The 237438-nt window shown below is 50.0% G+C and overlaps 5 protein-coding genes and 1 pseudogene across 13 annotated transcripts; 4 read left to right on the top strand and 2 right to left on the bottom strand.

The window, feature by feature from the left end:
• Positions 1–9908: 9908 nt before the first annotated feature.
• Positions 9909–15210, top strand: LOC114201971 (coiled-coil domain-containing protein 74B). Its single transcript, XM_088019416.1, has 7 exons — positions 9909–10155; positions 11308–11349; positions 13406–13586; positions 14428–14605; positions 14685–14764; positions 14845–14916; positions 15072–15210. Exons 1-7 carry the CDS (start codon positions 9909–9911, stop codon positions 15208–15210), a joined length of 939 nt encoding a protein of 312 aa, XP_087875542.1.
• A 903-nt stretch (positions 15211–16113) lies between these two features.
• On the bottom strand, positions 16114–80927 carry MED15 (mediator complex subunit 15). 5 transcript variants are annotated; one of them, XM_028094935.2, is made up of 17 exons: positions 80774–80927; positions 57131–57218; positions 44061–44112; positions 42308–42337; positions 40528–40740; positions 32788–33032; positions 31371–31691; positions 30164–30292; positions 20988–21124; positions 20763–20890; positions 20412–20546; positions 20253–20316; positions 19318–19384; positions 18630–18790; positions 18359–18525; positions 17814–17912; positions 16114–17126 (listed from the first exon to the last, which is right to left on the bottom strand). In XM_028094935.2, the coding sequence occupies exons 1-17, from the start codon at positions 80839–80841 to the stop codon at positions 16990–16992; spliced, it is 2241 nt and encodes a 746-aa protein (XP_027950736.1). In that variant the 5' UTR covers positions 80842–80927; the 3' UTR covers positions 16114–16989. The 5 variants fall into 5 exon arrangements, with proteins under 5 accessions (XP_027950736.1, XP_087875565.1, XP_087875566.1 ...); XM_088019439.1 differs by lacking the exon at positions 42308–42337; XM_088019440.1 differs by lacking the exons at positions 57131–57218; positions 80774–80927 and adding an exon at positions 44363–44520.
• A 7058-nt stretch (positions 80928–87985) lies between these two features.
• KLHL22 (kelch like family member 22) lies at positions 87986–126332 on the top strand. 2 transcript variants are annotated; one of them, XM_028094945.2, is made up of 7 exons: positions 87986–88035; positions 93554–93819; positions 103981–104146; positions 107260–107978; positions 114420–114612; positions 122926–123159; positions 125368–126332. In XM_028094945.2, exons 2-7 carry the CDS (start codon positions 93593–93595, stop codon positions 125731–125733), a joined length of 1905 nt encoding a protein of 634 aa, XP_027950746.1. In that variant the 5' UTR covers positions 87986–88035; positions 93554–93592; the 3' UTR covers positions 125734–126332. The 2 variants fall into 2 exon arrangements, with proteins under 2 accessions (XP_027950746.1, XP_087875478.1); XM_088019352.1 differs by lacking the exon at positions 87986–88035 and adding an exon at positions 90081–90166.
• A 3452-nt stretch (positions 126333–129784) lies between these two features.
• Positions 129785–140870, top strand: SCARF2 (scavenger receptor class F member 2). Of its 2 annotated transcripts, none has more exons than XM_028094954.2 (11): positions 129785–129969; positions 134938–134996; positions 135111–135212; positions 135405–135924; positions 136055–136273; positions 136405–136533; positions 137152–137255; positions 137336–137453; positions 137662–137777; positions 138996–139148; positions 139963–140870. In XM_028094954.2, the coding sequence occupies exons 1-11, from the start codon at positions 129800–129802 to the stop codon at positions 140868–140870; spliced, it is 2598 nt and encodes an 865-aa protein (XP_027950755.1). In that variant the 5' UTR covers positions 129785–129799. The 2 variants fall into 2 exon arrangements, with proteins under 2 accessions (XP_027950755.1, XP_027950756.1); XM_028094955.1 differs by having other exon boundaries at positions 129800–129969; positions 137647–137777.
• A 15470-nt stretch (positions 140871–156340) lies between these two features.
• ZNF74 (zinc finger protein 74) lies at positions 156341–174733 on the bottom strand. 3 transcript variants are annotated; one of them, XM_028094956.2, is made up of 5 exons: positions 174223–174733; positions 173787–173872; positions 163707–163833; positions 163167–163265; positions 156341–162248 (listed from the first exon to the last, which is right to left on the bottom strand). In XM_028094956.2, exons 1-5 carry the CDS (start codon positions 174254–174256, stop codon positions 160585–160587), a joined length of 2010 nt encoding a protein of 669 aa, XP_027950757.1. In that variant the 5' UTR covers positions 174257–174733; the 3' UTR covers positions 156341–160584. The 3 variants fall into 3 exon arrangements, with proteins under 3 accessions (XP_027950757.1, XP_027950758.1, XP_087875558.1); XM_028094957.2 differs by having other exon boundaries at positions 163167–163262; XM_088019432.1 differs by lacking the exon at positions 174223–174733 and having other exon boundaries at positions 173787–173912.
• Positions 174734–217929: 43196 nt separating this feature from the next.
• On the top strand, positions 217930–219567 carry LOC114201962 (non-POU domain-containing octamer-binding protein-like; annotated as a pseudogene).
• Positions 219568–237438: the final 17871 nt, after the last annotated feature.

Below are 237438 nucleotides of genomic sequence, written 5' to 3'. Positions count from 1 at the left end.
AACACCATGCTTTCACATTATATGATTCAGCTATCCTTCCTACAGCCAAACCCAAAGAGGAACCCAAAGTTCCTCTTTATCCATCCCTGAACAAATCTTCCTTTATTTTCTGATTCTGCTACCCCTTATTTTTAAAAAGATGTATTTATTTATTTTAGAGAGAGGGGGAGGGGCAGAGGAGAGAGAAACTCAAGCAGACTCTGCACTGAGTACGGAGCCCAATGAGGAGCTTAATTCCACCACCTCAAGCCAAAACCAAAAGTCAGACGCTCAACCAACTGTGCCTCCCAGGCGCCCCTGATTCTGCTGTCCTATAACCTACTAATTTTTTAAAGATTTTATTTATTTATTTGAGAGAGAGAGAGAGAGAGAGAGAGAGAGAGCATGAGTGGGGGGAGGGGCAGAGGGAGAGGGGAGAACAGACTCCCTGCTGAAGGGGGAGCTCAACATGTGGCTCGATCCCAGGACCCCGGATCATGACCTGAGCCGAAGGCAGACGCCTAACCGACTGAGCCACCCAGGCGCCCCCTTATAACCTACTATTGAGATATAGAAATAATCATGACTTACACATTAATACTATCAGGTAGCATGAGAATGAGAGCGGAGAAAAAGAAAAATATCAGGTACAAAAGACACAGGACATCTTTAACCACTACCATGCTTGCTTCTGTGATTGGTCACATGACAGGATTGCATATGCTTGCACCACCCATTCTATTTATCCCTAGCCAGCACCTCAGCCAGTCATATTTTTGGTGATGGTGATGGGGTTAATATGGTGGGGTGGCCATATCTTTATTATTGAAGTTTCTGTGCCTTCCACGGTCCTGCCTGTTTTAGGTTGTTATAGTTTTCCGTAACTTTTACCACAGATTGTGGGAGTGCTAAATAAGATTACCAAGAGAATCTCCTGGGTGCCAGGTATTCCTCCTTGCTCCCATCATGGGGGCAATTTACCCTTGATCATCAAGACCAGTCATCCCAACCAGTAGAGCAACCCTCTTATTTGCCTGACAAAGTCACCAGGTGGCAGTCTCAGCCTCCTGTTCGGTAGAACCAGTGTGCCCTTTCCCATCCCTGGGAACCAAGACCTGGAAACCAGCAGAACCCAAAGTTGTGGGGATGGGAAGCCAAAACTCTGCTGTAGGTCATTAGATTAGTAACAGTGAAAGGAACTTCTCCCATTTCTACCCCTTGATTCCTAAAGTCTTTGGATATCTTTCCTATGAGGAAATTTCACTCTACGTTATTCCCTGGTTAGTGCATGTCGGGCATCTCACAGGACATTATGCCAACTCCACAAAGTGATTCCACCCAGCGGGCACCATAACCAACTCTTCAAAAGCCCATTCCACCATTCTATCAGGGCAAGCTTTAGAGTGATGGGGAACATAGTAAGACCAGTGAATTCCAAACAGAGGCATTGGCAACATCATGCTTTCACGAGCCCATGGCTACACTTCATTTGTTGTAGAATAAGGTAAAACCAAAAATGAAGGTGTAAGATTACAAATATAAATAATAGAGGAGCTAAGAATAATAATAGGACTGTACTGGAATGTGAAATTGGTGATAAAAGTGAGTTAAATCCTCATCTGTTAGAACAGGGAGCCAGTCAATGTGGCTCATTTTGATAAGTCAAGAAATGGTAGCTAAGCACATCATTACAAGCTATGGAGGTAACAACAAGAAGAAAGAGCCCCCGGATATGTAGGGTTTATGTTTGGGGAGTTGTGAATAGTGGCAGGGAAGACGGAAGCCTTTCTACAACAGATTTTTTATTTTTTTATTTTTTTTAAAGGATTTTATTTATTCATTTGAGACACAGAGATACAGAGAGAGAGAATGGAAAGCATGAGCAGGGAGAGAGGCAGAGGGAGAGGGAGAAGCAGGCTCCCTGCTGAGCCAGGAGCCCGATGCGGGGCTCGATCCCAGGACCCTGGGATCATGACCTGAGCCGAAGGCAGACGCTTAACGATCTGAGCCACCCAGGTGCCCCTTTTAAAGATTATTATTTATTTATTTGACAGAGAGAGAACACAAGCAGGGTGAGTGGCAGGCTGAGGGAGAAGCAGGCTCCCTGCAGAGCAGAGAGCCAGATGAGGGGTTCCATCCCAGGACCCTGAGATCATGAACTGAGCTGAAGGAAGATGCTTAACCGACTGAGCCACCCAGGTGCCCCGATTTTTTTTCTTAAGTAGGCTTCATGCCCAACATGGAGCCCAATGCAGGGCTTGAACTCACAACCCTGAGATCGAGACCTGAGCCACAATCAAGGGTCAGATGCTTAACCGACTTAGCCACCCAGGTGCCCCTCTGTAGTAGTAGATTTTAAAAGATTTTCATTATCTCTTAATTTTACTAAAGGAATATATAAATTTAAAAGGAAAAAGGATAAAATGAACATCCATCTGGCTTGCCTGTCTTTTAGGAAAAGAATTCTTGAAGACGTCATCCATTCTACTCAATAAATCGTTTTGTATCCAAACCACCAAAAGGCTAAATCCCTCCAATTTGGTCCCAAAGAAATTTCTTTCTTTCTTTCTTTCTTTCTTTCTTTTAAGATTTTATTTATTTATTTGACAGAGAGAGAAACAGTGAGAGCAGGAACACAGGCAGGGGGAGTGGGAGAGGGAGAAGCAGGCTTCCCACGGAGCAGGGAGCCCGATGCGGGGCTCCATCCCAGGACCCTGGGATCATGACCTGAGCCAAAGGCAGACGCCCAACGACTGAGCCACCCAGGAGCGCCAAGAAATTTCTTTCTGAAGAAGAATGTGTATATTTCCTTTGCCAGATAAGGAAAACTCTGTTCCACAATGACTTCCTTTTGCCTTGTTAAAAAACTATCATGTTAAAACCATCAACTGTTTGTGTTGCTTCAATAAGAAGTAACTTTTCTCAGGTGTCTGGTACCATCTTTTTTTTTTTTTTTAAGATTTTATTTATTTGAGAGAAAGAGAGAGAGAGAGCAGGAGTGGGGGGAGGGGTAGAGGGAGATGGAAAGGGAGAAGCAGACTCCTCACTGAGCCACCCAGGCGCCCCCCATTTCTTTTCTTGCTTCTCTTGAATGTGATTTCATTCACTTGTTCCTTAATCACTTTACGGGGTTAAATTTTATCTGTTATTATATTATTTGTCTCTTAATAATATATAGGAATCAGTGATGTATTCTAGATATTAATTTTTTCTCTGTTATGTATGTTGCAAATATTTTTTCTAAGTCTGTTATTTATCTTTTTAAGGCACAGGAAATTTTTTTAAAGTCAGAATTATCAGTCTTCTTTGTTATGCTTCCCAGGTTTTGTATCTTATTTAAGAGGATTTTCCCTAAACTGAAGGTTAAGAACAATTTTAAAAATATTTTATGCCTTCTGTACTACAAAGCTCCCCCTGCAAACTGCTTTAATTGCCTCCCCCAAATTTCATTAACTTGTATTTTCATTTAGTTGAAAATATTTTTTTAAAGATTTTATTTATTTATTTGACAGAGAGAGATACAGCGAGAGCAGGAACACAAGCAGGGGGAGTGGGAGAGGGAGAAACAGGCTTCCCGCTGAGAAAGGAGCCTGATGTGGGGCTTGATCCCAGGAGGCTGGGATCATGACCTGAGCCAAAGGCATATGATTTCTATCTTTTTAAATTTGTTAAGGAGTATTTTATAGTCCAGAATGTGATCTATCTTGGTGAATGTTATATATAAACTTGAGAAGAATGTTTGGATGCTGTTGTTGGATGAAGTATTTTGTCAGTGTCAATTAGTTGATTTATGGTGCTGTTCAGTTCAACTATGTCCTTACTAATTTTCTGCCTGCTGGATCTGTCCTTACTGATAGATGGGCATTGAAATCTCCAATCATGGGGCGCCGGGGTGGCTCAGTCATTAAGTGTCTGCCTTCCGCTCAGGTCATGATCCCAGGGTCCTGGGATCGAGCCCCACATCGGGCTCCCTGCTCAGCGGGAAGCCTGGTTCTCCCTCTCCCACTCCCCCTGCTTGTGTTCCCTCTCTCTCTGTCAAATAAATAAATAAAATCTTAAAAAAAAAAAAAAGAAATCTCCAACCATAAGAGTGGATTCATTGATTTCTCCTTGAAGTTCTATCAGTTTTTGCCTCACATATTTTGCTGTCCTCTTGTTAGGCTCATACATATTAAAGGTTGGTGTTGTTACTGAACCCCAAGTTCAGTTGCCCATCACTGGAAAGGCCAAAACTCAAGAGATGAGGGGTTTTTGTTGTTGTTTTTGTTTGTTTTCAAGAGTTTTGATTGGAAAAGAATATGAGCTTTATTTAGGAGCCTGGCCACCTGGGGAGAAGGTGGACTCTTGTCCAAAGGTCAACTCTGAGTTTTCTGCCTGTCCCAGAGATTTTGAAAGGAGTTTTTATCAGTTAAGGGAGAGCAGTGGTCTGTGACATTTCTTGATTCCGTGCAGACTCAATGAGGTCAGCTACAGAATTATCTTAGTGCTCCGAGTTGTGAAAGAAGGTCTGGTTCCTTGGTACCCAGGGGTTGTGTAAGAGTACTCTGTTCTTATTGCAAAGGAGGGCAAGGTCTACAGATGTTCAAAGAGGGGCCAGTAAAGTCATTTGTGTGACCTTAAAAAAGAAAAAATATTTTGCTAAAAGACTGCTGTACTGACCAGAAAGCTAAGAGGGCTTCAAACAGACTTGCTAACCTCTGTTACCAAGGGAACGTCCCCTGTTCTGGTCCCTTATTCCCCAAGGCCAGTTTTCTGCAAATCTCAAAGAAAGTAAATTAGTTCTGTTACAGACCAACAGCCTTAAGTCAGCAAGCAACCAGTGTGTTAACCTTAAGACCAGCTGGAGTGCTGTTACAGTATGTCTTCTTGGAGAAATGACTCCTTTATCATTATCATTATGTAATGCCACTCTGTTGGCATTATCCCTGTTAATTTTCTTTATTCACAAGTTGGCTTTCTCTGAAATTATATAACACTTTTGATAAGTGTTAGCATGGTATATCTTTCTCCATCCCTTTTCTTTTTATTTATCTGTTTTATATTTAACGTGGGTTTCTTGGCACCTGGCTGGCTCAGTAGGTAGAGCACATGACTTTTTTTTTAAAGATTTTATTTATTCATTTGAGACACAGAAACAAAGAGAGAGAGCATGAGCAGCGGGGGAGGCAGAGGGAGAAGCAGGCTCCCCGCTGAGCCAGGAGCCCAATGGACTCGATCCCAGGACCCTGGAATCATGACCTGAGCCGAAGGCAGACGCTTAACCATCTGAGCCACCCAGGCGCCCTGAGAGGGAGAATCTTAAGCAGGCTCCACGCCCAGCAGGGAGCCCAATGTGGGGCTTGATCTCACGACTCTGGGATCATGACCTGAGCCAAATTAAGAGTCAGACGCTTAGGGGCGCCTGGGTGGTTCAGTTGTAAAGTGTCTGCCTTCAGCTCAGGTCATGATCCCAGGGTCCCGGAATCGAGCCCCACATTGAGCCCCGCATCGAGCCCCGCATCGAGCCCCACATCGGGCTCCCTGCTCAGCGGGAAGCCTGCTTCTCCCTCTCCCACTTCCCCTGCTTGTGTTCCCTCTCTGGCTGTCAGTCTCTCTGTCAAATAAATAAATAAATAAAATCTTAAATAAAGTCAGACGCTTAACCAACTGAGCCACCCAGGCAACCCGAAGCCTCATTTTTATTCTCTACTCCAATGGCCTGTGTCTTTCAGTTGCTGTAGTGATGGCATTGATATTTAATGTGATTGTTAAACAGTTGTATTACTTACTATCTACCATATTTGGTAATGTTTTCTGTTCATTGTTCTTTGTTTCTCTTTTCGTCTTCCACTCTTTTCCCATCCTGTCTGGTTTTAACTGAGCCTTTTTTTTTTTTTAAGTTCATTTATTTTTAAGTAATCTCTACACCCAATATGGAGCTCAAACTCATGACCCCGAGAGCAAGAGTTGCAAGCTCTACCAACTGAGCCAGGCAGGTGCTCCTTTAACTGAGCCTTTTATATTATTCCATTTCTCTCTTCCCTTAGCATATCAATTATACTTTTTATTTAAAACTATTTTAAGTGGTTGCCCTTGAGTATACATTTACAGTGAATCCAAGTTCTCTTTAGAATAACATACCACTTCATGGTAGTGCAAGACTTTAGGATATTTCCAATTTCTCTCTCCCATCTCTGATAATATTGCTGTCATTCATTTCACTTATTGATAAGCTATAATTACCAAATGCGTGGTTGCTATGATTAAACAAACTGTTATCTATTAGATTAATTAAGAATATGAAAAAGAAGGGGCGCCTGGCTGGCTCAGTTGGTGGAGCATGCGACTCTTGATCTTGGGGTCGTGAGTTTTAGACCCACACTGGATGTGGAGCCTACTTAAAAGAGTAAAAATTAAAAAGTCTTAAGAATATGAAAAAGGGGGCGCCTGGGTGGCTCAGTTGTTAAGCGTCTGCCTTCAGCTCAGGTCATGATCCCAGGTTCCTGGGATCGAGCCCCGCATCGGGCTCCCTGCTCGGCGGGAAGCCTGTTTCTCCCTCTCCCACTCCCCCTGCTTGTGTTCCTTCTCTCACTGTGTCTCTCTCTGTCAAACAAATAAAATCTTAAAAAAAAAAAGAATATGAAAAGGAAAATATTTTTTACCTTCTTTTATTCCTTCTCTAATGCTCTTCTTTACGTAGATCCACGTTACTGACCTATGTAATTTTTCTCCTTTCTGAAGAATTTAACATTTCTTGCAAAGCAGAGCTACTGGCAACAAAGTTCCTCAATTTTTGTTTGTTTGAGAAAGTCTTCATTATTCCTTCTTCACTTTTGAAGGAAAATGTAGCTAGATACAGTACTCTAGGTTTGTGGCTTTTTTCTTTCCACATGAAATATCTTCTTCCGCTCTCTCACTGCTTGCATGGTTTCTAAGGGGAAGCCCAATGTAATTCTGTCTTTGCTTCTTTATAGATAAAGGTTTGTTTGGGTGGATGGTTTTTTCTCCTCTCGTTTCTTTCAAGATTTTCTCCGTCTTTAATTTTCTTCGGTTGGAAGATGATATGCCTGGAGTAGATTTTTGTGTGTGTGTTTATTCTGCCTAGTGTTCCCTGAGCTTCCTGGATCTGTGATTTGTTGTCTTCCATTAATATTTTGAAATTATCAGTCATTATTGCTTTAAATATTTCTTTTGTACCTTTCTCTCTTTTCCTTCTGGTATTCCCAGTATGCAAATGCTACACCTTTTGTAATAGTCACAAAATTTGTGGATGTTCTGTTCTTTTGCATTCATTCTTCTCTTAACATTTCAGTTTTGGAAGTTTCTTTTGACATATCTTCAAACTAATTGATTCCTTCCTCGGCCATGTCCAGTCTACTGATGAGCCCATCAAAGGCATTCTTCACTTCTGTTAACAGTGTTTTTGATTTCTCACATTTCCTTTTTATTCTTAGAGTTTCCATCTCTGCTGACATTACCCATCTGTTCTTTCATATTGTCCACTTTTCCCATTAGAGCCATTAGCATATTCATCATAGTTGTTTAAAATTCCCAATCTGGTAATTCCAACATCTCTGCCAGATCCAAGTCTAGCTCGGATGCTTGCTGTCTCTTCAAACTGTGTTTTTCTTCTTTTAGTATGCCTTGTAATTTTTTGTTGATAGTTGGACATGATGCATTGTGTGGAAGAAACTGAGGTAAATAGACCTTTAGTTTGAAATTTTATATTGATCTTGCTAGGATTTAGTCCATGTTTACTGTTTGCTATAGCCATAGGCGTCAGAGGCAAAATATTCCCCTGGTGCCTTCAATTTGTCTTGTTATCTTTGGGTTTTTTTTAGAAACTTCTTTTTTAAATTAGGTCTCAGTTGGGCAATTCTTTCACTTGTATCCCATTTTTATACAGGAACCCCACTGATGTGGTGGAAAGCTGTGGATAGAGGGAAGGCTAGAGGGGGCTAGAGAGGTATTTCTTTTCCTCCAGGTCCGGTTTGGCATTTGGGGCCATCCTACTTTCTTTTGAGGGCAAGCCAAGTAAAGAACAGAATGCTCTGAGCAATATTTCAGAATGGCTCCTTCACCCTCCTCCTGCTGGGATCACAAAGGGATTTTTTGCCCCCATTCTTCCTCATGAGAATCTGGTAGGACTCCTGAAGGTTAAACTCACAAAGGTGTGAGGGCCCTTTAAGACTGGACCCCCCCACCTTGGATTTTTTAAAACTTTCGAACTTGTCCACACTGAGCCACACCAGCAATTCATCAATTACAGTTTAGCTCTTCCTCCCCTTGGTAGTGGTTCCTACAGAGGTTTCTGCTCCAGCATGTTGTGACTCTGTTTTTGCCTGCCTGTCTCTCCAATTTTGGGGCAGCAGTTTGTCCTGTGATCTCAGGTCTCTGATGGATCCGAGAAAAGTTGTTGCTTTTCAGCTTGCTCAGCTATTTTCTTTCTTGTGTTGGATGGGAGTGATGATTTCCAATGCCAGACCAGGAAACCAGAAGTCTGGATTCATTTGTAATTCTAGGATTTCCTTTTTTTTCCCCCAATACTTTATCAATCACTTAAAAAACTCTCCATGATGGGGTGCCTGGGTGGCTCAGTCGTTAAGCATCTGCCTTCAGCTCAGGTCATGATCCCAGGGTCCTGGGATCGAGCCCCATGTTGGGCTCTCTGCTCAGCGGGAAGCCTGCTTCTCCCTCTCCCACTCCCCCTGCTTGTACTCTCCTTCTCTCTCTCTGTCAAATAAATAAATAAAATCTTAAAAAAAAACTCTCCATGAACAATCACTACAGCCACCTTTTTTCTGTAGATTTTAATCATATTTATTATAAAGTACTTTCCTATAAACGTATTATTTAGAATTATTTGCAGATCTATTTCTGTTGACTGAGTCTGAATATATTTTTGAATTTTTTCTCTTGACTCAGTCACATTTATCTGTTTCTTTGCATGTCCAGAAATTATTATTTATATCAGGCATCATGGATGATGTGACACAGAGACTCTGGGTTCTATTATAATTCCCTGAAGAATGTTGAGTTTTGTTCTTCAGATGGTTGAATTATGGAACATTACTCCAAACTTGTGGAGCCTGGGCTTTAAGTTTTATGAGGGCGGATATTTGATTTTGCCCTTAGTTCTAGGGCAAATCTCATTTCTAGAACATAGTCTTCATTCCCAAGGTGTGGCCCTTTTGAGGTTTAGAAGGAAAACTGAAGCGTTTACCAGGCTCCTCTGTCAGACTCCAAACTTGGTCTCCCCTGGAACTGGTAGCTTCTTCTCAGCTTTTGGCCTTCCAGCTCTTTGTGCTTCCCTGGAGGCCCTGGAATTGTGCCCACGCGTGGTTAGTTCAGGCCAGCCACATATTCGAAGTTTATAGCTTCTGGCTCCTCATCCGCAGAGGCTCCAAACTTCCCAGTGTTGCCCCCTCACTTTCCAGCTGCAGTGGCCTTCCCATCCTCTGCCTCTTCAGCCAGTGGGCCTGTGGCTTCCTGTTTGAGGTCCGGCTGACCGGAGAGAGCCCTTGGGGAAAAGCAGTTCTTCTTTCAAGAGCTGCCTTCGTCCATTTTCTGTGTGCTTGTTCTTCTCCAGTGCTTTTAGGCAGTTGTTTCATGTATTTTGTCCACATTTCATAAAGCAGAGGGCTTTGTGATTACTGGAAGTGGAAACTCAACCTTTTTGATTTTTGAATCTTTAATCCGTATCATCTATTCAAAAAGTGAACTATTAAAAACAAGCATACAAAGATATTAAGACCTACTGTAAAGGCAGCCGATGATCTCAATTCAGAGAATGCCTTTTAAGTCAGGGTAGAACTTGACGCAGGCCCCGCCCCCACAAGCAGCCCTGCCCCCTCGCGCGCGCCCGTTTCCATGGCGACGCGGCGCCAGGCCCGGGCAGCCAAGCCACCGAGTGGGCGTGAAGCGGCGGCGGCGGCGGCAGCAGCAGCTACATGAGCGCTGGGGTGGCGGCGGCCGGGCAGCGGCCGATCCCGGGCTCTCGGGGAGCTTGGCGCCCGCGCCCCCGCCCGCCCACGGTCCTCCAGCACCCGGGACAGCACGGCGCGCAGGCTGGGCACAGCGACGCACAGAAGCGGGTCCTGGACCTGGAGAAGAGCCTGCAGTTCCTGCAGCAGCAGCACTCCGAGACGCTGGTCAAGCTCCACGAGGAGATCGAGTACCTCAAGCGGGAGAACAAGGGTGAGTCCGGGCGGTGGGGCCGCGGGTGGGGCGCCCACCGCGGCTGGGGCCCGAGGGAGACGCAAACCTGCCGCCCCCTGGCGCCTCCAGCACAGAAACACGCGCGGACTCTAGAGCACGCAGGGTTTTAAGGACACAGGGCATCAAGCCCCACCCCGGGTCGTGCCACGCGGGTCTCGGACTCCCTTCCCCCGCCACCGGCCCCAAACCAGGGTCGTCCTGGGGGTCGGGGTGCGTCAGGGCCATCACGTCTGTGGCATTTCCCCGCAGTGAGCCCGGCCGCAGTCTTGTGTCTAGGCAAGTCAGTGCCGCCTGTTTTTAAAAAAAAAACTTTTTGTGGAAGTAAAAAGTGCGAGCATACAGCTCGGTGATTTTCACAAACTAAACGCACCCAAATCAAGGGCTTACATGCCGGGCACTATCCAGATCTCCCGTGCAGACGTGTGTCCTCAGGGCAGGGGCTTCCTAACTTGGCCCGGCTGGTGGCTCCTCACCACCATGGGCCAGGCCTGAAGCAGAACCTGAGGCCTTTTACTCTGCCTCCCTCTCTCTTCTCCCTTATGTTTTAGCTGGAGCTCCTCCCGCCACACTCCGAGTCCTGCCTCAGTTTCTCCCCACCTTTCTCCTGCTGTCTTTGCTTGAAGTGCTAAGTGTGAGATCAAGGGGTATCCATTATGTCAGGACTCCCCCCCTCTTGACATAAGGAGTTTTGAGTCTCACCCCTGTCCCTCCCTGATGCCCAGGCTGGATGTGGCCTGCCCACGTCCTGGGGGTCACTTGATCATTGCTCTGACCACGTTTGCCCATCCATGCCTAGGGGCTCCTGGAGGGCTGGGTCAGCCTGATTCACCTCTGTCTTCCTGGGGCGGGGGCCCCACCTAGCAGAGGGTGCCTTGTAGATGTCATGGGCAGATGGGTGGACTTCTGGCAAGGCTCTCACCCAAAGGCTCCGGCTCTGGAACAGCCAGAGGTATTCCTGGTCCTAGGGCACCCAGGGCAAAGACTTGGCCCATGGGCAGGGTCCTGGCTGCCAAGGTCATGTGTGAAGTCTCTCAGGGGTTCAGCAGGGAGGGAGTGCCCAGGGCAAAGCAAACCTCTTCTCTCAAAGTGGCAGCACCTTCAAAAATGACCGGAGCATGTGTTTGCTTTCAGATCTCCATTACAAGCTAATAATGAATCAGAAGCCAAAGAAAGGTAAGAATGAGGCCCTCGGGTGCCTGATGGGAAGTTGCTGATGTCTGGAGCAGACCCTGGGTTGCTTGAGTCCATCCAGCTAGCCGCACTGGCCTATCCCAGTGGGGAGGGGTCCTGGGGGACCTGGACAGACGCCACTGCCCCCAGCCATGGTTTGGGTGGCTGTGCACCCAAGCACAGCAGGTGGGGCTCTTGGGGATCCCAAGGCCTGAGGTCTGTGCAGGTGGGAAGCCGGCAGAGCAGCTGCCCTCCCTAGCCTTGCTGCTCTGAGGGATTCTTTTCCTTGGATTGCTGCTATGGCAGGCCCCAGGCTCCCTCTAAAACGCTGGCAAGCCTTGGGCGGCCCCAGCCCTGTGCCTCTGGTCCATCACTTCCTGGCACAGAAGGCTCTGGGCACAGTCCTTCCAGGGAGCCTCTCTGCTACTCCACAATGACCAAGAGGGCTGGGGGAAGGAAGTAGAGGCGCAGAGACCTACAGCCACTTACCCATGGCCCTACCTCATCCTGATAGTAGCCCATCCACTTTGCGTGTCCCACAGTCCAGCCCAGGGAGACTCAGGCTGTCTTGGGCCTTCTCTCCCACTTACCTTTGGGGCCAAGTCTGAGTGGTGCTAGCCTGGAATGCCCCAGTCTTGGGAGCTGTCCAGGGCTCCTTTCCTAGGGGACAGAGAGAATGGGGTGGTGGTGGGCCCTCCTCCGACGGGGCAAGAGCAGTTCCAGTGAGCTGTCCTTGGCAAGTGGCAGGGCCTGTTAGTGGTCCCAGTTCTGTGGCACCAGAGGTCCCTAGTGGGACATCAGAAGGGGTCATCCTCCTTTGGGGCTTCTTAGGGCCCAAGCCCACTGCTTTCTGGATGGCCCTTCAAGAAATCACCTTTCCCCTGGCCTTGGCGCTGCCTCACCAGAGTAGGGGAGGGCCCTGCATGAATACACAGGCCTGCAGGGCCAGCAGGAGGGCACAGGTGGCCGGACCCTCACCCATGGGGGGGGCGGCAGAAGTGTCTGGTGACACTAGGATGGAAGGCTCTCTAACTGACCCTGTGCGTTCTCCCACAGGCAGCATTTCCAATTCCAGCTTTCAGTCCATCAAGTCCGTCTCAAATTCGATGTCAGGTGAGCACCCACCCGCACCCTCCGTGAATGCAGGGTCAGGGGAGGGGCACATGCCCCACTGGGGCCCAGGGCCCAATGGCCAGTGTGGGGCGCTGGCCAGGTTGCTGTAAACCCCTGGTGGTCTTCTGCTGGACACACCTCAGGGGAGCACCTTTGCCAGGCTCTGTGGGTGGCTGAAGGGAGCCAAGGAGGGTGACCCCCAGGTGTCGTGAGCTGACACCAGCAGGAAGGGGCTGAGGCAGGGTGTGACAAGACCTTGGGCTGGCCAGAGGGAGGCTACAAAAGCCCGGTGGGCTTGGCTACAAAGGGAGTGAACGCCAACGTGGGGCACAAGGCCCTACAGCAGATGCACCCCGACATACAGAGGAGCCTCTGAGCCTCCCTAAGCTGTCTTCCAGGGAGAGGTGACACACAGGTGGCCTGGCAGAAGCCCTGCTCATCTTGTCTCCCCACCCCACCCCACCCAAGGAGGCAGGAAGCAGGTGGGATGGCCCTGCCTAGAGTTCTGGGCTTGTGGTGTCCTTTGCAGAGGGAGGGAGCTGATAGCCTCTTCTTCCCACTCTGCCTTCCTGAGGCCGGGCATCCTCACAGGGGCAGCCCTTGCCCTTTCTACGCAGGGCCCAGGCAGGCAGTGGGCCTTGTCCTTGGAAAGGAAACCTGTGCGGGCTGGGTCCCAGAGCTTTCATTCAGTGTCATTTTGCCCAAAATGGGGTGCTGCTTCAGAGTCCGGGAACAGCTGTGGGGCCACCCCCAGCCCCGGCCTTCCCTGAGTACACGTGGGACAGGCCTGCTTCACGGAGCCAGCTTCTACCGCAGTCAGCAGGCACCACCCACAGACCCTCAGACCCTCGTTCGCTTCTACCAGCTTTCCTTTACGAGGTGGAAACCGAGGCGGGGGGCGGGCGCTCCTTGGGCGGACTTGGGCACTGGTTCTCGATGCCCACAGTGACTGCCCTGGCTGCAGCCAGCTCTCAAGGCAAGGCCAGGACCCAGCTTAGCTTCTCCAAGAAGCAAGACTCGAAAGCTGACGTTCCCCAGAAGACGGACCTGGAAGAGGAGAGCCCAGTTGCTACCGTGTTTCACAATAGCAAGCTGGACAAAGCCCCAGGGACGAAGGGGCCGGCCAAGTAAGGGGGCTCGCCTGGACCCCGTGGGCCCAGCGCCCATTTAGTAGGTTCACATTCTGCAATCAGCCAGCTGCTTTGCCCTTCCAAATGGGCCACTCTCCTGAGTGAAAGCCGACTCGCTCCAGGCTTGCCCATCTGGTGGGCAATGCCTTGCCCCTTTCCCGAGGGTCTGCAGGGTCCCTGTGCTGACCTGAGCCCACATGTGGGTGCCAACAAGCAGCCCCGAAAACATTTTCTCACAGAAATGAAACAAAGTGATTTGGCCTTTCAATTAACTTGTTCACCAAGAGAACAGTTAAGTCGGGTTCCTGGGCTCATCCCCGGGAAGGGTGCTTGGCCTCTGCAAGGCATGGAGCCAGCAGGCCAGAGCAAGACCGGGGTGCTGACACCTGAGTTTCTGGGACTTCCCTGGAAAGCAGCAAGGAACCTGGACTTTGCCTCCGAAACGGAGACCCCGTTGTCCCCTGGGTAGGGAAACCAGTAGGTCAGGCTCCCGCTTCTCAGCACAGTCCTTAGATTCTCTCTCAACCAGCCCCACAGGTGTGGGGGGTCAGGGCTGAGGGCAGCCACGCAGCTTGAACCACATCTGACCCTCAGGTGCACCTTGAGAGAGGAGGCAGGGGTGGGCCCAGGTCACAAGGTGGCACCGGAGGGCCCCCCCACCCGGTGCCGGGACCACCCTGGTCAGCAGAAGGGAACCAGGCCCTGAGGAGGCTGCGTGGACACCCCTCATCCCCACACCGGTCTCACACTGGAGCGGGTGCTGCCCGGGAGAGAGGTGGCGGGTGGTTAGAGCAAATCCTGGCAGGCTAGCTCTGGGCTGCTGCAGTGACTGTTCCAGAGATGAAGAAGGGGAGGCCTCCAGGGCAGTGGCCGCCTTGACGGCAGGCAGCCAGCACAAGGGCAAGCAGCCCCCCGCAATGAGCCTGCCCCCCTACCTGCGCAAGCCCGCCACGCTTCAGCAGTGTGAGGTGGTCATCCGCCAGCTGTGGAATGCCAACCTCCTGCAGGCCCAAAAGGTGAGGCTCGGGCTACGGGGCGGGAGGGCAGTGCCTCCGCGGGCCCCGCCCACTGCCCCCTCTTCTCCCTGCCTTCCAGTTGCAGCACCTCAAGGCCCTTCTGGAAAAGAATCAGAGGTCCAAGGCTGCCCCCGAGGAGGCTGGGCCCAGCTCTCCCAAGTGAGTGACCCCTCGCGGCCCCCCACCCCACCACAGCAAGGTCTGCTCCTCTGGGGCTCACTGCTGACTCCTCCCTCAAGGGACCAGGAGGCCCTTCACTCGGGAGCCACGCAGCTCCCCAAGGTCCCCACCAAGGGCGTCCCCAAGAAATGGTGAGTCCCACCGGCAGGGGGAGGGTGGGGTGGCCTCCGAGCCCCGGACGGAAGGGGCCGGGACAGCTCAGTGCTTTGCCTGGGGCCGCACTACCAGCCACGTCTCGGCTCCTGCTCCCGATGGCGCCTGCAGTGACGTCCCTCTGCCCGAGCAGCCTGATTCTGAGCCCGATGCCCGTGGCGGAGCGCTCCATCCTGCCGGCGCTGAAGCAGACCCTGAAGAGTAACTTCGCCAAGCGGCAGAAAAGGCTGCAGGTGGTGCAGAGCCGGCGGCTGCACCGCTCTGTGCTCTGAGGCCCGCGGCACCCGTCTGCGTCTGCGTCTGCGCGGCAGGTCTCGGCAGGTCTCAGCCAGGCCCGTGCCCCTCCCCCGCACCCCTCCGCTGGAGACCCTCCCCCTCTCTAGATAGCACTTCCAAAGAATTCTAATACGTTTAGGCCAAGCGAAATTCCAGATAAACAAAACTCATCGCAGATAAAGTACTTGGTCTCAGAACTGGGAAATTATTTTCTTGCTCGGTATTTTGCTATTCTGCGTTTACAGGAAAACACTATGAAATAAGCATCACCCTACCCCGTTGAAGACTGGAAATAAAGCTCGTTTCTCCACTTGTGCGTCTCGTCCCTCACTGCTGTCGGCATCACTGCGCCGCTCTGCGCCCCCAGCTCTGCTCCCTGCAAGGGTGTGCCCCCACCTGGGCACAGGGCGAGACGCCTTCCGCCCTCCGTCGGCGCCGGCCGGCCTCCACACTGACAAACAGCTGATGAGCCATCCTGCCGAGCCTGCCTCCCCCCCCCCCCCCCGCCCCGGAGAGGGCCTCGGCCGCGGGAGAGCAGGTCTCTCCAAGGCTCTGGGCCTCCACCCTGTGACACTCCTACCCCACGAGGGCCTCACAACTGTAGCCTTCTCAGGCTCATGGGTGTGGGCAGGACCGCCCCTGGCAGGGCCGTGCTCCGGGCCCCACTGGCCATTTCCTCAGTGCTCATCTCTGCCTCTTCTGGCTCCGAGCAGCAGGAGTTTGGCCGGAAACCTGGGTGAGGCCGAGGCACTAGCACTCAAAAAAGGATGAACTAAGGCCTGGGCGTCCATGGCCATCTCCAAGGTGAGGAACCTGGCTCAGCCCCGACAGCGTTCCTCACCGGCCAGTGGTCCCCAGACTTTTGGAGGGAGGGGACACAGTAACAAATTCACGACAAACACAGGAATAATAAATTTATTGTAAGAACCACAGATGACACGGTAGTGCACATAGAAAAGGGGAAACCTCTCATCGCCAGAGGGCTGGTGGGCTGATGCCCTGTCAGGGAGCCTTCACTCTCTGGAGTGGCTCTGAGGACGCCACGTCCTGAGGACACCGCCCTGACCCAGGAGTGGGCATGGTGCCGGGACAGGGTCCACCCAGGTGCCCCTGCTCCCCAGGCACCCCCACAGTGCTGAGCAGACCCCCATGGCTTAAAGGGAGAATGCCATGAGGTATGAGGCCCAGGCGATGGCAGGGGATTTGCAACTGCCTGTAGGGCGACCTTCCCCCTCTGAGACTCGGCCAGCGCCCTAGGATCCAGGAGCTTCCCTGTGGCTTGCCCCAAATGCCAAAGTGGCTGGGTCTGAACCCAAAACCATGACCAGAGAATTCTGTGTGTGTTTTCAGGGTTTCCTATGCTTTCCACGTTCCCCTACAGAAACAGGAAGTATTTTCTGGTGCACACACACGAGGCTCTAGCAAGATCCTGAGTTCTTCCCCGTGCTACTGAGGAAGGACATGGGCGTTGGAGAGGCCGAGGGGACAGCAGCCCAGGGAGGAGTGCACAGGGCTGGTGGCATGTCCAATCCCCTGGGGAACGTCCCAACCCCACCACTGATGCAGCCAGCTCCACAGCCACCTGCCCCAGTCATATACAAGTGTGGGAGGATGTTTGGCAGGTCCCCAAGGCAGAAGATAAAAGCAGGAAAGCTAATCTAAGCCCAGGCTCTCTAAGGGAGCCAACACCTAGAAATGTCCAACACGAGGGTGCATGTCCTCTGTGGCCCTGACAAGGCTGCCGGCTCTCCCCGTGGTCCCCAGTGGCTGGGTGGCTAGGCAGCTGAGAGGCAGGCCTGGTGGATGCTCTGCGCCCAGGTGTTGAGCAGGGCTGTGACCGAGTGCTTGTCGGGGAGCTGCAGCAGCCTCGAGGTCATGCACCGGTGCACCGACTGCAGGAAGGGGTTGGCGTCTGCAACAGAGCAGTGGGCCATTAGTGCTGCTGGGCCTGCCACTGGGCCACACAGCAACTCTCTATGAACAGGCTGCCCCAGACACAGGGCTGGCGTGTGGGGCATTCCACCCAGCCAACGTGACCAGGGGTGCCATCTCCCACACACAGTGGGACAGCCGACGGGCTCCCCTCCCAGGCCCACACGTCAGTGGAGAGCTAGAATGTGGACCGGTCTGGAGCCCAGGACTCTCCCAAGGGACAGCCTTGGGATCCCAGCCCTATGCACCAGCTCTGAGCTGCAGGGTCACTGGTCCCCATCAACAGGGCTCTCTCTGGGCCTCTGGTTTGAAGCCATGTCACCCAGATGGGTCTCCAGGAGCCCTAGCTCCTTCTGTGTTCCCCTATCAGCTTGCAGAGGCCTCCAGGGGCGGCTGGGCCTGCTCACTCCTCACCCACTAGACATGGCTGCCCTGCAGATGCAAGACAGACGGAAGAAGACCAAAGGTACAGAGACCCCTTTCTCTCCAAGTGATTTCTGGGCAACCCCACTCCTGTCCACAAAGGGGCAGCCAGAGAAAGTGGAGGAGGGGCCTCCGCTGCAGCAGCACAGAGGAAACCCGGGTTGCCTGGAGCTGACCCCCGCTGCCAGGGCCCCTAGACAGCAGCCATAAGGCCTCGCCACGGCTGTCTTCTCGGCTCACCCACCGTACTGCCACTGCCGGTCGATCCACAGTGGGCTCTGGGCGGGGTAGTCGGCAGGGACACTGAGCTCCAGCGGCGGCACACTCGGGAGATCCTTGTCATCTGTAACACACGTGGCTGTGCCTGTGACCTGGCCCAAGGCCCCAGTCTGCCCTGCCTCACAGCCCTGCTCCAAACAGGGCCCTTCATATCCCAAAAGGTTCTGGTGAGGCTTGCTGCAAAGTCTAGAGGTCGCTCTGACTCCCAGGCTTCCACATCTCCCTTGGGCCTCAGGCTCCATACCTGGATGGCAGGGAGGGGGCTTCCCCGGCAGGTGGTAAGAGAAGAGAGTGTGTGGGCTCGGGGCTCAGCCCTCAGGGCATATCCTAGGACAGGTATGTGTCAGGTTCCAGGAGGACGTGGGGATGGTGGGCTTCGGGGTATGGTGTGAGTGTGCCTATTTATGGGAGGCCCAGGGCATGCTCTGGGGTCGGGGCTGGCGGCAGAGCCCTGGGGCTAGAGTTCAGGACTCTCTCCCACAGCACCAGCCCCGCCTCTCCGGTACGCACCCAACTTGCATATCAGGTGGACGGTGCCGTTGTTACTGCAGTGAGAAGGATCCAGATTCACCAAGAACTTAGGGTCTAATCTGGCCACCTCCCCCTGGAGCACGTTGGGGATGCTCTGCCGCTCATCGTCTTCAAACTTACGCTTCCGGGTGCACATGACCGGGGTTCTGGAGGAGGCAGCTGTGGTCACCACGCTGGGCTAGGCTGTGGCCCATGGCCCACGGCCCACCGCCCAGCACCAGTGTGAGGCTGAGCCCTGGGCTATACGTACGTGATGGGTGGGCCGTGGATGGCTGTCATGGCCGGCACGAAGGTGCGGTACAGGGAATGGTTAAAGACGGGTGAGCGGATGTTGGCCAGGACAGCATCAAGGAGTGGCTGGCACAGGTACTGCTGTTTGGTTGGCGGCACCGGGGGCGGTGGGGGCGTGGGCTGGGACAGGACAGTGGGGTCAGCAGCCCACTCTTGGGGAGGCTTTCCAGACCCCGAGGTCCTCATCCTCACAGCCAGACTTCCACAGCTTCCCCACCACCTCTGCCCCCTAGAGACAAATACAGCTGATCCTGCATGCATTCTCCTGCCTCCTGCAGCCCTGACCTTCCCCAGAGAGCCCTACCCCCAGGGCTTGGCCTTGTGCTGGGCGCGGGCGGGTGGAAGTGCAATGGGCGTATACACCAAAGCCTGCGAACCTGGGGGATGGAGGGAACACCCACAAGACCACAGCCAGAGGGTGACTTCTCCCATGTTCCCGCACATGCTCTCCTTCCCCACAGCCAACCTGACCGGAAGGAAGACTCCAGGGCAAGGTCCCCAGGCTGAGCGGTGTGCCCCCTCTACCCACGCCTGACTGTAAAGGCTTCTCCCAGCTTGTGGTTGTGAGTTGCTGTGGGGTGAGTCCCAGTCTCCCCAGAGATGCCTGCGGCCCTTTGAAAACCACCAGGCCATGGTGCCCCACTCACCACTGCCATGTCATTCTTGAGCTTCTCCAGGGCAATCTCACACTTCTGCAGTGTTTTCAGGGGGCACCTGTGCAGGGAGAGGGGATGTGACTGACCCTCCGTGCTTGAGGATGGGGTGCTGATTCCAACCACCGCCCGCCTGGCTTCCCCTGGTGTGGATGGAGCCAGCCTCGGCCACCAGAATCCTCCACAGGAGCCCCAGCCAGTGACTAGCTGTTCCTAGATCCAGAGTATAAGGCAAGATCGTCCCGTCCCCAGGAGTGGCCCAGTCCTGGTCGGCAGAATAGGGCATGAATGTGATGGGTCGGGGGAAGGGACAGAGGTCAGGCCCCTGCCCCCCAGCCCTATAATCCCAATGAGGGATCAATCCAAGAGGGCTTGGAGGGTGGTCCAGATCCAAGAGGCCGAATTCTGCAGTTTCCAGCATTCTGCCCAGTAAATGGAACAGAGAAGATCTTCTTCAAGGGAGCACAGCCTAAGCTGAGGCAGGGAGAGGAACACAACCCAAAGGCCAGTCCACGTGCACAGTTCTGTAGTGCTGACCAAGCTCTGGTGCTCACAGCAGCCCCGAGACTGGCAGGCATGGGTGTGTGTGCTGTGTTGAGAAGCCAGTGCGCCACTGCCTTACAAGTGCTTCTCAGGGCATCATCTTGTTTCATTTTCCCAGCCAACCCGGTTCAGCCACAGCTGCCCCTTTTTGCAGATGGGGTAACTGATATGGGGTCACTGGCCCAAGGCCACTGTTAAGTCAGGGGAGGGGCAAAGGTAGGGGGCCAGGGGCTTGGAGCCCCAGCAGATACACCTAAGTGGAGCCCTAAGGCCCCTTCTCTAAACTCCACATCACCACCAAACGCCCGTCCAAGGCTGGGCTAACCACGCAGCTGGACGTGGGCACAGCACCATCCTTCCCCCAGGAGCCTGGGGGCAAAGCTCACCGCTTAGAGGGATCTGTCAGGATGTCCAGAAGGCTCTTCATCTTACTCAGGTCCTTTTTTCTGTCTGGGGCAGAGAGGGGCCACTAAGACACGTGCCTGGGGTATTCCCTACCCCCGCCCCCGGACCCAAACACGCTGTGCCCCCTGCCCCGGCCGCACCTTCGTTCTTATCGATCTTGTTGATCATACGGCGCAGGGGCTCAATGTACTTGGACAGCTGCTTCAGCTTGTCTAGATACTGCTGCTCCTCGGCCTGGCTAGAGCCAGCTGGGCTCATGACCGAGCTGGGATTCACTGCAGGATACAACATGGTGAGCATGGCTCCAGCCCACAAGGCCGGGCTCTCTGCAAACCCTCAAGGTGGGGGCATCGAGAGCTCACCCACCCCGTTACAAGCGGAGGCCTCCAGAGGGTGAGGGGCGAACCTCAGCACCTCGACCTGCAGGGCTGTGTGTGGCTCACATGATGGGTTCTGGTCCTCGGATCACACCCACTCTGAGCCTGACTTACCGGGGGTGTTTAAAGGTCCCGGGGAGGGGACGCTGAAGTTCTGCGGGGTGCGGGCTGTCACTGGACTCTGGGAGGGCTGTGGTGAGGGGCTCGGCAGGAAGCTACTGGGGGAAGGCGCAGGGCCGGAGCTGCAGCAAAGCAAAAGCAGGTGCACCTGTGAGCTGGGGCACAAGGTGGGGCCCGCCCTAGGAGCCAGGTGGGGAGGGCCACCCCGGCCAGGCCTACCTGACATTGGAGTTGGGCTGTGAGCTGGGCTGGCCAGGCTGCGGGGACGGCTGGGGGGGAGGGGGCATCGACTGTGGGGTCTGCACCTGCTGGCCCGGCGATGGCGAAGACAGCATGGTGAGGCTGTTCTGGCTGACCTGGAAGTGGAGGGGGCTCAGCCTGCTCGCCTGCCACACGCTCTCACTCCTGTGGCGGCCTGGCTCCCCCCGCCCCACCCTCGTCTCACAGACCCCATCTGCACACAGACACGCGCTCACCCTCTCAGCCTCACCTGAACACCCTTTCTTTCAGAACACCCTGCCCCACAAATACCAACACGGGCAAAGACCCCCACCCCGAGGATCCACACACACAAGTCCATGATGACTGAGCTGCTGGCAGGAAGGCCAGGCTGGGCAGCTCTTGCTCCTTGGCAGGGAGACCATGAAGTCCACAGGCTTCTGGGCTGGGACAGGACATCCCCATGTTTCTGTTTGACAGGTGGGGAGCCAGAGAAGGCCTATGGCCTTGGATGGTGCCGCCTGGCCTTCCCGGCCTGTGTTGTTCTCCTCTGTGTGCCACTGAGGACCCCACTCTGTGACAGAGGGGACCATCTTTCCATATGCTTCCATGAGCCCCCTCAGCTCTCAGGCCACAGTGAGGGGCTGTCTCATGTCTAATGGGAGCAAAGTGGCCTCTGTGTCAGCCCGTGCCAGCACGTGGGGCCTGAGGATCCTTGGTCTGCTGGCTGAGCAGCCTGCCCTCGAATGGCAGAGTGAGCCCCACAGAGCTGCCTCGTCCAGGACATGGCAATGGTGCCGTAAGGGCCTGGCCAGGACCGGCCGTGCCAGCTTCAGGGCTTCCAAGGGTCAGCGGAGGCAGCTTCTCCCACACCCTAGTCAAGCTCCTACATGCTGAGCGCCCCCTCAGAGCCTGCTTCCTGGAGCCTAGCCCACACCCCTCCCCCCACCAACTCTTGGACCGTGCAGTTCTGCAGACCAACTCTAGCGCTTCTCCCAGGGCACTCCAGACCCTGGTGCCATCTGGGGCCACGGCTTCATGCCTCCCTCCCACACACTCCTCTGCCATGGGAGCAGGGGTGGGGTGGGGGGGACAGGAACATGCAAGCTCAGGCCTCCAGCTGCTGGGCCCAGTTGCTCTACCAAGTGAAGCAAAATGGTCCCAGGTGATTCACACTGATGCCAGCGAGGGTAGAAACGGGGCCTGCAGCAGCTTAGTTTGCTGAGCCGAAGTGAGTACAGCAGGCTTCTCCTCGGCAGGACTTGCCTTCACAGTACTGGGCTACGTGGAGTCCCAGGGTGGGCGGCATGCCCCTGCACTGGAAAAGAGTAGCTCTAGAATCCACCCAAATACCAACAAACTCCCGGCACTAGGAAGGTGAATAGGCCATCTCAGAAGAGCCCATGCCGAGAAGCAGACAGTGCCAAGGAGGGCGAACTACAGGCCTTGGGCCTCCACACCCTGGGCCCAGTGTGCTAGGCCTGGGAACTCTCCCTGGAGTGGTTTCTGGCGAAGCCCCTGCTGTTACCTCCCTTTGCCGTCTCCTCGACCTGCTGCCACACACTGCCCTCCACTCCCTGAAGCTGCCTCTTGACACGCCCTCTTCCTGCCTGAGCTCAAACTTCCTCCCCTGGCCTCTCCCTGATGGCACGGCCCCCACCTGCCCCAGGGAAGAGCCCCAGCCTTAGGGGCAGGTGTCCCTTCTAGAAGGTGCTTGGCTCTTGTCTGTGGTCTAAAGCTGGTGCTTCTCTGAAGGGAAATGAGGCATGTGAGGGCACAACGGCCAGCACAAAGCCACTACAACGGGAAGGCCACTGCACAGTTCACTTCCCATCTAAATGTCTGAAGCTGTATTTTAAAAGGCACCCTCAGCACTCTGACCACGGGGGAACAGGGCACACTTTCCCCCCACCCTCTGCTTCTGGGTTCCATGGAGCCACTGAACACACATGGCTCCCCTGGGCATTAGAGTCCGTCGGACACAGGCAAGAGCGGCCTGCCCAGGCCCGGGGCCCAAGCTCAGTGCTTCTGCTTCCTCCTGCGAGCCTGTCTCTTATGTCTAGCCACGGACTCCCCCGGCCACTCTCCAGGCTACCACAGGAAACCCCTAGGCCTTCAACATCCAATCCAGATCTCTTTACACCTGACAAGTCCTCTGGAAAAAATGCCTGATTCAGTTGGCAGCAAACATATTCCCCTTCTCAGGCCTTCAGGATCCCCTCCCAAGTCAGCCCAAGGCTCCCAGGCCTCCCAAATCCTGAGATGCCACAGACACATGTAGGACGAGGAGCTGCAACCCAAAGGCCTCTGTGAAGAAGGAAATGGCCAACCAAGGCAGCCAATGAGATAGAACCCCCACCTACCCCCCATGGTCTTCAGGTTTCTGTTCCGTCCAGCGGGCTGCTGGGGCAGAGGGGAGAACCACTGCCCCAGCTCTGCATTTTCCCTCCCTGGGCGTGTTCTGCCAGAGGCACAGGCATGTCTGTCACAGTGGCCAGCACACGCCACGTGATGCTAACTCTGCGCCTTCCTTCTGTCACCTGCCTATCACACAGGGGAAGTGGGAATTAAGAGGGAAGTGACTTGCTCAAGGTCACACGGCTAGCAGAGGAGTTCAGGCATCTCTGCACCGTCTACTCTCCTAGGGAGCAAGGACAAGTGTCTGGGAGGAGACCCTGCACAACAGCCTGAAGGGAAGACGGGGGGAAGGCAAAGTTCAAGCAGAGGGGACAGAGCCTGAGCACAGGTGGGTGGCAGGGCCAGGCTGCTGGGCTGCAGGGCAGCAAGCCTCATTTGGAGGAGCTAAGTGCTATGAAGAAACCTCAGAGGAGGCTGGTGTGACCGTACCCTCTAGCCCTCTCGGGACCACCACACGCACCAGACATCCCTGGAACTGCCCCATCCTCCTGGCTCCTGTACATGACGTGTCCCCAGGAGTCTCTCTCCAGAGCCAAGAGGAATATGGACCCCACCGTGGCAACACCTGCTTACACTGCCAGGGGGAGCCCATGTCACTCTTGAGCTCCTATGCAGGGCTCCGCGTGCAGCATAGAGTCCTGCTCTGTCATGGGTGCTGGGTCATGAAGTGCTCCTCCACAATAGGAAGATGCAGCCATGGGACATGCTGCAGGGTTGGGGGCAGAGAAGTGGCTGAGATGAGAGCCCACCCAGCCCTCTGTGGCACCTCGGTTAGCGGACGCACTGTCCTGCCGCACAAACTCGCTCCTCTAGCGAGCTCTGTCACAAGGCCTTTTTACCAGCAAACTCCAGCCACTTCTGCCCCCTACTATGTCATGACTACCAAAAGGGAGGCCAATGCCAAAGAAAGCACACTCCAGTCAGCGAGAAACTGCTATTGGCAATTTGGGGTAACCCTTAGGGGTCAGGAGGCAGGAAGGGTTACAATAACCATGCTGCCAAATGGCAACGCCCCGGCCTCAGGAAGGCCCCAGCCACTGTCTCGGTGGCGTGTGGTGGCGTGGCGCACGGCCTGGGGCCAGCAGCCCGTGGCCGCCTTGCACAGACTGCCCAGCTCACGGGTGGCAATGGTGGTGCCCGCACACAGGCCATCGGGGAAGGGCGGGATTGTCCGCTAGGGTTACAGATGCAGCTGCCTGACAAGAGAAACGGCATTTTACAGGTTTGGCAAATCTGGGGTGCTCACAACAAACCCACTAAAATGGAAAGCCCATTCGAATAGGGAACCTTCTTACCATTTTATTCTCAAGAATCCTAGAAAAGGGCCTGGCCCACGGAATGCACAACAGGACAATTTGTTAGACAAGTGACCCTGCCATGGAAGAATTCCAGATGTCATCCAGTAAGGAGAGCTGACAATTTATCTCTCTGAAAAGGTGTGATGTACAGAGAAGTCTTTATACACCCAGAAAGGAGTACACGTAGTAACTTCTACAGTCCACACAGTAAACTCTAGAACAGCACAGCGCTACAGAACCTTCCACCACAACGGACTGACTTGTTCTATGATCTGTGCTGTCCTGTAGAGGAGCCACTGGCTTCCCCAGGGCGCCCCTGGGCACTTGATATGTAACTGAACTTCAACTTAAGGAACTGAATTTTTAGTTTGGTGTAATTTTAACTAATTTAAATGTGAATACCTCCATATGGCTGATGGTTATATAGTATCAATAGCACAGCTCAAGAAAGCAAACCCTCTGCTTACCTTTGATTTCAGTTTACCACAAAAAAGACACCACCGTAACTATTTAAAACACTAAACTTTTAAAATTTTTTTTAAAAGGAAACTCTACCCCCAACGTAGGGCTTGAACTCATGACCCTGAGATCAAGAATCACATGCTCTACCAACAGAGCCAGCCAGGCGCCCCTAAAACATTAAACTTTTTCAAAAGAAAGTTAGCTCCCATCTTCCCCAGCAAATGAAAATAACTAGAACTATCCAAAATATTGAAATGAAAATAAACCCAGGTATTTACTCATATACGCTCACGAAACACAAGCTGGGTTTGGCTCATGTGAGGTTGGTCAGTCACTCTGAGAATCACAGTGAAGGAAGTCACTGGTGATTACGATGTGCCTCACAAAGGTGCTCAGAGGACCCCGAGCTTTCTGGGAGCCCTTGGGTGCTGCCCCGTAAATACCTGTGCTGAGGGCTATCTGCCCAAAGGGGTGGAGCTTGACTGGGCGGCAGCTGGGGGGTGGTAGGCAGGAACTGGGCTCCTACTTGCACCCCATCTCAGGCCAAGGCTGTGGTGATCATCTTGAGGTCAGAGGGAAAACAAACTAATCCCGCCAAGAAACACAGTGTGTGGGCGAGTGGAGAGGGGTGTGCCACTTCTGAGACAGGGAGCGCCCATGGGTGAGGGGTCTTTGGGGCTCGGGGCAGCCTGGCCTAAATGTCCCAGCCCACAACACTGAGGCCTGTGTAGGCATCAAGAGTCCACTGGAGCTTCCATGAATGCTGCCTCCAGACCCTCTCTGTCCTGGTGGCTGTACTCCTTCAACCTCTGATCTGCTGATGGGCCCACAGAGTCCTCAGGGCCCGACCTCATGGGCCAACGGGGTGGTTCTGGGAGACTAGGCTCTGGGGACAGACTCTGAAAGAGAGCACTCCACCAGAGTCACTATGAGAAGTCGACCATCATTAAAACAGAAGAGTCCACATAAGCCAGCTCGTAGCACCTTTCCTTCTTAGGAGTCAAAGTGCCTGATCAAAATGCCTCTGAGGGCCTGAACTCAAACCATCCTTCTCTCCTCAGGCTTTCAGGGAACTGGTTTCCTTCTGTAAGGACAATCACAGCGGGACAGGCAAGGGAAGCCTGGCACTCTGTACCTCCCAGGTACACCTCTATAAGGATGCAAGTCAGGTCTGTCCTAAGCATACAAGATGACTGCAGACTCCAGAGCTCCAGCATGCTCTGGAACAGCTCTCCTCATCCGCATATACTTCTAGGAGCATAAAGGTGGCAAGACAGGCTGAGCACGGCTGTGAGTCTGGGCCTGGCTTGTGTTGATGGGAACCCGGTGGTCTCCCGTGGCCTTGGCACCCTAGCTCTGGGCTCCGAGTCCGGGAATGGAGACTGCACCTGGTCCCTGGAGAGCGGGGTCTGCATGCACTCACAAGTGTTAAGATGAAACCAACTAAAACAGCAGGGCCAGGATCAGAAAGGAAGCAGATCCGAGAAAAACCCAAATGAAAATCTCTGTCACAGGAGGCTTGTGAGCTGGTCCCTGAGACCAGGGCGGCACAGATGACCATTCAGTCCCTATGGCAGGTATGCCAGGGACAGGGCTCTGAAGCAGGACAAGGGCCTGCTCTTCCAAGAAGCCTCTAGCATCACATGCGTGTTCCACACTCATACCCACTGGTCACACGCAGCGGGCACTGGGGGGCGACACAAGCAGTGGCAGATGCCAACCTGCTGGGCTGGGGAGGAGATGCTCCTACAGCCACACAACAAAGAACCTGCCAGGGTGGGAGGCCAGGAGGCCACTCTCCCGGTGTCAGCCAAAACTCGGGCACAGTCCCATAGAGCCCACCAGCCTGTCAGACACAAAGTGGGACATTGGTGGGGTGTGTGAGCACTCACAGGGTACTCAGGGAAACACACCTGTCCTCCCCTGGAGGGCCCACTGCCCGCAATGAGCGTGGGGCCGAAAGCAAGTGTCCCTGGGACTGGCTCTCTGGCCTGTGGTCAGCTGGGGCAAAGGTGAACAGTGTCCATTTACAACCAGTGCTGCCTTCAGAGGAGCCTGCTGGCAACTCAACAGCACCTCTTCCAGAGGAAGAAAGGCCTTGAGAAGTCAGTCAGGTGGTATGAGAGAGGTGGAGACCTTTTTCCAGGAAAAAACAAAAGTACTAAGGATGAAAAGCTTAAATCTAATCTGCTACTGTTTTTCTTGTAACTGAGAACTCCTGAGAGGGAAAGTTTATTTTCTTTTAATCACAAATCCTAATGGAAAACACATCGGTAGTGTTTACTGGATCACAACGAGCCGCACAGCCAACAACCAGCAACTCCTCGCATTCATTCTCAAGAGCAGCTATGTTCACTACTCCCAACGCCCACCTACCCAGGAAGGATTCAAACCCCACCCTGCAGGCTATAGGACTGCTCCCCGCATGTCACTGGGCCACAGGGCCTGGGGAAGAGGAGACCGAGGTCCGAGTAGTGCAACAAGGCTCAGTGCAGGATCACTGTACAGCAGCCGGGCTACCTGCACACACATTGGGGAAGTGTGCCTTTGAGGACAATTCCCTGTAACTTGAGAATTGTAGTTAAATTTCCATACACTAACAGAATAAAAGGTTAAGAGACAAAAGCCTAGGCATTTTTGGAAATGGAGACACGTTCTGTTCTGGATTTATCTACAGTCACAGGTAAAGTTTAGGGGAGAAAAGGAAGTTTAGTGCAGTTCTCTTGTCGTGTTCTAGTAAATCCCACGATGGGTGATGATGACATCACTTTTCACTTACACAAGTTATGTCAGATAAAATAGAGCCTGGGCTCAGGGCTCATCAATTTTCCTGGAACACCAAAATACTAACCTTTACCCCACCTTGAGAGCCATAGTTACCCATAAGGCTCACAGCACTGGTGAGCGTGATGGGGCGCCTCTCTTCTGCTCTGTCTGGGAGGGCAGACCTGAGAGACGAGGCATGGAGGGCTGTGTGCTCGGGCCCCCTGCCCCCAGCGCTTTTCTCACAGAACCACCAGAACCTGGCCATGCATCGGGACACGCGTTATCAGTAACCGCAAAAAACTGGAAATCATTTCAGGGTCCAAGAACAAGACAGTAATTAAGGACAGCAGAATACATTCATAAGCACTCAGTGTAAAGTGACACTGACGGAGGGTTTTTAATTATAGGAGAGGGGCTCCTGGCTGGCTCAGTTGGTACAGCATGCGACTCTGGATCTCCGGGTTGTGAGTTCAAGCCCCACGTTAGGTGTGGAGCCTACTTAAAAAAAACAATAATAAATAAATAAAATAAAAGTTTTTGCATCAGAATATCTGTAGCCTTGTCTTATCCACTGTGCCAACCCAGGCTGCAAAGGAAGGCTGTGAATCCAGAGATGCTCCCAGGAAGGCCTATCACACCCCAGGAACTCTGCTGCTACTAGAACATGTGAGGCAGGCCCGAGCCCAGAGACAAACCAGCAGACCAGCAGCAGAGGCCCTCAGGGTGCGGCCAATGGGCTGAGAGGCATAGCATAAGCTCATATTGTGCACGGCTGGGCTTCAAGAATGTTCCCTCTGCTGCCAGCACCTGGGAATCCCACTGCATGGCCACACAGCACAGGGCACAGCCTCTCACCCGCTCCCCAAGTTTGATCTGTGACACGTGAGACAGGTGGACATCACTCCTGAAAAACCTGAAGGCGCATGCCTCATAAAAGCCAACCCATCCATAAACACTCAAGTAATGACTCCCCTCATCGTCCCCAGCTATCAGAGTCCTACAATCTTCCCAGGGTCCCCACCTAAAAAGAAGAATCCTGGGCCCACCTTAGTTATGCCTTAGCAGAACTTAGGAGGGAAGAAGGTTACATAGCAAGGTTACTCTAGAGGTGACTGAGCCCTCAGTCAAGCTCCCACGCTGGCTGGGCTGGGTCCTCCAGCAGAAGCAGAGCAGGGTAACCGCCAGGAAGAACAGCCTGAAACCTGGGCTCAGTATGGGGATATGGGGTCCTGAGTGCACAGAGCACATCTGCTTTAGGGCTTAGCTATATGCAAACATGTCAGGTCCCTCCGCTGGCACACTTCTCCTCAGGCAGCTTCCCATGGACTGCAGCAACGTGACTAGGACCCGACAGGACCAATTTTGAGCCTCCTCCATTGGGAGATGTCATCAGACACTAACAGAACACACAGTATCCCAGAAGCGCTCAACATGTTCTGGTTACCTGACAAGGTGCTTGGCTGACTCGTGGTAATGAGCAGGGCAGGAGCGCAGCAGTGTGCTGGTGGCAGCCCAGCTCGGGGCAGCACCTGGACAGGTGGCACTTCCCCTAGCAGGCCTGTTCTGTCTAACGCCAACACTCTCTCCTGAGCCAGTGTTCCCACTGCCAGGTGGAGACAGAAAGAACCAAAGCCCCAGACGAGACGTCTCCCCTCCTCGGCACCAGCAGGAGATGGGGGGATGGGGTCTGTGGAAAAATCACGAGGCCCGATCCCTAACCCCAAACACCAACAAGAATCTGGCCGCTACTGGGAAAGGCCGGGTGAGGCCTACTCTGCCCCATCAATATCCAGTATGCAGAGGGTGGGCATGGAGGGCCTCAGCTACACGTCTCCGCACAGAGGGCCAGCCCTGGCAGCCAGCCAGCGAGCGGCCTCAGCACAAGCCTGTGTGGTCTGCTGGTGCTCTTCCGTTCCCAGAGTGCTGCTGTGCACCGCCTGCCAGCCCTGCGCTCCGAGCTGAGGAGAGGCTGAGACCCCAGTGCTACCCTCTCCAACACGTGTTCTCAGAGAAGGAAGGAAGGGGGAAGATGGAGGGTGTCTGAAGAGAGGTGGGGGGGCTCCAAAAGGACCAAGGCGAGCTGGCCAACTCAAGGACCCCAAGGACTGGCTCCCAGACTGCCCCTGATCCAACCAGGCCCCTCACTGGAGGGTGCCTGACATCCAGCTCCACGCTCAGGCGGACAGGCACCTGCCAGCAACTATGGAAGCCCTTGGCTGTGAAGGCCCTCACCTGCACTCCGGAGCCCACGATCTGGGAGGCCTGTGCTGTCGGCACCGCCGTCTGCTGCTGCACCTGGGGCTGCACCTGCTGCACCTGGGGCTGCACCTGCGGCTGCTGCACCACCATCGGAGTTCGCACCTGGGACAGAACGGGAGAATGCGATCTGGACACTACCTCTGCGGGAGCTCTGAATCTTGAAGCTTTTCATGAGAAGCGACGGGATCGTCGTGACTTCACTGGCTCTGATGTTACCTTGCTGACCTTACCCATTTCTCATTAGGAGTGTCCCATCCCAGCCTGGCTCTGAGCCGAGCCCCACCTCCCCTGACTATGATGAGCAGTGTGGCCCTCCCACTGGGGGTCACCGTATAGCCACCCCTACCATCTACTGCTGCAAACAAAGTGATGGTTCCCAAGGCCAAGTGCAAAGCCCAGCCTGCTCGACTTCTGGGCCAAGCACACTGATGGTCTGCGAGAGCCCCATTTAAAGCCCCTACTCCTCAAATGAAACCGGGGCTGGTCCCCAGGTGACAGGTGTGACCATACCTTGCTTCTCACGACCCGCCCCAGCCTTCCAGCCTGGCCCCGTGGGCCTCCCATTTGCCCGCCACTCAGTCCAAGCATGGCCCATCCCCACCCCACTCAATGAATCAAAAACAGCAAAGTCCATGAAAACCAAGGAAATGAGCCGAAAAAAACTATTAAAACGGCCCCTTGACACAGCTCCCCCTGACCTGATGCCAATATTGTGTCCTCTGTATAAATGTCACTGACTGTATTTGCTTTGTACAGCGATGCATAATAAGACCGACAATAACACTATTTTCTGTTAATACCCTTCCTCACAAATATGGTAACGACAGGGATCTTTGCGCAGAACGCAACTCTGAGCAGTTAGCAAACCACTGTGGACTCTCAGGGAGGCCGCACACCCTCCCTCACAGCGGGAACACGCATGCTGCTGACCACCTGACCACTGGGTCTTACAACGCCACGGCCGCTGCCGGACTCAGGCAGGCTGCTCGGAAGAACACCGCTGCCCGGCGACCGGGACGCCTCCGTGCAGGGTACAGTAGCTCTTGGAATGCACGCTCCTTTGCCAAGCTGGATGCAGAGGCCGGCATGGGGAAGAGCCACCTGCATCCCAGTGCTTAAAGAGTACACGCTGGCCCTAGCCCCAGAGCCCCGGAACCAGCTGCCGGCCACGGGTACTCACGAGCTTCAGCTGTGGCTGGGCATACAGCATCTGTCCGGGGAGGGCCGGAGCCTGGGACACCAGGGGCTGGGTCTGTGACTGCGGCGGGAGCTGCGGTGGCTGGTTCTGAGCAACCGGTGGCTGCTGCGGTGGCGGTGGCGGCTGGTGGTGCTGCGGGTGGTGCATGGGCTGCAGCTGCTGGGGCAGGGCCTGAGAGGGGGGAGGCTGGGGCTGCTGCATCGGTGGCTGCTGGAGCGGCGGCTGGGCCTGCAAAGCTTGCTGTTGCTGCTGCTGCTGTAGCTGCAGCTGTGCCATCCGCTGTAGCTGCTGCTGTTGCTGTATCTACGGGCAGAAGGAGCCGGACTCGGTCACCCCACCCGCCTCTGGGCCCGGGGAGCCTGCCTGGGCTGCCTCACAGGGCACTGAGGACACGCCGAGTGTGTGCCCATGCCCCTGGCCACCGGAAGCTGGCTGCACCTGAGTCTGAGAGAGCGGAGGTGCGAGAGAAGGACCCAGAGGGTTTTAGGAAGGGTTACGTGGAGGTGCAGCCCCACAGACGCTGGGGGTAAACACTCGGGTGGCTGCAGACCTCTGAGGGCTCCCCGGGGATGCTTGTCTGGTCACTAGAGTGGGCAGCAGCACAAGCCTTGGGAAGACAGTCAACATCCGCTATCCAGGATGAGGAGGAAAAGTGGGACTAAGGCCCACAGTCAGCTCTGGGGGAGGGGGCCTCCAAGACCCAGGAGGGGGGCCACTGGGAAATGGAGGCAGCAAGCCAAGGCCTGGGGAGGGTGGGCAAGTGGAGAGGTCCCCTCAGGTCTTCCCTCCCTCACCCAAGAGCAGACCTGACGATGGATGCTTAATACGTCTAGATGCTGCCTGCCAACCACGGGAGGAAGAAAACAGTTTCTTCTAAGCAGAGCTTCTAATGTGACACTGCCATTCCCCCGCGGGAGAGATGAGGTCCGGTCAGAGCTGTGTCCAGACACCAAAACACTCAGAGATAAAACTGGAGGCATGCAAGTGCTCAACAGAAACACGCTCACAGGACGGCTCAGGCATTTCTGCACCTTGGTGTGCTCTTCTCACTTCTTGCTTTGGTTAACTCCTACACGAATCGCTTGCACCCGGAAGCCTCCATGGATCCAGGGCTCCCCACCCCCTGCACACAGTAGGCCCGTGGCCGACACCAAGCCTGACAGAGAGGCCCTCCTCGTGCCATCCCAGTGCCCTCCTGACAAGTTGGGGCCTCTCTCTCCTCCTCATCCCGGGCTCTGTGGGAAGCCCCCAGCGGAGGAAGCCGGGGCACCGGGCGCCAGGAGGCGCTGTGGCGGCCTCCGACCCAGCCCTGTGGCTGGTGCGTGTCCAGGGCTCCAGGACCACAGCGTTCGGGTTGGGGGCGGGGGAGGCTGAGCACGGGAGCCGGGGCACCTAGTACCTGCTGCTGGTTTTGATGATGCAATTTAATCAGGTGTTGCTGCTGCTGCTGCTGCTGCTGGAGCTGCTGCTGCTGCTGCTGCACCACCGCCTGGAACTGCTGCTGCATGGCATTCTGCTGGGCCTGGAACTGCTGCTGCTGCTGCTGCTGCTGCTGTTGCTGCTGCTGCTGCTGCAGCGCCACCTGCTGCTGCTGAAACTGCTGCTGCTGCTGCTGCAGCGCCACCTGCTGGAGCTGCAGCTGGGCTGCAGGCAGAGCGGCGAGTCAGGCGGGGCACGGCGGCGTGCGGGGACGGCGGGCACGCGCCCGAGGCGCCCACAGGCGTCGGAGGCCGGCGCCCCGGTCAGAAGAGCCCCACGGGGGCGCCGGCCACAGCGTCTGTGTTCATTACGGAACGTACTATTCGCAATTTCTCTCTGACAACAGAGAGAAAAGGGCCAACTAAGTCTTTCCAATGGCCAAGAGGCCCAGCCTCTGGCAACCACTGGGCTTTCTGTCTCAGCAGTTGCCTATTCTGGACATTTCTCATCAGTGGCATCTCACAGTATGTGGTCTTTGTGACTGGCTTCTTTTGTTGAGAGTAACATCTACAAGGGTCACCCCTGTTGCACGTGCCTTTCATTTCTCTTTACCGCCTAACAGTATTCCAAGATTTGGATACATTTTGTTTATCCACCCATCAGCTGATGGACATCTGGACTGTTTCCACCTTTTGGTGGTTATGAATCATGCTGATATGAGCAAACATTTACAAGATTTTCTGTGGTTCAGTTTCTTCTGGGGTGATGAAAATGTTCTAAAATTGACTGTGGTGTTCAAATCCTGCACAACTCTGTGAATATGCTTAAAAATCACTGAACATGGGGCACCTGGGTGGCTCAGTTGGTTAAGCGTCCCCCTTCTGCTCAGGTCATGATCTCGGGGTCCTGGGATTGAGCCCCTCCTGGGGCTCCCGTCTCAGCGGGGAGCCTGCCACTCCCCCAGCTTGTGCATGCGCTCTCAAATAAATAAAATCTTTAAAAGTATCACTGAATGTGGCACTTTAAATGGGTGAACCACAAGAATGTGAATTATATTTCAATAAATTTGTTATTTAAAAAAAGGAAATAATCCAGAGAGATCCTTTGTACACTTCACCCAGTTTCCCTGATGGTATCATTTTGTAAAATTATAACATCATAACACAATCAAGAATGTGCGCTCTTAATGTGTGGGTGTGTATATAAAGTTCTATACAATTTCCTCACCTGGGTAGATTCAGCCACTATTGGACTCAAGTTATTGAACAGTTCCAACACCACAGGGATCCCCCAGCACCCCAGACAACCACTAAGGTGCCCTCTGTTTCGAGTATTTTGTCACTTCAAAAATGTTATGTAAGTGGGGGCTCTATAAGATGACTGGCTTTTTCATTTAGCATGACTCCCTGAAGACCATCCAGGATGTAATGAGTATCAGTAGCTCTTTCCTTTTCACTGCCAAGTTGTATTCCAAGGTACCGGTGTCTCTGTTCAACCATTCATACCATAAGGGACAACTGGAAGTGATCGCAGATTTGGGCTATCATAATGCTGCCATGAACATTCGTGTACAGGTTTCTGTGGGACTGTAAGTCTTCATGTCTCTGGGATAGATGCCCAAGAGTGCGACTGCAGAGTTGTATGTTTAATTTTTAAAGAAGCTGAACCATTTTACATTCCCACCAGCATTGTATGAGTGATCCAGTTTCTTCTCATCCTTGCCAGCATCTGGGAGTGTTATTTTAGCCATTCTGCTGGTGTATGAATTTTTAAATTTATCTTTTCGTTACAGATTTCTGTTTGACGGAGAGAAGATGCTGTGTGTATGGCAGCACTACTGTGAGAGTGTTGAAGCTTGCTTTATGGTTTATTCTTGTAAGTATATTTGTTCCACCCACATGCCTAGATGATGGCGCTGTGCCAGTCTTCACTAAATGCATCCCCCGTCATCTGCGTAACTATCAGTAACTGAGAAGAGGAGCTGCCCGACACAGCTTTCATTTTAAATTTCATTTTAAAATCTTTCCGTATCTTATATTCAAGGTGGGTTTCTCGTAAAGGTAATACAGCTGTACTCAATCTCACATTTCCTATCTTTTAGCAGGAAAGTTTTGTCTACTCCCATATATTGCGATTACTTGTATTTCTCAACTTATTTCCTTTTCTAAGCTTCTTTCCCTCCATTTTTTTGTTTTCCAGCTTTATTGAGATAGAACTGACAAATTTTTTCCTCCTTTTCTGAATTTTATATATATGTGTATATATATGTGTGTGTGGGGGGTTTTTTTTTTTTTTAGAGATTTAATTTTCAAGTAATCTCTAGTCAACACAGAGCTCGAACCCACAACCTTGAGATTAAGAGTTACACGCTCCACCGACAACCAGCCAGGCGCCTTCTGAATTATATTTTTGTTGGTTGGATGGTTGAGCTGAATTTTGCATGTCATTTGGGTTTTTGGTTTTTTTCTTACTCCCTCTTCCTACTGGTTTGGGATTTACAAACTATTTCTATTGTTTTGGCAATTACTTTTTCCTTTTTTTAAAGCAATTATTTTTTCAATTTCATCATGCATATTTAACTTACCAAAGTATAAAATATACCCATATATTTTTTTAAGATTTTATTTATTTATTTGACAGAGAGAGACAGCGAGAGAGGGAACACAAGCAGGGGGAGTGGGAGAGGGAGAAGCAGGCCTCCCACTGAGCAGGGAGCCCGATGCGGGGCTCGATCCCAGGACCCTGGGATCATGACCTGAGCCGAAGGCAGACGCTTAACGACTGAGCCACCCAGGCGCCCCCAAATATACCCAATTTTAATCTCTTTCCCAAATACAAGAACCTCAGAATACTCTGTTTTTTAAAGTAGGTTCCACATGCACATGATAGACCTGGTATCTATCCTTGGATACACTTCCTGACTTCTATTTAGTTTGGTCCCTGTTTATCTTCTTACACCCACATAGCACACTTACATTAAGAGGCAGGACAGTGGGGTGCCTGGGTGGCTCAGTTGGTTAAGTGTCTGCCTTTGGCTCAGGTCATGATCTTGGGGTCCTGGGATCGAGCCCCGCATCAGACTTCCTGCTCAGCGGGGAGCCTGCTTCTCCCTCTCCCTCTCCTCCTCCCTCCCACTCATGCTCTCCCCCCTCAATAAATAAAATCATTAAAAAATAATAAACTAAAAAAAAAAAAGGGCAGGACAGGGTGCCTGGGTGGCTCAGTTGGTTAAGCGACTGCCTTTAGCTCAGGTCATGATCCTGGAGTCCTAGGATCGAGTCCTGCATCGGATTTCCTGCTCGGCGGGGAGTCTGCTTCTCCCTCTGACCCTCCCCCTTCTCATGCTCTGTCTCATTCTTTCTCTCTCAAATAAATAAATAAAATCTTCAAAAAAAAAAAAAAAGGGCAGGACAAAATAATGGCTGGAGTACAGCCTCTGACCCAGACTGCCTGCACTCAAATCCCAACTCTTGTCACTGCTCTGTGCCTCAGTCTCCTCAGCTGTGGAAAAGAGACAATAATAGTACCTACACACACTAAGAATTAAAAATGTTATAGAAAAAACACTCAAAACAGTGCTTGGAATGTAGCATGTCTGTATAGTTAGCTGGGAGCATTATTATTTTACAGAGGTGATTTTTGTTTATAAACCACCAAGGGTTCTCAACCTTGTCCCAATGAGTATTTTGGGATAGACAATTCTATGTTGTGGGGGGCTGTCCTGCACACTTAAAAGGTTTAGCAGCATCTCTGGCTTCTACGCTAGATGCCAATAGCACCCCCCCAGTTGTGACATCCAAAATGTCTCCAAACATTGCCAAATATCCCCCAGGGTACAAAATAGATGAGAATCACTGGTTTAGATTTACACACGCTTGCTACCTTACATAAAAAAAAGTTTCTTCTCCTATTTTACATCTGACATCACAGGAAGGATGGTCTGAGAGGTAAGAGGAAATGGTGAGCAAATAAAAAACCTTTTAGGGATGCCTGGGTGGCTCAGTCGGTTGGGCACCTGCCTTCGGCTCGGGTCATGATCTCCAGGTCCTGGGATTGAGTGCTGCATTGGGCGCCCTGCTCAGTGGGGAACCTGCTTCTCCCTCTGCCTGCCGCTACCCCTCCTTGTATGTTCTGTTTCTGATAAAAAATGAATGAAAATCTTTAAAAATTTTTTAAATAAATAAATAAAAATAAAAAACCTTTTAGTGAAGGTCTCTTGGGCTTTGTTTATTGAAAATGTCTGCTTCCCCCAAAGCCTTGGGAGTTTTGCTGGCACACACTGTGGTCAGCAGCTCTATCCCCAGGGCTCTGACAACCTCCTACTCTCTTCTGGACACCATCACCAAGTCCACTGAGTCTACTTCTTGTTCCTTTCTAGAAACTGGCTATTGTTAAGATATTCCTCTGGCCTTTGGTGTTCTGTGGTTTCCCCAAAATGGGTTAAGGCATGGATGCCTTATTCATTCTGCACGGGACCACAGGGCTTTTCCAGCCACCATCTCCTCATATACTGGTGTGCTTCTGTTCTCTCCACTTGGTCCTTTTATTAGTTGTTAGACTCTGATTTTATCCTCTGCATTTCTTTGGGGGGCGGGGGGAGGGACAGAGAATCTTAAGCAGACTCCATGCCCAGCGTGGAGTCTGACATGGGGCTCGATCTAATGATCCTGAGATCATGACCTGAGCCAGCCAGGTGCCCCTTATCCTCTGCATTTCTTACCCTCCTATTTTCCATGTCCCCTTCTCTGGGCTCCATTCTAGATAATTTCTTCAAATGTTGTCTCCAGTTTACAAATTCTTTCTTCAGTTGTATCTAATCTGTTCATTCATTTCCACTTTCTAGTTTCAATAATCTTATTTCTCGTTTCTACAAGTTCTACTTGGTTCCTTCTCAAAGCTGCTTGGTCACTCCACCAGGTATCACAGTGCCTGTTCATTTGAAATTCCATCCTTGATTTCTTTAATCACGCCAAGCCCATAGCTAACAGTGGTTATGTGTGTGGGCCCTGGGCATCTCCACATCTGTTTACTGTTTCTATTCCACCTCATGGTGTCTCTGCTTTCTTTCAGGCCTGCTGGTCTTTGATTGTGTGCTCACTGCTTGACCTTAATCTGTAATTCCCACAGGCCTCAACTGGGGGCACTGTCCTCCAATCTGCCCTTGCTTCTGGGGGAGCTAGGGATGTCAAAGGCCCCAACACAAATCCCACAAGACAGAGGGATGCCAAACTTACTTTCCCCAATCTTGCAGTGGGCCAAGGCACAGCAGGCAAATTGCCCTACCTTCTGCTGGCCCAACAATCCAAAATGCAGCTAGGATCTAACTGTCTAGAAGGAGGACAGTTCCTCAGCATTCCGTCCGTCAAACAGCCAGAAATAGGCCTTATTTTCAAAGTTGGTTTTATAGGCACATGATAAAAATTCACTGAGGAACAGAAATGTAGAGTGAAAAGTAAGTCTCCCTTCTAATGCTGTATTCAAGCCCCCGGTCTCACCTACAGTCAGTGGTTTGTTTCCACGACTGATCCAGGGCACCCAGGGACTATCACAGCGTGCCTTGGACTATCCTTTAAGAACCTTTGCAAAACCTCTGACCCAAGCCCTGCCCTGAAGCTGCCTTAATCACACAGTGGCATTTGGAGAAACCGTCAGAAGGGAATAACAAATTCCCAAAGGGCCACAACACCTACTTCAGCTAGACCAGGCAGGCAAGAGGGCCAAGGCAGAGAGAGAAGGACTCTGAAAGGCAGCAGTGGGACATGAAAGTAGAGAACCCACATCAACCTGCACAGAAGACCAGGTCCCTCAGAAGCTAAAAACAGGATGTGGGCCAAGGTCAGACTGGGGAGGGTGTGGGCAGGATGCCCAAGCTTTGCCACTGAACTGACGAAGTCTTAGGAGTGAGACCACAAGGCAAATAATCGTAGCATTCTAAACTCATACACTTTAAAACTGTTTTTTATTATAGAATATAAGTCTGTGATTTAAAAAAAAAAAAAAGGTTCAACAAGAGCATAACATAAAAAAAGAGCCAGAACTGGTATTTCTCCTGGGCATCCTTCCATAAGCCGGCCCGCACATGTGTCGGGTATGGTACTAGAGAAGAGGGGACACAACAGTTGGAGATGAACAATCAAGCGAAGAGATGAGTGTCAGATGACAAGACGTCAGTAAGAAGAGAATGATGATCCAAAAAGGAAGGGGATGCCTGCGGATGGAGGGTTCCAGTGCAGGAGTGGGTGGGCATGAGGGTGCACATGACCTCTGTGAAGAGCAAAGTGACACTCCCACAGGAAACTCCAAAACAAAGAACGGGGGTGCTCGGGTCAGGCAGCTTGGGCTCAACCCCAGCTCTAGCCGGCAAAGCAGACGCAGGGACACTGCCCTCTTCGGAGGGTTACTATGAGCAATGAGTGAGAAAAATACATCGAAACATCACAACCTGTACATGAATCATGGTCGCAGCAGTTTTATTTGTAACAGCCCAAACCTGGAAACAACCCAACGTCCTTCAAGGGTGAATGGATAAGTAAACCATGGTATACCCCATCCATAGAATACAATTCAGCAACGAACAGGAACGATTTACTGACGCAACGTGGAGAATGTCGAAGGCATTACACTGAGTGAAAAAAAGCCAGTCTCAAAATGTCAAACATCGCGCGATTCCACTGAAGTAACATTTGTAAAGTGACAGAATTATAGCAACGTGGAATAGATCAGTGGTTGCCAGGGCTTGAAGTTGGAAGGAGGGTGGGATTATTAAGAGATAACACAACAGCTTGCTACTGGTGATGGAACAGTCCTGCATGCTGACTGCGGTGGTGATACCACACGTGATAAAATCTCACGGAACTATACGCACGTCAGCTCATGAGCAAGAATGCTTGTAAAAACTGGTGAAGTCTGAAAAAAGGCCACCTGAGCTGGCAGCACCGTCGCAACGTTCATTTCTCGGTTTTGACAATGTACTACTTAGAGGTTAGCATCGGGGAAGCTCGGTGAAGGGCACATGGGCACTCTCTAGGCCATTCTGCAACTTCCTGTGACTCTTCGGCTATTTCAAAAAATACATACAAAAAAATAAATGCAAAGGGGAGAAACGTACCAAAGCACTTTGCAGTACTGAAGTACACTCTGAGTGCCAAATCACAGCTCATGAAAATCAAAGGGCCAATAAGACAGGCCCCGGGAAGAAGAGGGAGACCCGCGCCACATACTCCCAGCTGGAGCAGCTGCACGGAGGGGCCAAGGGGCTGGGTCCTGCCGAGAGGTGCAGAGGGTAAGGCACCTCCTTTAGGGAAGGGAAGCCTGGCCACGGGGCAAGGGCAGCACTGGAAGGAATGGCTCCCGAGATGGGGGCCCCTTCTGGGCCCTGTGGGGTGCTGACAGCACGGCTTTGTGGGTGACAACAGCCTGAGACATGACTGTGTCTATTTCAGCTACAAAACACAACCCCTTCGATGGAGTCCCAGACTACTCCAATCTCCTCTGAGTCCTCCACTCCTGCTCAGGGGTAGAAGGAGGGCCTCGGTGTCACTTAACCCTTCTGATAGCCCGAAGAAGGTTTGGAACTTTTTCTCTCCATACACAACAAAGAAAAAGACAGAGCTACTTGGGAGTTTCTCCAAGCTTTTCTCAATACCATCCTAAGCAAAGGAATAAAATGTACATCACCTGCAAAGAAAGTGGCAGGCTCTCGGAGAAGCATGGTACTCACTCTGTGGTGCTGCTGTAGACACAACGGCCATGCCGTGGGGGGCCATCCCCGAGGTGCCTGGGGGTGGCTGCCCTGAAAGCGGCATCGGCTGCCCCATGGTGCCAAGGCCACCCATCCCGCCCAGAGACTGTCCTGGGCCCCGAGAAGGCATGCCGATTCCAGCTGCTCCCGCAGCGGGCCCACCAGTCAGGCTCTGTAGCGCATTCATAGGGTCTGTGGGAACACAAGGGCACAGCGTCTCAGCTGAGTGCCTGCTGAACCGCAAGGCTCTGAAGGCTATGAGGCCTCACAGAGCACACACTTCCTCCCACCTCCAGGCACGACTCCCTCAAAGCCCCAAGCAGTGAAAGGCCAGAGTCCTGGGAGCCTCTGGGCCCACAATTGCCCATCACACCCCAGGAGCCCAAATGCCAGTGTGTATGTCTTTGCTCCTGGATTGTGAGCCCTCCCGGGCAGGGAACACATCTCAAACCCTAGCCTGGACTGTGCCAGGATCCTAATGCTGAGGGACAAACAAGCCCTTGAAGGCACGTAGCAGCCCCCATCCCTCCTGGCTGTACACTCCTCCTGCTGGGTGAGACCGAGCTGGGAACCCCAAAGACAACAAAGGACAGCAGGTCCTTCTTCATGGGAAGAAAGACCCTGTGGGCCAGAGAACTGAAGAGGCACAGACAGATGTTCTCTTGGGGAAGTTACAAGTCTCCTTGTACACCAGAAGCCCACCTCTGCTAAGTCTGTGCAGGACCCCCGCTACAGAGTTCTCAGGACACCACACCAAAATAAGCTAAGGTGTGCAGGAGGGATGGGGAAAGGGTCCACAGAGTGCGACAAGGCACAGTGATGCCTGCCAGGAGGCAGTGGACTCCGCTCAGTGAGCAATGCCATGACCTGGAACAAGGAGCCCAAGGCTCTTGTCAGAACAGTGTAAACTCAAGGCAAATGACTACCTATAGACAGGTATGGCCCAGCCAGTGTACCCTGCGCACAAGTGGGTGCCAAAGGAACATACGCTCCAAGGCCAAGAACCCACACATTTTCCCGGCCACATGCTCTTTATCCCACCCAGCCCTGGCTTGCTGGTAATTCCTGCACATGCCAAGAGAGCCCAGCGGGGAAAGAGGGGCAGCCAGCTCGGCTGAGGTAAGCCTGGGCACCCAGCATTTACAGCTGTGCTGCCTGTGGTAAGAAAAACAGCGTGCCCGGCTGGCTCCCTTCCTGACAGAGCAGAGCTCAGACGGCCATCATGGATTCGCTAACCCCCCTCACTAGCAGCTCGGTCAGCAAGACCAGGGCTGAATCAACACAGTTCCCATATGATAAAGTCTTAAAATTAAAAAAAAAAAAAAAAAAAGTAATTCTTAACTTGTGAAGAAACTCTGTAACTTGAGGAAGTGAATTCACAGCTACTCTTCAACAAATACTACTACAGGTTATTATAGTGAATAGACCACGATAACTCTCTTCCAGAGAGCTCAAAATTCTAGATAATGTCTCCATAATTGTGGGAGTTTTTAATCATCTTTTCGCTGGACAAAAACAGTATTTGAGTGACATGGGTAGGGGAGGTCTTCTCTGACTGCAGCCGGCCAGGAAGAGGAAGCTCGGAGGAGGGTCGGGCGTGGCTCGCAGTTCTCACGGCCAGCCAGAGTTCTTCTTTCTGCGAACTTTCTCCTCTAATAACTGCTTAACCCAGGCAACAGGCAGCATCCACAACTGCATTCTTGCTGCCCCAAACCCAAGCTTGGGATAAAACTTTAATTCAAACAGGAAGAACTCTTACCACTGACGGAAGCTTGAGATTTTTTGTTATCTGTATTTAAGAAAACAAAAACAAAAAACAGTAAACAAAGTTTTATATAACCACATATTTCCACGGTAAGTCAGCTTTGTAGGCATTTGCCTAGAGGTCATTTGCTGAAACTAAACACAAGATAAAAGATATCTCGAGTGTGCGTGCCTGTGTGCACACATGCGTGTCCACTCCTGGCAGAGCTGACATTCAAGGGGGTCTGAGGGAAAAGGGTACAGAGCCACCCAAAGTCAACCCAGGGCCTCAGAGAACTGCCCCCCAGGCAGAAGCTTGCTGTGGGCCTACTCTGGCTCTCCTTCCTTCCTGGGTGCAGGGTCTCAGTGGGGCCCTGAGCAACAAACACGAGAGCTGTAGGGATCCACGATGGGTCCAGAATGGTGCTGAGACTTCCACGACACCTCCTTTTCCAGCCCGCTCTGATGAGGCAGCATCCCTACTCTCTCCATGAGGAAGAGGAGTCTGTCCAAGGCTGGCTAGAAGCCGGATCTATAGCTGCCCCTAGTACCAGGGGGCAAGCGCTGCAACAGGGCCTCCTCCCGGGTGAGTGGTGAGCTGGTGAGAAGGCAGGGGACACGCCTGGCCCCCGGGGCTGTGTGCTGCTATGCCAGGGCCGCCTCCCAAACAGGCCAGGAGAGCCCAGCCCCGACAAGCAGAGCCACTTGCCAGGGCAAACCAAGGCGTCTCATCCAGGCTGCTCATTCCCCAGGCTCCTAGTTCCAACAATTTATTTTAAACACCACAGGACCTTCCCAAACACGCCAAAGAAAGTGGAATCAAGTGAAGTTCACCTGGCTGGCCATTCTGGTAAAAAGTTAGTATGGAAAGAAGCAAAACCTATGGGCCACACAGGGACTCTGGGGTTCGCAAATCTCCTTTTGTCTGAGATTACCGACTAAAGCTGTTGCCACCTCTACAAGCACGGGTAGAAACCACTGGACGTGCCAAGTCATGCAGTCCACAGAAAGGCTGTGTCAAGAGAAGCCCATCTCCTGTGGTCACATAACTGCAAGCAGGCAGGCGGCGCTGTTGGCTGAAACCTCAGAGGGCCCCGCCAACCTGGTTTCCTTTAGAGACTGTGACCGACCATCCAGGAATACTCAAGTCTCCTCCATGCTTATGTATAACACACAAAAGACCACAAAGACCCCTGAGCTCAGTCTGCAAGGACACACACTTCTCAAGGGCCACTGCCACTGCCAGGCTGGGCTGACAGGACCCCAGCAGGACCCTGTGAATCAGAGCGGGTGGGATGCAGCAGGCGCCAGGCGACCCTCAGCAGGGCAGGGAGGGGGAGGCAAGACTCGTGAAGGTCCAGCCTGACAGGAACACGCATTTAGGTCAGACCCCCACGGTCAATAAAACCAACTCCTAGGGAAGGAAGTTTCTTTTCCAGGGTAAACCTGGCTTATTTAAGAACTGCCTAGAGACAAAGGCAACAGTCTTTTGAAAAAGGAGATGTTCATGGACAAGCAAAAATAGCAGTCCAGACCACTTGGAGGCTAACATTTCCATTATGCCAAAATCAGCATTTTTGAGGTTGAGGCTCCGAGAGGATGGGAAACAGAATCAAATGCAACGCAACGTCGAACTTCCCAGGAAGCAGGAGCTTTTTACACAGACGTTCTGCCGCAGGCACTGTGGCCAAGAAAGCCCCCACCGTCCCAAGAAAGGGCCAGCCCCTCCTGGCCATCCAAACCACCCAGAAATGTAAATTTTTACTTACGAATGTCTCGAAAATGGATAATGAGCCTGGCCACGAGAGAAAGGTATTCGTCCTAAAAGTAAAAACAGGAAGCAGTTTAATCCCAGATGAAGAAGTGAAGCCGTGTGACGCCCCTTTCCGCCCCCCCCCCCCCCCCCCCCCCCCCGCACTGCTGTGTCACAGAGCACAGGGTTCTTCCTGAAAGGCTGCCGGCCTGCTTGGCTCGGCCTCCTCTGGAATCCATCTCTCAGAGAAGAGCTGTCAGTGCTCAGCTACAGCAGGCCAACAAAAAGCACAAAGAAACAAAAAGCCAAGAGGGATACCGAGAGGCGTCAAACTGCTGCTCCTTCCAGCCTGGGGTAGATGCTCAACCGAGAGGGCTGTCAGCAAGCTCAGGCACCCCTCCTTCCACCAAGGGGACGAGGGGCCAGCCTGAGGTCACAAGGCACATCAGCAGTAGACATTGGGCGGGCCGCTTTTGTCTTTGCACTATTTGTATCCAAGTACTTTCGCTTTTAATACCCGGCCTGTTGCTCTTTCACTGCTGACGTGCTTGCATGCAAATCTGGATGTGCGCCCCTGGCTGTGCTTTTCAGAGATCTGTGTGAGTCTGAATTTACTGCATAGGCAAGGGAGAGGGCACAGGGCCACTCAAGGGTGGCAGGTGAAGGCCACTGCCGAGGGCCCTCGTCTTCCCGGCTGCTGGGTTTCAGGAACTGCACAGCAGGACCTGCCTTCTACTGGTTGTCCTCTTTGCAACCAAGGACACCCGCTCCCAGGGGTTTGGGGGAAATCACCACTCTAAGTCTGTCCTGTGTCTTCACAAAGGCATATCTGAGTTAAAATCTTATTTCAGAAGATTTTAGAAGCTGTACCATCCTTCCTCCGCCCCACCCCCCGAAATGCCCATCCGTCCGGCAAGGCATCTCTGCATGGGCAAAGCCTTTGCTCTCTGCCCTGCTCACACAACCCTCCTTCCTAAGTCATCGCAACACTGACAGTCCACTTGGCAGCAGACTGATGGGACGACACCCACACAACCCAGGACCCGCTGTGCCACCTGCAGTGCTACTACCCTGGGGACAGAGGCCAGTGAGCCCAAGCACAAACAGTAAACCTACTGTCATAGGAGACACCTTCAGGGAAAAGTGGTCTCAGGTGAATACAAAAATATAAGCACACTTTGTAAATCTTCATTACTCCTCATCTATCTCCAAACTTCACCCCACCATTCTCTTTTGGCCAGGGGAATCAGTAGAGGCAAACATGAGGGGAAGAGGTCCAGGGGATGGCAAAGCTGGTTGATAAGCACATGCAAAGGGGGCAGGTATAGGAAGAGAGATAGTGAGCCTCTGCTGGAGCAAAGGGACACTTAGCAGGTATTGTCAACACTCCCAATTTCCAACTGCCCCCACCAATTTCTGACAGGAAAGATAATGTGCTAGGGGTGAAGGAAGCCCCTGGAGTTGGGGCTCTTGCCTGTGGATCACCTGCTGAGGCTTGTCCTTAAAGGACAGCAGTGTGGTGAGCAGGGAGCAAGGAAGGTAGGGGCCTGAAGTTCAGGAAATGATGTGGCCAAATACAAGGGAACGAGGACTGGGAGCTTGCCAGGTCAATTTCTGATGTCTTGTTAAGGCCATGGGCCATCTGTTAAATTGGGGATACCTTAAAAGAATTTGTAGAGTTTTCTCTACTTCCATAGAAGATAAAACGAGGAAATAGGTTGAAAAAGCAACCAGATACTTTTACTCAGACACAAGATACAGTAAAAATGGAGCTCAGGAGCATGTCCCCAAAGCCTTTAATATAGAACCAGGACGGGGTGCTCAGAGCCCCGCTGCAGGCCTGAGCCCAGACCTGGATGGCCAGTGTGGTCCGCTTCCAGCTGGAGCCACCCCGTTGCCAGGTGGGTAGGGTGGAGGCTCTGGGGACCAGACCAGACCAGCATGATGAAAACTGGGGGACGGGGGAGGGAGGAAGGAATGTGGCCACCTGACCAGAGACATAGGCATAGGAAGCAGTTAGTCCCACGGCCGCCAAGAGGTTTTCTTGCAGGTTAAATACATCTCCCAAGATTCTTGCAAAGGCCAAGCCACCCAGGAACCACTGGGAGCTGAGTGCTGCATATCTGCTGCCAGTGTTCCTCCCCCGGAAGGCCCCGGGGTCCGAGATTGCACCTCTCATGTTCCCCAGGGTGGGCTGCTTAACTCCCCTGGCCCCTAACTCAGAAGTCCTGATTGACCTCCCCCCGTGTGAGAAATTTCCAGGCTCTGCTACCCTCTTCTGCTCCAAGGCACCTCACTTTCTGGGACTGCCCCAGAGAAAGGGCTGAAGAATGTGTGACGTCCCTTACCTTCACTCCGTCTTGACCATCTCCCCCACTCAACATCCAAAATCTAAGTGTCACAGCTAAAACATGAGGCTGGATGTTACCAGACCAAGGTAATAAGAGCTAACACTCTGGCACTTAAAGTGGTGCCGGGCACAGCTCTAAACCCTTACATATATCAATGCATTGAATTCTTCCAACCACCTACTGAGGCGGGTGCGTGGTGTCTGGTTTGCAAATGAGAAGGCAGAAACGTGTGGGCAAAGCTTTACAGTTTAAACCCTTGCTTGACCAGTGCAAGATGAGCATGACGGCCCAACGACAAGGGTGAAGGATGCCTCCCCACATGGATGTGGAGGGAGCAGCAGGAGAGGAACACACACAGGCTCCATGTAAAATTCCAGGCACCACAAACTACACACTGTACACTACCTTTTGTATAAGACATGGGGAATCTGAATACATATATGCGCTTGTATCTGCAAAAAGAAATTTTGGAAGGATAAACCAAAATCGGGGATAAACTGTTATCCCCAGAGCTATCAGGGTTTGGGCTGAAAATGAGATTTCACACCTTGTTATATGGTTTTCACATTGGAAGCATGTACTTTTTTTTTATCAAATTGAACATAAAACTAAACCAAACGAAAAAGAACAATTCCTAAAACTTCAAAATAAACTGAAATGTATGAGCTATCAAGTTAGTATCAGAATCACAGAGGGAAAAAGAACCCTTGTGAGTGATCATTTTAAAAAACAAAAAAGCAAACAAAACAAAAAACTGCATGTCCTTAGTAGAAGGGACACACTTTAAGGACTAACAGAGCTGCAAAGAAATCTTAAACTTCATTCCATATTTTGTTATTATTTGTTACCAGTATTAGTGGTAATATTAGTCTGTTCATTTCAAAAGTACTTTGTTTTATGTTTTTAAGTTTATTTACTTTTTTTTTAGTAATCTCTACAGCCATCGTGGGGCTCGAACTCATATAACCTCGAGATCAAGAGTTGCATGCTCCTCTGAGTCAGCCAGGCACCCCCCAAAAGTACTTTAGAGTAGAGCAAGTAATTATGCTAATGATATTAGAAGCCAAGATATTCACATTAAGAGAAAAGATACATGTTTAAAATGAAAGTAAAACCTGTAAGGTTAAATTGGAATGGGAGATACCAGTGTAAAACTATGGGGTTTTTGAGGCTGTTGCTTGTTATGACCAAAACGTATTACTTCTTAGCTCTGTTCACAAAAAGGTGCAGAAGCCATTAGCACCAGTGTCCACACCGCATGCTCTAAATACCATTTCACCCTCAAAAAGGAACCAGGGCTCCACAGAGGAACGGCCCATTCAGGGACCAAGACTCAAGTAAGCTGCAAAAGATGAAAGGAGTCGTGATAAGGGGTCCTAAGAGGGACAGAGGGTGCTTGGGGGCTGCCCCTGGGTGAGGAAGGGACCATGGAAGCATCAGAATGAACCACTGCAACGGACTGAAACGCACAAGATGCAGAATTCCCAGCTCATAATACTCACAGGAAGAGAATCCACCCTCACTCCCATCCCCAAGCCCTACTGATCGCCCCCTGGGGGTAACCAAGGGTAGCAAGTCCAAGGCTACAAAGGGACAATGGACAGGAAAGCATTCCTGGTCATCCAGAAGAGACTGTGTTTCAAGCAACCATGGAGTCTTGGTTGATGAAAGAAAACCCTTCTTTGCAGAAAAATTCCTTGCATAAATGTGTAAGGGAAGCCAGAATTACGGACAATTACCATTTTGTGACACCCAATTAAATGGTGGAATCATCAGATGACAAGTGGATGGGGAACTTTTTAGGAGAAGAGTCAGGCTGTCACTCTCTGAACTCCCGGCCAACTGTGGTCTCATGGGGAAATATGAACACAGGGCACCACCTCAGACATATTCTTGCTCACGACACCACTGCAACCCTGGGCTCTCCCCATCTAACACCCAGTTCACAAGAAATAAGGGGCAAAAAGGAGGGAGTCAGGCAATAGGGGACACCGTTGGGAGAAATGTGCATGCCAAAGACTCTGCCACTTAGGACTCACAGGGAAGTGAGGAACCTGGCAGAGAAAGCTCCATATCATCCTTAGAGAATACATGTATATCATCAAAACCAGAATGTTGGTAGAACATTGTTCAGGTATTTCTGGAGAGGGCTCAGAGAAAATGAGGAACATGTCACTGGAAACTGAAGCAGAGCGAATCCTTGTTATCTAGTAGCAGAAGTTTGGCTGAATTGTATCCTAGTTGTGTGGAAGGCAGAATTTGAACTTGTGAGCAATGAATTTGGAGATTTGGCTGCGTAGACTTCCAAGCAAAATGTTGAAGGTCTGGCCTGGCTTCTTGTTGCTCAGAGTAAAATGTGAGAGGAGCCAGAGAAACTGAGGGAAGAACCATTAAGCAAAAAGGAACCTAGACTTGATGGGTTTGGGAAACTCCTAGGCTACCCAAATTGAAAACAAACAAACAAAAAAACAAGCTAAACTGGGGAGATTCACTGTTATGAAGGTGCACTCCTGGAGAAAAGGCCACGCTGTGGATGGACACAAATTTTGCTAGTGCCAAAGAGAGTGGACACGGAATTCGCGAATCCCCTCAACTGTGAATCATTTCACAGAAGCCAAGGGCAGGGAAGAAATCATACAGGAAAGATCGGTGGAGAAGCCCCTTGTCTAATGGCATGAATCCTGTCACATACATGGGAGACCCATGAAGGCATGTGAGTCTTACACCAGCAGAAACACTGACAGTTTGGCCTGAAAAGGAGAGAGACTGGATAAAATCAAAGAAGGGTGTCAGATTCCCAAAATTCTACAGGCAGGAAACAGGCTGATAAAATGACCCAGCTGCAAACATGTGCTACTCTTCAAGAAAAGGAAAGATGACCACAAGGGCAGAGCTTCAGGCCAAGAGGCCAAAGCCATGAGCCCAGAGACTGGAGCCTCTGAAGTCCGGTAATTAGTTACAGCAGCTATAGGAAACTCACTCTCCCTATAGATTTGCCTATTCTGGGCATTTTATACAAATGCAATCATGTTGCATAATATGGACCACTATGTAATGTTTATTACACTTAGCATGATGTCTTCAAGATTCATCCGTGTTATAGCATGTATCAGTATTTCATTTCTTTATATGGCCAGATCACACTCCATTGTATGGATATACCCCCTTTTGTTTATCCATTCATTAGCTGATAAACATTTGGGTTATTTCCACTTTTTGGCTTTTATGAATGATGCTACGAATATCTATGTACAAGGTTTTGTGGACATTTGGTAACTATTTAATTTTTTGAGGAATCACCACACTGTTTTCCACAGTGACTGCACCATTTTACATTCCTTCCAGCAACGCAGAAGGTTCCAAGGTCTCCAGCCGTCATGAGTATGAAGTGTGTCTCATTGTCATTTTGATTTGCATTTCCCTAATGACTAGTGATGTTGAGCAGCTTTTCATGTACTTCTTGGCCATAGTATGTCTTCTTTGGAGATATGTCTGTTAGAGTCCTTTACCCTTTTTTTCTTTTTTTTGAATTGGGTTTTTTGTTGTTATTGTTGAGCTGCAGAAGTTCTTTACATACTCTGGATACCAGTCCCTTATCAGATAAACAATCTGCAAATATTTTCTCCCGTTCCATGGGCTGTCTTTTCACTCTCTTGATGGTGTCCTTTGATGCACAAGAGTTTTTAATAGTTTTTTTTTTTTTTTTAAGATTTTACTTATTTATTTGACAGAGAGACAGCGAGAGAGGGAACACAAGCAGGGGCTGTGGGAGAGGGAGAAGCAGGCTTCCTGTGGAGCAGGGAGCCTGATGTGGGGCTCGATCCCAGGACCTGGGACCATGACCTGAGCCAAAGGCAGACGCTTAACGACTGAGCCACCCAGGCGCCCCTTTTTAATAGTTTTTAATTTTGACGAGTCAAACTAAGGTTTTCATTTGTTGCTTGTGCTTTTGGTGTCACATGTTAGAAACTGTTGCCTAATCCAAGGTCACAAAGATTTATGCCTACATTTTCTTCTAAGAGCTTTATAGTTTTAGCTCTTAAATGTATGCCTTTGATCCATTCTGAGTTAATTTTTGTATATGGTGTGAAGATGGGATCCAACCACAATATATATAAAATATATATATTTATATATTGTCCCAGCACCATTTGTCAAAAAGACTATTTTTCCCCACTGAAATCTTTTAGTACCTATGTCAAAAAAAATCTATTAACTGTAAACACAAAGGCTTATTTGTAGATTTTCAATTCTACCCCATTGATTTGTATGTTCATCCTTATGCTAGTATGACACGGTCTTGATTACTGTAGCTTTGTAGTACATTTAAAAATTCACAAATAGGAGTCTTCCAAGTATTTTCTTTTCCGAGATTGTTTTGAGTATTCTGCGTCCCTTGAATTTCCTTAGGATCAGTTTGTCAGTTTCTACAAAGTCTGTTTGAAAGTTTTCCTCATATATTGAAAAATGTATCAAATCCCAGAGCAGGTACTCCAGAGCCAGTGTTCTTGGCAACAGGAGGCCTTTGATAAATATCGCATTGGGAGTCATATATTTTAACATTTTTATATATTCTAAAATATTTTAGACATACAAAAAATGAATAAAACAAATGCCAGTGGTCTCCTTACCCAGCTTACATTTAAAACTAAGACAGAGGGGCGACTGTCTGGCTCAGTCGGTAGAGCATGCAACTCCTGATCTCAGGATCACGAGTTCAAGCCACATGCTGGGCATGCAGCTTACTTAAAATTAAAACAACCACCACCACCACCACCACCATCCCAAACCAAAAATAAATAAAAATAAGAAAACAAAAACAAAAAAAACCCCAGAAAATAAAGCAAGTAAACAAGCAAGCTAGCTCCCCATGCTACCAGTGACTTGCCCTACATCTCTTTCTTCACAGGTAAACAGGAGAAAATGTCACAAGGGCTAGACAAAGTGTGTACTTCTCTCAGCCTCAACACATGCTACAGCAAACACAGGTGGTGAAAACCAAATCAGAACTGACAGTGAAGCTTCTGAAAAAGTATGTTTACTAAGGATGGTGCAGGAGTCCCGACTCTCACACATTTAGACAGAACGGAGGGAAGGAGCACTGCCTACTGGACCTTCCTCATGAACCAGCTACACCCAGCTAGGCTTTCCTGGCAGATCTCAGCAATTGTTAAGAAAATGCTTGTCTTGAGGCGCCCGGCTACCTCAGTTGGTGGAGCATGTGACTCTTGTTCTCGGGGTTGTAAGTTCAGGCCCCATGTTGGGCATAGAGCTTACTTTAAAAGAAAAAAAGAAAAGGCCAGTCTTTTCATGTGTTCACATTTTTCATCTACACAGTTGTGCTTTTCTCAGCTCTAAGATGCAGTGCTTCTAATGCCTGAATTCTTGAGTGGTCCAATAGCTGCTCTTGATTAAACAGGAGAGCAGAAGGTATACTCAGATTCAGTCAAAGCCAGACTCCAGGCTTGTGAGGTCCCTTAAAAAGGCTGAAGGTAGGAAAACACCTCCTTTTTTAAAAAAAGATTTTATTCATTTGAGAGAGAGAGATAGCGAGAGCGGGAACACAAGTACGGGGAATGGGAGAGGGAGAAGCAGGCTTCTCGCCGAGCAGGAAGCCCGACGCGGGGCTTGATGCCAGGACCCTGGGATCATGACCTGAGCCGAAGGCAGACACTTAACGACTGAGCCACCCAGGCGCCCCCGAAAAACACCTCCTTCTATCAGATGTTACGCAGACATCCTCCTCTTCCCTTGCTGGGAGCACGGCTGCACCTGATCCTATTTACCAGGCTGTTTTTGTCCCTATTTATTCCAGGTAGCTGACTGTTAAGCTCAGGCCCTCCTCTTTGACTGATCCTAAGGTAGCTTCCCACTCCTGATGCTCACAGCCTCCCTCGTCCCGTTTTCACTCTGGCTTCCCAGTGGGGGTTTAGTTCTGTACTAGTCCTTTCTACACTGTAAACCAGAAACGTAAACTACTTTTGCATAACACTATATCAAATGTAAAAGAGTAGATGAGTCTTTAACTTACAGGCTTAATGTAAAAACAACCAAGTAATAAGCAAATGTTTGGAAATGCACCCAGCTTTAGTAAGCATCACTACATACTGCCACTGTAGGCACCGACACAGAGCTCCCGGGACCCCTGACTGTACTCTCATCCAGTGGATGCCCAATCTTCCCGAACCTTCAGAGGCTGGTTCAAGTGTTTGGAGTTGTCACTCTCACAACAACCCACCATCCCCAGGCACAATTATTTTTGCTTTCTTCAGCCTCCTTTAGGCAGAGAGTAGTCCCATCTGTAGGAATTAAAGGTGTTAAGGAATTAAAGTGGCTGTTTGGGTATCTTTTACTTTGACAGACGGGAGGCAGTAAAAGAAGTGGTTAAGAGTGTGGTGACACTAGACCATCTGGGTTCCATTCCCGGCTCTACCTCCACCCAGATCTGTGACCTCCTGGGTAAGTTCCCTAGCATCTGTATGCCAGAGCCTCCTCTGAAACTGGGGACAGTGGTACTGTATTTGTTTCATAGAGCTGATGTGGGATCACATGAGCTCACACATGAAGCATACAAAACTAGGCAGCCTGAGGTATTCATCAGCACCCCAGTTTCCTTCGGGGTAGACACCCCCTGACCTGCCAGCTTGCCAGGATTCCCCGGGAAGGTTAGCCCCTTCTCTGTGGCCTCTTACACCTCCCAGCCCCTCCTAGAATCCAGGAAGAGAGAAATTACTCTTCCCTGTCCTTCTCCCCTGCTCTAGGGTCCCACTTTTTCGATTCTTTCACAGTTGTTCTTTTTTTTTTTTTAAAGATTTTATTTATTTGACAGAGAGAGACACAGCGAGAGAGGGAACACAAGCTTGGAGAGTGAGAGTGGGAGAAGCAGGCTTCCTGCTGAGCAGGGAGCCCGATGTGGGGCTCGATCCCAGGACCCAGGGATCACGACTTGAGCGGAAGGCAGACGCTTAACGACTGAGCCACCCAGGCGCCCCTCTTTCACAGTTGTTCCGATGGGAGTCTCAGATGGGAAGGGCAGGCAACAAGAGTGCCCGGGCTGCCATCCAACCAGTTCTCACAGAAGGGCCTCACTGCACTGGCACCCAGCTCTACGAGGACCCTAAGCAGTAGTAAAAAGCTAGGCCTCAGACAACGGTGCCCAAGCAGAATGTCTGTCTCTGTAAAACAAACAGGAAATTTCCAACAACTGTTAAAAATACTTCTCTTCCAAATAGTTGGGGCCTCTCCTCTTCGGAGCTAGGGATTTAGAACCAGCTTGATGAAAGGAAATGGGACTGCAGCCAGGAAGGTTCAGAGTGTGGGCTATAGTGAGGCAGAGGCTGAGAGGGTGAGGGGGCCGTCGTGCTGCTCGATGCCCTCTTTGGGATGGAAGGCACCCCAGATGATAGAAGAGTGTCTGTGATAGCCAATCTCCAAGAGGGCCACCAACAACCACTAGCCTCCCTGTACAAACAGGCCACTGCTCACATAAAAGACAGAGGTGAGGGGCGCCTGGCTGGCTCAACTGGTGAAGTATGTGACTCTTGATCTCAGGGTAGGGGGTTTGAGCCCTGCGTTGCGTGTAGGGATTGCTTAAAAATAAAATCTTAAGGGGGCGCCTGGGTGGCTCAGTCGGTTAAGCGACTGCCTTCGGCTCGGGTTATGATCCTGGAGTCCTGGGATTGAGTCCCGCATCGGGCTCCCTGCTCAGCGGGGAGCCTGCTTCTCCCTCTGACCCTCCCCCCTCTCATGTACTCTCTCTCTCTCTCTCTCTCATTCTCACTCTCTCAAAATAAATAAATAAATCTTAAAAAAAAATCTTAAAAAAACAAGGAGGCAATTCCCACTGCTCTTAGGACCTGCTGTATCAGAGTGATGTTCTAGGACTTCTGAGGACTGGAAGCTTCCACTTCCTCCTCCGAAGCCAGCTGCCATGTAGTAAGGAAGTGCAGGCTGTACCGCTGGAGACACCACGTGGAGGCCACGTTGGGAAAACGGATGTGCAGATACAGGAGGGAAGTCTTTATGGACCTTCTAGGTCAGCATAGCCACCTGCTGGATATATAGCTGCATGAGAGCTGACACGGGAGACCAGCAGAATGGCCAGCCGGACAACTCCAACTGCCCCGACTGCTAACCTACAGAATCAGGAGAAATAATTTATTGCTTTAGGTCATTACGTTTTAGGGTAGTTCCTTATCAAACAATCGATAACAATACGGAACCAACAAGTTCTGCATTTCAAAAGCTGAAGTAGTTCAATAAGCCCTCATCAAAGTTCTTTTAATTCTGAGAAAATACAAACTAACAAAACCAGTAATAACATCCCATCCCCCCAAATATTTGCAAATTCGACATCCAATAAGAGGTTTTTATCCAAAACACATTAAAAACTCTTACAATTAGGGCGCCTGGGTGGCTCAGTCGGTTAAGCGACTGCCTTCGGCTCAGGTCATGATCCTGGAGTCCGGGGATCGAGTCCCGCATCGGGTTCCCTGCTCGGCGGGGAGTCTGCTTCTCCCTCTGACCCTCCCCCCCCCTCATGTGCTCTCTCTCTCTCATTCTCTCTCTCAAATAAATTAAAAAAATCTTAAAAAAAAAAAAACTCTTGAAATTAAAAAACCCCAAGAACTCAATTTTAGAATGGGCAAAGGATCTGAATAAACATTTCTCCAAAGAAAATATACAAATGACCAACAAGTACATAAAGATACTCAATATCATTAGTCACCAGGGAAATGCAAATCAAAACCGTTAACTTCTGTGAAATGCTACTTCACACTCGTTATGATGGCTATAATAAAAAAGACAAACAATAACAAGTGTTGATAAGGATGTGGACAAATTGGAAGCTCATACCCTGCTGGCGGGGATGTAAAATGATACAGCTGCTTTCAAAAGCAGTGTGGCAGTGTTACGGTACCGTATGATTCAGCAATTCCACTCCTAGGTATCTACCCAAGAGAAATGAAAATGTTAGGTCCACAGGAAAGCTTCTACACACACTTTTGGTTTTGTTTTTCTTTTCTTAATATTTTATTTTTATGTAATCTCTATGCCCAACGTGGGGCTCAAACTCACAACCCTGAGATCGAGTCGCACACTCCACTGATTGAGCCGGCCAGGTGCCCCTTGTACACAGATGTTCACAGCAGCATTGCTGATAGCCAAAAAGTGGAAGCAATCCAAACAACCATCAACTGATAAACAGATAAATAAAATGCAGCATATCCATACAAGAGAATATTATTCAGCAGTAAAATGGAATAAACTACATGCAACAAAATGGTCCGTGGATGAAACTTGAAAATATTACCCTAAGTGAAAGCCAGTCACAAAAACATTTACTGTACGATTGCATTCATATGAAAAGTTCAGAAAAGGCAAATCCATAGCAACAGAAAGCAGGAAGTGGTGGCCTAGGGCTGGGAAAATGGGGAGTGCCAGCCAACAGGTGTGAAGTCTCTTTCAGAAAATGTCCTAAAATTCAGATTGTTGTGATGGTTGTACCACTCTGTGAATATCCTTACAACCACTGAATTATACACTTTAAATGGGTGAATTGTGCAGTATATGAAATAGATCTCAATAAAGTTATTAAAACAAAGGAAAATGTTTATTATGTATATCCAGAGTGCAGACACCCCTGCGCCTCAGTGCTCAGAGTTCTTCCTTACACTTCCATGTGGTCACAAACACACACCTGTGTGCTCTAACCTCTAAGACCAGATCATGCAGGTGGTTTCTCTTCTGGAAACTGCTTTCTCCAGCTGGTGACCTCTACTTTCCGTTCTGAAAAATGTTCACCTGATCTAAATACTCAGACCATGTCTAAATTTCCTGAATTGACCTCTATATGTCTTGACAGCTGGTTTATCCAAACCAGTTTCCCATCAAGGGCCATAAGTAAGATCTGCTTTTAATTCTTGACACATAAGGATGTCCTAGAACTCCCAACACCACACTCAGGCACAAACTGCTCAGAGCAGACCCAGTGCAGCCGAGGGTCTGCACGGTCAGGATGCGCGAGGGAAGCAGGGTGGGTGCAGTGCAGAAGAAAAGCTCCAGGCATCAGCTCCTCCTTGCGCAAGCTGGGTAACCCTACACAAGCTGCTGGCTTCCTCGTGCCTGTTCTGCTTCATTTCTACTAAAACAGCTCTGCCCTAGGGAGAACACTCCAATGAAAGGATGAAAGGAGGTGGTCACGTGAAGCCCATGGCACCTGGCCCAGGATGAGAGCTCACACCGCGGAAAGCCTTCCCAACTACTCCACCTGTGACATTCCTAGGCTCAAGGCCTCAACCTCCACAAGCACTGCCTCTAGCACTTAACAAAAGAGGACAGGAATGCTTTTGGGACCACGTGTCAGGGCCCTGTGGGGCTTTAGTGAGGATCCCATGGGGAGCATTCTTATTTGGAGGAGCAGCTGGGACCTCTGTGAGCACCCGACAAGATTCCTGGGAGCTGCTCATGAATGGAGGGGGTTTGCAACAGGGTTGTGGTCAGCGCTGGGCCTGCATCCTGCATGTTCCCCCAGTACCCTACCTATAACTGTACCATGGACACATGGGAAGACCCACAGCATGCTGCAGGTAAAGCTGACGGTGCCCATGGTCAATCAGAGAGTGGCCACCCCGCCCCCACTCCGCAGGCAGAGAGCTTCCACAGTCTGCCTTGTACCCTCCCCTTCCTGAGCCTCTGAGCTTTCTGCCCAGGGCTCCACCCACCAGGGCCTTACCCGGGTCTTGGCCTTCAGGAACACATGGCTCTCCATATCCTTGCTGGATTTACTATGGGCCACACCAGCTTTTCTCATGGCATCCTCACTGTAACACAGAAGAAAAAGAGATGTTCACACATACCTGTTAAGTCTGCTCCCATAGGGTTCCTGGCCAGCAGGCCCTGCTCAACAGCTGCCCCTGGGTGGAAGAGGCGCTGTCCCCAGGCATAATAGCCTGGCTAAGGTCCAGGAGAGGCATACAAGGAGGGACTCTCAGCAGAGTGATAAAAGGCAAGCTGAGCAAGGTAAGGGGGAAGAGCCATGAGAAGAAAGAAACAGGAAAGGTAGACAAAGGTAGACAAAGCAAAGCAGCTACCCTGGCAAGAAGGATGTGAGGAGCCAGGCCCTAGGAGTTGCTCACAACCACACAAAATCAGGTGTATGCAGATGGCCGAGGGGCCAGCACCCTCCATTTCCTACCCTCTGAGTGGCCTGGGTACCTCCACGCCAACTCTGGCATTAAGAACAGTGGGACCCCAGCTCCGGTCTCCTCCTCTGTAAAACAAAGGGGCCATGCAATGTCAACTCATAGTCCCTCCCAAGGTAAAGGTCCTTTTTTTTTTTTTTGAAAATTTTATTTATTTATTTGTCAGAGAGAGAGAGAGCACAAGCAGGGGGAAGTGGCAGGCAGAGGGAGAAGCAGGCTCTCCGCTAAGCAGGGAGCCCAACGTGGGACTTGATCCCAGGACCCGGAATCATGACCTGAGCCAAAGGCAGATGCTTAACCGACTAAGCCACCCAGGCACCCCAAAGTAAAGGTCCTTATATGGGATGTGCAGGTTCTCCAAGTGGGACCAAAGAGATAAACCTCACAAATGTGGAAACTACTTAACACATTTGCCAACAGGCGCCTGGGTGGCTCAGTCGGTTAGCCATCTGACCCTTGATTTTGGCTTGGGTCATGGTCTCAGGGTTGTGAGGCTGGGCTCCACCCTCTGTGCAGAGTATGCTTAAGATGCTCTCTCTCTCCCTCTCCCTCTGCTCCTCCTCCCACTTGTGCTCTAAATAAATAAATAAGTAAAATCTTAAAAAACAAACACCAAAAAAACACACACATTTGCCAAAACATGTCCAATCAGAGATGGAAGGCTATCACAGGTTTTCACCGGCTGATGCTCTGCTAGGATGGAGCCATGCACACCAACTAAGCTTGAGCTCCCTGTGAATGGCAGCACACACCCCGCCAAACACACACAAAGCTAAGAACATGTGTGCATCTGTTAGAAAGGAAGGGGCATGTTAGGCTTGGGTGTCTCAGGGCCTGACCTGTCTGCTCACAGCCTGCCTTCTTCTCAGAGCTGGGCATGCTGATAAACAAATGAATGAACATATCAAGGCTCTGTTGCCTCATCCCAAGGGAATCAAACAAGCCTGGTCCAGCTGGTGCTAGACAGTCTTCTGACCACTCCAAAAAAACGAACAAGCAAACCAACCAACCCCAGGATACTGAAAGAGTGTGCACAGGGGGCTGCATGGTCACGTTTGTGATCCTTAAAGAAACCCAGAAAGGAGGCTAGGTGCTAAGACTTACACAAATCTGTATTAATGTGTAAAGAAACATAAAATGACCCTGACCCACCACACTGCTGGATAGCTCATTAAACACAGGAGTGCAGTCTCTACCCCCGTCTGCTTCCTCAAGCTGCACGGAGGCAAAGAAGTGGCAACAAGTTCCTGTTGGCCAGACAGCCAGGATGGAGCAGACACACGCACAAGGGGCAATGTGACCAGGGCCACAAGAGTGGGGCAAAAGGAACAATGCAGGAGGACAATGTGGTATCCAACTCGTGGGGAAGCGAGGCAGGCAGGCCGGGAGGACCTAGCCAGCGTGAGGCAGGCATCCACACACACAGATCGAGAGTCGTCACCGGGTTAGGCTCTAAGTCACTGAGCATCTCCAACAAGAGGTGACTGAGCAAACCCGCTTTCAGAAGGGCACCTCACCTGTGTCCCCCAGGGCCATCCCTGTTCCCTCCGCCACCTTCCAAGAGCAGTGGGAGGCAAACCCTGCCATGGAGGCTTGCCGGGGCTGCGGGCCACAGAGCTGCAGGCCACAGAGCTGCAGACCAATGGAGGAGAGAGCAGTGGACACAGCCAAGACGGCACTTGCTAGCCTGTGGGACATGCTGGGTGGAGGCTGGCTGAGGGGAAGTGGAGAAGTCATGGGTAGAAGGTGGAGCCAAGACCAAGGTGTAAAGCACAAAAAGGCAGACAGGGGAGCTGAGGGCTCTGAGACGGGACTCAGTTATGCAGATGGGCTCTGTGCCCAAGACGAGCAATCCCCGAGGGCTCAGGCAGGCTCCCGGCTCGCTAAAAGTCGTCCTCCCCGGGCTGCTGGCTGGCCACCTTGATGGAGTCGGCAGACTCACAGGCCCCACATAAACTCTGTGAACCCTGACCGCAGCAAAGACACCTGGCACAATCCCCAGAGGTAAGACACAGACATCAGCTTAAGAGCTTTGAGGTGGGGGGACCTCGTCAGGCCCAAAGGCACCAGATGCCAGGGGATGTGCTGGAGGAGGAGCCCTGCCCCATCCGGGTCCAGGCAACATCACAGATGACACGGTCAGCGGGGGCACTGGCTGTTATGTGGCTGAAAGAGCCTGAGGAACATTGTCAGGTCAGGAGGCCAGAATGAGGCCTTCCTTGACAACGTAGAATGCACACCTTAGCAAGAGCAGACAGAACTGGGATAAACGTCCATGAAGGCGCCGTGCAGCTATGAAGCCAAGGAGGAAGGCGCTCTTCAGCCAGGCGCCAGCACTCTGCAAGACAGCACCGTGCCCAGGTCGCGTACGTGTCCCTTCCACCGCTGCACACAACGCCTGCCCAAACAGGCCCTGCATATTTGTTGGCTGAAGAATGAGCAGGCGCCCTGAGCAGTGTTTTCAGTTCTGCAAACCATATTTTAAAAAATGTTTTTGCTCCTGTTTCTAGTCTGCAGATGAGGCAAAAAAGAAACCAGGCAGTTCTGCTTCTGTTAGCATTCCCACGTTTTCCCCCAAGAAGGCCTTTTCAGCCGGCTCAGCATCTTGTCAGAGGTGCCCATCCATTATCTGGTTCTAACTGCGCAGGGAACAGCTTCTTACATCAGTGCTTAGGGGGTGGTGTCCCTCCTTCTGTACCAAGGACCAGCATGCCCACTGCATGAGCCTGTCATGGGTCCCAGACCCACATTCAGGGCAGTGCCCGCACAGATGCAGGACCGGCTGCTCTCCCCCTCTGCTCTGTCCCCAGCATGCCGACAGGAACAGGGGGGCCTGGATAGCCATTCCTCAGCCTCTGTGCCCAGAAAACAAAACCCTTCCAGCAACCGTCACGAAGCACATGCAAACTAGCACACAAGAAGACAGCCCTAAAGACAGAGTGGTGGTTACAGCCTCAGAGAAACAACTTAGAAGAACCAGCAAGTCCTAGTGAGCTCCGCCCACACACAAGCAAGCCTGAAGTCAGTGCCAGGAATACAAGGGCCTGCCCAGTCAGGGGAGGTCAGGAAGCAAAACCAGGGTCAGCTCACAAAGGGTGGACCCTAACTGTGGCTATCCTGCCACAGTTCCAATACCAAGGCAGCTGTCCCCAAACCTGAGGCTGCCAGGAAGGCACCAGCACCGTAACAGAGGGGCCTGTCTGCTGGCCACTGCCTGGGTGTGCCCAGGCCTCTGAGGAGACGGATGGAGGACTGAAACTGGCTCAGAGCACGCAGCCCGTTGCTTCAAGCTGGGCTCCACAGCTCCCCAGGTACAGCTTCTTCCTGGTCGCCATGGCTACACCAGTCTGCCTGGTCAGGGTTCAACTGGTGTCTGGTTTAGACCTGAGTCACCTGAGGGAGGACCTGATCCATCCCACAGGCCCTGTGAACTCCACCACCAGGAGGCCGGAGGAGGACTTCCTGCCCAGACCCTGCCTGCGCAGAGGGCAGTGACACACCACTCTGTAACCTTAGCTCTGTGTCTGTCCACCAATCGCCCACACTGGAAACCTGGGAACCCCCTCTTCACTTACGCATTCTGACCTCTGTTCCCTGAAGTTTAAACCTTCCCCCCATCTCTCACTGCACCTGTGGTGGTCCTTCCTGATGGGCCTCTGTCTCCACCCCCACCACCTCCGCCAGCGCCCTAGGCCATGTGACTGCCAGTGGGAGTGGGAAGTGGCCCAGGCTATGTCCCTGCCTGCCTGAAGAGCCTTGCTCCTTCCCAGCAAGGCAGACAGCCATGGAGCCCACTCCCTCACCCTTCCAGGGCCCTGCTGCCAAGCGTGCTGATGCCCAACCACCCCACCAGCCTGTAAGGCCCTCCAACTGTGCTCCTACCCAGGAACCCCACTTTCTGCCTCACAGAAACCTTGTAACCACACCTGTGGCACTTCCTGTGGGAAGTATAGGCTCCCTGTCGGTCGGCCATGCCATCCTGCGAACACCTTGAGAGCGGGGACTGGTATGCAGCAGGCAGTAATCAGCACCAGACAAATACCTGGCTATTTTTAACACAAGAAGTGGTAATGCCGTGCATTTTTGATGGGACATGATGTGCAGAACCGAGCATCAGTGTGACAGGTACAGGGGAAACCGGGCCTCAAACGAGCATGTCCAGGCAGCAGAGACCAGGGTGACGGGAAAGGTATGTGCTGGGGTGGGTGAAGTGCTGGGCACTGGAACTGCAGGAAGCAGACAGAGGAAGAAGGGCCTGGGCTCCGGAATCACACAGACCTCACACAGACTGGGGCTCAAATTCCGACCTGGCCACTCGCCAGCTCTGGGTCTTGGGAGAGGCGCTCCATCCCCCACACACATGCTACTCATAAAGGAGCTCTCTGAAAGAGCTGTGGCCAGGATGAAGGGACGTGCGCAGAACAGGTCGGGTGTGAGGCCAGGCCCAGCCTTGGCCCGGCCTACAGCACTCCTGTCCAGTATCTGGCCTGCTCTGTGGCCTCACCTCTTCCCTGTTCCCAAATTGGGAAACTTAATTCATCACCTAGAGTTGGTTCCTAGTCTTCGTAATCTGAATCAGTGCAGGATAAAGCCAAAAACCTAGCAAACTGTGTGTCCTGGGAAGGTACACATGGCTGTCAGCTCCAAGTGTGCTAATGCTCCGGCCTGCCCCTCACCATTCCACCCCCAAGCCGGTGACCCTGGATAAGACATCCCCTTGCGGGGCCTACGCATCCTCACCTCATGGGGCTGGTCTGAGGATTACAGTAGCTAACGACGTCAGGCACTTGGCACATAGGAAGCACTAGGGTGTGTTACAGAAATCAGAACAGTCTGCCTAACTGCGCAGCAAGACCGCATCCCAAAATACCTCCAACGTTCAATGACGCTGGTGTCGCCCCCTTCCTAGCAGATGACAGCAGTGAGTGCGTGCGGCTCCCTCAGGCAGAGCTGCTGTCCCCCTGAAGCAGAGCCACCTGGAAGCATGCCCTCAGGGCGCTCAGCGGCAAAACACTTCTCAGAAAGGGCCTGTGCACAGGTATGCGGATGAGAAGCATTCGGTGGCCTTCTCTGCCCTCCAGCTGCCTGACTTTCCCCTCATGCTCCATTCCAAAGGGCCATGGTTCACACCCAGGGGCCTTCCCACCTCTCCCGACAGCACCCTCCTCAACACCGCCCCTTCTCCAGGTTCAACCTCCTTTTCCACTGCTGAACATGTGCTTGCATTCACAGGAGAGCGAGGCCGTCTGCTTGGGCTCCTGCTGCTGTCTAAACCAGGAAGGTTCTTTCTCCTCTCTGTGTCACAGACTCACCCTCCTGCCCCAGGTGGACAGGACGCCCACCCATCTGTGTGAGGTTTTTGTTCTGCCCAGAGGAAGGCTCTCCTCTTTTGAGAACCACACACTCATCAACCAACTGACCTCTCATGGGGCAGGAGTTTTGCCAGCCCTGCCTCACCCCACCCTACAAGAGAAGCTTCCAGATGAAGTGGCACCTGTGTGTGCAAACAGTCTGTTCACCCACCTGGGACAGGACTTTGCAGCTTGCCTGGGTGACCCTTCACCCTGTATGTGTAAAAGCCCCAATCATCAAAGTACCAGACAACGACAGGAGAATAGTTATATAATATTGGGCTGAGGAAGGGCTTTCCTAAGCACACCATCAAAAGTAGATACCATATAGGGAAAAAGATCTTGCCAAGTTAAAAAAGATTCCTACCACATTTTTAACCAACCATCTACCAAAGAGATAAGCAAAAAATGCCCCCGATACTCCAGGCCCTCAGCAGCTCAAGCCCGCCCCTGATGTCGGAGGAGCAAGGCTCTAGCAGCCCTGCTTCCCTATCAGGTGCTTGGGGCACAGCACCCACCCCACCCGCACCCCATTCCTGGGCAATGGCCCTGTATGTTTGGGAGTAAGTTCCCAGCATTTGTAGCACAGCCTAGGAATACTCTGTTTGGTCAAGCAGAGCTCAGGCCAGCACAAGAGAGAACTGTTCCACCCTCTCTAACTGCCGGCTGGGTCCAAGCATTGCCATAGTGGAGGCCTAGCCCGAAGTTTCTGCCCTGCCCCACTGCCAAGGAATCCTGTGAGTCTGCCCCCAGGAAAAGGGCCAGGAAGTGAAGACAGACCAGAAGGAAAGCAAATCACTACACTGGCCCCAAGCAGGAAACACAACTTTGACTTAAATTAAGCTGGTTTAAGCCACAGTCTAAATAAATATGTTCTCGACAACAATTTCATTTAAAAATAAAATTAAATGAGATATGAACCTCCAGGCTGGAATAAGTGAACCCGCATGTCTAATTTTGTTGCATCTCAAAACTCCACTGAAACTACAGAAAAGGGGGGATTTTGTTTTTCTAACACAAACTCACAAAGCCAGGAAGGACAGGAGTGATGGCTCCAACAACAGGATTTTAGAGACTGGAACGCTGATGGCCCAGTGGTGATGGAGATGGCAAGCCAACCAAGAAAGCAGAGTCCTAAGAAAGTGACAGTGAGGAGGGCTGAGAGCCAATCCAGTGACAGCTCCAGATCTTCACAAGGCTCTGGACGGGGCGTGCCAGGCACTCAGGGACCAAGGGTATATGGAAAGATTTCTGGCACCCCTCTTCCACTTCACACTGCTGGGTAACCACTTCCACACTAGCAGACACCAGAGATTTATTATCTGGAAAAGCATAAAATGGAGAGTCATTGGACTGGGAGGGGGGGTTAACCCACCCAGCTGATAAGGCACAGGGAGGATAACGAAAGAAGCAGACCATACGGCCACTGAGTGTCTAGATCTGCACTAACTGCTGAGGCCAACCCGCTTGCCCTTCTGCCCACCTGTGGCCTCCTCCAGTATGGCACCCAGGCCTTCACTCTACAGCCCAGTGTTTGGAAGACCATGTTCTGGAGGAAAGACCCAGAACCTGAAGCTATATGAGCCTCCGGGGAAGCTGGCAGTGGACAAGCCCCTCGTGCTCAGAACGTCCTCCTGTCTTCCCCATGCCTCTCTCTTAAGAGTGAGCCGCCACCCAAGGGCCCCCAGATACCCTCACATGGCAGATAAAGGCCCCATGAGAAAAAATGCCAAGAAACTATCTTTATTTTCCAAAGAGATAAGACATTGCATCCATTTAACAAGAAGAGGATTCTATAAAACAGGAAGATTACCAAAAAAAAAAAAAAGAGAGAGAGAGAGAAAGAAAAAAAAAAAAAGGCAGGGCGCCTGGGTGGCTCAGTCACTGGGCGTCTGCCTTCGACTCAGGTCACGATCCCAGGGTCCTGGGATCGAGCCCCGCATCAGGCTCCCTGCTCGGCGGGAGGCCTGCTTCTCCCTCTCCCACTCCCCCTGCCTGTGTTCCCTCTCTCGCTGTGTCTCTCTCTGTCAAATAAATAAAATCTTAAAAAAAAAAAAAGAAAGCAAAGAAAAGAGTTCTTAGAAATAAAAGCATGTCAGCAGTGAAAGGTCAAGAGATAAAAGTGAAGAAATCTCCCAGAGAGTGCAGCAAAAAGACAGAGACGGGTACAGGAGATAAAAGATAAATTAGAAGAGGACCGAGGGGGCGACATTCAGACACAGGGGGCAGAGGGAACGCGGGTCCCTGGGACATGATTCGAAGAAACTTTCCCTGCAGCGCTGGACAGGAGTTCTGAGAGTGAGGGAAGCCGCCCCCGCAGCTCACTAGGAAAAGTGCTGGGCCCGCACAGCAGCACCAGAAACAACAAAGCTGTGGGATGCGCTTCTCAATCCTTGACCAAGAATTTCCGACTGAGAAGCCCACATGCACCCGGATGGACACGGTCTCCAGAAATTGAGTTCTTTTTCTAGAAGTTAGTAGACTGAAGGAGTGAACCAAAAAGAACACACCACAGGAGACAGAAAGCAAGAAACCCTAGCCCTGGAGCCGTGCAACTTGAGAGACGGACGCTGCCTCTGGCCTCTGCCCTGAGAGCTCCAGAAGGGAGGCCCAGGGAAAAAGCTGGAGCCGACAGCCAGCCTGGCAGCACTGAGCACAGAGATAACTACACTGAGAGGCGACTGGAAGGTACAGGAAAAGTCAGCCGCAGGTACACAGAAAACTGAGCACATTTTTAAGAAGGCAATTTTATTCTCAAGGAAAAAAAAAAAACCCAAAAAACCTTGTCACAGTATGCCACAAAGGTCATCTGAGGAGTATCATTTGTGAAGGCATAAAACATTAAGTATTCCTTACAGATGTACCCAGGAGGTAAAATGCCGGTAGAACAGGGAGCAGCAGAGATAATGGCTGTGTAAAGGGAGCTACAGAGAAAGTCAATACATAATTCATGAAACTCATCAACTGATGACCCGAGACAGCAGCACGTGCACATTACTCAGAATCACAGGCACATGCCAGAAGAAAGAGCAGAGTCACAGCGGAGGCCTTGGAACCCACCATGGTTTCTTGGGGGTTTTTTTCTTCTTTGTTTTTAAAGATTATATTTATTTTAGAGGGAGAACGTGCGCACAAGCTGGGGGAGGGGCAGAGGGAGGGAGAGAGAGTCTCAAGCAGACTCCCCACCAGGTGTGGCGCCCAACATGGGCCTCAATTTCAAGACCCTGAGATCATGACCTGAGCAAAAACCAAGAGTTGGAGGCTTAACCGACTGAGCCACCCAGGTACCCCAGTTTGTTTTGTTTTTAACCACTCCTTGACTTTTAAAACTTATGTGCATATATATTACTTTGATAAAATAAGAATTAAAAGCTAAATGACAAAATGCACATAAGAAGTGTACCACAGGCTCTGCCATAGAGAAATACTCAGTGAATGCCATATGTTAATAAAGGCCTCCTAGAGGTGCAGGGCTGGCTCAGTGGGTAGAGGAGCATCAACACTTGGCCTCAGGGTCATGAGTCCAAGCCCCATGTGGGGCATAGAGATTACTTTTTTAAAAAAAGGTCTCCTTCACCTCTCTAAACCTTCCAGACTTAAGGCAACCTGGAGACAGGATGTTCACACTTCATTGGCAATTCTGACCCCAGGAGCACCCCGAAAAGCCTACCACACATTCCCCCCATTCTTCCAGTGGGCCCTCGGTCAGGGAGGCCGTGGGCAAAGCAGTCCCCTGCACCCCCCCATCTGGCTGGAAAAGGCCCTTCCCTGTCCCCCACCAGCGAAGGACTGTTCAGTGGGTCTTCCGACCTTCACAAGTCCTTAGAAAGCTCCAGAGCAGCTTCTCGCACCTCCACTGGTCTCCCCTCCTCTCGGTTCCCCAGCGGCGGTTTACTGCCCCAGTGCCCCGGGTGCTTTCATCTTGGAGGCAGGAAATGACTAGACACCAATTGTTCAATCCTCAACAGTAACCAATGCAAACACCTGGCCTCGACAGGGAGTGGGCCTTCTTGACCTCACAGGGCATGCTGGCCAAACCATATCCCAGACTGCAACTGCTTCCTTGTCTTTGTCAGCACCCTTCTGCATTCTGGTTCTCTGACTTTTTGAAGAAACATAAAGTGTTTTCTAACCAGATAAAAATATGTATTTCAGAATTTAACCAGCCACCTACATGTAGGAAAGAGTATTTTAGTCTTGCTGAAAGAAAATTTCTTAATCATACAAACACAAGAGACTGAAAGTACTTTCTTTTCACATTCCTCTTGGTTTGTTTGATCGAGCTCTCCAAATTCTGCTCTTAAGATTTCTCAATCCCCAACAAACTAGATCAATGGAAGAACTACTAAAGAGAATACCATTGCCCTTAAAAGGGCATGTTGTTATTTGAGCTAGTTCAGAAGACTACACAAGCTTTGTCATTTATTCCAATCTGCTGGTTTGCCCTCCATAGGACCAGGAGACTTGAGAGGCCTTGAGATCCCTGTTCAGGTGCTGGCCTCTGGGCTCCAGGACTGGGATCGCGCTGGCAACCCCAATTCTAGCCGCCAGCACATCCCACTCACCACCAGGCAAACACGCGGTGAGGACGCTCTCTGCCAACCCAAGAATTAATTAAAATGCTTATCTCACATGATTTTGTGGTATCTGGGGGAGAGAAAAGCCCTATCTTCTAGAGATCTGCACTCAAGGACTGGCAGTTGAAATCATATGGTGTCTAGAATGTGATTGAAAATAGTCCAGGAGGAGGTGGAGAGGGCTGGGTGAAACTGGCCATATGTTGCTAACTCTCCAAGTACCTGGGAGATCATTCTTCTATCTCTACTTCTGTGAATGTTTGGAAAAGGCCATAATGGAACTTTTAACAAGATAGTAAATAAAATGCTCATGTCAAGCATGCAGGATGACTGTTCAGAGGAGCCTGGAGGAGGCTTACTCCCAAGAGTGTGCCACTGTGATGCCATCCTGGCTGTCACAGAGGGAGTGACCATGTACTCTGAGTCACCCCGGCTGCAGAGTCGTGCCCATCCCCCCCCCCCGGCCCGGACTGAAGAAGCTTAGCCCTCTGAAGGGCAGTAACCAATAAAAGTCTTAAGAAATCTGCTCCCACACCAGAGGTCAGTCTAGTCCCTCACTACCCAGACAGAGCCCAAGTATGGGAAGAATCCCATCACCTAGAAGCCTAGCTGTGTCCATGCCTTGTATGAACCAGGGACATAAGCACAGAGGTCCCAGCCAGTCAGCCCCCAAGAGACAAACAATCTGAGCTGTGAAAAACCCAAAACTCAAACTGAACTCGAGTCTAACTGCACTTTAAAAATACTAGTATATACACGTACTTACATATTTAAAATACGTACATATCAAGGTATTCACCACAGAAACAGGACTGGAAGGTAAAAATCAAATTGTCACCAATGGCCATCTCTAGGCAGAAAGACTATGGAAAACATCTTCCTGTTTTGAAATCCTCTACAATGTTATCTGAAAAGGAATTAAATACTGCATCCACCAGTCCTGAACACAGGCACCAAAACAGAAGACAGAGGCAGGCCCAAGCTGCTGGGACTGGCTTCCTGTGCCCACACTGCCTTACCCCAGTCTCTCCACACATCTGCTCTGCCCACCACAGCCACCGCCAGGGCCTTCTGCTCAGCCTCCTCTGCCGCCCCCACCCACTTCACTCCTGCAGCTGACTGCTCTTGCAGGTTTGCTCCTTGCACCACCTACTGGCTGCTGGACTCTCTTCTTGGAAGGGCTGACACCCCCACACACTCCACACACCATCACCTTGTACCCCACCCCTCAGAAGCATCACAGAATCACGGTCCATCTCCCTCAGGGTGCATACTCGTGTCTCTCTCCTCCCTTCCTCCTGCGTGTACACACACACAGTCACCAAATTCCAAAGCTGCTTTCTTTACAGGCTCTCTCCCTCCCAAATCGCCCCTTCCATTCCCACTGCCATGGCACCCAGTAGGTCTCAAATTTGAGTGTGCTTTCAAAATCAACAAGGGTGCTTGTTATTAAAGGCAAGTTCCTTGACAATGCCAGATGTTGGCCAGGATGTCTGACAAGGGAAACTCCCCCACATGGTTGGTAGGAATGTAAATGGTACATCCACTTGGGAAAACTGTTTGGCAGACCATGGTGATGCTGAATTCAGGCCACACCCCTCAACCCAGCCTGGATGTGCAGCCCGGAGAGTAAGTGCATATACCTACCAGAAGACATGACCCTGAACACTCCTGGCACTGTCTTCACATAACCAACAACTAGAATTAACCCCAACGTCCAACAAGCATAGGACAGAAAAGTAACCTGGGGTGGAGTCACGTAACAGATGACACGTGGCATAAATAAGAACAGCAGCTACCCATTAGGATGGTCACCCATCACAGACATGATGCTAAATATAAGAAGCCAGACACGGTGTGACTCCAATGACAGCAAATTTAAGAACACATGTCTCCGTGGCCTGGAAGCCAGAAGAACGGGAGCAGAATCTGCATTGGCTAAAGCACAGGAAGGAGTCTGCTGGGTGCCAGGCCTGTTCCTGTTCCAGATGCAGCCCGGGCTATGGCTATGGGGCATTTACATGTGTCAACATTCATCTAGCGGTGTCATGCTGAAGATGTGTCCTTGTGTCATTCACTGAGGTAGGTTTGTTATACTTCAATATAAAGAAGCACCGGGCGTCCAGGTGGCTCAGTCAATTAAGCCTCCGCCTCTTGATTTCAGCTCAGATCATGATCTCAGGGTTTTAAGATACAGCCTCACATCAGGCTCCATGCTCAGAGGGGAATCTGCTTCTTTCCCTCTCTTCCTCTGCCCCTCCCCCGCTCTCATGCTAGCTTACGCATGTCCATGCGAAACAAACAAACAAGCACCGCATGAGACAACTAGAGCTCCTAAGCCCTGACCCCATCCATGGGTTTGGACTGGAACGGCCTTGTGCCTGAATTGTGAGTACAGAGTACCTGCAGAATATGCCCTCTGCACTTTCATAGGCGTGAATCCTCCCCAGCATGAATCGAAGCAGATCCGCAGCTTTGGAAGGGCCCAGGATGATCCATCAGAGCTTCTCAATGCAAATCTGGCATTTTTTCTACTTTACAACAGGAGCGCCATCCCATACACAGTGGCTAGATCATTTCCTCAAACATCACCTCTCATGAGGACTGAAGCAAAGTTTTGTTTTTTTTTAAAGATTTTATTTATTTATTTGACAGAGAGCGAGCATGCATACAAGGAGGGGAAGGGGCAGAGGAAGAGGGAGAAGCAGACTCCCTGCTGAGCAGGGAGCCAGACACAGGCCAATCTCAGGACCCCAAGTTCATGACCTGAGCTGAAGGCAGACGCCCAACTGACTGAGCCACCCAGGTGCCCCAGGACTGAAGCAAAGTTGGAAAGTGGTGGGGAGCAGAAAAGAAGGACAGTGGGGATGGGGGTGAGCCACTTCTTAACCAACAACCACCCCCCCCCCACACCTCCAGACTTCCCTCTCCTGGACTGGATGCAAGTGGCTCAGCTCCAAGGCTAACCAGCAGCTGGGTCCCTTCTGTTCCCTACCTGCCGCCACCCCACCAGCAGATTCCCAGGCAGAGAACTCAGAGAAGCCTATGGGTCCAAGGGTTAAGAGGAAACAGGGTCCAGACGGAGGAAGGAGCAAGACAGAGAACTTGGCTGCTATTCACCAAGTACAAGCACCAAAATGTGTGTAAATGAGAGAATGGGTAAATCTGAGGGAAGGGTGTACCAGAGCACTCTGTACTATGCTTACAACTCTGCATGTTTGAAACAGTCTCAAAATAAAAAGCTCAAAGTAAGGACAACGGGGACTTCCAGAGGTCAAATGTCTTCTCCAAGGACTCACTGCCCTAAGTAACAGCTACTCCACCTCAAGATACTTAACCCATTCAATCAGGGATCTTTATTAACCCCCACCAGGTTAGCAAGAGAGTCATTATTAAAGTAGAAGAGAGCATCTCCCTCACAGGGTGGGTTTCAAGATCATTACACCTAGGCTTCTAGTATATCCTCTTTGCTCTCCCGGACTGGGTACTCACTTATTTATCTGTTAAAGAGAACCACCTCATATGGGGTGTCTGGGTGGCTCAGTTGTTAAGCGTCTGCCTTCGGCTCAGGTCATGATTCCAGGGCCCTGGGATAGAGCCCCACACTGGGCTCCCCGCTCAGCGGGAAGCCTGCTTCTCCCTCTCCTACTCCCCCTGCTTGTGTTCCCTGTCAAATAAATCAATAAAATCTTAAAAAAAAAAAAAAAAGAGAGAGAGAGAGAGAGAACCACCTTGTAACCGTTGTGGACTCCCTGTCTTCAAGTAAGTGTCTCTGATTAAAGAAAAAGGGGGGGCACCTGGGTGGCTCAGTTGGTTAAGCGACTGCCTTCGGTTCAGGTCATGATCCTGGAGTCCCGGGATCGAGTCCCGCATCGGGCTCCCTGCTGAGCAGGGAGTCTGCTTCTCCCTCTGACCCTCCCCCCTCTCATGTTCTTTCTCTCTATCTCATTCTCTCTCTCAAATAAATAAATAAATCTTTAAAAAAAAAAAAGAAAGAAAAAGGGGGGGGCTTCGAATGAGAAGTGGTTCAATGTGGAGGAGCACTGATGAGAGAAAGCCCTGGAAGACCATCAGAAAAGAAGCCAGCACTGTTTTCTACCATCCTACCTGTGATTATGATACACCTCTTATCCAAGCCAAGGCACCATGCCAGGAGCTCAACAAGATGCAGAAGTATAAGATCAAGTCCTACACTCAAGCAATTTATAATATTGTTGGCAAGGCAAAAAAACCAAAAATGAGTTTGTAAAGACAGCAAAAAAGAATTCATCTGTTCAATATGCAGGATGCACCCAGTGCAGACCCTACAAACTCAACAGGAAGAATTGCCATGGGCTGAGACATCAGGGCTCATGAGGAGGAGATGAGGCCAAGGCCAAAACCTCCAATGGGGAAGAGAAAGAACAGAAAAGAGTGAAAGCAGAGGGCCTGGCATGGAGGTGGGAGCATCTGGCTGGAGCTCTCATACCAGCATGGAGGGAAGGCCATCTGGAAGGACAGTTTCAGATTGAAAGGAGAATGCTTCCTAGCAGGGGCAGAAAGGAAAAGAATCATCTTAGGAAGGCTGTGGTGGCGCTCAGGGCCCTGGTGAGGGAGGACACCCACTCTGTGATTTTCCACCTTATGGTAGTAGCTATCTGGGACCACAGCTCCCTCCTCCTCATGTGCAAAGAGGGCCCACCTCTTCTTCAAGACTTCTGACTACAAAAGGAACATAAGTTTATTGTTAACAAAAATACACATGTACGGGGCGCCTGGGGTGGCTCAGATGGTTAAACGTCTGCCTTCGGCTCAGGTCATGATCCCAGGGTCCTGGGATCGAGCCCCACATCAGGCTCCTGGCTCAGCGGGGAGCCTGCTTCTCCCTCTGCCTCTCTCCCTGCTCATGCTCTCTCTCTATCTCTGTGTCTCAAATGAATAAACTAAATCTTTAAAAAAAAAATACACATGTACTGAAAGTTACAAAGAAAATGAAAATTACTCAGATAACTAGCTAACAATGTCTATTTAACAAAACTCACTCCAGGGGCGCCTGGGTGGCTCAGTCGGTTAAGCATCTCCCTTTGGCTCAGTTCATGACCCCAGGATCCTGGGATCGAGCCTGAGTTGGGCTCCCTGCTCAGGGGGGAGTCTGTTTCTCCCTCTTCCTCTGCCCCTCCACCCACTTGTGTGTGCGCTCTCTCTCTCAAATAAATAAAAAAATAAAATCCTTAATTAAAAAAAAACCTCACTCTGGACCACGTGTCCTGCTTGCTAACCTGCTCTTCTCAATATCGACGGGTTACGGAACATCTCCCATGTCGTTTTTTTTTTTTTTTTTTAAAGATTTTAAGTAATCACTATACCCAAAGTAGGGCTCGAATTTACACCCCAAGATCAAGACTCACATGCTCCACCGACTGAGCCAGCCGGGTATCCCTCCCATGTCATTTTTTTTTTAAGAGACTTATTTATTTGAGAGAAAGAGACAGAGAGTGTGAGCATGAGTGGGGGGAGGGGCAGAGGGAGAGAACTCAAAGACTCCCCACCAAGCCAGAAGCCTGACACAGTCCTCAATCTCAGGACCCCGAGATAATGACCTGGGCCAAAACCAAGAGTTGGAGGCTTAACCAAATGAGCCACCCAGGCGCCCCTCTCCCGTGTCATTTTTAACAGCAGCACTGAACCTACCATCTCCAGTTCCCACAACAAATCTAACCCAGCTCCACTCCTGACTTGATGTGGTTATGAGCATCCTCACTGCCAACAGGCTTTGAATACTCTCCTGCATACAGCCTTGGAGGAAATGCCTAAGGAAGTAGACATTTTAAGCTTACTGGAATAAACAGTATTGCCGAACAGCCTTCCAGAAAAATAGCCTCGTTTACATGCCTCCAGCAGCAGCTTGTGAGGATGTCGTTTTGCCTGTGTCTTCCCATGCACAGTGTTAAGACTTTCTCCAACTTCGGGGGCCACCTGGCTGGCTCATCTTGATCTCGGGTTATAAGTTCGAGCCCCACGCTGTATGTAGAGATTACTTAAAAATAAGGGGCACCTGGGTGGCTGAGCCGGTTGAGTATCGGACTCTTGAAACTCAGGTCTTGATCTCAGAGTCATGAAATCAAGCCCTGCATTGGGTTCTACGCTGGACATGGAGCCTACTTAAAAAATAAATTAAATCAATCAATCAATCAATCAATCAATCAATCAAATCTGGCTCAGTCGGAAGAGCATGGGATTCTTGATCTCAGGGTCATGAGTCTGAGCCCCACTTGGGTATAGAGATTACTTAATTAAAAAAAAAAAAAGGAAAAAATTCTTGAAAAAAAAAAAAGACTTTCTCCAACTCTGAAGTGAACACTCATCAGGTTAGACCACTATCACCACAGAGCCTGAAGAGGCCTCTGGCAGTGCTTGGGAATCCACTCGCCACAGCACTCCTTGCGATGTAGGAATCCCCACGAGGGATTCAGACTGGGGGAAACGAGTGTTCAAACAATTTAAGTGCAAACTGGTAACTCTTCACAGAATGTGTGTGAAGAGGAAGGAGGAAGCGGGTGTCCTGGTGTCCTGGAAGGGTGAGTGGGATGGGACTGCAGTGTTGAGCCATGGGAGGGATGGGTCGCTCAAACAGGCAAACAAACAGGATGCAGAACAGCCAGGACAAGAAAGAGCTGGGCTCTTCTGAGGATCCACAGACAGCCAGTACAGTGGGCTGCAGACCCTGGAGGAGGGAGTCAGGCTCAGAGTTGAACCCACAGGCAGTGGGTGGCCAAACATTCCCAGCATCAACATAATTGGGGGCAGGGGGTGGAGTCCATGAAGCAAGAATTGATAGCTTGAAGCTGAATGTGAATCCATGGGCATGGGGTCTTTAAACTACACTACTTGGTTTTAGCATTTGAACTTTCCATTTTGAATTTTTAAAAATTCATTACAATTCCTCAAAAAATGTACCCTCTGGTATGTAACCAACATTACTGTCCTGAGGAATGCTTTAAAGTGACAGTGACAGGGAGATGATCACGTGACCACCCGGGAATGCCCCACACGGAGCCTGGACTAACCACAGCCACGCTGTCACAAATGGCAGTTAAGAGTTGGAAGACTTCCTGTTAGGAATGGATGTAAGGGCTGCTAGGTGTGGTAGGTGGGTGGGGTCTCTTACAAAAGGGAGCTAGTGAGGCTGGGAGGCTGGCTATAGCCTGTGTCGAGGCCAAAGATCATAGGAGGCTTGTTGGCCCTTCTGCCACTGTTTGGGTCCCACTGACTCACGGGAAGTTTCTCAAATTTCAACAGGATGCCTGTCGGCACTTGGCTTGGGTTAACTTCCAGCTGCCATCTTCCCTCTACCCCCAAAAGGCACGACCACTCTTTCAAAAATTAAAAGGTGGTTTGCCTCTCTTGTCCTGCTTTGCTTCAAAAAGCATTCATTTGTAACATGCAGGGTATAACTATAAGCAGCAATGACCTCTCCTCTACACCTCAGTTTCTTCATCTTAAAAATGGAAATAATAGGGTGCCTGGGTGGCTCAGTTGGTTGGGTGACTGCCTTTGGCTCAGGTCATGATCCTGGAGTCCCGGGATCGAGTCCTGCATCGGGCTCCCTGCTCAGCGGGGGGTCTGCTTCTCCCTCTGACCCTCTTCCCTCTCGTGCTCTCATTCTCTCTCTCAAATAAATAAATAAAATCTTAAAAAAAAAAAAGGAAGTAATAAATACATCGACTGACAGCACAAGTGGGAACTCAATGAGCTAACATAGGTCAGCTCTTGCAGTAGGGGTTCATGTCAGCTGCTGTTCTTGCTGCTGTTGAGAAAGTCCTGAGCAGATGAGGGCCTACATCCCCTCAGGTCACTGTCACTCCTGGTCAAGAGGCAGTAGGGCCAAGGTTCAGGACCCTGAAGTCAATGGCTCCACAATTACTTCCTGATTGCCATCAGGGGCACTAAGGCTTGGAGGTGGTCAGAGAGACGGGCCCCTGGCCTCAGGGAATGGACGTTTTAATGGTGGCTTATACACAGAAGCCTGCGAGCCAGCCCAGTTGTTTAGATACTAACCAGGCTATGAAGAAAGCAGTGGTGCTCAGGAGCTTCCCCAGTGGAAAACAAGGGCCAGAATCACACCAGTAGGGCAAAGGACTGTTGGGAAGCCTGAGTGGGATAAGCCACAGAAAAGGCTCAGCCAAGACTCCCTTGCTTCTGCTTGGAGGACAGAACATAACACACAGGGAACACCTGGGTGACTCAGTCAGTTAAGTGTCTGCCTTCGGCCCAGGTCATGATCCTGGGGTCCTGGGATCGATCCCCAAGTCAGGATCCCTGGAGCTCAGTGGGGAGTCCGCTTCTCCCTTTCCCTCTGCCCCTCCCCCTGCTTGTCTCTCTCTCTCTCTCAAATAAATAAAATCTTAAAAAAAAAAAAGAACATAACCCACAGGCAGAATCTAGACATGCAAGTTTCAGGGCACTCCCCACTGTCCTAAGGCCTCTCCAGGCCCTTGGAAGTTGCTGTTCAGTTGTCTGTTCTTTGTTCCTTATGGGTTTTTTTTTTGCTTTGTTTCATTATGTTTCTAGCTAAATAGCACTCAACTTTCTCCTTACAGTCCAGGCAGAAAGCTCTGGATCCCCTAGGTCCCAACCTGGAGCTCAATCTCCTTTGAGGGCTTCACCAGAAGAGGTGGCTGACCTGTCTGCCCTGACTCGGCTACATGTTCCCTGATCTCCTGGCACTTGAGTAGAGCCCTGATACACACTGCCCTTCCCCACCTCCCACCCCCGGATCTCCTCCCCTTTGCAATCTGTTCAACCCAATAGACATTTATTTATTTCATGTCTATATGTGCAATCTGCTGTACTGAGAGGTGGGAGGCATAAAAGTTTCAAGAATAAGATGGCAGAAAATTTTAAAAGAATGGGAAGAATGGATTGATGAAGTTCTTTCATTCATTCACTCCTTACCCACTCTATTTCAGGTGCAGTGCCGGCTACTACAGATACATGCTTGCTCTCTGGGATCCTATAGACCAGACACATGTTCAACACTCATCCAACAATCCCCCCAGGAAGGCCCAAGGCCCACAAAGGCCAGCCTGAGAACTCTAAGGTTGGGGGGGGGAGTGGGGCTTCTCCTGCAGTGCTGCAGGGAGAGTGGATGTTCAATGAAGAGATGATTTGAACTCACCAACAGTGTCACAACTACCCTCCCCACAAGCTCCTTCAAGTGTCATCAACTCCCCTAACCAGGCTTGGGGGTTTTACCTTCACCTTCCAAGGCTCCTACTCTTGCAAGAACCTAAGGAGGAGGCATTTGCTAGGGCTCAGGTAAAGATCTTTACATTCCCCGCCCCCCCCCCACCTTCCCTGTGACACTACTGGACTCCAGCCATTTCATAGATGAGGAATATGATCCAAAAAGGTTAGGTATCCTGCCCTCGGTCACTTGGCTAACAAATGAGTGGGGATTCCAGGGCTTCACAATGCATGCTGGCACAGGTAAAGAAGACCACTATACTACGAGAGGCGGCACACACAGCCCTCAAGAAAATACTTACTCTTGCACTCTTCGACAAGTGTTTATATGCCTACAGGAAACTACATTCCTGTATTTCCTACAGGAAACTACAAGGGCCTGAGATCCAATATATCAGAGGGGATGACCCACTTTAGGCAGGATAAGCAGGGAAGGATCTGGAGTATTTGGTATTTAAGCAGACATCTGAAGAACAGGAAGAGAAACTGTTCATAAATGTAGTGGGGGGAAGTCTACCCATTGTTGGATACCCCAAATACTTGATAATAACTCGTTTAAAGAGAACCAAAAAAAAAAAAAAAAAACTTAGAATGTTCAAGAAGCTGAAAGACCAAAGACCAGAGTGCTGGAGCAAACCTGGGGGATTGAGAAGAGGTGGCTAGGCCAGGCCATGGTGAAGGGCTGGGAGGGTGGGCCATCTGGAGTCTTGTTCTAATGCTACAAAGTCACGGACAGGTTTTCAGCAGGGCAGTAGAGAGCGAGGGGGAGGCAGCAGTCCAGGATGGGTTCAGGTGAGGTAGAGGTAGAGAAGGGCCAAGAAGAGGCTGTATGGAGTCCCTGCAAGGGCTCTCCTACCCAGCCCCAAACCAAAACCGCTCTTTCTCATGGCAGCCAAAAGATTAGATAATTGGGCCTGCAATCCCAAGCACTGTTCTCTCTTGGTAGATATTCAAGAGCCAGGTGGAGACAGTGAACCAACTACCAGATGCTTCTCCTTTTGTTGAAGCTCCCCAGTGCTTCACTATGCTTTCTTTACTCCCTCATCTATACAAATTACTTGGGTTCAAAACATTTCCCAAGATACCCTCCTTCAAACAACAGCATAAATATCAGAGAAAGTTAGAATTAACCCTGTGAACACAACAAATCAAGGCACCAAGAATCATGACTTTCAAAGTGAACCCTGGAGAGAAAACAGACAAATCTGAGAACTGAGAACACCACACCATGTGAGGCAGACAAGCTCTGAAACTGCTTATCCCAGCAGGGGTAGCAGAAGGGCTCCCCAAAGATGTCCATGCCCTAATCCCAGGAACCTGGGCACATGCTATGTTATATGGCAGAAGGGACTTTCCAGATGGAATAAAAGTTATAGACTTTAAAATAAGAACAGCATCCTGGATTATCTGAGTGGACCCAATCTAACCTGAGTCTTTACTAGAGAATTTTCTTGGCTGAAGTCAGAAAGATGCAGCCGAAGAACCCACCCCTGATGGAGGGGGTCACATAGAAAGTATGACCCGAATGCAGGCCACCTCTAGGAACAAAGACTGACCACTGGCTGACAAATAGTAAGGTACAAGAACACCTCAGTCATACAACTGCATGGACTGAATTTGGCCAACAATCTGAATGGGCTTGAAAGCAAATTCTACCATAGAGCCTCTAGGAAGAAATGCACACCTAACCAACATCTTGATTTCAGTCCTGTAAGATCCTAAGCAGAAGACTCAGCTGAGTCCACCTAGACCTTATATCTACAGAAACCGCCAGGTAATAAATTTGTGTTGTTTTAAGCCACTATATTTGTGGTCATTTGTTATGATGGCAGCAAGAGAAAAACTAATACACAAGCAGCAATCTGGCAAATAAAGGAAAGAATCCAGCTTGCCTGGAAGCAGAAGGAAGTTGAATTATGAAGTATCCAGTCAGTCCTTGACACCCAGAGACTCTTCAATTGCCCTCCTGTCCTCTGACTCTCCCCCACCCTCCCCAATTTCCTCTGATGGCAACTCATCTTTCTGGGTCTTTGGTCTCCCCAAACCCAAAGAAGAATCTTTGCCCGGAGGGCTTTTCTTGCTGAGCCCTGAAGTGGGACATCCCTCAAGATTTCATCTATAGGGGCACCTGGGTGGCTCAGTTGGTTGGGCGTCTGCCTTCTGCTCAGGTCATGATCCCGGGGTCCTGGGATCCAGCCCTGTGTCGGGCTCTCTGCTCAGCGGGGAGCCTGCTTCTCCCTCTCTCTCTGCCCCTCCGCCTGCTTGTGCTCGTTCTCTCGCTCCCTCAAATAAAAAAAAAAAAAAAAAAGATTTCACCTACAGACAACTCCAGGGGATCAACCCCCCCCCAAAAACCCAGCACAATGTTCACCGATTCTGCAGTATCTGCAGAATTGTCCCCAGACTATTCCATAGCAGTGCCCAGAGCCACTAACTCTACAGTCCCCACACCTTCCACTGTACTAAGAGGCTTCCCGGCCGGCATTCCGTCCCACTTCCTTCCTTCCATGCTGCTGCACTCCACCCCCTGCATCCAGTTTAGTCATCAAGGACTGTCCATGCCTGCTCTCCCCTTTCTCTGGAATGGTCTTCCTCTTTCAGTTTCCACCACTGTCTAGTGCAGGCCTTTATAATCTCTTGCCGACTAGGTCATTCCACAACCATTTTATGGAGCAATGTGACAAGCAGTGATCTAGCAATAGGAACACAGGGATGAAAAATGACAGGTCCCCAAACTCCAAGAGTTCAAAACTCATAATGGCCTAACTGACCTCTCTCCTCTGTTCTTGATCCATCTCCAAGGACTCCGGGAATCTTCCCAACTCTGGCATTTCACTACCTCAAAGCAGGCAACATGCCAAATACAAGCTCAACTCCTTAGCACAGCACTCCCACCACTAACATGTCAGCACCTGCTCACCCTCATTCCATTACCATCTCCTGAACCTCCTTTCTCCTCAATGCCCAGAACTCAGCCTATAGCAACGTCCTCCAATGCAGCGAGAGTTCACACTTCCCTACTACTCAGCTTGGAATGATGGCCTTTCACACTCCTACTTGTCTTTTTAGGGCTCAATCTATTCGCCACCTACTCCAGAAAGCTCCTTCTGCCCTGCTCCAGCAAACTGTCAGTTTTTTCTACGAGAAAGACTGTATTGTAACTGCTCCTTTATGATAGTGCATTCCCTGGGGGCAGGGGCTGTCTCAGGCAAATTTGCGGCTAGCACAACATCAGTAAGCTCAGTGAAAGACTGCTAAATGAAACAAGCAGTGGGTGGTGAGGCGCTGGAGTTCCACTAGATGAAGCCTAGAGCGCACTTGGCAGCCCCTGCATTGAGGGGTTCAGCAGCTGAAACTGTGGGGAAGAGATATTAACCCCAGCTCTTCACTCCCTCCTCCCAACCGACGGTCGCTTCCTGACAGCCTCTTCCTGCCACCCTTCGCAAAATCCACACTGGGGCGGGACTGGGGGGCGGAGGAGGCAGGATACCCGTGGATTCTCCATCCCCCACCGCCCACAGCCCCAAATACCTAGCCTCCCAACCTCATCTTCCATCCACCCCCCTCCAATCTCTTTCTCTCACTCTGATGCGCTTTTCTTAAAGACGAATCACAAAACACCCAGATTTGCTAAAGCCGCCACGGGCTGCCCCTTTCCTTTTTCGAATTCAGTGTGATTCAAAGCAGGGGAAAGTCTGCAACCAAAGCACACAAATGACGAATGAGAAAGCTCAGGACGATGACTCATAAGCCAGGGCTCGCTGGTTTGCAGAGTTCGGCCCCGGGAAAGCTAATGAACAGTCCGTATCAGCCAAGAACGGAAGGGACAGCCGAGGACTCAGCCGCGCCCTGGGACTCACGCGCGTCCCGGGAGCCTTCGCCCTCTCGGCGCCCCCAGGCCCCAGTGGGTCCGGCCGCCCTAGATCTCCCGCGAGTCCGACCCGGGCCTCGCCCTCCGCGCGCGGAAAGGCTGAGGGAGGAAGGTACCGAGATTTCGCCCTCTAGCTCGGCCCCTACTCACATTTGACTGACCAACTTCTGCCGGAAGGCGGCGCTCCGCCAGTCGGTCTCCTGCCCCGAAACGTCCATGCCGGTCCCTCCGCTCCCTCCACCCGTGTCCCGCTCAGCCGCCGCCGCTGCCGCTGCCGCCGCCGCCGCCGCCTCTACCGCAGCGCCAGGCCCGAACCCGGAAGCCGTCGGAGGCGCCTCCGCCGCGCCGGAAGCCGAGCGGGAATTGTGGGAAATGGAGTCGCGCGCACGGGCCTATGGGAAATGGAGTTTCCGGGACGCACGGGAGGACTTCTCGGCTGGCCTCCTCCCGCGTACCCCAAGCCCCTGGCCCTGCTCCCAGCGCGGATGTCGCGCGGGACGGGGATTCCAGATACTGACTCACGCTGGCCACCTGAATTTCGTGTGACCCTACTGTGTGCTGGCCTCACCAACTCTGCGAGATTTGCACCCTTCGGCCAAGCAGCTAGCAATCTATAGCAGATGCCATGGAGAGATTGTTTATTTATCAACTCTTTCTCAGCACCTACTGTGGGCAGAGTACAGTGCCAACATGATCCAGGCTCTGCTTTCCCGCCACTACCTTACAGTGCCACATCCAAAGCGTGACCAGATAGACTTTACTCACTGCTTCTCTCTGTTAGACTTTGGAATCTCATATCCCACTGTATTTTGTAGGGGGTGGTGATGTAAGGAGCCTAAGCCACATTTATTACATTCCGGACATGGGCAATCTTGCTTGGCCCAACAGCCATGTCCTGTTTGAACACAGTGCAGGTCCTTGCTGGAGGCCAATGGCACACAAACTTGGGTGGAGGCACGTGAGCTGGAGGGGAATGCAAGGCGGTGGGGGAGCCTGAGAATAATTTTAGGAGGATAAGAGTTCTGCAAGATGGAATCTATGTGGCCCTTGTCTGCACCTCCGGGGTTTGGGATGGGGGGTAGGTGGCAAAAATCTTAAGCCCAAATGGTCCACAAGTGCCAAGTGGGCAATCACCAACATGGTGTGAACTGGCATCTACTGATGCCTGTTAATTGCCAGGCCCAGGCTAGGCTGTGTACACCCCTTGTCTCTGTGTCCCAGGCAGGAGCTTGGGGGGGTGAGGTGGAGCACAGGGAGAGAGAATGTGAGCAGGTTCCCCAGAGGGGCCCCTCCTGGCCACAGGGTTTCAGGTCTTGTGTTGATAGAAGAGCTTTTCACATCTTCAAACTTTTTATTCATTCTCCTAAAAATAATTTAAAAAAATAAAAATAATTTTTTAAAACTCTGTATTTAGGATGACCAACTTGTTCTGGTTTCCCTAGGACTCTTGGGTTTTAGCTCTGGAAGTCCTGCATCCCTGCAACCCCCTGGAATCCCAGGCCACCTGGCATGATTGATCACCCTATCCATATCCCTCTTGCACATTTAAAAAAAAAAAGAGCTATAATTCACCTTTTTACAGCATACAATTCACTGTTTCTTAATATTATTCACATATTCATACGATTGTACAATCATCACCACTCTCTTGCTCATGTTTTATTTTTTATTTTTTAAATTTTTTATTGTTATGTTAATCACCATACATTACATCATTAGTTTTGGATGTAGTGTTCCATGATTCATTGTTTGTGCATAACACCCAGTGCTCCACGTAGAATGTGCCCTCTTTAATACCCATCACCAGGCTAACCCATCCCCCCACCCCCCTCCCCTCTAGAACCCTCAGTTTGTTTTTCAGAGTCCATCGTCTCTCATGGTTCGTCTCCCCCTCCGATTCCCCCCCTTCATTCTTCCCCTCCTGCTATCTTCTTCTTCTTCTTCTTTTTTTCTTAACATATATTGCATTATTTGTTTCAGAGGTACAGATCTGTGATTCAACAGTCTTGCACAATTCACAACACTCGCCATAGCACATACCCTCCCCAATGTCTATCACCCAGCCACCAAATCCCTCCCACCCCCCACCACTCCAGCAACCCTCAGTTTGTTTCCTGAGATTAAGAATTCCTCATATCAGTGAGGTCATATGATACATGTCTTTCTCTGATTGACTTATTTCACTCAGCATAACACCCTCCAGTTCCATCCATGTCGTTGCAAATGGCAAGATCTCATTCCTTTTGATGACTGCATAATATTCCACTGTGTATATATACCACATTTTTTTAAAAGATTTTATTTACTTATTTGAGAGAGAGAGAATGAGAGATAGAGATTTGAGAGAGAGAGAATGAGAGATAGCATGAGAGGGAAGAGGTTCAGAGGGAGAAGCAGAGGGAGCCCGATGTGGGACTTGATCCCGGGACTCCAGGATCATGACCTGAGCCGAAGGCAGTTGCTTAACCAACCGAGCCACCCAGGCGCCCTACACCACATCTTCTTTATCCATTCATCTGTCGATGGACATCTTGGCTCTTCCCACAGTTTGGCTATTGTGGACATTGCTGCTATAAACATTGGGGTGCATGTACCCCTTCAGATCCCTACATTTGTATCTTTGTGGTAAATACCCAGTAGTTCTTGCACATTTTTAAAAAGATTTCTTATTTATTTGGCAGAGAGAGAGCACAAGCCGGGGGAGTGGCAGGCAGACGGAGAGGGAGAAGCAGGCTCCCTGCTGAGCAGGGAGCCCAATGGGGGGGCTCGATCCCAGGACCTTGGGATCATGACCTGAGCCAAAGGCAGCCGCCTAACCGACTGACCCACCCAGGAGCCCCGTCTCTTGCACATTTTAAACTTTTTTTTTTAAGTGGGCTTCACACCCAACATAGGGCTTGAACTCATGACCACGAGAGCACGAGTCATATGCTCTACCGACTGAGCCAGCTTGCCCATTTTTAGGTTGACATCTAAATACTTTTCTAAATACCTTTCCAGTGCTGTGACTGCAGTGTATCCTATATTGTATATGGGCTTCAAATGCATTTTGTTATTTAGATTCAGATTACTCCACAGCCAAGCAGCTTAAAACGACATAATCAACATTTATTATCTTTCACAGTTTTTATGGGTCAGGAATTCAGAGGAGGTTTAGCCAGGTCATGGCTCAGTGTCTCCTGAGGTTTCAGGCAGATGTGGGACTTCAGGAGGCTATGGCCTGGCTGAGACTGGAGGATCTGCCTCCAGTGCAGCGCATGCTTGGCTGGCAAATCTGTACTGGCTTTGACAGCCATCTCAGTTCCATGGAGGCCTCTCCTTAGGGCTGTTTGCGTGTCTTCATGACATGCAAGTCATGCAGACTGAGCAAGACTGAAGCTGCAACACCTTTTATGACCTGGCCTTGAAAACCACAGGCTTTTTCCTCTGCCCCATTCTATCCCTTAGAAGGCACAGTCACTAAGTCCAGCCCACATTCAAGGGGAGGAGGATTGGGTTTTACCTTTTGAAGGGAGGAGAGTCAAAGAATTTGCAGATATATTTTGAAAACACTGTATGCTCCAAATTAGCTGTTCCGATTTACTTTCTCATCAGCAATGTATGTACATTCCCACCTTCACCAACCAACACTGGATCTCATCTTATTTATATTTGCTGTGTGGATGTTGACAAAGGCTCGCTCCTTGACCAAACTTTGGTCAGGCTCCTCTGAGCCCTCTTCTTAACCAGGCCTCAACATTGGCCTGTCTAGCTCCAGTCTTAACAAAGAATTCTACTAAATCAGTTCAGGGAGCATTCCCCCACCTTTGACATCTAGTCAGGTTCTTCATCCCCCAGCTCTGATAAGCCCATTAGGACAGTTTAGCAAGAATCTCCCTTCCCTGAAGTCTATTGTTAGTAGGCTTTTTAGCTATAAATCCCCAATATGTTTTTGTTGTATTCAGGGTTCAGCCTGATCTCTCTCCCTATTGACATACCCCTGTTGCTATAGTCTTCCTGAAGTCTTCCTTCCTGTTTCAACAGGTCTCAGAATGATTTTTCCTGTAACAATGTATGAAAATGTGGTGTATTTTTTGCATTTCCAGATGATTAATGAGATTGAACTTGACTTCCTTTGTTTATATCCACTGGGACTTCTTTTTCTGTGAGTTTCTAGTAAATATCTTTTACCAGATATTTAACTGGTTGACTAATTATCGGTTTTTAGAAGTTCTTTATATATTCTGGATAATAATTTTTTGTCTGTTATATATGTTGTAAAAATATTCACTGATATATTGTATCATTTGCTTTTTTTTACTTTCACTGACGTTGATGATTCTCTCAGGTATTAAATGATTTGTTTATTCTCTTTTGAGTATTACCTATTCATGTACATTTCCACCTACCAGAATTGTTTTGTATGAATTTTTTAAAAGATTTTATTTATTTGAGAGAGAGAGAAAGAACACAAGCAGGGAGGAGGGGCACAGGGAGAGGGAGAAGCAGACTTCCTACTGAGCAGGGAAGCCTGATGCGGGACTTGATTCCAGGCCCCCAAGATCATGACCTGAGCCGAAGGTAGATGCTTAACCAGCTGAGCCACCCAGGCACCCCTTGTGTGAATTTTTTATATACTATTTGCCACTCGCTCTCGAGGTTTTTTTTTTTTAATATTTTATTTATTTATTTGACAGAGAGACACAGCGAGAGAGGGAACACAAGCAGGGGGAGTGGGAGAGGGAGAAGCAGGCTTCCCGCTGAGCAGGGAGCCCGATGTGGGGCTCGATCCCAGGACCCTGGGATCATGACCTGGGCCGAAGGCAGACGCTTAATGACTGAGCCACCCGGGAGCCCCTGCTCTCGAGTTTGTTGCAAACATTTCCTCAATTGTTTTTTTTTTTTTTTTTTTTGGATGTCTGTGATCAAATTGTGTAGCAGACGAGTTTGTTTGGCTTTTCCTTTGAAATATCTTCCATTGGGTTGAAGCTTGGCAAGTCTTCCATTATCTCTATCAGTTCTTTAACCAGTCTCTCAGCTTCTTATTCCTCTCCAGTTTTTATTTACTTAGAACCTATTGAGTGGTAGCTCTGTTCTAGGTTCTGGAAATATAGCCCTAAAGGAGCGGACAGAAGTTTGTTCGCTCAGGGAAGGCGGGATCTCCTAGACAGCAAACACATCCATGGGAGGACACCAGATGATCCTGTATACCATAGCTTCTGGGGCCTCCTCTTATCTTGCCACTCTCCTCCTCTAGAATTTTCCAGTGGGAAAGCTGCTGACTTGATCTGGGTATATTTTGAGATGATAGTCCCTCTAGCTCTGAACACTGGGGAATGTCCTGTCCTCTGTCCTGGCCAGCACCCCACCTTGCTCCTGGACTTTCCCCCTTCACTCAACCTCATTCTTTTCACCCTCCAGCTCAACACCCTGAAGGTGCTCTCTTTAGTCTCTCCTCTCAAGCTGTGGTCCCATCTGTCCCCATCTCAGAGGCCAGACCTGGCGGTCTTCCTGTCCTTGCCTCCTCTCATACCTCAGGCACTGCAGGCTAGTTTCTGCCACTCCAAGGAAAGGCCTCCCTGTAGCAGATCCAGGGGCTTTGCCTCCTCTCCCCTCTGGGGCCACCCTCACACCTAGCCCCATTGGACCTTTGAGATTACTCCTCCCCTGTCTCCTCTCTGGGTTCCTGCTCTCTGGGTGTCCCCTGGAACACCAGTGCACCTTGTGCTCTGTCCTCAACTCACTCTCCTTTTCCTCATACTTGTTCTGGTTCAGTGCATCACCTCTGGCTAAAGTGTGTGATATGTCCATGACTTTACCTCAAGCCTAAAAGGTTCTTAGTTGGACATGTGCAGTCTCTTTACCCTGCCCGGGGCCAAAGTGAGGCTTGTCTTCCCCCAAACCTGCTCTTCCTCCAATCTCCTTGTGACGGGGGTAACCTCATTGTTCCCCACCATCTCTTGGGCTCACTCTTCCTCACCCATCACTCATGTGTAGTGGGGAACTTGCCTCCTTCCCAGGTTTCCAGCCAGCACGTCCCTGTCCCCACTCCCTCCCCACCTGAGGCTATAGCTTCACTGCTGCCCCCATACTCAGCCTCCTCCCAGCCCCTAGTCCAGTCTGCAACCCATCTTGGCATCTGCCAGGCCTGGCGGAAGGCTGCCCTCAAGGCCACATCCACCTGTACGTCCAGAAGTAGGGTCTGCTTTCCGGTGTTCCCTTCAGACTCAGAAACTTCTGGTGGCCTCCGGACTACTCACTTTGCAGGATCTCGTCTCCATGCCTTTACTGACACTCCCCTTCCTGGAATGCTTTTCCCACTCCCCCAAAGTTCTCATCTGTTATGGAGCTAGGGGGTCACCTCCTCCAGAGTCTTCCCAGAAGCCCATTCCCACTGGGAACCCCCGGTCCTGGAATCTGGTCCTAACCTCCCGGCCCTTGTCTGGACTCTGGGATCAGCCAGGACAGCGCTTCTGTTTCATTTACTTTCTTCCTCATTCCCGTACACCTTTTTAAACCATGAGCCATCCCTAGCCACATCCTTCCCCCACACTCCATAACGCCTCTTACTAAACAGCAGTGTAGGATATCCCGACTTTATCTATCAGGAGGCTTTGCTGGCTGGAACCTCCGGCTGGATACGGCAGTTACAAATGAGCCTCGGAGGACAAGATCCTCTTGCAGGTGAGGCTAGAAAAATGAATACCAAGAGCCTCCTGGCGGACTGCTGGGTCCAGCCCTTTGGGATGGGAATTGAATTTACTTCAGAATCTCAGAAAACGGGGTAACACCTGTTTACACTGGCAGTTTATCTCTTCTCCCCAACATCCAGCAGAGGGCAGGCGATCAGCAGAAGCACGGTGAACTAATGGGACCGCGAGGGAGGGAGGGAATGAGTGAGAGGGAATGAAATGAGGGAATGAGTAAGAGAGGTAATGAGGAGGAGAGGAATAGAGGAGAAAAGGGAGGGAAGGAATGAGTGAGCGAAGGAACGAAAAAGTGAGAGAATGAAGGAGAGAGGAAACGAGAGAAGGACAGAGGAAATAGATTTACAGGGCGCAACCCTTCCCAAAAGGCACTGCTTCATTTAGTCACTCATTCCTTCGTTCAGCTCCGCCAGGTGCCAGGAGCCCCGCCGGGTGTAGAGACGCACGGTCACCCAGGCAGCTGGAGCTCTGCTGCGCCGAGCTAGGACCAGAGCTGCGCCGGCTGAAAAGCTGCCTCGGGCGGCGCCCCGCCTCCCGCCAGAGCTCGGAGCCCCTCCCCCAGCACCCCAGCGAGACGCCCCCCGGCCTCCGTCTACACCCGTCTGGCGCCTGCGCGGCGCGGCCACGTGACTCGCTCAGGTCGGCCTCTCCCCCCCCGCCCCGCGGCCGCCCGCCCGCCCCGCCCCCGCCTCTGGCGAGTGCGGACTCAGCTTGCGGCGGCACCAGGTGAGCTGCCAGGCGCGGGCCCGGTGGGCCGGGTGGCAGCGAGCGCGGGTGGCGGGCGGCCGGCGGCAGCGGGGCCCGGGCGAGCAGCCCTGGGGGACGCGGGGACGCAGGGGCGGGCGCGGGCCGGAGGCGCGGGAGTGGAGGCCTGGGGCGAGTCCCGCGGCCTGACGTGGCGGGGGCGCGGCGGGGGCGCGGCGGGGGCGCGGCTGGGCGGGGAGCTGGCGCTAGAAGAGATACCGGACTTCCACACAGCGGCGGGACTCGCCGGCCTCCTAGCCCTTGGGCTGGCCTGTCGCCCGCGGCGGGTCTGAGCGCGGCCTTCCCAGCCGCGACCCTCGGTACTGTGCGCGGGCGGGTCCTGCAACAGGCGGGTGGGGCGGGGCCGGACTGCCACCACCTGGTGTGACCTTGGACCTCAGCCTGCGAGCCTCAGTTTCCTCAGCAGCTCGCCGGGGTCGGGGGGCCCGCGGGCTGCAGCCGAGGAAGTCCAACCTCGCCAGCTCGCGCGGTTTCCAAAGAGAAGCCGGAGATCGCGCTGTCATTGCAAAGTCTCCGGGTCCCGGGTCCCGAAGCGTCGGCCGCGGGTTCTGTTTCCAGTCTTGCGCGGGCTGGAGTCGAGGGGTCGCCATCGCCTTATGCCTGGGGTCCTTTTCGCGCCAGGCCTCCCCGAGGCCGGGCCTGGGCCGCAGGTTTGGTGCACCAAGATGCCCCAACTCAGCTAGCTTTCTGGAAGACTCATTCCAGAGCGCATCCGAGTTGGCACTCCTATGATGGCTCCCCATTCTGGAGATTAGTACCTACTCCCTCCTTTCCTCTTCCCAACTGTCCCTTTTCCCTTTGTTGCAGACCTTGCTTCATGCTGCCAAGGATTGGGGTTCGTTGAAGGCAGACAATGTTTTGGGGCGCTTCAGAGGACTGAGGGGTGCCTGCCCAGTAAATGGTGTTGAGTTGAAAATTCTTCAAAAATACTTTTGACTCTGTCATCCATGAGTTTATAAAAAATCATTTTACGTCCTTCAGTTTGTACCTACTTGGGACATAAATCTTCCTTCCTGCTCCCTTCAAAAGCTTTGAACAAACAGCACAAAATGGAGGGGCCTTGCTTGTGATGAGTCGAATCAGAAATGTTATGGAGCTGGAGGGAACTAAATCGTCTAGGGAAAGACTTCATGATAGAGTAATCCCTGTAAAATGAATAGGAGAAAGAAGGTGCCACCAAGTGAGCTTCCAAGAACATTCATGGGAAAGGAATCACAAAAGAAGTGTTGCATTTGACTTAATTTTTTATTTTTTGAAATTTTGTTAATTACCAAAATGTAGTTGCACTGTGAAATGCTGTTTTTCATCTAAGTCAACAAAGAGTAAAAAGAGACGCCATTGGTGGGCTAGATAGTGGTTGGAACCAGGTTCTCATACTTTGCTGGTGGGAGAATCAATTAGTATAACCTCTATGGAGGGCAATTTGGCAATATGCATTCAAATGACAAATAAACATTAAAATTCGAATGATCTAGCAGTTATGTATCTAGATTTTTTCCTCAGATAACTGCTGCATATGTGGCATATCGAAATGATTTTCAATGTGTAACTGTTTGCAAAAGCAAACAATTGGAGGAAACCTAGATGTCTCTCTGAAAAGGGTTGGTTAAATAACATGCGGTTATCCATACAATGGACTGTGGGAGGGATATTAAGTTTTCATATACAAAAGTTAATGAAGGGGGGAAACGTTGTAGATTTCCAGATTTGCGTTTGGATCTGTAGATGTCCCCTACTAGGGAAGGTAGAATTGTAGTTTTCTTCTGGGAGAGGATCTGGTTGGGGCATAAGTGGGAGGAAAATTTAAGTTTCATAACATACCTTTCTGTGCCTTTTGAATTTGAATGTGAACATATTAAAAAATAAGTTTGAGAATTTAGTTTTTAAATATTTCATACTAAGAGAAAAGTTACTACCTCTCCCTATTAGATCCTAATGTTTTGTCTTCTTTGTTTTTTTTTTTGTTTGTTTGTTTGTTTTAAAGAAATAAAACATTCCCTTTTTCCTTCCTGGAGAAAATCATGATCCTGAATTCCTTTAATGTGCCTATGTATGTTCTACTGTAACGCCTATCTACAAGCAAAATTGGACGGTATTTTGTTGTGTGATTTCAAACTTTTTGTATTATATGTATTCTGCAGTGTGCTTTTTTTCCCTTTGCGTGGCTTTGAGATTTCTCCATGTTAATGACTATAGCTTGAGTTCTAGTTTGCCCATTTTAACTGTTGTCTAGCATTCTGTTGGCTCACTGTGTTGCAGCATCCATTCCTCTGAGGATGGACATACTGGTTGTGGCCAATGCTTGCTTTATGAACAAGGCTGTGTTGCGTGGTCTTGAATGTGTTGCACTCAGAGCTATATGCTCCTACAGAGCAGGGAATTGGTTTGTTTTCTTCACACTGCCCTCAGCACCCAGCTTAGTTCCTTAAGTTGTGCTTGGTAAATGTGCTTTGCTTGCCCAAGGAGGCAGTCTTCTACTGTATTCTGTACTCCATAGTAAGTGTAGCTGCCATGGATCCCTTCTCAAAGGGGCAGAGAAGTTCTGACATGGGGTTGACGTCTGTCGGAGCAGTCAGTCCCCGCTGCCACTCTTGGAGAAGGAGGCCCTCTTGACTCCCTGGTGGTCACAGTAGTTAGGAGGAAGCTTAGACTTGGAGATAATGAGCTAAGTGTTCAGAGTCACGTGGTTACAAGTGGTACAGTCATGGGGTTTTGCAATGTGGGTGAGATAAAGCCCTAGCTGGTAGGTGATAGAACAGCTTCAGTGATGGAGCATGCCTGTTTTGTTCTTGATACAGTGACAGAGGAAGAAGAGATCGAACTAGACCTTGACCAATATGGGGTTATAAAGAGACAGGTCTAGGTGGGAGTCTGATGGTGTTTAGAGGATGACAGGTGTCCCTTTTGGTCTAAGGGCTAGTGACAGGGTATGGGGGAAAGGAACATTTTGAGCCAGATCATGGGGAGACCTAAGCAGAAGGTAGTAGGGAGCCAGTGCCTGAGAAGCCAGGTGGTATACTCACTGGGCATTTGGGGACCGCCAGGGCTTGAGCCGGGGAGCTGGGGAGGATGGGACAGGAGGAAGGAAACCAGTTGGGAGTGTCATTGCTGTGGTCTGACCCAGAGTGGTGGCCATGGAGGAATAAGTGGTTGGGCATCTGAAATAGGAGAGAAGGAATCAGAACTAGAGGATCTGATAGATGCAGGTATAAAAAGAAAAGAGATCATTGAAACCATGAGGTTTCTGATGTGGAAATCGTGGCTGTATGAGTAAGAAAACTAGACCAGTGGGGAGGGGCGTTGGCTGCATTAGGCATCGAGCTGGAGGTGCATTTGGGAATATAGGGTAGATTCTTGGGAAAGGGGTGGGCTGGGGCAGGGTGTGTTGGCTGAAGGGATCAGAAAAGAGAGCATTGCTTGGGGCAGAGTTTCAAGTCAAGAGAGGTGGTTAATGGGGGCTACCCCTTGGCCTGGGCTGTCTGTGTGTGAGCCAGTCCAGGCTGTGGAGGAAGCAGTGGGGAGGTGAGTGAAGGTTCCAAATCAGGAGGCACACTGAGGGACCAGCAACAGAGGGGAATGGAGCATGTTGGATGGGAAGCAGCGGAGAGTCCAAAGCAATCAGGTGTGCTCCGGAGCTGTAGTAGTGAGGACAGAGGCCTCTTCGTTTCGGCAAGGTTTTTTTGTTTGTTCATTTGTTTAAGTAGGCGCCATGCCCAGTGTGGAACCCAGTGCAGGGCTTGAGCTCTGAACCCTGAGATCAAGACTTGAGCTGAGATCAAGAGTCAGATGCTTGACCAACTGAGCCACCCAGGCACCGCAGTTTGGCAAGTTTTATAGTAGAATCTATTTTTCTTTTTCTCCACCCCCCCCCTTTTTTTTTAATTTTAAGTAGGCTCCACACCCAGCATGGGGCTTGAAGTCACAATCCTGAGATTAAGAGTCCCAGGCTCTACTGACTGAGTTAGCCAGGTGCTCCTTTCATTTTTTTTCTCTTAAAGATACAGTACAGGGAACTGGAGAAGAAACTAATTTGGGGAAGGGGATATTGGAATGGCCGTAGTGGCCACAGGCAGTGTGGCAGGTGACCCTTGGGCTCCCACTTGCTGTCTGGGTGGCAGTGCTCTGGCTAGAGTGCTTAGCTCAGCCCCAGAGTGCAGTGCAGGACTGGCTGCCCCTGACTCAGAATGCATGGCCAAAGTGTGTTTGAGGTAGGTTTGTTTGACTGATTGGGTTTCTGAGGCTTCAACTCAAATCATTGTGCATGTTCTGAACATACTCAATTATTACAAAGTGACCTTGAACTAAAAACATGCTGCCGATGATATTGAGTGCACCAGCTCTAGTTGAAATTACTGTGCTCGACTCTCAGAATCTTGGTAAAAGAAGACAGGTCCTGGGCCCTCCCCTGGGTCTCCTGGCCAGCACTCAAGTCTGTTGTCATTTCTATGCATCCATTCCTGTGTGAGGGAACCCAGTTGTGTTCTTTCTCTCTTTTTTATTTATTTCTTTTAAAAAATATTTTATTTATTTATTTGACAGAGAGAGAGAGAGAGCACAAGCAGGGAGAGTGGTAGAGGGAGAGGGAGAAGCAAGCACCCTGCTGAGCAGGAGCCTGATGCAGGGCTCGATCCCAGGACCCTGGGATCATGACCTGAGCCGAAGGCAGGTGCTCAACTGACTGAGCCACCCAGGCGCCCCTCTTTTTTTAAAAGATTTTATTTATTTATTTGAGAGACAGAGCATGAGAGAAAGAGATCACGAGCATGGGGGGAGGGTATAGGGAGAAGCAGACTCCCTACTGAACAGGGAGCCCAGTACGTGACTCATCCCAGGACCCTGGGATCATGACCTGAGCCAAAGGCAGACGCCTAACTGACTGAGCCACCCAGGCGCCCCTTTCTTTCTCTTGTTTTGAAGCAAACTCTACTGCCAGTGTGGGGCTCAAACTCACAACCTGGGGATTTAAGAGTTGCATGCTCTACCAACTAAGCCAGCCAGGTGCCCCAGTTTTGTTCTTTCTCAATGGGAGAGAGGAAGAGCTCTTGAGATCCTGGTCTGTGCTTTATATTCATCGTTTACCAATTTTAGATTTCCCCAACAGGCGGGGTGCTTTTATTTCCCTTTTCATTTGAGGAACCTGAGACTCAGGTTGGTCATGTGGTGAGTCCATGGTAGGCCTGGGGTCCCAACCAAGGTCAATCTGTCTCCGGAACCCTTCTGTTTCCCAGAGATGCTGAAGGAGATAAAATTTAATGAAGAATCCTGGAGATGAAGGGACACAGGTCTTCAGGAAGGCAGCCCCAAGTCTGGAGAAGCAGTGGGAGGGGAGAGGAATTTGTGGGTTTAAGACCACAGGGGAAGCACAGGTGAGCTCGTGGGAGGAACAGAAGTGCCACAGGCAGCAGGTGCCACTGGGACAGTCTGTGCACTGTGCGGTGTTGCTTCCCTGGCTTATTCCCTGTCCCCTCTGTCTTGCCAGCTGACAGCCGCAGTGGTGAGGTCTGGTGTGGTGGTCAGGATGGCGGAGGAGCAGGAGTTCACCCAGCTGTGCAAGTTGCCTGTGCAGCCCTCACACCCGCATTGTGTCAACAACACCTACCGGAGTGCACAGCACTCCCAGGCCTTGCTCCGGGGGCTGCTGGCTCTCCGGGACAGTGGCATCCTCTTTGATGTTGTCCTGGTGGTGGAGGGGAGACACATTGAGGCCCATCGAATCCTGCTGGCTGCGTCCTGTGATTACTTCAGGTGAGTTACATTCACATGTTCTCACAAGTAAAGTAGCACCGGTAATCCTGGCTCCCCTAGGTGTTTGTGTTGGCACCCGCAGTGACCGGGTGGGACGAACCCGGTCAGCAGCTGCCCAGTCCCCTGCTCTCCCCGAGCTCCTACTGCTTGTTATAGTGACTCACCAACACTGAGTGGGACAGAGCGGTCTTCGAATCTGTTTTTCTTTCTACTTTTTTTTTTTAAGATTTTATTTGAGAGAGAGAGTGAGAGAGAGAGTGAGTGAGAGAGAGCAGAGCACAAGCCAGGGGAGGGGCAGAAGGAGAGGGAGGAGCAGACTCCCTGCTGAGCAAGAAGCCTGATGTGGGGCGATCCCAGGACCCTGGGATCATGACCTGAGTCGAAGACAGACGCTTAACTGACTGAGCCACCCAGGCGCCCTTGAATCTTTTTCTTTCAGCTCTTCTGGGACATGTTCTCTTTTTCCTTTTTTTTTTTTTTTTTTTTTAAGTAATCTCTAGCCAGTGTGGGTGGGGCTGGAATTCACAGCCCTGAGATTAAGAGTGGCATGCTCTTCTGAGCCAGCCAGGCTCCCCCCTTTTTTCCTGTTTCTTAAAAGGCAACACGCTTGACTTTACTTGTCCTGTTGCATTTTATAAAATGAATTTTCTATATCTTGGTATAAAACAGATTTTGTTTCTGTTTACTCTGGTTTCCCCAACATTCCATTTTGAGAAATTTCAGATCTGTGGAAAGTTGAAAGAATAATATGAGGTACACCTGAATACCAGTTGTTACATTTTACCGTATTTGCTTTCTCTTCACGCACAAAGACATATACACACCTTTTTTAAGATACTGGCACTTTATGCCTTAATCTTTCAGTGTCCCCTCCGCCCCTCAGTGGTGTTCTTATAATGCTAACTAGAAGCCCACATGAGCCTGGTCATCAGGCTTCGGGTCCCTGTGGGTGCTGAGGCCAAGGCCGAGTGGTCAGTTGTGTGTACGCATTGTCCACACAGCCATGTGATGTGTGAAGCTGTGCCTTTTGTGCCCATTCCCTGGCCATCTTCCTTCTCATCTTTTTTTTTTGGTTAAGATTGTATTTATTTATTTATTTGAGAGAGAGCGAGCACACACGCACATGAGCAGGCAAAGGGACAAGCAGACTCCCTGCTGAGCGCAGAGCCCCACTCGCCCCCAGTCCCAGGACCCTGAGATCATGACCCTAGTAGAAATCAGATGTTCAACCGGCTGAGACACCCGGGTACCCCACACCCTCTCATCTTGAGGGCCTAAGCCTCTGACCTTCCTCCTTCCCCCCGCCCCCACCCGTGGATTCTTGGTCCCTTAGGGTGTCTATGGCCTCCTTCATGACCCCATCCCAGCCATTGGCACATTGGGAAGAATTGGTGCCACTACCCTCGTTGCACCCTGGTAAGAGGAGGAGCCCCAGCCCCAGCCACCTGATTCCCATTCCAGCTCTGATTCTGTTTCATTGTTTTGTCTTCAAGTATTAGTTATAGTTCTCAGTTTTTGTTTTTATTTTGTTTTGTTTTAAAGATTTTATTTATTTGAGAGAGAGAGGGAGTGTGTGGCGGGGGGAGGAGTGGGAGGGGAGGGGCAGAGGGGGAAGGAGAGAGAATCTGAAGCGGACTCCGCGCTCAGCATAGAGCCTGACTTGGGGCTCGATCCCACGACTGCGAGATCATGACCTGAGCCAAAACCAAGAGTCAGATGCTTAACCGACTGAGCCACCCGGGTGCCCCTGTTTTTTTGTTTTTTAGAGTAATCTCTATTCCCAGCGTGAGGCTTGAACTCATGACCCTGAGACAAGAGTTGCACACTCCACTGACGGAGCCAGTCAGGTGCCCCAGTTCTCATTTTTTGATTTTAGGAACTATCAAGTGAAGTATTTCTTCATGGTTTAAGTACCTCCTGTTCTCCAGAAGGAGTTTATAGAGCGCATGACCAGTAGTGGCCTAGGGCAGACATGGCCAGGCTTTCTTGCCTTGACTTTTGCTGTTACTCAGCAGTGCTGCCCTTCTCTGCCTTTCCTGCCCCGCAGTGTTATCTTCTGGGCCCAGCTGAGGTGCCTCTTCGTCTGGGGAGCTTTCTCTAGTTGTCCTGCACCCTTTCCCAGCCTCTGGCTCTCAGGGCTGGCTCCTCCCTTCAGGAGGCTGCTGACCCCTCGGGGATGGAGAGCTGTATGGCCCTGGATCACCCTTGTCTTGGGAGGCACCCCCTGCAGGAATCCTCCTTTGGTGTATAGTCTGTGCAAGGTTTAGGCATTGACTAAACTGTGCATCTTGGGTCTTGTTTTTTTGACTTGTGGTAATAACTGTCCACTGTACCAATCTTTTGGCTCCCATGGCCCCCTCCTGCTTTGCCCTGTCTACTTCTGTGCTCCCCACCCCTGTGTGTCAGATGGCACAAGTGTTCTGTCCTACATGTGGGCTGCCTGGGTCATATATCTCTCCCTCAGCTTTCATACTGTGAATTGTAAGATAGCTATATTCAACTCAATGCCTGAGATTTTGAAAATTTGGATAAAATTGATGATTTTGTAGAAAGTATATATGGACAGAACTTCACCCCTGAAAAAGAAAGTTATATTCTCCACAAAAACATGAAGCCCAGACATGTCCTGGGGAGTTGTGCCTTTTATGACACAGACTCTGATGCCCTTTAAACTTTCAGAGCAGAGAAAGAGAAAGGAAGTCTCCAAAAAAATTTTTTTTTCTAAGATTTTATTTATTTATTTGACAAACAGCACAGGCAGGGGGAGTGGCAGAAGGAGAGGGAGGAGCAGACTCCCCACTGAGCAGGGAGCCGGATGCGGGGCTTGATCTCCGGGGCCCTGGGATCATGACCTGAGCCAAAGGCAGACCCTTAACTGACTAAGCCACCCAGGCGTCCCTAAAACCCTTTTTGAATTGGTGAAAAAAGTTGAAGGCACCAGTTTATCCCTGCCCTCCCACATCATCTCCCCACCTCACCGCCCCCCCCAACCACGGTAACTATTTTTAAAAGTTCCTCTTCATCCATACACTGTTTCTTTTTGCAAATACTAGTCCAGCATTCTGAAACCCCCAAAGCCCTGCAGTTTGAAAGTTGTTTTGTTTTGGTTTTTTGTTCCATTGTGTTGCTAAAATTTCGTAAGTGTATTCAGGGGGTCTCCTAGAGCTGTTTTTGTTAGTTGATAGCTGTCCAGTCATTAATTTTGTGGGGGGATGGGGAAAGCTGGGTTCTCCCGCATTGCCATTTTTTCCACGAGTTTTTGTTTTTTAAATTTTGGTCCAAATTTATTGAACTACAAAACCTGCCCCAAACTGATGTGAGGCTAATTTTACTTTTATCCTACTTAGTATATGTCTTTTACATTTTGCTTTGGAAATACTAAGGAGTTTGGATGTGAGGTACTGACCCAGACCCTGCAGGGGTGTGACATCATACATGGCATGGGTGCAGTGTTTCTCCAGTTGAAATCTCTTGAGTTCTGAAACATACTGGGCCTCCAGGGTTTGGACGAGGGATTGGGGGCCTGAACAAGCTGACGTAGGGAATGTTCCCCACTGTACGTCAGAAGGCGCTCATTGGACATCTGGTTATGATATCCTAGCAGCAGAGGCAGCCCTCATTCTGCAGTGTTCTGTGCTGTTCATGCCCTCCACTTACTCTGTGGGTACCCTGCTGTGATTTTAAGCACCTGATAAGATTCACCATCTTAACTGTTTTTTTGTTAATTTATTTATTTGACAGAGAGAGATATAGCGAGAGAGGGAACGCAAGCAGGGGGAATGGGAGAGGGAGAAGCAGGCTTCCTGTCGAGCAGGGAGCCCAATGCGGGGCTCGATCCCAGGACCCTGGGACCATGACCTGAGCTGAAGGCAGACGCTTAACGACTGAGCCACCCAGGCGCCCCCCATCTTAACCATTTTAAAGTGTGCAGCTGAGTAGTGTTAAGTGTATTCATGCTGTTTTGGAAGGGGTCTCCAGAACTTTCTCACCTTGCAAAACTGAAGCTCTGTACCCATCAAACAGCAGCTCTCCGTACCCCTCCTTTCGGCCCCTGGTAACCACCATTCCACTTTCTGTTTCTATGAATTTGACTACTCTAGGAACCTTTTATAAGTGAAATCATACATATTTGTCCTTCGTGACTGGTTTCTTTCACTTAACATAATGTCGTCAAGGTTCATCCATGTTGTAGCATGTGTCAGAATTTCCTTCCTCTTTAAGCCTGAACAATATCCCACTGTGTGAATAGAGCACATTTTGTTAATCCATTCATCTGTGGAGGGACACTTGCATTGTGTCCGCTTCTTGGCTATTGTGAATAATGCTGCTATGAATGTGGATGTACAAATATCTTCTTGAGATCCTGCTTTCAGTTCTTCTGGGTATATACCCAGAAGTGGAATTGCTGGGTTATATGTTAATTCTATATTGAATTGAGGAACGTCCATACTGTTTTCCACAGTAGCTGTCACCATTTTACATTCCCACCAGCAGTGCACAAGCGTTCCATTATTTCTGTATTCTCACCAACATGTATTATTTTCTGGGTTTTTTGGGTAGTGGCAATCCTAATGGTTTTGAGGTATGGGCATCATTTTATTCTTTTTTTTTTTTAAGAGTTATTTATTTTAGAGAGAGAGCATGTGCATGGGGGTGGGGAGTAGAGGGAGAGGGAGAGAGAATCTCAAGCAGATTCCATGCTGAGCGAAGAGCCTGACACGGGGCTTGATCTCATGACCCTGAGATCACAACCTGAGCTGGAACCAAGAGTTGGACGCTTAATTGCCTGTGCCACTCAGGCACCCCAGGACATCATTTTAAAAGTTTTTCCACTTTTAAGTTTTTATTTTCTCATAATTTCAGTGTTACAGAAAGGTAGTAAGGCTATGATAAAGAATTAGGCATCCATTTTTGGTTAAAAACAACAAAAACAAAAGGAGTGGATGTATATTTTATTTTTCTTTCAACCCTTTTTCCCCTCCCTCTTATTTTAAAAGATGTCAGGGACACCTGGGTGGCTCAGGTGGTTGAGCATCTGCCTTAAGCTCAGGTCATGATCTCAGGGTCCTGGGATCGAGTCCCGTGTCGGGCTCCCTGCCCAGTGGTGAGCCTGCTTGTCCCTCTCCCTGCTCTTGTGCTCTTGCTCTCTGTCTCCCTCTCAAATAAATAAATAAAATCTTTAAAAAAAAAAGAAAAAGATGTCAATCCTATAGAAAAGCTGAAAGATCAGTACAGTGAACAGCCGTGCCCTTCACCTAGATTCATCGGTTAGCATTTTCCATATTCGCTTCAGAATAAGTTGTGGATATAACAGTTTATCTGGAAATACTTCAGTGCACTTCCAAGAGTAAGAGCCTTCTCTACTATATCTGTAATAACATTATAAATCTAAGAGCATTTATAGTCCTTCCATAATTTTATCTGATTCTGAGTCCATTGTCAAATTTTCCTAATTGTCCCCAAAATGTCATCTGTCTCCTTCCTTCTTCCCCTCTCCATTCAGGATCCAGTCATGGTCCACACATTGCATGGACACCCCAAAGAGTGAGTCAGTGCACCATAGAGCACAGGAAAGCACCCTGAGGGGGTGCGGGTGGAGTAAAATGTCTAGGAATAAACATAACGTGCAGGTGCCAGGTCTGTGAGCAGGTGACCTGCAAGATCTCCGCAGAGACCCAGAGGCTGGCTTGTGGGATAGAAGAGCCCATCATGTTCATCACAAGGATGCTAGCTAGCTCTCTCCATCAGTCTGTGTGTGTAATGCATCCCCAATAAAAATACCAAGAGACCTTATGGGGGGTGGGGGATTACACAAACTGATTCTAAAGTCCAAATTTTCAAAAGCAAGCGGTGGCCAGGAAATTATTGAGAAGGTAATAAAAGGAGACTGGCCCTCCCCTGCGGTCATACGTGTTATGGAGCTGTAGTAATCCAGACTGCTCCTGGTACCTGAGATGTGGGAACATTATTGGGAAAGTAGTGACTTTGAACAGACACCAGCCTGCCAGGAACTTGGTGTGTGATAAAGATGGCATCCCAAGTGGGGGAAGGTGATGATGGGGTGGCCCTCTTGAAAAACAAAGTTGCCCCTGGCCTCACGTTGTACCAAAATAAACTTCAGGTGGAACGATTTGTCGTTGTTGTTGTCAAATGATCCTTTATTGAAATATTTTCCTTTCTAGTTTTTTTTTTTTCAGATTTTATTTATTTATTTGACAGAGACACAGTGAGAGAGGGAACACAAGCAGGGGGAGTGGGAGAGGGAGAAGCAGGCTTCCCCCTGAGCAGGGAGCCCGATGCAGGGCTCAATCCCAGGACCCTGGGATTATGACCTGAGCCAAAGGCAGACGCTTAACGCCTGAGCCACCCAGGCGCCCCTCCTTTGTAGTTCTTTTTTTTTTTTATAAAGATTTTATTTATTTATTTGACAGAGAGACACAGCGAGAGCAGGAACACAAGCAGGGGGAGTGGGAGAGGGAGAAGCAGGCTTCCCGCTGAGCAGGGAGCCGACGCAGGGCTTGATCCCAGGACCCTGGGATCATGACCCGAGCCGAAGGCGGACGCTTAACAACTGAGCCACCCAGGTGTCTTCCTTTGTAGTTCTTAACTAGCTGGGTATTCCTCTATACCACTGTTGCTGTCACCTATGATGTCATGCGCGTGACAGCCATCAGCATTGCAAGCCACAGACTGGGCAGTCCCCAGGATCACTTAAATGGTTCCAGAGAGTGAGTTCTCTGGCTAAAGAAAGCTGCCGCATCTATCAGGCAGTGTTGATACTCTCAACAAAAGTGATGGTTTCACTGTGCTTAATGTTTTTCTGCTTCTTTCTGTCTCTTGGAGGTTCCTTGAGGGTTTTGATAATCAGGGCAGAGGCAAAAGGTGTGACCACTTCACTCTAGGCCTCTCTGTTCTGTGTGTTTGTTCATTTTACCTTATTTATTTTTTATTTTTAGGTTTTATTTATTTATTTGACAGAGAGACACAGTGAGAGAGGGAACACAAGCAGGGGGAGTGGGAGAGGGAGAAGCAGGCTTCTTGCTGAGCAGGGAGCCTGATGCGGGGCTCGATCCCAGGACCCCGGGATCATGACCTGAGCTGAAGGCAGACGCTTAACGACTGAGCCACCCAAGGCACCCCTGTTTGTATTTTAAATTTTAAGTAGGTTCCAAGCCCAGCCTGGGGCTCGAACCCACAACCCTGAGATCAAGACCTGGACCTGGGTGTTTAACCAACTGGGGCCACCTAGGCATCCTGGGGCTTGTCTGTTCTGAATGGTCAGTTACACTGTAATCCTCAGACCCTTCCAATCACTGGTTGCCTTGGTAATGTCATCACTAACCTTTTGTGGAAGCAGTCCCGGACACCAGTCTTGGGGGACAGGGCAGACATGGCACTGACTTCCCCACCAGTGGACCTCAGGTGTAAATAAGACTTTGATCTCATTGGGGCCAAACTTGGGTGGAGGGAGCGTGGTGGAGGTGGCTGGTGTTGTATGAACCTGGATTCAGGATGACCAAAGAGAGTTGCATCTCAAGTGGATCAGCAATTTTTCTTTTTTTTAAGTAGGCTCCACGCCCAGTGTGGGGCTTGAACTCAGGACTCTGAGATCAAGAGTCGCATGCTTTACCAACTGAGCCAGCCAGATGCCCCAATCAACAATTAAAAAAACTATAGAGGGTAGCATGGGGAGATTTTGTTTTAAAGATTTATTTTTTTATTTGAGAGAGTGTACACATGCATGCAAGTTGGGGGGGTGGTGGGCGGCGCAAGGGGCAGAGGGAAAGGGAGAGAGAGATCTTCTAAGCAGGCTTCACGCTCAGCACGGAGCATGACATGGGGCTCGATCTCACAACCCCGAGATCATGACTGAGCCAAAACCCGAGAGTCCGATTCTCAACCAGCTGAGCCACCTAGACACCCCCAGGGAAATGTTTTTTAATGTTACCTCAGAGGGACAAGCCTTTCCAGGTCTGGCATAAAACTTACAGGCAAAAAAGAAAATGAGAAATCTGCAATCAAAATAGACAAATTTCTGCATGGGAAAAACCATCATAAAATCAAAAGATCTGAGATAGAAAAAAAAAAACTTCAGCTCATTCGAGAAAGGGCAGATTTCGTCAAATTGACAAGACAGAGTCTAATAGAAATTGGACAAAGAATCTGGACTGTTTAAAAAAGAATATAGAAATGGCACTTTAAAGGGTGCCTGGCTGGCTCAGTTAGATCTTAGTTGGATCTCGGGGTCATGAGATTGAACTCCTCTGTGCTGAGCGTGGAGCCTGCTTAGGATTCTCCCTCCCTCCCTCCCTCCTCCCTCTCTCTCTCTCTCTCTCCCCCTAAGGAAAAAAAAAAGTAACCCAGGTGTATTGCAGCCGCAGGTTAAATCAACCGTGATAGCCCTTACTGTAAGAGGGGCAGCCCTATGTATACCAGTAAGGAGCCATTTCCAAGATGCATTGTTAAATCAAAATGTAATGTAGAGTGTAAGGTACGTGGACTGCCTTTGGGTGTAACTCTGCCCTGGGAAGGGAATGGATGGGCCTGGAGCAGAGCAGAGGAGGGAGGGCCAGAGGGAAACTTCCACCCTATTGTAAATTTTAAGTCTTGTACTGATATATATATTACCTAGTTGAAAAATAAACAAAATGTACAAATAGCTACTCTGTCCTCTGTGTGTGGCTGTCATATTCAGCCCTGCTGTCTCCCCTGACCACCAGCCTCATTAACTGGCTCTCCTGGGATGCCTCAGGGGCATCTCACTGATGATGACTCCGACCTCACTGTCTAACCCCATTCCTCCCAAGTCCCTGTCAGCCCAGCTAACCCAGCTAAGGGCCCTGGTTCCTCCAGGGCTCTCCTAGATTCAGTCCTTCAGCAGGCTCTCTCTGCCACCGGGCCTTCCCCAGGCCTGCAGGAACCCTCTTGCCTGAAAAGTCTGCTCACATCACCCTCCTGTGTAAAATTCCCCGACAGACAGTGCTTCATTATGCTTGAATTTCAATCCTGACTCAGTCTTGACCTGGGGGAAGCAGGATCCGGCTCTGTTTCACCTGCTCACTTCCTCCTTGCCATGGCCTGGCTGCCTTGTGTACTGAATTCATCCCTGCCCCAGGACTTGAGCTCCTGTCTCCTCCACCTGGAATGCCATGCACTGGCTGGTGAGGGGCCACCCAGCTCTGTCTCAGCCTGTCCCTGCTCCTCATCACTCCCCCTGCTCTGCCTCTCCCAGCCGGGCGCTCCTAGATCAGATGCCCTGTTGTGCTTCTTTCTAGCATTTCCTCACTCAGAAATGCCTTTTTCTTTACTTGCTCTCCTCCCTAGCATCAAACTCCTTGTAAGTAGGAGTCTTTTTTTTTTTTTAAAGATTTATTTATTTATTTATTAGAGAGAGAGAGAGAGAGAGAGAGAGAAACAGCATGAGAGGGGAGAGGGTCAGAGGGAGAAGCAGGCTCCCCACCGAGCCGGGAGCCCGATGCGGGGCTCGATCCCAGGACTCCGGGATCATGACCTGAGCTGAAGGCAGTCGCTTAACCAACTGAGCCACCCAGGCGCCCCTGTAAGTAGGAGTCTTAACCACTTTACTTGACTGTTAATCCTCTGACTTTAAATGGTACTTGGCATTTAGTTAGGTGCTCAGTGTATTTTGAAAGGGACGACTTTTATGACTTGTTTCCCATTTATTCATTCTTCCATTCATTCATGGCATGCTCTGGGCTGCTGCTGTTGTCCAGGAAGTATATTGTGGGTGCAGCAGAAAGCAAGCCGGACTTTGTCCCTGGCTCCAAGAGGCTCAGGGGCAACACCCTGCAGCACGTGAAGCGCAGACAGTGATTTCTAGGATGGCTGTCCAAACTTGCTCGGGAGCTGGTGGGCACCTTCCGTGGCAAGACTCCATGCTCAGAGTACAGAGCGAACCAGTGTTCTGTTGTGCACCGCTGCTGGCTCAGCCTGCCCCCTGCTCCCTCTCGTTCTGTGCAGCCTTGGCTGGTGCCCTAATTGATACAGATTTGCTCATCATGGGGCTTGAACTCATGATGCTGAGATCAAGACTGGAACTGAGATCAAGAGTCGGACGCTTAACTGACTGAGCCAACCCAGGCGCCCCTATGATTGGTACAGATTGATATGACAACGCTGTTTCGTGTGTTTACTTTGCAGAGGAATGTTTGCTGGGGGATTGAAGGAGATGGAGCAGGAAGAGGTCCTGATCCACGGCGTGTCCTACAATGCCATGTGCCAAATCCTGCATTTCATTTATACCTCTGAGTTGGAGCTCAGCCTGAGCAACGTCCAGGAGACGCTGGTTGCCGCCTGCCAGCTGCAGGTGAGGCTGCCCTCACTCCAGCAAGGCAGACCCAAACCCAGGGGTTGATCCCCAGGTGTCTGCCGGGCAGTGGTGTGAGGGGCGTCAGCAGACGAGGCTACCAGGCAGCAAAGGAGACTGCAGGTAGGGCAGAAGCTCTCTGGTGGTGCACGGCTCCGCCAGCCCTGGGCGCCAAACCAGAGCAGCTCTAAACGCCTCCAGGCCCCTTTGCCCTCCGCTCTTCTGTTGGTTCCTTTCTTTCTGCCCGGGTCTCCCCACCCTGGAGAAGATCCCACATGTCAACATGTGGGCCAACCCCGAGGCAGGTGTGTGACATCCCATGTGCCCTGATGAAGCTGAGCTGCTCCCTGAGTTGCCCAGGCCTTTTCTGCGCACCCACCCCACTTGGCCTCGCCAGTCTTTTCGAAACTACTTTCCTTTTTGTCATTGAATTTTGAATACTTGTTTTCCTACAGAACTCAGAAAGTTTTCTGAGGCTTTGACAGCGTGACTTACGTTTTGGAAGGCTGTGTTACCTCGGTGGCGTTGGTGCAGTCACGCAAAGGCTGGGCCTGCACGTGCCTTTGCTTTCAGGAGCTGTTGTCAGATGGTCTCATCTGGCTGAAGAGACGTCTCATCTTACATTTGTTGAAAGTGAAAATGAAATGCTATGCTGAATTCATTATCCTGACCTTTTCTCAGGTCAGAACACGTTTGGGGCCATCAGAAAAAAAGTTAGGAAAGCCAACTTGTTCAGGGGTGTCTGGAGGCCCCACACTGTGCGGCAGGCCCCAGCAGTGCCCTGCGCCATCCCTCTCAGATGGGTGGGTGGGGGGAGGCCCTTGGCCTGTGCTTGATGGGTTGGTTTGACCATGGCTCACCATATGCAATGAGTAGATGGAGTTGAGCCAGTGCTCCTGAGCACTTTAGCGCTTCTGAGGCCATTGTGGGGCAGCACGGGATGGGGAACCCCTGCTTTACCTCGAGCAGCCCAGCTTTTTGGGGTTTTATTTTTACATAGTGGGCTTCTTCTATGCAATTTTTTTAAAAGATTTTATTTATTTATTTATTTATTTGACAGAGCGAGAGAGAGCGAGCGAGCACAAGCAGGGGGAGTGGCAGGCAGAGGCAGAGGGAGAAGCGGCTCCCCGCTGAGCAGGGAGCCCGATGCGGGGCTCGATCCCAGGACCCTGGGATCATGACCTGGGCCGAAGGCAGATACTTAACCATCTGAGCCACCCAGGCGCACCCCCTGCAATGTTGTTTTTAAAACAAGTTTTACTTGGTTTAACAGTTCCAAGTCCATAGGCACCAGGGTCATGTTTGTTCGTGTAGCCAGTGACCACATGCTCCCCATGTGCTGTGGCTTGCACTAGTTCAGGATCAGACTGTTCCTGGTGTCCCCAGAGACCTGGATCTGAATCCCGGCAAGACTGTCACCACAGGGTAATCCCCAGCAAGGGTTCCTTTCTCCGAGCCTCTCTTGGGGCTCCTGTACCGGGCAGGCCTGGAGTGATTCCTCTGTGTGCTTCCCTAGCAGAGGGCCCCCTGCTGTGACAATAGGAATGGGAAGGAGAGGGTGACCCTGTCCCTGGGTTTTTCAGGAGCTGCTTCTCATGCCCACTGAGGGCTGTTTGCTCTCACTTCCTCCCCAGAACCTGGTCCTCAGTTTCCTGGCCCACGACAGATCAGAAGTAGTATTTTAGGAAGAAGAGGCAAAGCAGAAGAGCCTGCTGAGGGAGAAAATGGGTAGTCGAGTGAAGACTTTCAGGACCTAACAGAGCCCTATAGGGACGTTCCATCTGGGGCAGACACATGCCTGGCACTTTGCCCGTTTCCATTCAGCCCTTAGCTAATGACCTGGCAAGCACAGAGTATCTTTGGAAGGAGAAAAAAATAAAGATAAAAAGATTTTAAACATTTATTAATAAGTTTCACATACCAGCAGAATTACTCTATGTGTACTGGTTAATTTGTTGATGATGAGTGAGGTAGTTGATGATGAGTGAGGTATTCCCATTTTTAGAGCAATTTTAAAATCCTGTTTTCCTAAACAACTTAGCAATGCCTGGGCAGCTTTCCCCAGAGCCCTCCTCTATCTCCTTCACCCTGCCATGCTCTGATGATCTAATCATGGGAGAGCCTCTGAGCCTGGGGCTCACTTCTCAGGTCCCACCTCAGCACTGTTCTATCTTACCCACCTTTTTTTTTTTTTTAAAGATTTTATTTATTTATTAGAGAGAGAATGAGAGATAGAGAGCACGAGAGGGAAGAGGGTCAGAGGGAGAAGCAGATTCCCTGCCGAGCAGGGAGCCCGATGTGGGACTGGATCCCGGGACTCCAGGATCATGAGCTGAGCCGAAGGCAGTCGCTTAACCGACTGAGCCACCCAGGCGCCCCTTACCCACCTTTCAACCCACCAGTTCTGTATGATTGGAAAAGGGCAGGTGTCAGCCACCTGGGACCCGTGTGTTAGCCAGAGTCCTGCAGGGCTCTGCCCAGGCAGGATGGCTTCCAGCCTTTCAAGAACTGAGCGGAGTTCCCCGGAAGGGTGCTGGGCGAGCATCTGAAACGCCCTGCTGACAGTTCTTAGCTCATGGGGGATTCAGGGCCCTGCTCCTGGGGGTAGGGGGCAGGGCTGCAGCTTTGGCTGAGCCTGCAATGGGGGGGTGGGTGGGAGGGGGAGAAAACAGCGGAAAATCTTGGAGAGAGCCTGGGGTCCCAGGTACCTTCCAGAGCAGGGGTGGCTAATGTGGTGGCCACTGTGCTGCTTCCTGATTCTCTGGAGATTCACTACTTTTGATCTGAAGGGGTCCGCTCTGTGCCAGATAGTTCCTGGGTACGGTCTTATTTTCACTTTATTCCTCTCTACTTATAGAGGAGGAGACCGAGGCTCAGAGCAGTTAAGAACATGCCACAGATCTCCTCCAAGCCTGGATTTAAACCCAGTCAGTCTGCAGTGAGCCCCAGTCGCTTCTAGAGTTGGGGGAGAACAGCTCTGCCACGCCTCCACTTCAGGAAAGGTTGAGGGGAGCGGAGGGGGGCCAGCTGTAGCCCACAGCTGTTATCCTTTGTCTCCCTCACCCAGACACCGTTCCCAGCCCGGGCTTGAACAGGGCTTGTTCTCTTCACAGATCCCAGAAATCATCCATTTCTGCTGTGATTTCCTCATGTCCTGGGTGGACGAAGAGAACATCCTTGATGTCTACCGGCTGGCGGAGCTGTTTGACTTGAGCCGTCTGACCGAGCAGCTGGACACCTACATCCTCAAAAACTTTGTGGCCTTCTCGCGGACTGACAAGTACCGCCAGCTTCCCCTGGAGAAGGTCTACTCCCTTCTCAGCAGCAACCGCCTGGAGGTCTCCTGCGAGACCGAGGTGTACGAGGGCGCCCTGCTCTACCATTACACCCTGGAGCAGGTGCAGGCCGACCAGATCTCGCTGCAGGAGCCCCCCAAGCTCCTGGAGACAGTGCGTTTTCCCCTGATGGAAGCTGAGGTCCTCCAGCGGCTGCACGATAAGCTGGACCCCAGTCCGCTGAGGGACACGGTGGCCAACGCCCTCATGTACCACCGCAATGAGAGCCTGCAGCCCAGCTTGCAGGGCCCTCACACAGAGCTGCGGTCGGACTTCCAGTGCGTCGTGGGCTTTGGGGGCATTCACTCCACGCCGTCCACCGTCCTCAGCGACCAGGCCAAGTACCTGAACCCCCTGCTGGGAGAGTGGAAGCACTTCACCGCCTCCCTGGCCCCCCGCATGTCCAACCAGGGCATCGCAGTACTCAACAACTTTGTGTACCTGATTGGCGGGGACAACAATGTCCAGGGCTTCCGCGCTGAGTCCCGGTGCTGGAGGTAGGCGAGGGTGCTGGGCTGAGACTTCGTCCGTGGGTGATGCTGTGGTGCGGGAGTTACAGCCTCAAGAGGCTGCTTGTGGAGTGGGTTCTGCGAGGGCTGAGGCACTAACCTTTTAAATTAATCTTGTGGCTTGTTGGGGTACACCTGTCTTATGGAGTAAAGTCCAGGCTAATTTGGAGAGTGCGGGCCACGATGAGGCAAGGACTGGGCATGCTTGTTTTCGCTCTTGTCCTCTTCTCAAACCCACTCACTGTGGGTCACACACCCCGCTATCTTGTGGGTGAGGGGCTAGTTGTGAATGACTGTGCACTCGGACTGGCTGGGCACAGGGATCGGCCTCGGAAGGAGCGGACCGAGTTGCCAGGAGCACTGGGCAGGGCAGCTGCTCCTTCCATCTTGCCCTCTCCAGCTTTGACGTGTCTCATCCCAGGCTCCCTTTGCCCATCAGCTGTGCTCTGCTCTCTTTACCACAAGCCCCTGGTGGAGGATGGCTTCCTGTCCTCCCTCCCTCTTTTGTAGTGTACAGTCCTCAGCCCAGGGGACCCAGGAAGCCAACGGGCATCGCTGAGCTTCATGCCAGATTTCATTACCCCTGCCTGCCCTGCTGTCGGTGATGTTGGCGCGCACGGGGTCCCCCGAGGTCTTCTGAGCAGGCAGTTTTTCAAGATCGGGAAGGTTATTGTGATGTACTAGATATGTTTTTTCTATATGTTAGCTCTTTATACACGGTTCCTGGTTCATAGCTTCTAAAACCCTTGGAATTACCTAAAAGGAGGGCACTGATTTTGTCTTTTGTTATGTTAACAAGAGAGTTAATGCCAGAGTGGCACCCCCAAGCGCCCTCCGTAGGAACTACACTCAGCATTTCAGCATCAAGTGGCCAGAGCTTCAAACTCTTATCTGTGACTCTGGAAGCCCCTGAATGTGAGGGGTTGCTGGTCACCGGGAGAACCAACCCTGCCATTTAGAGGGTTGGAATTTTAGTCGCGCCCTCTGACCTTGGGGAGAGGAGAAGGGCCTGTGGTTGAATCAGTTGCCATTGGCCAGTGATTTAATTAACTGTGCCTATGTAGTGAAGCCTTCATAAAGGAGGGGGTTGGGAGAGCTTCGGGGTTGGCGACCCCCCAGTAGTTGGAGGTGCCGGGAGAGTGGCGCACCTACCTGGGGGCGTGGCATGAAGCTCCCTGCCCTTTCCCCAGACCTTGGTCTGTATATCTCTTCCTATCTGGCTGTTCCTGATTTATATCTTTTTATAATACACGGGTAATCTAGTAAGTGTAATGTTTCTCTGAGTTCTGTGAGCTGCTCTAGCAGATTAATGAAACCCAAGGAAGGGGGTCCTGGGAACCTCTGATTTATAGCCAGTTGGTCAGAGGCACAACCTGGTGCTTGTGATTGGCATTCTGAGCTGGAGGGAGTCACTGGAACCTTCCGTTGGTAGTCTGTAGGTCAGAGGCATAGATAACAGCCTGGGCTTGTGATTAGTGTCTGAAATGGGGACAGGTAGGGTGGCCGTACCATCTTGTAGAGTGAGCCCTCACCCCGTGGGATCTGATGCTACCTCCAGGTAGATAGTGTTGGGATTGAGTTGAATTGTAGGACACTGAGTTCATGTCCAGAGAATTGCTTATTGGTGTGGAGAAAATGTCATTCCCCCCCCGCCCCAATACACACATCGGAATTGAGGGGGTTTTGTGGACTGTCCTAGTCTGTAGGATGCTTCCGGCTCTGTCAGTCTATTGAGCTGTGATCCCACAAATTCATTTTTGGGGGCAGAACAAAGGAATCAGAGTAGATCCCCAAGCCTCAGCTACCATTAGGTGTCCAGGGCCCCTCCACCATACTCTGGTTTGATTTCATGGGATTTGATGTATGTGGGAAGTCTCCATCTCCTGCAAGCTGAAACAAAGCTGGTACTGCACAGAGAGAGATTGCCAACTGCTTCCATGGCTGTGAGTTAGGTACCAACCAAGTTCATGTTCATGTTTCCATCTTTGGGGGTGGGGGGTGGGGTCTGGCCTGGCCTGGCCATGCCTCACGGAAGTGAGCATGAGATGACCATGAGGAGAGGGCTCCAGCCACTTCTGCTTTCTGGGCGCCAGGAAGCAATCCCCTCTGTTAAACTGAAGAGACCCAAAGCTTGGCAGCTCAAGTGCAGTTAAACACAGGACAGGCTGAGTTCAGAAAGGAAGAAACAGTATGTTCATTTCCTCCCTAACCAAATATCCTCCGCAGTGGGTGTGGCAGCACCAGGTTCAGCCTTTCCTTGAAAAGCCCCAAACCTTATTTTTTAGGGGCCTATTTCCCTGTTGGAGGGCCAAGGCCAGACCTCCCTGCTGAGAGCAACCCACAGACGTGCAAAACAGGCCTCTCCAGGGTGTTGTGGTCACCAGCCCTTAGCATACAGTGGGGTGGTTGTGTGCCCACAGGGAGGCCGTGGGGCTTTCCCACGGCGGGGTAGGGGGGCACTGCCTGCCCTCAGTCTGCCCTTTTATTGCCTTGCTGTCAGTTTCACTCACGACTGGTCTAAATTTCCCATTGGTGAACATGTGCTGTGAGTCCCAAGCCAAACTCTGGAAAATGCCAGTATCTGCACCAATGTTTGATAACCACAGCCTCAAACTCCAGTGACAAGGTTGGGTCATTGTGGCAGGTGGGGTGTGTGAGACCTGCCTGGCAGGGGAGGCACTGTGAAGGGGTTGGGGTGCAGTGTCTCCCTGGGTGGCAAGAGGACCCCAGGGTTTGTCGTCTCTACAGGGTGGGGAGTTCCATTAATCTTACAGACTTTTAAAACTGCCAGATGGATCTTAATTTGAGTGGTCTAAGAGTTTGGCTCTCTTCCTTCTCCCCTTCTTTAGTTTACGAGCCTCAGGATCTGCAGACTCTCAGAATACAAGAAGACAAAATTTGCAGTTAGGGTTTGCATTTGGGGTGTTGGAGACTTCTCAGGTTATATCAGAGCATTGGTACAACAGGAATTGCACCATAAGAAGTTAGCTGTCTTAGCAAATTGTATTTGTACTCCCCCCCAACCCCGCTTACAAAGTCTACGTTACTCCACTTTGCTTTTGTGAAAGACCTACCTTAGTATCTGTTTTCGCTAACCAGTAGAATTCCAAAGAGGATTTTCGCTTTTACAAAAAGAAGATTAAAAGCGAAGGTAGTGTTCAGTGTTGCTGTTGCGTGAGCATTAATAGCGGCAACATGCACCCTGAGCGAGAGTGGCGCCTCCAAGTGCCCTCCCTAGGAACTACACGCGGCCAGAGCTTCGAACTCTGTGAGCATCCGTGCTTTATCTCCATTTATTTTGTGTATCGTTAGCAAGGTGTGACCTGAGGTATCAGAAAAGTCCTGAGAATGGTTATTTTTTGGGTCCGATAAATTTGGCTCAAATTTTTTTCCCACGTGAATTAATTGTATTTGCTTTGTTTTATGCCACTTCAGCTTTTGAAAGGTTTCCAAGGAACAGCCTACTTTCAGATGTGGGGACCTGTACTGACTGCCCGCCTCGCCCATGGTGTATTGGACCCTACTTAGAATAGCAACTTGTTTTCTCCCTTAGGCATTTCCATGGCTGTTCATATTTCAAAATATATTTTAAAAATTTCTTTGATTGTAACGGACTTCATTAGTAGTTACGGAAATGCTTAAGTTGTGGAAACACAGAAGAAAAATGGTCTGCTCAATTTAACAAAGACCCCAGAGCATTTTGTATTAACTCTAGCTTGCACTACTGAGTTTGCAGTAGGGCAATCCAAAAATCTGCTAAACTAAAACTGTTTATATCCTTAGGATTTATTCCAACAAAGTAGAAAATCAATCCAATAAAGGGGGAAATGTGGAATACAGGACACAGTGGGGAGATAAGAAGTTAGCGCAACTGTGGTTGCGTCTAAAATATTGATGTATGGTATGTGTATGTGTAGTGTGTGTGTCTGTGCGCGTGCGTGCGCGTTAAATCTGAAGCCACAAATCCATATAAATGCATTCGAGGAAGCTGTGAGGGCAGGACACCAGAAGGAAGCAAGCAGAAGCATCTGGTGGGGCTTGTCTCGCTCTGGTGGAAGATGCTGACTTGCACTTGACCAGAAACAGGGGTGGGGGGCGACATGTACATGAATGAGTGTTGTGCACAGGAGAGGCAGTGGGAAGTGCCCATCCCAGTCAGTTGGCAGGGCTTCCGTGAGTGCTGAGGCCCTGGACTGGCCAGGGCTGCCTGTCCCCAGCTAAACCTTGAACTGGTTGCGCCCCTGGTCATTGAGTTCTTAAACGCCAGGCCCTTCCTGGTCTCCGTGAGAGAGCTCTGCTGTCCCAGCCCCTGCTGCCCAGTAGACCATGACTTCTGGATAGATCACCCTGTCTGTACCTCTACAGTGGAAAGACGGGTGCTTGTCTGGAGTTTCCCTTGGGATTCCCTGCACTGAGCACCATGCCTGATCCATGTCGGGTGGCCAGCGAATATTTGCAGAGTGACTGAATGATTTCACTGCTGGTAACCTGTGTTTAATTCATCGAGCAGACAGTGTGTGATCTGCCCTGAGCTACAGTGAGGTCTAGGAATACAGACCCGAACCAGTCCTTTATGAACTCCCTTCCAGTTTGACAAGGACCCTTTTCATGTGCATTGTCCTTTCTGAGCCTCGTGATAGCTCTTGTAGGCAGGTGGCATCCTCCCCTCGGGCAGGTGCGGAAGCTGGGTGAGTACTGGAGATAGGAGAAGCAATGCCTGCACACACCTGGCTGGCTGGGGGCAGACCAGTTCTCAAACCCGGGTGTCTGTGACCCGTGCGCATGTTCTTGCTCTCTTGTTAGCCCCAGCCCCTGAGGCATCCTGTTTCCTGTCCTTCCTGGCAGGCAGGGAAGAACTGGCCAAAAGGTGTAGGCAGGAAGGAGCAGCTGCAGAGCACGCCTAACCTGTCCTTGGGGGCAAGGGATGAAACCTGTCTCTTCACCGACCCGTATATGGCACTGACCAAAGAAAACTGTTCCTTCTCTGATGAGCCAGTTGCAGTTCAGCTTATCCCCTTGGAGTTGGTCTTCCTGTGGGGAAATAAAAACCACTTATCAGAAAGCGACTATAATTATGCACGAACTGTTGGGCAGGAGCAGGCACTCCGATGCTGGTACCTGAGTGGATGTCCAGGGGAAGGGGCCGGATGTGGGGCTCGGGCTCACAGCATCCTGGTCACTCAAGGCTCGGTAATCCTCTGTATTCACCCAAATAGCGTACCTGCTTGCCGGGCCCGGGCCATGGAGTGGGGCAGGGCTGAGTGCTGGCAAGGTAGGTGTGGAGTGGCCTGCGAAGGGCCAAGGCTGCTAGGCTAAGTGAGGATTTTGGTATGAGCTTGGGCTTGCAGGTGAGTGTGGGATCGGGTGAGCAGAGGGAGCGCAGGGTTCCGTTCAGGACGGGTGAGCAGCTAGCTGGAGATGGCTAGGAGGCCTTTGCCACGTGGATCCGACATGCCAGAGGAAGAAGTGAGGGCTGTTAGTTGGTCTCCTGGGATGGCTGAGATCGCATGGGTAGAACATATGAAGGCCTTCAAAGGCAGATGAGGGGCAGAGCAGCCTCAGGGCCATGGGAGGGGGGTAGTTGTACAAAGGAGCTCAGAATGAAGCTGCTGCTTGGGGATATGACGTTTTTAAAAGGTTGATGGAGAAAGAAGGCAGGCTTGGGGACAGCTGTGTCTCCCAGGAAATGGGTGTGAAGGTGGCCCTTGTGTCGGGAGAGTAAGCTTTGCAGCGCTGAGGTTCAGCAGGAGCTCAGGAGAAGCTAGGCAGTGGTCAGCTTCCCTGGCCTCCTCTAGCTGTTCTCCTGGGAAGCCCCTCAGCACAGCATTGCTCCTCTGGCCGCATGGGCCTGCTGTAGTCAGTCCAGCATGGCAGATAATTCTCACTCTTCCAGCTGGCAACAAAGCTTAGGAGAGGAGCATGAATTGATGGAGGGGTGGGCTGTGACAGGAGCCTGGCAGATCACCCCAGAAAGAGTGTTGGCATTGACTGGAGGCTGGGAGGCTGTTGTGTCTGTCCACGGGCGGGGCCATAATTGGGCATTCCTGAATGGGCACAGGGCCGTGTGGACCATAGATCTGGATAGGTGAGATGGAGACGGCTGTAGGAACAGCCGTGGGGCAGCCTGGGGTGGGCGGATGGGTGGGCTAGAAACCCCCCCCGCCATGAGATTACCCCTAGAACTTATTGGCATTGTGGGCAGAAACCCAAGGGGCTCCTGGCCATGCCTTCCAGGCTCTGTGCTGGGGACACACCCATGTGCAGGCAGGTAGGAGCCTGCTGGTGTGGTCGTGGGTAGGCATGTGCTGGTGTGTCAGGGCAGCTGGGTGGGGGGTGGTTCAGGGTACAGCGGTGGAACAGGAGGTATGGGCCTGCTAGGCAGGCTTTCTGGCCACTCAGTGATGCACTGCCCTCATGTTCCCTCAAAAGGTATGACCCAAGGCACAACCGCTGGTTCCAGATCCAGTCCCTGCAGCAGGAGCACGCGGACCTGTGTGTGTGTGTTGTGGGCAGGTACATCTATGCGGTGGCGGGGCGCGACTACCATAATGATCTGAATGCTGTGGAGCGTTACGATCCCACCACCAACTCCTGGGCTTACGTGGCTCCGCTCAAGAGGGAGGTAAGGAAACCCCGCCCAGAGGGGCCTTTTCCTGCCCGCTTTCCTTCCAGGGTGTGCAGAGAGAGTAGATGGCCAAGCCAGGGAAGCAGGCCTAGTGGGTACCTCCAAAGACGCTGCACTGTGATTGGGGCAGGGGACCCCTGAGGTTCGGCCGGCCCCCGGGGGGAGACCCTCACCAAGCGTACCCCACATCCTGTACCCCCGAATTTCATCCCCACCTTGGTCTCGCCACCTTAGTCCCAGGAAGCTGCTTTATTATTATTATTGTTTTTTATTTTCTTAAAGATTTTATTTATTTGAGAGAGAGAATCTGAAGCAGACTCCTGATCGTGGAGCCCGACATGGGGCTCGATCCTATGACTGCGAGATCAGGACCTGAGCTGAAACCAAGAGTTGGAGCATCAACTGACTGAGCCACCCAGGTGCCCCCCCAGGAAGCTGCTTTAACCCTGCAGTTCAAATGTAGACAGAAGCCTTCCCCTTGTCTGTCCCTCAGCACAGTTGAGCTGAGCTGAAATGTGTCCAAAGATGTTATTAAACAGGAGGGACACTGTGATAGAGGAAGGCGCAGGAGCCTCAGACTTCTGCACAGGCCTCCTGGAGGGTGGGGCCTTTGAAAAGCCAAAAAAACCACTTTAGAAGTTGTATTTCATATTTGTTTGCTTGTTTTTAAAGACCATGTGTATCCAGGGGTATCCCTGGGCACTGTAGAAGCAGAGGATGGCATGGGGACACACGTGGGGCTGTTGTCCAGGCTCTGCCACAAGAGCTCCTGCCTTTCTGAACCTCTTTCCGCATCTCCTCTCATCTCCAATCCTCCCAAGGCTGTAGTCTTTGACCTCAGGGGGCTGAGGTCTCCCTGGTGGGTCCAGCTCTTCTCCATGGCCCACAAGGCCTCCGAGGCCAGGGGTTCTCACTGTAGTTCCTCCCAGGCAGGGAAAGCTGGCCTGCTCCTCGCTCCTCAGCTTCCCTGGGGAAGGAAGCACCTCTGGTGGAGTACTTCCTACTCTCATTCTGCAGAAAGGAAGAGATTTTGCACGGGAAAGATCAGGGGGTCCTTGAGATCTGATGGACCCCTGAATTCTGTTCTGGAAAGGAATGAGTAGGAATGAGGGGTGTTGGGCTCCGGGCGGGGGCGGGGGTGGGTGGGGGTGGGCGTTCTTTGTCTGGAAGCTGCAGTTCTCCGATGTGGCCACAGGGGGGCAGCCTCGGCCTTCAGCCAGGTTCTCCCTGTCAATGTTCCTTCCTTCCTTCATACCATTCATTTATTCAGCTATTTATTAAGCACCTACCATATACCAAGCCCTGGGAATCCAGTGGTGATAAAAGATGAGAAAAGTTCCTCTCCAGACCATGGTGTTCACAGCCTAATAGAGAGACCGCTCTTAACCACTAAACAAATCAGTAGAGTAATTGCCGATTGTGCTAAGTTGATGAAGGAAATCGAGAGGGTTGAGTTCGGCATTGTGCAGGGAGGGGGCTCTGGCAGGACTAATCTGAAAAGACTGGGGAAGGCCCATCTGAAAGAGATGTTGATTAGACCAAGCAGCTGCTGGGAGAGGGAAGAAGGAGCTCCCAGGCCAGGAGGGGGACTTCCCAATCTGAGAAAGAGGGGTGGCATGAGGAGGGATTGTAAAGAGACAGGGATAGAGAGCAGCAGCTCCTGAGCCATCGAGCAGTCCAGGTGGAGGCGACGGTGGCTTGGCTTAGGGTAGAGGCTGTGGGGAAGGAGAGAGACGGGCAGGTTTGAGGTATAGTTGGGAGGTAAATGGACCAGCCTTGCTGATGGATCAGATGTTAGAGAATGAAAGGCAATAGATCATGGAAGATGCGCAGGCTCCAGGTTTGAGCACCTGGGTGGATGGCTAAGCTGCTGACCAAGAGGACAAATGGGTTTGGGAATGAAAAAGAAGGGTTCCATATAGAACATGATAAACATTCCAATGGGAAATGTTAGTTTGACATTAAAAGTCCAGCTCAGGGGAGTGGTCAGCCAGGAGATAGAAATGTAGAGGTTTTGTCAGGACATGATGGTGTGCTGGCCATGGGAACAGTTGTGATCAGCTCAGAGGAGTAGGGACTATAAGAGGCTTGTGGAGGGGCAGCCAGGGAGGTAGATGGGAAACCTGCCAGAGAGCGGCGGCGGCGGGTGGGGGGTTCTTCTGTGAGCTGAGGGGGCCCACAGGTCCTGGAGAAGGCAGGTATGCAGCCCACATTGCTAACATAGAACCCACAGTCAGACATAGCAAATGACTGAGGGAAAAGGCTGTTAGCCTCATCTGTTTGTCACATTCTCTTACCTGTTTCTTAAGGACCCACGTAATGCTGAGTCCCACCAGTGCGGCATTATTGAGAACTGGTTGCTGACATGGCCCCAACAGACCATGAACTCCCTGTCCCAGCAGCAGGCAGAGTGCTGCCATCCTGTGTTCCAGAGGTGAAAAAGGGGATCTCTGCAGGCAACTCTCTCACTTAAAAACCTCCCCAGAGAACTCACACTTCTGGGAAGATAAGAGTAGATATATTCTTCCTAATTCCTCTTTCTAGGTACAACTCAAAACTCTGGACATATACATAAAAAAACCTTAAGACTCAGAATGGTTAGGAGAAGGCAGTCCAGCTAGGGGGTCTCAGGAACTGAGGAACAACACCGTACAGTAATGCATTCCCTGGGTTTTCTTTTTGCCTCATATATCTCAGACTTGTAATTAAGGGGCTGATAGTAGCACCAATGGGAAGCAAACTTCCATGAATGTATAAAAATTGAAATCCTCACTGTGTTCTCTGTCTCAGATGGACTCAACCTAGAAATCACCAACAGAAAATTAACAGGAATAAAAAAGTTAACAGGAAAATCTTGACAAACAGTTGGAAAATAAACAACGCACGTCTACATAATCCACAGGTCAAGGGGAAATAATAAAATACCTTGAAGTGAATGAAAATGGAAAGTTAGCGTTCAGAATTGGTGGCATCAGGCTAAAGCTGTGCTGAGAGAGAATTTTGTGACACTGAAAGCATATATTAGAGAAGAAAAGGGAATCAGTAATATAAGCTCCTATCTTAAGAGCTTGGGGAAAAAAAGCGAAATAAAGCCAAACCAAGCAGAAGAAATATTAAAGAGCAGAAATCAGTGAAGTTAAAAGCATAAAAACAGTAGAGAAAAATCAATGAAACAAAGAACTGGCTCTTTAACAAGATAAATAAAATTGATAAACCTCTAGAAAGAGAAGTCACAATTTAAAATATCAAGAATACGGCCTGGGTGGCTCAGTCGTTAAGCATCTGCCTTCGGCTCAGGTCATGACCCCAGGGTCCTGGGATCGAGCCCCGTATCAGGCTCCCTGCTCAGTGGGAGGCCTGCTTCTCCCTCTCCCACTCCCCCTGCTTGTGTTCCCTCTCTCGCTCTCTCTCTCTCTGTCAAATAAAATCTTAAAAAAAAAAAATAAGACAGGACATTACTACAAACCCTGCAGACATCAAAAGTATGAGAAGAGAGGAATTCTATGAACAACCTTACACATGTAAACTTGATCACAGATGAATTCCTCAAAAAATACAACCTAACACAACTGACTCGAAGCTAAATAGATAATTTGAATAGCCTGTTAAGGAAATTGAACTTCCCAAGAAGAAAGGTCCAGGCCTAGATTGTTTTATTGAAGAGTTCTACTAAACATTTAAAGAAAAGTTAACACCAATTCTGCATTTTTTTTTTCCTGGAAAATATGGAAAAAGGTGGGAATACTTCCCAGTTCATCTTATGAGGTTAATATTAACTTGATAACAAAACCAGACAAAGACGGTCCCCAAAAAAGACAAATCTCATAAATCTACATATGAATATCCTTCATTAAATATTAGCAAATAGAATTATCCCCCCTTGATAAAAGAAATGCATGACAAATGGAGTTGATTACAGAGATAGGAGGCTAGTTCCATATTTGAAATTTAGTCAGTATATAATCCACCATGTTAAAAATCGCACAATTATATCAGTCAAAGCAGAAAAAGAATTAGACAATATTTTGCATCCGTTCATGATCAAACTAAAAAAATAATAGAGATGAGTTTCCTCCACTTGGTGAGAGCATCTACAAAAATCCTACTGCTAATACTGTGTTTAATTGTGAAAGACTGAGTTGAATGTTCGTCCTAAGATGGGGAGCAGGGCAAGGATGTCTGCTCTCACCACTCTTATTCATCGTAGTCCTGGAGGGTCTAGCCAGTGAAACATGGCAAGAAAAGAAAATAAAGCATGCAGATTGAAAGGAAGAAGTAAAACTGACCCTAAGGATGAATAAGTTGTGCAAAGTCTAAAGGAAGCTACCAGGGCGCCTAGGTGGCTCAGTCAGTTAAGTGCCCAACTCTTAACCCCATGTTGGGCTCCAGCACAGAATCTGCTTGAGGTTCTCTCTCTCGCTCTCCCTCTGCCCCTCCTCCTGCTCACATACTCTCTTTTTCTCAAATAAATAAATAAATAGATAAAATCTTAAAGGAATCTACCAAAAAAAAAAAAAAGAAGAACCTAGCCCTGATAAGTGAGTTCAGTGAGATTGTAGGATATAAGATAAATCTGCAAAAATCAATTGCATTTTTGTATATTAACAATGAACATGTGGACACTGAAATGGGAAATACTTTTTATAATTGCTCAAAAAAATGAAATACTTAGGTATAAATTTAACAACACTTAGGGAATTTATATGCTAAAAATTATAAAGTGCTGATGAAAGAAATAAAAGAAGTTGTAAATAAGTGGGGAGACATGCTATGTACATGGATTGGAAGACTCAAATAATAAAGATGTCAGTTCTTGTGTGCCTGGGTGGCTCAGTTGTTCAGCATCTGCCTTCGGCTCAGGTCATGGTCCCAGGGTCCTGGGGTCGAGTCCCACGTCGGGCTCTGTGCTCCGCACAGAGCTTGCTTCTCCCTCTCCCCCTGCTTGTGTCCCCTCTCTCACCGTGTCTCTCTCTGTCAAATAAATAAATAAATAAAATCTTAAAAAAAAAATGTCAGTTCTTCCCAAATTGATAGATGGTGTTTAACTCAATTCCTATCAAAATTCCAGCAACAGTTTTTATAGATATAGATGAGACTATTCTGAGATTTACATGGAAGGGCAAAGGATCTAGAATACCTCAATTTTGTAAAGGAATAAAGTGGGGAGGGGGCACCTGGGTGGCACAGTCCGTTAAGCATCTCACTCTCCTTCAAATAAATAAAATCTTTATTTGACAGAGAGAGACAGCGAGAGAGGGAATACAAGCAGGGGGAGTGGGAGAGGGAGAAGCAGGCTTCCCGCTGAGCAGGGAGCCCGATGTGGGGCTCGATCCCAGGACCCTGGGATCACGACCTGAGCCGAAGGCAGACGCTTAACAACTGAGCCACCCAGGCGCCCCTCAATAAAATCTTTAAAAAATATAAAGGAATAAAGTGGGAAGACTCAATCTACCCGATTTCAAGACTTAACTACATAGCTACAGTAGTCACAGCTGTGGTATTGGCAGAGGGATAGACCCATAGATCAGTGCAACAGAATGGAGAGCCCACACAGGTATGTCCATCTGATTTTTGACAAAGGTGCAAAAGCAATTGAATGAAGAAAAGATAACTTTTCAACAAATTATACGAGAGCAGTTGGAATCCGTAAGCAAAGAAAAGGAACATTGACCCAAGTCTCATACTTTATACAAAAATTAACTCAAAGTGGTTAATGGGCTTAGCTGTAAAATGTAAATCTATGTAGTACTTAGGGAGAAAAAAGTAGAAGAAATCTTTTGGGATCTAGGACTGGGCAACGAAGACTTGACCCCCAAAGCATGAGCCATAAAAAGAAAAATCAATAAATGGGACTTCATCAGAACTACGGAGGGTGGGTATCAGATGGCAGACAAGCACATGAGAAGATGTTCAACATCATTAGTGGTTAGGGAAGCGCAAATGAGACCCACAGTGAGAAAACCACCTATCAGAGTGGCTGAAATAAAAACGAGTCCAACAGCCAGTGCTGGGGGGGGGGGGCCGCAGAGAAGCTAGGTTGCTCATACATTGCTGATGGGAATGTAAAATGGCACAGCTACACTGGGAAGGAATTTCATAATGCCTTTATTTATTTTTAAAGATTTTATTTATTTATTGGACAGAGAAAGAGGGCACAAGTAGGCAGAGGGGCAGGCAGAAGGAAAGGGAGAAGCAGACTCCCCATGAGCAGAGAGCCCAACGCGGGGCTCGATCCCAGGACCCTGGGATCATGACCTGAGCTGAAGGCAGACGCTTAATTGACTAAGCCACCCAGGTGCCCCTTTCACAATGTCTTTAAATAGTTAACTTCCAACTAACCATGCAACTCAGCAGTTGCCGTCCTGGGCATTTATCCCAGAAAAATGAAAACTCTGTACACAAACATTTGTAGTGGTTTATTGGTCACAGCCAGAAACGAAACAAATCAGATGTCCTTCAACAGGTGCATGGCTAAGCAAACTGTAGTAGATACGCAGCATGGAATTCTCAGCAATAAAAACGAACAAGCTATGGACACATAGGAGCAACAGTCTAGATGAACCCGAGGTAGCATAGAAAGCCTGTTCCAAAAGGCTGCGTGATTCCATTCATATAACACTCTTGAAATGACAGAATTATAGAAATGGAGAAAGAGATTGGTGGTTGACAGGGATTAAAGAGGGGGTTCAGGGCAGGGGGGATGTGGGTATGATTACAGACAGGCGACAGGAGGGATCCTAGTGGAGGTAGAAGTGTCTTGTGTTGACTGGGTCAATGTCAACATCCTGGTTGTGTTATTGTGCTAGAGTTATACTAGCTTATCATTGAGGAGCCTGGGTAAAGGGTACATGGCGTCTGTATTATTTTCTTAACAACTATGTGTGAATTTACACTTACTTCAAAATGAAAAGTTTAGGGCGCCTGGGCGGCTCAGGCGGTTAAGCAACTGCCTTCGACTCAGGTCATGATCCCAGAGTCCTGGGATCGAGTCCCACATCGGGCTCCCTGCTCAGTGGGAGCCTGCTTCTCCCTCTCCCTTTGCCTGCCACTCCCCCTGCTTGTGCACTCTCCCTCTCTCTCTCTGTCAAATAAATAAATAAAATCTTAAAAAAAAAGTTTAATTAAAAAAAACAAAAACCCAAGGGGTGCCTGGGTGGCTCAGTCAGTTAAGCGTCTGCTTTTGGCTCAGGTCATGATCCCGGGGTCCTGGGATCATGTCCCGTTTCAGGCTCCTTGCTCAGCGGGGAGCCTGCTTCTCCCTCTGCTTGTGTGCTCCCTCTCTCTCTCTCTCTGTGTGTGTGTGTCAAATAAATAGATAGATGGATAGATAGATAAATAAATTCTTTAAAAAAAACCCAAATAAATAAATAAATAAATAATAAATTCTTTAAAAAAAAAAAAACAAAGCTCAAGCACCAAAACCTTCCCAGGTCCCCACCATTGATGAGAGAAGACCCAGGCCCTTGGTTTGTGTCCTGCCCACTGCTCTGTCCCCCGTCCACCTCTCCAGCTCTTTGCTGTGTTACCACACAGCCTGAGGGTCAGTGGCTGGCTCTGTAACAAGCCCTGGAACCTCCACACCCCATGGGGCTCCTCTACCCCCAAAACACACAGTGCCCTACCTTGGGGCCCATGGGCCCAGTGTGAAGGCCTTGCCCGGGGTGGGTTGAGCAAGTGGGTATGAGCATGGAGTAGGGACCAGTGTGAGGGGTCTAGCTGGCTGGGCAGGGAGGGGATCCCCTGCCAGGGTGCACCCAGTAGTCTGAGGACCGAAATCAAAAGCAGGGTGGTGTGTTTTCTTCCTCCACACATAACCATGACTAAAATGGCATTGTTCTTTGTGTTTGACTTTGCATCTCGCTTTCCTCCTCACCATATTGTTGGATATTATTTGTGAACAGATTTTGCAAGTGGGGTCAGGAGGCCTGGAGGATTGGCTGGTCATTGGGAGTGGGGGACAGGTGGAGGCCCCTGAGGCTGGGTCAGGTATTCCCAGAAGTGCTGTCTCCTCCCGTGACTGGCTCTAGAGGCTGGGCTTTGATGGCTTTGAGCCCCCTATGCAGATGTCTCGCTTAGGGGCAAGGGAAAGACAAAGATCCCAGAGTCACCTCTGGGTCCGTAGACTCGCCCCCTGTTGGGGTGAGGTCAGGGTAGATGACTAGGACCAAATCAGGGAGCGTTCTCCGCAGAATGTGAGGTGGAAGGTGGGGATACCATGAGGGGTGGTGTGCCGCTGTGGGGTATGAGCGGCCTCCGTGAGGGCCCCCGGTTGCCTTCCCTCACAGCGCCCTTGGGCTCTCTTGGTGGCAGGTGTATGCCCATGCAGGCGCCACGCTGGAGGGGAAGATGTACATTACCTGTGGCCGCAGAGGGGAGGACTACCTAAAGGAGACGCACTGCTATGACCCGGACAGCAACACCTGGCACAGCCTGGCTGAGGGGCCCGTGCGGCGGGCCTGGCACGGCATGGCCACGCTCCTGGACAAGTTGTACGTGATCGGGGGCAGCAACAATGACGCTGGCTACAGGCGGGATGTGCACCAGGTGAGCAGAGCTGGGCTGCCCACGCACGTGTTCTTCCCATTCCTTCCAGTTGTTTTGGATGAAAAATTAATTGCAGCTTGTATGCCTTTTTATTAAATAGGCTTTGTCTTTTATAGCAGTTTTAGGTTCCCAGCAAAATTGAACAGAAGGTGCAGAGATTGGCCATATACCCCCATCCCTGCACACGTGGTCTCCCCCACCATCAACATCCCCCACCAGAGTGAGACATTTGTTACGATCCTTGAACCCACCATGACACGCTCTTACCCCAAGCCCGTAGTTTATTTACATCAAGGTTCGCTCTGGGGTGGTGTACATTCTCTGAGTTTGGACCAATGACATGTATCCACCATTATAGTATCAGGCAGGGTACTTTCATTTGTTTTTATTATTAAAAACATTAATTATAAAGTTAGTATAACCGCATTGCAGATCGTTTGAATAATGGATAAGGTTGAGGAAAAGCACCCATCATCCTGCTCGGTGCCACTGTGTTTTAGTCCTGCCTGTGCGTGGTTTCCACCTAATTGTAGATAAAGAGCACTCCAGTCTGCTTCTGGCTGAAGTTTGTTGTGGCTGCTTTCCAGTTTCATACTCGATTTCCATAGCCACTGCCAACCTCAGTGGCCGTGCAGAATTCTGTCACGTTGGTGCGTCATTTGGGTTGGCCCAAGTTTTGACTATTGCAAGTCACATAGGTAATATTTACTCTGCAGTGCGTTTTGGGTATTTTGGGTTGTTTTCTTAGGTGAGAGCTCTGCTTCTCACAGTGTGGTCCCAGACCAGCAGCATCTGCATCACTGGGAACTTGTTAGAAATGCAGGTTCTCAGGTCCCGCCCCTGACCCACTGAATTGGAAACTCCGGGGGCGGGGCTCAACCATCTGTTTTCAAAGGCCCCGAGTGGTGAAAACCCCTGGGCTCTCCTGGATCAGTTTCCCACTGCTGCCATGACAAATCACCACCGGCTTAATAACTTGAAACAATATAAGTGTATTCTTAGAGTTTGTAGGTTCTTAAGTCTGATGTGGTCTCACTGGGCTAAAATCCAGGTGTCCTCAGGGCATCTGTCATTTTTGGGGCCCTAGGGGAGAATCTGGCTCCTTGCTCATGCAGGTTATCAGAATTCAGTTCCCTGGTAGAACTAAGGTCCCTGTTTCTTTGCTGACTGTCGGCTAAAGGCACTTCTCGGCTTCTAGAGGCCTCTGCATTCCCTGGCATGGGGCCGCTTCGTCCTCAGCCAGCAATGGCAGGTTGTCCTTCTGACTTCTCTTCCCTCTTGGTAGACTTTCCCCTCTGCTTTCAAGGACTTGTGCAATTAGATGGGCCCACCTGGCAAGCCCAGGATAACCTCCCCACCTCGAGGTCTGTACCCTGAAGCATGTCTGCAGAGTCCCTTTTGCCGTGTAAAGTAACACAAGTTTTAGAGATTTAGGGCATGGACTTCTTTGGAGGGTCATTTTTCTGCCTCCCACAGGTGGAGAACCAAAAGTGATTAATAAAGTAAAAAAGATAAGATTTTTATGGCTCTTAATACATATTGTCAAACAGCTTTCCCGGAGCGTCAGGCAAACGCACAGACGAATGGCTTCATTACGCATTTATCAGCACTGGGTCTTGTGATTTTTCTTCCCCCGGTGGCTGCTAGTTGTCAGGGACAAATTTAACTCCTGTTTTACATTTCTTGGATTACGAGTAGGTGGAACATTTTCCCATGTGTTTGTTTACTGTTGGGGGGGCATTTTGGAGACGGGAGAATGTTGACGGTCGGTCTTCACTAGTCAGCAAATTAACTATTTCCACATTTTATCTGCACTTCCTCCTGGAGTTGGGTGCTATGAGGGAATTAGTTGGGGTCCGTGTCTTTGGTCAGGTTCAGTTTTGTGGAGGGGAGGGAACCCCAGACCTTAGAGAAGAACAGCGTGCTAGTGTGCCTACGGTGGGGTGCCACACACCTGGGGCCACAGGCTGGCTGAGGGCCCTGGAGGCAGGACAGAGCGTCGGCCTGGCCTGTGGACGGGACATTTTGATGCTGGCCCCAGACTCTTCCTCCAGGGGAGCTGGGTTTACACACAGCCTGGCTGTGTCCCTCAGCCTTGGTCTGAATCCAGGGCCTGGCCAAGAGTGCTGCCCTGCCCGGCTGGCCCAGGGCGGCCTGGCAGCCCCGTCTCGGCACGTACCCGGCTTTACTCTGACCTTGGCGTTGCAGGTGGCCTGCTACGGCTGCACATCTGGGCAGTGGTCCTCCGTCTGCCCGCTCCCCGCCGGGCATGGTGAACCTGGCATCGCTGTGCTGGACACCAGGATCTACGTGCTGGGTGGCCGCTCGCACAACCGTGGCAGCCGCACGGGCTACGTGCACATCTACGACGTGGAGAAGGACTGCTGGGAGGAGGGGCCGCAGCTAGACAACTCCATCTCAGGCCTGGCAGCCTGCGTGCTCACGCTGCCCCGCTCCCTGCTCCTCGAGCCGCCTCGTGGGACCCCCGACCGCAGCCAGGCCGACCCGGACTTCGCCTCCGAGGTGATGAGCGTGTCTGACTGGGAGGAGTTTGACAACTCGAGCGAGGACTAGGGCTCCGGCACCCGGTGTCAGAAGGGGAGGTGGCGGGAGCTCTTACGGCAGTGGGGCCCCCAGGTGGCCCCCCTTCCGCTGGCACTGCCTGCTTGCCAGCTCCTGCCACCCATCCTTCCCGCCTGCCTGCCCGCCAGCCTACAGCGGCTGCTTGGGGGGCTCTGCAGATCCTTGGCTGTGATCACCCTACAGCAGGGATGCTTGCGGAGGGCTCTGGTTCTCTGGAGGAGTTTACCGGGTCCCCTCCTCCTCAGCTTGGATGGGGCATGGCGACATCAGCTGTCGTGGACTCCCCAGTACCTGGTTCTCCTCCCTGCTGTGCTGAGAGGGCACCCTTCTCCAAAGGGACCTGGGGACTGGCCCCGTGGGTGAGGGGGCCGAGGCACACTGTGCCTCCTTCCGTGGGCAGGGAGAGGGTGGAGTGAGCCCGTCGCCTGCCCAGCATCCAGAGGCTTGAGCTATTGCAAGCTCCCAAGGCCTGGGAAAGGAATAGAGATACATAGAGTTGCCCGAGACTGGTTTTAGTAATAAAAGATCCCCTACAGCTGGGCTTTTCTGACCCCATGTTGTTGATAAATGAAATAAATCATCTTACAAAAGGTGTGGATTGTTTTCCTGGGGCCGTGGCCTCACCATCCGTTCACAGCCCATGCAAGGCTGTCGTCTGTGGCTGCCTGTGGCCTTCCAGGCTCAGAGCTGCTGAGTGGCAGTGGCAGGCCAGGAGCCCCCATCCGAGGGAAAAGCACGGTACACCCCCAGCTAGCAAGGCTGTTACTGGGGAACCTGGAAACCCATCCTGGTCTGCCGAGAGGCAGTCACCTGGTCTGCCGGAGCGCCTTCTCCGGTGAGGTGCTCTTCTCTGAACCTCAGTCCAGCTCTGTGAGCCCCATGCCTGGGGAGGGAGACCCAGTCACCATAGGCTCCCCCCTGCCTGCTGGATCTGAGTGTGGCAGGGGTGGGAAGGGGAGCTGCCTTTTCCTAGAGGGTCGCCAGCTGAGTTCTTAGCACATCGTCTCAAGGGTCATGCTGGTGCAGCGGGTGGCAACCTCTCGGGGCCACCCGCGAGTGGGCTGGGCTTCCAGCACCTACCTTGCTTCTGCACAGCCGAGCTTCCACCTGAACACCCCTCCTCCTGCTGCAGCTTCTGCTCTTGCAAAGCCCCAAGGGCAGGGAGCAACCTGCACAGATGATCTGTGACTTCCCAAGTCTCCTGGGCAGAGCGTGAGGAAGACTGCGTCTTCTTTCTGTACCCCAGTGCCTTGCCCAGAGCCTGTGGCCGCTGGCAAACTGTCGTTGGTGGAGGAGGGCAGAGGGGCAGTGTGTGCTGCCTGATGGGAGGAGGGGGGTAGGGTCCAGACACCCTGAAGACTTTGGGCTCTGGTGTGAGGCCAGTGCGAGTTGCTTCCTGCCCCTAGGATCAGTGTCTGATCTTCCTGTCTCCTGGGGCTCGGGTACCCCTGCAAAAATATGCCCCCACTCCCTAAGCCCAAGGTGACATCATGCACTTCTAGCTCGGGTGGCAGTCCCAGCGTTGACCCTAGTGGGTCACTTCCAGTGGGACAGTGTGGCCACGTTCTTCAGTGTCCTCTCCCCTGCTCAGGGGCTCACAGTAGGAGCCAGCATTTCCTGTCTCTGCCACTGCCTTGCACTGTCCAGCTTGGAGGCCTTCATGGCTTCCCCCCTCAGCACCTGTCCCGGGACCTAGGCAGCCTGGCAGGCTCTCAGAGAGGCCCTACATCCCGCCTTCACTCAGCTCGGCGCTCACCCCTTTCCGCCTGCAAAACCCTCGCCCTCTCAAGTGCCCCCGGGAAGCCATCCTGGCTGGAACCAGTTGGCCCAGGCTCCAGACCCCCATGGGGTAGCTGTGTGGTTGTTAGTCATCTGCGGGTGCCCGTGAACCCACAGCTTCCTCATCATGGTATTCACCTGGCACCAGGCCAGTCATACAGACATTCATTTGCACTTCTCAGTCTCCTGATGGGCATGTGACGGTGGCTGGGACAGACGCGGGCCCTGTGTTCAACCCTGAACTTGCCATCAACTGGGGGGTGGCTGCGATGGGACACGTGTGGAGGACTGCCGTGGGTCTTGAGTGAGATGAGGCCGGCGACAGTCCTGCGAGTGTGGGGAGCAGCCAGATGTGATTAGAAAGACGGCTCTGGGTGACACGCTGATGGGGTAGGTAGAGATTTGAGACACTCGTGAGGTCCTGGCATTGGCATGGAGTGGGGGCGTCATCCAGCTGGTGCCCTTCACAGAGGAGGGAATTTGGGGGTGGCAAGCCGGGAAGGGAAAGGAGGGGAGGGAGTTTGAGGTGCTTGTCCATGAACTCGGGCCAGCTGGGGTGGGTGCTTCTAAAGCCGGGGCCTCTGTTGGCCCCTCTTGCTGGCAGTCTACGGGGGAGTTTGGGGAGGGGCCCTGGGCACTGGGAGGGCACCGCTGAGGTCAGGGCCGTGCCCAGGGGGAGCTGCCCACAAGTAGCTGGCCTGTTTACTTGTCCCCAAGGAGTGTTTGCATTTGTGATCTCGGGGGTGCAACGACCCCTTCCAGTCCCACCGCTGTTGCCTGCCTCTGGCCCCCCTCCTGCACCAGCATGGCTGACGGAGGGCCCTAACCTTCGAAGTTCCCTATTCCGCTCCTTCCCTCCGCCAGCCTGCCCTTGGACAGGCCTCTGGCCCAGCCAACCTGGTGAGGTCCACAGCCTTGGGCCTTCCAGTGGCCGTTATCCCAAGCCCCTCCTTCAGCCCCCCTTCCACTCTGACCACCTCCACTTGACTGAGGAAGGGCACCACCTCTCCCTCCTCCTCAGGGAGCCTATCTGCAGCCTGTTCTCCAAGAGAAGGCAGGTGTCCTCTCCCTGCACAGGTCTTCCCACCAACTCCCAAGTCTGCCAAAGACAAGCTTGTCTTTGCTGGGACCTGGAGGCCCCCCTTTGTTTTCCACGCCCAGGCCTGCCCACCTTTCCCCTGCTCCATGGTCTCTGGGATCAGGTCTGTGTCCCAGAGCGCAGGCAACTCCTCTGCTTCCCAGGCCCAGAGCGCCTCTTCCTCCCTCTCGCCTTCTCGCCCTGTTCCTCTCTCCACATTGCTCCCCTCCCCCACGGCCCCTGCTCCTCTTTATGCTCTCACCCCACTTTTCCTAATGCAGGACCCCCCAAGCCTCCACCTTCTGGACTTTTACCTCTGGTGATCCAACAGCCTTCTCAAGTAGAATTTCTCTCCCAAACTCCCCCATCGCCACTGGAGGAGGACTGCAGGGTCTCCCAGTTCTGGAGTACTCCCCTCTCCTCTCTCTGCCTTTGCCCCCAACTGCATTTCCCTCCACACTCTATCAGAGCCCACTGCTGGGCCCTTCTACCTTCCGCGGAGACACCCTTTGCCCAGCGCTCAGGTGCAGACCGAGTCGACCCAGAGGTCTCAAGCACCCCGTTCCGGTGTCCTCTGCAGGCTTTGCACCCGAAGTGAGCCTGAGGAGCCAACATCGCAGCCCAGCTCTACAAGGGCTTCGCGGCGGGGAGCGGAGGCCGGCTTGCGGCCTTGATCTGGGCCGTCTTCGGGCCGCCCTCCCCCGGCCGGTTCCGAGGCGCAGCGGGCCGGGGGAGATTTGGGGCGTCGCGTGCTCGACCCTCACCCCCTTTCCCGCCCCGGGCCTGGCCGCGCACTGAGCGCGCAGGGGTGACTTCTCTGATGGGTGTCTGGAGAGGGAGGGGAAAGCCTCGGGGACTAGGGATTCCTTGGGAGGGGCTCCCCTCCCGCCCGGGCCCCTCCCTCTCCCAACGCTCCGCCGGCCTCCTCCAAGTTCGCCCCCAAGTTTGCGAGCGGCCGCGTGGGGGCGGGGGCCGCGCGGAGGGGCGGTGGCGCGGCCGGAGGGTGGGGTCTGGCGCGCGGGGCGGGCGCTGCCGCCTGGCCGGCCGCGGCTGGCCCGGGATCAGGGAGCCGATGTGGAATTTCCTGCCCGGCCCGGCGCCCCTCCTGCCGCCCCCCGCCCGGCCGCGCACTCCGCTTCCGGCCGCTCTCGCTGCGGCCGCACCCGCGCCCGCGCCCGCCCCGCGCCTGCCCCGCGCCGCATGGAGGGCGCAGGGCCCCGGGGGGCCGGGCCGGCGCGGCGCCGGGGAGCCGGGGGGCCGCCGTCGCCGCTGCTGCCGCCGCTGCTGCTCCTGCTGCTCTGGCTGCTGCCCGGCCCCGCGGCGCCCCAGGAGCTGAACCCGCGCGGCCGCAACGTGTGCCGCGCGCCCGGGTAGGAGCCCGGCCTGGCTGGGGGAGGGGGCCGAGGGGGGCGCTCGGGGCCGAGGGGAGGGGGCGTCCGGGACCTTCCTAAGCTAACCGCTCTAGTCCTTTCCACCGCCCTCGCCGACGCCAACTCCTCTCCAGGCCGAGCCTGGGCGCCGGGCCACGACGGTGCATCCGAAGTTACCCCAGACGCGAAGTCAGCCGAGGGGAGAATGGAGTGCAGTGGGCGTCCCGAGGGGTGACATACCGTGTCTGAGATTTCAGACCGAGAAAAAGGAACGCTTGGGCTGGGTTGCGAAGGCGTAGGGAGAAGTCGGGGAAGGGCATTCCAAGCCGATGGAAGGGCATTTGCAAAGGCCCCGGGCACCAGTGTGGCTCGAGCTGGGGAGGGAGGGTGGGGGCCGAGTGGAGATGGAGCAGCGCTCCTGAGAGGTGGGAGCCGGCGAACCTTGAGGCTGGCGCGACTCGGAAGGAGGGATTTGTGTCTTAGAAGTAGGCGCGGGTGGGAAGAGGGTGGTGATGGAGGTGGGCACTGAGGAGCCTGCTCCCAAAGTGGACCAGACGCCGGATTCGAAAGGACAATGACGGGCACCGGGGTCCGACGGATATGGAACTCCCGGGTGGGGATACTGGGTGCTCGGAGGGGCCGCACAGACGTGGGACTCCACGAGGTGCCGGCTGGGGAAGCCAGCGTGGGACAGGCAGTGGGCAGGCCCGGCCGGAGAGCGGCGGCCCGAAGATCTTGCGCGGAGGAAAAAGAGCGGAGGACAGGACGCTAGGAGTGGGCGCAGGGTTCGGAGGACTTGGTCGGCCGGTCAGAGGCCAGAGCGAGGTCAAGGGCATCTCCACCTGGGGCCAAGGAGCCGGCGTATGGGGGTGCCTTGGCTCAAGCCGGGGCGGTTGCGGGGGGGATGCGCCGGGCGGGCGGGAAGCTGGAGAGGCGGCCACAGGGCCCCAGGCTGCGTCCCGTCGGGGCGCCCTGAGCCACAGGGCCCTGGGAGGCCGCGTCCGGGGGCTTGGCGGTCGCCGCAGACAAGGGGCTGCGAGGGGGCCGCGCGGGGTTTCCGAGCTCGGATCCCGAGGCGCGCAGACCCCTCCCCACTGCGAGCCCCGCCTCCGGGGCGGGGGCCGGCCTGGCCCGCCATCTGCTTCACATCGACGCCGCCGCCGCCTCCCGGGCCTCCCCGGCCCCAGGAATGCAGTGGCAGTGACGGGCGGGGCCGTGCCTGGAGAGGGGGAGGGCGCGATCGCTGCCGGCCCTGTCTCTCCGCCTCAGCCCTCCTTCCCCGATGGGGCTCCGTGCTGGGGGCTCCGGCGGCAGGCTCGAGCTGTCGGGAGCCTGAACCCTTCGCTCCCGCGTCCCGTTGCCCGGGCACCTCCCCACGAGGCGGCCTGTTTCAGTAGCCCAGACACCGGGTTTGGGTTTCCGGTCCTGGTGCCACTTCTCCCCGCCTGTGCGGAGGACAGGACAAATCGCTTAACCTGCCTCCGTCAAATGGGGTTGTTGGTGGTACCCCCCTCATGGAGTGGAGAGGGGGCGATTGCGATTATATGTGGAGCTGGTTTATCGGAAGGACAGCCACATGTGGCCACTGCCCACCCAGGGTCTGGGCCATCTCTTTCATTACCGGTCCAAGGCTTCCACGGGGGGGGGGGGGGTTCCTTTTCCCCAGAGGCAGGAGAACCGGAAGAGGGGAGCAATACACTCAGCCAGTAAAATCCCATGCACCTACTGTGTGTGCCAGGCCTGTGGTTGGTGCAGCCATACAGCGGCTGAGACAAATACCACTGTCCCCGCAGTGGAGGAGACTTACAGCAAGTCATCTGACATCTAGCAAGTGCTGGGGAGGAAGTGTTCAGTTGGGGAGTGCTGTATCCTTTAGGGTGATCACCCACTGAGGGGTGATGAGTGGGCAGAGATATGGTGGAGGCCTTTGGTGTCTGGGGGCAAGGCTCTAAGTGCCAGGGGCTTCTGGAAGCACAGAAAGGAGCCATGGGGGCTGGGCAGAGCCTGGGAGGGGGATGGTGGAGGAGAGGCCAAAGAATGAGGGTGGGCAGGCCACAGCGGGTCTGCCCACTGCTCGGGGGACCTGGGCTTTTTCTTTGAGGACCATGGGAACCCCCAGGGGCATTGCACAGAGGAGGGTTGGGATCTGACCAGGTTTGGCTGCCAAGTGGCAGATGAACTTGGCTCAGGAGGTTAAAAGGAGGAACCAGCTAGGAAGTCAGTCAGGAGAAACCAGGGAGAGTGAGGGTGGCTCTCACAAGGCTGGGGCAGAGGAGGGAGAAGTGGCTCGTCCCATCCTAGATCCAGTTTGGAAGGTAGAGCGGCGTGTTTCTCCATGAATCGGGTGTGTGCTGTCTCAGTCACTGTAGGGCCGATGCCTCTGGAGTTTCGGGCTCCCAGCCTGGAAGGACTGCACTACCTGAGATGGGGAAGTCTTCGTTTGGGGGCGGCTAGGCATTCAGTCTGGGGAGGTCGGCCCCACTGGAGGGCTCTGAGCATTTTCAGCACCTCAGCTAGATGGGCCCCAGGGAGCTTTCTGAGGGAGTGGACAGAGGAGAGGAGATGACAGAGCCAAGGAAGGGGGCAGAAACCAGAGGAGGGGTATGGAGCGGGGGCAGGAGGAGAGCAGGTAAGTATAGGATCCCAAGTGGTATGGTAGGCAGCCCCCAGGCTGGATTGGAGAGAGAATGCGGACTTGGGCACAGTGAGCAAGCAGTTCTCCCAGGCTGCTTTGCTGCATTGGCATGGGCAGGTTCAAGATCACACGGTTTGAATCATGGCGGTTTTGTTTGCAGTGACAGTGATCTCTAGAAGGGGCAGCCCGAAGCAAGGCCCGCTTGCTAAGGGGCCTGGCCCAGCCTGTGGCCTGGCACCCCAGGGTCTCACTAACCTATAGCTCAAGTGTGGGAACTGTCCCCTGCGCCAGGCCATTTTCCTCCTCATCTCACTTTTGTTAAGTTCTGGAGAGGGTGGGCTTGCCCCCACCCCTCCGCCCCAACCTGGCCTCGTCTGTCAGCCCTCCCAGAAGGAAAGGCAGCTGACCCACAGTCTCCGCTTCATGGTCCTGCTGAACCCACGTGCACTCCATCCTGCCAGGGGTAGCTCTGCTGGGTGGGCCCTAGGTACCAGCCATGCTGGGGGCGGGAGGCAGGACCAGGGGAACTCAGGGGCTTCCTGGAACCTGCACAGCACGGGCTGGAGAGCAGTCTATGGCCTTGGCTGAGCTCTGAGTTCGTGCCAAACGACATCTTGGGAGACATCTTGGTTTTCTTAATACTCCCTCCAGACCCTTGGGCCCCATTCTACAAATCAGGAGTCTGAAAGTCAGAGCGGTTAAGTTCTGTGCCCAAAGTCACACAGGCATCAAATCCAGCTTCGTGTGGCCCCTAAAACCAGACTCCCAACCACAGCCAGGGCAGGGCAGAAAGTGGTCAGGGCTTCCAGGTCCATCCCAGCTGGCCATCCGGCAAGGCCGCCTATAGGAGGGCCACCTGCAGAGGCTCTCCACCCAGAGACCTGGGTTCCGAACTGGCAGAAAGGGCAGGAGGGTGATAGGCTGGCGGATCTGGCTCTACCTGCAGGTGGGCACCTATGAGTCGTGTGGCTGGGCTAGGTAGCTGGAAACAATGGTGGGGGCCAAGCCTGCTTTTTGTTCTCGGGCCTGGTTTCCTGTTTCATTTGTAGAAAAGAAGCTGGGTCCACCTCTTGCAGTTCGGGATTTTATGGTTCCTGTTCCCAAGTCTCCTCATCTTTGGCCTGAAGGAGAATCAAACCCTTTGGGTGGGGTGGGGGCCTATCCAGGGTGTGGTGATGCTCTCTGCTGGGGAATGGCTTGGGGGGGCATTTTGAGGGGCATGATATGGGCACCTGCAGTCTTTCCCTTCCCAGCCAGTTCTACCCACCAGGGTCTCAGGCCTCTTTCCAACTTCTTTCCAACACCACATCCTGGTTCTGGATGAGACCCTTCTGAAGGAGTATACTCCTTTTTCTCTGAAGTATGAATGGCTGCTATGTGCCTTTAGGGTCTGGGTGAAGTTCTAGGCCTGATGGGACCCATGAACCTGCAGCCTGAGTGTCTCTTCCTTCTCAGGCTTCTTTGCTCTCCAAATGTGGGCACACCCCATCTCAACCCCCACGCACTCTCTCTGGTGATATGCATCACTCTGGCAGGGCTTCCAGACTTTTGGGCCCAGGGTTGGGTAGGCTGTACTACCCTGAAATGCAACAGTCATAAGGTATTTACCTCCTACTGAGGTCACACCGTGTACCTTGTAAAACCAAATAAAATTAAAACAAGATTTTTAAAACACATAAATAGATGCTCTAGTATCTCCTCCCTCCAACCCAAGTCTTGCCCTGGTGCTCTGGACCCCTCACGTTTTGCGTTCCTTGCTGTCATGGAGGACTCCCCGGGTATGCCCTGCCCCTCCACTGAGTGGACACCTCTGTCAGAGGCTGCACATCTGCCACCTGGGTATCCAGGTGTGCCCATCTGGCCGCACCAGTCCCTGCTGTCCAGGTCATGTCACATCTAGATCCTGACACCCATCTGGCCGGGCCTCCGCCGCCGCCAGCGATGCCACTTGAAGCAGGTCCCAGAGACTCAAGGACCTCTCACCAGCTCCTTCTGGGACCCCTGGGGTTCTTTCCTCAGGCCTAGGTGGCGAGGGGTTGTGTCACAGAGGAGTTAGGTGGGATGGGGAGGGGAGGGATGACCCCTCATCGAGGGGCCAGTAAAGTTCTTGGGGGTTAGATCCCTTGGTGGTCTGCCCTCTGCTGCCTCCCAGTGTCTGTTCCAGGGCTGGAGTCTGTGTCTTACTTGCTGGCAGTCTCCTGAACTTACCTCGGTACCTGGCATGTGGCAGGGCCTCCTTAAGCAGCTCCTGTGGGCAGGGTGGAGGTGGCTGGCGAGCCCTAGCAAGGACCGGGCTTGGGGCCCAGGCTCAGGAGCCCTTTCTCTGCCTGCAGCTCCCAGGAGCCCACGTGCTGTGCCGGCTGGAGGCAGCAGGGCGACGAGTGTGGGGTCGGTGAGTGGGGCAGCCTGGGGACCTGGGCGGGGGGCAGGGACACGGAGAGGAGGGGGCAGGACACCGAGAGCTGGGGGCAGGCCAGGCGGCAGCTCAGGCCCGTCTCGTCCGCAGCGGTGTGCGAAGGCAACTCCACGTGCTCGGAGAACGAAGTGTGCGTGCGGCCGGGCGAGTGCCGCTGCCGCCATGGCTACTTCGGTGCCAACTGCGACACCAGTGAGCGAGGATCCGGGCGGGCGCTGGGCAGTGGGGCGGGGTCCGTGACCGGGGTGGGGTCTGACCCGGAGACGGGATCCGGCATGGGGGACGGTCCCCAAAGGCGGAGGGCGGGACGCGGGGAGGTTCTGGCTGGATCCGGGCTCCCTCGCGAGCACCCTGGCTTGACACCCACTCTGCCCGCCCCTGCAGAGTGCCCGCGCCAGTTCTGGGGCCCCGACTGCAAAGAGCTGTGTATCTGCCACCCGCATGGGCAGTGTGAAGACGTGACGGGCCAGTGTACGTGTCACGCGCGGCGCTGGGGCGCACGCTGCGAGCATGCGTGCCAGTGCCAGCATGGCGTGTGCCACCCGCGGAGCGGCGCGTGTCGCTGCGAGCCTGGCTGGTGGGGCGCGCAGTGCGCCAGCGCGTGCTACTGCAGCGCCACGTCGCGCTGCGACCCACAGACGGGCGCGTGCCTGTGCCACGCAGGCTGGTGGGGCCGCAGCTGCAACAATCAGTGCGCCTGCAACACGTCGCCGTGCGAGCAACAGAGCGGCCGCTGCCAGTGCCGCGAGCGCACGTTTGGCGCGCGCTGCGAGCGCTACTGCCAGTGCTTTCGCGGCCGCTGCCACCCTGTGGACGGCACGTGCGCCTGCGAGCCGGGCTACCGGGGCAAGTACTGCCGGGAGCCGTGCCCTGCCGGCTTCTACGGCCTGGGCTGCCGCCGCCGGTAAGCGCGAGCCCCTGACCTGGGAGGAGGGGCGGGGGGTGGGGTGGGGCGGGGCGCCGAAGGGGACGGGGGTGGGGCGGGGCGGGTGAGGCGGCTCTGGGCCCCGCCTAGCCTCCCGCCCTTTCCCCAGATGCGGCCAGTGCAAAGGCCAGCAGCCTTGCACGGTGGCCGAGGGCCGCTGCCTGACTTGCGAGCCCGGCTGGAACGGCACCAAGTGCGACCAGCCGTGCTCCACCGGCTTCTATGGCGAGGGCTGCGGCCACCGCTGCCCGCCCTGCCGCGACGGGCATGCCTGCAACCACGTCACTGGCAAGTGCACGCGCTGCAACGCGGGCTGGATCGGCGACCGGTGAGCAAGCAGCCCATGCCCGAATGTGTCCCAGGCACGCAGCCCCCTAGCCCCGGCAGTCTCCGAATGCTCTCCGCGGAGGGAGAGCCTTGCTCCCATTTCCGCTGACTCCCTCTCCCCCGCGTTTCGAGGTGCGAGACCAAGTGCAGCAATGGCACTTACGGCGAGGACTGTGCATTTGTGTGCGCCGACTGCGGCAGCGGCCACTGCGACTTCCAGTCGGGGCGTTGCCTGTGCAGCCCTGGCGTCCACGGGCCCCAGTGAGTGCCGGAGACCCAAAGGGGGTTAGGGGATACGTGCATGTCACAGGGATCCAGCCAGACCCCAGGTGCTGCTCATGGTGGCCGAACAGATGAGACCCAGGCTCGGCCCTTCAGCCTAGGTCCTCTTACCGCAGCTAGGGAGTGCTGTCAGACTCTTTGGGGTGGGGGTGGGGGGCAGTTTCCTGCCGTGGTGTGGAGCCGGCGCTCGGAGCGGGATCTGGCAACCAGTTCCGCCTGTGGTCCGTGGGCTTCTGAGATCTGCAGGGTTGAGGTGACCCTGAGCTAGTGCAGAGAGAGCAGAGACCTCCGCTTACAGCCATGAGTGGTCTGGCAGCCCCTCTTCTCACCCAGCCAAGAGTCAGCCCCAGAAGTGGACCCTGAGGCCGAGCGACCACAGGCCCTGTCTCCCAATCCCATCCCGCTGGTTGTGCAGCACATTCATTTCCAAAACACTGATCATCCAGTGTATGCCCGGCGGTCGTGGTGGGCCATCAAACCCTAGAGCAGGGAGATCGAGAACCCGGCTCCGGGGCCGCGGCTAGCTGGCCGCAGGGGCGAGGGCGAGGGGCGTCACGGAGGGCTGCTGTGGCCCTCCCTGACCCCGTGCCCCCGCAGCTGTAACCTGACGTGCCCGCCTGGGCTACACGGCGTGGACTGCGCCCAGGCCTGCAGCTGCCACGAGGACTCGTGCGACCCGGTCACTGGTGCCTGCCGCCTGGGTGAGTCGTTGAGGGGGCACCCTGTTGAGGGCGATGCCAGAGGTGCCGGCCCCCGCGCTGACCCCGGTGCTTTCCCACAGAGACCAACCAGCGCAAGGGCGTGATGGGCGCGGGTGCGTTGCTTGCGCTGCTCCTCGGCCTGCTGCTCTCGCTGCTCGGCTGCTGCTGCGCCTGCCGCGGCAAGGACCCGGCGCGCCGGTGAGGCCCGACGCCGGCCGGCTCTCCTGGGCTCAGGCCGCACCCTGTCTGTAGCGCTGCGCGCCCTACCCCGGCCCCCGGCCCCCGTCCCGGGGTGTGGCACTGCCTATCTTTAGCTCAGGTCCCGCCCTTCCTGAGTCAGGGCTCCCGCCGAGATCCAACTGTCCCATCCAGGCCCCGCCCCTTTACTCAGGCCCCGCCCCCGCAGGGAGCTCACGCTCGGGAGGAAGAAGGCGCCGCAGCGATTGTGCGGTCGCTTCAGCCGCATCAGCATGAAGCTGCCCCGGATCCCGCTCCGGAGGCAGAAGCTGCCCAAGGTCGTAGGTAAGGATATCGGCACGGGGTCTCTGGGGGGGAACACCTCCCGGTGCAGGACATACGGGGCCTTGAGTGTTGATGTGGGTGGGCTGGGGAGGGACGCAAAGAGGGGCTTCTGATACCCGCGAGCCCGGGGAGGAAGGCAGGAGTCCTAGGTGTGCAGGCAGGTGTGGGAGGTTTGGGCCCTGTTTCGGTGAGTGGGAGTGATTGCATCTGGAGTGTGTAGACATCCCAGTGGGCAGGACCCGCACGATCTGTAGGAGTGCACTATAAGTCCTGGTGGGTAGGTGCAGGTGAACGCGGGCTGGAGGGGGTCGGGGGTGGGGTGGGGGTGGTAGGTCGGACCTGTGCATGGAAACCCTGCTACAAGGAGCGCCCCCCTCCCGCCTGAAGTGCTCTGGGTCCTTTCTGGAAGGTGGGCAGGCTGGTTCCATGGCTCCCCCACCCTAGTCAGGACTGCAGTTGGGAGAGAGGTGCTTCTCTCTGTCTGTCTGCACTGAGCCACACCAGGAGTGGACTCTCCCTTTTTGCCACTTGTCTCTGAAGATGAAGGGGAGGGGGAGACTCATCTCCTGGGAGGTAAAGATGGGAACAGCTGGGACTCCTGGGTGGTTCGGTCAGTTAAGTGTCTGCCTTCGGCTCAGGTCATGATCCTGGGGTCCTGGAATCACTGGGCTCTCTGCTCAGCAGGGAGCCTGCTTCTCCCTCTGCCTCTGCCTGCCGCTCTCCCTGCCTGTAATCGCTCTCTGTCAAATAAATAAATAAATAAATAAATAAATAAATAAATAAATAAATAAAATCTTAAAAAAAAAAAAGATGGAAACAGCTGAGAAAATCCCTTGGCCCGCTCAGCAGAGGTGGCTCTGGGTCCTTGGGTCCCACAAGGCCAGGTCTGAACATGGCTGGGAGGCCCTGATGGCCTGTGCCAGCCAGGGGTTCTCTCTGGCCCTCTTTTTCCAACACTTCAGCCCATCCTTGTTCAGCTTCCTGGCTGCACACACTAGCCTTGCATCTTTGTTCCCCCTTCTCTCTTTTTACCAGCTCACCTCTACCCATTCTCCTGTCCTGGTCTAGTGTCACTCTGCCTGTTGAATTGCTTGTTCTATCCAGTCTTAGGGTAGGGCTGGTCTTGGTTACTCCACCATTTGTTGCAAGAGGGCTGGTGAGGGCACAGGCCAGGGCAGAGTGGGGGCCCCTGGCAGCTGTGCCTCCCTCCTTCCCCAGTGGCCCATCACGACCTGGATAACACACTCAACTGTAGCTTCCTGGAGCCACCGTCGGGGCTGGAGCAGCCCTCGCCATCATGGTCCTCCCGGGCCTCCTTCTCCTCCTTCGACACCACCGATGAGGGGCCCGTGTACTGCATACCCCACGAGGGTGAGTAGGGCTCTGCTTGGGCCTCCCTCCAGGCAAATGAAATGTTCTAGCTGAAGAGATCTCCGTGCTCCTTGCGACAGACAGCATGGGGAGGGAGGGTGTGGTGATGCTTTTAACTGGGGGTTGGACACAGAGCTGAGGCTATGCAGTGGGGTTCTGTGCTGCTCAGCGCTGAACTGGGGTAGGGTCTGGGGAGGTAGGTGGGCTCTCTGGTCTCTAGCCACAGCCCAGATTCACTTACTGGGGAGGCCATTCATAGAGAAGGTTCTGGGCCTGGGTAGGAGTTGGAAGAGGAGATAGGAGCCGATGGCCTACAGGGTATGGGGCACACTTTTGCCTTAAGTTTTGGCCCACAGACATCTGGAAGGAGGCTGACTGGCTGGTTTTCTGGCCTTGGCCTCTCTCGTCCCCTGGCTATCCCCCTGGGTGACCTTGGGCAGGTGACTAACCTCTCTGAGCCTTAGATGCCTTATCTCTTAATGAGGAATAATGAATCCCCTTGGAGGTGTTCCAAGGTCATGTTTGATGATGTGGCCCCCCAGGTTGGGGATGTGGTGGGGGAAGGGTGAGACCAAGGTTGGGGCTTCAGCCCCAGGAATGTTGCCCCTCACCTCCCAGCACTCGGCAGCACACCCTGGGGGCTCAGAACTAAGTTCGCGGTTGGTGTTGTGATTTCTCCAGGCGTGTCTAGATGCCAGGGCGACTGAGCATCACCTGGGGCGGGGAAGAGGAGGAAGGTGAGGGTTTTGCCTGAAGGCTGGATGGCCGAGCTCCCTGTGGAGGCCGTGACCGTCAGCTCTTCTTCCCTTGTCAGAGACCGCAACCGAGAGCCGGGACGCGGAGCCCCCCACCGCCCCTACCGAGGCGCTGGCGTCATGCCCCGCGCCGGTGACCACGCCGGCGTCCACAGAGGAGGCGACGCCCCTCCCCGCGTCCTCTGACAGCGAGCGGTCGGCGTCTAGCGTGGAGGGGCCCGGCGGGGCGCTGTATGCGCGCGTGGCCCGGCGCGAGGCCCGGCCGGCCCGGGCCCGGGGAGAGGCTGGGGGCCTGTCGCTTTCGCCATCTCCCGAGCGCAGGAAGCCGCCTCCACCCGACCCTGCCACCAAGCCCAAGGTGTCCTGGATCCACGGCAAGCATGGCGCCGCTGCCGCTGCAGGTGCGCCCTCACCGCCACTCTCGGGACCCGAGGCCGCGCCCAGTCCCAGCAAGAGGAAACGGACGCCCAGCGACACGTCGGCGCGGCCGGATGAGCCCGGCAGCCCCCGGGCCCGCGACCCAACGCCTCGGCCCCCGGGGCTGGCGGAGGAGGGGCCCGCCCTCTCCGCCCCCTCGCCACCTAGGGCTCGGGCGCGGGGTCGCGGCCCTGGCCTCTCGGAGCCCACGGACGCTGGCGGTCCCCCGCGCAGCGCGCCCGAGGCCGCCTCCATGCTGGCCGCGGAGCTGCGCGACAAGACTCGCAGCCTGGGCCGCGCCGAAGGGGCTCCGGGCGCGCAGGGCCCGCGAGAGAAGCCGGCGCCGCCGCAGAAGGCCAAGCGCTCGGTGCTGCCCGCCTCGCCGGCCCGCGCTTCCCCTGCGCCAGAGGCCCCGGGGCCCGAGAAAGTGGCGGCCGGCGCGCCCGCGCCTGACACCCCCCGGAAGAAGACCCCCATCCAGAAGCCGCCGCGCAAGAAGAGCCGGGAAGCGGCGGGCGAGCTGGGCAGGGCGGGCGCGCCCACCCTGTAGCAGGCGGTGGCCCGGTCGTGCCCGCCGGTTCCCCAGGCTTAGCAGCGCTGCTTGCCACCCCGCGTTCCGCGCCCGCCCGACGTGCCCTGCGGCGGCCAGGCCACTGCCGCCTCGCGGGACCTCGGCCCGGAGCAGCCGGGCGGGAGGCTGCGTCTCATTGGCTCAGGCTCCGGCGGGCGGGAAGACCCCATTCCATTGGTCGAGGCCTGACAGGCGCTTAGCAGGCGACTTCCTTCCCATTGGCCGAGGGCTCCGACCAGCCAGGGTCTCAAAGGCCGAGAGACCACCTCTTACTGGCCCAGAGTGCACTGGGCTGGGGTCCCCTCCCATTGGTTGAGGCCAGAAGCACTTCTGTCTCGGCTGCCTCTCATTGGCCAGGGCCTGGCGCCTCTGGCTAGAGGCCTCTTTCCTTGACGGTAGCCAAAGGCTACTTCCACTGGCCAGGCTGAGGGCATCTGGTTGACTGGAGCCTGGGGAGAAGGGCTGGTCTCTGCTCCTCAGGGGGCTCAGCGTCCCTGGGCCCGGCCTGTCCCCCCCCCCACTTCCCCTCCCTGCGCCCCCAGCCCCAGCCTCCCTAGCCCTGGCCCCTCAGCTGTCGAGCTGGTTTTGATGGCCCCCCACCACCCCACATGCCGCGGGAATCCGAGGGGCGACTCCAGTGGTCCGAGGAGATGTATTTATAGGCCCCCGGCAGGGCTGCTCCCACCCCATCCGGGTGCCCCAGGATGGGCTCCTCCCGGCAGGGGCTTGGCCAAAGCTTTCTTAATAAAGTGCCTTTTTTTCCTCCTGTGCTTTGCTTGCTTCCTATCTGCCCTTCCTCGTGCAAGGATCTTCCCTCAAAAGAATTCCTGTGACCTCTTCCAACCAGCACGCATGCGCAAGATTCCTCTACCTAAGCAGAGCCTGGAAGCCCAGGTGTGGGTCTCTTGGGACCAAGTTGGAAGTGGGTAGTGTCCATCGGCCCATCATTTATTTATCAAGCTTATTGGGCACCCACCTTGGCCCACCCCATTCTCGCCTGGCAGCCTAGGATGAAGGATGGACCAGGACAGATAAGGCGGAGTCCCTTGGCTACAGGGAGTTTGCGCCTGGGACTGCTTCTGAACTGTGCTTCTCCCACGGGCCACTGCTGTTACACTCGGGGGTTCCGAGCTGTTTGGTGTGGCTGGGGCAGGTCAGAGGCTGGGGCCAGGGGGCAGTGGGCCACAGGCACAGCTCCAGCCGGGCCTCGTCAGGCACAAACAAGATGGTGTGGCCCTGCACAGAGCCCCGCTGTCTGCCTCAATGGGCTCCTTGTCCTCAGCCGGAAACTCTCACCGCCCTCCCCACCAAGGTGAGGGAGGCGGGGGAGAGGGAAGGGAGCGTGCCTGGCCCAGAGCCCTGGCTGGCCTCGCAGGCAGTCCCTGCTCTGGCCCAGATTTCTATCTGTGGCCATTTGCGCCGCACCCCCACCCCCAGCCGCAGCATCTTCACTGCCTCTGGCCCTCTGGCAGGCCTCCCCTGTGACCTGCCTGGGCTACAAAGCCTTAATTTCTAGGGTACCCGCTGGCCTCTGTCCATCTGGTTTCCTCCCATCCCCCTGCCTCTGCCCAGCAGGTCTCTTTCCATCTTGATGCCCAGCAATTTTGATCAGGAGATTCTGCCAAGATCCTCCAATCATCTCCCCAGCGCACCCCCCGCCCCCTGCAGCTCCCAGTGTAGCACAGAGTCTGACTAACGCCGGCAGCTCAGGGATCACATTGAGGTCAACTTCAGTGACCCATGCAGGGGCTTAGCCACCTGAGTGGAGATGGCCTCATGCCGTGGGCGGGACATCTGATGTGGCCTGCGTGGACACAGTCCTGGCATTTGGCCTGGTCAGGCAGCACGTGGAATGCAGGCTTCCCTCTGGCCAGCTGGGCACCCTCCCAGCCGTGGCCCTGTGGCTGGTCGCCTCTGATGCTTTTGGGCACCAGGCCCTGCTGGCTGCTGGGGTTGAGAACACAGGCTTGAAGTTGGCCAGGAGGGGCAGATGCCCAGCTGGACCCAGCAAAGGCAGGGGAATGACTGAGGGGGGTGGGGGAGGGCAGTGCGGTGGTTGAGGCGACAGTCTTGCTCTGCACCCCCCCCCAGGGAGGCCCACATTGACCCTCTCTGACCCCCACACCTTAGCTCTAGGTCTCCCCGTCCCCACAGTCTGGGTCAGCATGGTGTGGGGGCAACCAGAGTGGTCACATAGACGGGGCCTTTCCTGGGGCCCCTGCTCTCCCTGCCCTGGGAACCCTCCAGGTGCCCAAGACCCTGACCTTTGGGAGCCGCTTGGAGTGTGTGCCTCACAGAGCAGGGGCACCTCCCATACTTCCAGCAGCCAGCCTCTGCCGCCTGCCCCCACTGCGGGCAGGATGCTGTGGCCTCCAGGAACCAGGCCAAGAAACCCCCCAGGATAATCCGGGTAGCTGCCCGGAGAGGGAGCTGCCAGGACCCCTCAGCAACCCCACCCCCGCCCGACAGCCGCTTCCTCCCCGCCCCCTCCCCACCCCCTCAGGCCCACGGCAGTGCCAGCTTCCAGGGAAGGCGCCACAGAAGGGAACCGCGGCTGCTGGAACCTCCGTTGCCATGGGGACGGGGACCACAGGACCCACATCTGGTAGCGATTGAGGAGGAAAAATTATGAGTCGTGGAAAACGCAAATATTTTTTGTAGCACAGAGCACAAAGGAGCGGGAGGAATGTGGGTCTGGAGAAGGCCTGAGCCAGGCTGGGTTTCAAATGGGGACGCAGCTCACATCACAGAGAGATGGGGCTCCACACACGCACCCCGCCACACACACAGAAACATGGAGACCATCATCCTACAACACGCGTGCTGGACGCACATGGCACACAGAGAGAGCTCCACACCCACGTCACCCAGATGGGGCTCCACACACGCAGCCCCCCCCCACATAGATGCACAAAGATGATCGCCTGGAGCGACACACACTCCATCAGACACACACACACACACACACACACACACACACACACACACACACACACCCTGTGACATATACTCACACATACAACAAGACCCAAAGAAACAGACATTCATCTGCCAGTACACACACACACACACACACACAGAGCTAGCCCACAGGAAGACGGGGAGGCACACTCACCCTGGAAGTCACACGCATGAAATCCAGCCGACACAGAGGCAGAAAGAGACTCATTCCACAATCTACACCACTAGCCACAGGAGCGCCGAGACAGAGACTCCCTGCAACTCACACACACATCCTGGCCCACAAAGAAACCACAGGACACACAACCCTGCAAGGCAAACACACCCACCGCCAACTTACAGAAGCATTGAGAGAGACACACGCCTCACAACACACACACCGCCAGACCCACAGAAGCACCAAGAGACACTCACTCCTCAATCGCACACACCCTCCACCAGAGATGCCCAGAGGGACACACACGAAGACACACACACACATGCCACCAGACAAACAGAAACATGGTGATATATACACAAACTGCAACACACACATATTCCACCAGATTCACCTTATAAACAAAGACATCACTTGACACGGGCAAATATAGAGGCAGACACACCAAGAAATACACACACTGTACAGCAAACAGACACACAGGAATAGACAGAGAGCCTCTAACAGCCGGGCAGTTAGATGCCGAGCCAGCCCCTCGCGCTAACACACACACACACACACACACACACACACACACACACACACACACTCCGCTAGAAACACAGAGATGAGACCTGCTCACACCCCACAAACACACAAGCGCACAACCAGACACACAGAACATCAGGTTGACAAAATTTATCTGAACCCTGTGCTCCAGAAAAGCACTGAAGGTTGAGAAATCCCATCCTTCTGGGCTCTGAGAAATGGCTAACTCTAAAAGACCACTTTGCCCTCATACATGCAACCCCCCCTCCACTCTTCCTCACGACTCCCTTGTCTACCTGCATCTAGAAAAATCCAAACCTCGTCCTTTCCATGTGGACATTCCTCATCAGTGAACTTTCTTCTTGTTGCTGTAGCCTGAATGAAATCATCTCCCTCACAGTCTGAGCCATTCCCCCCACCGAGGTTCTGGTGCCCTGACTGGTGTGGACTGGACCGACCTTAGGATCCCTCATGTGCCACCACTGACTAGCCCCAGGGACTCCTGCTCTGGTCCTGTGCTCTCTGGGCTCGGGGTCATTGCCAAGCATGCCAAGAATTTGATTTTGATTCTTTTTGAGGACTTCATTGATTTTTGGTGCCAGATTCTTTTGGTTTCATGGTCTGACCAGTTGGTTTTGTTTCTGTTACTCTTTCCGTTTGTCTGTTTGTTTTGAGCTTAAATCAATTAAGAGTTTGTACCCGCTGGGAAGATGGTTTAGAGACGTGGCCAATAGTAGATGGAAAGAGTTGCCTTGAAGGTTTTCTTAAGAGTGGTCAGAGAGGCTGCACTAGGAAGAGGTAAGCAAGCAGGTGCTTGTGACACACGCAGCAGCCAGGTGCTTTTGTGAGGTTCGCCCACATGCTTGGCAATGCCTCCCAAGAGGGCTGTGGTGTACAGGGTGGAATGAGGTAAGCAGAGGCCTGGGGGCAGAGCGAGAGTTGAAAAGTAGGTGAAGGTGTCGGTGGAGGTCAGGGCCCACGCGGTGGGGGGGGGGCAGGGAGGAAGAGCATCTAGGTGCATGGGGCACAGTGGGGCATGGATGGGGCACCTGGGGTCATCATCAGGGACAGTCCATCTTCGGGCAACATCAGTGTAGGATGAGTCCCGCTGCAGGTCTGAGGTCACCTGGTTTAGTCAAGAAGTTGGTTAGTTTCACTACAGTTAATATGTGGAAACAACCTGAGTGTCCATCGATGGATAAATGGATAAACAAAACGTGTTCCATCCACACAACAGAACATTATTCAGCTTTAAAAACAGAAGTTCTGACACCTGCTACAACATGGATGAACCTTGAGGACATTATAAGAAATGAAGTAAGCCAATCACAAAAAGAGAATTACTGTATGATTCCATATATGAGGCACCAAGAGTAGTCAAATTCATAGAGATAGAAAGAATATGGTGGTGCCAGGGGCTGGGGGAGGGGAGAATAAGGAGTTGTTTTGTGGAACAGAGTTCCAGTGTTCTTTTTGATATTTATTTATTTATTTGAGAGAGAGAGAGCGAGAGGACGAGCAGGGGGAGGGGCAGAGGGAGAGGGAGAAGCAGACTCCCCGCTGAGCAGGGAGCCCGATGTGGGGCTCGATCCCGGGACCCTGAGATCATGACCTGAGCCAAAACCAAGAGTTGGATGCTTAACCGACTGAGCCACCGACGAGCTCCCAGAGTTTCAGTTTTACAAGATGGAGGCAGTTCTGATGATGGATAGTGCTGATGCCTGCACCATGATGTCAATGTATTTCATACCACTGACCTGTACATTTAAAAATGGTTTAAGATGGTAAATTTTATGTTATGTATATTTTAACCCAACAACCAAAAAAAAGAAAGAAAGAAAGAAAAAAGGAAGTTGGTTAGAGGCAGGTCAAGGGCCTCAGTGGGTTGGTAGTGACCTTGAGCTGAACCCTAGGACACAGAGACAGCTATTGGTCAGGAAGTCATGGGTCTGTGTCTGTCATTGGGTGGTGATTGCAGTGGGAAACAGAGGAGGCCGCTGACTGGCGCCCACAGCATACACATACCCCCACATGAGACATTCCAGTGGCTATTTATTTATTTATTTATTTATTTTTAAACGTGGGGGTGCTTTTTTAAAAAAGATTTTATTTATTTTTTCAAGAGAGAGAGACACACAGAAAGAGAGAGAGAGAGATTACAAGCAGTGGGGAGAGGCAGAGGTAGAGGGAGAAGCAGGCTCCCCACTAAGCAGGGAGCCCAGTGCAGACTCTATCCCAGGGCCGTGGGATCAGGACCTGAGCAGAAGGCGGATGCTTAACAGACTGAGCCACCCAGGCGCCCTCCAGTGGCTTTTTTATTCCACTTCATTTTTTAAAAAGATTTAAAAAATTTTTTAAGTAATCACACCCCACATGGGGCTCGAACCCACAGCCCCAAGATCAAGAGTCACACGCTCCACTGAATGAGCCAGCCAGGTGCCCCTGTTCCATTTCGAATTAAAACTTTAATGTTTGTCTATTTGTGAATATGCAGGTACTAACCAAAAAAAAAAAAAAAAAAACCCCCAAAAAACCCCAAAAAAACACCAATTCAATTGCCTTAGAGTATTATTGTCAGAGTTCAGCTGATTAGAGTTAATGATAATTCTTACAGTCACGGAACTTTCATTCAGTCAGGAATTCAAGGATGCCAGAAATTACGTTCAATCAGATGTTCAGCATTTTGGCCTTCTAAGACCAAGGTCAGGGCTAAGTGGCAGAATATGGTTTAATAGAAAGACAAAGCACAAACTTAGGCCTCCAGTTTGCTTTATACCATAATAGGTTAAAGTTAATATTTTCTTGGTCAATTTTTTCAGAGGTTTTCCCCTTACACCTTGACTTGCTTTCTTTTAAAAATAGACTTTATTTTTTTAGAGCAGTTTTAGGTTCACAGCAAAATTGAGCAGAAGGTACAGAGATTTCCCATATATTCCCCACCTGCCCAGCCTCCCCCACTATCAAGATCCCCCACTAAGAAGGACATCTGTTACAATGCTAGACCCACATTGACACCCAGAGACCACAATGTACAGTAGGGCTCACTCTTTTTAAAGATTTATTTATTTTATTTTTTAAAAAAGATTTTATTTATTTGAGAGAGAGACAGATAGTGATAGAGATAGCAAGAGAGAACACAAGTGGGGAGGAGAGGGAGAAGCAGGCTCCCGCTGAGCAGGGAGCCAGATGTGTGGCTCGATCCCAGGACGTGGGCCGTGGCAGACGCTTAACAGAATGAGCCACCCAGGCGCCACTATTTATTTATTTTAGAGAGAGAGAGAGAGAGAGAGCATGACCCAGAGGGACAGAGGGCAAAGGAGAGAGAATCTCAAGCAGACTCTGCACTGAGCCCTGAGGTCACAACCTGAGCAAAAACCAAGTGTCGGATGCTGAGCTGGACTCTTAACCGACTGTGCCACCCAGGTGCCCGTAGGGCTCCCTCTTGATGTTGCACATTGTATGGCTATGGACAAATGTATGATGATATGTATTCGCCATTATAGTATCACATAGGGTATTTTTCGCTGCCCTCAAAATCCTTTGTGCTCCAGCTACTCATCCTCCCTCCCCCCAACCCCCGGCAACCGCTGGTCTTTTAACTGTCTCCATAGTTTTGCCTTTTCCAGAATGTTCTATAGTTATATAGTAGGTAGCCTTTTCAGATTGGCTTCTTTCACTTAGTAATGTGCATTTAAGTTTCCTCCATGTCTTTTCGTGGTTCGATAGCTCTTTTCTCTTTTTTAAAAATTTAGTACTGAATATTCCATTGTCTGGATGTACCACAGTTGTCCATTTCCCTACCGGACCACATCTTGGTTGCTTCTCGTGGCTTTTTCTTAATGGTCTGACATGCATTTTGAGAGGCGAGGTATGAGCATGCGGCATTCATTCAAGAGACCTAACAATGGGCATTCCAAGGACACCTGTTGCCTTCTGTCAGGCGGACTCCCTAGTGAATTTATTTATTTATTTATTTATTTTAAAGATTTTATTTATTTATTTGACACAGAGAGAGACACAGCGAGGGAGGGAACACAAGCAGGGGTAGTGGGAGCAGGGAGCCCGATGTGGGGGCTCGATCCCACGACCCTGGGATCATGACCTGAGCCGAAGGCAGACGCTTCACGACGAGCCACCCAGGCGCCCCTCCCTAGTGAATTTAGAACAGCCATTGGGACCACCTTCAACACTGCAAAGACCCGGAGGTGGAAATGGACCGATGGTGCCATCTAGTGGTTGTTTGTGGCAGCGGCGTGAAGAGCCCGAAGAAGCAAGGGAGACAGAGCCCAGCGGCTCTGGTGTTGGGAGGTGGGGCCCCCCAACAAAGGGATGCAGTGTCCCAGGCCCAGATTATTCCCCAAAGTAGGCATAGCCAGCTGAGAAAAGCCAGAAGGCCGAGTGATAGCATTTGCATCATGTGGGTGCATTGGCTAGACTGCGATCTGCATGGGTGTAGTGGGGACCAGTTGATGTGTGTGTGAATTTCACTGAGACATAGGGCCCTGACCCTTATGTGGGATGCTATCCCATCTTCCCCTCCATGTTCTATGCGAAAGTGTCCCCTGAATCTCCCCTCAATTTTCTGCTGGCACAGGAGTGGTTACCCCATACGGCAATCAAGTAATGGAGTGTTGTGTCCCTTCTAAGAAGGAACTAGAAAAACAAATGAATGTGAGTAGCATCTAAGAGGCTGTTGGAATGAGGGCTGTATAGACTATATTTGGCAGATTATAACAACAGGGTACTGGCCAGTGGACGATTGAATGGCCAGCATCATTTCAGCTGTGTTAGGGATAGGATCTGAGTTGACCATCGATTAAGGTGGCAGCAATTCACAATGAGGTGCTGTTTGTACTTTCTGGGAAAAACAAACTAAACTGGGCTGTTAAATGGAGAAAGAGTGGACCCTTCTCTTAATACACCTTGTGTAATGGGTCTCGTCCTTGAAGTCCCTGTTTTGATGAAGACTGGGTCATATTAAACAATGTTAATGGGTCCCATCTGATGAAGCCAATAGTGAGGGGCAAATTTTTTTATTTTATTCCAATTAGAACTTCAATCCCATAATGGGAAATCCTGGGGGAAAGGAAGCCAGAACCATTGGAATAATAAGATGGGTTGTCCACACTCTATTTTATGTGTGATAATGTCCTAGAGGACATAAGGAGTTCCGCCTTTAAATTCAGTGGGATCTTCAGGATCCAGGATCAATTAAGACAAAAACGTTGTTTGGTGTGCGCAGACCAATGGACCACCATGTTTGTATAGCACAATTATCCCCAGTAGTGGCCAGGGCCCACTGGCTTGTTGTGTTCCTAACAAGGCTGGATTAGTTGCCTGAGTTCAGGGGCTACAGTGGGGGTCCTCCACCTTGAAGATTTGGGTTTGGGGAGAGAAGGTTTGATGTTCTTTATAACTTGTTCTAAGAGAGCCTGGAGCTCCTGGGGTCTTTTTTTAAATAAAGATTTTTTTAAAAAGATTTTATTTATTTATTTGAGAGAGAGAGAGAGAGAGAGACAGCGAGAGAGGGAACACAAGCGGGGGGGGTGGGGAGAGGGAGAAGCAGGCTTCCTGGGATCATGGCCTGAGCCAAAGGCAGATGTTTAATGACTGAGCCACCCAGGCGCCCCAGATTTTTTTTTTTTAAGTAGGTTTCCACGCCCAGTGTGGAGCCCAGCTCAGGGTCTGAACTCACGACCCTGAGATCAAGACCTGAGCCAAGATCAAGAGTTGAATGCTTAACTGACTGAGACACCCAGGTGTCCCAAAGATTTTTTTTTTTTTAAGATTTTATTTATTTATTTGACAGAGAGAGACAGCGAGAGCAGGAACACAAGCAGGGGGAGTGGGAGAGGGAGAAGCAGGCTTCCCGCCGAGCTGGGAGCCCGATGCGGGGCTCGATCCCAGGACCCTGGGATCATGACCTGAGCCGAAGGCAGACGCTTAACGACTGAGCCACCCAGGCACCCACAAAGATTTTTTTTTAAGTGAGCTCTACACCCAACATGGGGCTCGAACTCACAACTCTGAGATCAGCAGTCGTATGCTCCACTGACTGAGCCAGCCAGGCGCCCCATCCTGGAGTCTTGCCTGAAATCTGATTACTGGGGAAGCCTATGTTGGAAATTTGCCAATACCAGGTGTGGTGGGGGCAGGTATGGACATTCTGAAATGGGGCCTTTCCTTGGTTGAAGGGTTTGGTGCCATGGGATGAGAAGACAAAGTCCTGGGGCATTCTTCAATCACACACACACGCACACTAGGGCTCCCAGTCCTTGGAGTGCCCAGTAAAATCATGTACCCAGTGAACTATGCTAGGTTGCTTCAATAATTGACGTCCCCCCCCCAAAGTACCCACAAGGTGAGGACACACACATCAATGTCTGTGGCAATAGGGTGGACCAGTTTCCAGGCCACACTCATTTGACGAAGCAAGGGAAGTGCCAGGGTCATGGCCATGAATGCTGGGAAGGGTGGGCAGGACGTGTCCATTTCTGTGAGTCTAGTAGATCCCATATAACAAATTACTAGTTTGTGGGGGGTGATGAGATTTACTGGCCAATCAGGGCATCTTGGCAGCAGTTAAAGTTAATTCAGAGCCAGTATAATGCAGGTGCAGAAGCCAGGCAGTGCCCTTTTTCCTGGCCTAAATCCAAAATTGTTCATTAAATGTTGAAAATTGGATGGAACCAAATCATAGACCTCTGTTTCAGTTTCTCCTTCTGTGATGGGGAAACTGAAGGACTCCACAAAAACCTGCTTTTAGCTCCTAATTCCTGCTTCTACTCTTGCTGGGACCTGCAACTGCACTTTACACAGGCCTCAGAATGCAAATAGTGTACGTCCTTGTAAGGGACGAGGTGTTAATGATTTCTCTAGAACAGATTAATATCTAAGGATGGGACCAGGTGCGAATGACCAGGCAAAGCCATCATATGTGCATTCCAGATCACCGGTGCTCGACATCTCGTCATCAAGACTCCCTGATCCGAGGAATAGCACCTGGGACCTTGTCTTTGTTCTAACCAGTTCCTGGATGCCTGAGAAGACTCGCGCATCAGACCATGATCCGCAATAAGAAGGCTCCAAACCCCAAACAAAGACGAGGCTCATGCTTCTTTCCTTCCCTAGTCTCCCAGACGCTCTGTCTCTATCTGCTCTCTCTTTATCGTCAATAAATTCAGCTCTCACCTCCTGCTGGCTTGTGTTTGATTTCCGTCCTGCATGAAGCCAAGGACCCTCTTGGCTGGTCCTGAGGGTCCCCCTGTGGGTCCTCGGACCCAGCCTGCTGGCAAAACTTCTCCCCTTGCAGAGAGTGTGTGCGGTCTTAGGATATACTTCAGAGATATCCTGTAGCTTCTGTAGTTCCCTTAGGATGTGCTCATGGTTGTGGGCTGCCTCTTCCAGTCCATATCGTCAGTATTAGGGCACCCCCTCCACCAACGGTGATGACTACCCTGTTGACTTTATGGGCCCAGGCCTAACCTGGGAGCCGAGATGCCCTTTAGCACAATTACTAAATGTTGGTTCATTTTACAATGATCTCCATTGGGTTATGGTGTCATCGGGCCCTTTAGAAAGGCCCCAGGGTAAAACATTCAGGTCAAGTTTTTTAAACAATAGAATTTAGGGGCGCCTGGGTGGCTCAATTGGTTGGGCATCTGCCTTCAGCTCAGGTCATGATCCCAGGGTCCTGGGATCGAGCCCCGCATCGGGCTCCCTGCTCCGCGGGAAGCCTGCTTCTCCCTCTCCCACGCCCCCTGCTTGTGTTCCCTCTGTCGCTGTATCTCTCTCTGTCAAATAAATAAAATCTTTAAAATAAAATAAATAATAGAATTTATTTATTTTATTTTTAAAAGATTTTATGTCATGATCTCAGGGTCGTGGGACTGAGCCCCTAGGTTTCGCCTCTAGTATAAAGGGTCAGGGGAAGGTCTCTTACTCTCTGGGCGTTGGGTGTGTGTGTCAAGCAGGCAGACGCTTGTTCTACAAGGTGCCGATACCCTGGGTCACATGGGACCATTGGGAGGGCACTGTGAGGACAAGCAGTCACCAGATGATGTGCTAGGGACCACAGTCTTTTTTTTTAAATTTTTTTATTGTTATGTTAATCACCATATATTACATCATTTGTTTTTGATGTAGTGTTCCATGATTCGTTGTTTGTTCATAACACCCAGTGCTCCATGCAGAATGTGCCCTCTTTAATACCCATCACCAGGCTAACCCATCCCCCTACCCTCCTCCCCTCTAGAACCCTCAGTTTGTTTTTCAGAGTCCATCATCTCTCATGGTTCGTCTCCCCCTCTGACTTACTCCCCTTCATTCTTCCTCTCCTGCTATCTTCTTCTTTTTCTTTTTTTCTTAAAATATGTTGCGTTATTTGTTTCAGAAGTACAGATCTGTGATTCAACAGTCTTGCACAATTCACAGCGCTCACCGTAGCACATAGCCTCCTCGATGTCTATCACCCAGCCACCCCATCCCTCCCACCCCCCACCACTCCAGTAACACTCAGTTTGTTCCTGAGATTAAGAATTCCTCATACCAGTGAGGTCATATGATACATGTCTTTCTCTGATTGACTTATTTCGCTAAGCATAACACCCTCCAGTTCCATCCACGTCGTTGCAAATGGCAAGATCTCATTCCTTTTGATGGCTGCATAATATTCCATTGTGTATATATACCACCTCTTCTTTATCCATTCATCTGTCGATGGACATCTTGGCTCTTTCCACAGTTTGGCTATTGTGGACATTGCTGCTATAAACACTGGGGTACACGTACCCCTTCGGGTCCCTACATTTGTATCTTTGGGGCAAATACCCAGTAGTGCAATTGCTGGATCGAATGGTAGCTCTAATTTCAACTGTTTGAGGAACCTCCATACTGTTTTCCAGAGGGGTTGCACCAGCTTGCATTCCCACCAACAGTGTAGGAGGGTTCCCCTTTCTCCACATCCCCGCCAACATCTGTCGTTCCCTGACTTGTTAATTTTAGCCATTCTGACTGGTGTGAGGTGGTATCTCATTGAGGTTTTGATTTGGATTTCCCTGATGCCGAGCGATGTTGAGCACTTTTTCATGTGCCTGTTGGCCATTTGGATGTCTTCTTTGGAAAAATGTCTGTTCATGTCTTCTGCCCATTTCTTGATTGGATTATTTGTTCTTTGGGTGTTGAGTTTGATAAGTTCTTTATAGATTTTGGATACTAGCCCTTTCTCTGATATGTCATTTGCAAATATTTTCTCCCATTCTGTCGGTTGTCTTTTGGTTTTTGTGGACTGTTTCTTTTGCTGTGCAAAAGCTTTTTATCTTGATGAAATCCCAATAGTTCATTTTTGCCCTGGCTTCCCGTGCCTTTGGCGATGTTTCTAGGAAGAAGTTGCTGCGGCTAGGGACCACAGTCTTAAGAGCAGATGGCTCATTGCGACACTTCGAGGCCAAAATGCCTTTGTATCTACTGTGTGGAGATCCTGATTCTTAGCACAATAGGTGAAAATGTGCAAGGCATTCCATGGCACAAACCCTTAGGGAAAATGGCCCCACATGTTTTCCCCTGGGCCCTCCTAAAGGGCTGGAGGACACCTGGGCAGGAAAGCATTGACTCAGCAGGCCTGGGTCGCTCAAACCCTGCACGTCCCAAAGAAAGGCCTTTCTTCAGATCATCTCTTAGCCCTTAGACTGTTCTGCGGGTCAGAGCGTTCATGTATGCCTGAGGCCTTGGGCTCTGTGTCCCAGTTTGACTAGAGAAGTTTATCTCAAGAATGCAATTTATTGTGAACGTGTGCTTTTGCTCTGGAGTCGGAGGGGAAGGTAGGAGCTGGAGTCAGTCCTGTGGGTGCTGTGTGCCCCTGGCCGCCAAGGCTTGCTGTCCTTCCCTAGTTGGCAGGCTTTGCCCATGTGGTCACGTGTTGCTGGGAGATGAGCATGGTCCAGTGCAATTCCACTGCAAGGGGACACCGGGGGGTGCGTGCCTGGCCTCTCCTGGCTGTTGCTCCCATGTGCATTTTTCCTTTGCGCATTTGAATCTGTATCCTTCCACGGTAATCAACCGCAACTGTTTCCGAGCCTCGTGAGTCCTTCTTTTGTATCATCAAGCCTGAGGGGGTCCTGGGGACCCTGACACAACTCACCATAACTCAGTGGGGATCACTGCAAATGGACCCACAGTAACTATGAGTCCTCTGCGGTACAGCTGCAGATAAACATGCTAAAGGGCTTCTCTGCTCCCAGAGTCACCCCGGGGGCAATAAAGTGATAATTGCCATTGGGTGCACCCTGAGAGTGGTGCTGTTGATTAGACTCCCTGCAGAAAGGTGTACCCTAGGGAGAGGACTCCCCTGAGAACACCCCATAACCACCCCCAAAATGATCCCATAAGGGGAGGAAACTGAAATGGAAACAAACATCTCCGACTTGACTCAATTGGAAATTCAAAATTTTACTGAAAGGCTTTACACAATTAGAGTATCAAAAGGGTGCCAGTTGGCTTTTGTGCCTAAATGATACTGGCTTGGAATTAACTCTAACTTCTGCTGAGATGGGCTGATTGGCCTGCAAATCTGTGGTCCTCGAATGAGTAATTATGAGCTCGTGGGACTGATGGACACGCTGTACAATTTCAGTCGGCACCAGCACTCATAGGCGTGAGCAAGGCATCCTTTTCCTTGCTCTAAAAGGTATGCATGGCATGAAAAATAGCCCACCCTAATTCTAACCCCAACCCCCACCCTATTCCCAAACCCCCAAACGCAACCTGAACCACAACCCTACCTGGGGTCTCGTGTCACCTTCCACGGCCCCCATCCTGACTCACACAGTCTCTTGGACCTCTGGTGCCCTGGTGGCGCAAAGGCTGACTCTCTTTTGTCCCACTGCCCTCATTCTTAGCTGGTGGTCTCCGCCTGTGGCTCCCACTGGTACTGCCTCCCTGGAGGCAGACTGGCAAGGAGCGAGGCTTGCTGCCAGCCCCGGGTTGGAAGGTGGGGGGGCTCGGCTGGGACCAGGTGTGTGCTCCTGGGCTCCCTCCTATTGGTCACATCACAGCTTTGGTCAGGATAGGAACAACAGTGTCATTCTGGAGAAGAGCTATAGGAAGAGCTATGGACCCTATATTTTGCTCATTGTACCAGTTACAAAATAAGTATCTGTTGTTTTAACAATTCAGATTCAGTCCTAACTCATCATCTAGACATTGGTAGCATCTGGTGCATCTCCTTGCAGACACCCTGTAAATTGGGATCTTCTATGGGTTCCATCCCAGCTACCATGCCATGTTCACGGGGAGGCCCCCGACCTCCATTTCACCTTTTTTTTGAGCAAGCAGGAGAACGATCCTAGCAGTGGGGCGTCTAGCCACTGAGAGGAGCTGAATTTGGGGCAACGCTTCCTGCTGGGTGCAGGAGGAATTCCCATCCCAGGTTGTTCACTGCCAGGCAAAACCTGAATGAAATCTTGGGCTCCCTGTTGAACAATTCTGCTTGTTGCACCCAAAGCCCTAGAGAAGTGAGTTCGTGTGTAGTAAATGTTAATGCACCCCTGGTGAATGGGGTTTATTTTAGTAATGCAGAGAAGACAAAATGTTAAAAAAAATTTTTATAAATCCCATTATATCTTCATAACAAGGTAGGAAACCCATATAATCATTTTTGAGGTATGCCAAGAAGGTGTTTGGTAAAAATCAGCATCCAGTCCTGATTTTTTAAGTGTTGGCAAATCAGGTCTATAAAGATAGTTCATTAATGTGATAAACAAGCAGTCATGGCCAACAGTTGGCATTTCACCGAATAGTGAAAGAGCAGATCTGTCTCCCTTCAAGTCAAGATAAAGGTCCAGATGCTGTGCCAGTGAGGAATGAAACAACTGTGAGGAATGACAAATGGACTTAGGTTGTTTATTTTCTTACACACAAGAACTCAGAAAGTTGAATGTTGGTGGCTGTAATAGCTGCTCAAAAATTTCTTCCAAGGCCTAGGATCCTTCTATTTTTCCATTTCACTACATGTGACTTTTGTCCTCAGTTATCTCATGGTTACGAGATGGCTACTATACCTCCAGGCATTGCATCCAAGTTCCAGGCAGGAAGAAGGGGAGGGGGAGGAATACAAAGCAAAGACTTTCCCCAAATCTTAGCAGATTTCCACCTGAGCCTTGTTGTTCAGAATTGGGCCATGTGGTCACCCCGGCTGTAACAGAGTCTTTAGAGGTCAAAGTGTTCTGAGGTGACACACGTTGGTCCCCTACCCCAAACAGAATCTGCCACAGATGACCACTGCCACCAACACTGAGTGCTGTTCTGGAAGCGCTAGCCAACGTGGGTTTTAAAAAGAAACAAAATAAAAGGCTGTCTATATGAAAAGGAGAGGCAAGCTTTTTATTTCCAGGTTATATGACAGATTACCTAGAAAGTGCAATAAAATAGTAAATTGTTAGAGACCTAGAATAATTCAATGAAGTTGCTAGATATAAAATAAATATACAAAAAGATATATACAATCAATAGTTGTCCTATATAAAACAGAAAGGCTCGACTTAGAAAACCCACAAAATTAGAATGAACTCAAGAATAAACATATGTATTGAACATATATGTAAGAACACCTACAAGGAAAAAACTATACAGCTTTTCTGATGGTTAGAGGCAGATTTGAATGACTGGTGCCTTGATGCGAAGATTGAATGTTATATAGAACTGTCAGAATTCTTCACACACTAGTTAATTCTAATCAAAATCCCAATGAGGTGTGCAGGGGCAAGAAGAGGTTGAGCTCTGAGAAAAAGAATCCTGGGTTACCTGGAAGAACAGATTTTTAAAAAACCCTTAAAAAAGCCTACTGAAAATACTGTCCTGGTCAGTCCTACTACATATAAAGTGAATTATGAAGCTACTAACAGAAAAGAGAGGTCTAAGGAACAGTGAAGAATGCCATTCTAGAATGATGCAGGGACCTGCATCCCAAACAGATGGATGTAAGAGTTAAATGCAAAATATGGAACCAAAAAAGGATTTAAAGAACGGGCTTTCTAAGGGCTAAGGAAAAAGATAAAGAAAAAGACCAAAAAGACTCAATTGCACAGAATTTGAACATCTCTGTACATTAAAAATGTGGTAACAAAGATAAAAATGTATGTGCCAAGGTGCTGTGTGTGTGTGTGTGTGTGTGTGTATAAAGAACAAAGTATGGAATACACAATTCATACAAAGAGAAGAAAAAGGTCAAAAAACATGAACCAGTAACACTCTTGATGTATCAAAATGGTAAATACAAAAAGTGGAGATGAAGCCAAGTGTGTGCAAGGCTGCAGGGAAAGGGATGCTCTTGGGGCCCATGTGGGAGAATTAAGAATGTCGTGCTGGGTTCGACCTAGAGACAGTTTTGCAATGTTTGTGAACTCTGCCTATGAACTCCACTTCTCAGAATTCATTCTGAGGAAATGATCAAAGGGCAAAATGGCATTTATGTTCTAGAATTATTTAAGGTACAGATAATGATGTTCAACAATAAAGGAACAGACCAATCCTGATACAATGAGAAGACAGAGAAAGATACAGCCATCAATAATGTTTCTGAAAAATATTTTGTAATGTGGAAAATGCTCACCATAAAATGTTACATGGAAAAAGATAGAAATAACATGCAGAGAATGAATCTAGTTTTGCCTTAAAAGCAAAGGCATATTATATGTGCACAGAAAAGAACCAGAAGTAAATGCACCTCTGGCAGTGGCCTATGAACTGATACTGAGGGGTACTTTCATTCTTACAATTTCCTGAATATTTTTCCAAATTTCTTCAGCACATACATATTGCTTGTGTAAGCAGGAAAAAAAAAAGTTTATATGTAAATGAAAGAAAGACATCAAATCTCCAATGAAAAGAGGGGGAAAGGTATATTCAAATTATTTTCAAGATTAAAGACCAAAAATCAAAGCATGTTCGGGCACCTGGGTGGCTCAGTTGGTTGGGCAACTGCCTTCGGCTCAGGTCATGATCCTGGAGTCCCAGGATCGAGTCCCGCAACGGGCTCCCTGTTCGGCGGGGAGTCTGCTTCTCCCTCTGACCCTCTTCCCTCTCGTGCTCTCTATCTCTCATTCTCTCTCTCTCAAATAAATAAAATCTTTAAAAAAAAAGAATCAAAGCATGTTCAATATCCAACCGCATTAATTATTGAAGGTGCAAAGTATGGTGATCGTAAGGTGCCACTCAGCTGAGTACCTAGAAGCACTCACGGCAGGGCTGACAGCAGCCACTGTGTCCAGGGCCCCACAGAGATGTTTTCATTTTAAGTTCTTTTGAAGTAAGGAGAAAAATGAGTTTGATAATGATGAACTAAGCCCAGACTGTATTTGTCTTTTACAAATGCAGCTGTACAATAGGACTTTTCCTACTTGTCAGATAAGCGACTGTGGGCTGCCACGATGTGACCCCAGGGACCATGTTATGGGAGGCTGGCTTGCACACTCTGGAGGAACGCAGTGGGGTGGTAGGTGCCCAGGAGCACCGCTGTGTGGTCACCGTGCCCTGAATGAAGACTGTCTGGACACCCAGCTTTGAGCAGGGAGTCCTCTGTCTCTGGGAGATGCCATGCGGGGGACGTTCCTACCTGACCACTATTGCTGACGATTTCTTCCTAATGAAATGGTGTGACTTTACACACCATCAAAACCATACAGAAATGATTCCTGAGGTTGTTCATTTCCTTTATCTCAAAATTTTCACTTTTAGAAATCTAAGAAAACGCTAAAGAAGTATAATGCAAAAAGATGATCTATGAAGAATGGTTGTAACAGTGAAACGATCTATAATAGTGAAAACACGGAAATAACCTCAACATCCAACAAAAGAACATCTACTGGATGTTCTCCACTGAGAATTATAACTCCAGACAGTTCAGTTACGTGGGGAAAAATTCTGCTATGCAGCTAGGTAGAAAAAAAAAGATTAAAATGATATATACACTATATTTGCAGTAATGTAAAAATCCACTTTGAAATAAGCAGAAGGTAATGTATCAAAGTGCGGAATGCAATTTATTAGGAATTATGGGGGTCTTTTTCCTTACTTCCACATTTCCCAAAATGTAGTTATTTTGCTGCCATAATTTAAAAAGTATACCAAAAAGCATTTCATAAACTATAGCTCTCTATATAAACGTAAAGTATTATCACTGAGAAAGCAGCTTAGACTTGCTTAGGACTGAGTGGAACGAACATTAATTCCAGAGGAACCCCGCCCACCACTGCAGAGAGCATGGGGACAGGCTCCATGGAGGGGCTCCTTCCGTAGGGCTGAGCTGGCGAGCTGAGCTCACTGGAGCAGAGGGAGGCCTGCAGGGTGAAGGTGCGCTTCTAGACACATCTATCCCAGCACCAGACCCTGGATGGACGCCGAGCGCCCACCTGTGTGCTCGCCATTTCCCAGCGGGGACTAGATGGCCAGGCCCAATGCTGGCATGTCAGGACCTGGCTGCACCGAAGCTGGGCCATGCTCCCGAGGCACAGGTGCTGTCACTACCAGATGACCCTGCGGTAGAGCTGCTTTAGTGAGGTGAGTCCAGGAAATCTGCCTTTTCCTAAACCCCCACCATTCAAGATCATTCTTCCCTTCTGGAATATACTTAACGTTCACTTGGAATACTGTTCATAACTCTTCTGTTTGTTTTTATTATCATCATTAACATTCTAAACATAACCACGTACAAAGGAAATTCCTGATCGAGATCATGCCAGGAGCCCGTCCGAGGACACAATGATCGATATACTTTCTTTCTGTCTGCAGGAAAGATCTATTCCCCGTGTCAGTGTCTTGCAAGCCCATTAAGGAAAGCAGGATGACGGGACTTCCTCAGATGGCCCTCGGCTCCTCTCCTACAGTGGCGTGCTCACTGGGGCGGCAATGACCTCTGAGAGAGTTGTCCCAGCGCGTGGGACATGGGCACAGGCGGCAGGGCCAGTCTCTACTGTGGAGGCACGGGCAGGCTGTGCATATCTGAGCTGCTGTGCTTTCTGGGGAAGGAGCAAGGCCGAGGGCGGGCACACCGCACTAATTTCCAGGCTCGCTGCCCAGCGGGGAAGTCCTGCTGGCCGAGGGCTGCACCGCACACAGGAGCTTTGCCATGTCCAGGGCATCGATTGGATCCACGCTGCTCACGCCTGCGCCCCCTGCGCCTAGCAGGGCGCCTGGCACGTAGTAGGTGCTCAGCAGGTGCTTGTTGAACTGGATGGCAAAGGGCTTCTCCTCACTGTGTCTTCTCCGGTGTTCTGTGAGGTGGGCACTCCAGCCAAACATTTCCCCACACTCGTTACATCTGAATGACTTCTCCCCAGCGTGGATCTTCTGATGTTTGATGAGACAGTGATTCTGGCTGAAGGCCTTGCCACACTCGCCACATTTGTAGGGCTTCTCCCCGGTGTGGATGCGCTGGTGCACGATGAGGGACGAGTGGCAGCTGAAGGCCTTCCAGCAGCGGCTGCAGTCAAAGGGCTTCTCCCCGGTGTGGATGCGCTGGTGCACGATGAGGTAGGAGTGGGAGCTGAAGGCCTTGCCGCACTCGTTGCACTTGAACGGCTTCTCGCCACTGTGGATGCGCTGGTGCACGACGAGGTAGGAGTGGCAGCTGAAGGCCTTGCCACACTCGCCGCACTTGAATGGCTTCTCGCCTGTGTGGATGCGCTGGTGCAGGGTGAGGCGCGAGCGGCTGCTGAAGGCCTTGCCGCACTCGCCGCACTTGAACGGTTTGTCCCCGTTGTGGATCTTCTCGTGCACGGTCAGGGATGAGTGGCAGGTGAAGGCCTTGCCACACGCGCCGCACTGGTAGGGCTTCTCGCCGGTGTGGATGCGCTGGTGGCGCGTCAGGTGCGTCCTCTGGTTGAAGGCCTTGCCGCATGCGCCGCACTGGTACGGCTTCTCGCCCGTGTGCACACGCAGGTGCATGTTGAGCAGTGAGCTGCAGCTAAAGGCCTTCTCGCAGGCGCTGCACTTGTAGGGCCGCTCGCCCGTGTGGATCCGGTGATGCACGTTCAGTGATGAGTGGCAGCTGAAGGCCTTCCCACACTCGCCGCAGAAGAACGGCTTCTCCCCAGTGTGGATGCGCTGGTGCTCGATGAGGTTGGTGCTCCAGGTGAAGGCCTTGCCGCACTCGTGGCATTTGTAGGCTTTCTCCCGGGCGTGCCACCGCCGGTGTAGGGTCAGGGACGAGCTCTGCCTGAAGGCCTTCCCGCACTCACCACACACGAAGAGGCCAGCCCCGGCCACAGCGCCCCGCTGCCCGCTCCCGGGTGGGTGTTCGCCGCGCTCGCTGGACTTGCCGGGGCCTCTCCCTGGGCCTGCGCTCCGCTGCCTGGGGGCCGCCTCGCCAGACTGGAAGCTCTCGGTGGGCCCGTCAGGAGGGTCTCCTTGGGCAGGAATGGCCTCGGGGGTGAAGAGGGTGCACCCAGGGGGGGAATCCTTCTCCAAAGCCTTGTGGCCGTGCCAGCGCCCCTCCGGGGGAACATCCCCACTGCTGCCTGGTGCTGACCTCCGCAGCGCAGCCTCACCCCGCACGGGAGCAGCCGCGGGGCCCTCGTGGGCCTGCCCGACGCCCAGACCGGAGCTCTGGACCCTGGACCGCCCCAGTGGCTCGGTGATCGGCTCTTGGCAAGGCTCTTCCTTGTAAACGCCCTGCTGTTGACACGACCTGTCCTTCACCCCAGGCCCGGGCTCCCCTTCTATAAGAAATAGGAAATGCAATCTTCCGTAAGCAGGCAGAGGCGTGCCACTAGAGCCCAGACTGAGGTCGGACAGGGGCTTGGATAAGCACAGAGAAGAGAGGGCAGGCCAACAGCCAGAGCGCCCAAAGGCCTGAGGGCCAGAGCCAAGGGGCATGCATCTCGCATCTTGGGTGAGATGGGCCGCAGGGAGGAGGAGGAACCAGGGAACTCTAAGGCGAGCCAGGGGGCGAGGGATGGAGCAGGGCTCACGGGGTCTGGCAGTTGGACATGATTCACTTATTGAGACATCGACTGAGAGACGGCTGTGTGTTGGAACCGGGTCGGGGCTGGGCATGAACACGGGGTAAACACAAGTCCAGAAATGCTAATTATATCTAAATTCTCCCTGGTGCCAGGAGGGAAGAGAATGCCCCCAGACTGCCTCTCTTTGGTCTTTCCTTCAGAATGCTTGCAACTGTAAATGTGTGCTCTGGCCCTGAGATGTATGTATATTTCTTTAAAAGCTAAATTTGTCTCTTGTCAACTTCGCGTCCCTGCAGGGCCGTCCCCCTCGGAGTCACCTCTGCGAACTGTGACCCCCACCTCTCCGCACCCCCAGGCTGACTATGCCTTCTTCTCGGTGAGGGAGGCCCTGGACCCCAGGTCCACACATATTCCCCGCCCCTGTCCATCCAACAAGTGCCACTTGTGAAATGTTTGTCGAGACATAGACATGATTTCTGTCTCCTGCCAGCTGAAGGCAGATGTCTTTGCCTGTTTTGCTCACCACTGTATTTCCAGCAGTCTTCCCCACACGCCGTCAGTGCTCTGTGTGTGTTGAAGGAAGGAAGGGAAGCAGGACCACAAGGAGGCGGGGTGGGGGGTGGTGCTGGGAGGCAGGAGTCTGCATATCCTTCCACTGTGTCCCCCACTCACCTGAACAAGCCCCTCCAGGGACTTCTCTGGGCATCTGCCATGGCTCCTCGCCTCGTTCCAGGTGGGAGATCACATCTGGCTTACAGACTGGGGGTCCTGCTTGCAAGGAGGAAGTGGTATGTGTGGTTCTGTGTGCTGTGGCTCCCCAGGGTGGGGCTGTCTGGGCCAGCACCCAAGGTGTGTGTTATCCCCAGGGATGGGGGATCTTACACTCAGAACCCAAACTCAAGGGTACACTCTGAGGATCCCATTGGTACCGAGGCCCTGCCCTGTCTCCCTCGGAAAGCTCCAGGGCAGGCTGGGCTCCCAGGCCCCTGTCCACCCTCTCCCTCTCTTCTGGCTCCAGCCCGGGACCAGCCCCACCTCAGGCAAGGATGCTGGCAGTTACATGCACTGCCCAGCCCCAGTGTGAGTGCAGCAGCCACATCTCCCACATCCTGCAGGGCCTGCACCAGGGCCGGCACCGAAGGGAGGCTTGGTAATACCTATGGCATGTCAGAATGGCCAGACTGTACACTGGGCTTCGAGGAGCTGTCTTACCCAGGGAAAGAAGGTTCTGGTAGTTCTCCAGCATCACGTCACGGTACAAGGCCCTCTGAGGGGAGTCTAGCTGGCCCCACTCCTCCTGGGTGAAGTCCACAGCCACATCCTTGAAAGTCACTGATTCCTGGAATGACATGCACATTCTCATTTGCCCAGGACGGGACTGATTCGGACTGTGTTCATGGTTCCAAGGGAGCCACACGTCAATTGAGGACCTTAGGAATGAAGGGTTAACCTCTAGTGACCTTCTCCTGAGTATGGAAGGTTGTGCTATAGGCCCCGTCTATCATACAGCCCCAACATACACACCATGCCGGGGCCGGGACTCGCCAAGCGGACCTGGCCTTCTAGACTGGGAGGGCCAAGCTACCTGGCCAGCCTGGGTGCTGGTGCCTCTGTGGGCTGGAGGCTGCTGTGAGTTCTGGGTAAGATGCTATGCTTCCCAGGGTCAAGAACGTCAAACTTAAGAACTTGAAAGAATAGTACAGAGAACCCAGAAGCCCTATTCAAATCTCACCATCGCAAAAGGACCCTACTCTGGACAGGAAGCCATTACCACACCCTAAGGAAGGAAACTCTGTACTTATCAGCAAGTTCTGTCAGCAAGAGACCAAGGGAGCCACTCTCAGTTCTTCCTGCCTGCGTCCCACACCTTCCCACGGGACCCCTGCTCCCCTGCCCTCCCTGGGCCCATGTACTGACCTGTGCCCACCTCCCCAGCCCTGGTCACTGACACTTGCACACACTCTTGTTTTAGAACCCCAGGCTCTTCTGCTGACCGGGGCTCCTCACCCACTTTGGAGCCTCTAGGCTGCCATCCCCAATGTTCCTCTTGCTCTCCATGCTCCAATCCCACCCTGGGTCCCTCTTGCCAGCAAATAAGCTCTCAAAACCCATCAGGGTGCTGACCTAAGGTGGCAAGGGTGGTTTGCTCTTTAAAGATGCGGGCGCCATGGGAGCCTGGCTTAAATCGTAGACAGGGCATTATATTAGACATAAGAACGAAGAATAAACTAAGCAGGGGAGGCCTGGCTCCCACCTATCTGTTTGCTGGGAGTGACTGGCATGCGGCCAAGCTCCCAGGGGTCACCAGGTTTCTCTGGAAACCCTGGGTCTGCAACAGCACCCATGGTCAGGCACGGGGGTGCGGAATGTCAAGACTTGAGAGGCCTTGTGACTATCAGGCAGTCGGGAAGAGTGGGGACATCCTTTGGGGTCACAAGAGCTTTGCCCTTTAGCTCTAAAAGTGGTTTATACTTTTAGATAATTCTTAATGTTGCTGCAGACTAAACTGTGTCCCCCTGAAATTCCTATGTGGAAGCCCTCCCTTCCAACGTGACTGTGTTTGGAGACAGGGTCTTTAGGAGGTAGCTGAGGTTACGTGGGATCATAAAGGTGGGCCCTGATCTGACAAGTCTGGTGGCCTCCGAGAAGAGGACAAAAGAGATCCCCCCCACCCCCAGCCCGTGTGTTCTGAGGACAGACCACCTGAGAGCACCGTGAGAGCCAGGTAGAGAGCTGCAGCAAACCAGACCCTGCCAGCACCCTGATCTCATACATCTCAGACTTCTTGCCTCTGGAACTGTGAGAAAATCAATTTCTGCAGTTGAAGCTGCCAAGTCAGGGTATTTTGTTATGGCAACCCATGCTAAGACAAACACCAACATAAAACAGGAGGAAAGATAAAGCCCCTCTTTATACCACACACAAAATGCAACTCCAGGTGCGGCAAGGATCTAAGTGTGGGGGCTTCTGGGAGACAAGATCATAAGTCCCTGGCCGGTATGACAGCAAACCCAGAAACCAGGAGGAGAAGATTTACATTTGCTCTATGAAAGTTTACGTTTTCCTTTTTTAAAGATTTTATTGATTTGAGAGTGAGCACGAGTGGGCAGAGGGGCAGGGAGAAGGAGACACCCCGCTGAACAGGGAGCCCAACTCGGGGCTCAATCCCAGGACCCTGGGGTCCTGACCTGAGCCAAAGGCAGACGCTTAACCAACTGAGCCACCCAAGTGCCCTGAAAGTTTATGTTTTCTGCAGGCAACACTAACAGATCATTAAGAAAAAAGAAAAAAAGAAAATGGGCATAGAGTATAAGCAGAAAATTCACAGAAGACTGGCAAATGATTAAGAAGCACATGAAGAGACACTCAATCACACTAGACATCCCGAAATGAGAAATAAAACAGAAAGATACCATTTCGCATGTAGCAGAGAGGCAAAATGTTTAAAGCCTGGAAATACCAGCTGTGGGCTGGTCCATGGGGAAATGGGATGGTCTTACACCATTGGACAGGGGTAAGGGGGACATCCATTTTGGAAAGCGAAACCTATTCTACTATCTCTAGTAAAGCTGAGAGAGTGTGTTCCCTGTGTCTGAAAGCCCACTGTGAGATTCCTATCCAGCCTAGAGTGGCTAAGAAAACACTGGAAACATGCTGCAGCCCACTGGTAGGGATGAATACACAACGGGATACAGTGCAGCAGTGGAAACAAACACAGTGGAGTAACCTGTCCCATGGGGAGCTCTTAAGAGTGTGGCAGTGGTTACAAAAGCAGGCTGAGGAGAACCATGCCCAGTGTGATGTGCATCTAGGTCTGCTGTCTGGTGGATAAGGGCACAGACTCTGAGCTCAGTGGCCCATGTGGGCTCCCCACTCTTGCCCTTACTAGCTCTATGAGTCGGGGGTGCCTCAGTTGCCTTGTCTGCTAATAGTCCCTGTGTCATTCCATCACTGAGAGGATCCAGTGAATTACTACTATTTGTGAAGCGCTCATCCAAGGGGCTGGTGGATGGCAGGTGCCCTATGGTGTTTGCTGTTAGTCACTGTCCTCTGAAACTATCACAGACTGAGGAGGGCAGGAGAGAAGGGAGATGTGGGGGAGGATGCACCTGCCTTTACCTGCAATGTTTCATTTTTTAAAATGATTCGGAACCAATATGACAAAATTTAGACATTAATTTTGCAAAGTAGGTACATAGAAGGTTGTAATGATTCTGTTTAAATGTTTCAAAATTCTAAAAGTAAGAAAAAGCCATTCAAGGAGGAAGAAAGGCAAATTCCCAATGGACTAGGAAAAGACTAATGATTTGTCAGGAAAATATAAATCGAAACAAAAATAAGGTCACGCGTTTTCCCTAATCAGAGTGAGTAGCACCAATGAAAACCTGGTATCCTGGCCATGAGGAAGCATTTTTGGTGGAGTGGGAATTGTTATACCCTTTTGGGTCCTCGCATGGCAGAAACAAAAGTTCCTGCACATAAGGAAGCAAATGCAAGGCTGGGGATCACGGCACTGTACTTACCCCAAACCAACCAACCACGGCACTAGGACAGCTGGCTAAGTTAGGGTACATGCACACAGGCCGACTGTGGAAAATAATGCAGCCAGCCAAAGAGAGGCGCTGTACGTTATGCTAAGGGAAGGAGGCCAGAAGAAGGCGGCTACATACTGTGTGATCCCATTTATGTGAAATGCCCAGAATAAGGAACTATAGAGAGACAAAAAGACAAAGTAGCGGTTGCTGAGAGCTAGACTGACTGCTGATGGGCACAGGGGTTCTTTTTGGGCTGAGGAAATGGACTGTGGGGACAGTTGCACTACCCCGTGAACGCACTCAAAACCACTGAATTGTACGCTTGCAAAGGGTGGATTTTATGGTATGTGAATTATACACTAATTCGAACAAAGGGTAGCACTGGAATGTATACAGTATGATCCCATTTTCAAAATGACACGCTGAAGCCCTGTGTCTGTGTACTCTGGGGTCTGCGTCCGTGAACCAGGGGAGAGATGTGGAAGAGTAAATGTCAAAACCGAGGACACTGGATACCTCAGGGAAATGTGACTGTAGGCGCAGGGAAAGGAGATTAGTAACAGACTCTGCTGTGGAACTTTGTTACACAGCAAATACCGGTTCTGTAAATTTCCAAGAAGAAGGAAAATCAAAGCAGAGCAGGGATCAGTTGTACCATTTTGGTCTGGCCACCTAGTTTCCTTGACCCTCAGTTTCTGCAGCTAGGGAAAGGACTGGGAGCACTGGGGCCTCCTGCGGTTGAGGAGAAAATGAAGTGGGGTAGAAGTATGCCAGTCTTGGGTCCCAAGGAAAGGACCCAGCATCTGTCAGTCCCCGCTTGGCCATCTCCTACCCCTCTGGCTGGGCACACCAGGAGGCTGGAGACCCTGTCCCTGGTCCGATGAGAAGAGAACAAAAAGCAGTCTGTGCCGCATCCAGAATCGTGACAGGAACATCTACTGTCTCAGGCCTTAGAGGAGGGGCAGACCACAGCAGAGAGGCTAAGGGCCCAGAAATGGGGTGAGTTGGGCTTTGGGAGTACAGTGAGCTGAGGTGGCCGAGCTGTGTGTCCTGAGACTTCATGCTCCCGGAGCTCTGGCGTCAGGGGAGGAGGAGTGGGAGGTGCCGCTATGGCCAGAGTCAGAAGACAGGTACTCCAGGGTGAGGATGCTTGTATGGTGCAGCAGGATGGACAGAGGGAAGGCACGAGAGAGGGACAACAGCTTCTGAGTGTGGGCCGGAGGAGTGAAGCAGCAGCCTGGTCAAAACTGGCTTTCCTGTTCCAGACACAAAACAGTAACAAGGACCAGATTTGCCCTCTTACCTCAAACAACTAGTAAACTGGGCAAAACGTATAAAACAATGATTGATTTCAAGACATTGGCCAAGCTGCAGCTCAGAACACAGACCACTGAGAGAAGGGAAACAAAATGAGCCCTACAACCACCCCATCTTCCTACCCAGAAGGTTTCCAGACGGCAGTGCGGGCAGGTGGAACCCAGACAGAGCCTGTGGTCTCACCAAGTTGAAGAAGAACAGAGTTTAGGGAGTCCAGGAGATTAAAATCTCCAGGGCAACCTGCCAGAGCAGAGGGAGTTTCACAGACTCAGATCTCTGGATCCACTTGAGACCGACTGAGGACTGACAGGCATGTGCCTGGGAAGAAACACCCCCAAATCAGGAAAAGAAACACCAGAAAGAAGAAGGCAGAACAATCATTAAAACTCACACAAGGCTGGGAGTGGTTTATGTTCTGACCGGCCAGAGTAGAATGTCCTCCTGCCATATGGGCACTGAGTAAAGTCCCCAGGAGAGGATAGCTTCAGTGGTCTGACAAAATTAGCCCAAGACTAAAGACTTCTCTGGCCCCACTTTTTTTTTTTTTAAGAGTATATTTATTTGACACACAGAGAGAGCGAGCACAAGCAGGGGGAGAGGCAGGCAGAGGGAGAAGCAGGCTCCCTGTGAGCAGGGAGCCCAATGTGGGGCTCAATCCAAGGACCCTGGGATCATACCCTGACCCGCAAAGGCAGGCACTTAACCAACTGAGCCATTCAGGCGCCCCCTCTGGCCCCACCTGAACAAAACCTAAAGAGCAAGCCTTGAAAGGATCCAACTGATACTAAGTAATTTCAATGCATCCCAGAACAAATTCCTGAAATATTTAAGGAATTCCAAAAAAAAGCCAATACTCAACAAAGTAAAATTCACTCCAGCATCCAAAAAAGTAACTAAAAGGAAAAAACAAGTTAATAAAATCAGAAAAATTAAGAGTATACTACATCAGGGGTGCCTGGGTGGCTCAGTCGTTAAGCATCTGCCCTTCGGCTCGGGTTGTGATCCCAGGGTCCTGGGATGGAGCCCCGCATCGGGCTCCCTGCTCCGCGGGGAGCCTGCTTCTTCCTCTCCCACTCCCCCTGCTTGTGTTTCCTCTCTCACTGTGTCTCTCTCTGTCAAATAAATAAATTTTAAAAATCTTAAAAAAAAAAAAGTATACTAAAACAGTATTTGTTTACCTCAAAAGAATGCATTAAGGGAGAAACAGAAACAAAAGAAACACAAGACATATAGAACACAAATAACAAAATGGCAGATGTAAATCCAGCCATATCAATAATTACATTAAATGTGAATGGTCTTAATACTTCAATTGGAAATTAGAGACTGTCAAATTGAATTTAAAAATTAAGACCCAACCATATATACATCAGCTATAGAAACCCACTTTAAAAACAAAGAGAAAGGTAGATTAAAAGGGGAAGAATGAGAAAAGATATAATCTGCAAATACTAATCAAAAGAAAGCTGAAGTGGCAATATTAACATTAGACAAAGCAGATTTCAAAGCAAAGGACATCATCAGAGACAAAGAGAGGTGTTATATAATAATCATTACATGATTATGTAATGGTCATTACCACAACAGCAATTCATTAAGAGCTCACAACAATCTTGGGTGCCTGGGTGGCTCAGTTGGTTAAGCAACTGCCTTCAGCTCAGGTCATGATCCTGGAGTCCCAGGATCGAGTCCCATATTGGGCTCCTTGCTCAGCAGGAAGTCTGCTTCTCCCTCAGACCCTCCCCCCTCATGTGCTCTCTCTCTCTCTCTCTCTCTCTCTCAAATAAATAAACAAAATCTTAAAAAAAGAGCTCACAACAATCTTAAACATACATATTCCTACTAACAGAGCTTCAAAATACATAAAGCAAAAACTTGATAAGACTGAAGAAAAACAGACAAATCCACTATTATACTTGGAATTTCAACAGTCATCTCTCTCAATAATTGATAGAACACATAAGCAGAAAATATGTAAGGGTACGGAACAACTGATTAACACATCATTCGACTTAAGGACTTAATTGACATTCACAGAACACTCTAGCTGACAAAAGCAGAAGGCACATTCTTTTCAAGTGCATACAGAACATTTACCAAGATAAAGCACATTCTGGGCAATAAAATAAATATTAGTAAATTTGAAAAAATTCAAATCATACAAAGTTCCTTCTCTAACTATAACAGAATTAAATTAGAAATCTATAATAGAGGGGCACCTGGGGGGCTCAGTCATTAAGTGTCTGCCTTCGGCTCAGGTCATGATCCCGGGGTCCTGGGATCGAGTCCCACATCAGGCTCCCTGCTCCGCGGGTAGCCTGCTTCTTCCTCTCCCACTCCCCCTGCTTGTGTTCCCTCTCTCGCTGTGTCTCTCTCTGTCAAATAAATAAATAAAATCTTAAAGAAAAAAAGAAATCTATAATAGAAAGATAGCTAGAAAAAGATCCTCCAAATATTTGGAAATTAAACAACACATTCCTAAATAACACATGATTGAAGAAGAAATCACAACAGAAACTGTAACTATTTTGAACCGAATAAAAGTGAAAATACAATATAAAACTTGTGGGGTGTAGTTAAGGCAGTGCTTAGAGGGAAATTTATAGCATTGGCTGCTATATGAGAAAAGAAGAAAGGTGTCCGATCAATGTCTGAGTTTCAACTTTAAGAAACCAAATAAGTAAAGAAATAATAAGGATCTGAAATAAATGAAATAGGAATAGAAAAGCAACAGAGAAAATCAATGAAACCAAAAGATGGCTCCTGGAAATGACCAATACAATTGATAATTAAATATACATTTACTATCTGACTCAGCAATTCCTCTCAGATGTTCATTCAAGAGAAATTAAAGCACGTCTATATTTGTACTCAAACGTTTATAGGTTTACTCGTAATAGCCAAAACTTGGAAACAACCTAATGTCCCCTAATGAACAAATTGTAAATACCCATACAATGTTGTTTTGTGCTGAGTTGTGATCCCTCCAAATTCATATGTTGAAGCCCTAGCCTGCAATACCTCAGAAAAATGACTATATTTGGAGATAGGGTCTTTAATGAGATAATTAAGGTAAAAAATGAGGTCATTATGGTGAGCCGTCATCCAATAGGACTGGTATCCTTATAATAAAAAGGAAATTTGGGAGCCAGACGTGTACAGAGAAAGACCATGTGAAGACACTGGGGGAAGGTACCTTCACAAACCAAGAAGAGAGGCCTCAGAAGAAACCAACCAGCTGACATCCTGATCTTGAACTTCCAGAATTGAGACAGTAAATTTCTATGGCAGCCCTTGTAACCTAATACAAATATATTACTCAGCAATAAAAAGGAACAAACTACTGATTCACAAAAAGACATGAACTCAAAAGCATTATGCTAAGTGGAATTAGAAACCAAAGACTATGTGGGGCACCTAGCTGGTTCAGTTAGTACAGCAAGTGACTCTTGATCTCATGGTTGTGGGTTTGAGCCCCACATTGGGTGTAGAGATTACTTAAAATCTTTTAAAAAAGAAACCAAAGACTACATACTATATATTTCCGTAAGAAATTCTTAAAGAGGCAAAATTGTGGTTGCCAAGGAGCGGGGGGAGAGGACTGATGGCAAAGGGGCATGAAGGAACTTTTTGGGTGATGGAAACATTCTAGCTTATGATTGTGGTGCTGGTCACACAACTGTACACATTTGCCAAAACTCATCAAATCCGCTACTTAAAATCAGAGGACTTTACTGTATATAAATTACACCTCAATAAATGTGATCCAAAAACCCACTGGATTTCAGGGGGATGAGAAGGTGCGGGTGACGACACATGCTGAGAACATGCCCATAACTGAGGCATGCAGGAATGAAGCATAATGGTCATGGTGTTGGCAGAGGAAAAGAAAAACATGGGCAGAAACAAAGCTCCAGAGATGTCAGAATGTGGTGCTGGAGAAAGGGGACTATCAGAGGCTACATGGCTTCTGTGTGGGAGTATCAACTGGCAAGGGCAGAAGGATCTTAGCCTTGCACAGGCCTGTCTGGGGGTTATTGCCACTGGGAGAGTCAAATGCAGATGTGTGGTAATGAAACTAGTGGGGAAATCAGAACAGATTGTGTGGGATGTCCCGGAAGAGCAAAACACTTGACTGTGAGTCTGAGTGGGACTGCCAGGCGAGCAGAATACTCAGGAGAGGAGGACCAGTTACTCAAGGATCTAAGAAGTCGATCTTTTAGGAATAACACCTATGCACAAGAAGGATACTACCTTGAGGTAGTCACTCACAAGCACACACAGACATGCACATGTACTTTTTGCTGAATCATTTGAAGGTAAGTTGCAGACATCATGACATCTCACACCATGGGCTTCACCTTGTATATCCTAAGTATATTCTCTTATCCAATTACAGTGGGATCATCACACCCAAAAAATTTAATGCTGATACCATATGATCTAAGATAAATCCATTTTCAAATTTCCTCAATTGTCCCAAACTGCCTTTGATTGAGTTTTTTGGATCTGTGGCCTGTCAAAGATCATGTACTACATTTGACTGTCATGTCTCTTGAGTTTATTACAGAATGACAGAGCATTCTAACACATTACAGAAGCTAGGCATATCTCATAATGTTTTATAGTTATTTCTATTTTTCAGTAATCAGACCCCTTTCAAGTGGGAGGTTAACAGAACCACAAAATCCTGAGTCAAAGGACCCTCAACGCTCCAGACATTTTCACTACTGCAAACTCTCCTTATCAGCTGTACCCTTTTAAATACTGTGAGGGATGGGGGTGGTTTAGGTGGTAGAACAAAATGAGAAACAAAACCCAAAGTCTGTGAAAGAAGGGATTTGGGCCCTACTTAGCTGCATAAGTGGCCCCAAGGCCAATTCCTTGTTGAGCTCCCAGATCCTTTAAAACTCCAGATTTTTCCTTGACAGCCCCATTTCAGGATCCCCACACAGAGGAAAAGCACACAGGGATGCACCCCCTACCATCACTCTTACCCTGGTGCTGCAACGCAGACTTCCTTCAGTGCTTTCACACCCCCCTACCTGATTCCATCCCAGAAAACTCCCCACAGAGAGAGGACCATCCCCTAGGCCTGCATGTGGAGAAGTGATCTCATGTGAGCTGTCATCTACGTGCTCGGGTTCCACTAAAACCATTCCTAACAGCTCCTGGTATAGTGTTTCGCAAACAGGTCCTGGGCAAATGACCCACCCACTGGGCTGAACGAGGCTGCAAGGGGCACTCATTTCAAGGGCACACATGGACTCTCTTCAATCGGAGCTGTTCCCATGCCCAGAACTTCCTGAGGAAGGGAGAGCAGGCCCTCAAGTTGGGGGTGGGGCGTCTTTGGATGACTGAAAATCCTGGGCAGGGGAAAAATGCCAACCCTCTTCATAAAGAAAGAGATGTTCAGAAGGAAGAAAAGACAACCACTCACCTCGGAACTGGCTTCCGGGAGACCCTGACCCAATTTATCCTCTGGATTCTTTTTGAGGGTAAGAGCAGGCTCCTGAGAGGGCAGAGCTGGGGAGGAGAAATGAGTCAAAGGGGCTGTTCTTCCCATAGCTACCAGGTGCATGGCTGAGCTAGAGCCCACTCTACCCCTGGCATGGGGGAGGATCAGAGGAGTCAGAAACCGTTCCCCGCAGGTGAGGTGGGGAGCGAGCCCCAATATCTGGCACAATCTGAAGGAAAAACTGCCATTCCCTTCCTCTTCAGCATGCCTGAGAAGTGGAAACAAACGGGTGTGCACGGTAAGGATGCAGGAGGCCTGACTTGGTTAGGTGCTTCTGGGAAACTAGCCTGACCTCTCTGAGTGTCAGTCTCCTCAAGCGCAAGTCCACAGACCCACTGACTAGAAGAGCCAACTGTACCTGTCTCCTGGGGCTTCGGGGCAGGGGTCTCCATGGCGCCCCTCGGCAGCGTTCCCCGGAGGCGTGGGCAGCTCTGCAGCCTCCTGGGCCCCAAGCCAGGCCCAGAGGCGCGGGTCCTGCTCCTGGGGCTCAGGGACAGCCTGCAGGGGAGCCCCGGGGGGTCGCACACGCACTCCCCGCTGCACGGTCACGCACGCGAAGCCCCCTGCGGACCCCCCTCCCACCAAGGTCGGGGTCAGGCAGGCTCAGCAAACGCCTCACACCCCAGGCTGCGCTCACGCCCCATCACCCCCGCCCCACGCAGCCCTTCACACACTCCGCCCGGGACACTGCGGGCCGGGACCAGGGCCGGCCTTAGGCTCAGCCGTCAGGAGCTATCGGCCGCAGAGCGCGTCCGGCAGACAGGCCCCGCGGCGGACGGACAGACCGACCGACGCTCGGAAGGATGCGCGAGCAAGAGGAACGGCCTCCCACAAAAGCCCACCGACTGCCACAAAGGAGCAACCCGGCGACCGCTGCGGGAAAGTGCGCCTGCGCGGACGGGCGCGAACTACAACTCCCGGTAGCCTTTGCGTCGCGCTGGCGCGGACTCCATTTCCCAGAGGGCGTCGGGGTCCCGGAGAAGCCCTTGCGCCCTGACGCAAACAGGCTTATGGCAGAGCCTTCTGGGAAATGTAGTTCCCGGCACAGTGACCGAGGGCTCTGGCCCCGCCCCACTCTCCTTCCCACCCATTGCTGCGAAAGGCGCTTGTGTCTCAGTGAGTGTGTGTTTATGTGGGGCGGTGTTTCTGTCTCATTGAGGGTGGGAGAGAGCGGTGCCCAGAAACGTGGAATTATCTTGTCAGTTCGTCCATGTCTTAAGGTGGTGTCGGGTGGGCTCCGACCCACATTCATCTTTGCGAAAAGACTCAGGCCTTTTAGCCTTAGGGACCCTAGAGGTGGTGGGCGTGCACCTGGGACCCCGGAGGAGGGAGCGCTCCAGCCTAGTTGTCAGGCCTGGTGGCTGCCCACCCTGAGGAGCTTGGGAAGGAGGGTCTGGGCTGTGGCGCAGCTCTGGCCCAGTGCTCTGACTTTTAACACAGGGATGACGCCAGTATTTATTGAGCACCAGCCACACGCTAGGAACGTTTCCTGCCTGGAAAGGGCTTAACATGTATTTTCTGGCAGAACATTCACAACAGCTCAGTGAAGTTTGGTAACTATTATTACCTTTGTTTTAGAGATGGAGAAAATTTGGCACAGCGTCCCAGGTCACAAAGCCAGGAGAAGGTGGAGCCAGGCTTTGAACCCAGGTGAGTAACTCCAGAAGAAAGTTCATTAACAGCTTCCTACTGAGGGCTAGTTTGAGGTGGGGCAGAGGGGATGGAGACTGGAAACTTTTCAGACCCCCACCTTGACTCCAGGTAGGCTTGGCCATAGGCTCTCACTTGATACCAGTGAGCTGTGCCCAGTGCAGGAACAGCGTTCAATAGCAACCCCAGGGCAGGAACCTGGGTGGGTGTGGACTGTGTGCACCTGAATCTCACAAATCTGGTTGTGAATCTGTGAGTATAGTGGTGGGTGGCTGTTGCGTTACAGGGCTGGTTAATGTGTGAGTCCTTGTGTGTGGGTGAACCTGTGTATGCATTTGTGTCTCTATGGGTCTTACAGATCTGGGTGAGTTTGTTTCAGTCTGTGTGTGGCAGTGTGTACATGTCTTGTGCAGGTGAATCTGTAAACCTGTGTGTGTGTAGCTGTTCTCTCACAATTCTGGTTTGTGTCTGGGTGGGTATCACAGGTTCAGTATGACTGTGTGTGTGTGTTGTATATGTTCCCCTGTATGTCACTCAGTGTGTTTGTGTGTACCCACAGTGCTCATCAGTGTGTGCATCTTTGTGAATCTGTGCCCTTGTGTACATATTGATGTCATGGATCTGGTTGTGTGACTGTATGTAAATCATTACAATCCCAGGAACTCTATATATTGAGTGCTCTGTCCACCCATCTCTCTGCCTACCAGTCCTGAAAAGTAACAAGACAGTAGCTAGAGGGATGTGTCCAGCCTAATATAAGGAAGTGGATGGGAGGGTACAGTTATTGCCCTAATACTAACTGTAGAATTCTGGAGCTGTGAAAGGCGTTTAACTGAGAATAGGTAGTATAAGACTCTCACAAGGTAAAGAGATGTCCTAGGTTACTTTCTGACTCCTTAGGGTCATCCATGTAAAATCCTGAGGGCTGATTAGCAGGGCCAAGTGGAGTTCCAGAGAAATATGGGTATATATACCATTTTATTTTATTTTTTTAAAAGATTTTATTTATTTGACAGAGAGAGACACAGCGAGAGAGGGAACACAAGCAGGGGGAGTGGGAGAGGGAGAAGCAGGCTTCTTGCTGAGCAGGGAGCCCAATGCGGTGCTCGATCCCAGGACCCTGGGATCACGACCTGAGCTGAAGGCAGACGCTTAATGATGGAGCCACCCAGGCGCCCCATATATACCATTTTAAAAGTAAAAAGCTCACAATGTGTACAAATGTCAACTTAATATATTACGTGCCTGGAACTAATATAATATTGTCTGTCAATTATACCTCAATAAAAAAAAATAAAAAGCACTTAAAATTGGAAGATTTTAAAGACCAAAACACATTAAAGACATTAATGTAATGTCTTATTACATTATTGTTTGGTGTTATAACCTAAATACCTGTTCCAAGTACCTGTACAGGTAGCTTGTATCAGACTAATCCTCTTGCCAATAATAGTTATAAACTTGCACAGAGGAATAGATCTCAAGAAGATAATGGGCTGATGATACAGAGGCCAGAGTTTCAGGGCTTTCAGAATGGTTCTAAATTGAGAGGAAAAAATCCAGGAATTTGGAGATAGCCAAATAGGGATAAGCCTCAAAATCTGCATAAAAATTCCCCTTAAATTCTTGAGTGACTCCTAAACTGCACACAACTCCAAGAATGCTTTCCTCTAAGCATCATTTGGAAGGCTAAAAAGCTGAGTGGAGAGTTCAACAGAGTTTGGTAACTCTCACCAAGGGGTTTATTAAATACCCAGAGCTTTCCATTGGAATCCCAGAAGGTGCAGGCCTTAGTGGTAAAGATATAGCCCAATGTTAAGGACTATGTCCTAGGACTAAGGGCAAAACTAAAATAGACCTACCTTAAGACAGCCTAAAACCAAGATCTCACAGGATTATTGTGAACAACTTAACTGCCTGCCTGAATGAAACTCAACACTCTTTAAAGGAAGATAACAGAATCCAGAATCCTTTCACACCATCATCCAGTGGCCAATATAAAATAAATAAAAAATTACTAGACATACAAAAAAGCGGGAAAGTGTGACCCATAGTCAAGAAAAAAATGTCTATGTAAAGAAACCCACAGGGGACTCAGATGAAGGAATTAACTAAGTGTTTAACAAAACTATTATAATTATGTGAAAGAATTTACAAGAAAATATAGGTCAAATAAGTGGATGAAGAACCTCAGCAGAGGAACAGATTTTTAAAAAGAACCAAATTGAAAAATTCATTGATGAAAATGGGTCAGTAGAAATTATCCTAACTAAAATACAGAGAAAAACTCAAGTGGGAATAAAAAAGAAAGAAAGAAGAACAAATCATCTGAGATTTGTGGGACAGTGTGATCATGGTCCAACACAATAGCTCTTCAACTTTTTGGTCTTAGGAGCCCTTTATGCTCTTAAAATTACTGAGAACCCTAAAGCGTTTTTGCTTATGTGAGTCATATCTATCTATATTTACTGTGTTTAAATTAAAACTGAGGAATTTTAGAAACATTTATTAATAAAATAACAGTAAGCCAAATACATATTGCATTAGTTTACCAGCACTGCTGTAGCAAAATACCATAAACTAAGTGGCTTAAACAACAGAAATATATTTCCTCATTGTTCTGGAGGCTAGAAATTTGAGATCAAGGTGTCAGCAGGGCTTGTTCCTTCTGAGGATTAGAAGGAAGAATCTGTTCAATGACTCTCCCATAGCTTCTGGTGGTTTGCTTCAATCTTTCTCATTTCTTGGCTTATAGAAGCATCACTCCAGTCCCTGCCTTCATCTTCACATGGCATGCTTTCTGTGTGTGTGTGTGTCTTCAAATTTCCCCTTTCCTATAAGGACACTAGTAATATTGGATTGGGCCCACCCTAAAAACCTCATTCATTATATTTTATTTTTTAAAAAGATTTATTTATTTGAGAGAGGGCGAGGGAGACAGAGAATCTTCAGCAGACTCCCCACCAAACGAGGAGCCCAGCATGGGGCTTGATCCCATGACCCCGAGATCATGACTGAACTGAAATCAAAAGTGGGATGCTTAACGGGCTTCATTTTAATTTGAATGCCTCTGTGAAGACCTTATCTCTAAGTAAGGTCACATTCTCACATACCAGGCATTAAAGCCTCAATGTATGAATTTTGGGGAGCACACAACCCATACCACATTTTATGTAAATGTATAAATGACATTTTAAAAATGGAATAAGAATCCTGTATTTTCCAAAACAAAAGTAGTGAGAAGAGTAGCACTGACATTCTTTTTTTTCAAATCTCTTTAATGTAATAGAAGACAGCTAGATCCTCTTACCTGCTTCAGCATTCAATCTTTTGTGATATCACACATCATATAGATTCTAGAAAACTACATTGGAGACCTATGAGAGTATTCTTAAAAAAAAAAAAATTATCCTGTGGATCTCCTAAAAGGGTCTTTAGAATTCCAGAATCCCTATACCACATTTCACTTTGAGAATCACTGATCTGATGCATACGTAATTGGAGTCTTAGAAGGAGAGGAAAGAATGGAGCAGAAGAATTATCTGAAGAGATAGCAGCCATATTTTTCCAAATTGAGGAAAGACATCAACCCTGAAATCCAAAAAACTTAGCAAACTCCAGAGAAGGTAAACACAGAGGAGATCACACCTAGTCAAACTACTGAAAACAAAGGATGGAAAGCAAAAATAACAAGACAGTCCATTAGGGAAATAGTAAAAAGAATTACAGATGACTTCTCATCAGAAACAATGGCAGCCAGGAAGACAATTCAATCTTCAGTGCTATAAAAATAAACCCCTCAATTTGACAACCAAGAATCCTGTGTGCACCAAAACATATTTAAAAGTGAAAAGCAATATATATTGAGATATTTCAGAAAATCAAAACCTGAGAGAATTCATTAAAAGCAATATTCAGATGCCAATGAATTTCTTTGGCTGAAGGAAAATTATCTCAGATAAAAATCCAGGTCTTCAGGAAGGAATGGAGATTACTAAAGGGTAAACTTGTGAGTACATGCCAAATACTATATTTTTTAAGTTTTTTAAAAGATCTAGGGGGTGCCTGGGTGGCTCAGTTGGTTAAGTGCCTGCTTTCAGCTCAGGTCCTGATCCCAGGGTCCTGGGTTCGAGTCCCGCATCGGCTCTCTGCTCGGAGGCGAGTCTGCTTCTTCCTCTCCTTTTGTGATCTTTCTTGCTTTCACTGTCTGGCAAATGAATAAATAAAATCTTTAAAAAAAATCTATAAGTTGTTTAAGGCAAAAACATAATAAAGTATTATAGGGCTTATAACATATGAAGAAATAAAATAAATGGCAATAATAGCACAAAGGGGAGTAAATGGAATTACACTGTAATATGTTTGTTTTCTGTAAAGTAGTATAATATTAATTTAAGGTGTGATAAACTAAAAATGCATATTATAATACAGTTGCTAAAAAATACACAAGAGGTGTACTTAAAAAACCAACAAATGAGATAAAATTGAGTCCTAAAAATTACTTGATTAATCCAAAAGAAGGTATAAAAGGTGAAGCAAAAGGAACAAGGGACAAAGACATAACAAATAGAAAGGAGACATGAAGCAAACCATTCCAATAATTAAAGTCAGTGGACTAACCACACTGTCTAAAAGCCAGAGGGGAGCTTGGGTGGCTCAGTAGGTCGAGCGTCTGCCTTGGGCGGTGGCAGGCGGCCGACAGGCGGACGGGGCGAGCAGGGGCGGCAGGAAGCGGCGGCGGCGGAGGCAGCGCCGTCCGGGGCCGTCAGCAGGAGGCAGTGGTGGTAGGTGCGGCGTTAGGGGGCGTCAGTGTGCAGCAGCGGCGCCAGCCGGCGGCCGCAGAGTCAGCTGCTGCGGTGGGAGAGGCTGTAGGGGCGACCTCAGCGGAGGCAGCACCCCTGACGGAAAGGCCGCCGTCAGCGTTCCGCAGCGGCAGTAGCGGGTGGCGGCGGCGGAGGCCGAGGCTGCGGGCAGCTATGGGAGGCGGTAGTCGCGGCAGTGGGCGGCAGCGGCGGCAGCCAGCGGCAGCAGCGTCCTTGGAACCCTGGCAAGCTGTGGCTCCGAGGAGAAGGTGCTCTGCAATGCGGCGTCCGCGGGGGAGGAAGGGGGCAGCACAGGACCCTGAGGCTGAGCCTGAGGCGGACTGCCAAGTTGTGCTTCCTCCCATTGGGGAGGCCAGGTGAGTTCCGCCTCGGCCCTGGGCCTGAGCCTCAGTTTCTCCATCTGTAAACTGGGGAGAACAGCAAAACCTTAGGGTTATGGTGCAGATTTAACGTAGATAACGGGCTTCGTCTAGACTGGTTCAGAGTACAGGTTGTCATTCCTCTTATTCCACTTCCAGCTGCGTGACCTTGAGCAAGAGAGGTCATCGCCGTGCCTCAGAATTCTCATCTGAGAGATGGACCTGGAGATAGTCCCTATATAGGCTTGTTTTGAGGATTTAGTGAATTCGTAAATGGAACCCATTTCCAGTGTCAATGTAAACCCCGGTTCCTGGCATGGGATAAGTGCAGTACCAGCGTTTGCGATTAGTATTAAATACAAGTATTGGTTATTGTTATCGCTAGTGCTGGGGAAGGAACACCAACGTGATTGTCATTCTCATGATTATCATCATGAGTTGATTGAGGGAGGAGCTGCTCTGTGCCTGCCACTGGCATAAGCATTCTAGCATTCTACATCCTTTATCAGTTTGAACATCTCAGTGGGCTAGGATCCTGATAGGGCTCCGAGGCTTGGAGACACAGATAATGTTTGGAACCAGATTTCAAACCCTTGTCTTTGCGGCTCCAAAACCGGTGCTGCCAAGCTCTCCATGATTGGGGCGTATCCGAAACCGTCATGCCTCCATGCTTAGCTCTGCACCTTACAGCTCACAACAGGGCCTAACACAGAGGAATAAGTGTTCCCTATTTCTGTTACCATCATTGTCTTTATTCATTTGCAGTGCTCTACATGCACAGAAGTAACAGCAGTGGTTAGTGATTCAGATCAACAGCTGAAGGACCATTCCAGCTGACAGAAATGAGACCAATTTTATGTGCTCCTCTCCCCCTAGAATGACGGTCAAGAGACAGTGATGACTCAGAGGTTGCCAGTGAATTAAAGAAGTTACTGCCCAGCCAAAAGAGCCTGAGTAGACAGCAGCAGCGGCCTTTTGTAGGGTCTCAAAAGACACCTACGCGAAGGAACATGCCCAGGGATTTGGAAAACCGGTAAGGCACTTTCCATACACCCTGCCTTGTTCTTCTTCCTCCACTTCTTCAGTATCCTCAGGAACTCCCTGCTTCTTCCTGTACCCCTAAGCGGGATGCAGTGCCCACTGCTCTGGGTGGAGGGGAGCCCAACACTTCACATACTGTTCTGTGCACGCACTCACCAGTGTACAAAGCTCTCCTTTAGCCTCTGTGAGGAACAGGAGGGCAGTTTTCCACACAGATTTTGGCAGGTCTGTGCACTTTCTGTCCCCTGAACAATGGTGTGTGGCTTATGTATTTAAATCCAGTTTTGTCTTGGTTTGTTTTACAAGACCTTTTCCTTAGGATAACTTGTAAGATTACTCTCTTAGCAACTGCCAAGCTTGCAATGCAGTGTTATTAACTATAGTCACCGTGTTGTACGTTACATCCTGTGACTTACTTATTTTATAGCTGTTAGTTTGAACCTTTTGACTCCTGACACCCATTTCATACTCATCCCCTTGCCCATCAACCACCAATCTGATCACTCTATCTTTAAGCTTAGTTTTTTTTGTTTCTTAGATTCCATATAAAAGTGATGTCATACAGTATTTGTCTTTGACTTCTTTCACTTAGCCTTGTGCCCTCAGGGTCCATCCATGTTGTTGCAAAAAAGAAAGATTTCATTTTTTTGTTATGGCTGAAGAGTATTGCAGTGTCTACATACACCACATCTTCTTTATCAGTTCATCCCTCCACGGACACGTAGGTTGTCCTCCTAGCTTAGCTGTTATAAATAATGCTGCAGGGAATATGGGGGTTCATATGTCTTTTCAAATAGGTGTTTTTGTTTTCTTTGGATAAATGGCCAGATGTGAAATTGCTGGATTGTAGGGTTGTTCTAGCTTTAATGTTTTGAGGAGGCTGCATACTGTTTTCCACAGTGGATGCACCTACTTACATTCCCACGAACGGTGTACTGGGGTTTCCGTTCCCCCACATCCTTACTAACATTTGTTATTTCTTTTTTTTTTTTTTAAAGATTTTATTTATTTATTTGAGAGAGAGAGAGAATGAGAGATAGAGAGCACGAGAGGGAAGAGGGTCAGAGGGAGAAGCAGACTCCCTGCTGAGCAGGGAGCCCGACGTGGGACTCGATCCCAGGACTCCAGGATCATGACCTGAGCCGAAGGCAGTTGCTTAACCAACTGAGCCACTCAGGCGCCCCTAACATTTGTTATTTCTTGTCTTTTTGATACTAACCCTTCTAACCAGTGTGAGGTGGTATCCCATTGTTGTTTATATTTGCATTTCCCTGATGATTAATGATGTTGAGCATCTTTTCATGTACCTGTTGGCTCTCTGGATAATGTCCATTTGGACATTCCTTCCACTTTTTAACCACAGTTTGTTTTTTCTTGTTGTTATTGAGTTTTAGGAGTTCTTTTTATATACTGGATATTAACCTTTTATCAGATCTTTTGATCTGCAAATCTTTTCTCCCAGGTGGTAGGTTGCCTGTTTATTTTGTTGGTGATTTTCTTTGCTGGGCAGGAGCTTTTGAGTTTGATGTAGATGTGTTTACTTATTTTTGCTTTTGTTGCCTTTGCTTTTAGAGTATGAGCCACAGAAATCACTACCAGGACCGGGGCACCTGGGTGCCTCAGTTGGTTAAGCGACTGCATTTGGCTCAGGTCATGATCCTGGGGTCCTGGGATCGAGTCCCACATCGGGCTCCCTGCTCAGCGGGGAGTCTGCTACTCCCTCTGACCCTCTTCCCTCTCATGTGCTTTCTCTCTCTCATTCTCTCTCTCTCACAAATAAATAAAATCTTTTAAAAAAAAATAAGAAATCACTACCAGGACCTATGTCGAGCAGCTTTTCCCATATGTTTTCCACTAAGAGTTTTAGGGTTTCACGTCCTATATTCAAGTCTTGAATGCATTTGGAGTTAATTTTTGTGTATAATGTAAGATAGTGGTGCAGTTTCATTCTTTTGCATGGGGCTGTCCAGTTTTCCCAGGACTATTGATTAAAGAGACTGTTTTTTCCTCCTTGTATATTCTTGGCTCCTTGATCATAAGGTACTGGACCATAGATGTGTGGGTTTCCTTCTGGGCTCTCTCTTCGTTCTGGTGATTTGTGTGTCTGTGTTTAAGCCAGTATGCCAGCAATCACTATAGCTTTGTAATAGAGTTTGAGACCGGGGAGCCTAATGGCTCCAGCTTTGTTTTTAAAATTGCTTTGGCTAAAACTGTGGAAAGAGCCGAGATGCCCTTCAACAGATGGATAAAGAAGTTGTGGTCCATATGTACAATGGAATATTACTCAGCCATCAGAAAGGATGAATACCCAACTTTTACATCAACATGGATGGGACTAGAGGAGATTATGCTAAGTGAAATAAGTCAAGCAGAGAAAGTCAATTATCATATGGTTTCACTTGTTTGTAGTAGATAAGGAATAGCATGGAGGACATTAGGAGAAGGAAGGGAAAAATGAAGTGGGGGGGAAATCGGAGGGAGAGATGAACCATGAGAGACTATGGACTCTGAGTAACAAACAGGGTTTTAGAGGGGTGGGGGGAGAGGGAATTGGTTAGCCCGGTGATGGATATTAAGAACGGCACGTACTGCATGGAGCACTGGGTGTTATACGAAAACAATAGACTGTGGATCACCACATCAAAAACAGATGATGTATTGTTTGGTGACTAACATAACGTAACATAACAAAAAAAAAAAGATTGCTATTCAGAGTCTTTTGTGGTTCCATACAAATTTTAAAGATTCTTTGCCTTATGTCTGTGAAAAATTGTTTGGAATTTTGATGAGAATTGCATTGACTCTCTAGATGGTGTTTTTTTAAATTTTTTATTGTTCTGTTAATCATCATATATTACACCATTAGTTTTTTATGTAGTGTTCCATGATTCATTGTTTGTGCATAACACCCAGTGCTCCATGCAGAATGTGCCCTCTTTAATACCCATCACCAGGCTAACCCATCCCCCTACCCCCGTCCCCTCTAGAACCCTCAGTTTGTTTTTCAGAGTCCATTGTCTCTCATGGTTCATCTCCCCCTCTGACTTACTCCCCTTCATTCTTCCCCTCCTGCTATCTTCTTCTTTTTTTTTTTTCTTAACATATGTTGCATTATTTGTTTCAGAAGTACAGATCTGTGATTCAACAGTCTTGCACAATTCACAGCGCTCACCACAGCACATACCCTACCCAATGTCTATCACCCAGCCACCCCATCCCTCCCACCCCCAACCACTCCAGTAACACTCAGTTTGTTTCCTGAGATTAAGAATTCCTCATATCAGTGAGGTCATATGATACATGTCTTTCTCTGATTGACTTATTTCACTCAGCATAACACCCTCCAGTTCCATCCACGTCGTTGCAAATGGCAAGATCTCATTCCTTTTGATGGCTGCATAATATTCCATTGTGTATATATACCACTTCTTCTTTATCCATTCATCTGTCGATGGGCATCTTGGCTCTTTCCACAGTTTGGCTATTGTGGACATTGCTGCTATAAACATTGGGGTGCACATACCCCTTCGGGTCCCTACATTTGTATCTTTGGGGTAAATACCCAGTGGTGCAATTGCTGGATCGTATGGTAGCTCTAATTTCAACTGTTTGAGGAACCTCCATACTGTTTTCCAGAATGGTTGCACCAGCTTGCATTCCCACCAACAGTGTAGGAGGGTTCCCCTTTCTCCACATCCCCGCCAACATCTGTCGTTTCCTGACTTGTTAATTTTAGCCATTCTGACTGGTGTGAGGTGGTATCTCATTGAGGTTTTGATTTGGATTTCCCTGATGCCGAGCGATGTTGAGCACTTTTTCATGTGTCTGTTGGCCATCTGGATGTCTTCTTTGGAAAAATGTCTGTTCATGTCTTCTGCCCATTTCTTGATTGGATTATTTGTTCTTTGGATGTTGAGTTTGATAAGTTCTTTATAGATTTTGGATACTAGCCCTTTATCTGATATGTCATTTGCAAATATTTTCTCCCATTCTGTCGGTTGTCTTTTGGTTTTGTGGACTGTTTCTTTTGCTGTGCAAAAGCTTTTTATCTTGATGAAATCCCAATAGTTCATTTTTGCCCTGGCTTCCCTTGCCTTTGGCGATGTTTCTAGGAAGAAGTTGCTGCGGCTGAGGTCGAAGAGGTTGCTGCCTGTGTTCTCCTTTAGGATTTTGATGGACTCCTGTCTCACGTTTAGGTCTTTCAACCATTTGGAATCTATTTTTGTGTGTGGTGTAAGGAAATGGTCCAGTTTCATTCTTCTGCATGTGGCTGTCCAATTTTCCCAACACCATTTGTTGAAGAGACTGTCTTTTTGCCATTGAACATTCTTTCCTGCTTTGTCAAAGATAAGTTGACCATAGAGTTAAGGGTCCATTTCTGGGCTCTCGATTCTGTTCCATTGATCCATGTGTCTGTTTTTGTGCCAGTATCATACTGTCTTGATGATGACGGCTTTGTAATAGAGCTGGAAGTCTGGAATTGTGATGCCGCCAGCTTTGCTTTTCTTTTTCAAGATTCCTCTGGCTATTCGGGGTCTCTTCTGGTCCCATACAAATTTTAGGATTATTTGTTCCATGTCTTTGAAAAAAGTGGATGGTATTTTGATGGGGATTGCATTGAATGTGTAGATTGCTCTAGGTAGTACTGACATCTTCACAGTGTTTGTTCTCCCAATCCATGAGCATGGAACGTTTTTCCATTTCTTTGTGTCTTCCTCAATTTCTTTCATGAGTATTTTATTGTTTTCTGAGTACAGATCCTTTGCCTCTTTGCTTAAATTTATTCCTAGGTATCTTATGGTTTTGGGTGCAATTGTAAATGGGATCGACTCCTTGATTTGTCTCTCTTCTGTCTTGTTGTTGGTGTATAGGAATGCCCCTGATTTCTGTGCATTGATTTTATATCCTGCTACTTGACTGAATTCCTGTATGAGTTCTAGCAGTTTTGGGGTGGAGTCTTTTGGGTTTTCCACATACAGTATCATATCATCTGCAAAGAGTGAGAGTTTGAATTCCTCTTTGCTGTTTTGGATGCCTTTGATTTCTTTTTGTTGTCTGATTGCTGTGGCTAGGACTTCTAATACTATGTTGAATAGCAGTGGTGAGAGTGGACATCCCTGCCACGTTCCTGACCTTAGGGGAAAGGCTCTCAGCTTTTCCCCATTGAGAATGATATTCGCTGTAGGTTTTTCATAGATGGCTTTTATGATATTGAGGTAGGTACCCTCTATCCCTATACTCTGAAGAGTTTTGATCAAGAAAGGATGCTGTACTTTGTCAAATCCTTTTTCTGCATCTATTGAGAGGATCATTTGATTCTTGTTCTTTCTTTTGTTAATGTATTGTATCACGTTGATTGATTTGCGGATGTTGAACCATCCTTGCAGCCCAGGGATAAATCCCACTTAGTCGTGGTGAATAATCATTTAATGTACTGTTGGATCCTATTGGCTAGTATTTTGGTGAGAATTTTTGCATCCATGTTCATCAAGGATATTGGTCTGTAATTCTCCTTTTTGATGGGGTCTTTGTCTGGTTTTGGGATCAAGGTAATGCTGGCCTCATAAAATGAGTTTGGAAGTTTTCCTTCCATTTCTATTTTTTGGAACAGTTTCAGGAGAATAGGTATTTATTCTTCTTTAAATGTCTGATAGAATTCCCCTGGGAAGCCATCTGGCCCTGGGCTTTTGTTTCTTGGGAGATTTTTGATGACTGCTTCAATTTCCTTAGTGGCTATAGGTCTGTTCAGGTTTTCTATTTCTTCCTGGTTCAATTTTGGTAGTTGATACATCTCTAGGAATGCACCCATTTCTTCCAGGTTATCTAATTTGCTGACATAGAGTTGCTCATAATATGTTCTTATAATTGTTTGTATTTCTTTGGTGTTGGTTGTGATCTCTCCTCTTTCATTCATGATTTTGTTGATTTGGGTCATTTCTCTTTTCTTTTTGATCAGTCTGGCCAGAGGTTTATCCATCTTGTGAATTCTTTCAAAGAACCAGCTCCTAGTTTCGTTGATCTGTTCTACTGTTCTTTTGGTTTTTATGTCATTGATTTCTGCTCTGATCTTTATTATATCTCTTCTCCTGCTGGGTTTAGGCTTTATTTGCTGTTCTTTCTCCTGCTCCTTTAGGTGTAGGGTTAGGTTCTGTATTTGAGACCGTTCTTGTTTCTTGAGAAAGGCTTGTATTGCTATATACTTTCCTCTCAGGACTGCCTTTGCTGTATCCCAAAGATTTTGAACAGTTGTGTTTTCATTTTCATTGGTTTCCATGAATTTTTTTAATTCTTCTTTAATTTCCTGGTTGACCCATTCATTCTTTAGTAGGATGCTCTTTAACCTCCATGTATTTGAGTTCTTTCTGACTTTCCTGTTGTGATTGAGTTCTAGTTTCAAAGCATTGTGGTCTGAAAATATGCAGGGAATGATCCCAATCTTTTGGTACCTAGTTGAGACCTGATTTGTGACCTAGGATGTGATCAATTGTGGAGAATGTTCCATGGCCACTAGAGAAGAATGTGTATTCCGTTGCTTTGGGATGGAATGTTCTGAATATGTCTGTGAAGTCCATTTGGTCCAGTGTGTCATTTAAAGTCTTTATTTCAGTGTTGATCTTTTGCTTAGATGATCAGTCCATTTCAGTCAGGGGGGTGTTAAAGTCCCCCACTATTATTGTATATTTGTCAATGTGTTTCTCTGCTTTTGTTATTGATTGCCTTATATAATTGGCTGCTCCCATGTTAGGGGCATAGATATTTACATTTGTTAGATCTTCTTCTTGGAAAGACACTTTAAGTAGGATATAGTGTCCTTCCTCATCTCTTATTACAGTCTTTGTTTTAAAATCTAGTTTGTCTGATATAAGGATTGCCACCCTAGCTTTCTTTTGGTGTCCATTAGCATGGTAAATGGTTTTCCACCCCCTCACTTTCAATGTGGGGGTGTCTTTGGGTCTAAAATGAGTCTCTTGCAGACAGCATATGGATGGGTCTTGTTTTTTAATCCAATCTGATAGCCTGTGTCTTTTGATTGGGGCATTGAGCCCATTTACATTCAGGGTAACTATTGAAAGGTATGAATTTAGTGCCATTCTATTGCCTGTCAGGTGACTGTTACTGTTGTTGTCTGTGTTCCTTTCTGATCTATGCTGCTTTTAGGCTCTCTCTTTGCTTAGAGGACCCTTTTTAATATTTCTTGGAGGACTGGTTTTGTGTTTGCAAATTCCTTTAGTTTTTGTTTGTCCTGGAAGCTTTTTATCTCTCCTTCTATTTTCAATGATAGCCTAGCTGGATATAGTATTCTTGGCTGCATATTTTTCTCTTTTAGTGCTCTGAGGATATCATGCCAGTCCTTTCGGCCTGCCAGGACTCTGTGGATAGGTCTGTTGCCAATCTAATGTTTCTACCATTGTAGGTTACATATCTCTTCTCCCGAGCTGTTTGCAGGATTTTCTCTTTGTCTCTGAGATTCGTAAGTTTTACTATTAGATGTTGGGGTGTTGACCTAGTTTTATTGATTTTGAGAGGGGTTCTCTGTGCCTCCTGGATTTTGATGCCTGTTTCCTTCCCCACATTAGGGAAGTTCTCTGCTATTATTTGCTCCAGTATACCTTCTGCCCCTCTCTCTCTTTCTTCTTCTTCTGGGATCCCAATTATTCTAATGTTGTTTCATCTTATTGCATCGCTTATCTCTCGAATTCTGCCCTCGTGATCCTGTAGTTTTTTCTCTCTCTTTTTCTCAGCCTCTTTATTTTCCATCATTTGGTCTTCTATATCGCTGATTCTCTCTTCTGCCTCATTTATCCTAGCAGTTAGTGCCCCCATTTTTGATTGTACCTCATTAATAGCCTTTTTGATTTCGACTTGGTTAGATTTTAGTTCTTTTATTTCTCCAGAAAGGGTTTCTCTAATGACTTCCACACTTTTTTCAAGCCCAGCTAGTATCTTTAAAGTCATGATTCTGAACTCTAGGTCCGACATCGTACTAATGTCCGTATTGAGTACATCCCTGGCAGACGGTACTACCTCTTGTTCTTTTTGCTGAGGTGATTTTTTTCGTCTTGTCTTTTTGTCCAGAGGAGAACAGATGAATGAGAGAACAGAATACTAACAGGTTAACAACATCTCCAGCAAATATACTCTATACAAATCAGAAAAGACCTGAAACCAGGGGACAAGAAAGGGAAAGGAAAAAGAGAAAAAAAAAGAGGGAAAAGAAAAATATAAAAACAAACAAAAACAGAACAAAACAACAAAAAAAAACAGAATATGATCAAATATGATCAGCCTAGTGCATAGATCAGTGCCACACACTAGCTTTTGGGCATATTTTGGTCTGTTAGAATAAAGTGCCTGCTAAAATTTTAAAGGAAGAAAGACTTATATATGTACAAATAAGGGTTGATACAATGAAGGGATGGCAGATGACTGTAAAGATGAAAATTATAAAAGATTTTATAAAAGGAATTGATAAGAAAAGAAGTTGTTTTTAAAAAGAAAGAAGAAGATTTAAAAAGAAAAAGAAAAAAGAAAAAAAAGAAAAAAAAAGGGAGAGACTGTGATCTGGCAGGAGAATAGAACAAAGCCATACACTAGTGATTTGGGGTATATTTTGATCTGGTAGAAGAAATTGTATCTCAAAATTTTAAAGAGAGAACAATCTATATGCCAAAATAAGGGTAACTACTATGAAGCGATAAAAATATGACTGTTCTTTTTTAAAAAAGGGATTGATAAAATGTTGTTTGAAAAAGGGAAAAAGAAAAATTAAAAAAAAAACAGTTAAAAAAATTAACTTTGAAAAACTAATGAATTATGGTAAAAAAGCCATGAATTCTATGTGCAGTATTCCCCTAGCGCTGGAGTTCTGTTCTCCTTGATCGGTAAACCTGGTCTTGGCTTGCTGGCTGTTCGTGCTGATCTTCTGGGGGAGGGGCCTGTTGCCGTGGTTCCCAAATATCTTTGCAGGAGGCGGAATTGCCCCGCCCTTGTCGGTCCGGGCTAAGCAAGCTGCTCCGGTTTGCTCTCAGGAGCTTTTGTTCCCTGCAAGCTCTCGGTACAGCTTTGGAGGACCAGGGTGAAAATGGTGGCCTCCCAATCTCCACCCGGAGGAGCTGAGAACTCAGGGCCCCGCTCCTCAGTGTGCCCCCAGAGAAAAGCAGTCACTCCTGTCTTCCCGATCTCCAGCCGCACTCCGTGCTCACCCGGCCTGTGACCGAGCGTTTCTAACTCTGGCACCCGACCCCGTGTGGTCTCCAAACCCAGCAGATCCCTGAGCTGCGCTTCCGCGCCACTCCTCCCGGGGGAGGAAGGAGAGTCTCCCCAGCCCTGCCGCTTGTTGGATCCCTGCTGGAGGAGCAGTGGCCCGACTGGGCCGCGGATCACAGTTTATGGCAACCCTGAGCTGAGAGCCCGCGCCTCGGCTCCGTCTCTGCAGCCGGCTTCCCTGCTCCGATACCTGGGAGCTCTGCAGCCCTCAGGCACCCCCGGTCTTTCTGTGACCCCGAGGGTCCTGAGACCACACTGTCCCGCGAGGGTTCCACCCCCCGCTTAGCCACTGGAGCGACGTCCCTCAGTGGAGCCGACTTCTAAAAGTTCCGATTTTGTGCTCCGCGGCTCTAGCACTTGCCAGAGGTGGCCGATGGAGGCCCCCTCCCCCGCCGTCTATCCTCCCGAATATCACCTCGGATTCACTTTGCACGTCCTACCTTCCAGAAAGTGGTCGCTTTTCTGTTCAGAGAGTTGTTACTGTTCTTATCTTCAATCCCCTGTTGAGTTCATAGGTGTTCAGAATGGTTTGATCCCTATTCAGCTGAATTCCTGAGACCAGACGGAATCCAGGTCTCCTACTCCTCCGCCATCTTGCTCCACCCCCTCAAATATTTTTTAAATTTATTTTCCTGTTAGTTCATTATTAGTGTATAAAAATGGAACAGATTTTAATGTACTTTTTATCCTGCAATTTTACTGAATTTGTTTAATAGTTTTTTGGTGTTGTTTTTAGGGTTTTTTACATATAAAATGTCATCTGGATATAGTGACCTTTACTTCTTCCTTTCCAATTTGGATGCCTTTTATTTATTTATTTATTTTTCTTGTGTAATTGCTCTGGCTAGGATTTCCAGTAGTACAGTTGACTCTTGGCCAAGGTGGGTTTGAATTGTGGGGTCCACTTAATACATTTTTTTTTCAGTAAAGACAGACATTGCTGTAAATGTATTGTCCTTTTGATCTTTTTTTTTTCTTTTCAAATTTTTATTTAAATTCTAGTTACTTAACATACAGTGCAAATTGGTTTCAGGAGAATTCAGGGATTCATCACTTGCAGACAACACCCAGTGCTCATCATAACACGTGCCCTCCTTAATCCCCATCACCCAGCGAGTCCATCCCCCAACCACCTCACCTCTATCAACAGTCAGTATGTTTTACAGCATCAAGAGTTTCTTATAGTTTGTTTCCTTCTCTGTTCTTTGTATTCCCCGTCCCATTTGTTGATCTGTTTTGTTTATTAAATTCCACAGGAGTGAAATCACATGGTATTTGTCTTTCTCTGACTGACTTATTTTGCTTAGCATAATACACTCTAGCTCCATCAAGATTTTCTTTTTTTTTTTTTTTTTAAGATTTCATTTATTTATTTGACAGAGAGAGAGACACAGCAAGAGAGGGAACAGAAGCAGGGGGAGTGGGAGAGGGAGAAGCAGGCTTCCCGCCGAGCAGGGAGCCCGATGCGGGACTCGATCCCAGGACCCTGGGATTGTGACATGAACCAAAGGCAGACGCTTAAAGACTGAGCCATCCAGGTGCCCCAAGCTCCATCAGGATTTTCTTAATCACATTCTTTTTCTCTAGCATACTTTGTTGTAAGAATACAGTCTATAAAACATACAACATTCAAAATATGTGTGAATCAACTCTGTTATTGATAACGTTTCTGGTCAATAGTAAGCTATTAGTAGTTCAGTTTTTGGGGAGTCAAAAGTATACTCAGATTTTCAACTGCACACGGGTTTGGCAACCCCTAATCCCTGCACTGTTCAGGGGCCAACTGTATGTTGAATAAAAGTGGCAAGAGTGGGCATTCTTGTCTTATTCCTGATCTTAGAGGAGAAGCTTTCGGCTTTCACCATTGCATAGGATGTGGCTTCTCAGGTATGGCCTTTATTATGTTGAGTTACATTCTCTGTATGAGGTCATTCTGACGATCTACAACATCATCGGCGAGAGCCTGGCAGTGTGCCCGTGGAGGCTGGTAAGCTCCGGGCGCCCCTGCCCTCTGGGAGGCTTGGCCGGGCGCTCTCAGGGGCCGAACAGCGTGTCCGTGATGAGGAGCATGGTGCTGGTGTGCGGCTGGGAGGTTCCAGATCCCTGCTGGGAGAGACGGGGCCTGCCAGGGCTGGGCGGACCAGTGGCCCGAGAGACCCATCCAGGCTTGCTTTCAGACCTGAGGGTTCATTTCACACCCAGAGCCCTCCTCGTGCGTCCCAGGTTGTGCTCCCGGAGTGACGCTGCTGCCTCCATGGGAATCCAGGCCTGTGGGTCCTTGGCCTCTGCCAGGAAGTTTGTGCTTGGTCACCCACGGTCCCTGGTGGGCCGCAGCACAGGCCCGGCACCCACTTCAGCCTGACCTGCTCACGGCCCCTTCTCAGGTCTCAGAAAGCCATGTGGATCATTGTTTGTACCCCTTTTAGATAAGACGCAGCCCCTGAGTTTGTTCCCAGGGCTGTCCCTTCTGTGGAGGTTCCCAGAGAGAGGTCATGTTGCTTTGAGAACAGATTGGGCTCCTGATCCGAGGGCTCTGTCCGCTCTCCCCTTCCTCTGCTGCGGCTCCTGCTCAGGTCAGCTGGGGCAGGTAGAGGGCCGAGCTTCAGGCCAGGAATGACAGGAATTCCCTCTGAGCACAGAGCCCCAGGCTTGCAGCAGAAGGTGGTTTGGCACCTGGGCCTGCCCACAGAAATGTGTCAGGTGACTGTTTGAAATTTGGAGATGTTAACTGTTATAAACCAAAGGACAGCACTGGGGGCCTAACTTAGCAGGATTTTTCTGGAACAGTCAAGCAACCTTTGCACCAAGTGAGGATGAGTGAAATGCGAGTGTAGGTTGTGTTGGCTTCTCTGTAGGTCTGTCGCCAGGGGTTAGTCTGGCTGGTGGGGTGGGGTCCGGGGAGCCAGCGTTTGGGGTAGATGGGACTCACTTCAGAGGAGCCCCCCGAGCCTGAGCAGGAGCATGGGCAGGGAGGGGAAGTGCCTCGCACTGTCTGGAAGTCGGGGGCTCCAGTCCTATCTGGCACATGGGCCCACGTTGGTCCCCACGGGGGCTGGGGTGAGGGGAGCGCACGGCTGGCCAGCTTCCATCCACAGCACCTGAACTGCCCATGGGCGGCGAGCACCCCAGACCCGGGCCACTGGAGGCACAGCCTGAGTCACAGGGGCCAGGGCAGACACTCAGAGGAAAGGACTGGAGCCAGGGAGGGAGGCAGGCACAGGGAGCCGTGTCGGTCGGCCAGGTCCCCAGGGGCCTGCAGGCCAGCCCCGTGCTCTCTGCCGCATTGGTTGGTTGGTGTGTATCGGGGCAAAATGCGCGCAGCGTGAAGTGTGCCCCCCCCCGGAAGCAGACGGTGTGGCACGGGGCACACTAACGCTCTGGCACGGCCATCACCCCCATGTGGGCAGAACCCCCCTTCCCAGAGAGAAGCCCCTTTCCATCCAGCTGTCCCTCCTGCCCCTTGTCCCGCTTCCTTAGTGTTGCAGCCTGGAGGTTACTGTCTGATTTCGAATCTGCCGATGCTGAATGTCACAGTATCTGTGCTCTCGAGCTGGCTTCTTTCACCAGACATGGTTTTGAGGTTCATAGCACGTGTCAGCACCTTGTTCCTTCTCTCGGCTGGGGAATATTCCACTGTGTGCACATACACATTGTGTTTCTCCCTGTCTGTTGTTGGTTACGTGGCTTGTCCTGGCCATCCGGGTTCTGTGAGGAGAGCTGCTATGAACACTGGTGCATGGGTCTTTTCCAGCAGCGCTGAGCTGATGCTGCACCCGGCTGGGAAGAGGGAGCCACGGAGACTGCAGCCAGGGGCCTGGCCCTGAGGTGGGGTGCGGGCTCCTCCTGCACCCTGGGGCCTTGGTGAATTGGGGTTTGATTTCCTGAGGCAGCAGGCCCAGGCGCCTGTGTCCTAGGTCACAGTGAGGTTTCCATGAGACTGAAGAATGAGAGGTCCTTGGCCTGGCGCCTGGCCCAGGGACACAGGGACAGCTGTCTGTCCACCTGCCTCCAGGGGTGGGGCAGGGTGAGCCGGCCCTGACTGCCCCTAGCTCCCCTTCTACTCTGGCCTCAGCCCAGTTTTAAAGGCAGAATGTGCTCTCTCTCCCAGCTCAGATGGGCCCATCTACAGAGCGGAGGTGGTCATGGCAGAGGAGAGGAAAGCCAGTGTCAACCCTGAGAAATCTCTGGCCCAAGGGGGTGATGGCAGCAAGGAGCAGTCTGGGCCCAGGAAGTGACCGAGGCAGCCAAGCTCACGGCCTGGGCCTGAGCTACCAGCCCAGACATACTTGATGTTCAGAGCCTGGCCAGGGGGGGCCGGGAGATTGCGGTCTGGCTTCAGATTGAGGGGGCACGCTGCGTAGCCCACAGGCTCAGCTGCAGGGGCTCCAGAATTTCCCCAGAGGAGCAGTTTGGGGGAGCGGGGAAGTGCGGCTCACTGCTGCCTAAGGAAGTGGGGCCAAGGCCAGGGGATGCCTCCCCTGCATGAGGGAGGTGGTACCAGGTGTAGGGCTGGATCCAGGTGGCGCGGAACCTTTGGAAACCACCCTTGGGAATCCCCCTCCTGTTTCACCTGGGCGGGAGATACTGGCATGGACGCAGGGTGTAGGGCCTCGCCATCGTAAATAAAGCCTCTGTGAACAGTGTTGCAAATCCCTTACAACCTCTTTTATCTCTCCTTGGGAGAAAATGCTAGAAGCAGACTCCCTGGCTCAAAGTACATGAGCATTTTGTGCTTGGAGAAACTGAAACTCATTGACACGTCGTGCCCTAGGGACCAGGATGCGGGTCTCGTGGCCTCTCTGCTTCCACATTTCCATCTTGCCTGATTTGTTAGGTGAGAATACATCTCACTAGCATTCGGTCCGCAAGCCTCTCATCCCTACTGTGCCATCAAATGCCTGTGACTGTACACGGCGCTCTTTCTTGCGGGGTCTTAAAGTCCTGGGGGTGATAGGTGAGAGCTTTGTAAAAAAAAAAAAAAATCAAGGTGTCATGTCCCACCCGACTTGGGGCCCATGGTTTCCCTGTTCTATTGTCTGTCACTGAGTTTCCTTTGCTAAAATGGTGTGGTCAAACCTCTCGCTCTGTGGCGTCTCCGCTTCCCGTCCAGGTGCCCAACGAGGACCCGGACTGTCTTCCAAATTGTCATGGTTCCATGGTTCCTGTCAACTCTTTAGTGCATCTGGAGTTTGTTTCGGTGCCTGGCCAATGTCAGCTTCTCAGTGATATTTGAACACTCACAAACTCTGATGTCAATGGTAACGTGGTTCTGAGAATCATTCAGAATCGTGTGCTGAATCTTTAAATATATATGTAGGCATATGGAGAGAGAGAGAATTCATATGCCATACAATTCACCAGTTAAAGTTTACAATTCCTTGGTTTTTAGTATATTCAGTGTATGCTATTTTAGTATATTTATTTTATTTTACATATTTATATTTTTATTATATATTTATTATATTTTACATATATATTTTTATATATAGTATATTTTAGTATATTTAGTATATCCATCTCAAATCAAAATTTAGAACAGTTTCATCACCACCAACAGAGACCCTGTGCCTTGGGGTTCACCACCCACATCACCTGCACCCTCCTGCCCCAGGCAAACACTAATTTACCTTCTCTATAGATCTGCCTTCCGGGCACTTGAGGCAGGGGGCATTGTCCAATAGGTGGTATTTTGTGACTGCTTCTTTCATTTCATGTACTTTCCACGTTCATCCACATGGTTACGTTTCTGAAATTCATTGCATGTTACTGGATTCCACTGCATGGATAGAGCACAGACTACCAACTCATCAGTAGATGGGCACTTGGCTTGCTTCCACTTTGGAGGGATGACCAGTAATGCGGCCATGCACATTTATGTACAAAGTTTCTGTGTTTTCATTCCTGTTGGGTAGAAACCCAGGAGCCGAACTTCTGGGCTAGATGATAGCTCTGTGTCTAGCGTTTTGAGGACCTGCCAAAGTGCTTTCCAAAGTGGCTGATCCATCCCACATTTTACCAGCACCGCACGAAGGTGCCGATTTCTCCCCGTCTGTGCCAACACTTTGTGTCCTCTGTCTTGGTGCCTGCAGCCATCTTGGAGGGTGGGGCGTGGTTACTCATGGAGGTTTTGATTCCCATTTCCCTAATGGTTATGTTAGGCATCTTTTTGTGTGCTTTTGGCCATTTCCATATCTACTTCAGAGAAATATCTGCTCAGATCCTTTGCCCACATTTTTTAAATTGGGTTATTTTTTAAAATCAATTATTAGTGATTTGTAAGAGGTTTTATGTTCCTTATCAGATATAAATCTGCAAACATTTTGTCCTGGTCTGTGGGCTGTCTTTTCCCTTTCTTGATGTTTTCATTTAAAGCTCCACAATTTTTAATTTTGATGATGTCAGATTTGTTTCCTTTTTTCTTGCTTGTGCTTTTGGTGTCATATCTATGGACCCCTTGGCTAATCCAAGGCCATGAAGATTTGCTCCTGTGTTTTCTTCTAGTTGTGGTTTTAGCTCTCACACTTGGGTTTAAATCCCTTTGAATCAATACCTGTGGATCATGTGAGGAAGGGGTCCACTTTGTTCCTTTGCATGTGGTTCTTTACTTGTTCCAGCATCATTTCCTGAAAAGACTATTGTTTCCCCCTGAATTGTCTTGGCAGCCTTTTCTAAATCAATCGACCATAAATATAAGGTTTATTTCTGGATTCTCAATTCCATTCCCTTGATCCAACTGTCAGTCCTTATGCCACGACAACATTATCTTGATTACTGTAGCTTTGTTGTAAGCCTTCAAATGGGAAATTGTTAGGACCCATTTTTCCTTCTTTTTCAAGACTGTTTTGCTATTCTGGGTCTCTTGCATGTCCATGTGCATTTTAGGATGAGTGTGTCAATTTCTGGGAATAAAAAATAAAAGGTAGTTGGGATTTTGATAGCGATTTCCTGACTGTGTAGACAACCTGGGAAGCATTGCCATCATAACAATATGAGTCTTCTAATCCATGCATATGGGATGTTTTCCATTTCTTTAGATCTTTTGATTTTTTTTTTTGTCAACACTGTTTCATAGTAATGTGTATGAGTTTTGAACTTCGTTTATTAAATGTACTCCTAATTATTTAACTCTTTTGATGCTATTATAAAAGGAATTGGTTTTCTTTATTTTATTTTAGGATTGTTCATTGCTACTGTAGAGAAATACAAGTGATTTCTGTGTGTGGATCTTTCACCCTGAAACCTTGCTTAACCTCATCATTTGTCTGAATAGGGTTTTTTTTTTAAGTGCATTTTTTTCATATTTTCTAAATACCAAATCATATCTCTGCAAATAGAGATGGCGAGGGAGAAGCGGACTTCCTGCCAAGCACAGAGCCCGACGTGGGACTCGATCCCAGGACTCCAGGATCCTGACCTGAGCTGAAGGCAGTCGCCTAACCAACTGAGCCACCCAGGCGCCCTAATATGGTTCATCTTATGGAATGACAGCTCTGCCCCCAGGTGACCAAAAGTAAAAGCAAAGTTCAAGCAAATAAAAAAAAAAAGTTTTCTCCAAGAGCAACTCTTTTGTTGTCCAATTCAGAATGTAAAGAGTTGCCCGATGCCACCTTACCAGAACTGAAGGTGCTCCTTCCACAAACCCACTGTGTGGCACTTGGGCTTGTGGCCATATAAACATGAAGACAACATTAGTTGTTTCTTGCCTTGTCAATTTTTGCCATTCTGACTGGCGTAAGGTGGTATCTCAGTGTGGTTTTGATTTGAATTTCCCTGATGGCTGCTGCTGATGAACATTTTTTCATGTGTCCATTAGCCATTTGTTTGTCTTCTTTGGAGAGGTGTGGAAAGAGCCAAGATGTCCTTCAACAGATGAATGGATAAAGAAGACGTGGTCCATATACACAATGGAATATTACTCAGCCATCAGAAAGGATGATTACCCAACTTTTACATCCACATGGATGGGACTGGAGGAGATTATGCTAAGTGAAATAAGTCAAGCAGAGAAAGTCAATGATCATGTGGTTTCACTTATTTGTGGAACATAAGTAATAGCGTGGAGGACACTAGGAGGAGGAAAGGAAAAGTGGGGGGGAGATTGGAGGGAGAGATGAACCACGACAGACTAGGATTCAGAGAAACAAATGGTTTTAGAGGGGAGGGGGAAGGGTTTGCCCGGTGATGGGTATTACGGAGGCACATACTGTATTGAGCACTGGGTATTATACAAAAACAATGGATCGTGGAACACCACATCAAAAACTAATGATATAGGGGCAGAGCAAGATGGCGGAGGAGTAGGAGACCTAGATTTCGTCTGGTCTCAGGAATTCAGCTGAATAGGGATCAAACCATTCTGAACACCTACGAACTCAACAGGAGATCGAAGAGGAGAGTAGCAACAACTCTCTGAACAGAGAAGCGACCACTTACTGGAAGGTAGGACGTGCGGAGAAGTGAATCCGGAGAAGTGAATTTGGGAGGATAGACGGCGGGGGAGGGGGCCTCCGTCGGCCGCTTCTGGCAAGTGATAGAGCCGCAGAGCACAAAATCGGAACTTTTAGAAGTCGGCTCCGCGGAGGGACGTCGCTCCAGTGGCTAAGCGGGGGTGGAACCCTCGCGGGACAGTGTGGTCTCAGGACCCTCGGGGTCACAGAAAGACCGGGGGTGCCTGAGTGCGCCAGAGCTCCCAGGTATCGGAGCGGGGAAGCCGGCTGCAGAGACAGAGCCGAGGTGCGGGCTCTCAGCTCGGGGTTGCCATAAACTGTGATCAGCGACACAGTCAGGCCACTGCTCCTCCAGCAGGGACCCAACAAGCAGCAGATCCGGGGAGACTCCCCTTCCTCCCCCAGGAGGAGTGGCGCGGGAACGCACCGCAGGGATCTGCTGGGTTTGGAGAATCCACACCGAGTTGGGTGCCAGAGAGAGAAACGCTTGGTCACAGGCCGGGGGAGCACGGAGTGTGCCTGGAGACCAGGGAGACGGGAGTGACTGACTGCTTTTCTCTGGGGACACACTGAGGAGCGGGGCCCCAAGTTCTTGGCTCCTCCGGGCGGAGATTGGGAGGCCACCATTTCACTCTCGTCCTCCAAAGCTGTACTGAGAGCTTGCAGGGAACAAAAGCTCCCTAGAAGTAAGTCAGAGGGGGAGACGAACCAGGAGAGATGATGGACTCTGAGAAACAAACTGAGGTTTCTGGAGGGGAGGAGGGAGGGGGGATGGGTTAGCCTGGTGATGGGTATTGAGGAGGGCACGTTCTGCATGGAGCACTGGGTGTTATGAACAAACAATGAATCATGGAACACTACACCAAAACAAATTATGTAATATATGGTGATTAACATAACAATAAAAAAATTAAAAAAAAAAAAAGCTCCCTAGAGCAAACCCGAGCAGCTTGCTTAGCTGGGACTGGCAAGGGCGGGGCAATTCCGCCTCTGGCGGACATTTGGGAACCATGGCAACAGGCCCCTCCCCCAGAAGATCAGCATGAACAGCAAGCCAAGATCAAGTTTACCGATCAAGGAGAACGGGAGAACTCCAGAGCTAGGTGAATACTGCACATAGAATTCATGGCTTTTTTACCATGATAATTAGTCTTTCAAAGTTAATTTTTTTAACTGTTTTTTTTTTTTTTGAATTTTTCTTTTTCCCTTTTTCAACCAACACCTTATCAATCCCTTTTTGAAAAAAAAAATTTTATTTTTCATTTTTAGAGTCATATTCTATCCCTTCATAGTAGATACCCTTATTTTTGGCATATATATAAGTTCTCTCTTTAAAATTTTGAGATACAGTTTCTTCTAACAGATCAAAATATACCCTAAATCACTAGTGTATGGCTTTGTTCTATTCTCCTGCCTGATCACATTCTCTCCCTTTTTTTTAAATCTTCTTTGTTTTTTCAAACAACTTCTTATCAATTCCTTTTACAAAATCTTTTATAATTTTCATCTTTATAGTCATCTTCCATCCCTCCATTGTATCAACCCTTATTTTGTACATATATTGTCTTTCTTTCTTTAAAATTTTAGGAGGCACTTTCTTCTAACAGACCAAAATACACCCAAAATCTAGTGTGTGGCACTGATCTATGCACTAACCTGATCATATTTGATCATATTCTGTTTTTTTTTTGTTTTGTTCTGTTTTTGTTTGTTTTTATCTTTATCTTTTTCTTTTTTTTTTCTCATTCTTTTTTGTTTCTTGCCCTTTCTTTTCCCCGGGTTTCAGGTCTTTTCTGATTTGTTTAGAGTATATTTGCTGGGGACGTTGTTAACCTGTTAGTATTTTGTTCTCTCATTCATCTGTTCTCCTCTGGACAAAATGACAAGACGAAAAAAATCACCTCAGCAAAAAGAACAAGAGGTAGTACCGTCTGCCAGGGACCTACTCAATACGGACATTATTACGATGTCGGACCTAGAGTTCAGAATCATGATTTTAAAGATACTAGCTGGGCTTGAAAAAAGTGTGGAAGTTATTAGAGAAACCCTTCCTGGAGAAATAAAAGAACTAAAATCTAACCAAATCGAAATAAAAAAGGCTATTAATGAAGTGCAATAAAAAATGGGGGCACTAACTGCTAGGATAAATGAGGCAGAAGAGAGAATCAGCAATATAGAAGACCAAATGATGGAAAATAAAGAGGCTGAGAAAAAGAGAGAGAAACAACTACAGGATCACGAGGGCAGAATTCGAGAGATAAGTGATACGGTAAGACGAAACAACATTAGAATAATTGGGATCCCAGAAGAAGAAGAAAGAGAGAGAGGGGCAGAAGGTATACTGGAGCAAATAATAGCAGAGAACTTCCCTAATGTGGGGAAGGAAACAGGCATCAAAATCCAGGAGGCATAGAGAACCCCTCTCAAAATCAATAAAACTAGGTCAACACCCCAACATCTAATAGTAAAACTTACGAGTCTCAGAGACAAAGAGAAAATCCTGAAAGCAGCTTGGGAGAAGAGATATTTAACTTACAATGGTAGAAACATGAGATTGGCAACAGACCTATCCACAGAGACCTGGCAGGCCAGAAAGGACTGGCATGATATCTTCAGGCACTAAATGAGAAAAATATTCAGCCAAGAATACTATATCCAGCTAGGCTGTCATTGAAAATTGAAGGAGAGATAAAAAGCTTCCAGGACAAAAAAACTAAAGGAATTTGCAAACATGAAACCAGCCCTCCAAGAAATATTGAAAGGGGTCCTCTGAGCAAAGAGAGAGCCTAAAAGCAGCATAGACCAGAAAGGAATACAGACAATATACAGTAACAGTCACCTTACAGGCAATACAGTGGCACTAAATTCATATCTTTCAATAGTTACCCTGAATGTAAATGGGCTCAATGCCCGAATCAAAAGACATAGGCTATCAGACTGGATAAAAAACCAAGACCCATCGATATGCTGTCTGCAAGAGAGTCATTTAGACCCAAAACACCCCCACATTGAAAGTGAGGTGATGGAAAACCATTTACCATGCTAATGGACACCAAAAGAAAGCTGAGGTGGCAATCCTTATATCAGACAAATTAGATTTTAAAACAAAGACTGGAATAAGAGATGAAGAAGGACACTATATCCTACTAAAAGGGTCTATCCAACAAGAAGATCTAACAATTGTAAATATCTATGCCCCTAACATGGGAGCAGCCAATTATATAAGGCAATTAATAACAAAAGCAAAGAAACACATTGACAACAATACAGTAATAGTGGGGGACTTTAACACCCCCCTGACTGAAATGGACTGATCATCTAAGCAAAAGACCAACAAGGAAATAAAGACTTTAAACGACACACTGGACCAAATGAACTTCACAGACATATTCAGAACATTCCATCCCAAAGCAATGGATACACATTCTTCTCTAGTGCTCATGGAACATTCTCCAGAATAGATCATATCCTAGGTCACAAATCAGGTCTCAACAGGTACCAAAAGATTGGGATTATTCCCTGCATATTTTCAGACCACAGTGCTTTGAAACTAGAACTCAGTCACAAGAGGAAAGTCAGAAAGAACTCAAATATATGGAGGCTAAAGAGCATCCTACTAAAGAATGAATGGGTCAACCAGGAAATTAAAGAAGAATTAAGAAAATTCATGGAAACCAATGAAAATGAAAACACAACTGTTCAAAATCTTTGGGATACAGCAAAGGGAGTCCTGAGAAGAAAGCATATAGCTATACAAGTCTTTCTCAAGAAACAAGAAAGGTCTCAAATACACAACCTAACCCTACACCTAAAGGAGCTAGTGAAAAATGGCAACTAAAGCCTAAACCCAGCAGGAGAAGAGAAATAATAAAGATCAGAGCAGAAATCAATGAAATAGAAACCAAAAGAACAGTAGAACAGATCAGCGAAACTGGGAGCTGGTTCTTTGAAAGAATTCACAAGATTGATAAACCCCTGTCCAGACTGATCAAACAGAAAAGAGAAATGACCCAAATCAACAAAATCATGAATGAAAGAGGAGAGATCACAACCAATACCAAAGACATACAAACAATTATAAGAACATATTATGAGCAACTCTATGCCAGCAAATTAGATAACCTGGAAGAAATGGATGCATTCCTAGAGATGTATCAACTACCAAAATTGAACCAGGAAGAAATAGAAAACCTGAACAGACCTGTAACCACTAAGGAAATTGAAGCAGTCATCAAAAGTCTCCCAACAAACAAAAGCCCAGCACCAGATGGCTTCCCAGGGGAATTCTACCAAACATTTAAAGAAGAATTAATACCTATTCTCCTGAAACTGTTCCAAAAAATAGAAATGGAAGGGAAACTTCCAAACTCATTTTATGAGGCCAGCATTACCTTGATCCCAAAACCAGACAAAGACCCCATCAAAAAGGAGAATTACAGACCAATATCCTTGATGAACATGGATGCAAAAATTCTCACCAAAATACTAGCCAATAGGATCCAACAGTACATTAAAAGGATTATTCACCACGACCAAGTGGGATTTATCCCTGGGCTGCAAGGTTGGTTCAACATCCACAAATCAATCATCGTGATACAATGCATTAACAAAAGAAAGAACAAGAATCATAAGATCCTCTCAATAGATGCAGAAAAGCATTTGACTAAGTAAAGCATCCTTTCTTGATCAAAACTCTTCAGAGTATAGGGATAGAGGGTACATACCTCAATATCATAAAAGCCATCTATGAAAAACCTACAACGAATATCATTCTCAATGGGGAAAAGCTGAGAGCCTTTCCCCTAAGGTCAGGAACGTGGCAGGGATGTCCACTCTCACCACTGCTATTCAACATAGTATTAGAAATCCTAGCCACAGCAATCAGACAACAGAAAGAAATCAAAGGCATCCAAATCGGCAAAGAGGAAGTCAAACTCTCACTCTTTGCAGATGATATGATACTGTATGTGGAAAACCCAAAGACTCCACCCCAAAACTGCTAGAACTCATACAGGAATTCAGTCAAGTAGCAGGCTATAAAATCAATGCACAGAAATCAGTGGCATTCCTATACACCAACAACAAGACAGAAGAGAGACAAATCAAGGAGTCGATCCCATTCACAATTGCACCCAAAACCATAAGATACCTAGGAATAAATTTAACCAAAGAGGCAAAGGATCTATACTCAGAAAACTATAAAATACTCATGAAAGAAATTGAGGAAGACACAAAGAAATGGAAAAACGTTCCATGCTCATGGATTGGGAGAACAAACATTGTGAAGATGTCAGTGCTACCTAGAGCAATCTACACATTCAATGCAATCCCCATCAAAATACCATCCACTTTTTTCAAAGAAATGGAACAAATAATCCTAAAATTTGTATGGAACCAGAAGAGACCCCGAATAGCCAGAGGAATCTTGAAAAAGAAAAGCAAAGCTGGCGGCAACACAGTTCCGGACTTCCAGCTCTATTACAAAGCTGTCATCATCAAGACAGTATGATACTGGCACAAAAACAGACACATAGATCAATGGAACAGAATCGAGCGCCCAGAAATGGACCCTTAACTCTATGGTCAACTTATCTTTGACAAAGCAAGAAAGAATGTCCAATGGCAAAAAGACAGTCTCTTCAACAAATGGTGTTGGGAAAATTGGACAGCCACATGCAGAAGAATGAAACTGGACCATTTCCTTACACCACACACAAAAATAGACTCCAAATGGTTGAAAGACGTAAACGTGAGACAGTAGTCCATCAAAATCCTAAAGAACACAGGCAGCAACCTCTTCGACCTCAGCTGCAGCAACTTCTTCCTAGAAACATTGCCAAAGGCAAGGGAAGGAAGGGCAAAAATGAACTATTGGGATTTTCAAGATAAAAAGCTTTTGCACAGCAAAAGAAACAGTCCACAAAACCAAAAGACAACCGACAGAATGGGAGAAAATATTTGCAAATGGCATATCAGATAAAGGGCTAGTATCAAAAATCTATAAAGAACTCATCAAACTCAACACCCAATCAAGAAATGGGCAGAGGACACGAACAGACATTTTTCCAAAGAAGACATCCAGATGGCCAACAGACAAATGAAAAGTGCTCTACATCGCTTGGCATCAGGGAAATCCAAATCAAAACCTCAATGAGATACCACCTCGCACCAGTCAGAATGGCTAAAATTAACAAGTCAGGGAACGACAGATGTTGGCGGGGATGCGGAGAAAGGGGAACCCTCCTACACTGTTGGTGGGAATGCAAGCTGGTGCAACCACTCTGGAAAACAGTATGGAGGTTCCTCAAACAGTTGAAATTAGAGCTACCATATGATCCAGCAATTGCACTACTGGGTATTTACCCCAAATATACAAATGTAGGGATCCGAAGGGGTATGTGCACCCCGATGTTTATAGCAGCAATGTCCACAATAGCCAAACTGTGGAAAGAGCCATGATGTCCATCGACAGATGAATGGATAAAGAAGAGGTGGTATATATACACAATGGAATATTATGCAGCCATCAAAAGGAATGAGATCTTGCCATTTGCAACGACGTGGATGGAACTGGAGGGTGTTATGCTGAGTGAAATAAGTCAATCAGAGAAAGACATGCATCATATGACCATACTGATATGAGGAATTCTTAATCTCAGGAAACAAACTGAGGGTTGCTGGAGTGGTGGGGGGTGGGAGGGATGGGTGGCTGGGTGATAGACATTGGGGAGGGTATGTGCTATGGTGAGTTCTGTGAATTGTGCAAGACTGTTGAATCACAGATCTGTACCTCTGAAACAAATAATGCAAGATATGTTAAGAAAAAAAAAGTAGAAGATAGCAGGAGGGGAAGAATGAAGGTGGGGAAATCGGAGGGGGAGAAAAACCATGAGAGATGATGGACTCTGAAAAACAATCCTAGCTGCTCCTGAGGGCTTGATGGAAAGACCCAGTTCGAAGGCAGAGGAAGAAACTGCGACTCTCCCTCAGGTAAAGTCATTTTTTTCAAGTTTGTATTTTTATGAGATAGAATGAGAGAGAGAGAGAGAGAGAGAGAGAGAGAGAGAGGAAGCAGGGTGGGTAGCAGAGGGAGAGGGAGAAGCTGGCTCCCCGTTGAGCACGGAGCCCAATGTGGGGCTCCATCCCAGGTCCCTGGGATCATGACCTGAGCTGAAGGCACACGCTTAAACAACTGAGAAACTGAGGCACCATGGTAAAGTCATTTTCTGTGTCTGAAGTACAACCATTGTTTTGTTTCTATTTCCATGAACAACTGAGCATATACATTCCAGAGGATATATACAGTGTCCTCAGTGTTGAGAGTTTCCTGTGAGTTTATACCACTAACTGCCCGTATTTAGAGGGGCATTAAAACAAACAAACCTCACCACCAATTATTTACACAATGTATGGTAGCAAGCATTTTCTAGGAGATAATGTTGTCTGTGGAAAATAACCTTGTATTTGCTGATTAAAATGGACTTGTGAGATCTGACATTCAAAGGTGGAGCCTTTTTTGCAGGTGATTTTATTAGTTTTTTGGTCATAAACTCAATGATGTATCCCATCTAGCTTGCTCACATCACCAAGAGAACAAAAGATGTGTGCCAACGGTGTGCACAGGATGATGTGATCCTCACAGTGTTTCCTTTTCTCTAACTGTAGGAGGAGGCAATGGGAAATGGTCCAAGTATGTATTCTAAGATTAGTCACTTCTTGAGGACAAATCTAGCTGATGAACAAAGTGGGGCTTTCTCCTCCTCTTTGGTCTGAAGAGCTTCCCTGATTCTGGGCTCCTGCTGGGAATGGAGGCTGGGGTTGAGTGAGAAAAACTGTCCTGTAGAAACTTATGACCCTGTTCTACAGTCCCTGGAAGCAAGTAGGTCATTTAGGTGGTGTGGCTGGTGTGTATGAGGGTTGGGGGTTGTTTCTGTGAGTCGATGGGATGGGATTGTGCATGTCGGCATGTTAAGTGCATGTATTTCACTGGAAGACATTTCCCACATACACAGATCAATACAAGTGGCAAATTTCCAAAGGTAAACCTCATCCACACAGTGCACACCACCTAGGACACCACATTCCTCTCTGACCACAGCTACACCTGGAGGTTTGCCTAGGGCTCCCTTTCCTCAGATGCGAATGGGGCAGAAATGAAGGGCCCAACATCTGTCATAGTTAGGATAATTCCCATCCATGACCAAAACAGAGAAGAATCAGGAAGACATTTTGGTCTATCAAAAAATCATCATTAGCCTTGAAAAATGCTCACACCTTCAAAGCACATGCTGAAGGGTAAGTGGCAAATGGGGACTCCCAGTAAAGCTTCATCATTAGGTTGGTGCCCGACCAAACTTACTGCAAATCTCCTGCATGGCCAGGTGAGAGAGTGTCCGTGCTCTCACCAGGCCTCTCCTCTGTAATGAACTTGCCACTTGCTGGGGATGGGGGTTCCTGGAGAGAATGGGTCCCACTGACTCTAGGACACACACACATTGCACAGAAATGGAAGACTAGAAAGAAACAGCGCGTCGTTGACGGTGGCTATTTTGAAATGCAAGCATGTCAGTAGGTTGAAAGTTTATATCTTTGATTTTCCTCATGATAAATGATTAGTGAACAAATATAAAACTGGAGGGTAGTTTTGGTAGGATAGAATGCAGCCCTGCAACACGGTGTTCTTTAAATGAATTTCAATCTTCTAGAAGAGATGAGATCTGGGTAGGAGCAGCGTAGGTTTATCCTGGCAAAGAATCTGTCTTGAAAATGTCCACAACACAGGCGCAGTTTTGCTGAACTTCAAAGAGTCAGTAGGGTCACAGGATTCTGTCAGTAAAACATAGCACGCATTTACCCTCTTTCAGATTGATGGTTTCACCCTGATTCAATTCCCTGTAGCTAAAATTCAGAGGCAGTGTTTCTCTTTACTTTCCTGCTCCTCTCCCTGACCTTTCTTGATCCAGCAGCAGATCAGTCCATACTCATGAACCACCCTTGCCATACTCTTGTGCGCATGTCCACGCCAAACAAAGCTCCCAAAGCAATTCCTGAGCCGCCTCACCAGTGTCCTGACAGTTTCTGTGTGTTTCTACCTAGCTTCCCCGGATGGCCTGATGGATGACCTTTCCTTGGAGAGCGAAGAGGCAGAGGGCCCATTTTTCACCAAGGTGGTAAGCTGGCCTTTCTTTGTGTGAGATACAACATTCTTTTTTTCTCTTTCGAGAAAGTATTGAAGTCAGATACAAAAATCTCAGCAAGTACAATTTACGTGGTGGGGGGAATGTTTAGTGACAGTCTATTACCAACTGATACTTGATTCCAAAGACATTTAAAAAACAGCAGGATCAGTTACAGTCTGCAGGCTAGTGAGCTTTTCCATGGATAGCAGTATTCCTCCTTGCCAATGATTTGGTCAAATGGACCTGGGACATGCATCCTGTAGGAAGATCTGATGCCTGTGTCCATGACTAAGTTTGCTCTGTTCATGTTTTGGGGTTCGCTGGCCTCTGTCACCCTTTCCCACCTGGGTTTCTCCCATCACCAAGATCCCAAAAGAGCTGTGCAAACAGGACAAGGCATGATTCGATGCTCATAATGTTTTCTTCTCTGAAATTGCAGGTGGCCCTGCTGGAACCTGACAGTGGTAAGTATTCTGTACTCTATAGCCACACCCGTGTTTGGAACAAGGTAGAAAATGGGAAAGGTGGGGCTTTATTGTAGGCTCAATGTTGAGAGCCACCCTGATTCCAGGTCCTGCTGGAGTGAGTATAGGTGGTATGGAAATAGAAAGGGATTTTCTGGGTAAAGACCCGTGGCCACATTGCACTGTCCCCGGAAGCTACTGTGCTGCCCTTAGGTGGTGTAGGTTTGTGTGCAGGCTGGTAGTTGGGTCTACATGTGAATCCAAGTGCTGTGATTCTCAGGGTGTGTGTGTGTGTGTGTGTGTGCGCGTGTGTGTGTTAGTTTGGCGAGTGGTGCGTTTCCCTAGGTGTAATTTTCCTTAAACACAGCAATTAATGGTGCCCAGTTTCTCAGTGAAATTTCCCATCACCGTCACATCATGAATGTATATGCACGTGAAAATACTTCAACATGCGCAATTTAAATATGTGTTCCTTACTTGCAAATACACATCAATTCACCTGGAAAACAAATCTCATCACCAACTAGGTAGAGGATAACCACAGATTCCTGTTTGACAATCCCTGTTCCTCCATGTGACTCTCACCTCATGGCAGGCCGCGTGGCATGAATGGTCATGGTCCCCCACTCCTGCCACTTCACTCACACACAACGCTCTTCTCTGGAGGCCCCACAGTGAGTCTTCCCACCCCAATCTGAAGCACTGAGTACCGGGACAGACGCCTTCCTCCTGCAGGTGGCTTCTGGGGCAGCCTCGTGCCACACCCAGTTCTGGGGGGAACCTGAGAAAGGAACAGCGGCCAGGAAGAGTGGGGGCCAATTCACTCCATCTTTCCCCTTTGACATCTACCATTTACCTTCAGATACGGTGTCTAAGAATAAAACTGTCATTCTCACGAGGAAAACCACACGCCCACCACTGATCCTAGGTGTGGCTCTCTGAGGTGGGCAAAAAAGTGTAGGATGAAAGGAGAAATGAGGTCCTTTTCAGGGACTGAGCATCACTGTGGGTACCTGGGCCTCTACCAAGGAGGAAGGAAGGGTGCTCTGTGCATCGCAAGGTGGGGAAAGAGAACCTCAAACCTCAACATTGTGCCGGGAGAATCACCACTCACTTCCCTGTCCATCTGCCAGTGCAAGAGGGACTTGTTTGATTCTGAAGGCTTTTGCAAGTAAACAAGTGAAGGTAGTTCTTTTAAGTCACCGTGAATGTAAACAGAGCCAAATTAGGGTTTCCGTTTTCTTTTGGAGCATAAATCTTCTGAGAAACGTGTATTTTAAGAGGAGCTGATTTTCATACACCTATTTTCCTCAAAGAAACAAGAACAAATAGACTGCTCGATTTTAAAATGCCATTTGTTTATCCAATAACAACTGTCCCAGTCAAAGAAGGAAGGTTGTCCTAGAAATCCTTAATCTGTACATCGTAGTTTCCATTGCTGGAGGTTGACTGCAATGTTTCGAGATCAGGAGCACCAGTGTTATCTGAGCCCACACTGCCCACACGTAGCATAGTATTAGCTCCTTCGTGAATGGGGATGAGAAAGGACGTGGCCAAGTTGCTGGGGTCACACTGTGTAGACATCTTCGCCGGCGCCTGGACAGAGCAGCTTTCTGTCATCCTCTCCATCTAGCTGTGCGACCCTTCCCCTCTTTCCCACCCACCAAACCCTGTCGGTCCTTTTTAGCTTCATACTCTAGATCACGTAGATTTTGCCTGTGGTATATATACACATAACATCACATTTACCCTCTTGATGAATTTCCAAGTGTATGGCACACTATTGTCAACTCGATGTGCATGGTTTCGCACCAGGTCTCTAGATTCTTCCATCTGGCATGACTCAATCTCCATAAGCATGGAACAGCAACACATCGCCCCTCCCTAACTCTTGGCACCCACCCTTCTGCTCTCTGCTTCCATGACTCTGACTACTTTACATTCCTCATGTAAATGCAACCAGACAGTAGTGGTTTCTTGGTGATTGGCTTCTTTCACTCACACTAGTGTCCCTGATGACACTCATGGGTCCACAATGACAGGCATTCCTCCTCCTCTAAAAGCTAAATAATTTGGATATTGTATGGATATACGAATTTGTCCTTGAAATTCATCTGTAAGTGAATCCTTGGCTATTTTCCATACCCTGGATACTGTGCGTAATGCTGCAGAGTTGGGACCACAGGTGTATCTTCAACATAATGATTTAAATGTGATCCCTGGCTTGTTGAATGGCTCTGTGTCCACCAGCTCTATGAACATCTGACAACATACCAGAAAGGTCAGGCAGATGCTGCATGACCCGTAAACATTTCAACTAATGTGGTATGAATGGGTGAGTCTCTCCCTCTAATAACAGGATTGTTCCTCTTTCTGTTGCTACAGATTTGCGTGTGGAGAGCATACACGACTCGAGTAGTGAGGAGGAAGCACTCAGCGAACAGTACTCAGGTAGGGAACAGTGGGAGAAGGCCCCTGGGCACGTGGGGTTGCACCTGCCGCTCTGGAGAATGAAGAAGGTGGATAAGAAATCAGAAAGGAAAGGGAAACATTGGCGACAGGGATGATTTGTTCATTTCATCTTTCCTGACTGAGAAGAAGAGAAATTGTGTCCATGGGCGTTTAGTGTATGCTGGGTTTGGAATCACCACTCCTTGGTGGGCTATTTTCATGATCTTTCCCAAAAAACCTGCCCTTCCGTCCCTCTGCAGCTGCCAAATGTTAATGCTTAGGTTCTTTGGTCACCGCCTCTCGGGGATTGTGCACGAGAGCTTCTGTACTTCTCTTGTCCTTGACCTACAATGCACATGACTCGGCGGCCACAACAACCCTCTCCCGCACACGAGCACCAGGACACTAAGTGCCAGGGAGAGCCAGGAGTGGGAAGAGAGGTAAACTCTCTCGCTCATGACGTCCAGGACCTGTACCAAACCTTCCTGGTTCTGTCCTGGTGGCTGTACATTAAAGAGGACGCCCAGAGCCAGAGGAGGTAAAGAACATTTCCACTGGCGGCACTGCATAGGCTGCCGTGGCACTTAGCTTCCTCCAGCCTTCACAGCCCACCCGAGGCTGACCTGGGCACGTGCCTCCAGGGGAGAGACGCCCCTGTGCGGCTGCCCGGGACACGCTTGGCGGTGGGCCGGGGTCCCAGAGGCCTGTGTGAAGGTGCGGCTGGGCCTGCGGCACACACTCGCTGTCACGGCCCCGCCGACCTGTCACCAGGTGTCATCCAGGCATAGGACAGAGCCTCTGGGCAGCAGGGCCAGGGAGTCACAGCTCCTCTCCCAACCCCCCTCGCCATGCTCACAGCACTGGCCATGCTCCCCACTCCCCAGTCAGGCCAACCTGTGGGAAGGGAAAGGAGCATCCTTAGGAGAGGAGGAGGAAGGGGAGCAGGGAGGGAGAGGAGCAGGCAGGGAGGAAGGCAAAGTCCTGCATAGACAGTCATGGGGACAGTGAGTGCCTACAGGAGCGACAGGATGATGCAGACTTAATTCCTGGTCAAGAAGAGAACCGGAGGTGGGAAAAGCAGGTGGGAGCCCAGAGACCCACTTCCACCCTGTGCAGAGAAAGGCACCAAGGCAGGGAGGATGCAGAGCCGAGGACCCATCAAACTGAGGTCAGAGCCCAGCATCCCAAGAGCAACAGGCCATAGGCTGTCCCCTCCACTAACTCTCCTTTGTCCTTTCCCACGGCACCCCCAGCATCACCACTGCTCTCCGCACGCGAAGAGAACTCCATGGACGAAGAAGATTCCGATGGAAGGAGCAACATTGTGCCTGTGATTCATTTCCTCCTCCAGGTCTTGCCCTTCCTCTCTCTGCGGTCCATGAGCTCCTCTTTCTAGCTCCTCCCCGTTTCCTGGTTTGACGAGGCCCACCTGGAGGACCTGGTTTCCTGCAGGCACTGAGACTTTGCATCTGCAGTGCTCAGGAAATCACTCTGCAGCCCTCCTCAGCCTTTCTTAGCATCACCCTGACCCCTCACCACTGAGTCTGGGAAGCAGCCCTGAACAGCTGAGCAGGGAGCTGGGCTGGGAGTCCGCAGGGCAGAGCTCACCCTGCCGGAGGGGCTTCAGGAAAGGGAGACGGGGACTGGAATGCCCCACTTGGGTGTTTCCTGACTGGAAAGATGGTTATGCCTGATTCTGCTCTTCCTTGCAGCCCTCAGGATGCTCCCCTTCAATCAACTTGGAAGAAAAAACAAAGGAAGCCATCTCTCAATCAGAAGAGAAGGACTTATGAATGGGGTGAGTTTGGCAGGAAATGGGGAAGGCACACATGCACACATGTTCTCCATCGCTTCCCTGACTCACTTGTTGGCACCTCAGGAAACCGCACGAAACCTGGGATGCTGCCCTAGCGCCTGAGCACAAAGAGGAGACAAGAGGAAGGTCCTAGTCTCTGCAGGCTCTAGGATGCCCCGAGCACATCCCACGGGGAACCTGACCCTGATCTGTACAACTTCCTGTGCTGGATGACCCCACTTTCATTAGAATTGGATTGGATGATGCACTTAGGGATGCCCTTACCCCCGGACAAGTTTTCTCCCACTTGCCAGCGATTCCTTGTAATTATGATATTAAGGCTGGACCTCAAACAAAAAGCGCTTCTTCATGGTTTCATCCCTCATAGTCATATTGATCCGATGAGCCACCCCTTTGAGGTACAATTGCAAACAGAGGCTTTAAGTAAGCATCCAACAGCCCTCCTGGTAAAAGTAGCCTCAAAGTTCACTTCAGGACCGTTCCTGACTGGAATGACTTCACGTCAGGTCCAGAGTGTCATACAGACCAAAGGCCACCAATAGATGATAGGAGGTCTACCTATTAAGTACCATGTTATGCTTATGGATATGCCCAAACAATACTTAAAAACTGTCCCACTTTAAACCCAGCTACCCTTATGCCTGGACATGACCATTTTACTTCTATAGAGCGTAACTGTCCACAGGTTATTGAATCGACCAGATTTAAGATGCCCCTATGAAAATGCAGAGGACAGGTGGTTTACCAATGGCATTAGTTTCATGGAAAGGGGGTAAGAAAAACTGGGTGTGCTCCACTTAGTCTAACTCAGACTGTTGAGGCCAAAGCCCTGTCAGCAAACACATCTGCCCCCAAAAGCAGAAGTAAGAGTGCCCACCTGTTCTTTGCAATTGGCAAAAGCCTTAAAGGTATTTATACTGACTCAAATATGCCTTCCTAGCCCTATATGCCCATGGAGCAATTTGAAGAGAAGGGGATTATGAACAAGCCATGACTCCCCAATCCAATATGGGCCTGAAATGACTGCACGTTCAAAGAAGGGCCCTCCAAAACCGAGTAGCACTTGAAATCCTGACTGCAGTTCAAGGAGGCCCCGTATTAGATGGCTGGTTCCTGGCTGAGACCCAGTGGCTATGCAGCTCTAACCTGTGGCCACGGCTTCCCCCAGGCTGGACAGGCCACCGTACTCTTGGGTTTTGCCTGGATGCATGGGCGCATTATGAAAGCCATCACCAACCCAGCCAACCTTCCAAATTTAAAGCAACCGTGGACACATTCTGTGTTCCACTGTTATGGCCACTTAGCACCCATCTCTGTTCCCTCTTTGGGACTGGAGGTTGTCGTGTGGCACATGGAAGCCCTTAATAAGTACATAGTCCAGGACCTATATGATACCCAAAACACCATTTCTCTATTAAATATTGAAATGACTCAAATGCGTAAAGCAGTTCTACACAATAGAATGGCATTAGATATTTTACCTGCTGCACAAGGTGGAACGTGTGCTATTACAAAGACAGAATGCCCTGTGTAAATTCCAGATTATCACAGAAATATTTCTGGGTTTCTGACAGAATGAATACTCAAATTAGTGCTTTAAAGGATCCCTCTCTTTCCTTTAAAAAATTGGCTAAACTCTTGGTCTGGGGGAGGATTCTCATCCACTATCAATGGACTCTTAATTGGGCTTCTCTTTCCTTTGTTTATTCTAATCATGTTTTGTTGTTTTCTCCAGTGTCTCTCCACTTGGTGCCCAGAATCCTTCACTGCAATAACTTCCAGACGACAGATGGCCCCTTCCACTCAGGAAGAGCCACACAAACGGTCTCCCCTAGACTCACCCTTTCACAACTCCTACATATATAGGCCACCAACTGACCAATAGTGACCCATAGGGACATCTCTATGCCCCTCTTCAGCAGGAAGAAGTTACAGAAGATGAAACCTTCCACCTTCAACAACCTTCAAGATTTAAGGGTCAAACTATTCAGGGGGTAAATGAGGGAGTAGAAGGCTAGATGAGGACAAACCAGAACCTGGCACCCTACACCTCTCCGCCCACCATGTGTTACAATGTGACAATCCTCAGGCACTCCTGGCTGTCCCTGTGCTGTAATAAAATCACCTTTTTACAACCAACCTCACAAGAACCCTTTCTTGACTGTCGGCCTCGAACCCTTACGTCTTTCCTACATCAGTCCTCACCTCTTGTAAGGCCCATGTGGAAACACCCCTGCAATACTGTCACATTTCTTTCAACACATTCGTCTCTAACCACCTAACCTGCGGCTCATTCCGTATCCTCGGAGAACAGGAGATTTCAGTTAGACTTGGACTGAAACTGTAACATGGCACCTCTTTCAGTCCCTCGCTTTTGTTGATTTTCCCCATCTTAATCTCCCCAGCATCCCATCCTCATGTACTTTTTCTCGCTCACAGTTTACCTTGTCAACAGTTTCTAATCACCAATGTCCTATAATGTGTTTCTGCTCCTTGGTAGACAATTTCATTTCATTTCTTTGTGATCAAGGTCAAATTTTAACCCTCTCACGTTTGCCTCGCAGCTTTCACATTTTCCTTCCCCTCACGCCTCTCTACCTCTTTCTCTTCTCCCCTTTTTAAGGCACTTTTTTAAAGTTTTTTCTTATGCTCAGTTAGCCACTGAACAGCACATCAATAGTGTTTGATGTAGTGTTTAATGATTCATTAGTTAGGTATAACACCCAATGCTCATCACACCATGGGCCCTCCTCAATAACCATCACTCGGTGATGAACTCAATGTGAACTTGTGGGGGGAAACACTAGAGCTGGATTGTAGTGCGAGAAGCTTCAGGTGGAGCTCCATCCTGAGCTTACACCAAGAACTCAGGGTGAGCATCATCCCTGACACAGTAGCGAAGGTGCAGGAACCCTCCGGGGACACCCTGGATCATTGCTGCTGCTGAAATCCAATGAAATCCAATCCAATGTGGGAATCCCATTACACGTGGAGCCAACACATCAAGGACCTGGGAGGACTCACGCAGAATAAAATCCTCTCAGTGGGATGAGGAAGGGAAAGTCCTCACTTACCCCATTTTCCTTAGGGAACAAGGACATCCTCACACTGAGGAAACACCGATTCCAAAGCAAGGTGTAAAATCCTTCCCCTGACATTGACATCAGAAAACTCTAACTGGGAACATACTTCACAAAGAATTTTTCCTTTTATCGTGCAATTGAGACGGGAGCTCAGACACTGGCAATTGTACACTCCAAATAGACACAATGGTGAAGTGTTCTGAGAATTGTTGAATGCGACATTCAGGAACAGGTAACAAAGAAAGGAGCCATCTCACTTCAACAGATCAGTACTTCCAAACATGGCAGCACTACTGAGTGGACGTGTGTCTGTCAGAACCACGAACACTGCGCTGAGTAACAATTCCCAACTCCTTCTTCAACAAAAGCCCAAATGAAGAAGAGCAAAGAGCATGGACTGATGCCAGGTGATTCTATCAGAAGAGACACCAAATTAAAGACTCTCCACAACCAGGACAGAAGGGACTTCACCAGGCCCTGTTAACCACTTCCTGGGACACCAAATTAGAGGGAATCAACCAAATACATGGACTTCAACTCCTACAACTGACACCCGGCTCTTCCTAGGATGACATTCACCTTCAACCCAGGATGAGAAGCAGATGACAACTGAGTAGAAAGCTAACCTCATGATTCAGGACCAGGCCTGTTCTTGTTCTCATTACTCTTTGTAACTCTGGTAACTTAGATGATCTTATGTCTGCTGGTTCATCTCCCCCCCCCTCCTATGACAGCCTCCAAAATTTCATGCTTACCTGCTCATCATGCTGATTTTACACCCAAGAGCACCATAATTACCTACTCTAAAGAGACAATTTAAACCACCTTTTTAGCACATCATGGAATGACTCCAATGTGCATTTACCTTCTGGCTGCTGCCTATTTGGGGGGTATATTTATTATAGGGGACCTATTTTAGGAAGAATATTTCAAGCCATGTTGCCATATTCATTCTGAAAGGCAACAGACTAGTTTAATGAGTCATTTTATTCTGGTTAGGAGTCAAAGACTTAGCCTCTTGGGAGACAGTGGTAAAAGGGATTTCTCTGTGGGGCCCAGACCCTGCAGCAAGTAGCAATTTAGGCTGATGGAAGAAAAGCCACTTGATTAAGGACAACAAGATCCGACAAGGACGGAGAATGCATCTCAGTTAGGGTTGGAAGCAGAACAACCTTGGTAACATTGCTCTGGGCAAAATGTGACCTGGTGTTCCACCACAGAAATTGGTCTGGGTGTGCCTTTCATAGATCATATGTAATGATCCTACAAAAAAAGTAAAAACAAAAACTTTGGAGCTTTAAATGAAAACATCAAGAAAGGGACAAGACAAGCCACAGACTGGGACATAATGTTGGCAGATGTATATCTGATATGGAACATAAGACCTCTTACAACTCAGTAATAATTGATTTTTAAAAAATAACCCAATTTGAGCTTTTCTCGGGATGGTAGAGGCCATGTAGCATCACCGTTACTCTGAGAACAGTCGGTAGAGGGGTGCAAAAATGCAGAGCAATAAAACCTTTAACTTGGAGAAGTAAAACCATAATCCAAGGAAGCATCATCAGCATCACCACCAGCAGCAAGAGCAGCAGCCACCACTGCCACCGATACCTGCAAATGGGCAACAAGCCAGCAGCCAAAATGAAGGCTTGACTATTGACCTGAAGAATTTTAGGAAACCAGGAGAGAAGACCTTCACCCAACGTAGCCGGCTCTTTGTGGGCAATCTTCCTCCTGACATCACTGAGGAGGAGATGAGGAAACTATTTAAGAAATATGGGAAGGCAGGCGAAGTCTTCATTCATAAGGATAAGGGCTTTGCCTTTATCTGCTTGGAAACACGAACCCTAGCGGAGATTGCCAAAGTAGAACTGGACAACATGCCACTCCATGGAAAGCAGCTGCGTGTGCGCTTTGCCTGCCATAGGGCATCCCTTACAGTCTGAAACCTTCCTCAGTATGTTTCCAATGTACTGCTGGAGGAAGCCTTTTCGGTGTTTGGCCAGGTGGAAAGGGCTGTAGTCATCGTGGATGATCGAGGAAGGCCCTCAGGGAAAGGTATTGTTGAATTCTCAGGGAAGCCAGCTGCTCGGAAAGCTCTGGACAGGTGCAGTGAAGGCTCCTTCCTGTTAACCACATTTCCTTGGCCTATGACTGTGGAGCCCAGGGACCAGTTGGATGATGAAGAGGGACTTCCAGAGAAGCTGGTTATAAAGAACCAGCAATTTCACAAGGAGCGAGAGCAGCCACCCAGATTTGCACAGCCTGGCTCCTTTGAGTATGAGTATGCCATGCGCTGGAAGGCACTCACTGAGATGGAGAAGCAGCAGCAGGACCAAGTGGACCACAACATCAAGGAAGCTCATGAGAAGCTGCAGATGGAGATGGAGGCCACTCGCCATGAGCACCAGGTCATGCTAATGAGACAGGATTTGATGAGGTCAAGAAGAACTTTGGAGGATGGAAGAGCTGCACAACCAAGAAGTGCAAAAACGAAAGCAACTGGAGCTCAGGCAGAAGGAGGAATGCAGGCGCCGTGAGGAAGAGATGCGGCGGCAACAGGAAGAAATGATGCAGCAACAGCAGGAAGGATTCAAGGGAACATTCCCTGATGCGAGAGTGCGAGAGAACAGGAGATACGGATGGGCCAGATGGCTATGGGAGGTGCTATGGGCATCAACAACAGAGGCGCCATGCCCCCTGCTCCAGTGCCAGCAGGTACCCCAGCTCCTCCAGGACCTGCCACTATGATGCCAGATGGAACCTTGATATTTTTTTTTAAAGATTTTATTTATTTATTTGAGAGACAGAGAATGAGAGAGAGAGAGCACATGAGAGGGGGGAGGGTCAGAGGGCGAAGCAGACTCCCTGCTGAGCAGAGAGCCCGATGTGGGACTCGATCCGGGGACTCCAGGATCATGACCTGAGCCGAAGGCAGTCGCTTAACCAACTGAGCCACCCAGGCGCCCTGGAACCTTGATACTGACCCCACCAACAACTGAACGCTTTGGCCAAGCTGCTACAATGGAAGGAATTGGGGCAATTGGTGGAACCCCTTCTGCATTCAACTGTGCAGCTCCTGGAGCTGAATTTGCTCCCAACAAACGTCGCCAATACTAATAAAAATTTCGATGTCTAGTTTCACAAAAACCCTTAAAAGAAGGACCCTTTTTGGACTAGCCAGAATTCTGCCCTGGAAAAGTGTTAGGGATTCCTCCCAATAGTTAGGTCTTCCTTGCCTGTACTACTCTGAGGGAGTTTGCTGGAGGCTGAGAGCAAGGGAGGGGCGATATTTAACAAATCAGTTCTGTGTGGTATATCGTTTAACTAATTGATTTTCTATGGTACATTCCTGAAGTTTCATGTGATTGTTGGGGGCCTTCTGGGGGGGGGACCATGGCAAAATGGATCCAGTTAGAGCCCATATTAATCTTGATCATTCCATTCTTTGTCCAGCCTGTTCTATTTGGTTTCTCATTATACCCTCTCCAAACCCCAGAGACGCTGCCACATACACCACAAAAATAAGCATCTCCCAATGACCTTAGCCCCATTGTTCCATTCACTCACAGGTGGGAACTCAGGCAAATGTCCACAGAGGTCACAGACAACATACATACGCTTCTGTTATATCCCATATATTACCCCTTCATGTCCTAAGGAAGACATTTTCTCTTAGAGATTTTCATTTTACTGTATCTTAAAAAAAAAAAAAATCTTGTGTTAAGTTGCCTCCATCTTTTTTCTTGGGTTAGGACAACCCAGGAATGGCCCTTCTGTGTCTATGATGTTGCTGTTCACAGCTTTTCTCGATAGGCCTTGTACAATCTTGGGGACAGGGTTGCTGTGTGCTGAAGGTCGGACGGTAGCTCTGAGCCTTGCCTCTCATAGGTAGTTATGCTGTACATTTTTTTATTGGTGTACCATGTTTGATTTGTCCCTGATATCTTTGGAGTTTTTCTGAGAAATGGAGCACTAATAGCATCAGCTTATTAAAATACATTTTAAGCCTTTAAAAAAAAATAACCCAATTTGAAAAATGTGGGCAAAGGATCCCAGCAGATGTTTCTCTGAAGATATGGAAATGGCCAAAAAGCACAGAAAAAGATGCCTAACGTCATAACCGTTAGGGAAATGGGAATCAAAACCTCCACGAGCAACCACACCCCAATTTCCAAGATGGCTGCAGGCACCAAGACAGAGGACAGAGAGAGTTGGCAAAGACAGGAGAAATCGGAACCTTCATTCAGTGCCGGTAGAAACGTGGATAGATCAGCCACTTTGGGAAGCATTTGGCAGTTCCTCAAAATGCCAGACACAGAGCTATCATCTAGCCTGGAAGTTCTGCTCCTGGGTTTCTAACCAAAAGAAATGAAAACACAGAAACTTTGTACATAAATGGGCACGGCAGCATTCCTGGTCATCCCTCCAAAGTGGAAGTAAGCCATGTGTCCATCCACTGATGAATTGGTAGTCTATGCTCTATCCATGCAGTGGAATCCAACAATAACATACAACGAATTTCAGAAACATGCTCCTGTGTGGATGAATGTAAAAAGTATGAAATGAAAACGCAGTCACAAAATACCACCTGTTGTACCATGTCCCCTGTCTCAAGTGCCCAGAAGATGGATCTATAGAAAGTAAATTAGTGTTTGCCTGGGGCAGGAGGGTGCAGGTGACGTGGGGGGTGAATGAATCCCAAGGTAGAGGGTCGCTGTTGGTGGTGATGAAACTGTTCTAAAAATCAATTTGAGATGGATATACTAAATATACTAAAATACATATAAAATATATATGAAATGTAAAATATATAAAATTGAATAAATATACTAATATAGCATATATTGAATATACTAAAAACCACTGAATTGTAAACTTTAACTGGCGAATTGTATGGCATATGAATTCTCTCTCTCTCCATATGCCTGCATATATATTTAAAGATTCAGCACATGATTCTGAATGATTCTCAGAACCACTTTACCATTGACATCAGAGTTTGTGAGCGTTCTAATATCACTGAGAAGCTGACGTCGGCCAGGCACTGAAACAAATTCCAGATGCGCTAAAGAGTTGATGGGAACCATGGAACCATGACAATTTGGAGGACATTCTGGGTCCTTGCTGGGCACCTGGACGAGGAGTGGAGACGCCGCAGAGCGAGAGGTTTGACCACGCCATTTCAGCAAAGGAAACTCAGGGACAGACAACAGAACAGGGAAACCATGGGCTCCAAGTCAGGTGGGACATGACACCTTGATTTTTTTTTTTTTTTACAAAGCTCTCACCTATCACCCCCAGGACTTTAAGACCCCGCAAGAAAGAGCGCCGTGTACAGTCACAGGCATTTGATGGCACAGTAGGGATGAGAGGCTTGCGGACCGAATGCTAGTGAGATGTATTATCACCTAACAAATCAGGCAAGATGGAAATGTGGAAGCAGAGAGACCACAAGACCCACATCCTGGTCCCCAGGGCACGGCATGTCAATGAGCTTCAGTTTCTCCAAGCACAAAACCCCCATGTCCTCTGAGCCAGGGATTCTGCTTCTAGCATTTTCTCTCAAGGAGAGAATCAAAGGTTGTAAGGGATTTGCAACACTGTTCACAGAGACTTTATTTAGGATGGCAAGGCCCTACGCTGCGCATCTGTGCCACTATCTCCCACCCAGGTGAAACAGGAGGGGGAACCCCAAGGGTGGTTTCCGAAGGTTCCCTGCCACCTGGACCCAACCCCACATCTGGTACCACCTCCCTCATGCAGGGGAGGTGGCCCCTGGCCTTGGCCCCACTTCCTTAGGCAGCAGTGAGCCGCACTTGCCCGCTCCCCCAAACTGCTCCTCTGGGGAAATTCTGGAGCCCCTGCAGCTGAGTCTGTGGGCTATGCAGAATGCCCCCTCAGTCTGGAGCCAGACCGCAGTCTCCCAGCCCCTGGCCAGGCTCTGAACATCAGGTTTGTCTGTGCTGGTAGCTCAGGCCCAGGCCGAGCGCTTGGCTGCCTTGGTCACTTCCTGGGCCAAGACTGCTCCTTGCTGCCAACACCCTCTTGGGTCAGAGCTTTCTCAGGGTTGACACTGGTTTTCCTCTCCTCTGTCATGACCATCTTGGCTCTGTAGATGGGTCCATCTGAGTTGGGAGAGGGAGCGCATTCTGCCTTTAAAATTGGGCTGACACAAGGGTGTAAGCGGAGCTAGGGGCGGTCAGGGGCTGCTTGCCCTGCCTCAACCCTGGAGTGCAGGTGGACAGACAGCTGTCTGTGTGTCCCTGGGCCAGGCACCAGGCCAAGGACCTCTTATTCTTCAGTATCACTGAATTTTCACTGTGACCTAGGACAGAGCTGCCTGGGCCTGCTGCCTCAGGAAATCAAACCCCAATTCACCAGGGCCCCAGGGTGCAGAAGGAGCCCGCACCCCACCTCAAGGCCAGAGCCCCAGGTGCAGCCTCCGTGGCCCCCCCCCTTCCCAGCTGGATGCAGCATCAGCTCAGTGCTGCTGGAAAAGACCCATGCACCAGTGTTCACAGCAGCTCTCCTCACAGAACCCAGATGGCTAGGACAAGCCACGTAACCAACAACCAACAATCCACATACACAAAGTGTGTGTGGACACAGTTGAATATTCCCAGCCAAGAGAAGAACAAAGTGCTGACACATGCTATGTACCTCAAAAACATGTCTGGTGAGAGAAGCTTCACCAGAAAGGGGTTTCTCTCTGGGAAGGGGGGGTTCTGCCCACGCGGGGGTGATGGCTGTGCCAGAGCATGAGTGCTCCCGGTGCCACACCGTCTGCTTCCAGGTGGTGGGGGCGGCACACTTCATGCTGCGCGCATTTTGCCCCGATACACGCCAACCGACCAACATGGCAGAGAGCATGGGGCTGGCCTTCAGGCCCCTGGTGACCTGGCTGACCGACATGGCTCCCTGTGCCTGCCTGCCTCCCTGGCTCCAGTCCTTTCCTCTGAGCATCTGCCCTGGCCCCTGTGACTCAGGGGCCCAGGTCTGGGGTGCAGGCCGCCCATGGGCAGTTCAGGTGCTGCGGATAGAAGCTGGCTGGCCATGCGCTTCCCTCACCCCAGCCCTTGTGGGGACCAATGTGGGCCCAGGTGCCAGATAGGACTGGAGCCCCCGCCTTCCAGACAGCGCGAGGCACTTCCCCTCCCTGCCCATGCTCCTGCTCAGGCTCGGGGGGCTCCTCTGAAGTGAGTCCCATCTGCCCCAAACACTGGCTCCCCGGACCCCACCCCCCCAGCCAGACTAACCCCTGGCGACAGACCTACAGAGAAGCCAACACAACCTACACTCCAGGCATTGCACTTCACTCATCCTCACTTGGTGCAAAGGTTACTTGACTGTTCCAGAAAAATCCTGCTTAGTTAGGCTCCCAGTGCTGTCCTTTCGTTTCTAACAGTAACCTCTCCAAATTTCGAAAGGTCACTTGACACGTTTCTGTGGGCAGGCCCAGGGGCTCTGCAAGCCCGGGGGCTCTGTCCTCAGAAGGAATTCCTGTCATTCCCAGCCTGAAGCTCGGCCCCCTACCTGCCCCAGCTGACCCGAGTGGGAGCCCCGGCACAGGGCGGGAGAGCGGACGGGGTCCTCTGGTCTAACAGGAGCCCAATCTGCTCTCAACGCAACATGACCTCACTCTGGGAGCCTCTACAGAAGGGACAGCCCTGGGAACAAACTCAGGGGTTGTGTCTTATCTGAAAGGGATACAAACAATGATTGATGTGGCTTTCTGAGCCCTGAGAAGGGGCCGTGACCAGGAGGTCAGGCTGACGAGGGTGCTGGTGTGCTGCTGGGGCCCGCCAGGGACCGTGGGCTTCTGAGCACAAACTTCTCAGCAGAGGCAACAAGCAATGATCCACGTGGCTTTCTGAGACATGCGACGGGGCCGTGAGCACGTCAGGCTGACGTGGGGGCCAGGCCGCTGCTGGGCCCTGCCAGGGACATTGGGCAACCAAGCACAGACTTCCCGGCAGAGGCCAAGGTCCCCACATGGCTGGATTCCCGTGGAGAAAGCAGCCTCTCTCCGGGAGCACGACCTGGGACACACGAAGAGGGCCCTGGGTGTGAAATGAACCCTTAGGTCTGAAAGCACAACTGGACGGGTCTCTCGGGCCGTCTGCAGATCCCGTCTCTCCCAGCAGGGACCTGGAGTCCCCCAGCCACACACCAGCACCATGCTCCTCATCACGGGCACACTGCTCGGCCCCTGAGAGGGCCAGGCCAGGCCTCCCAGAGGGTGGGGGCGCCTGGAGCTTACCGGCCTCGCCGACAAACACTTCCATAGGCTCGTTGGCCGGGATCTCGCCGATGATGTTGTAGATCGTCAGGATGACCCCATAGCGCTGGTGTTTCTCAGATCTATAAGTGGAAGGAGACAGGGGTCAGCTGGCCCAGGAACACCTCACTTTTCCCGCTCCCTGAACATTTAGCTTTGCTGGGGCCTTGTAAGTCTTACCTTTTCTGGTGTCCTTGGTGAAATCCCTTTTCTCTGACAACCTATCTCAAATGGCTCCTCCTCCGTGAAGCCTCCCCTGATCTCCACACTGGGTGCAAGCCCCCAAAGCCCAGGAGCTCTCCATGGGCCATCCCCTCTCCGTGCACATCTGGGCTGCCTCAGAAACCTGTCCACCCCAGTGGCTCTGCCCACTGGAGGTGAGCCCCATCTCCTCTGGCCCTCCGGGGCATTTCCCAGCATGCCGTGCACGGAGAGAACATGCACAACGGTTCCTCCCCTGGAGAACAGGGCGGTGCCTATGTTGGGACAGGGAATCGTCTCACCTGTGAGCTCAGCCCGTAAAGCCGAAAGGGTTTTGAGTGTCTTGGACACAGAGGCTGAGGATATCTCTGACTCCAGCTCCCAGTAGTAGATCCAGTATTCCTGCAGAAGGCTGTTCAGGCTCTCGTCTCTTGGAGGTCACAGGGCTTCATGACCTCTGCTTCAAGCTGAATCAGCCAACTGCGCTGGAGGAAGTCACTAATTCAAACAGGGGTTGTTGGTGCTTACAGACAAAAAGGTACCACATTCATGAAGAGGAGCACAGGGGGCCCCCAGGTAGAAGATCAGTCCCCGAGAGCCTGGGTTTCCTGGTGATGGTGTGTGGTACGTGAACACTGAGCATCTTATCCCGAATACTTGTAGGACCCCAGGCTAAGGTGGGGACTACGGCCCAGGTACCAGGTGGGCAAAGACACTGCCCATTGCCTAGTGAACCCAGAACTCAAAGGGAACTATGCATGTGGACTGGTTCTGCCTCATCTACCAGCTGGCCACACCGGCTCACTGACAGCCACCAAGGCTCGTGGCAGCCTTAATGGTGGGGTGGGGCAGTGAGTGCTCTACATGTCAGATCACCGCTACTCTGCCCTGACTGAGACCTAAGCTGGAAACCCCATGGTCCCTCCAATGTCAGGTGGCATACGAAGGGCCTAGGGTAGAGTAGGTGCTCATTCGATGTTTCGACACCCTGTGGAACATGAGTGGTGGTAGCCAGGCCCTGAATCTCAGAATTTAACCCACACCAGGATGCACACAGGGATGCCCAGCTCACATTCTCCCTCCTGTCAATTTCTGTTGGTTAATTAGCTTGGGGAGGGCTGCAGCAGCCAGAGCGCAGGCCAGGGGGCCAGGGGCTCTGGGTCCCGTGTCTCCTCTGAAATACTCAGCAAATAAGGACAAGAACCGCTCAAGCTGTGACCAGACAGATGGACAAAGGGCACGCCCAGGACCCCTGGCTGCAGCAGGGTGGTGAAGCTTGTCCAGAGACAGGGATGCGCACCGAATTCCCCGTGATGCCTGCACAGCCACTGTCTGTAGGACGCCACCAGTGTCTTAGGAAATGCTGTCCTCGTCCCAGAGTAGAGGCCACAGCTTTGCTGTAGGAAAACTCCTCTGTTGTGGGTCAAACTGTGTCCTCCAAAAAGATACATTGGTGTCCTAACCCCTGGTACCTGTGGATGCCAGCTTATATGGACACAGGGTTTTGCAGACCTTGCGGTTAAGAGCAAGTCACAGTGCAGTAGGAAGCACCCTGATCCAAGGACTGGTTTCTTTTTTGGAGGGCAATTTGGTTTTATTTATCAAGGTTTTCAATGCACTTGCCTTTTAACCCAGCAATTACACTTCTAGGAATCTACCTGACATAAATGCATACATAGAGTCCTGGGTCCTACAAATACAAGCTAAAGCTACCGATGCCCCCCAAACCCCAAAACAAAGTATCTAGGAGTCTTTTCAATGACACCTAAAGTCAAGAGGACTACCTTCAAGGTTGAAGGTCACTAACAGCAAAGCTGCTTGCAAATGTAACAGCAAAGTTTGCACAGATGAACATGAGCAAGGTATTATAATAGCTAATTCACACGGGGAGCCCAAGTGTTCCACATGATCAGTTGCCGAACATGAAGCAAAAGCATATTTTGAGAAGCAATTTAGGATCCAGCAATCATTTGACAAATACTGAGGCAATAAGAAGATCCAAACGTCCTTAGAAGAGGAGAGAGATTTGGACACACCGCTGGGAGGGCGTCCTGTGAGCACAGAAGCAGAGACTGGAGCCATGTTTGCAATGTTGTGACTTATTAGAAGAATATCTATTTAGCCATTCAGATGAGAAAACATGTTTCTCATATACATGTCTTTGTCCAGAGTGACAAAGGTGCCTCTTGTCATGTTAATGAGGATGTGGGCTGGTCACCAGGACAACCAACCTTGTGATCAGAGGGTTGGAACTTTTGGTTCCACCCATGACTTCTGGGGAGGGGAGAAGGGCTGGAGGTTCAATCAATGGCCAATGGCCAATGCTTTCATCAGTCTAGCCTGTGGAATGAAGCCTCCACAAAAACCCTAGAGGACGGGGTTCGGCCTGCTTGTGTGTGAGTAGAGAGAGCAATGGGCTTCAATGCCTGGAAGGTGGCCAGAATGTGGCAAGGGCTCAGTGCACACCAGTCTCTTTTGCCTTCTATCTTTGGTAGGTTTTGGATTGGCCCTTTGGATTGTTTTTCAAGCACTCTGGGTTCAACCCCTGCCTCACTTAGACCATCTGCTCTAGATCTTGTCCTAGAGTGATCACACACAGGGATACCAGGTCACACTCTCAGCAAGGTCATGACACCACGTGGACAGTGCTGGTCTTCGGGTGCTTCCCAAGAGGCCACCAGGTGGGCGCCAGGGCGCAGAGAGGGGAAGGGCCTTGCCTAAGGTCACACAGCTGCAGAGCCTGGCGCTGGGCACTCTCACATGGGAGGTAGGACAGGCCATCTCTCCAAGCGCACCCGTCGGCTCTGCGTGCAGGCGCCTTCCTGTCGTCCTCTTCCCTGAGACCTCTGGGCCTGGCCCTGACCACCACACCTGGAGCTGGGGTGGCCTTGGTTAGGGAGCCTGCTGAGGCAGATCCCAGAGCGAGGCTGAAGGGCACATCAGGGGCTTGCCGAGATGGGAACTCACAGCAGATTGGTGTGGGAAGAGGGGGTCTGGGGGTGTGTGGAGGGTGTTCACATCACTGCCCCACAGCTGCGTCCCTGGCACATGAACAAATCTGTCTGGGCCCCCACTTCTTCTGTAGAACTGAGGCTCACAGTGCTTTGTTCCCCAAGCTTTGGTGAGGATAAACCAAGACAATGTACAATAAGCACCTTGCCAGTGTTTGGAACAGAAACAGCGTCCATGAAGATAGATCTCCCTAGGACTGCTCCACAGGAAACTTTACTGAGCACCTGCTCTGCTGGACACGTGGTTTTGAACATCAGAGACCAAGTGCCTGGCCTCAGGGAGCTGCCCTCAAACATGAGGACACAGAGCCACCCTGGGCCACTTACACAACCTCTCTGAGCCGAGTCTCAAGAATTAAACTGGGGACATTCCTGCCTGTCTGATAAATGTCAGGCTGTGTAGACACGCGACAGTACAGGGCCTGACCCAGAAGCTGTGGACCCTGCAAGTTCACGGTTCTGTTTCCTGCCCAGCTCTCCTCCCCGTAGCACCACGACAGTGGACTTGGGGCTCGGGTCTTACCTCTCTTCTCAGTGATGATGACGGGGGCCTTCAGTGGCTCCCCCCAGCCCTGCCTCGTCTTGGCTGGCAGCCTGAACATGTACGCCGACTCCAGGCCAGCTCTGTGCCCGTGAACTGCCTCAGCGTGGCACCCACCTCCACCGTGGTGAACGTGCTGGGCTGTTGCCTGCCAGGCGGTAGGCGATCTGGTACCCTGCGGACAGGACAGGAGGGCCATGCGTCAGTGACATCACCCCTCAAATGGCACAGAAAACCTTCCTCCAGCCCCTCAAATGGCACAGAGTGACTTCCCCTCTCTGTTCCGCTCACCACGTACTTGTTGACAGGCCACACGCCTTGATGGGAACCTGGGCCCCTGGACAGCGGGACTGCATCTATCTTGGCCTACCCCCAAAGCCCTTGCCTTGCCCAGGGCAGGCACTCAGGACAGATGACTTGAATGGAGTGGCAGGGTTTCAGGACCCCGCCAACAGTGATGAAGGAGTCTCTTCTCTCAGTGGGGCCTGATTTTCAGGAGTCTCTTCTCTCAGTGGGGCCTGATTTTCAGGTTTCAGGTTTTCAATAATGACTTGACCATTTTCGAACACAGGCAGGGATCAAATGATTATTCTGTAATCCCCCCAGCAAGGCAAAGCGGCTTGCAGGGGTGTGTCCCTACACTGGCTTCAGGCCCCTGCTGGTGAGATGATCTTGTTCCAGGTCTCCCAATTTCACCCCTGGCCGCAGGATCTCCCCACAGCTCACAGCCAGATGCTATGGGTGTGACTGGGCTACCGTGCAAAGAGAGATGTTCTGTCCCCTTCTATGACCTGCCCCAGCACAGGTTAAATCCCAACCAGAAAGCCGTCACGTGAGGCACCGAGACTGCGTACCCCTTTATTTTTTAACACCAACAGTAAGTACCAGCTTAGGAAACTACCAGAGGTTCCTGAACACGGGATTCTCACTAGATTTTTGCAAATATAACGGGTTTCAGGCCACGCCATTTGTTCCATTTGGTGTTTTTGTGACGGGCACCACCTAGGCCACGATATGGGGCATTGACGGGTCCCGTATGACAGGTGCCACGAAGGCAAGTGAGCAGTGGGAGGGAATGACAGCTATTGAAGAGCAGGTGCGTCCATGGGGCACAGCCTGGGGTCCCCCTCGGTCAGCAATCACACGGCCCTCCTGCTCCCCTTCCCCAAGCCATTCACCTCGTTCTCGCTGAGAACAGTCACAATGAGGCTATTCAAAACCACAATTTCTAGCTGGCTAAACAGAAGGTAGTACACCCAGCAGTCCCTTCTGGGAATCTGTGGAAGGGAAGAATGACTTCTATCAACCCAACGATCTGTGTGCAGACCGTGTGCAAGACCAAGGCGGGGGTGATCAAGAAGAATCCAAAGATCTACCTGGCACTTTTCCAAAAAGAGAAGCAAAAGCATGAGCTGGTGTCTAGCTAGGACTCAGGTGGCAAAGTTCCCAATGCCATAACATACATACTTCAAATGGCAGGTTCCTGGGACTGGGGCCTCCCCTGGGATGGAGCCAGGAGTCATAGCAGACTCACCTGGCGAGGAGTCAAGATGCAGGTTTCCAAGGGCTTCTGAACGAGTCCCCTCAGGGGCCTTCAATTGTTCCAGATATTTTGTAAGATAGCCGTTGATGGTTTCTGAAAGAGCAGGCCCCAGAACACAGTCAGAGGGTGTGCTCTGACCTATGAACAAAATCATTCACCGAAGTCCACAGACTCAGGAAGAAAAGGAACAAGTTGGGAAAGGCTTTAGCTCCTCAGGGAGAAGGCTGTGGGCCTCGCTCCCATACATGCCTGGGATGTATGTACGGCCAGGCCCACCATCACCACAGGCAGTTCTGGGTCCCTGCATGCCCCCCGCCATGCCTGCAAACCCTGAGAATGTTCCAGGAAAACATAAGCTCCATAGATACTGCTAGATGCACAGACTGAGCCTCTCTGAGCTTTACTTTCCTCACCTCCAGAATGGGGAAAAGGATCGTCCCTCTCACGCAGGGTTTCCACCCATAACTCTAATGTGAACTGTGTCTAATTTAGTAGGAGGTACCTGGTAAATGTGGGTTATACCCCGAAGTATCTATTTTTTGATTATAACAAAGAACAGAGGAACAGAGCTCTCAAAATCACAGTATAAAAGGCTGGGAATAGGAATATTTAATGTCAAAAATTCAAAGAAAAAAAGTCTGGGGCTCTTGGAGTCTAACAAAATACACTCGTTTAAATCTTCTCAACACGGCAGTGGGTTCTCTTATCTCTCATTTTATTACACTGGCACTGAATTTATTTGAACAAATCTGTACACAAAACAAAAAAAAAACAAAAGGCTGCATACATTCCCACAGTAAGAAACCGATTTTCACGTACAACAAGGCTATCTTGAAATAAGACCCCCAGCTCAGAGAGGCTGCACGCAGAACTTGCTCTTTCAGTCCTTGCTGCTGAAAGTCCTGGTGGAAGCTTTTTGGAAGAAACCTGACGGCAGATTCAAGCTGGTCACTGCCTGTCACTGAAGAAGTCCACTTCTGGGAATATGTCCTGAGAGGATCATCCTGTACTTGGTAAGAGCTTTAAGCACAAAGGTGCTCACAAACAGTCATGTGTAAGAACTAAAAAGACAAAGGAAACAAATTAATGTCCCTCAATAAAAATTCTAACCAATCTACATTCCCTGTATTGTCATTTAATCCTCAAATAATCCCTTTCACAGATACAGAAACTGAGGCTCAGGCCTAGGAAGTGCCAAGATACACAGCTGTAAGCAGGAAGTCAGAATTAGAACCCAGTTCTGTGAAGAAAAATATCACCAAATATGGACCGGACTCCTTTCTTTGCCCACATTCAGGCCCTCCTCCCACACCCTCCACTCCCAGCCCTGGCCATCTGGTAGCCACCTAGTGCCAGACTCCATAATTCAGACAGAACAGGGTCCTTCCTGTTAAGAGAAAAAGGCATGGTCATCTCCCAACCTTCTCTGGGCCGCCCCCTCAGTGACCCTGCTCCTGACCATGAGCTGGATGCAGGAAGGAGGGAGCACCCTCACACACAGGGCACACAGCACCTGCTCTGCAGTGGCAGGAGCAGGGTCCATAGTTTCTCATGTCCAGAGCCAGCCCAGTTCGGCCGGCACTCAGAGAGAGCAGAGGGATGCTAAAGGACGCCCTGTTTCCCAAGGACCCCTCTGGGTCTCTTCTGTATCCTAGGCCCACACCGCGGCCTGGCACAGAGGCCGAGCTCCATAGATAGTTGTTAGACGCACAGATTGAGCCTCTCTGAGCTTTAGTTTCCTCACCTCCAGAATGGGGAAAAGGATCGTCCCTCTCACGCCAGGTTACAGAAGGGATCAAGTGGGTCAACACGCAGCAATGGCCTCACACATAGCAGGGACTCAGTAAACAGTCTTTGTTATTACAAATGACTCCAAGGTGAGAGCAAAAGGAGAGACGAAACCAGCATCTGGCCTTTCTTTATTCAAGTCAACTGGCTTATGCAAACCCAGAGCAGAACGCAGTCGACAGTGATTTAAAACGAATTTGGTGACATGTCCAATCAAAAGACATACAGTGGCTGAAAACACAATACCCATCCATGTGCTGCCCACAGAAGACTCACTTTGGACCTAAGGACAACACAGACCAAAAGCAACGGGACAGAAAAGATGTTCTGTATAAGTGGGATCCAAGAGAGAGCTGGGAGAGCTATAAACCGACAAAATAGAATTCAACGCTGTTTAAACACACACCAACATTTGTGAGAGGCAGCAAAAGTGGTTCTAAAGAGGGAAGTTTATAGCAATACAAGCCTGCCTCAAGAAGCAAGAGAAGTCTCAAAGACACACCCTAACACGACACCTTGTGACCTACAGGAAAAGAAGAACGGAGCATAAAGTCAGTAGAAGGAGAGAAACAACAAAGATCAGAACAGAAATAAATAAAGGAGAGACTAAAAAAAGAGAAAAGATCAGGGCGCCTGGGTGGCTCAGTTGATTAAGGGTCCGACTGTTGATTTTGACACAGTTCATGATGTCAGGGACTTGAGGTCGAGCCCTGTGTCAGGATCTGTGCTCAGTGAGGTGTCGGCTTGGGATTCTCTCTCCCTCTGCCTCGCCCCCCGTGCACTCTGTCTCTCTCAAATAAATAAATCTAGAAAGTATATCTATAACAGAACTGACAAAGCCTTGGCTACACATACCAAGAAAGGAAAAAGAGGGGAGTAAAATCAGAAATGACAGTACAGATATTACAATGGACACCACCAATACAGAGGCTCAAACGGACTACTGTGAACAGTACACAGCAACAATTTGGACAACCTCAAAGAATCAGCAATTTATTTATTTATATTTATGTTGCAGGGTTTTTATTTAAATTCTAGTTTGTTGCAGCTCCTGATGGCTCAGTTGGTTGAGTGTCCAACTCTTGGTTTCGGCTCAGGTTGTGATCTCAGGGTCATGTGACTGAGCCCCACACCAGGCTCCAAGCGCAGCCTGGAGTCTTCTTGAGACTCTCTCTCTCCTCCTCTCCCTCTGCCCCTCCTGCTCCTGCCTCTGCCCCTCCTGCTCCTGCTGTCCGTGGTCCCTCGCTCTCTCATATAAATAAAATCTTAGGGGCACCTGGGTGGCTCAGTTGTTACGCATCTGCCTTCGGCTCAGGTCATGATCCCAGGGTCCTGGGATTGAGCCCCACATCAGGCTCCCTGCTTGGCGGGAAGCATGCTTCTCACTTTCCCACTCCCCTTGCTTGTGTTCCCTCTTTTATTGTGTTTCTCTCTATCAAATAAACAAATCTTTTTAAAAAAGTAAAAAAAAATAATAAATAAATAAACAAATAAATTCTAATTAGTGACATACACAGTATAATGTTAGTTTCAGGAAGAGAATTCAGTGATTCAACACTTACATAAAGCACCCAGTGCTCATCATATCAGCAATTTAAAACCTCCCAAAAACCGAGTTCCAAGACCAGATGCTTTTAATGGTGAATTCTACCATTCAGAGAAGAATTCATACCAATCCTTCTCAAACTTTTCCAAAAAACAGAAGAGAAAGCTTCCAAACTCATTTCCTGAGGCCAACATTACCCTGATACCAAATCCAGACAAGGACACCCCATGAAAAGAAAATTACAGGCCAATATCCCTGATGAATACAGAGGCAAAAATGTTCAACAAAATACTAGCAAACCAAGTTCACCAATATGCTGAAAAGATCATGTACTATGATCAAGTGGGATTTAGTCCAGGAATAGAAGGAGGGTTCACATGTGCACATCAATCAAAGTGATCGATCACATAAACAAAATGAAGAATAGAAATCATGTGATCATCTTGAGAGATGCAAAGAAAGCGTTTAACAAAACTTAATATCCATTTATGATCAAAATTCTCAACAGAGTGGGTAGAGTGGGAGCATACCTCACCATGAGTAAGGCCACATATGACAAGCCCATAGATAACATCACAACCAATAGAGAAAAGTTTTAGCTGTTACTATTTCCTCTAAGATCCTCTACATTAGGAACTTTCCTGATCTTTCCTCGCCACTTTTATTCAACATAGTATTGGAAATCCTAGGCAGAGCAATTATGCAAGAAAAATAAACAAAAGGCATCTAAATTGGAAAGAAAGAAGAAAAACTGTCACTATTTGCAAATGGCAGAGTATATAAGGAAAACCTTAAAGACTGCACGGGAAAACTGTCTGAACTAATGACTGAATTCAGTAAAGATACAGGATACAATATCAATACACAAAATACACTGTTGTGTGTCTATACATTAAAAATGAATTATCAGAAAAAGAAATTAGGAAGATGACCCACCTGAAGTTGCATCAAAAAGAATAAAATACCCAGGAAGAAACTTCACGAAGAGGTGAAACCCTATATACTGAAAACTACAAGACATTAAGGAAAGAAACTGAAGACAAGACACGTAAATGGAAAGACATTCCACGCTCAAAGATTAGAAGAATTAATAGCGTTAAAATGTCCACACTTCCCCAAAACATCTACAGCTTCGATGTAATTCCTATCAAAATTCCAATTCCATTTTTTCACAAAAATAGAACAAAGGATCCAAAAATTTGTATGAAGCCACAAAAGATTCTGAATAGCCAGAGCACCTTAGAGAAAGAATAACAATGATAAAGGCATCACACTCGCTGATTTTGGACTATTACAAAGCTAGAGTAATCAAAACAATCCAGTATTGGCATAAAAACAGACACACAGATCACCAGAAAAGAAGAGAGAGCCCAGAAGAAAACCCACACATCTGTGGTCCAATAACTTATGACCAAGGAGCCAAGAATAAACAAGGGGGAAAGAATAGTCTCTTTAATAAACGCTGCTGGGAAAACTGGAGAGCCACATGCAAAAGAATGAAACTGCACCACTATCTTACACCATACAGAAGAATTAACTCAAAATGGATTTAAGACTAGAATGTAAGACTTGAAACCATAAAACTCTTAGCAGAAAACACAGAGACAGTCTCCTTGACATAGGTCTTTGTAATGATTTTTTTAACCAGATACCAAAAGTAAAAACCAAAAAAAAAAAAAAAAAAAATGTGGGACTACATCGAACTAAAAAGCTTCCAAACAGCAATGGAAACTATCAACAAAATAAGAAGGCAACCTACTGTATGGGAAAACATTTGCAAATCATTTATGTGATAAGGGGTTACTACCCAAAATATAAAGAACTCATGCAACTCAAAAGCAAAACAACAAAACAAAACAAAACCACAAAACAAAAGCAAACAAACAAAACCCCCCACAAACAATCTAATTTAAAAATGGGCACATCCAAATGGACATTTTTCTAAAGAAGACATACAGATGGGTCAACATGAACATGAAAAGACGCTCAACATCATTAATCATCAGGGAAATGCAAATCAAAACCACAGTGAGATACCACTTCACACCTGTTAGAATGGCCATTATTAAACAGACAAGAACAAACAAGTCTTGGTGAAGATGTGAAGAAGAGGAAAACTCTTGTGCATTGTTACTGGGAGTATAAATTGGTGTGGCCACTATGGAAAACAGTACAGAAGATCCTTTAAAAAATTAAAACTAGAACTACCATACGATCCAGCAATTCCCCTTCTATTTATCCGAAGAAAATGAAAACACTAAATGAAACAGGTATATGCACCCCTGTGTTCACTGCAGGGTTATCTACAACAATGAAAATATAGAAACAACCTAAGTGCCCATGAGTGGATGAATGGATAAAGAAATTGTTGGAGGTAAACCCAATGGAATACTACTCAGCCAGAATAAAGAATGAAATCTTTCCACTTGCCCAATGGATGGATCTTTAAGGCATTATGCTAAGTAAAACAGGCCAGACAGAGAAAGACAAATGCTATAAATCACTTACTTGTGGAACTTAAAACAAACAAAACAAAAACAAAAAAACTGAGCTCCCAGATAGAACAGATGGGTGATTGCCAGAGGTGGGGGGCTGGAGGTGGGAGAAATGGTGAAGGGGTTAAAAGGAAAAAGAAAACAAGCCCAATTACAACGTTTTTATTTTAGGTAAGTAAGCTGTAGCCCCAGGGTGGCTCAAACTCACAACTGTGAGATCGAGTCTCATACTACACTGACCGAGCCAGCCAGGTAACCTGAATTATAGCATCTTCCAATGCACAATGATTTGAGAAAGGCTAAAGTAATTTAATCTACAATATTTTGAGGGCTATGTATATATTTGGTAAACTTAAAAAAGAAAGAACACAGACTTCAAAGTCACACAACAGGGTCTGTATCTGGTTCTAATATTTACTATGACATTGAGCAAGTTACATAACTTCTTTTTATTATTTTATTTATTTATCTGTGAGAGAGAGACATACAGAGAGTGGGCAAAAGCAGGCGGAGAGACAGAGGGAGAGCAGACTCCCTGCTGAGCAGGAAACCCAACATAGGGCTCAATCTCAGGACCCTGGGATTACGACCTGAGCCAAAAGCAGAAGGTTAAGTGAATGAGCCACCCAGAAGCCCCTACTTAACCTCTCTTGTGCCTGTGTTTCCCCAGCTGTGAGGATAATATGAAAATTTACTTTTAGGATAGCTTTTAAATTTTCTTTAAGAAAAAATTGTTTTTAGAATTAAATGAGATAGAGGTCACATAGAATACTCCTACAACAGTAAGCCCTCAATAAATATTATTATTTTTTAGAATCTTATTCTGGGGGTGCCTGGGTGGCACAGTCGTTTAAGCAGCTGATTCTTGATTTTGGCTCAGGTCATGATCCCAAGGTCCTGGGACAGAGCCCCACATCGGCCTCTGCACTCAGAAGGGAGTCTGCCTGAGGATTCGATCTCTCCCTCTGCCCCTGCCCCTCCCCTCTCTAACACATGCCTGTGCATGCTCTCTCTCTCTAAAGTAAATATATATGTCTAAAAAAATCTTATCCTGAACACTTGGCTGTTGTATAATCAAAAGCATTATAACTTTTCATATTTGGGCATTATCTATAGTTTACAAAGCACATTCTCTTTTTATTTTTTATGTATATACATTCTCTTATTTGAGTCATGAGATGATCCCAGGAAACAAATTTATTGTTTCTATTTTATATAAAAAAAAAACAGACTAAGAGAAGGGGTGTGTTTTGTTCAAGGCTGCAGAGGTAACACATGATCTTCTGATTCTCAGTCTAAAGGAGGGGGAAAAAAATCCAAACAGTTGTAACAAGAGCCAAAGAAGGGCATTACATAATGATCAAGGAATCAATCCAAAAAGAGGATGCAACATTTGTAAATATTTACCTACCCAACAGAGGAGCAACTAAATATGTAGCACATATATGAACAAACCTCAAAGGAGAAATCAGCAGCAATACCATGGGGGACTTTTATACCTCACTTATGTCAATGGATAGACCATCCAGACAGAGGATCAATAAGGAAACATCAGCCTCAGACAACAGGGTAAGTAGATGGAGTT

The sequence above is a fragment of the Eumetopias jubatus genome, unplaced genomic scaffold (assembly GCF_037043125.1).
Source record: "Eumetopias jubatus isolate StellerSeaLion01/CBP00866 unplaced genomic scaffold, mEumJub1_p1.0 scaffold_16, whole genome shotgun sequence".
NCBI lineage: Eukaryota > Metazoa > Chordata > Mammalia > Carnivora > Otariidae > Eumetopias > Eumetopias jubatus.
This window is presented reverse-complemented; position numbering and strand designations above follow the sequence as displayed.

Excerpts from the sequence above, each read along its gene's own strand:
- LOC114201971 (XM_088019416.1), top strand. The coding sequence starts at position 9,909 with ATGAGCGCTGGGGTGGCGGCGGCCGGGCAGCGGCCGATCCCGGGCTCT. Across the intron at positions 13,587-14,427 it reads GGGACGAAGGGGCCGGCCAA|AGATGAAGAAGGGGAGGCCT; the intron begins GTAAGGGGGCTC and ends TGACTGTTCCAG. Across the intron at positions 14,765-14,844 it reads GCTGGGCCCAGCTCTCCCAA|GGACCAGGAGGCCCTTCACT; the intron begins GTGAGTGACCCC and ends TCCTCCCTCAAG.
- MED15 (XM_028094935.2), bottom strand. The coding sequence starts at position 80,841 with ATGGACGTTTCGGGGCAGGAGACCGACTGGCGGAGCGCCGCCTTCCGG. Across the intron at positions 40,741-42,307 it reads ATCTCAAGCTTCCGTCAGTG|ACCCTATGAATGCGCTACAG; the intron begins GTAAGAGTTCTT and ends GTGTTCCCACAG. Across the intron at positions 17,127-17,813 it reads CGACCGGCAGTGGCAGTACG|ACGCCAACCCCTTCCTGCAG; the intron begins GTGGGTGAGCCG and ends GCTCTGTTGCAG.
- KLHL22 (XM_028094945.2), top strand. The coding sequence starts at position 93,593 with ATGGCGGAGGAGCAGGAGTTCACCCAGCTGTGCAAGTTGCCTGTGCAG. Across the intron at positions 93,820-103,980 it reads GCGTCCTGTGATTACTTCAG|AGGAATGTTTGCTGGGGGAT; the intron begins GTGAGTTACATT and ends TTTACTTTGCAG. Across the intron at positions 107,979-114,419 it reads GCTGAGTCCCGGTGCTGGAG|GTATGACCCAAGGCACAACC; the intron begins GTAGGCGAGGGT and ends TTCCCTCAAAAG.
- SCARF2 (XM_028094955.1), top strand. The coding sequence starts at position 129,800 with ATGGAGGGCGCAGGGCCCCGGGGGGCCGGGCCGGCGCGGCGCCGGGGA. Across the intron at positions 129,970-134,937 it reads AACGTGTGCCGCGCGCCCGG|CTCCCAGGAGCCCACGTGCT; the intron begins GTAGGAGCCCGG and ends CTCTGCCTGCAG. Across the intron at positions 137,778-138,995 it reads GAAGCTGCCCAAGGTCGTAG|TGGCCCATCACGACCTGGAT; the intron begins GTAAGGATATCG and ends CTCCTTCCCCAG.
- ZNF74 (XM_088019432.1), bottom strand. The coding sequence starts at position 173,912 with ATGGGAAGAACAGCCCCTTTGACTCATTTCTCCTCCCCAGCTCTGCCC. Across the intron at positions 163,834-173,786 it reads TCCCGGAAGCCAGTTCCGAG|GAATCAGTGACTTTCAAGGA; the intron begins GTGAGTGGTTGT and ends ATGTCATTCCAG. Across the intron at positions 163,266-163,706 it reads CCAGAACCTTCTTTCCCTGG|CAGGACCCCCAGTCTGTAAG; the intron begins GTAAGACAGCTC and ends CCTCCTTGCAAG.